Source organism: Mus musculus, chromosome 1, assembly GCF_000001635.26.
Source record: "Mus musculus strain C57BL/6J chromosome 1, GRCm38.p6 C57BL/6J".
Lineage (NCBI taxonomy): Eukaryota > Metazoa > Chordata > Mammalia > Rodentia > Muridae > Mus > Mus musculus.
Window position 1 is genome coordinate 194,586,020 of NC_000067.6, and position 288,358 is coordinate 194,874,377.

Below are 288,358 nucleotides of genomic sequence, written 5' to 3' on the forward strand. Positions count from 1 at the left end.
AGATCACTAACCTCAACCATTGCTTAACTACAGGACCATGCAAGAAGGATGTGTCAGCATTCTAGCTGAGCCCTTGGGTGATCTCACTGCTAAGCTACTGGTTTTCAGGTTTCAACATCCTGTAGGCAGGAACAGGTTCAGAGGCTGAAGACTCTGAGGAAAAAATTGAACACTGTCTTTGTAGGGAGCTGACCATTCATACAGTTTAGACTAGAATAAAGCATCGGCTTTCTATGCTACCTAAGAATTATTTTTTTTCTCATCTGAAAAAGGTACATTGGGTGTCCAAACATGGATTCCATCATACCACACACACATACACATGTACTTACATTTCTATTCTAACCTCTGTGTATCTCTTTGTCTATCTCTGTCTCTCTCAGATACACTTACTTAGATCATGGCCTCTCTTTGTGGTTGTATGCTTTATTTCCATGTCTCTGTGTCTCTCTTTCTCTCTATGTCTCTGTCTTTGGTATACTTCTGTCATAACCTCTCTCTTTCATACATGCATACATACTTCTGTCACAGCCTTTGTCTCTGCCTATCTATATGTTTCTGTTTGTGTCTATCTCTTTTTCTCTCTTACACACTCAAATACACAATTCTTCCACAGCCTCTGTGTATGTGTCTGTCTCTATGTGTCTGTCTCTTGTGTGTTTCCCTTTCTCTGTTCTCTCTGCCTCTCCCCTCTTCCCCTCCTTCTTTCTCTGTCTCTATGCCCCACCCCCCCCACCAACACACACTCTTGAACATGTGACAGGGATATAGAAACTCCATTTGGTGGCAGCTCCTGGGAGGGCTGAAAATGAAGCCAAATTTGCATAGGATGCCAGACAAGCCCTCCGGCCCCTGAAACTTCACACCTGTCTCCTGCCAGTACCCAAAATGCCATCTGTTTCTCTGAGAAAGCCAGACACAAGGCCCTTTTTAAATGGCTTTGGTAGATGATGAGAAATCCTGGCATGGGGAGCCTTAATTGCTCAAAAAGAACTCCATGGTATGTAATACACAGTTTCAGGCAGATCTGAAGAAAAAGCCTTGGCAGGGTCTTTTTACAAACTTCTGGGTAATGATTGAGGCCTGCAAAAGTGAAGCCATTTAAGGACTCAGCCTAGTTCTAAATTATTCCCATTTCCAATAACTCTCAAAATGAGTAGTTCTATGTGGCAACAAGATCCACAAAGGAGGGCGGAGGGGGGAGTGAGACAACAAGGTTCTATTTCTTCATCTACTCCTCTCTGAATTTGAGATGCTCTTCTGAAAAACTTTCTACCACTTCACATAAACAATTTTACTCTTTAAAGCTACTTTAAAAGGCAATTCTAGGTCCAGTTGATAGTGTATAGTGGAATAAATCTCCTCCCCAGAGCTTTCTCAGTAAAGTCTAAGCAGAGGCATGGCTGTAGAGTCCTCCAGGGTGACAATGATGGTGTTTGGGGTTGTATGGTAGCTCCCCTCATAAAGTACCAAACAAAACTGTTTCTACTACTACATGCAGTGGTCACATAGTCTCTGTTGAAAACTACTGAAAACTAAATATAGCTTGAGTCCTCATCAAGCCCATAGGTATGTGGGTGGCATTAAGGATTCTGAGAGTACAGCATTCATGATCAGTCTCTCCACTGCCCAGGAGACTGGGTCTCCAGCAAGAACACAGTCTAAGGCCACAGCTGACTGCCCTGGAGCACTTTGGTCATTTCAGCACACTGCTGGGCCTGGTCCAAGATGGAGAGTGAATAACAAGCTGACAATCCCTGTCTCCCTGCCCAGACTTGGGCTCCCTGTGCTAATGGCAGTGTCTTTGATGGGGGTAAGAGAAGGATCTCCAGAAACTAATAAAATAAATGACTAAATAAATGGAAGCTCTTGTCTAAAGAATGCAAAGATAAGATAAATCATTTTGATTCCTGGGGAAATTATCTCCACTGTCCTGCTCATCCAGAAAACACTTTATCTTGAGAAAATTTTCATCTGCTAGACTAACATTTAGTATTTCTTGCTTTTCTTTTTCTTAGTATTTCCTGCTCCTCCCCCTCCCTCTACCCCTCCCTCTCCCCTCCTCCTCTTCCTCTCTTTACAAAGGTAGGTTGGTTCCCAGCTCGCTGGAATAAAAGCTCCATTAGCTCAGGGCATGTAAGGCTTGAGGAGTTGGCTTGAGTTCAGGGCCAGCAGAAGAATAAAGAAATCTGACACTCATTCTTCATATAATTAAAATTGGTAAAATAAACTGCATGCATTTCATTAGAGAATAGATCTATCAGGCCAGGCACAGGACAGTTTGGGAACCCCCCTCACAGCACCAATCTTTTATATCAAATTAACCCCCAGCTGATAAAAGAAGCTTCCTGTGGAGTCACTAGGGGAGCATTGCTCTATTCCACTCTCAGACCTTCATGTTTGTGAGTCTCTGGGCCCCAGCTGGCTCATGTTATAAACACTTCTCTTCTTACACAGGGCACATGTGCTCCAAGTCCCCCAGGATTCCTGTGTGAGATGCCCCATCCTCCTTAAACATGAATGTAGGCACCCACACTGAGTACACAGGTCACATTTTCCATGCTGGGAGAGGAACTACATGGAGGAATCCACACTTCCAGCCAGTAATGTGACCAAGCAACAACAGATATTAGATGGCTGATTGGAATTCATTAAAATAATCTATGATCAGGAAATAAGTTATCTTTTGAAACAAAATAGATGCCTTCTAAATTTAAATTATGGATTTTAACTATATTAATCCTTCTAACATCTTAGCCAACCACAAGTCTGTAAAACTCCATTCTCTAATCTTTGATCTCTTGATCCTTTATCTCCTGTGTCAATGATAGTAGTGTTTGGTTGTGCATAAGTATCTTTCCTTGGCCATCTGTCCCCATGGGAAGGTTTCCAGAGATCTTCCACATTATTGAACAGTAGACACAGAGATTAGGCAGAGATAGTTTGGAGGCTGACAGGGGTCTGCTCATGCCTGTACTGTCATTTTTCTATGGGCTCAGCAATTAAGCATCTATGATGTACTTTCCTTCAAGCTTGCTGGAGAGTCTCTGGATATCTCCTCTCCTTTCTTGCTATTTGCACACCCTTCTCCCTCCCTCTCCTCACCCTTTCTATACTCTGTGTTCAGTCTCCCTTCTGGCTTCTTCAATTTCAATGCGTTTATTGGCATGACAAATGTTGCCAAAGCCAATAGCACTGAGCCTCTGTGTCTGGGGATAGATTTCACAGTGGAAAGGGGTGGCTGGGGCCTCAGACCACATTCCCACTATGGACTTGTATCTCTGTCTGAAGTGGTGGCAGGCTGCCAGGAACCTTGCTCAGTTGGATTTCCAGCCTCAGCTGACTCACCAGCCCTGTCTCTAGACAGAGAGAGCATTCTAAGGATGGTAGGGGTCAGTACTGAAGCTTGACAGCTAAGAAAGAAGAGAACTTGGGTTTCTGAGTAGCTGCTTATCAACTTCACTGCTACAATTCCAGTTCCTGAAGCTACAAATTCACAAGCCAGGGTATCACCATCCATGGTGACAAAGAGGGTGATTCTCATTCCAGACATTCACTCCAGATTTGGAGGGTCTTTAAGAGGTCTCTTAAACAAGTGAGAGTCATGTCTTTTTTACATAACACAATCATGCAAAGAGATAGCACACGCACACGCACACACACACACACACACACACACACACACGACTTATGTGCACAGAGATACTGTATGCACACACAGGAATGCATGTGTATACACATACACACGCGCACATACAACTGAGACATAGACTCACAGACACACATATGTGCACATGTGTACATGCAGTCACACCCCCATACATACATATGTACATGCACACCCCTTATCAGCATGGCAGACTTCTCCCCTACAGGGTATGTTAGCTGATGGAAATTTCTATTGTCACAGCATGAGACTAGTTTTTTCCCAGCTACCCAAAGATTGATCGGGTCCATGGGGTGCCCCAGATCATTGCATTCGTAATTTCATTCTGCTTATGATCTATTTCTTATACGATCAATATGATAAATGTGCTAGAGTGCAAAGTGGGTTACAGACAACACTGGCGAAGTAAGGCAGAGAGAAAGCTTGGGACTGCTGTGCTGTGTGTCTCATGAAGCAGAAAAGCAATTCGGCCAGACTAGAAGCTGCAAAGTAGTAGATCCTGGGTGACAGATGCAAAGTATGTGCCCTCATTTCCCTCAACAAGGGTTTATGTTCCTTCTCTGTGTCTCTATCCCATCTTTCTCTATGAGTTCACACTTAGCATAAAGGCAAGATCCTTTTTCCTGTTTCAACCTGCCTTTAAATACCACTATTTCTAAAGCAAAAATATAAGAGGGACCAGGTACCAAAACATCAAAGAAACACAGAGGAACAAGACAGGGCACATTGAGTGTGTGCACCCATTACCTTCCCAGGTAGGCAACAATCAGACTTACTATCCCTGCTATTATTTTGTGCCAGGGTCTCCTATTCCCCACATGTGCCTGTGTGTCTCTGTGTCCTTGAGCCAGCCATTGAATTCCCTGCATCAAGGTTTTATCATCTGTAAAAGGGATCAATTATATTGCTATGGCAGTGACTGCTGCTGCTGGGAAGTGTTTTTGTAAAGATGGAATAATGTAAACAACTAAAAGCATTCAGTGTGGTGCAAGTGTGCAGAATTAGCAAAGCCTCCAAATGGATAAAACAAAATCTCTACCCTCAGAAACATTACAGATGGATTGGTGAGATGATCAGAGGCTTTAAGAGGAACCTTAGGGCAAGTCAAGAGAGCTGGATCCACTGCTAGGACGTGCTACAACTTGGGTTCTTCCACCCCCATGCTGCATAAATTAAATAAATTCCTTCCCCATTTTTGGGCCTCAGTTTCTTCATTGATCATAAGGCAATTGAGTGGTTCAGGGATACTGTGAGCTGTTGTATGCATGCAGATGTTGCAGACTGATCTGAACTTAAGAAAGGTACAAATCAAACTGGCTTTCAGGCAGGGAGGACATGTTGTGGCGAAATAGAAAGGCAGGGTGTTGCATATGTGAAAATTGACCCCACCAAGTCCCCCAGATCAGAGAGTGTGAGTTCCAGTCAAGCATGTTCAAACAGGTTCAGTGGCAAGGAGAGGAGACTGGGAAGGAGGAAGATGAAGAAGCTTGGAGGATGCTTTGGCTTGGAGCCCTTGTCCAAGATGAGAGAAGGTGGACAGGTATGGTTGGTGACAGTGGGCTGGGTGGGCTTCTCACATTTAGATTTGAGGGGCCTTGCATGCTTCTCCATCTGCCTCTACTTACATCCTGAGCACTGTAGACTTCTGGAAACTTCTGGGAAGAGAGTTCTGTCACTCCAAGTCTATTGCTACTGGTCTCCACTTAGGAAATTAACTTTGAAGTTCCTCAACCCAAATAATGCCTTATCCATCCCACTACATTCCCCACTTCCACAGAAAGCAAGCTAGAAACTTGGGGAACTGAGAGCTGTCTATCACAGGATGGATTCTAGCAATTTTGTCTGGAGATGCTCTGGCTCCCAGGTGTCCTATTGACTGTGGAAAAGAAGATAGACAGGTCCTTCCATTTTCTCAGCCAGATAGCGTTGGCTGTGAGATCTCTCTAGGAATCATTACCAAGAACAGAGTAGGAGTCACGATCTCAACCATTTGCAGCCCATGAGGAAGCAATCAGTACAAGTCATCAGGAAAATAAGCTCTGGCAAAGACCAAGAAAGTGTGCTTGAGGCATAGTGGATCAGGTTTGTAAAGAGCACATCTTTGATGCTAACCAGATAGTCATTTTCTCGTTTAATTAATGTTTTCACTCACTAGAAAAGGAGTCCCAAGGCATTCAAGCATTGCCACTCTTTCCCTGTAGTTGAGATGACCGAGAATTATTAAGGGTCACATGAGTGGTGATTAGAAGAGCCATGAGTACAGGCCAAGTAGAGATGATTTAAGATTGTCTTGAGCTAAGTGGAGGTAGAAAAGGAGCAAGAAGCAGCTGTCAAGAAAGGTACAGCTGTTAGGGTATTAAAGTAAATAATCATTTAAAGATAAGAACTGCCTAGGTTAGTCAAAGATTTCTCACTTCACCTCTACCCAAATCTTTCAGAATGTGTGAAGTTCAGAAAGAATGCCAAGTAGTAACAGAGAATACCTACATACATTGATCTTCCTTAGATGAGTGGTCCAGGTAGAGGGCACCAGCTGGCATATTAGTGAAGAGGATCACCAATAAAGGAAAAACACCTTCGTGAGTTTGCAGTCCAAGATGGAATATGTTCTCTCTATCTCCCAGGTCCTCCCACCCCTACAGTTCCTCCCCATCAGCTACAGTTTCTCTTTAGCCTCCCTCAAGTTGCATCTCATCCTTTCTATAGTTCTTCCCCATCTTCCTCCTTCCTAGTCATTTTGTACTGACTCCTTACATTTCTCTGAGTTCTCAATCTTGAAGACATTTCTTACTTCTTCTCTGCTAGCAGTTGAGCCGCTCTTCTTTTGTGGGTCATGAATTCAAATCACATAGGAAGCAAGACTCTGTTCTGAGGCATTTATGGACTCCTGAGTAACATCTTGGCAGGCACTACTTGCTTGTGATTTGTGTTTATATGTATGTGTATATATGTGTGTGTGCATATGTATATTTAGTGCTACCATTTGCCTGTGACTCATGTGCATATAGTTTGTGTGTGTGTGTGTGTGTGTGTGTGTGTCTGCTGGTTGCATTTGTCTATGATTTAGGGGTACCCATGTGTGTACACATGCACACACACACACATGTTTGAGCACACTTCTTTTTTGTTCCTCAGGAATTAACCATTTAATTTTTTTTGACACAAGGTTAGGCTGGCTACCCAGCAAACCCCAGGGATTTTCTTATCTCTGCCTTCCTAGTGGTGAAATTACAAGTGCAAGCCACTATGCTTGTGAATTCTAGAGATTGAACTCAAGTCCTCAGGCTTGCATAACAAACACTTTATCAACTAAGATATCCCCCAGCCCTTACTGAAATTCTTATCAATTCTTTCTATGTCTTAGTCATTTTTCTCTTCAGCATATTCTCACTATTTCCAAAATAAGCCAAACACCAAAAATCCATGGGAATTTTCCAGTGGGAAAATTTCCAAAATCACCAAAGACTTAAATTACCAACTTATAATCGGAAAAGTCCACCAAACAGCAGAGAAATGATCTCTCATTTTCCGTGGCTTGCCAACTGAAACACCGTCTGCCTCTAATGCAAAACTGTCACAAGACTATTCCCAGTGAGCTCAACCCCATAATTAGAAGCAGTCCTGCCTTGCCTTTGGTCTTGGGTGTTTTCATCATTGATCTACTAGAGCCAAGACATTCATTTTGCCAAGGAAAACTTTCCTTTGAAACTTCCATCTTATCCAAACAGAGAATTGGAGTTGACTCTTGGCAGTTCCAAAGATGGTTCTGAGTTATGTTAAAACAATACGTATCTATCAGCCAGCCCTGTGCCTATCCCAAGTTTGAATAAAGTAGCTATGCACATGATCCCATTTTCTTACGTATAAGTGGTTGTGAACATTTGAATAGGAATGCCCCACTCCCCCACGGAACTCATATATTTAAATGTGTGGTCATTAAGGAGTGGTGCTACTTGACAGGGATTAGAAGGTGTGGGCTTGTTGGAGGAGGTATGGCTATGTTGGAGGAAGTGTGTCACTGGAGGTTTTGGGATTTCAAAAGCAAAAGTCAGGCCAAGTGCCTCTCTCTTCCTGATGTCTGGGGATCCAGATGTGGAACTCCCAGACACTCTCCAGCATGAGTCTGCCTGCATGCTGCCATGCTCCCAGCCATGATAATAATGGACTAAGTCTCTGAAACTGTAAGTAAGCTCCAGTCACATGCTTTTTAATAATTAATGACTCAGACACTGCTCAAAGGCAATGCACCTGCTACAACTACAAAACCAGATGTGTTATCCCTGAGAGCCACCTGCCCTGCTCCTTAGAATGTGATCCCAAAGTCTCCTCAGAAATGTGAAGACAACAAAGACAGGAAGATGGTAGAATGAAGGGAAAGGCTGCCTGCAAGAATTTTATTTTCATTCTACAAGAAACTCATGTTACAAAATTCATAGAATTTTATAGAATTTCAGTTTAGGGATGACTTAGTGCAGCTTTGAAGATCTATGCTGTTAAAAGGCAAGGTATCTTTGTGTACTGTCTACCTTCTGGTGAGTGGTGTGGGTAATAATGAAGAAAGCCATAATAAGAACTAATCTGACTGGGCAAATGGAGTGTTTGCTATGTGTAGTCAGGGGAGAAGGTAGTAAGAGCGAAAAGGCCCTTGCTGAGAGAGTCCAAGAGCCATAGCTCACTCATCCCTACACACCTTAAGTACTGCTCCTGTGCTGCCCCATCTCTGGTTGCCAGTTTCTCTCCTTGATGCTTTCATTGGGAAGCACTGCTACCTAAGTCTTTCAGAACATCCACTTTGTTGGGAAAAACAACTATGTGAACCACAGACTCTTCATTAGACACAATCTTAAAGCTTGTCTCATGAACAAAAGTCTGTATAATAGCATAGTAGCCTGCCACCACTGACAAAGCAGTTGCTACTCACAGCATGGCTGGGGATGTTGGACTGCACAGGGCCAGATGACCCAAGAGATGACATCAGGCACCAAAGCATACAAGCCAGCCTAGCCAGTTTAGAGAAAAGGAGTTAAAGTAAAGATCTTAGGCTCAGACTGCCTAGTGTTAAACATCCTAGGATTAAGTCCTAGATCATTAATGTCCTTAGATGACCTTGGGAAAATGATTTGACACTTTCTTTGTCTGTGCTTTGGTTTCTCATCTTTAAAACAGCAATAATGAAAACACCTAGCTCATTCAGTTCCAATAAAGCTAAAATGAAATGATAGAATAAAATAGCAGTATGTGTTTGAAATTTTTATTTCACCTCAAATCTTCTTCATTAAAAGAATTGTCTTTCTATAAATTTTATTATTTATGCAAAAGCATAGTTAATTAGTATAATAAGCACATATATATCTAGATGGTGTTACAAATGTCTTAGCTGCCACAAAGATTAGCACATGTTATTCCTTTCTATTTTGTTTAGTTTTCAGGTTTTCTGTTTGCTTGTTTTTATTGTGAGGCAAAGCCTCACTCTGTAGTCCAGGCTGAATTCAGACTTGCTACACTTTTCCTGCCTCCCATACACCAACCTGCACAGCTTGGTCATCCTTACTCTATCTATGGACCCATTTACTCTACCCACATCTCTGTTTAATTTTTAAAATTTATTTTGAGAGAGAGAGAGACAGAGACAGAGAGAGACAGAGAGAGACAGAGAGAGAGGGAGAGAGAGAGGGAGAGAGACAGAGAGAGACAGAGAGAGGGAGAGAGAGAGACAGACAGAGAGACAGAGAGAGACAGGGGGGGAGAGGGGGGGAGAGAGAGACAGAGAGAGACAGACAGAGAGAGACAGAGAGAGAGAGATAGAGAGAGGGAGACAGAGAGAGACAGAGAGAGGGAGAGAGAGAGACAGACAGAGAGACAGAGGGAGAGAGAGAGACAGAGACAGAGAGACAGAGAGAGGGAGACAGAGAGAGACAAGAGAGGGAGAGAGAGAGACAGACAGAGAGACAGAGGGAGAGAGAGAGACAGAGACAGAGACAGAGAGACAGAGAGAGAATTTGGTATGTGCACATATGAATTCAGAAGAAGCATCAATCCCCTGGAACTGGACTTACAGGTGGTTGTAAGCTGTCCGTGTGGCTGCTGGAAACTAAGTTAGAATCCTCTGTAAGAGCAGTGAATGCTCCTAATCTTATACCTAATAACTTTAAGGAAATAGTGTTCAAATTTTTTATCATTTCACTATGCTTTACAAAATAAGAGTCTTTAAAATCACAAGATCATCTATCTTCCCTACAATATGAAAGTATTAATATTAAATTGAAGTCATTGTCTGGTCTTTTTCTCTCTCCTTCCTCAAAACAAAAATGAAAAAGTCTACATGTTGTAATTCTTAAGCCTGTTTGAATGTGTAGGCATCTTCTTCAATTATTTTTGTTTACCATGTGCAAATATTTCTTTATGAAACTGAATCATTGTTTCTGATGGCTTGTATTATGTTTATATAATTTAATGTGTTCTTCTGTACCTTATATTTCTCATAGATTAATAGCTAGATATCAAGTTTAGTAACTTGAAGAGACTGCTTTATGGTCATGTCTGTCTGTCTCGGGACTACAGGGCTTGTTTGTTGTTATCAGTTTCTTATAAACATTCATAGCCATTGCCTAAATATTTTGACTCATTGTTGGGTAGCCAAATAAAACACATTATATCCAGTTACATTTGATACTCAGATCAACAATAAGTGACTGCTTAATATAATAAGAGTTTCCCAAATATTTCATGGGACATACTAATACTACATATTATTCACTATTTATCTGAATTATATTTAACTAGAAATCATCAGGTCTTTATTTATTGAACTTCACTCTGGTAAATATTGAAAAACAACACTTTAATTTGAGTATTTTTTTATTCATTACCTATTGTATGTTAAATAAAGTATAAAACAAGTATAAAAATACATTTCCTTCCTGATTTATTTGCTGTGATAAATATGATATAAAGGACACAGAGTTCAAGCTTGATTTTACTTATCAGTTTTAAAACAGCCGGATAGTTCCTTCAGTAGCTAATAGAAACAGCATTATGAACTCATCACATGGGTATAGTTGTTGTGAATATTCTCCTTCCTCATCTTCCAATTATGCCATCTCTGTTCAGTGGGCATCTAACTCCAAAGTCCTTTCCTTATGGCACTTCATCCTGTTTGATATTTACTTTATTTTCTGGTGTGACAATTCCTAACTTTACCTTGTATAGTTCCTTCTCTGTGTGAAATTTAAAAAACAAACAAACAAAAAACCAACCAAACAACAAACAAACTTCTTCAGGAAATACTATTTTAGGTGCTTCATATCCCTAATACCAAAACATCTGGGAGGGTAGCATAAAAGAGAAATGATTTACTTAGCTCAGTTTCAGATGGCTTAGTCTTTTGTTACTTGGCCCTGTGGTACTTTGAGGGAAGAAGCTGATAACAGGACTACATGAAAGGGAAGCTTCATCGCAGTGGAATGGATAGAGAAAAGTGACATCGGGAAAGGCCAGGATGAGGTCTATGCCAAGGGACACACTGTTAGGGAACTATTTTCTCCAAATAGGACTCACCCCCTACTTCTCACTGCCTCCCAATAATGCCACCATGGTGCAAATCCATTTAATCCACTGATAAGGTCAGAGATCTCACACTCTGTCTGCCTCTGTGCACATCCTCCCTGACATCCCCAGATATGCATCTTACTAATGGCCAGTTAAGCCAGTACTCACAATTAGCCATATATACCTAGTTCCTGCTTTGTGGAGTTATTTGTATGCTTTATAATTCATTACTTTAGCTTTCCTGTGAAATTACCTAAACAAATTCAGATATATTTTATAGTGATTTGTCCAGGTTCAGGGTACTCCCCAAACTGACTCAGAAACATATCTTGCCTGATATTACATGTAGCTACCCTGATTGATTCCAGTGAGCTTCATTCTCGCTGCTTCCTTCTCGTTTGTGGATGTTAATACCCAAGTACCACATGATTATAAATCCCTCTGATACACAGCAGACAATGAGAAAACATGCATAAAGGCTTCCTTCAAATCCTCAGTACAGACCCCACTGAGCTGCTCCCTGCCTTGGGGCAGCCTGCTCTAATTTTTCTTTGGAGTACTTAATTTATTTAGCTTTATTAAATAAATTTCTGCTTAAATTGCCTATATCTTTATCAAATTCTTCCTTTAAGAAGACAAGAACTTGGAGACAGTCAAAATGCTTCAATTTGTGTATGCCATCCTTATTTACAAGAAACGCTAAGATTTTTTTTTTAAAAGTCAAAATCAGATCAACCCTTATACAATTAAAACATTCCCCACAGCCACAATATGCTGCATGTACAGATCTATGTCTCTTAGCCCTGGATGAAAATCAAAATTACCTACATAGTTTTTTTCAGCTTGTATAAAATACAACTTGCTGATTCCTACCCAGGTATCATGGACTTTCCAGGAGTGATCACTAAGATCTGAATGAAATGATAAAGCATGTTTATTTGATACAGTTGTGAGCTACTAGCCAAATATCACAGGCAACCTGCATAAGCACAGCATCCCTGTAAGTCTTCATTTACTGAGCTCATCAGCGCTCTCAGAGGTGTTCCCTAAGAGTTTCCCCTTATCTGTTTAACTACTCTTTTAAGGTTACCGCTATTGCCACCTAAGAGAAAGCCAGCTTGGTCGATCCTTCAGCCTAATGATTCCTAAACCCCCTTGGAGGGTTGCATATCAGATGTTCACATTATGATTCATAACATTAGCAAATTTACAGTTATGAAGTAGCAACAAAAATAATTTTATGGTTGGGGGTCAGCACAAGATGAGGAACTGTATGAAGGGATGATTGCAGCCATAGGAAGGTTGAGAACCACTGCTCTACCATTAGCAAAGCAGCTGCTTTCTAATCCTAGGTTCTCCCTAGAGTAGAGATAGCAATAACCTTCCCATCTGTCCAAGGGCTCTTTCTCACCCTTAGGAAGGATTCTTTGTGATTCAAAGACAATTCACAGCAGTGCTCAGTCTGGAATGGACTAATGCAAAGGTCTACCCTGTGCAAAAACAGAGCAGCCTTAGCTGCTCTTGAACTCTAGGATAGGTCACTGGACATGGCATAAATGAAGCCAAGCTGGAGTCATTAACAGCTAGTCTCAAATAAGTGGCTCAAATAAGAACAATGACTATTCTCTTTTAGACATGTGTCTTGGAAGTTACACCCATCATGAACTTAGCAAGATACGGGTTAAGAAAGGATTTATCTCCTCTTTCTGAGTAACTTTAAATGAGCTCTCTCACTTGATTCTTCTTGTTTATCTAATACTGAAATGAGGCAATGGGTGGGTAGAAAGGCTGAGGGTAGGGCTCCCCTGAGGTAGCAGCTTAGTTGGCTTCCTCTGAGTCTGCCTTTTCACTCTGATCTCCAGGACCAGTAGGCCAGAGATAGGCTATTTGGTTTTTTTTTTTTATTAGATATTTTCTTTATATACATTTCAAATGCTATCCCGAAAGTTCCCTATACCCTCCCCCCACCAGCCTGCTCCCCTATCCACCCACTCTCACTTCTTGACCCTGGCATTCCCCTGTACTGGGGCATATAAAGTTTGCTAGACCAAGGGGCCTCTCTTCCCAATGATGGCTGACTAGGCCATCTTCTGCTACATATGCAGCTAGAGACACAAGCTCTGGGGGTACTGGTTAGTTCATATTGTTGTTCTACCTATAGAGTTGCAAACCCCTTCAGCTCCTGTGTGCTTTCTCTAGCTTCTCCATTGGGGACCCTGTGTTCCATCTTATAGATGACTGTGAGCATTCACTTCTGTATTTGCCAGGCACTGGCATAGCCTCAAATGAGACAGCTATACCAGGGTCCCTTCATCAAAATCTTGCTGGCATATGCAATAGTGTCTGGGTTTGGTGGCTGATTATGGGATGGGTCCCTGGGTAGGGTAGACTCTGGATAGTCCATCCTTTCGTCTTAGCTCCAAACTTTGTCTCTGTAACTCCTTTCAAGGGTATTTTGTTCCCTATTCTAAGGAGGAATGAAGTATCCACCCATTGGTCTTCCCTCTTCTTGATTTTCTTGTGTTTTGCAAATTGTTTCTTGGGTATTCTAAGTTTCTGGGCTAATATACATTTATCAGTGAGTGCATATCTAATAATATCCTCCAGATACAGCCATTTGTCCAAGAATTTCATACATTCATTGTTTTTTTTAATATTTTTTATTACGTATTTTCCTCAATTACATTTCCAATGCTATCCCAAAAATCCCCCATACCCCCCCCACTTCCCTACCCACCCATTCACATGGTTTTTTTGGCCCTGGCGTTCCCCTGTACTGGGGCATATAAAGTTTGTGTGTCCAATGGGCCTCTCTTTCCAGTGATGGCCGACTAGGCCATCTTTTGATACATATACAGCTACAGTCCAGAGCTCAGGGGTACTGGTTAGTTCATAATGTTGTTCCACCTATAGGGTTGCAGATCCCTTTAGCTCCTTGGGTACTTTCTCTAGCTCCTCCATTGGGAGCCCTGTGATCCATCCAATAGCTGACTGTGAGCATGCACTTTTGTGTTTGCTAGGCCCCGGCATAGTCTCACATGAGACAGCTATATCTGGGTCCTTTCAGCAAAATCTTGCTAGTATATGCAATGGTGTCAGCGTTTGGAAGCTGATTATGGGATGGATCCCTGGATATGGCAGTCTCTAGATGGTCCATCCTTTTGTCACAGCTCTAAACTTTGTCTCTGTAATTCCTTCCATGGGTGTTTTGTTCCCAATTCTAAGAAGGGGCACAGTGTCCACACTTTGGTCATCATTCTTCTTGAGTTTCATGCGTTTAGCAAATTTTTATCTTATATCTTGGGTATCCTAAGTTTTGGACTAATATCCACTTATCAGTGAGTACATATTGTGTGAGTTCCTTTGTGATTGTGCTACCTCACTCAGGATGATGCCCTCCAGGTCCATCCATTTGGTTAGGAATTTCATAAATTCATTCTTTTTAATAGCTGAGTAGTACTCCATTGTGTAAATGTACCACATTTTCTGTATCCATTCCTCTGTTTAGGGGCATCTGGGTTCTTTCCAGCTTCTGGCTATTATAAATAAGGCTGCTATGAACATAGTGTGGAGCAAGTGGTCTTATTACCAGTTGGAACATCTTCTGGGTATACGCCCAGGAGAGGTATTGCTGGATCTTCCGGTAGTATTATGTCCAATTTTCTGAGGAACTGCCAGACTGACTTCCAGAGTGGTTGTAAAAGCTTGCAATCCCACCAGCAATGGAGGAGTATTCCTCTTTCTCCACATCCTTGCCAGCATCTGCTGTCACCTGAATTTTTGATCTTAGCCATTCTGACTGGTGTGAGGTGGAATCTCAGGGTTGTTTTGATTTGCATTCCCCTGATGATTAAGGATGTTGAACATTTTTTCTGGTGCTTCTCAGCCATTTGGTATTCCTCAGTTGAGAATTCTTTGTTTAGCTCTGTACCCCATTATTAATGGGGTTATTTGAATTTCTGGAGTCCAGCTTCTTGAGCTCTTTGTATATATTGTATAGTAGTACCCTATCAGATTTAGGATTGGTAAAAATCCTTTCCCAATCTGTTGGTGGCCTTTTTGTCTTATTGACAGTGTCTTTTGCCTTACAGAAGCTTTGCAATTTTATGAGGTCCCATTTGTCAATTCTTGATCTTACAGCACAAGCCATTGCTTTTCTGTTTAGGAATTTTTCCCCTGTGCCCATATCTTCAAGGCTTTCCCTCACTTTTGGCTCTATTAATTTCAAAGTCTCTGGTTTTATGTGGAGGTCTTTGATCCACTTAGACTTGAGCTTTGTACAAGGAGATATGATTAGATCAATTCGAATTTTTCTACATGATAACCTCCAGTTGTGCCAGCACCAATTGTTGAAAATGCTATCTTTTTTCCACTGGATGGTTTTAGCTCCCTTGTCAATTATCAAGTGACCATAGGTGTGTGGATTCATTTCTGGGTCTTCAATTCTATTCCATTGATCTCCCTGTCTGTCACTGTACCAGTACCATGCAGTTTTTATCACAATTGCTCTGTAGAACAGCTTAATGTCAGGCATGGTGCTTCCACCAGAGGTTCTTTTATTTTTGAGAATAGTTTTTGCTATCCTAGGTTTTTTGCTATTCCAGATGAATTTGCAAATTGCCCTTTCTAACTCAGTGAAGAATTGAGTTGGAATTTTGATGAGGATTGCATTGAATCTGTATATTGCTTTCAGCAGGACAGGCTATTTGGTATTCTTGTAGACAGAGATGATGGTGGACTCCATAGAAATGGGGATTGGGTTTGGATTATTGTGCAGGTTCACGGACTTCTAGACATTCCCTGTGCTTTCCAAAAGGATAAATGGTAGACATGAAGATTCTTTTAGGGCTAAGATAGCTATAAAACTAAAATAGTTTTCATACTTATTGGTAATATATTCTAGATTCTTTATAGGTGATAAGCTGGTAAAGACTGGCTTATTGGCTGGGTCTAAGAATAAAGAATGATGACTCACTGAACTCAAAGTGTGAATCATCACAATGGATGCATAGTACAGTTGAATTGTTTGTCTTTTGGGTGTGACCTTATTTGAAAACAGAATCTTTATGAATGTAATCAAGTTAAGATGAGGTTCTAGTAGATTAGGTACCATTATATCTGATGACTGGTACCTGAATAAGGAGGCACATGAGCATGCTATACAAAGGAAAATCAGCTGGATAACTATAAGAATATGCTTACTGCCCCAAAAAAATCCACACTGTGGCCACCATAAGACACTAAAAAAGTCAAGCAAGATTCTTCCTAGAGTTTTCTGAGGAACCAAATTTCTGTATTGTGGCTTCTAAAAGTACTAGAGCAACTTCTGTTGCTTTGAGGCATCAGATGTGTGGTCATCTAGCCCTAAGATGCTGAAACACAAGAGAAAAGACTTCCTGTCCTGTAGGGACTCATACAACCACAGCCAACTGCAGTCCTATATCAGAGGAGGTCTTTGCTGGGAATTTAAGCATAAACATTTTCTGAGTTTCATTTGTACACAGTGTCATAATGAACAAGAATGAAGAAAAGCAGGGAGGATAATAGACATTCTTGGTAGGTCCTGTTGGGAGATCTTACTCTAGATGTAATTTCCTAGAGAAAGTTGAAGTTCTGCCACATATGAGTTCTTAGGCATTGTTCTATTGATGTGAAGAGACACTATGACCAAGAAATTCTTTTAAAAAATTTAATTTGGGGTTTGATTACAGTTTCTGATTCTTAACTCATTTTCACCATGGCACAGAACACAAGAGTAGGCAGGGGTGGTGATGGAGATGTAACTAAGAGAAACATCCTAATCTGAAGGGAAAGAAAAAAAGAAAGAAAGAAAGAAAGAAAGAAAGAAAGAAAGAAAGAAAGAAAGAAAGAAAGAAAGAAAGAAAGAAAGAAAGAAAGGAAGGAAGGAAGGAAGGAAGGAAGAAAGAAAGAAAGAAAGAAAGAAAGAAAGAAAGAAAGAAAGAAAGAAAGAAAGAAAGAAAGAAAGGAAGGAAGGAAGAAAGGAAGGGAGAGGAAGAGAGGGAGAGGATGAAAGATAGAGAGATGGGGGAGAACAGAGCAGCAGAGAGAGAGGTAGAGAGATAGAGATAGAGAGACAAAAAGACAGAGAAAGAGACAATGGGCCTGGCTTGGGACTTTGAAACCTCAAACTCTACCCCCTAGTGACACAATTCTTCCATTAAACCTACACCTACTCCAACAAGGCCACAGTTCCCAATCCTTCTCAAGTAGTGCCACACCCTGATGACTAAGTTTTCAAATATATGGCCCTATGAAGGCCATTCTTATTCACACCACTGCACTTCAGTCCCTGGTCCCCATAGGCTTGATTTCAGTCCCTGGTGTCCATAGGCTGGTACCCAGACCATAATGCAGAGGTCCATTCAGTCCAACTTTAGTCCCCATTGTCCATCACAGTCTCAACACTGCTTACAAGTCCAAAGTCTCTTCTGAGACTCAAGGCAAGGGCTTAACTGTAACCCCCTATAAAACCACATTTTAAAAAGCAGATAATGTTCTTCCAACATACAAGGAGGCAGAAGGAAGCATAGTGAAGAAATACTGAGCCAAAGCAAGTCCAAAACAGAGCAGTGAAACTCTGAACTCTAAATCACCGCATCACATGTCAACGTGCTCTTCAAATCTCCTCTCCTTTCGGTTTTGTTGACTGTAAGACATTTCTCTCTCTGAGCTTGTTCTCTACCCAGTCTGCAGTTTTCACTGGCTGATATCCCACAAAGTCTTAGGGTCTCCAGCAAAATCCAGGCTTTATCTTCACAGCTTCATAAAACAACCTCTCTGAGTCTCCATACAGGGTCACCCCAGACACACATCTAACCTTGGCAGCTTTCTTAAGCCATGGGGGGAGATTCCACAAATAGTTTTTGGTATCCTTGACTCTAAAGCCAGAACTGCATGCCCAAAGCTGCCACATTCTGCTGAGTGATGGCCCCTTTGTTTATCCTTTGACAAAAAAAAAAAAAAAAACTACAAATGTGCTTGCTCCTAGGTCATAGCCAGACTAAAGTGCCAGAGGTATCAAGTAGAATTCATGAGTTGGGAGCTCAGTTCAATTCTACATAATTAAATTAGCCAATCTCATCACAGATGGTAGACACTAACACCATTAGAGACAAGATTTTTCAGGATACTGCAAGGAGAAGACTGAGGAAGCATGATGGGTCCAGTTTCAAGGTTACCACGTTCCTCTAGACCTGGATACATGATTCAGCTTTACTTGGCATAAATACCCAGTAAGCTCCTCTTAAGAAACAAGTGTCCAAAGCAGAGATGCCTTGTGCTCTTATCAGGACAGAAGTGTCCAGAGACTTGTAAGAAGATGGCTGTCTCCATACACAGTGCATTGACTGGAAGCAGCAGACTTTGTTTTCTTCTGGCTCTAGCCTCTGTTAACTGTCAATTTTAGTCAAAGCATTTCATCTGTCAGGCCTCAGTTTCCTCATTTGAAGCCAAGGACAATTACACTGCTATTGAAGAGTCTCGGAACCTGTGGGTAGGAAGAACATGCCATTTAAGCTGGCAATGGAGATCCAAAGTGATTTTCTAAGAGCTGCTGTATCAGCTGAGAACCAGAACTGGAGCCATCAGGATGAAGGACATGTACATTCCGAGTGTAACTGTGGTGGTGACCAAAACCATGGTGACCTTTCTCACTGAACTTCTGTTACGAAAACTAAAATATATCTAGATGCATATCTCTTGTGTCTTTGGAACATGTCGTGTGTCCCCAAGGCCACATTTTAGCCTAGAGACAGATATTGCTTTGGCAGTGACAGTGATTACTTTGCAAGTATCAGTGTTTCTTGCTACATACACTATTGACTGCAAGCTTCTCATTTACTTCTTACTTTGTGATGTCTCCTTTCTGGGTCTATTTTCTGGTTGAAGGAATTAAAGACGTTAGAGTTTCAAGAGCTCCAGAGAACAACAGTGGAATGAGCTTCAAAGTCAATCCCCATGATGAGCCCCATAGATCAACCATCTATGCTGAATAATTTGATGTCAACTTGACACAAACTAAAGTCATTTGGAGGAGGGGATCTCCACTGAGAAAAAAAAATGTCCCCATAAGGCTATGTGTGTGCTTGGAGGGCATTTTCTTAATGGGTGATCGATGGGGGAGCGCCCAGCCCATTGTGGATGGTGCCATCCTTGGAACCTGAGTTCTACAAGAAAGAAGGCTGAGCAAGCCATGAGGGTTAAGCCAGTAAGCAGCACCCTTCCATGGCCTCTTCATTAATTCTTGTCTCCAGGTTCCTGCTCTGTTTAAGTTCCTGTCCTAACTTCCTTCAATGGTAATAGTAATGTGGAATTGTAAGCCCAATAAACCCTTTCCTCTCCAGCTTGCTTTTGTAATAATAATTCTAACTAAGGAAACATCCTAGGACCCTTGCTCCAAATACCACTGTGAAGGCAGCAGTCTTCTCAGTACATGACAACCTGGACAATGGCAGCTTACTATACACAGGACTGTGGTAATTGTTAGCTGTTTAACATAGTTATTGCATTAAAAGAAGTGAGGGTCTATTTGATTCTATAGCTCTCTGAATCACACAGGTGGCTGCATGGGCCCTGGGAGAGGTAAGCATAAAAACTGCAAAGCAATGAGTTACAATTTTGTATCAGAGTCTTTTAGTAGCTCCCCAGTCCACAGAGAGGGAGGCAGAGCTATGTTTAAACAAAGCTGTGGGTATGAGCACATCCTGAAGGAGATCTAGAAACAGAGGAACCTAGGGTATCTATAATGTCCCAAAGGAGAAACCTTGCCTTAGCCTCTGGTTGAGCAAAAGCTTAGAACAGCAGAATCCACCTTAGACAAGAACAGAGATCCTAGCATTTAGCATCTCAGACCCTCGGCACCAGAACTAAACCTGGGGATGCTGGGCTCTGGACTGATAACTTGTTTTGAGGGTTGACTGCCAACTTTCATTGCAGAAGAGAAATATAAGCTCTAATCTCCACCCTTAAGTAACTTGTAGACTAGTAGAGTGCTGAAAAATGAAAGTGCCCATATTTAAGGGCACTGTCCCCTGGAAGGTGAACTCAGGCAAGAGTGTAGCTGGAAGCAGCTTAGCAGAGGAGAATCGTGCTTGATTTGAACTTAAAACATCTTGGTCCTATCTCCTCAACACTATTTACTGGATGTGGTAGACAAACCACTTAACCTTCCCAAGCAACCCTTACTCTTCTTGTCTCAGAAATGGCTTTTTAAAAATAGCAGGTATTGTATGTCTTAGAATTTTATTGCTGTGAAGAAACACCATGGCCACAAGAGTTGTTATAAAGGACAATATTTTGTAGGAGCTGGCTTAGAGTTCAGAGGTTTAGTCCATTATTGTCATTGTGGGAAACATGACAGTGTGCAGGCAGGCATGATGCTCCAGAAGGATTTGAGAGTTTTACATCTTGATCCACAAGCAGTAGAAGGAGACAGTGAGCCATACTGGGTGTAACTTGAGCTGTGAGACCTCAAAGCCTGCCCCCACAGTGGCATACTTCCTCCAACAAGGCTACGTCCTAATAGTGCTAGTCTCTATGGGCCAAGCATTCAAACACATGAGTCTATGAGGGTCATTCCTATTCAAACCACTGCAGGGTAATTCAACAAACATTATTATATAACTTCTCTCTGCACCAGACTTACAATAGAAAGGATCCAGATACGAATTTTTGTTAATTTATTATTGCTATTGCTGTTTTGAGATAGGGGTTTCACTATGTGGCCTTAGCTGGCCTAAAATTTGCTAGGTAAAACTAGGCTGACCTCAAATTTGTGGTCTGTCTTTCTTTCTTTACCTCTTGACTACTGAGATTATAGTCTAGCACCACCACATTCATGGTTATAAATTTGTGAGCATTGGATGAACATAAAACACTGTAGGCCCAGATTCTAAAGGTAAATCCCCAGAGAGGCATGCTTGAGGAAGTACTGAGGTGATTGCAGCACTGGACAGCTGTGGGTTGGGCATGACACCTTCCAGACTCCAAGAGTAACCTGAGCAGAAGTTGAGGAGACAGGGGATCTTAGCTTTTTCCAGAGACAGAGGGTTGAAGGAGGAGGAGCTATGAGAAATGCAACAGGTACCAAGGGTAGACCAAAATTATGAAAAGCATGAAAAGATGGCCTTTATCCCTCTAATGTTATGGCTATGTGGTGTTATTTTTATTCAAGGGAAGAAAAAAAAAAAAAGAAAGAAAGAAAAGAATGCATGCTGCTCACCCAAACATCAGGACATTCTGTCCCTCTGTGATTGTGCTTCATGAAAATGCTTTCCAGCAAAAAATGAGAAAGAATGATTAAGGGGAAAAAAATAACTAGAGCCACATTCATTTCAGCTTCTCTGAAAGCACAGCAGGAGGAAGTGGCTATGTTTGCCAAACTCCAGAAAAAGACACAATTGACAGGAGGCGGGGAGGGGAGGGTGAGGCAGCAGAGGGCATATGGAGGAGGGGTACCCCTTGTTTTATTCTCCCCTGAAGATACAGTAAATAATGAAGAGGTGTGGTGCACGGAGGAGAAATTACTTAACAGGGCCCTTTCAGGGAGGAAAGTGGAACTAAACCCAGTCTCCATCATTTGTTCTGACATCCAACTCCCTGTTTACATGGGCGATCCCTGGAGCTGACACTCCACTCTGCTGTCACAAGTAGTCCTTGACTGGAGCCGATCATCTCAAAATAATGCCCTGAAGTTCTTCCATTGTTGTGATTAACACAATGTAACATTGGCCTCACTGACAACTGTGGATGGAGGAAGATAGCCTGCAGACCTCCCTGATTGTTGGAGCCAGAAAAAGTCCCAATTAGTCCACTGGGTGGCACTCTCACTAGGGTTCTCTGCATCTTTTCTGGCCCATGGTGTCCACCAAAGAATTGATTCAGAAATTGTTGTACATTTACACAACTGAATACTATTCAGCTATTAAAAACAAGGACATCGTGATTTTCCCTGGCAAATAAATGGAATTTGAAAATATCATCCTGAGGTAACTGTCTTAGTCAGGGTTTCTATTCCTGCACAAACATCATGACCAAGAAGCAAGTTGGGGAGGAAGGGGTTTATTCGGCTTACACTTCCATACTGCTGTTCATCACCAAGAAAGTCAGGACTGGAACTCAAGCAGGTCAGGAAGCAGGAGCTGATGCAGAGGCCATGGAGGGATGTTCTTTACTGGCTTGCCTCCCCTGGCTTGCTCAGCCTGCTCTCTTATAGAATCCAAGACTACCAGTCCAGAGATGGCACCACCCACAAGGGGCCTTTCCCCCTTGATCACTAATTGAGAAAATGCCTTACAGTTGGATCTCATGGAGGCATTTCCTCAACTGAAGCTCCTTTCTCTGTGATATCTCCAGCTGTGTCAAGTTGACACAAAACTAGCCAGTACAGTAACCAAGACCCAAAAGACATGCATGGTATGTACTCACTGATAAGTGGATATTAGCCAAAAAGTTCCAAATACACACCCTACAGAAGGAAGGCCCAAGTGAGGATGCTTGAATTTCACACAGAAGGGAGAATGGAATAGACATGGAAGGCAGAGGAAGGGAGAGACCTGGTGGGAGAGGAGAGAGTGAGGGGACTGGGGGGGGGGAGGTACAGGATCAGGTGTGTCTCCACCTAACAGGAGAAACAATGGAAGTATGCAGCTTCCAGGGATGGGGGGGGTGGATTCTCTCGAAAACCCCAGAGACCTGGGATGAGGGAAGCTCCCAGGAATCAATGTAAGTAACTTTAGCCAAAATTCTCAACAGTGGGGAGATAGAACCTGAAGAGACCACCTTCATTAGCCAGACAGGACCCCCAACAGAGGCATGAGGACACTGACCCATCTCCAAAACTTTTGACCCAAAACTGGCCCTGTCTAAAAGAAATGCAGGAACACAGATGGAACAGAGACTGAAGGGATGGCTGACCAGTGAATGGCCCTACTTGAGACCCATGGGAAGGCACCAGTCCCTCACACTATTAATGGTACTATGTTGTTCTTGCAGACAGGAGCCTAGCCTAGCAGCCCTCTGTGAGGCTCCACCCAGCAGCTGACTTAGACAAATGCAGACACCCACAGACAAACATTGGAAAGAGGTCAGGGACCCCTATGGAAGAGTTAGGGGAAGGATTGAAGACCCTGAAGGCAATAGAAATCCCACAGGAAGACCAACAATGTCAACTAACCTGGGAGTTCCCAGAGACTTAAGCTACCAGAGTATCTACAAGCTGGTCCAAGACCCCTGGCACATATGTAGCAGAGGACTGCCATATCCTCAGTGAGAGAGAATGTGTCTAATTCTGTAGAGACCTGATAACACAGAGTGAGTGGATTGAGGGTGTGCTGCCCTCTCAGAGGCAAAGGGGAGGGGGCATGGGGGAGGAACTCTATGAGGGGGGACCAAGTCCCTTCAAACATGGAGCAGCATTGTCAGCAGAATGGATGTAAGAGGCTGCAGCCTCCTATGACTCAGGAAGATTCATAACAGTGGTGCCTGGTACAGGAGCGTTTATCAAAGGGAGAAGGCAAGAGAAATCATATGACTAAAGAGGATTCTGATTCAAGACCCTATTTTTCAGCTCTGCCTCATACATACACTGTTCTCCATATCTTAGGCATCAAGCTTTCTTAGACAGCAAAGTAAGACCTTCTGAGTGTTCCTTCTCTGTTCCCCATGGAAAGATTGAGATCATGATCAAGTAGGACCACAGAGCCACAGTCCTGGATCTTTGGGACAGAGTCAGGAAGAGAAAGACTTGTGCAAAGTCACACATCCAATGGCAAAGTCAAAAATGACATCCTAGCTTCCTAGTTCCCAGTCTAGAGTCATCACATTTTTTGTTTGTTTGTTTGTTTGTTTGTTTCAGTTCAGTCTTTGCCTTCCAATCTGTGTTGATTTCCAAGTCAATAAACAGAGAGGAGAATGGGGAAAGCTGGAAGTGAAGAATGGAACTAGAGTTGCCTCTCTTGATCTTTCTTTCTTTCTACCTCTCTAGCACTCAGAGTATCCCACAAGAGACCATGTCACAGAAGGAATAGCGCTGAGCTTTATATTTAACTGGCAAAGTGGGGAGGCTTCAGACCCAACTTTTCTAAGTATTCACAAAACTGAAAATGTGGCAACAAGCTAACATAGTAATGAACTATTTTATGCTGTCCGCTGATGATGTGTTTGATTCTCTCTTGCCAAGAACTTGTGCCACTTCTCAGCTTTTCTTCAACCCATAGTAATTCACACCCTGCCCTAAATTTACAGCCTGAAGCCAGACTCTGTGCTTTGCACCTGGGTGTCAGAGTATTGATTTATTTAAGCAGGCTATTTATTTATTTTCTCATGGGGTGAGGGACTTTACTCTTTGCCAGCCTCCTCTGGCCGGTTCCCCACCCCACCCCACCCCCCTTCAGGCCCTGCTCAGCCACACCTGTCTGGTTTGAGGCCTCCCAGACTCCTCCCCATCTGTAGCTCTGCACTGCCTCACAGCAGACAGGAAACAGGTTCTGGGAGCAGAGTGGAGCCATTCCAACAAGGTCCTGCTGTCACTCAACTCACACCCAGGAGGAGGGGGGTCTTGCCCCAGGGAGGGCCTAACACTGGGTGAGATACCTCAGATATCAGCCAGGAAGGAGGAGCTGGGAGCTGAGAGAGGGAGAGTTGAATAGTTTGTCTCCGAAGGCTTGCAGTGAGAGGCAGAGAAAATTCTCCCATCATTACTGTCTTTCTTTCTCCCCTAATTAGGAGGAGTGAGAGTTCAGTTCTTCTGGGGCTTGTAGGGCAAGGATGTAATCAAGGTGAAGTCAGGCATGGCTTTTTGCTCACTGGGCTCCCTGTGGATTCCCACAAAGACAGGCAAGCACATTCACTCTAAGGGGTGCAGGTGCCCACATTGCACCCAATTATCCCATTATTTTGAAAGGCCATGAATGTGGTCTTGTGATCTGCATGCGTTTGCAACTTCTCTGCCAGCGACAGAGGCTCTCTCTATTACACACTCACACCTTGTAAGATATGGGTGATTTGGCCTTATGATTGTTTATAATAATCATGAAAACAATTATAGCATGCTCTCCATTGTGAGAAGATAAGATTCTGTACCCTCAGTAGAAAAGCAGCTCTGAAGCTTTGTTGGATGAATCTGTGAGAGGTCTCCTGTGGCAGGACTCTGGATCTCTGCTAGCTGAATGTTAAGAGGGCATGAGGCCCAGGGCCTCCTACTTCCTCAACCTGGAATAACTCCTCATCTGCATCACAACTTCTTACCCAACCATGGGCAAAGTAGGAAAGATGGAGCTATCAGACACCTGGTTCAACATATAGTCATCCTATGCTACCTAGTGACCATAGGACATCTATCTTTCTTTCTTTCTTTCTTTCTTTCTTTCTTTCTTTCTTTCTTTCTTTCTTTCTTTCTTCCTTCCTTCCTTCCTTCCTTCCTTCCTTTCTTTCTTTCTTTCTTTCTTTCTTTCTTTCTTTCTTTCTTTCTTTCTTTCTTTCGACAAAGTCTCACCTTGTCTGGCCAGGTTAGCCTCAAACTCACTATGTAATTAAGAATAACCTTGACTATGTAATTGAGAATAACCTTAACTTCTAGTCTTCCTATTTCCACTCCTGAAGTTGTAGAATTATGGATATATACCACTATGCTGGCTTATGCAGTACTGGGGCTTGGATGCAGGACTTCATGTGTGCTAGGGAGACATTCTTAACAATTAAACTGTGCTGGAGAGATAGCTCAGCAGTTAAGAGCACTGACTGCTCTTCCAGAGGTGCTGAGTTCAAATCCCAGCAACCACATGGTTGCTCACAACCATCTGTAATGAAATTGGATACCCTTTTCTGGTGTGTCTGAAGACAGCTACAATGTACTTACATATAATAAATAAATAAATCTTTAAAAAAAGTTTAGCTGTACCTTTTGGCTGTCTGCTACCTATTCTACATTTGTAATCTCAGCTCTGAGATTAAAGTTCTAAGACTCTAAGCAAATAGAATGGTACTGGGTGGACTATGCACTGTTAACCCATGGCACTGTGTTGTACTATGACAATGACAACTAAAAGGATGGTATCCCTTTAAATGAAGAAGCCAGGACAAAATGAGCACTTCCTGTAGGATCTAAGTTTCGTGTCTCAGAGGACCCTGCTTTGTTGGCTCTGTCCTGCCTATTTTTCCCCCGGCCCCAGAGGTTCCTGCCCATGAGAGCCCTGGAACAAAGTTCCCACTAATACTGAGAACAGTTGCCATCTAACTTTTTCTAAGCATTAAAGTACAGTGGCCACACAATACAAGGGACCTCCCACTTGGTAAAGGAGCTGAACAGGGAAGAACCCCCAAGGATGCAATTCACTAAGTATCAGTCTGGAGGGTCAGGCCTCTGCCTCCTATGTAATCAAAATAGGCTTGCCTGGCCACTAGGGCTATTCCAGCACAGAAAGACTTCTTGATTCCATCAGGAAAGGTGACTAAGGGGAATTTCTTTGCTTGGTTGCATTTCACCAGGAAGAATAAAAGAAGGAAACTAGAGTGCTAGGGTTGGAAGAAGGAAGCCAGTACAGTCAAGCATATGCCAAGGGAACTTTGGTGAGCCAAGCTGTTTTCTATAGAAAACCAAGGAAGATAACGAAGTACATTGTAGCAGATGGGAAGCAGACACCACCATGCATTCATGTAACACTTCCCAGTATGAGAAGTCCATTCACAGTCAGCATCTTAGTTGTTTCTTCTGAATTCTTGCAGGACACAAGGAGGAAATATTTCTACTTTATAAATGACAGAATGAAACAGAAGCACCAAGAGAGCTATCCTGGAAATACCTGATTGAATGAATAGAGTTTCCTTAGAGGGAATCTTTTCAGAAAGGGGAAAAAAAATCAAAGCAGAGCACAGGATCCTTCTCAGATGCTCTACCAGGCATAGAACAGGAGCCTAAGTCTTGGCCCAAAACAACAAGTCAGTCCACCCTTGATTCTGTAACCTCTGACCTGGCAGGCAGTCCCAGGGTCCTGTTGGTGGTTCTGAGTGCCACTGCCCAGGAGTTTAGAAGATACTCTACTTTCAGAAATGCTCTTAGATGAATGGAGGAAATGGGGGAGGTAGGTTAGGAAAGAGGATGAAATATACAGGGACATGAGCTCTGCCCATGGAAGGTTTAGGGAAAAAGGAGAGAGAAAGCCCACTGTGTTTGATTTGGAGCCTTAACAAGTTTGCTACTGTGTAAAGGGCACAGGAAAGTGAAATTTGCAAGGGGAGGAGCACAGGAGGGGGCAGGGTGAAGTCTTTATGAATGGTGCTGAGAATCTAGAGCAGGTGCCCAGCTCCTGTGCTGCCTCTGGCCCTGGGCCCCATTGCCCAGGCAGAGGCCTTCCACTCGAGTGGCCCAGCAGCCTCTCATTTCCATTCATGGGACTTGGCCTCTCAGATGGATGCCTTTGTTGCCAACAGTATGTGTGTGGAGGAGGAGGGGGTGGAGGCTACTATTTCTGCTATGGCTGCCTGACAATGTCTGCAGGGTGAGGTGAAAGTGAGGTAGAGCTTCAGGACACGAAAGGCCTACCCACAGGGGGTACCATTTTACTGCTGGTTTGTAATCTGAACAAGAGAAAAAAAAAATGACACTCATCTCAGGGCAGAGATTGGTCAAGTGAGAAGTGCCATGACAGAGTCAGTTCAGGGAGCCAGAAGCATGCCTGAAAACAACTGGTGTGCTGTCCAAAGATGGCCATCAACACCAGCAAGCAAGAGCCCACTCACCTCCTCCAAGGTTCACTCACGGCTCCCAATCCCAGCCCCCATCTCACTCCAGGCCCCTTGATATATGCATACACACGCTCCGGGCAGCAATTCCATGCTAAACATTGACACTTGCCACCCCCAGCTTGCAGAGGAACAGACTTAATGTAGAAAGCCTGCCAAAGTGTGGCTGGCTTCCAATACCAAAAATACCTCCTCCTATGATCCAAGGGGCTACCGAACTGGCATCTGTGTGTGGGGTTGAGGCTGCTGTTATGACAGAGAGAACTCCCATAGGGATGGGCTAGCTGCCCATTTGGGACCATCCTCCCCCAGCATACAGGCTTGCTTGCTGGTCTCTTCCTAGAAGATAACCTCCTGTTCTCTCTTACTTTTCTCATCATCTTATCTATGTCAGTCATGTGGTGACAGGGAAAGAAAAGGCCTGGGGACAGGAACAGCAATGTAGCTACTCATGACTGTGTCAGGGTAAGGCTTAGAGATCACTGTGTGGCACAGTGGGTATGAATTCCTTGGAACTTGCAACAATTTCCAAAGATTAGAAAAACCTTTATTTGATGGGTATTTATTAAATACTTGTCACTTGCCTAAAAGTGTGTTGGACTATAGATGTCACTCGTGAGCACCTCCCACTCCCCCCCAAGCTTGGCAAGTCCCCCAAGGGCTAAGATTTCACATCAACTGGGCAGGATGAGAAGGAAATACCAGGGGCCAGATAGATAAAGAGAACTTGAATCCCCAGAAAGCCAGCAGAGCATGGGGGTATGGAGTCTGTTGGCTATTTATACAGAAAAATAGAATGCCACTCAGCCACTTAAGAATGGAAGCCTCCCATTTGTGGCAGTCCATGTACTCAGAGCATTTTATGTCAACTGAGTGAAGTCAGGCACAGAAAAACGTGTGCAAAGGCCTCACAGAAGTAGAAAGTCCTAAAGTGGCTGCCAGAACCTAGAGGGTGATGGAGGAGTTGGCTAAGTCACAGTTATAGCTGGATAGGAGAGTCTATAGCATGGTACGGCTACTACAGTTAACAATAATTTATTATGTGTTGCAAAATAAATAATAACTGTTTGAGGTGACAATATGTTAATTACTCTAATCTGATCATGACATGTTACATATAGTGAAATGTCACATTACACCCTATAAATATGTACAATTATTATGTATCAACTAAAATTGTAAGTGTTCTAAAGAGATAATTATGTACTATATACAGTTCTACTGAAGGAAGAAATATAATAAAGTTGCTCTTATTACTTTGTGGTCAAATGAATGATGGTCTAGATAGGTTAGCTCAGCACCTTTAAAGGCTTGAGGCTATGGACATTACTGTCACCTGTAAAACTCAGGAGCCAACAGTGATGATCTTAATTCTTTTTTATTGAATTTTACATATATTATATTCTGATCACAGTTTCCCCTTCTGCAACTCCCACCAAATTCTTTACAACTCCCTACCCACCCAACTTCATATCCTTTCTTTCTCTCTCTTTAGAAAACAAAAAAGGGCAAAAAGAAAAAAATTAAAACAAAACAAAAAAATAAGGCACACAACAAACAAAACCCATTAAGAAACCAGAAGCCATGTTATACAAGCAAAAGGTCAGTAAGACAAACAAAAAACTTTAAAAGACAACAACAACAAAAACAAAAGAACAAAAACAAAGCAAAATGAGACACATTTACAAAAATACTATTGAGGTCCTTTTGTGTTGGCCATCTCCTGCTGGACATGGGAACTACCCTTAAATATGGTTAATATACCCAATGAGGCTTCACTGGAGAAAACAAATTTTTCCTTTGCAGTAGTAATAATATTTTTAATAAATCCCGGTGTGGGATTACTACCCGCCTCAATGGTTTATGTTCCCGAATGAAAAACACAAACACAGTCATTATATTTTAATATGCCTTAAGCAGCACAATAGCTGGCCACCGCCTAGCCTCCATGTTGCTAAATCTACCTCCCACTGATAATTCTGAGTTACTACTTACTAATTTCTATGTTCTATCTTGGCTCTAGACCCAATTGAGCAACCCTCTGGGCTGCATTCTCTTGGTCTCTTTACAAGGCAGCTCTGCTCTCTTCCCTCCTTCTCCTCCTCCTCCTCCTCCTCCTCCTCCTCCTCCTCCTCCTCCTCCTCAAGGTCCCAAGCACAAAACCCCACCTCTTTCTCTTCTCACCAGCTATTGGCTGCTTTCATTTTTATTTACCAATCAGAATTAATTGGGAGCATTTGTTGCAGAAGGTACTGCAGACCCTCTCATGCAAGCAGTTTGGGGGGACACAATTAGCATTAGAATACCAACAGCTCTAATTTGCAAGTGAATGATAATTGGAGATAGCTTCTTTGTTGGGTGTGGAAGTTTCTGTCTACTTCCCCTTCTTAGGACAGGGACCCCATCTGGACTGAACATGTGCAGGCCCTATGCATGCTACCAGTCTCTGTGAGTTAATACGTGCTTTGGTATAACAGAATGTCAGTAGAAATAATTTTGTTACTATGCTCCTTGAGCAGAACAATAGTGTTTGGTTTTCATCTAGGCCCATCATGGCCTATCCTGTCTCATGTTCTTGGCCACCAGAGCAGTGCCATGCATGGGTTCTATTGATTATCTTAACTTTTTTTTTTTTTTGAGATTTATTTTATTTATATGAGTACACTGTAGCTGTTTCCATATACACCAGAAGAGGGCATCAGATCCCTTTACAGATGGTTGTGAGCCACCATGTGGTTGCTGGGAATTAAACTCAGGACATTTGGAAGAATAGTCAGTGCTCTTAACCACTGAACCATCTCTCCAGCTCACAATTATCTTAATTCTTAAAGTGTAACTATGTGCTTATCTAATGTTGTGTAACAGTCTTCTCCCAAACAAAAACATTCCATCCTGTAGGACCCTCCTTATGCAGGAAGGTAAATAACTCAAAATAGCTTCAGGAAGTCCCTGAAACTGACTAGATCCACTAGGTGTCTGTCTGCCAGAGTAAGCAATAAAAGCCGAGAGAGCCTGCTTCAGATGGGAGGAAACTGAGCTGCAAAGAGTCAAACCAGCTGAGTGCTGAAGAGGTTTAGGCCAGAGTGATTGGAAAGGACACTTCCAACCTGCTGGGCTGCTGCAGGCTGTGCACTGTGTTCCAGGCTTTCCCAGCTGGCATCTGTGCTGGAGCAGACCTTGGTGATGCAGCTGCTTTGAGTAATTTCTGCCTGTAGGTCACCTCTCTCTCATACTTCTGTCAGCAACCCCAACAAAACTCATTGGTTCACCAAGTTGGACTTTGGTAGTGTCTGTGCTTTGGATTGTCAAGAGATCCCTAGCTGGAGTGAGTAGATGTGTGTTGCATCTACCTATGAAAAGTTTTGTCACACAACAACTAATAAGATTCATATCAACAGCTTTCCATTTTAAGGATACTATCAATTCTTCAAATACCTCCACATCTGGTTTTAACCTACCAGGTTCCTGGAGATTTCAAGTTAGAATCTCATCTTAGAAATGGGAAAGTTGGGGTCACCTAGGAAAGACAAGGGTGCTGCTTCCAGGTACCTCATAGATTAGGCTTCTGAAGTCACATCCTTAACTGGCTCCATTTTCAGATGATGCTCAGTGGCAATGTGGGAGTAGGGTGGCATCATGTCACCCAGCCTGCAGTGTGATCTGTCTGTAGGTGTTCTTTCTCCCACACTCTCCCTCTCTCTTCCTTTATTCATGACAGGCAGGGCAAGTGTGGGGAGAAAAGAACAGGATGGGTATATGTGGAGGAGTCACTTTCATTTAATGTACCCCCCATTCTTCATTTAAGGGTTTATTTCTAGATCACAGGGGTGGGGATGTGTAACTGAAATTATTTAAATTGTATTGTAATCATCTCAAAAATGAGATTAAATTGAGGCACTGAGAAGAGGCAAGAGATAAGACACAACACACACATAGTCATACAGCACTTGATTTAGAATTAAAGGCCCTATATTCAACAGAGAGCTTTATCACTTACCTTGCTCTACTAAGGATGGTCTCAGGGGAAGCTGGCTAGACTGTTGTTCCTCTCATTAAAAACATGGCAAAAGTGTAACAGAATCTGATAGCACCTTCCCTTTATCTTCCTTAACAAATTGTGCCTTCAATCCAGCGTACTCAGAAATAAAGAATAACGATCATTTGTGTAAAGAGGGAAGACACACTCACATGCAGACATAAACAATAATAGAGGAAGAATAAATGTGAGAATCACTGGGCATTTTATCAAAAATAAATGTTACATAAATTCAAAGGACAAGATAGGTGTGCATCACAGAATTCAGATTCTTTGTGGCTCCAAAGGACAAAATTGGCAACAGCTAGTGAAACTTACCGGAAACAAATTTTAGGCAATTAATGAATTGATTAATTTAAGAGTTTTTAAATGAGGTAACCATGTTTTGTTTTTAAGAATAGCTAATTGGACCAGGTATCCAGTGTGGTGGCATATATTTTTGAGTCTAGCACTTGGGAGGCAGAGGCAAGCACATTTTTGTGAGGTCTTAGCCACTATGGTTTGTAGTAAGGAGTTCCAGGACAGCCAGAGATACATAGTGAAGAAAACCAAACCAACCAAACTACCAAACAGCCAACTCTACATCCCAAAATCCCGTGTCTCTAATATAGTTGATGAAAGTGATCTTCTCTTCTCTTCTCTTCTCTTCTCTTCTCTTCTCTTCTCTTCTCTTCTCTTCTCTTCTCTTCTCTTCTCCTCCTCCTCCTCTTTCTTCTTCTTCTTCTTCTTCTTCCTCTCTCTCTCTCTCTCTCTCTCTCTCTCTCTCTCTCTCTCTCTCTCCTACTGAGAATTCAGTCAACTGTTTTTATATGCTTTCAGAAGCATCCCACATCCCTCTTTCTTTTTATACCGGTGAAGAGTATGGCCACAAGAGGGCAGTAGGGGACATTTGTCAGACACTTTGATGTGTTGAGTAAACTCGGTGTGTTCAATCTCCATCGGGGAATTCGAAGACCCTGAGACCTTGCAGGGGTATAGCTTGCACAGGCCCTCGCGGGAAAGCCGTAGCCGCAGTTGCAGATTCACAGACTACGAACCAAGGAATCAAGACCCGTGAGCGCGGAAGCAACCAGGACTGAAAAATCCTCTTTTCTGGGGATATTAAAGTTGTCTTAATCTTCTAGCCATTACCCTCTGCCTCCAGTACGAGGCGGGCTCGCGGGTCTGGATAATGCAAACGCTCCTGGTACTATGGTTTCCACAGCACCCACCCGAGTCAGCCCCTACCTCCTTTTCCAATGGAACAGGAAACCGGAGATGCAAAGCCAGACTCCTCTTTAAAATGTAGAAATAATTATCAACAACTTCAAACCTCTTTTGACAGCTCGTTGGCTTTCTAGAATTTGTAGGGTAGAGAAATTTGCTGTTCCGAAATCCGACACCCCATCTCAAGCCCATCAGTAATATATGTCCCTCCACACTCACCCCTAGCTCACAGGTGAAGAGAAAGGAGGGGAGGCTTTGCTTGGTGACAGGTGACGCCACGCGAGGGGATGGGGTGCTCTCATCACTCTGATCCCCTCCCGAAGCCTAGCCAGCTGGCTTACCAGGCCCCAAGACATGAGTCCCTAGACCCTGGTACAACCTTTCTGGGCCCTTGACTACTGACAGTGTCTGGTGGTCCAAACTGAGCGAGCAGAACGCCTGCAGAGCCGTAGCTCTGCCGGGTTCTTGGGTGGACCAGCTAGGGTATTCGGTCTGCGCGGGCGGGGCGCGTGGGCGGGGAGGGGGTTAACGCGGCCTCTATGATAATGAGCTGAGCGGTAATATAGGAGGCCGGCTGAGGGCGCCGCCACCGGAGCTGAGCTGAGCCGCGCTGCGCGCAGCACTGTCCGCGCAGAGCCGAGTGGGGGCGGCTGGAGCAGCTGCTGGGATCCTTCAGCTGAAGACGAGCGATCAGATCTGGTGGACCCGTGAGCCGTGGAGCCGCGGGGAGCTTATGGGCCCGGTCGCAGACAGAGCTGGCAGCGGTTCCTGGAGGAAATAGGGCCGAGCAAGCCAGGAGCAGAAGGGAAGGAAGCGCGGGATCGCTGATGTCAGAGCAGCCCGGAAAGTCGTGCTGGAGAAAACTGAAGACACCCGGCTTTGAGCCGCCCCGGAGGGACCCTGCGGGACCCCACGCCCCTTCACAACCGGGTCCCTGCGCACAAGCGACTGGGACGAAGACGCGAGGAACCATTCGGGGGCCACCCCAGGAATACAGGCAAGCGGCCGGCGCGGGCCGAGGATTTTAATGATCCTGGGTTACATGTGGAACTGGCTGCCAGTGTGACTCCCGTCAGGCAGGACTGGGCGCACGCTGCCCTGGGCAACCGCCAGTTGAGCGGACGAAGAGGGGACGCAGGGACAGACAGACACTGCCGAGCTGGGTAAGCAGCGCCCTCCGCCCTTTCCCCGAGCGCGCTCCCGCGGCGGTTCCTCCGGCGCAGCCTCCTCAGGTCCCCTTGGGGTCCCGGCCCCGGCCCCGGCTTGGTTGTGGCGGCGAGTATACGCGCGTGATCCGCCACTTTCGCAGCTGCAGTCTCCTGTCCAGGCTTCCGGGCCATAGACTCCAGCGGCTCTGGTGGTTCCGGCGCTCCGTGGCGCGCTTATAGCGCGCACCTGCCGGCTGTCTGCAGCTCTGGGGAGCGCCTGAGCGACGAGGTCGTCCCAGGGTTGGAGCCCAGAGAGGGCCTCCGTGGCACTAGCAAGATAGCCTGGAGCGACTATGGCCGGAGGCCGGTTGGGGGGCGTTCACCAGGCAGTGTAGTCCCGGGTGGCCGCTGGCTGTTCCAGTGGTTCAGTAGACTGGGAATCACCGGGAAGGAGAAGGCATCCTTTGCGTGCGTTCCGGGAATCTGTGAGAACGGTTTGGAAGCACTGTAGTTAAGTGTTCCTGTCCCCATCCCCCATGGCATAGTGCCCAGCTGGGGCCAGCCCCCTTGGTTTGAGCAACAGTGGTGCTGGTTGAAGTGGGAGTTTGTCCAGAGTCCAAGAGGCTCCTTAAAGCTCATTTCCCTCCATGTACTCTTTTTTGCCCTACCTCACGAAGTGATAGGATCTTAGAAAATTCCAGTTTCTTTTACTCATAGGTAGTCTTCGTAAATGTTCATCTTGAGCTGTATGTCAAAAGCTGAAAATGTCATTCCTAGGGCCCTCAAAAATGCCCACCTGTTTAACATGACCCTTGCCCTAGGAAGGGCTATCTCTTCAAATAGCTCAAGTAGAGATAAGAGGGAGAAAAAGCTGGGGGGAGGGAGGGGGTGCAACTTGGGAGAACAGGTCAGTCCCTACCATCTGGAAAGGAGAGTAGTTGTTGAGGGCAAGAATGTTCAGTGAAGATCCAAGATCACAGACAGATTAACTCTCTAGCCACTCATATGCACAACAGACAGAGGTGGATGGCTTTGGGGAGTGAGGCTACCAGATGTCTCTGAAGGCCATCTGTGGGGGATTAGACATTTTGAGACACAGCCATCCTTGCAGTGGACCAGGTCTGTACAGTTGAGTATCTGGGCTAGAACACAGACAATACTGAGATGGCTGCTTTCAACAGACCTGGAGTCAGGTTCAGCTCTCTGCAATTCCACACAATAGCAGGCCTGTCATACTCAGTCTCTTTCCAGATCTTGAAACTTCATTCTTCGCTCTGGGCTGACTATGAATGTTGGGGCTTTCCAGTAAGAACCCGTGCTCCTAGAGGAGCTTAACCCTGGCTGGAGGAATTCAGCTGTTCCTAATTGAAATGCACAACTTTCTGTGTAATCACCCTGGAAAACTCCTACAGTTGCAAGCAGCCCTCCATCCGCTGACCTCCAGGCAGGAAGATAGAAGAATTCATTAACTTCTCTTCTCCCCACAGAGCATCATTGGAAGTAATTACCTGTGATCTCTGCTGGGTGGCCTAGGGGTGGAAAATTGAGAGAGGGCAGGGAACCAAGGAAACAGAGTGGAATCTTGCCCCGTACCCCAGGAGGTTGCTTTTTTGTTTGTCTTCTACCTGACATCACCTCCTCTTGGTGCTAAGCCCCCACCCATCCCACAACTTGCCTCTACTACCACTCGCTAGTGTTACCTAAAGAACCTGTCTTCTCTTTTTCACAGTTAATCTTGTCCAAAAAATCTGTTGATAAAGGGGGCTCTGACTGATCTCTGTCCCCATACTGTCCTCAGAAAATTTGCACTGGGATGGGGGTAAATAGTCTTGAAAAACAAGAGAATATGGCTTTTGACCCATCTATAGAGGACACTCTGCTGAAGAGCAGCAAGCTCTGAGGTGCCAACGAGTTGGATAGTTTTCCCTCCAAGGGAAAAAAAGGCAAGGGGGTCTCTCAGCTGTTCCATTTTCATTGTTGTCAGGGCATAGGGACAAGGACCCTCACAGACTGGATCCAGGCAGGGGTGAAGAACAGCTGACCTTTTGGCCTAAGACTAAAGGAAGAACAGACAATAATAACATATGACTATCACTCAAGACTATGCCATCCCAAGGCTGCCGGTCCCTATCAGAGCTGCCCCGAACATCTCTCCTGTCTCTAGACTGTCAATGAAGGACTGCCCTCCAACATCCTTGACCAGGAGAAGTTGTATATGTGGTAGATGGTTAAGTTCAGCATCTGTTTTGCAGGAGTTATGTGCTCTAAATAAGGTTGGGAAGCCTCAAAAAACAGCCTCTACTAGGCCCCCTCTCCTGCTTACAAATACTCCTGATTATTCAGCTAATCTTTATTTCATGGGCAAGGAGACACAGGAGCAGGAGGGGAAGCCAGTGACATGCTTAAATACACAGGACAGCAGCTGGCAGGAGCTTTAAGCTTGCCAGCACAAGCAATCCCGAAATATTTCTGGTACTGGAGTCATCACTGTTTGTGGAGCCTTATGGTTTCTATTCCACCTTGCTTTCTATGACTGCCTCTGGAAGATACAGGATTTGGTGTCGGGGAGGCAATTCCTGTTTCCAGTCCCCCCTCCCCAGCTGTCTTCCTGCATTGCCATACAGCTGTCTCTGCACAGAGAGACTAGGGTACAATATACTTCTGTCCATTATGGCAAATGGAGAGGCAACCAGAGCCAACCCCCCTCCTAACCCCATGCAGATCATAAAGAGACAGGAGCATTGTGTTACAGTCTGTTAGCTGGAATAATCCAAGACTGCCTACAGGAAAGCAAGAGAAGCGGGTTTTGAGGTGCTGGGTGAAGTTTTTACAGCTAATATGTACAGCACCCCAACACTACCTTTCTCCCATTGTTACCCCTCCCCCCAGGGCTGTCTGTTATCAATTCATTCTATGTGAGTGTTCTGTTTCTTCCCATCACATATGCTCAGTTCAAACAATGATGAATGGAACCGATTCCCTTATGGGAAACAGTTTTTTCACTTAGTTACAAAGATTTCATGCCTGATTAGAGCAAATGAGGGGTGGGTGTGCCATCCCCTGCTTTTTTTTTTTTTTTTTTTTTTGGTCATTTCTAAAGGTGACCCCCCCCCCCCCCGTGGAGACAAAAAGAAAGGCAGTTCGCTGGGGTCAAACAGCTGGTCCCATTGCGCCTATTGGAAATGGCTGGTCTGAAGAAGCCACCCCTTTCCTCTGCTCAGCCCCCAGACTTCTTTGGGCCCTACTTCCTAGTATATGGGGATATGGAACCTCTGTACAACTCATTGCTCAATATTAGATTGGAGGGCAGGAATAGAAGTGAGAATCATTTTTGTTGGGGATAAGGTCCCTATGGAGTTCTAGTATGAGATGAGAGAAGGAAGGGAGGGTGGCAAGAAAGGCTTACAACTGAGCTCCTCCAGAAAGTTCCCTGCTTCAGCAGCTGGTTAATCATTATCCTGACTTGGTCTGGCTTAGTCTCTCATCTGGGTAGCAGGTTATCTCTGGGAAACCCTGAGAACCAGCAGGTGTTCTCCGGCAGTCTTCTCTTCTCCGAACAGAGTGGTTGGTGTTGGCCTTCTCTGCTGTCTTCCTATAGTCCGTGGCATAGTACCTGACCCATTCACTCTCCCCTCTTCTTCTTTAAGCATCCCTCCTTACCTGTCCATTTGTCCAGGCTTTACCAATTGTTTACATGTCAGGGTGCAGCCAGCGACTGAGGAGAAGACAAGGGCTGGTTGAGTTGAGAGGTCTGGCTTCACATGGAACGCCAAGCAATTTGGGTACAAATAGTGACCAGTTTGTTTGAAAATGAGTTAGCGGGGGATAGAGAAGGGAGTTTGAACAAAGCCTCTTGTTCTTCCTACCGAAAGACTGGTTCACTAAAGACTCTGAACAGCTCTGGCCTGTGGTCCTGTTCTAGATATCTGAGGTTAGATCACTTGATAGGAGGTCCTCCCAAAGTACTTGGCTCATCAGAGCTGCCTTGCTGAACTCTACAGAAACGCAGGTAGAAATGGAGCATGTAGCTCAAGATACAGGCATGAAGGCGCACTTGCCATAATAGAAGTCAGGATGTAGACAAGGTCTCAGATAAACAGAGAGACAGGCAGGAGACACAGGGAAGATAAAGATACTGACAGTGTACTGAGATGGGAGAGCCAGTGACTGAGCCCCAGGCACAGGCTCCTTCAGTGAGCTCAGAGCCTGAGGCTCTGGGATGCAGGAAGCCAAAGTAGCAGGTTTTCTCCACTAGAGGGGACTCTTCAAAACCACAGGTTCTGAAATACTGGCTTTTGTGCTTTTTCTTTTCTTATTTGGGGGGAACCGGGGGAGGGGGGGCTATACTGGAAACCCCCAGCCATTACTGCTCAGAGACCACAACTGGAATGGCAGAGGGCAGAGCTGGAACTTTTCAGCCCTGTTTGGCACAGAGGAATGAGATTAGGGGAGAGAAGGGCCCAAGAAGTAAGGATCAGCTTCATTATAAAATGTTCACCAGGCTTACAGGGGAGGCTAGCATCATAGGGAATGTATAGGTTCCTGTGCATGCATGTGTGTGTGTGTGTGTGTGTGTGTGTGTGTGTGTGTATAGATATAACTCTGAGAGGCCAGCCCCACAGGACTTGTCTGGGTTTAGGGGGCTGAGAGAGGCTTAACCCATACAGTTCATGTCTGGGTGGCTAGGGGAAGGGATGTTATATTCAAGTCAGCAGGCAGTTCAGTCCTGGATGTCTCATCAAGTGACTCTTGCCTTTTTTTTTAAACCAGCAAGTAAAATTTTGGCCCATCCCCAAGTCCCTGTCACAGGCCTGCTCGTCTTCTTACTCCCTAATGTGGATTTCCAGCCAGTCTCAGCAGTGGCAACACTGCTCCGAGGGAGACTTTTTTTAAAAAGACCTTTCAGGAACTAAACGCATGTCAACGTTGTATCACTGACTTAATCTTTGTCTTCATATTCTCCCTGGGAGCCTGTCTCTGAATTCTAATTCCCCCTTTCATTTCAAAGGAGGACAATATTGAGGGAGAACAGGCATAGAGTGCAGAGGCTTCTCTCATCCACAGAGATAATAACTGTCCAATGGTAGATGGAAAAATATTGAAGTTTGGGGATGGGCAGGGAATCAGAGATCAGTGTCCCTCCAGATCTGATACCATCCCCTGATATTTAATCTCAGCTTCCCTCTGGCTTAAACTTACTGAGGGTCAAGAGTGGAGTGGAGGGAGGACATAGGGAAAGAAAGAAGCAAAACAAGATAAATGTGTCCGGTTATGAAAGTTTAATCCTGCTTTTCCTTGCCTGAAATTACTTTCAGGATGAGAGAAAGAACAGTAAGTTCAACTTGTCTTTCAGAAGCAGGGTGGGGAGGGGCCCTGGGGCACAGACTGAATATGTGGTAAGGTAAATGACTCTTTTCCCTCTATGACCCCCAACATGCATGTGTGTGCAGACTTGCACACAACACACATACCACACACACACACACACACACACACCCCTCAGAGGCTTCCAGAGCCTTCTGGAGGCCCCATTTCTGCCCTGCTCCACCTTCTGCGAAGACTCAGACTCACAGACTTTCTTTTTTATGTTTAAACAGCCTACCTTGTAGCTTTGGTTTCTCCTTTGGGTGTTAAGAGAACATTACTTGAGTATTTGAGCTACTGTTTCTGCCCCTTATGGCAAGCCACACAGACACTGAAAGCAGGAATCAGAACACATTCAGATTTAAATAGGTGCAGATTGATCTTGTGCTTGTGTGCTGCCAAAAATGTGGTAACTCAAAGCCCAAGGATAGAAGGGCAAAAGCTTCCGCCTTCAAGGAACCACAACCGCAATGTCTGGTGCTGAGGGAGAGAACTGCACAACCACACCCCCCCAGGCACCAGGCAAAGAAGGCAGGGTGGGGTTAGCCATGACTAGCCTCCTTCCCTTCCTGAAGAAGGTTGTTGCTCAGAGCTTGTACCCTGTGTCACTCAGTACATGGCAGATTTCTGGGAAGAACTGGCTGGTACCTGAGAGATCCAGGGTACTGTTAGTAGGAGCTATTTAATTCTACCTCCCTACCCTCTGCCCTTCCCCCATGGGTGAGGCAGCACTAGAGTTGTTTCCTACAACACCATTTCTCACAGCAAAGTATGGAGAGGTTTTCCTGCTGCATTCTTCCCCAATATCCCAGAAGTGGAAGTGTGGACACTAGTGTGGTTCAACAGGAAATGTCACTGTTTGTCCCTATTTCAGCCTGAGTGTCCTAAATGAATCCTATCTGAGATGAAAGCCAAGGAGGGCTAGCAGAGGGAGGTTAAAAGGAGGTAGATGTCAGCTCTCTTGGGGACTCTGATCCCATCATGGGAAATAGAACTCCCTGAACCTTAGGGTGGAGGGCCTTGTACTAGGGTGTCCCAGACTAGGGATAGGCCTGGGCTTCAAGAGACCTGAGAAGCCCTTACAGTTATGCCCTGGAACATCTATGTGGGTTTTTTGTTTTTTGTTTTTTTGGGTTTTGTTTTTTTTTTTTTTTTTTTTTTTGGAGAGAGGCCTGCTAATCCATCCATTGTAAAGAATCTCTGTAGTTTAGGCCTTGTACTATAGTTGGCAACTTGGCTTCTCAAGTGTCAACCCAGTACAGCTACTCTGCTGTGGACAGAAAACTTGTGTGAGGCTGACTTAGAGTGAGTAAGAACACTCCAGGGACAGCTCAGACGGCTGGGGAAGCCACCATGACAACTTTTCTGTAATCATAATCATGTAAGGCACATGACCTTTCTAAGCAGGAGATAGGCTAGGAGAGGGGTGGGCTTAGGAAGGGTGGGTAGAAAGCTCTGCCTCCCTGTGGAGACTGAGGACCAGAAGGTTGGCAAAGTGGCAAGGGGATGTTGCAGCTTTGAAGTTGTTTCCTGCTTCTAAAAGTGAAAGGTCTCTACTGAGCTGAATAAATATTACACTGACTTCTGACCTCTCACCTTCCCTGTCTGTCCCCCATCCCCACTTCCTCCTCTTCACTTTCTTCAGGAACAAAAATACCTGAAGGAGAAGAGCCTGGTTTCTGAACTCCCTGAAGGACTATTTCTCAGTAGAGCTCAAACTCCTTCCCCATTGTGAGCCAGCAGAGCCCCACTCTGGGTCTCCACTTCAAGTGTAAGTGCTGGTGTTTCTTAGAGTGTCCAGAGACCTAGAGTAGGATGGCTGACCCCAGCTTCAACCTGCTTGGAGCTTCCCAACTTATCCTTTCAGTCAGTGACAGAAACCTGCAGCACCAGGACTTTTGTAAGGTACCCCCAGATCCTGTAAACACCTCCAGGTTTACCCAGAAGAATGAAGTTCTTATCTGAGTACCCAGGCAGCAATCCCTCCAGGTTTTCAACTCAAGCACTTTGGGAGTAATATGAACCACATGTGTAGCTGGAACCAGGAAGCCTCACACAGAGGGTGTGAGACCTACTAAGAGCCAGACAGATGGCCAGGAAGAGTGTGGTGTCACACAGGCTCCTGCTACATAAGAACAAAGGAGGAACAAAGGGTTTCCCTTCACACTTTCTGCACCCTTCCTGGGGGCTTCTCACCTGTTGACTGCTCCATACCTCCATTTGCTCCCTGGTAGCAGGAGGGAGAAGAGAGCATGCCTGACACTCTGGTGAGCTGATTCCTCCCTCCAACCCAGTACCTCTGTCTCTGTCTGTGCATGTGATAGGGTTTGTTTGTTTGTTTGTTTGTTTGTACATTGTGATGTTCAAGAGCTTTTATTTGTCTGTGCTTCTGGAGCTAGGTAGAAGTTTGTTAAGGGAGTTAGGAAAATGATGAGTGCTGCCAACTGGAAAAGTTATTCTAAAATCCAGAGCAGAATAAAACCAGGGGTGTTCTCCCCCATAGTCTCTATATTAATTTAGAATTTTCTAAAACGGCAAGATCTCACTTAAAGAAAATGTGTGTGCTTAGAGTATAAAGAGCCAGATACTGAGTGGAGTCTAGAAAGAGGAAAAACCCATGGTAGCTCTGGCACTGAGGCCATAGGCATTGTTTATGGCTGGCATTTAAATATGGGACTTGAGATTTGAATCCTGACTTTGCTGTGTTTGGGTTTTTTAATATCCTCTACTCTTAGGAGTAGAGAAGGCCCTGGTCTTAGAGCAAGTCAGTTGGCATTGTACTGAGAGTCAACCTCCAGAAAAAGGCCAGTTCCTTGGGCTCAGATGCCTGGCTGCATTTAGGAGGTGCTGTCCCACACAGAAACAGGTATGCAAAGGACAAACACAATAGGAAGAGTGTTGGCAGGTCCAGAGGGCCCAAAGACTTGAGTCCAATCCTTGGCCTTTGCCCGACATTGGTCATGCTATGTAACACAGCTGGGGGAAAGCATTAGCTGTCATCTCTTAGATCCATACACTGTCCCCTGGCCAAACTGGGAGAGGGCCTCATTCCTTGCTGGAGTACAGAACATGGGAATGTGACATTGAAAAGATATCCCTGCATGCTTGGCAGTACTCTCCAAAAGCCTGCCTCAGAAAATGGAGACAAGCATGACATGATGCCTCAATTCTCTTTACTAAACATGAGTTGCAAAATGAACAGGTGTGCTGTGTAGAACACTTGGGAAGCATGCCTGAGTCTCTGAAAATAGCTTTAACCCAAGTTCAAATAATAGCTAAGAAACTCAATCCCAAGCTGAATGGTAGATTGTCCTGCATCACACAGCAAGTCATTATTCACCGTACTTCGTTTGTTCCTGCCCACTATCCCTGCCTACTTTACCACATTTCTCCCCAGCTTCTTGCTGCAATCCTTTACCCAGTTATATCCTCATCTTGCTATTCCTGAGTTTGGCTAGACACACAGCTCATGATGAGGCAGTATCCTCAGGAGAACTCACCATGCCTCTTTTCTGCCCATCTGCTGGCCTTTAGCACACATCCACAGTTCCTACTGGCACTGAGCAGTGTGGGGAGAAAGACTTCCCCTCTTTTCAATAGCTTCAACCAGCTTTCTTCCATCCATCTCCAGTCTTGCTATTTGCACAGTCAATGGCTCTGGCAAGGCCAGGCGGCCTTTCCCTCCTGAGAGCCACTGTGGGCACTGTTTGTGTTTCGGTCTCTATAGACTCAGCATTCACAACTTGAAGAGGCTGAGACAATGACCCCAGCAGCTGCCTGCAGACTGCTGGCTGGGAGGCACAGACCAAGAGCTCTGACTCTCAGGGATCTGCCTGCAGAGGGGCAAGAGGCAGGGAGTGTCAGGCCACCAGGGTTATGCCCTTTGCACCTGTGGGCTTTCCCAAGCAGCTGTGCCTGGCCTTGAAGGATGGGGAGGGGGGAATAATCCAGAGAACTTGCTCAGATCTCTAATTTCTACTATACACCCCCTACATTGTTGTTACAGTACTCTCCTAGCTATGCTGTGAAGTATTGGGGGTAGGGAGTTAAGGGAAGTGAGGGACATGATTGCTGGTTTGCACACTGGAAGGAGCAGAGAGGAATGAAAGCTTAGTCAGGGGTCTGTCCAGATAGGGGAAATGTGCTTTACTTTTAAGGAGTTTGAACATGGAACTGGCTAATTCAGTTTGACTGAATAAATGTTTATAGAATATGTGCCATGGGCTGAACATGATGAAAGGAAGGTAACTCACCTCTCTGGCTCTTGAAGATCTGAGAGGTAGGAGAGAGCATGAGCACACAAACAATCATTACATATATTGTGGAAAAATAGAAGAGAGACATGAACCAGAAATATCCAACTCGGGCAGAGGCCATCTATGGAGGATATGATTTACATCATTTGGAGAAGCAAGCAATAGTTCAAAGATAACCAGGTCTCCAGTAATGTTTTTTTTTATATAGATTTAAAAAATAAACAGGTGTAATATGTAGAATGTTTGGGAAATGTTTCTGTATTTTTGAAAGGTGGGTCAGAAAGGCAAATTAGCTGATTGCTGAGTTCTCTACCCACTTCTGGCCCTTGCTTTGCTTTTCAGCAAATTCACTGAAGGACTGTAGAGGAGAACAGGGTAGTTTCAGGTCTAAACAAATGACCCACAGCTACTAATCATAATTCCCAAGTAGAATTAGTGCTCACAACTTTGTTACCATAGCTGGCCTCAGAACAGGGTCCCAGGAAGGTTGGGCTGGGATTAACCCTGGTTTCCCCTGGAGCCAGAGTGCTACTAATCATGTTAAAATTAGCACTCTCTTTACATGCAGGGGCAGAGCTGCTGAACTAAGGTTTGGTCAATTCTCTGCTAGAACAGCTCTAACTTCTAATCACTGTCATAAACAGGGCTGAAGCAGCTGCTCACTCCAGTCTATTATCAGCTTGGTTGGAGACAGAAATTTAAATGACAGTAAGATGCTTAGCAAAAAAAACCGAAAGTCAGTGTTAAAAATAAAGAAAACAAGACAGCTTGTTTCATTGAAATAGAAGAGTTATTAAACAGCCCTGAATTAATTAGTGATCTGCCAAGTCTGGGGATAGAAGAACAGGAGGTGGGGCTGAGAGCTAGGAGACTTGATCAGGGAAAGAAGCCCCAAGGCAGTAGGCAGGAGCTGTTGCAGTTTACCCTGGCTGCAGAGACATGGTGGTCTTCAGAAGGGAGCTAGCAGCAGGTTTCCTGCCCATAGGGACAGTCAGGCTGAGGAGAGGAATTTGGCACACTAGTCTCAAAATGCATTCATTAGAGCTTCTGGACTCTTTCATCTACTAACCCATGCAGCTCCTAGGGTTATCAAAAGGCTGCAGAGACCTCAGCCCTCCTTCTCACCAGCTAGACCTGGGCAGAAGCCAAGTGGCATTTGATGGCTGGTCAGCAGCTCTCCGAAGTTCCCAAAAATTCAACTCAGTGACAGCTCTAACCCTCATTCCCAAAGGATGGTAGCAAGGTATAACCAACTCTAGATGCATTGATACCTACCCAGAACTGTATGGTGACCCCTAGAGAAGATAATCTCTTCTTGGAAATGGCAATTAGTGGCACTTACTTGGATCTCCAGGTATCAGATAAGCAGGATGGTATATGTAACTCTGAAAGTCCAGAGTATGCTTAGAATCTTAACCAAAATAGTTAACCTGGACTATCCTCCAGTCGTATTATGTGTGAAACAGCAATGCTAAGACTACTGGCCCTCACAACCTACATGAGGGGCATAAGAATGGGGTGATATGTCTTAAGAAACAACAACCAATTTACAACATGGAATCCCTTGGAAACTTGGAACAACACATAAGGAAAGTTTCCTGGAAGAATTTGAATATGGCTGGGAGAGGGCTGGCTTACATGCACACATATGGAGGGAGGGAAGTGGCACCCATGCATAAGCCATGCCTGACAATAATACACTGGATCTTGAGCCTGTCGCTGCAGGGGCATTTTCTTTGCTCTTTGACCTCCACATTCTTTCTCTTCACCCTTGGCTCCCATCACTTCAGCTACCTCCTGGCTGTTTACCCTTTTCCAGACTTCTCTCTCACACCCCATTCATCATCCTGGGTCAGATTTTTCTAGTCCTCACTGGGGAGTTCTTTTTATCCCTCACAACCCCAGGTTCTCCAGTGGCCCTAGACTTTGATGTGTCTGTCTAGAGATGATAAAGCCTCAGAGGTCTGCAAAGTATGTTTCTCTGCTCCCCTCACTGTAGGTAGTGAAGGGACTAGATACCTGTGTATTTGGGCCCAGATGAGGTTCTAAAGCAGACAGAAATCTGCCAGGAATTTCACCTGCCCTTACATTTTTGACTAGTTACTTTTACTTAGCTTTGTGATACCTCCTCTGCTGGGATGTGCATGTGAACTTGTCTGCTACCTAAGACAGGCTTCTTGGCAGTATCTGTTCTCCAAGAGTCTGTCTTAAGGAAAAAGATAATAAGAACTGATGGTGGGAAGGAAGGCGCTGCTTAATCAGCTTCCTTGAGGAAAACAGTTGACTCCTATTCTAAGACTGAGTCTTGGTTTAGAAAAAAAAAAAAAAAAACACTGGGGAAGAGAAGCTAGGAAAACAGGATGAAACAGGAATTTCTTTACTCATGTAATGAGCAAACACTATATGGAAGAGGTTGGGGAATGTGAGATTCTGCCTGCTGGGCTGCCATCTCAGTACCTCCTCTGCCTCTCTCTTGTGATATTGACATCTACCATCTTGTTTCATTTAGAGACTGTGAGGGTGTGAAAGGGAGACCCAAACATGGTGCAACCTGAAGACTTCCAGGAAAGGTATTAGAGATCTGAGGTCATTAGGACAGAGAGAAGAAGACTCAGAGCATTGATTCAGTTCAAGAGGGCTAGGTCCCTAAAGCAAAGTGCTAGGAGGTAACCTCTTACCCAGTCTGGAACACAGCATCTTGATCTTTGAGAAGTCACCCATCGACCTTTGAACAGCCACTTATGCCAGTGGGATGGTGAACAGTGTTTCTTAAAAACACTGTGACTGGTGTTTACTCAGAGCTGTATAGTTTACAAAACAATTCAAATCTTTGTCTTCTTGATTCTCACCACAACCCTATCAGGTGTCTTTTGACAGAGAATTTAAGGTTCTCTTCCTCCAAAGGTTCAATAACATGTGCAAGGTAACCTAGCTAGAGAGAATAAGATTAGAGCACAGCTCTGTCTCCAAACACCATGTATTTTCTCTGCAGCAGTTATTCTCAGCAAGTACCATGGGGAATTGCTTCAACCTCTTGTCATATTCTGCTCTGAACCTTCCTAGGGCACCTTCCCTTCCATATTCTGTTTTTGATAACATTGTGTAGTCAAATTGCCACATTTTTATTACTATATGCTTGCATTATTCTGTGGTCTGTGTCTCTGGAGTTCTTTGCCAAAACTTTCTGTACAAGCTGATGTGATCCCTTCTTTCTTCTTCTGACTCCTTCTTCCACCTTCCTCCACCTTCCCAGAACTCTCCTCCATATGTTCAAGGTGAACAAGAGCTGGGGTCCTTTCAAACTGTTCACATACTTCTCCATGAGCTCCAAATGATCAGTTATGGCAAATCTTTGAACCAAGCATGATAAGATAGATCAAACCATTCCTCCATGAGAACTTATCAAGGATCATGTCAGCTGAAAAAAACTAAACAAGTACTCATTTCCTTCTCTGTACTGCTCAGGATCAGACTGACTGCGTTTCCGAGTGAAAGGCACTTGCTTGCCCACCTTGCCAGCAGTCTAGCAAGTACCAAATATAAGTCCAGCCTTCAGTGTCTGTCTCAGTCAGGAGACAGGATGTTGTCACATACAAAAGAGTTGCTACTGCACTTTGGTGGGTGCAGTAAGTAGGTGCTGAAATCAGGATTTCCCACTGACTTTAGATTTTTTTTTTTTGGAAGAGAGCTACACAGAGGGGGAAACTGAGCCAAGGATTGTGGGGATTCTGTTGGAAGTAAAATCACTATTACAGAGGTAGGTAGTAATGGCGGGAGGAAAAAAAAAACAGCAGGAGGGGCAGGATCTTAGGCATCCAGGGGTTGGAGCCTTTCTGAGCAAAAATAGGGAGCTATGCCAGGTATTTCCACAGTGAGTCCTTCATTTTGCCCATGTGCCTGGCAGCATGAGCCAAGGGCTATGAGAGATAGGACCACTTGCAGCATGTGTGACTCTGAGTCTTAGCTACAGGTAGGTTTCAATAGAGTCTGTCACAAATGAAGGCCTGAGTGGTAATGATTTGACTATTATACAAATGCTATCCCAGGAGATAAGCCACCTTTCTGGATTTGGGACACTGTAGCTTCTGGATATGGATGGACACCCTAAATCAGCAATAATGATAGCCACTGTTCCTAACATAAGGCAGAAGCATCAGGGATGGAACAGGCTTCCTTTTCCTGGAACTCATCAGGCCTGAGGCCACAAAGGGCAGAATGAATGGTCTGTAAGAAGAAGCAGGAAGTCTCTCACCTGATCTGGAAAGGTGGGGTAGAATAGGTAGCAAGATTATGCTCTTAGAAGAAAAAGCGGTGGCAGACTTTGGGGTCATATCCAGTCTTGTAGTCAATGAAGAGTGGAGTGGAGGGTGAAGTGATAGCCTAGTACTCTGGCTTTTTCTTTCCTGACCTTTTGTTTCTCCTTTCTCCTGCTAGTGTGGACTAAAATTATGTCATTCATTCCCAGAAAACATTATGTTTAATGGCAGCACAACATAGTATTATGTAGAATAACTACAATTTGTTTCATCACCGAAATAGGAGATTTTTAACCCTGCTTTGCTGCTCCATTTCATTCCTGCAAGAGATGCAGGGTTTCCCTGTAAGGTAGAGAAGGGCAAGAAGAAAACGCTCTCTTACTCTCCACTAGATCAAATGGAGTTGCTCTGAAAGGTGACTGCCTGTCCTCAAGGCTTTCACTATAGAACACTCCAGACCCTCCCTGTAACTGAAGTTAGCCCTAGTCCAATCCTGCTGCTACCTCACTATAATAAATGACCCCTTAGGATAAGTTTAAAGAGGACCGTATAGCCTCCAATGAAATGCTCACCGGGTTTTACTTAATGTTCTGGTGAATTTTACCAGACTTGTAATAAGAGGGTTTGACTGAAAGTAAATTTTAGAAATGTAGTCCACTTGGAATATTGGAGGAATCATATTGGCCATGTAAAACTCTGTCTCCTAGCTGAGGATACCACCCAAGTTTCTCTCTTGGCTTCTTAACTCAGCTACTTCATTTGCTAATTGTGGACTATCCATGAACCTTAAGATAGTAAGGTTCTCAGTAGTGCAGGAAAATAGCTGGTGACTAATAAAGAATAGCAGCGGTGGACACTCTTTCTTGGTTTTATTTCTATGGTTATCCTACTCATGGTCCTTAGGATCTGATGTCTCCTAACATGAATTTAACCTATCAAGGTATAGTCGTATGCTTATACTTTATTCCCTTTGGAAAGAGCCTGGGAATTGCTTTTCCTGTGCTTTAGCCTAGTAATGCTTACCAGAGCAGCACCCCACTGCTAAGGTGATGCCAAGAGAGCCCTACTTAGGATGAAGGGAGCAATAGGCCACCTTTTGTGGTCACCCTTAGTCCAGAGGATGGGTGTACTCCCAGGAGCAGTTTCTGTAGCTTTAGAACATGCTAATGTACCCTGATTCTTTCCAGCTAGACAAGAGATTCCCATAGCAAAGCAGACTTTTCCCTGTCCTTTCCCCAAAGGGGGTTGAAGAGGGCAGAGCCCCATGAAGGGGGGCAGGTTGGGTGGCAGGAAAGGCAGCTGCTTGAAATTGATTGCTCCTTTAGTTTAGTTAATACCATGTAGCTCTCTCAGCTCTGCCCTGGTGGCGACCTTTAGATAATAAAGGGAATTCTGGGAGATTTCTGACAGGCTCATGACATATGGGGCAGGTCTGCAAGGTCAGGCAGTGTATCTCCCTGCCCCTGGCCCAGGGTAATGAATCTTGTTTTGACTTTGCAAACCTATCCCAGCCAGTACCCCAGAAAGAAACAGAAGCCCTACCTCCCAACCCCTCAAATGAGTGCACATTTTGGGACCCTTCATAAGTCAGAGAGACAACTCCAAACTTTGATAGCCTATGCAAGGAAAAGACAGACAGTGGATGTTTTGCTAAGGCTCCAGGGGAGCTGATGTGGTTTCCAGGGCTCAAGGAGAACCCACAGAGAAACCTGGGAATGAAAGCAACAGAAACCCCTCCCTGCTGTGATGGTCAGTGGTCCTGGGACAGGATCCACAGTTGAGAAATAACTGGGATGGGAATGAACAGCAGTTATATCCTGGGAGTCCCTGTGTGTCCCGTCATGTTCTGGGGGCTGGCAAGTAACAATAGCACTGTCTAGATAGGAGAGGAAGGTGGAAGCGGGAGAGGTCCAGGAAGGAAAGCCTACTCCAGCAAAAGAGCACATATTAGCAAATCCTGGAATTCATCCCAAAGTCTGCTGCAGAGCAGTGGGTCTTTCGTACACTGCTTAGGGCAGGTGGGAGGAAAGACATAGTTTGCTACTTAAAAGATCTCTAGAACATTTGTTCAGCACTGTGTATCATTGCATTTTCTACCCCTAATCTCTCTCTCTCTCTCACACACACACACACACACACACACACACACACACACACACACACACAGACAGACAGGCAGACAGACAGACTGACAGAGAGGGAGAGAAACACAAAAAATTAAGATTCCTAGGCCAAGAAGTTCAAATCCATGACTCTTCCCTGCTAAGAGTTAGCTTTTTCTGCTGTAGCAAAGATTCCCAGGCTGCTGGTGGAATCAATGATAGATATGTTTTAGAGTGTTCTAAAAACTGGAGGTTCTAGCTTTCAGAGGTGTTGCTCTCAGGGACTATGAAGGAAGATGGTATTCCAGGCCCCTCTTGTCAGTGCAAAGACAATATCTTCTTAAATATCTCTGAGTTGTCCTTCCATGTATGCCTATTATCTGTGTCTACATTCCCCTCCCCACTTTCTATGACATTTTTTTTATGTGCATTGTTTTGCCTGCATGTATGCCTGAGTGAAGGTGTCAGATACCCTAGAACTAGAGTTGCAGATGGTTGTAAGCTACCATATGGGCGCTGGGAATTGAAGCCTGGTCCTCTGGAAAATCAGGCAGTGCTCTTAACTGCTGAGCCATCTCTCCAGTCCCTATATTTCCCTTTCAGTGGATATAGTAGTCATATTGATTGGAGCCTATCTTCATAACATTATATTGACCCGACTAGTGAAATGAGGTCCCTTTATTCAAATACATTTAGAAGTCTTTGATACATTCTAAAGTTTTTGAGGTTAGGACCTCAATGTGTAAATATTGGCTGAAAAGACATAATTGGGCCATGATCCATTATCCAATCCTTCTGGATTAAGCTGAGCTCCCATGATAGTGCCTTGTTCAGCCTCTCTCCAGTGTCAGAGAAGCATAGTTTGATGGAATCCAGGGGATTTTGAAAGACCAGAGCAGGACACCATGCTGGGCAAGCAACCCACTGTTGCTTTCTGCCTTGCCTCTAGTTTTTTGGCTATGTGGACTAGATCTAGTTTAACCCCCACTCCATCTTTGAAAATAAAACTGAGGTTCCATCTTCCTATAGAGAAAGATAAATAAAGGCTGAGTGGTTACTGTTACCCCAAGTTGTCTAAAAATACACAGGAGGGGCTACAAAACCACTCAGGCTACTTTCTTAGCATATATGAAGAAAGCAGAGCCTTGATTTCCTCCCCCACCCCCACCTTCTTCTCTCCTCCCTGCTCTGGGCCAGGACTAGCCACTTAGCTTCGAATAACACTGGAGTCTCTGAGGAAAATGACATTCCAGTAACGAAGCACATGCAGCTGGTACAGCAGTGACATCTAAATTGTTCCTTTGGTCCTGTTATTTTCTATAGGAAATTCTCCCTCTCCCCTCCTCCCTCCCCCTCTGCCTTTAAATCTCGTGCATAAAATACGCTAATAACAATCTTGGTGTCTCTGTGTGAGTGACAGCTGAAATAAGAAAAAGACTAATCGTACCTCCTGCAGTCCTGTCACTAGGAGATTCATTGAGCCTTCTCCCCACCCCATCACATTCCCTCTCCCCTCCCCCATTCTCCTTTTCTCTATGTTCCCTTCTCAATGAGAATCATGGTCATTTGAATAATAATATTATAGACTCCATCAGGGTGACAGTAGGGGAAAAAAATCAGTTCAAACCCATGATTATTCCTTCAATCTAATAATTATTTAAATACCAGATAACTTCTTTCACTCTAATTGAGGCCTTTCAGCCATCAGTGTCCCCAGGGCCTTTGCAGTCACCCTCTTGCTCACCTTGTGTTACCTACCAACAAGCCAGGACTAGCTCTGAGGTTGGTGCTGGAATGTGAGCTTGGCCCACCATCCTTCTATCCTTCCATTATACTTCAGGTGAAAAAACAAAACCAAGGAAAGACTGGGTAAGCTGTGCATCAAAATCTGTGGTTTAGATATTTCTTTCTCCTGGATTTTAGTTCATTGAAACCTGAGGCCTTCTGACATCACAGGTCCAAAACCCTGCCTCTAGCTATCCCTTGCCAGCCCTCTAAGATACCCTACTTTAAAAATCCCCACAATCTCTTCTGCAGTCTACCCCAGGGATGGGTTGTCTCTAGATGAGATCTCTCTTGATATCTTATCTCAACCAAGTGTGGTGGCACACTCCTTTGATCCAGAAGCAGGCAGATCCCTTTGAGTCCAGGCCAACTTTGTCTATGTAGTGAGTTCCAGAACACCCAGGAATATGTAGGAAGACCCCATCTCAAACAAAAAACAAGAATATCTTCAGCCTCCTTTACTGCAGCTCTAACTCTGTTGGAAGAGGAAGGGTTTTTTTTGTTTTGTTTTGTTTTGTTTGTTTGTTTGTTTTTTGTTTTTTTTTTCCTGCTGAGAGTAAATATGACCCAGCTGTGAAATTACATACAGCTTAAAGAGGCAGGACATTGAGGACATGAGAGTTCCTAAGACAGAAACTAGATGTCATTCCTGGTTATGACTTTTGCCTGGCCATGACTAGGCTAGAGCAGGTCAGAGGAAGCTGCTGCCCAGGACTAGAAAGGGACCATTCTGATTATATCTTTTGGACTCCTTCCCCTTGGATCCTGAAATTTCGACTTTTGGGGGGATCTGTCCCCAGCATCAGCTCTTGGTCCAAGTCTCCCACCACATTCCCTTTTGCCATGTGCTGAATCCAACAATGGAGATACCTTCTGTCCTCTAGACAGTATAGCCTCCAGGCAGAATATAACCAGCTCCCAGGACTCTCATTGAGGGAAGAAATGTTAACTTTGTGTTACAAGGAAACCTGTCCCTGATTAAGATTTTGCATCACTGTGGACAAGTAAATTTTTTCCTATAGAGTTTTGCTTTTTCATTTGAAGACAGATGTATGGAAGATTAGAGTTACCTTAAAATGTCCTTTAATGCCCATTCTGAAACAAAGCTCTCAAAGTCCAGCTGACTGAAAAAGAGACCTGGAAAGGGGACAGATTATCCTCTGCCATGAAAAGGAGTAGCAGGGAGTCCCTAAGCTACAGATGTATCCTGCCCTCTTTCCCCTCCGCTCCTCAGGGTCCTGCTGTGTGCACCATTTATGATATTCAGTAGAGCATTGGTCAACATAGGCATCACTACTGCCGTGTTGAGAGAGAACACTGCATTGTGCTGGAAAGTGGCAATGACGGCAATGATGGAAAGGGTGGGGATGGTGAACTCTATCAGCACTGTGATGGTGGTGGAGGTGACATTGATGGAGAGAGTGGGAACTATCAGTACCTATCAGTACCATGGTAATGCTGGGGGCCACAATGGTGACAAGGACAACAATGATGGAGAGGGTGAGGATGCTGGTGCTACCCACAGGTACTGTGGCATGATATCTAGCATGCACTTAGACTCCATTGTGAAGTTCTATACAACCATAACTCCTGCTGCTACCACCAGCTCTGGGGTAAGGGAGATTAATGACAACCTGGAGGCATGTGCACCTAGGCCTTCTGGGAAGGCAACAATGGTGGGAGGAGGTAATCCTGCATTGAGCTGAGGTGGAAATGCCTCACCTTCGATTCCTTCCTGGATTGCCACTGACTTTATGCCAGCTGGTCAGGAAGGTATCAGATGCCTTAGGTGGCTGTCACCAGCACCTGCTGCCTGGATCCTAATCAGGGAGATTGTGTCATCAGACCTGCAGATAAAATATTTAGTGGCACTTGCTTTTCCCAGAAGCAAGTGTGAACTCTCCTTGGTATCAGAGTCCATGAGGAAGATGTTGGTGACTCAGAAGTCTAGGATAGAATGTCCCTGCTTGAGAACTGGGGAGGTGGAAGAAGAAAAATGGTAGAAGAGAAAGATCCCAGCATATGACAACTGACTTCATGAACTGAACACACAGAGAAGATATGATGAAAGAGGAAAGTTTTACTAAAAGAAAACTCTTGTTTGGCACTAGTGGAAAATCGGGGCTAAAAGAAAGTACTAACTGTACAGTGTCATAGGCTTCAACCAAACTGAGGACAGAGTATCTGTTTTGAGACCAGTAGTATGGTAGAGGACAGCAAGGAGCTGGAAATATGAGTTTGTAGTAAAGGCCATAACCCCCTGAGTACATGACATGGTCAGAGCTGTGTTGAGAACTTTGTAACAGTGATGTCAACCTTGCATGGTAGGTCCCAGGACTAAGCGCATTTCAGATAGGTGGAAAGACAGCATCCCAGAGTAGCCTTGTGCCCTGACCAGGTACACACAGTTGAAGGTCTACTTCAAGCCAAATATCTGAGTTCTTCATCGCAGTGATTAACCATACCACACTGCTGCTTTTCACTGCACCGTGGTAGCTGCCTTCCTTACCCTGCATTCACCAGGGGAGACTGAACTTTGACCACTGAATTCTGCTTTAGAGCAATGCCATCCATCTTGGCACATAAATCTGTGACACTCAATATATCAAATCTTTCCATCCTTTACCACAGCAGACAGTTTCTTCTCTGGACTCCAAAGTATGGCAGCAGCTGCTGGGGTGGGTAGCCCCTGGGCCTGGGGATGAATTTCCCAACTAGTCACCAGGACCATGTAGTTAGGTAAGAAGAAAACAGTCTGCTATAGAGGTGATCTGAAAAAGCCTGTCTTGATCAGCCACCCAATAGTACAGAAGGAATGTGGTAGCTATTTACCCCAGAGTCCAAGAACTGAAGGACATGGGCCTCAAGGCATCATTTCATCTGGAATGAGGACCTTTACAGGCTGGTTATGACAGCTCAGATAACAGACTCAGGAAAATAGTAGGCCAGTCCATACCTATTATACAATTTGTATGTAACATACAGTGGACCACGACTCCTGAATTCTCTACACTTCTTTCTCCTCTGTGGCTGCAGGCCTTCAAGTCATCAGCCCTGTTTTTCCACTCTGAATCCAGCTTCCAGCAGCCTCCCTGTTGTCTTCAGAGAGGCTGCATTGAGACTATAATATGACATAGAAAACCATCCTAGGTCTGTTATTTTCCTCTGCCACTGACCTTACAACTAAGCTTTGCCACAGGGCCAGGGGAATCAGAGCTCCCCATATAAAGTCCACCCATGGAAAGGAAAAACATAAGCAAGAAGAGAAGTCAGGAATTCCCGTGCCATTTCCCATCAGGGGTCTTTATGATAATGTAACAGGTACCTGTGATGGTGTGACTGCAGTACCACATTGACTTTCATGACAGCCAGAGAGCTAGATACTACCACTATCTTATTATCTCCTTCTAGCAGAAAAAGAAATGGGACTTAACCAGTCTGAAGTCCCAGATTTGCTTCAAAGGCCACATGCTACTAAACTTTATCATGGAAGAGGGAAGTGAGATGGTTAACTGTGTCTTCAGATGCTGGTCTGTACTCTCAGGACTCCTCATGTACATGAGTCAGACATGAATGTGGATGTGTATGGTGGGAAGGCACGAATGTGCAATGCATAAACTCAGTGCCAGTGTGCTTCAGAGAGTACTTTTGTCCTGCAAGCACCCACACCTGGCATGGTGACAGGCAGCCTCTCTTCAAAGCTTCTCTTGGACGGACAATCATGCTGCATCCTTTATCTGAAGCCACCTTTGTGGCAGCAGGGGAGCCTACCTGTGGCCCCATCTTCTAGAAAAGAGCATGCAGTGTGGCCTCCTTCAATTCCCCATTTAGCTGGAGAGTTTGAGGATTCTGTTATTTCCTTTCTGCAGCTCCTCTTGAGGAATTTACGTCCTGCTACCGGCCTCAGGACATAGCTAAAAATAACCACTTTTCAAACTGAAAGCTGGGTGAGTTAGGAGCCTTTGCTCCTAGGGCCGGAAGGGCTGTGACAGAGTAGCTAAGGTCAGCTCCAGCCTGTACTGCCTTCCTCTTTCCAAGGAAGCCTGGGACCACACAAATTACCTCTTGAACACTGGCAGAATACCCCTGAAGGAAGAATCAGGTGGGACCACCCTGGCACAATGGTGGCTGCAGACCTATGCTACAAGTGGGGAGGAGAATCTCTAAATATACAAGGAAGAACCTAGTAAGGGTGATGTCAGACTAGTTATAACCGAGTCCAGCCAGACTGGGGAGTTGAGGGAACAGACAGGCAGGCCAACCTCTGCTAAGCTACCTGGGAGCAAATTCTCCTTCCTAGCTGGAGTGTTTCCACTCTTGGCATCAGTACACCCAGAGTTCTGTCAGTACTTGTCAGCAAGATTGCCCAAGCACTCTATTCAGCTTAAGAAAGGTTCTCTTAGATGATTGCTGCCTCTTTTGGTGCAGCTTCCAGGCCACTGCTGTTCATCCTAAAAGTCAGGGGAAGCAAGACAGTCCAAAGATGGCTGGGCTTCCTGACCCTCATCCCCTTGCCTAGCATCCCCCCTTGCTGGTCTTAGTGTATATCCTCAGGGGTCCTTTCTGCTCCCTGGCAACTTCTTGGAATGCAGACAAGATAAAAGCATTCAAGAGTGGAGACAGAGCTTTGTGATCAAGGCCCAGGGCTAAATTCGCAGATGATGGAACAGCCAGACTTCCCCAGCAGTGACCAGATAAAACTGACCTTCAGACTTCTTTTCCTCTACTGATGACCAAGAATTTCTCACCAGAATTCCTGCCTCAGGTAGTGCTGCTGGGCTCCACCAACCATCCAGGCTTTGAGAAAATGCAGGATCCTGTTGTCCTGCCTGAAGAGAAAAAGGCCAAGGGGTTATTAGATCTCAGCTACTCTTCTCCTATGAGGCAGATGGCTATTTCCGTCACAGAGGAATAGTATCACCTGCCATTTCAGGGGATTTTCAGGCTCTGGGATAGTAGGTTTAAGAATCTAGTCTTTTACAAATATATCTTTCATAATAATTTTATAACAGCTAAAGACCAGGACACATTCTCTCAAGAATAATGAGGGACATCAGTAGAGGTGACCAACATGTTTCCCTCTCTATGTATATCAGAGCATGAGAAAGTATAGAATCTCAGAAGTGTGAGGTGAAGGGAGTCTGAGATAAGGAGAAATGTTATTGGCATATCAGACTGGAATAGAGGGTACCTTAAAGTAAGTGTATGAGGAAGATATTTCAGTCCTGCACTGTCATGGACTGGCTGAGTGAAACCCAGTCTTTTAACCTCTCTGAGAGAAAACCAATGTCTTGAGAGACCTGAAATGAAGATGCTTTCTACAGTGTAAATAAAGCATACAAACAAAAGCGTATTATACAGCATAATGGCTAAAGACCAATGATAATGGGATTCCCTTAGCAACCTTGGGGGTGGGAGGGATGTTAAAAATAGAAAAACTGAAATGTAGCAAAAGAAACTCATAGCACCAGCTGGGTTTGAGAATCCCGGTAAAGCAATACTGTTCATATAGAATTTACTTTTGGTCTTCCATTTTTCAGAACCATGTGAGAGCTGATCTTGAAAAGTGGACAAATACATAGAGGAGCTGTCCCCCAGCCTCACCCCTCTAGGGATGGAGCAGAGGAGGTTCTATCTGCGGGCCATGCAGGCTGACAACCTGTCTGTGGTTCTGCTCTCAGTGGCCTGGCTCCTGCTAGCTCGTGGGACCACAGGTATGCCTCAGTACAGCACTTTCCACTCTGAGAATCGTGACTGGACTTTCAACCATTTGACTGTACACCGAAGAACAGGGGCTGTGTATGTGGGGGCTATCAATCGTGTCTACAAGTTGACTGGCAACCTCACCATCCAGGTGGCTCACAAGACAGGGCCAGAAGAGGACAACAAGGCTTGCTACCCACCCCTCATTGTACAGCCCTGCAGTGAAGTGCTTACACTCACCAACAATGTCAACAAACTACTGATCATTGACTACTCTGAGAATCGCCTGCTGGCCTGCGGAAGCCTCTACCAGGGTGTTTGCAAGCTCCTGCGACTAGATGACCTCTTCATCCTGGTGGAGCCATCCCACAAGAAGGAACACTACTTGTCCAGTGTCAATAAGACAGGCACCATGTATGGTGTGATTGTGCGCTCTGAGGGGGAAGATGGCAAGCTTTTTATCGGCACTGCTGTGGATGGCAAGCAGGATTACTTCCCTACTCTGTCCAGCCGCAAGCTGCCCCGTGACCCTGAGTCTTCAGCAATGCTGGACTATGAGCTCCACAGTGATTTTGTCTCCTCCCTCATCAAGATTCCCTCTGACACCCTAGCCCTGGTCTCTCACTTCGACATCTTCTACATCTATGGCTTTGCCAGTGGGGGGTTTGTCTACTTTCTCACTGTCCAGCCAGAGACCCCTGACGGCATGGCCATCAATTCAGCTGGAGACCTCTTCTATACCTCAAGAATTGTGCGTCTCTGCAAGGATGACCCCAAGTTCCACTCCTATGTGTCCCTGCCTTTTGGCTGCACACGTGCTGGGGTGGAATATCGCCTTCTGCAGGCAGCTTACCTTGCAAAGCCAGGGGAAGCTCTAGCTCAGGCCTTCAACATCAGCAGCGACGAAGATGTCCTGTTTGCCATCTTCTCCAAGGGGCAGAAGCAGTACCACCACCCCCCTGATGACTCTGCCCTCTGTGCCTTCCCCATCCGGGCCATCAACTTGCAAATCAAGGAGCGGTTGCAGTCCTGCTACCATGGAGAGGGCAACTTGGAGCTCAACTGGCTGCTGGGAAAGGATGTGCAGTGCACCAAGGCGGTAAGGAAACACCATGTGCTTTGTTCCCAATGTCTCTGTTCCTCTGCACCTTCAGTTTTTGGACCTGTAAGGGCCTGGGATAGATAAGAAAGGGTTTCAGACAATCAGATGATAACTACTGAGTATACAGCCTATATCAGATTCTTGGGATGAGTTTGGTGGTTCTTTAAATCAATACTAATGCATACCCTGTATGCTTACAGTGCACCAGACACTGCTCTTGCTGCCTGCTGGGCCACACGACTAAGCTGCATGTTCTACATGAGCTTACCTACTAGTGAGGCAAGACACATAAAACAGCTTAGCTGGATGTGGTGGTGCACACTTGGAATCTTGGCACTTGGAAGGAGTAGGAGCAGGAGGTATCCACGGTCATTCCTTTGCTACATCATGAGTTCAAGGCTAACCTGGCTAGATGAGATGCTTCCAGACACATAAAATGATTATGCCTCTCAAATGGCAAATTTTCTTTAAAGGAAAATAAAACAGAGCAGGGATCAGCCATAGAGAATTGAGACAATAGTATGTTGAGCAATGGCTAAATAAGGGAAAGGCGTTTCAGAGAGAGGCGGCAAGTGCAAAGAACTTTGAACATGCCTGAGTATCAGATAAACGTCAAGGAATCCCCACCGCTTGATTGAAGCATATGAGAGAGGGTCCCACAGCATACTTGATAAGAACTTAAGCTTTGACATCTAATCAATGAGATTAAAAATAAGTTCTTCCACCTGTATCCTATGTGTCCTTGAGCAAGTTATGTGCTTTATTTGAGTTTTGAGGTTTTTCTTCATTAAAATAGAAATAATGTTATTTTCTTTTTTATTATGAAAATCATGTTATCAATAATTTATTAAAATAAAATGCTTGGCACACATTAATCATTCAATAAAAGAGCAGTTAGGATTACCACTGCTGATCATAGTAAAGAAGGACTAGTTATTTGCCTAGTTTATCTTACTTTCATAAAACGGGGGAGTCTGGATTTAGGTATCTCTTGTTTGCTTTATAGCACTATAGTTCTATGAACAAGGACCCTCTACAAACAAAAGAAGTAGAGAGGAAATGAAAGGGTTAACCCCTTGCAGCATCCACTCTGGTTCCCATGGCCCAGAGCAGGCCTTGTCAGGAGGAAACTGCTGATTCCTGCTTGCCTTTCTGCCAAAGTTAAAAGGAAGAGGACACTGCTCTGCTCCAGTGGTGGTACAGAGAGACAAGTCCTGGCTAGTAGTCATGGGACATCAGAAATACTGAGTGGTGACTAGAAGGACAAATGCTTTGTAGCAATGGTTCTCAACCTTCCTAATGCTGTAACTCTTTAATATAGCTCTTCATGTTGTAGTGACCACCAACCATAAAATTATTTTGTTTCTACTTCATAGCTTAATTTTGCTACTGTTACAAATTGTAATGTAAATATCTAACATGCAGTGTATCTGATTTGTAACTCCAAAGGGGTTATGACCTACATGTTGAGAACTACTGCCTTATAGGAAACAACTCTTTTTCTTGTCATCACTTGGGGTAATACCATTTCAAGCACCAAAATAATAGGATGTGCAAAATGTTGGTCTCCCTGGTTACCTATAGTAAAAGGACCCCAGAGGTAGAAGCTAAAGATGCTTTAGTGACTTTTGAGAAATTTAAAAATCAATGAGAAGCCATGGCCCCAAACTTTAACATAGTTTGTGGACTAACATGTAATTCTCGGGTATAAGATTTGAATATTGCTTCCACAAAAAGCGTGAGAAAGGGACCCAACACTCCAAGAATATCAGTTACATGTGAAGGGCTGTTTTGAGCAATTTATTACCTCACTATATCCATAGAAAGTAAATCACTAGTTATCATACCTTTTGTAGATAGAAAAACCAAAGCCTCACTGGTTAATAAACTGCTTAAATTCATATGACTGAACTAGAAATCAGAAAAACCCACAGTTGACAGCAAGAGCTTTTCACTCCTGCCATCATGTCTCAGAAACTGGTTTAGGTTACAACTCTGTAGGTCTCCCAGCCTCTGGAAAAGTAGTGGGAAACACTGAAACCATGAAAGCAAACTATAAAGTGTTTTGACAAAGACCTGACTCAACTCTTATTTTATAGATGGAAAAAACTAAGGCCCAGTGATGGCATGTAACAATAAAGATATGCAGCTAATATGGTAAGGACAGGGCTAAAATTAAGATTACCTAACTACTTACAGAACAAGAGTGAGAAAGAGACAGCCAGGGTAGAGAACAGTGACTAGTAGCTGCCTGTTTGGCACTGCCCAGTAGCATCCAGGAATAAGCAGCTGACTTCATACAACAGAGGAAGAGGAGAGCCCTGGTCTACAGCACTTGGCAATTCCCATGGTGTAAACACTGCCATGGAGGATGACAGCAATGACTGTAGATGCACACATAGACGTCTCTCACAAGCTGGCACTAGTATACCATGGCTTCTTCCCTTCCAAGCTACAGTGTGGAATCTCTGCCACCAGAATTCATAGTCATTCTTACTCTAAATCTTGGTGTTCTTTCCTGTGAGTGCTTATGCTTGTGTTTAGAACCAGTATTCTTGCCAGTAGTAGGAGTAGCAGCTGTCCACAAGTACCAAGATCACAGAGACCTGACCTGGTTCCTCTCAGAACTGAGGAGGGAACACAAGACTGAGAAAAAAAAATGTATGCTAGTTTATTAACCAATTTTTCCGAGGAAATGAAGCATCAGATTTCTCCTCCCCGAAGAAGATATTTTAAAAAAAAAAAATCAAGGTTGAAGGAAGCTTCTATTCTGCTCACAGCTATATCTTTTGTTTCCTGGAAGCTTTTTCCAGACCAGGATGCAACAGCTCCCATAGCACTCAGGGTCTTTTCTGGTCCAGAATCTGTGGCCTTAACTGCAAGATTTCATGCTGGACAGTTAGCTGGCATGTCTTGGAGCATCAAAGCACAGTCTCATGCTAGGCTCTATGCAACCCTTATCCTTAAGAGTCATGCAGTTCCCTCCCACCTATTTTCTTCCCGCTCAGAGAGAGGGAATGAGGGAATAAGGGAGAGAGAGAGGCAGAGAGAGACTGGCTGGACCTACTGTGGTCTTTTGAAACTTGAAAGCCCACCCCTGGTGATATACCTCCCCCAGTGCCACACTTCCTAATCCTTCCTGAACAGTTCACCAACTAGGAATCAAACATCCAAGTATATAAGCCTATGGTGTGTGTGGGGGGGGGGAGATTAACATTCAAAGCACAACACTATCCATCCAATTCTTCCTTTGACAGCTTCAAAAGCGGATGTTGTAGACCACAGTGGAATCAGTCAGGACACAGGATGGGAATGAGTCTTTTCATTCTCTGCACAGCAAGTTTTCTCACTTATTCAAGACAGCCTTCTTTCACAGTGACTCAGTTCCTCCTTGCCCACCTCTAATCCCTTCAAAGTTTGATATAAGAGGAAATCTCTTTGAACACCTATAATGTGCAAGAGATAGTGACACATATCAATAAAAGTCTTTTACATACACTGTTTCATTTAATCCTCTATAGTTCTTTCCAAAGTGGTAGGGGATATATCATTCCAAATGAAAAATCTAATATAGATTAGAGTTTCCATCACAGCTTGGTGGTACAGGCCTGTAATCTCAGCTACTGGGGAGGCTAACTCAAGAGGATTACATGTTCAAGCTCTGCCTGGGCAATTTAGTGAGACCTGTCTCAAAAAGTTTTTAAAAAGGACTGAGGAAATAGCTTGGTGACAGAGGACTTGTCTAGCATTCAAAAGACCCCAGATTCACCCCCCAGAACTACAAAGATGGAAGGAAGAAAAGAAGGAAGGAGGGAAGGAAGGAAGGAAGGAAGGAAGGAAGGAAGGAAGGAAGGAAGGAAGAAATCCCAAAGCAAAAGATGATATCCAATATTACCATGATGCTTACCATATGCCCCTCGGATGGTAGGTAGGTAGTAGTTATAGTTCAGTGGCTTAAAATTCCTCATGCCTCAAGGAAAAACACTCTACAGCCCAAGAAACACTAGTTTGCTCAAAGAACAAACAGGTAACCTCTCTGCCTGTAGAATCTTACAATGTTGCCTTTAGGCTGAATATCCTTTGAGGGAATCCTGTCTAAAATAGACAGATCTGCACAGTCTGACTTGGTCTAAGGGGACATGAAAAGAACCAGAAGGTGAGTTCAAGCAGTCGGCTTTATGACTTGAGCCTGACTTTCCTGGCAGAAAGGTAAAAAGTAGACACATGGTTCTTTCTGAGAGAGTAAAGATGGCTAATCATTCACAATCTGGTCCCATGGGAGTCAAGATTGCCTATGTGAGCCATGTTAGATCCTTCCTTCCAGACCTGAACCTCTCTGAGGCCTGGTGTCCTCAGGATGACAGCAGTGGGTGGGAGCCATGTTAGATCCTTCCTTCCAGACCTGAGGTCTGGTGTCCTCAGGATGACAGCAGTGGGTGGGTAGTCTAAAGTGATCCTTCTACTGTTTCAATGTGATTTACTCCAGTTTTTTCCTGTCCTTCCAGCCTGTCCCAATCGATGATAACTTCTGCGGCCTGGACATCAACCAGCCTCTGGGAGGCTCCACTCCTGTGGAGGGACTGACCCTGTATACCACCAGCAGGGACCGCCTGACCTCTGTGGCCTCCTATGTTTACAATGGCTACAGTGTGGTTTTTGTGGGGACTAAGAGTGGCAAGCTGAAGAAGGTAAGAGTTGGGGGCCTGGCGTCTTCAGTTAAGGGACTCATCTTGGAGGTAGTGATCAATGGAGACTTAACTATAGTCAGCTTCTTGTTTTCTTAAGGGAAGGGAATGGAAGAAAAGATAGGGTTCCATTCTGTGGTTTATCTTTTAATTGTTTCCTCCAGTCACCCATCAGTGAATACCTAGGAAACACAAATGTATTTCAGTGTTGCCAGACATTGAGATATTGGGAAGGTATTTTTCCTGAAGAGTTAATTCCCAAATTAAGTAGAACTTTTGTTGTTTGTTTAGATGTTGTTGTTGTTGTCCACACTGTGAATCATATGTACTACAACTCCTACCTGTGACCCAGATATTGTTTATAAACTGAAAGTAGTTGGTTAGAGCAGGTTTTGGGTCCTAAGAGCTTTAATGGTGGATGCTGGCCTCAGGTACACGATTGGTGCCTAGGGACAAGGTCATTTACCTACCTTTCCATTGAGGAGAGTCATGTAGAGTGCCCTCCCCACTTTCTTACCCAATTCTCAGCAGCCAGCAGGAAGGCAACATCTTCCAAGACTCCTTGTGCAACTGTACAAGCTGGAGGGAAGAAGCTGTCTGGGACTGGCAACAATGGGGCCCTCTAGTGAGGGAGGCTGAAGCCAGTAACTTGTACCTGCTTGTTGAGTGCTTAGGGTGTGGAGAAGGAGCAGAGTCTGGTTCATTATGTGGGATTATAGTAGCTACATTCTTAGTCCCTACTAATCCCCTTTTCCCTGCAAGCTTGCTCTCCTGCAACTCCTCACTATTCCTGGCACCTGTGAATCAAGGCACAGGCACGATTTTGCTGCACCTTATCCTTTGATGTTGACATTACCAGGCTTCCTTCTCCTAATCCATTTAGAGCCCTGGGAGGTTGTTGTTGGGGAGTGTGGAAGAAGAGATCTGGGAGAGAATATGAGGGAGAATTTCCATTTTCTTCTTGTTCAGATTTGCTGTAGAGAAAGTGGAAAGAACTAGTCTGAATTATGAGAAGATAGAGGACTTTCCAAACTTCTCTGGTCTTTGGAATTCCAAATCCCTTTGACCCTTTCTTTGCTCTTGGGAAATGTTCCTACTTGTTTCTCTCTTGCACCAATACTCTGCCCCACAGCTATGGACCTGACTTGGCTTTAGCATGTGGAAGAGAGGGTGAGCGAGGTCTTATCGTTTGCTTGCCTAAGCTGGGGCAGGCAGGAGTCATTCCCTGAGATTTGTTCACTGAGAGAGGAGTTACTCCCTGAAGTTGGGAAGTAGTATACTCTGCTAGTCACATCTCTGCTTAGATTGCCAGAGTCTTTCTACCTCCTTGCTTAGCAAGGTTCCCATCATCCAGCTGGGTGCATTTGCCTGACACATGGGACTTGGACAAGGGGGAAAGTTCGAATATCACCTAAGCAATCCTCAGCAGGCCATGTGCCATGTTCTTAGACATCTGCCCTATGAGGCTTCTATTTCTAATGTCTATCAAAGGCAGTGTCTTTCTCTAAAATTGTACAGAGGTGTCTGTGGGGTGGCAGAAGTGGCTGCTAGGCTAGTAAGGAACTTACCCATTGTTCCCTCACTTGTAGTTGCTGGTCTGGACTCTGTCTCCTTTACTCTTTTGGGAGTCCTATTAAAGGATAGACTGTTTATACTAATTCTCTTTAAGTCCATCACCAAAGTTTCACTGTAGGTTAAGCCTAACAAAGTAGAACCAGCCCTGCAAAATAGAGCAATTTTCTGAAAAGCCTTGAGATCATCTAGCCCACTACTTTCATTATTCTACCGATACTCAGAGGAGTAACTGATTACGACAAAGAAATAAGGCTAGTTGTTTCTTACCTTGACCCCCAAACTTGTCATTCTTTTTTACTTCAAGAAACAGCTGTGGAACAGTGGTATTGGGGTTGAGTGATTTTCAGATCCAGAGTTGCTACAGAGTTCATTCAGTCAAAGGCTACTGTCTCTACTTTTTCTGGCCTTGGACATAAACTAGGAAATCAGTATTACTATGTAAAAGAAGAATGGCCTACCCAGACCCCAAGGGAACATCTACTGACCCCGCTAGTATTCATGCATCTCACTCATTACATATCTGAGATTGCTTCACACACACACACACACACACACACACACACACACACACAGAGTGGTCCAAGAAGTTTTCTGGGCCTTGTAGGATCTCTAGCAGACTAGTCACTGAGAAGGTAAAAGGTTCAAGGGCAAGGCTGCAGGCATAGCTGCCTACTTCATGTCACAGCTTGTGAGTTGTCTATGACTTTTTACTGTGAGGTGCTGTGCCTTTGGCTGCTTCTATGACCTCATGATATCCCCAGGTTTTCCTCTGAGCAGATCACCCTTTCCTCCACCCACACTACTTTCAGGTACTTGATACCCATACCTAGCTCCTAGCAGCCTCCCACTTACCCAGCCACTTATCCCCACCCTCTCTAGAGAAAAAGCCCATGAAGAATTTATGGAATGTCCCCAGGAAATTCTAGCATGGTTCTGGCTCCATAGCTCTTTCAACACAGGAAGGAAAATAAAGAAAAAATAGCTAAGAGTCAGGCAAGGGGAGGGAATCTGGGTGCGTCAGAGCTACTCACTTCTTCCCTGCCTGGCCAGGCGTCTCCCAGACGATCCAATCCTCATCTACAGAGGCTGGTAGGAACAGGATGTCCCTGAGTGGGGAAGTGAAGAGGAAGTGAACTCACCAAAAAGGGCATAACCACAATGTGATCTTAGGTGCTTATACACATAGGAAGCCCAAAGACCAGGCCCTCCTCTTCTGGTGTACCAGCAGGTGGAACACCGGAAGAGTAGAACTGAGATCTCAAAGCCAAGATATAGTACATGCAGGACTAAGAACTGTTCTTTACATGATGGGAAACACAAGTAAAGCTTCACCACAGGGTGCAACAGCTCAAGCAGTGGGTGTGGGTCTAGTCTTCAAGGTCTCATAATAGAGGAAGAGTACCAGGTTCTGCTTTAAAAGAGTGAATTAGAGCCTGGTATGGCTCTGAGCCCAAAGAGAAACTCAAGAAAAGGATTTAGGATTAGAGTCCAGCCAATTGTATGTTACAAGCTTCATCAAAATCAATTAGTCATCACCATAGAAGCAGAAGAACAGCTTCCAGATCATGAGCAGCATTGACTCCACGTTATGAGGGAGATAATATCATAACAGAGTGTTAAGAAAGCAAGTATGAGATAAACAAGGGCATCAGGGATGTGGGAATCATGCTATGTTAAATGTATTTCTGCAAGGCTGAAAACACAAGGAAAAGAACAAATAAAAAAATAAAGACAGATCTCCAGATAATGCAATTTATTGAGCACCTTTTATGTTCTAGCAACTATTTTAAAACCTTTACATCTACTAACCCCTTGAATTCTAATGTAGCCACTCTGAGGTGGGTACTGTTATCAACTCCATTTTGCAGATGAGACAAGTTTATGTCTAAGCCCAGATTTGATTGTTGACATGCTTAGCCATCAAGCTATGGAAGACAAATTAGGCTTAGTCAATGTGGCCCCAAAGGTTGATATGTAGGAGTTGCTGCTGCAGAACCACCTTTTCTCATAACATAGGGAAGGAGTTGTTATAACCAAACTATCTTACTTGAGGGAATGAATACCTGGTCAATAGATGTATCCAGTAAGAGGTACAGTAGAAAGACTAACTCTAACCTAACCCTAACTTTAGCCCTGCATCTAACTATAGAGTCTCTCCCATGGTGACACTCTTACCCTGAAGACTGACTCCTTCAATGGAACATGAATGTGGTGATTTGAATGAGAATAGCCCCCATAGGCTTATACATTTGAATGCTTGGTCCCTAGTTTGTGGGCTGTTTAGGAAGGATTAGGAGCTGTCACCTTGTTGAAGAAGGTCTGTCACTGGAGGTAGACTTTGAAGTTTTAAAAGTCATATTAAGCCCAGACAGTCTTTCTTTCTTCCTCCATCTTGAGGATAAGATATAAGCTCTCATCCATTGCTCCAGCACTCTGCTTGCCTATCTGCTGCCATACTTACTGTCATGATCATGGACTAACCCTCTGAAACTATAAGCAAGCTGCCAATTAAATGTTTCCTTTGATGAGATGCCTTGATCATGGTGTCTCATCACAGCAATAGAACAGTATCTAAGACACTGTGACAATGGAAGACAGGCTATAGCAGATTATTGTTGGGAGCCGCGCCCACATTCGCCGTTACAAGATGGCGCTGACAGCTGTGTTCTAAGTGGTAAACAAATAATCTGCGCATGTGCCGAGGGTGGTTCTTCACTCCATGTGCTCTGCCTTCCCCGTGACGTCAACTCGGCCGATGGGCTGCAGCCAATCAGGGAGTGACACGTCCTAGGCGAAGGAGAATTCTCTTTAATAGGGACGGGGTTTCGTTTTCTCTCTCTCTTGCTTCTCTCTCTCTTGCTTCTTGCGCTCTTGCTTCTTGCACTCTGGCTCCTGAAGATGTAAGCAATAAAGTTTTGCCGCAGAAGATTCTGGTCTGTGGTGTTCTTCCTGGCCGGGCGTGAGAACGCGTCTAATAACAATTGGTGCCGAAACTTCTTGCGCGCGCTCAACAGGCCAGGAAGAACGACGCTGCTACAGGATCCTTCTGCACACGTTTATTCAGTCCTGTTTCTTCTTTTTTATATCTCCCTTGTTTATATCTCCCTTGTTTATATATCTCCCTCGAACCCTGGGCCTCTCACTCTTTTATACTCTCAGTTCCCATCCACGCACAGCAGGCCACGCCACCTCACCAGGCACGCAGCTTCAGCTAATCAGTGCAGCAGGGGCAAATCTCCACCAAATTGGATTCACCTGTATCCTGGTACACCTGCGCAGCACTCAAGATGTTTGTGTCTTATATGAGGAAGTCAGGTGCAAGTCATATGACTTAGCTGCAGTCTCTGGCGCCTTTGGGACTGCCGCCACACCCGCTCCCCACAATTCCCCCTTTTTTCTTTTTTGGCAGAGAGAATGTCTGTAGATAGCCCCCCGCAGCCATGCCCCTTACCCGTCCTTGGGTGACAAACAGCATTGGTTTGATCCCTGTCTTAGGTTGGTGACATGCCCAGGGAGTCTTATCACTGACTACCTCTCAATCATGCCAAGCCACTCCTGGGGAGATTGTGTTTTGCTTGTGGCAGGTGCATCAAAAGGCCAGGATGTTGATAATCTATGGCCAGATCTTAATTGCTGCAAGCAAGCCTCATGGGTGAAGGTAGAGGTCTGATCCCCAGTGTGCAAGCATAGGGGCCCTACACAAAACCATCCCTTAGGCTCATCACCCAGAGAGGTCTTGGCCAGCTCCCGTGTCGTTTTTCCTGGGGGAAGGGAACTAGGACACTGAACCTTCATGCAATCAGACGTGCCTTCCACAGGATGCCAACAGCAAGCTATCCTCTGTGCAGTGCTTAGCCTCGCACCCCACGGCATAACGCAGCATAATTTCTTTTAGAGCGGCAAACCGAATCTGAGGAGATTGTCCCGCCTCCACTGCAGCAAAAGCCTATGCTACCATGGCGAAAGTGCGGGCCGCACACTCTGCACCTAACACATGTGCCAAACACACAACACACACACTATAACAAGCATACATCCCAGGGCTCTCATCCCCGCTCATCTTCCCTGAAGCAAGGGATAGATGGCCAGCGGGGCTATCTCTTTAAGGGGAATTCAGGGATCAAAAAGCGTGGAAAAATTTGAACGTCATGTCGAGCTGGTATCGGCTTCTGGAATACCGAAAGGATCTCTCATCTCGGCTCCATCGTTTGTGCTTGTGGGATCATCCACCACATCCACAGGGGCAACTGGATCAGGAGCCTCATTCTTGCAGCGTCTCACCAATCTCTCCAGCACCCAAAGAGGTTCTGTCTGGTCCTGTGGAAACACACAAACAGACCCTCTCGCCCACATCAACACCTGATCTGCTCGATCCTCTCCAAATCTCCAGACAGAAGGTCCACCTACAGGTGGCTGCTGAGGAGGCATAGGGAGGCGGCACAAAAGCTAATTCGCCTTCCTCCTCCACCTCGGCTCTTTTATTTTGTCCTTTCTGTCCACCTGATAACACTGTCTTTCTTTTTCCTTTTTCTTTTTAAGCCCTTCTCCTTTTCCGACATACTTTCTTGTTGCTCTGTAAGGATTTTCTGACCTGTCTTGACTGCCTCTTGATTCAAACAGTAACAGAGTCCATATATCAGAACAAACAAGACCAAAACTATCAGACCTACCCACAAAGGGTCAATGGGAGAAAAAAGCATAACTACACAGCGAGGATCTATTGATCACTACACTGAGGTTATCATAGTTCCTTAACTTGTCCCCAAACCAGGAACCTTAATTTGTCCCAAAGCCTGCTTCCTGGCAACTTTATATTTGCCTCTATTTTATCCGAGGTCCTTCCCAAACTCCTGGGTTACTTTGTGCCTACTTCCTGGCAACTTTATGCTCACCTCTATTTTATCCCAGGTCCTTCCCAAACTCCTGGGGTCGCAAGTTTCACTCACTGCGAACTTACCCTGCCGGCAACCACTGACTGCTGAAAGTTCTGAACTCGGTGGGGGAGTCGGTTCCCCGTACGGGCCACCAATTGTCACGCCCACTCTCGACCAGCAAGAACGACGTGACCACCAGTCCTTCTAACAGCAGTTTATTCCGTCCTCATCTTTCTTCTTTCTCTTCATCAGTACCGTTCCCCAGCTGAAGAGTTCTGAATCCACGCCGGATCCTTCTCAACAGTCTGTTTTACGGGAACACTTTATTAACCGCTCCTTCCCAGTGATGCAGTTCTGAATCCTTCCTGTAGCAGGGGGTCTTCGCTCATGCCTGAAGATGTTTCTTTTCCCGGGTTTCGGCACCACTTGTTGCACGCGCTCAACAGGCCAGGAAGAACGACGCTGCTACAGGATCCTTCTGCACACGTTTATTCAGTCCTGTTTCTTCTTTTTTATATCTCCCTTGTTTATATCTCCCTTGTTTATATATCTCCCTCGAACCCTGGGCCTCTCACTCTTTTATACTCTCAGTTCCCATCCACGCACAGCAGGCCACGCCACCTCACCAGGCACGCAGCTTCAGCTAATCAGTGCAGCAGGGGCAAATCTCCACCAAATTGGATTCACCTGTATCCTGGTACACCTGCGCAGCACTCAAGATGTTTGTGTCTTATATGAGGAAGTCAGGTGCAAGTCATATGACTTAGCTGCAGTCTCTGGCGCCTTTGGGACTGCCGCCACACCCGCTCCCCACAGATTATGGGAGCAAAGACAGATGGTCAGCATGCCCTAGATATGGTCTTTGCAGTTCAAGCTGGGTTGAGCCTGCCTGGAACATGGCTGAAAGTTTTTCACTGTCAGAAAGAGGTATTTGGTATATGCAGGGCAGATCTAAGGTGCTGGGGGGTGCTGGGGCAAGCAAGACACAGGGGATGGGATGTATGGTATCCTAGAGTCTGAACACTGTACTCTATGATGATGTCCCCTGGTTAGTGTAGGCTGGGAGTTAATGTCCATGCAGGTAGAGGAAGAGTTGGGGCAGAAACTAGAAACTCATTTCAGATATCTTTCTGACTCCAAGGAAGAGTGGAGTATACAGTCTAAGGTAATAGAATCAGGAACTGTGCTGAATCAGAAAAGACAGGGGTGTGTGGGGGGAGGGACTAACTCAAGTTTTAGGATGTTGCTCAGGAGCTTCCTAGCATTCCCAGTACCTAGAACTCTGTCCACCTGCTCAACCTACCATTTCACATCCTACCATATTCTCTTGCAGAAGCTAAGGTGGCTTTCTGCTTTAGCCCTCTTGTCCTTTGGAACTGAGGCTGTAACTAGGAGTGAGTGCTGCTGTTTCTCTGCCCCTGGCCTTGCAGAAAACATGTCTATTGCCTAGTGCTTGTGACATATACTTTACCCTGTCACTTCAACCATTGCTGCCACACACTGCAAACGTCTGACCCCACTACCAGATAAAATATCTCACATTAGGGACTTGGTAAGCACACCTCAAATGTACTGGGTCGTACTGTGCCAAATCCTATTGCAATAATTGGAATAGAATCAGATGCCAAGATTGACTCCTATGGCTGAAGCTCTTATAGAGAGCAGCTCTCATGATGGGTGGGCAAATCCATTGGCTGGCAGTGGATGAGAAGTCATGGAAGCAGAACTCCTACTGAATTACAGGAAGAGAATGATTTCTGGATAATATTTGGAAGAAGGAGTAGAGGTGCTCTGAGACATTAGCTAATAAGGCAGGGGAAGAGCACTCCCTGCATTGCCTAGAGACTCTAGAATAGCACACATAGACATCTGCCTCGCCTGGATCAGGTGAAAACTTTGTAGTAGGCAGGTGCAGAAGCTCAGATAACCAGTTTCTCTAGTACTCTAGCAGCCCTTTACTTTTTGACTCCTGGGACATTTTTACAAATTCACTGAGACTGTCCAATTTCTAGAGAGGGCCACGTATAAAGTATATTTATAAGGGAAATTGTTTCTATGTTTTCCAAAGAATACACCAAGGTATGGTATCTAGTGTCCAGCCTACCAGAAACCCTGACATCCCTACCCTATCTTCTTGTAATCTCATAATTGAGTCCTCAAGCAAAGCCAAACAAAATGTGAACTTCTTGCATTAGCAATTTAGACCTTGAAGAGTTTATCAGGATTTCTTCCCAGAGTTAGTACTCAGAGGTTTAATAAAAGTAACATGTTCACATTTATACACCCTTCACCTCACATGGCTATACTGACATTCACACAGACTTCCTCCCTAACACCCAAGTTCCTAACCTGCTACTTCGCTGCCTTTGTTTTGTGGGGTCACTGTGGCAGCTGGGAAGGCCTAGTTGCATGAAAATCTGGGAAACATGACTTTATTCCTTGCCAATCCTACTGAACAAGAACAATAGCCACTGGTTCCTCAGGGTGGAAATGATTCACTTCTCTCCCTGCAGGAATCCTTGATCCTGTAAACAGCCAGGAATAGGAGCTGGGAGGTAGTTCCAGAGTCCCTAGTGGTTATCCTGACACTAGAGACATCTGATTTGGTCCCCTGGCATCCCAGAAATGCTGAGATATGGAGTTGTGGTGGGCCCGCAGATGTTCTCTGACCTCCCCAGAGTGTGTATCACAGAGGTGGGGTACTGACTCCAAAGCTCACTGCCAAATCACTGTAATGAAACTGGCTCCTTGCCCAGACTCCTGCCACCAAACTCACTGTTTGTTTTGTTGTTTTATAGACCCCTTGGGTTTAGAGGACTGGTCTTCCCAAAGCTGGGAAAAGAGGCATTTCTTTGGCACAAGGAATAAGTCATACTTACAGATACCCCATATGTATGTCCTCCTGCTCAGCCATGACAGATGTAGGCAAAGGTTTTCAACTCTATCCAGACTCCCACCAGGCCCCAGGGAAAGGGCTTCCACTCTCCCAGAACCCTTCTGAAAAGGGAAGCTAAGTGCATATTTATTTTTGCATCTTTTGTGCAGTTTGTGCACTTCAATTCTAGTGACCCCTGCTTGAGGCATAAAACATAGTGTTCTGCTGGCTGTTCATAGTCCAAGAGTGAGTCGTGAAATTCTGGACTTTTTATAGGAAGGTGAAACCAGGAAACTATGGCTTGAGTCAGGAGGTTGGAGATGAAAATTCAAGTTCATAGCATGCAGATGATCCAAATATATTCTGTAGAATTCACTACAAACCAAGGTGCCAACTTGTAAAAGCCACGTCCCCAGAAAAGTGCCCACCACATACATACATGTCCTGTAGGCAACTAGGTCTTGAGTGTCTCTGTCAGCAGGGACTTCCAAAGGCCAGCTGCTCCAGCCCCTTCCCTTTAGGGTGAGACTGATGTACATAAAGGAAACTCTGTGGTTTCATGTGACCTAGTTCTGAATATAACCTAGCAGCAATGAGACCTCTGAATTCCAGTGACCTGTCCTGTAAAGCAAAGGTGATTCTTACCCTTGCTCCATGAAATGGTAATTTGTTCTTGGAATAGTATTTATGGAATGTTATGGTGGTTTGAATGAGACTGCCTCTCATAGGCTCATATATTTGAATGTTTCGTTGCTAGTTTGTGAAACCATTTGGGAAGAATTAGTTGGTGTGACCTTTTAGGAAGAGGTGTGTCACAGAGAATGGGACTTAGGTTTCAAAAGCTTATGCTATGTCCTCTCTGTCTCTGTCTGTGTCTCTCTGTGTCTCTCTGTCTCCCTCATCTCTCCTCTCTGCCTTGTTAAGATGTAAGTTCTCAGATACTGCTCCAGCCTTGCCCCCGCCTGCCTGCTGCCATGTTCCCTGCCATAATAGTCATGAACTGTAACCCTCAGGAACTATAAAGTCCAGTAAATTCTTTTGATGTTGCCTTGGTCATGGTGCCCCATCATAACAATAGGTGTGTCAGGAACTAGGTAATATAGTAGTGACTAAAACTGTCAAAGTACTCATCCTAATGGAGATTCCATTTAGTGTGGGAAGACAGACATAAACCAGAGGTGAACATGATCTCTATGTGTGAATGGTAAATGCTAATGGACAAAACAATCAAAGAAATGATTTGTGTAAAGCATAGAGTGCAGAACTTGGCACAGTCACAAAATGTGACCTTTTTCTTTTGTTTTGTGGAAGAAAGTAGCAACAAACACTTTGGATATTTGTCATAAGAAATGAAAAGATAGTATATGAAAACTTTTTAATAGTGATTGTTACAGAAGAGTTTTCTGTAATTGTGAGCATCTTTGAGACTTCTGTCAAAATCCTACTTTTCCTTGGTTTCCTGCAGGTAGTGACACTGTCACATCAGGCTTCCTTTCAGTGACACATTTGCAAGGTCAGATAAAGGAAGACACTCTTGTCCCCTGCCCCCAGTCCTGAGTCATGGGAAAAAAAAATTGGAAGACTGGCCCAGCTGAGCCCATCTAATCTAACCCTGATGGACTTTGGCATCTAGCTACATTAGTCACCAGTGAGAGCAAACAAGCTGTGCTGGCCCTCCCTGGGGTGGAACTGCAGGAAGTGAGGCTCTATGTCTGCTGCTTTGCAGAATTAACCAACCAACACTGTTTTCTCTGGATGTGTGCACCCAAGCCAACCACAATACTGCGGTGCCGCACAGCTCTGCCCCACATGAACTATGTGATGTTGGGAGCAGTTTCCTTAGCTAGATCACAATTGTCCATCTTGCTATATTGCTGTGAGTGTTTGAAGGATGTAGAATATCTGACAGAGCCTTGTGTAGAGCTTAAAGGAACTCCATGAATGGCAGATGTTGCTGTTGGCATCATCGCTGCTAGTGTTGTTTTAGGCACTCCTATACTGTTATGTTTTTCCTTCAGAGGTCTGAGTTCCTTTTGTTTCTCTCAGCTCATTAATCTTACATTTTAAGATGTTCAAGAAGAGTTGGGATTGTTCTGTGTTCTGCTGCATATGGAAATGCTCCATACATTTTCTCTGGTCATATGGCTAATCAAGGGAAGATGGGGACATTGGAGACAGTATCACAAATATTTTAGCTGAGATGAATTACATGCATATTTAAGTCAGTTTCATAACCCATGATATTCAAGTGAAAAGCTCCTAGCTGTTGGAATCTCTAGGGTTTTTTTTTTTGCTTGTTTTTTGTTTGTTTGTTTTTTTTTCCCGTGAGCATACTTTCGATCCAGTGAGATATAAGGCAGAGAGGATGAACCTGGAACTCTGAGCCCTCCTAGTCTATCTTAATCCTATCTCAAATTTTAGAAAGTTCTTTAGGTTTCAAGGTGGAGAAGAGGTTATAAGAATCTGATGCCAAGGTATCCCACTCAGACACTACACTCTTACTCTTCTGTATTCCATGCAAAAACTAGTGCTGCCCACTGAATAATGTCCCTTTCCCTGGAAGGAGACATAACATCAACGGGCTTTATTTAATCAGATTGTTCCCTGCTTAAGTGGTCTGGGGTTTGTGAGCAAGCAGCAAAGACAAGGGTAAAGACTACAGAGTTGGGACTTATGGGAGAGGGGGAGCAGAACTCTTAAGGAGAAGGCTGATACTATCAAGCAATATCAGAAGCCTTCTTATAGCTGTAAATGGACTTTACTCCTATAGGGGACGCTAAAGCCAGGTTTAATCTAGAGATCCTGGACACTGATGTGCATATATATATATACACATATATACTTACACACACACACACACACACACACACACACACACACACACACACACACTGTTACTGGAGAAGGTAGCCAGGCCTTGAAATGTTGGATGATCTACTCAAACTCACACAAGGTTAATAACAAAGACATTCTAAATTCCAGGTTTGGGTGTCTCATCTTTGGGACTCTTCTCTAAGTGAAAGAACTATTTCTTTGCTTTTAACATTAAACTAACTGCTGCTTCTCCATAGAACACAAACATTTTCTGAGCTGAATCCAACTTTGGTCTGGGGATTATTCTCTCAGAGCAGGATCCACCTAGATTTTGCCAGGCTTGATCATGTAGCTTGCTCTAGAGTGAACTGCATTCTTTACCCTTCATTCTATATGTCTAGAAGTCTCACCAAAGCCTGTCTAGCAGGAAGGCTACTCAATCACCAAATGTTTGCCCTGGGGCTGAGAGGTTCTGACAAGTCACTGCAGTGGGACTCTCCAATCATCCATGCTAGGCTTCACTCCTGGCAAGCAACTCTGACTACTGTAAACTAGTCAGCTCCTGTGTACTAAACCCTGATCTGAGTATATTTCAAATTATGTTTCAGCAACTCATATCATGTAAGAATTAGTATGTCCATCTTACATATGAACAAACTGAGTGAGGTTCCAGAGAATTAATAACTGGGTTTCTTTGCTACAAAGCAGAGAACTTAGATTTGTATCCAGGTCTTTATAAATCCTGATGTGGGCTTTTAACCACTGGATTTTACCTTCTCATGACCTTCTTTAAGAACCTATTATTCCAGCTGCAGTCTTGTTGTGTGACAAGACTTTTCCTGGGGAGACACAACATGCACTACTCACCCAAGAAAGGAATCCCAGTGACAGACCAAAACATGGATATCACGAAGTCCACCTTGGTGAACCAATGATATTTCAGAGTTTATTTATAAGAGTAAGGGTTAGGGGTTACTTACAAGAACAGAAATGACTCATGGGTGGTAGTTCACGAAAGCTGGGAAACACCACACAGCCTAAAGGCAGCTTAACAGGTTGGAGAGTGTCATTTCCAAGTAATTCTGGGCTAAACCTCTTCCAGACAGTTTCGATGGTGAACTGGTCAGCTTCAGGTATTTCTTGAAGTTATTTTGAGTTGTTTACCTTCCTAATTAAGGAGCTTCCCTGTAGGATAGAATGTTTCACACACACACGTCTCCCTAGACTTTTCATACAATTGCAAGAAGAGAGAAGAAAGGAAGGATAGATAAACATTTTGCATTCTGTAAAGCAGAGGTGCCCAGGAAACCAGGAACATGGCAGCTGTCAGCTCAGCACATGCTGTCTTGTTTCACTCTCTTCAGGCCTCTTCCTTGGACTCACAGTGGGTGGGGTGGCAGCCTTTTGTGCTGCACACAATCCCCAGCTCACTTCCCTTTCTCTAGGCATCACTATTTGCTCAGAGCTTTCTGAAGGGGACACAAAAGAGGGCCACTGACAAAGCCAAAGGCTTCTGTGTAGAGCAAGGGTCCTGGCCTGAACCCATGCATCTCTCAGAGCCCCCAGGTTCTTCTTCAAAGATATTGTTTAGGGTCCTTTATGTGCCAGTCATACCCATTCAGAGATGGCTGAGCAAAAGTTTCAGTGTGGGTGAGGAGGACACAGAAAAATGGAGTCATTTTGATCTAGCAAATTGGAAGGGACATTAATGCAATAGTTAACAGCAGACCACTGCACAGGGGATGGGCACAAATGTTCAACCTCTGTTTATGGGGCTTACATAGTTCTATCAATATTGATGCCTGATGCCTTTGATTCTGACACTAATCATTGCTATGAGTTAAATTTGCAGCTCTATAATTATGATTCTATTAATAGGGCTTTAAGCTAAGTACCACCATGTCATGTGTCTTTCTCATGGTTGAAAATGGCATCCTTGGAACTCTACTAATAGGGCACACCTGGGATTTGCCAGGAATGATGTGAAAATTATACATTCTATATTTGTACTGGGCCTTTTCTGAAATACCAGTGAGCAATAGTGAACCTGGAGAGGGGGAAATGCTATGCAGAGCTCAGGTAGCAGCCAGGTGTCTGCTCTTGGAGTCTTAGGACACCCCAGCAAAAAACAGACTGCTCACAATCAAACTTCAGCTCTCACGAAGGTCTTTACCTCCGTCTAATCTGACATTACTCAGAGACTAGATATTACTGTGGTAATTTCTTTTTAGACTTGAACATGGCTGTGAGAAGACCAATGTTTCCTCAGAGACTGAAAATCATTAGCCATATCTTACTGATAGTCTCATCTGTGATCACTTTCAACTGGATGGCTGGGACAGACCCCCACCCCCACCCCCACAGCCAATTCCAACCCATCTAGCGAGTTCTGATCTCTGTAGACACAGAGAATTTAGCCATCTCATTTATTTAAAAAAAAAAAAAAGAGCTCATTGTGCACAGGGTGGGTTTGAAGAGGGTGCTTGAGGTCCTGTTCCTGGTAGACTTGCAGTAAGTTGAGTCACTGTGACAACTGAGCTTTCACTGAGAAGGGCATAGTCCTGCCCTAGAGACACTACAGGTCTCATTTACCCTCCACCTAAGTAATCATGGTTGTCATGCACAAGGATTATCTAACCTCTTTCTGATAGCATCTGTGTGATGACCCGGTATCACTTACAATATTAATGTGTCCCTAGTGACACAAGGGCTACATTAGCCCTGCTCTTTTAACCTCCAAACTGAAAATATTTTTTCTTCCCAGCCATCAATTATTGATTTTTTTTCTTTTGTGTTTTGTGTCATCTCAAGAGGACCATGATTTGAGTTCAAGTTCTCCGTTCTATTTGCTGAGGATGTGGCCTTGCCTAAGTTAGTTGACCTCTGGGAAATACAGAGTTTGGGGTTCACCTCTTTAGAGGGACTGTCAGATCTCCTCAGGATATCTGTGAAGTTGAATGAAGATGCTTAGCACAGGTCCTTCCTGCCCCCTCCCTGCCCCATCTTTCCTTTGCTTTCCATTCCTTCAGGAATGATGAGCAGAGGGGGAACTTCCCAGAGGAAAGCTGGCAAAGTACAATCTCCAGCTCCTTCCTCCCAGCACACTAAAATGCTTTATAAGCTTTGTCATTTTTCTTTTCAGTGGGACCAGAATCTCAGATAAACTAAAGCCAACCCCAAGCTCAGAAACATCTTTTTATTGATCAAATCTGGCATCTTTGAAACTTTGCTCATAGAATGAGATTTCTGTTGGGTCATTGAAATTTCTATAGTCATGTTTCTCACTGAATATAGACCGTTAAGTGGTCCCTTTACTATTGAAAGTTGGCCTGGTAGTAGACAAATCTTCAAGGACTTGGGAACATGGGTAAAAGTATGTGCACATCAGCAAAAATTGGACACTGCTTCTAGTATCCTCTAGTCTGTAGGATTTAAGTACTTCTATTATCTGCCACTCACACCTTACATGTCTACCATTCTTGTAAATACATACTGAAAACCAAGTGTATACTACAACAGCAAAGGGTGAGTAACCAGCATTAGCATAGAACTTGTCATTCCTCAATATAAAATCTCAGAACAATGTGCATAGTTGAAACTTTAATACCTGCATTTTTATCATTTATCACACAAGTGTTTTCCCATATACACAGTGTTGAGTAGAGGTAGGATTTCTGTCAGATAATTGTAGGAGTTGCTGTTGGATTTAGTCCTTTTGATACTGGAGGTTATCCTGGTGCAGGGCAAGTCCACAGTTCCTATCATGTGTTCAGTCCTGTATCCCACACGGCAATACTCACTTTATTCTTTTATCTTGACACTTTCAAAGTCTTAGCTAGAACAGCTAGGATCCCCAAATCTGACTTATCCTTAAGGGTTGTATTAGGTACCCTGAAATTCCCTCTTACCTCCAATCTTTCCAGTAATCTAACTGCAGAAGCCATAAGCTGTGGGCAGCTTCAGTCTCAGGCAGATTGGTGGTATCCCCAGAGGAATGGCTACAGACTGAAATGGAGGAAAAGCTTGCCCAACCTCCCACAACCATCAAATCAAAGAAATAAAAAGGCTGTCTCCTTGGTGCCTCCCTGATATTTATGTCTGAGCTCGGCAGACACCCCTGGGTTGCAGCCAGTCTGTTTCGGCATTAGTCCATTACGCTTTTTATGATGCATGTTACCCACCCCCTCCCCTACCCCTGGAACATTTTATGACTGTCCTTTTCATTTCTAGAAAGAGCTTCATGGAATGGCAGATGCCTGCATTTCCCCACTCTTTGGGGAGCTATTCATGGCAGCCTGTCCCAGGCCATAAACAACAGGAGATAAACCACAGCCACTGGCAGCCAAAGCCAAGTATCAAGAGGTTCAGAATGCGGTGAGGAAGGAGTTTGGTGGTGTATGGACCAGACAAACCTGGGGACCTGGGTGTCATGCCCTTGACAAGAGAGCCAGGGCCATTATACCAACATTGAATAGTACTACTCTCCAGATCTCCCAAAGGCTAGAGGGAACTCCTTTCATTCTCCCTCACACTAGGGCCCAGAAGCCTCCCATCCTATCATTGTAATCAGAACCAATGCAATTTACAGTCAGGAGAAGAGATTCCTTTGGAATTATCTATCCATACATGCATGCCTCTCACCTCTTGCCCATGCTTCTACATGCTGAAACAACTTCTTCAAAGTTTCTCTGCTTTTTCCTACCCACTCTCATTGCAGCATCTACACAGTCTCCTTCCTCCTTTCATATTCTTCCAGTACTCTTCTCTCTGACAGACAGGACCAAATCTTACCAATCTATCACACTTCTTCTGGATCATTAAAACTTCACCCTGGACTCTGGTGTCCTGGCAGTGATATTTATTTATCTCAGCTCTTGAGTTGCACACATAAGTAAGTCACTTGTGACACTGTGAGAGATAGCATCCAGGGTTAGGTGTTCTGTAAAAGATACCCCTAGAAGAAAACCAACTTCTGAATGAATAATGAGAGATTTTAGATTCTTTCAAAAAACATAGATAAAATGTGAAAAATGAGTGGAAAGAGAGACTGTGAGGGTAAGCAAGAGCAGAGCAGAGCCCTGGATAATGAGGGTACAGGATAGGTTTCTTCCTATTGAGCAACCTTCGTGACAGGGCTTCAGAGGAAGTGGAGGGGGATAGTGTTCTTTCTTTTCTCCTTATTTGGTTTTGGACTCCACATCAAATGGAATATATGGATGAAACTGATGGGAATTTAAAATGTGTGTACATATCAGACTGCTGAAGACAGTAGCTATTATACTTTGTGTATGTTTTGTAGTAAGCTGCTCAATTATTTATTGGGCACTGAGCTTTAATCTCATAAACCTGCCTTCAGGCCCCCAACATCAACAGCCTGAGCACTGCATAAAACCTCCAGCCTGCTGCAGCCTGGGCCACTCCAACTAGCAATTGTTCTCACAAGGCCTTCCCTCAGATAAGCTATTTGAAGACTATATACCCTAGGAATGCCCTTCTAGTCTGCTATCATTGCATCTTGGAAATTGATTTGCATGTTGTAAAAGACTAGGGTCAGAACCTCCACACACAATATCAAACCATGTCGAAAGATCTCAGTTCTTCCTAAGCTGAGGTAGAGGAGGTCCAGAAGTCAAAGGAAATGACTAAAGCTGTGTTTCCTGAGCTGTGCCTTTATTATTTTGAGATCTGCCTCTTTTAAATTAAAAAAAAAAAAGGAGTTTTTTTTTCTCTCCCTGGCTCCCAAGCCTGAGGGTACTAAACTGGGTATGAGTCTCCTAGTCATGGTCTAAGGGCTTGATGGTGACAGTATTCTTACCCTTACTTAGGGGGTTCAAGTTATACAAAGATCTTTCAAGTCTTTGTCATCTGCTTTGAGCTTATCTTGAAATATTGATAACCCTATGGGGTTATTCCTTGGCCATAGGAAGATGATGCTGGTCCAGAGTAGTCCCATGACATCACCAATATTGGCAAGTACAAGAATGCTGTACACTATAATCATCATTTAGATATTTCAGCTCATGAGCATGGGAACAGTATAGAAACCAGGACACAAATATTCTCGTATATATCGGTACCCTGGACAGTGAAAAACTAAGACCAACACCAGGGCTCTTGAAATAGAAATTTGATATATGAAGGTATACTTCTGGGCCTGAGTTTCCATTCTTTTTAAAAGTAAGGGGCAAGGCCAGTACTGTCTGGGTTTTATCACTAACTGTGCTGAGTAGCTGGAAACTTTTATTCCAGGATTCATATCCCAATGACATAACCAAAAGAGAAAACATGTTTTACAAACATGAGTATGTAAAACATTTAGGGTAAAGAGCTTGTTACTTTAATCAGATTCAAAGCTGTCTCAGACTCCAAAATCTTAAAACATGGTGTCAGTACTTTTTGGTCACTATTCGAAGTGGCCAAGTGTTGCCTGATTACATGTCAACCTGATGCAAGCTGGAATTTTCTGGATAGAGGGCATCTTAATTGAGAAAATGTCCCTGCCAGAGTCACCTGTGTACAAGCTGGTGGCGCATTTTCTTGATTGATGGGGGAAGGCCCAAGTCACTCTGGATCGCACCACCCCTGGCTTGTGAGCCTGTATGCTATAAGAAAGCCAGAAGAACAAACAATGGGAAAGAAGCCAGTAAGCAACACTTGCCCATGGCCTCTGTTTCAGTTCCTGCCTCCAGGTGCCTGCCTTTAGTTCTTCCCCTGAATTCCCTAGATGACAAACTACAAGTTGTAAACTGAAATAAATGCCTCCCTCTCCCAAGTTTCTTTTAGTCATGGTGTTTTATCATAGCAATAGAAAGCTAAGATATGCTTTCACTCCAATTCTGTCCTTGAGTCAAAGTATCTTGCTCTCATATGTTTTGAGATCAAGGACAATAATATAATTTTTAATGTTTTTATTAATTCTTTGAGAATTTCACACAGTGTATTATGATCATGTTCATAGCCCTTCCCTAGCTCTTTCTAGATCCACTTCTATCTCTACCAACTCAACTTGGTGTTCTCTCTCTCTCTCTCTCTCTCTCTCTCTCTCTCTCTCTCTCTCTCATACCCATGGAGTCCAGTTTGTATTGGCTAAGTACTCTTGGACATGTCCTGGAGTATAATGATATATCAGGGTTTAGGGTTTATACCATTAAAGAAAACTAACCCTAATCCTCTTTAACAGCTATCAAATGTCAGTAGCTCCTTAGCTACTTAGGTACTTTGTTCCCACAACAACTTTCTTCATACCGAGATTTTATCTAGCTTGTACAGATCTTGTGTATGCTGTCACAATCACAGTGAATTCATATGTACAACTTCCCTGTGTGTCAAGAAAATATTGTTTCACTACCTCTGGCCCTTATATATTGACCAGTTGTGGGTCTCTGTATTCATTTCTATCTACTGCTAGAAGGTTCTCTGTTGAGAGCTGAGAGATTCACTGCTCTACGGATATAGCAATACATCATCAGGAGTTGTTTCAGTGTTATGTCTGTTTAGCAGAGTGATAGTAGTAGGTTCTCCCTTAGGGCCTATGACCTATATAGCCACAGGTTCTTGGCCTCATTGGAAATACCAGGTATGAGTTTCATTTCATGGAGTGTACCTTAAATCTAACCAGAATGTTGTTAGTCACTCCTGAGACATTTATATATCTATTGTACCTTTGGGCAAATCTTACCAGGCAGATCATTGCTATAGCTTTCAAGGTTCACTGGTGAGATTTTGTTAACCAAGGCTAGGTAAGATTTTTGTTAACTAAAAATAAAAGGTTCAAATGAGATAAAGAGATGTTGGGCCTGCTTGATCATCACACAGTGTGTACCCCCAAATAACAGGAGCACTTTCCTGTATTTACTACTGACAATTTACACACACACATATACATGTGGGCATGTATGTACACACGTGCACATACTCTTGTATGCACACATTCATACTTACACACATATAAAAATACATGCATATGCATTTATACATACATCTATGCACACATACTTCCCTTCTCCAAACTTGTATTAGTTTCAGGAGAAAAAGTATACCTAAAAGAAATCAGATGCAGAGCCCAAGGACCAGACAAGCTGTGGACCAAATTGGGAGCTGAGGACTATAGATAGCCTCCAGAGATAGAGGCTGGCTCATGGTTTTGGTTATAAAGCCAAGTCAGACAGAGCAAGCAGAAAGACAGACTAATAATTTGTCCAAGTCTGGGTCCATGGAACCAGATCAGGACAGAAAGTTACTTATGCCAGCTGGCCTGGTCAGCCATGTGGCAAGTGGAGGGCAACCTTGAATCTTTACTGGTTGCAGGGTGTTAAGATATAGACTGATGTTATGGATCTGAAAAATAGGATGGAATCTCTGAGAAAACTTTATATGTGCCTTTACATGCCCTCTACATCTTAGTATGTTCTTTGACATGTTCATTTATTTACTTCTAGAAAAAGAGATCAAATCATAGGTTTTCATGTCACTTGTTCACATATATCAACCCTGTGGTTTGCCAAGGACTGGTCTTATAGACATTTGCAAGACCTGTAATGTTGTCTATTATGTCCTAGCTCTACAGTGTATACAGGCCAGAGTACTGCTAGTCTTCCTACAATGCACACAGTGCCTACAGTAAAGTATAATCTGGTCCACAGCATCCACAGTACTAAGATTAAGAATCCCTGCTCAAAGGAACAAGCGTTGTCTGTGCCAACCATGATTCCTAGCTCTGCTCATAAATCCTCCTACCCACAATATAGGTACCAAGATGACTTAATTTTCCAAAGAAAACAAAGACTCTGGATAAAATTGTCTTCATTAATGTAAGATATGCTTATTGGACAATTGAGAATGTCCTATGCTTGAAAACATGCTCACTCAGGCATCTGATCTCTCTGCTTATCCAATAAGAGCATCTAGGTGCACAAGATCAGAAAAGAATCAGGTAATAAGTGAGAGGGGCATATGTACATAAGAGGTACACATATCTCATAAATGCTACTGTTTATGAAGAAGATGCTCCATTCCCACCTTCACACACACACACACACACACACACACACACACACACACACACACACAGGTTTTCATACTTTGCTAGGAAGCAGGTAGAGATATTTCTCCTGTTATTAGATGCTTGATAAAAATCTGTTCCCTGTCAGCTTCAGGTTTCTCCCTGTGCTGATGCTGATGCTGATGCTGATGCTGATGCTGATGCTGATGCTGATGCTGGGCCTATTGCAGTAGGCATGGGCTCTTTCTGAAACTCCTGACTGATAAGAGGGAGGACAGAGGCAGTATATGCTAGAAAGGGAGAATTAACGCAAGAATCAGACTCTCTTGCTGTAGTTCTCATCCTTATTACCTGCTAAGTAGACAATATTGAACAAATCAGGCAGTCTCACTGAGTTTGGGCTTTGTCTGTCGGAATGATTATACCTATCGTGCAGAGTCGCTTCACAAAATCTAACAAGGCCAAGTTTATTCTTGTTATACTGGGCAGAAAAGGCTCCAGAAATTAGAGCTGTTTACAAGACTGAAGAAATAGCTTAGTCAGTAAAGTGTTTGCTGTACAAGCTTGAAGATTTTACTTTAAACTCCAGAACCTATGTGAAAATGCCAGGTATGGCATATCCATTAATCCCAGTTATGGGGAGGCAGAAACCAAAAGCTTCCTGGAGTTCATTAGCCAGCCTTGCTAAACCAGCAAGTGCCAAACCAATGAGATACCCTGCCATGCACACGCAAAAAGGTGAACAACATTCTAAGGAACAACATTCAACACTGTCTTATGGTGTCTACATGTATACATACATGCATGCATACATACATACATACATACATACATACAAACACACAAACAAACACATACCTGCCTACATGTGTGAGCCCAAACACACAAGAACATGCACGGGTGCAGGGAGGACTAGAAGGAGACAGACAGACAGACAGACAGACAGACATGTGTGTGTGTGTGTGTGAGAGAGAGAGAGAGAGAGAGAGAGAGAGAGAGAGAGTGAGAGCATGCCACTATGCTCGTCATTTTGCCTCAGGTTGGATCTTTTTCACATCCCTAGAGGAGCAAGCAGGAGCCTGTGCACTTGTCTAGTGGGCCTGGTAAACATAGTAAGTTTCTCTCCCTGCTTTGGGCCTTCTGTAAGGACGACATTGCATACAGTCCAACGTAGACACTTGGGTCAACCACAAGGCCACCCAGTATGCCTTGTGTTGTAGTGAATGACTCAGACCATAGCTACCCTACTTCCCTAAAGATGACCATGTGCCTGTGAGTCACCACAGCCAGATTCTCCATAATAACCATACAGACTTTAGTTACATGAAAGGAGTTCCCACACACCCTACCTCCACTGCCTTATCTTTGGTAACTTCTCAGCCCTCACTCAGGGTCAGATTCCAACTTCACATGTAACAGTGAGCATAGGACTTCATGGCTTTTCTTCCACATAGTCACAACATCACCTGTACTGAGCATCTCTCGACCATGTTAACAGTGAAACAAAATCCAGTGGGTTATTTGGTGAGTTAGCAGTGCAGCCTAGACCAAAGCCTCAAAGTTCAGCTGGCTCACAGTGCCAGTCAGCACTCTTGCTGCCCTTGCTAACATTTCTTTGGTATATTATTCACACAGTACCTTTGCAGTGCCTATTGTGTGTAAACTTGTAAATCCTTAACCATGGGGGGAGAAAGCATCCAGCAGGCATGTTCCTCCAGCACCCACAATCTACTTGAAGGCTTAAGACAAGACTCTCTTACTTCATTCTCATTTTCCTAGAGGCAAGGCATGGGCTTACACTTTGAGGGAACATTGTGGTACTGAGACAGTGGCACCGTGTGCAGCAGGAAGGAGCCTGGGAATCAGATGACTAAGACTCCAGCCAGCCAGTGGTAGATCTTGGAGAAGTCACTCAGTTGTCTTATCTCTGAAATGGAGATGTCAATGACTCTTCATTCTTACTCTGCAGTGTTCCAGGGTGGAGTTAATGAGATTATATTTAGAGGGACTTGGCCTATATACCACTGAATTAAAGTAAGGAGTTAATGTCCTCTCCTTCCTTCTCTCTCTGATTGGCAGCCTGGCAAACATGCCATTGAATGGGACCAAGACTTCAGTATTCTTGTTCTCTCCCCTCCCTGGTTTTCTGAATACCAGCCTTACATACTCAGTAGACATTTTTGTTGCTAACCACTGCTGTGTCTTGTCCTTCTGTCCTGTGGTAAAGTCAGCTTCAGTTATGTACTTTGATTGCTGGTCAACATCCTCTGTTTTTCTTCCCATCGAATAGTTGTGGCATGTATGTGATAGTGGGAAAAGACACCAACCCTGACTCAGAAGAAGGAAAAGAGAGAGTATCGGCAATCAACATACTATGTCCAAAGAGTATATGATCTGATAGTGACATAAATGGAGAACATACATAGAAGCTTTCCTCATATCTTGCATTGTTTGAGCAGGACAGAGAGAACATCTTGCTGCCATTTTCCCATAGCAATGACTGTTGTGATCTCTCTTAGGAAGACTTGGCTGGGAACTCTTCAGGTTTGCCTGGATGAGGTTAGTTCTAGAGAGTGGAAGCAGAGAAGGACAGATATTTTGATGTCATGTGATTATGGCATTTTCTTTGACAGGCATTCAGGCCCTGTGGCTTTTTATCTCTAAAACCAGGAGTCTAGTTTCTTATTATCTCTCTCAGACTAAAGAATGTAATTTAACCTCTCTGAGCTAGGTAACAAAAATTATCTTTCTCTTCTTGTTTGGTAGCATACCCCTTCCAGTCTGAGATCCATTACCATTTCCAGATGTGGAATAACTGCAGTGCTAATCACTCCTGAGTTTTGCTGGGTTACCTTTCCAGGGTCTCTAGGCCCTTTAATTTAATCATCATGGTAGTCACCAGCAATAAAGAAAGCATGGGGTATGCCAAGCTAAGAAGTACAGGGACTTGCCCAAGAATAGCAGATTTTGTGTAATTCTACTTCAATTAAAAATAAAAACAAAAATATATATACTGAAAATTGTCTTGCTGTGTTCCTGCATTTTCACGGGAGCACAGTTCACTGACTATGCTCCATACTAACTTCTCTGCATGTATAGAGTCACCTCTTTCCCATACAATTTCCTTCCTCAGCCTCTGCCTTCAAGATGCCCTCCTAAACACTGATTAAACAGCTGATGTGGCACCTGCTGCCTTCTCCATAACATGGATAACAGCCCAAGTTTACAGCATATATGAAATGAGGAAGGCCACAGAGGTGGAATCAGCTTTGGTTTGGTTTTATTATTTTATGGTTTGTTTTTCTATTACTTTTGCTCTGTATGTGTGTGTATACACACATACATACACACACTATATATATGTACATATATACATATGTACATATATATGTATATATATATATATATATATATATATATATATATATATATATATATGTTGCATTTCCACCCTCTATTTATAAATTGCCTTCTCTTAACTCCAACTTTGAAAACCAATGAAAGAAAACCTGTTTCAAGATTAAATATTATGTCAACATGTGCCTAGGATCTTAATACCTCCAAGAAAAGTCACAGGGGCTATCTCCTCCTATACAAGGCTTTAATAGTGGAGAGAGTAAAGATAAAATGGAAGAGCCATTCCAGCCTTTACCCCCTTCCTTCCTGGGCCTCATTCCAACAAATGCTGATGCAGGGCAATGCAGACAGTGAAAATATTCACTGAAAGAAAACAGATAGTCCCCTGAAAGCCATTCCCAAGGTCTTTCCCATTTCTAGTACCTCTCCTTTTTATTAATGGTGTCCTCATCAGGAGATGTACCAAATCTTTGTTTGTAACCCTAATGGCAGTTAAACCTGATACCTGCTTTCTATATATGTTCTACCATCCACCCACAAGATATGGTACCTACTGTAAAGCCACAAAGGATTCCATTCTCACCTGTACCAGTCCCTCAGCATGAGGCTCCCTTGACCTGCTCATTCCTCTTGGTATCAGCTGGAACTTGGATATAAGACCCGTTATTGTTTTAACGTAATGGGTCAAAAGCAATAGTTTTTTTTTTTTTTTTTTTTTAATCTTCAGAAACAGATCAACAGGAATAAATAAAGCAGCAGCTTTAAAAAGCCAAGTCGTGTTTGCCAAGGGTCGGGAACTGGAGGAATTAGGTTCCTGATGGCAGTTCTGCTAAGGTCTAATTGTGTTTGTAGAGCCCATCAAACCAATGAGTCTGCTGTTTTGTGTGTGTGTTTGTGTGTGTGTGTGTGTGTGTGTGTGTGTGTGTGTGTGTGTGTGTGATTAAAACGTTTCTGGAGAATTCTTGCCAAGTCTTTAGAAGGTATATATGCACGTGTATGCATGCGCTCATACACACTTGCACACACATGTGTATATATATGTAAGTACATGGTACATGTGAGGAGGAAGAGACTCTGGAATAGAAACCTGATCTGGGAAATTTCTGCAGTATCTCTGACCCCTGAGAAAAAGAAATGGGAGTACCAGGAAAAGTGCCCTTGGCCTAAACCCAGGACCCATCCTGGACAAAGCCTCTTAATGAAATCCAGGCTTTGAGCCACAAGTTTATCTTTAACTCTTAAGTTGGGTTCTTGGAACCTAAAGGATAATCTAGAGGAAATCACCTGAAATGTGGGGTCCTGAGTAACTTTATCTTCAAAGCAGAGTGTAAGAGCAAGTATGCTATTTTTGAAAATGTGGGGGTGCCTGAAAGAAGGAAAGGCACAGCTTCAAATTCATTTTTGTTCCTCCCCCACCCATGGGAAATGGGCTCAGTTGTACTTTTGGCCTTAGAGGAACACAGACCCTGATTTAGAGACTCTGGAGCCTGTTTTGCTGGGACCATCTGTTGGCTCCTTGGAGCCTGTAGGAACAGCTGAGGCTTACAGAGAAATTGGATGAAAGATTCTTTCCAGAAATCTCCCTGGAGCACCATGTTGCATGTGTGTACACACATGTGTAAGCACTCTCCTATCTTTTGCTCTAGCAAGGGACCTCCTGGGGTAGGTAAGCAGCCCCTGCCTGTAGGCGGCTTGCTGGGTGTGCCCTGTGCCTGCCTTTGACATCTCTCATTCCATCTTCATCATGTCAACAATTTTCAAACCAAGTGAAGCATTACTGCATCATCACAGCTTGGGTCCCCCAGCATGTTTCTGCCTACACTGCCTAAGTGGTGGCCAGAGGCAAAATGAGTAAGCCAGTTAATGACACCACACCCACCTTATCTAGGGCTGGGCTTGGTATACTTTCTTTGACTTTTTCTAAGCAGGGGTGTGGATTTGAGGCAAAATGTTATTGCAAAACCTGTTCGGCTGTAGCTGCTTGCTGGATTTCTCCTCTGCTATGCATAGCTCAGCTCCTCCCAGGTGGGTTGAAAAGTTTAGTATTGGAGAGAGACTCGTGGGCTAAAGCTTGCAGGCTGACAGAAAGAAGGTTCTTATGCCCTCTCCCCACCCCATCATTTCAACCCACCATACCCATCCTTAGGGTTACAGTTGTCTCATTCCTCGGGAGCACACTGTGAATATCTAGGGAGAATAAAAAATAGAAACTAGACTATAGTAAGAACTTTCTAAACTATTTTTGAAATCTTCATATAAGTATATTCTGTGTGCTGAGCATATTTCCCCATTCCTCTAGTCTTGCTTTCCTTCCGACCCCTCCACAATCTCCTTTTGTCCCATAGAGAATTTAGTCATACATACATACATGATTTTATATGACTATATAAAGTCTAGGAACTTCCAATGAAGAAAACATCTGATGTTTGTCTTTCTGAGACTGGCTTAATTCATTTATTGCGATTATCCATTTTCTTATAAATAATATAACTTTGTTGTTGTTGTTGTCTTTAATGGCTGAAAGTAAGTCCATTGTGTATATGCCACATTTTTCTTACGAACTCCTCTGTTGGTTCCCTAACTTAGCTGTTGCGCATGGTCAGTACTGTAGTAAACACCCTTGTGCAGGTGTCTCTGTGGTATGCTGGCTTAGGGTCCTTTGAGTAAATACTCAGAAGTAGGATGAACTGGCTTATATAGAAGATTTATTTTTAGCTTTGAGAAACCTCCATACTAATTTCCATAATGGCTGGACTAATTTACTCTCTGACCAGCAGTGCATAAGGGTTTTCTTTGGCCATTCTTGCCAGAATGACTTGGTTTTTGTTTTCGTAATGATTGAAATTCTGAGTAGGCTGAGATGAGACCTCAGTGGAGTCTGATTTGCTTTCCTCTGATGTTGAGTAGTCTTGAATATTTTTTCTGTTGTCCTTTTGCAAACTATGCGTTTATTTTACTAGTGTGTTTACTGATTGTGTTGTTTGGTTTCTTTCTCTTTAGTTTTTTTTTTTTAAGTTCTTTGTATATTATAAATATGAGTCTGTGGTCAGGTGGTAAAGGTGTTCTCCTATTCTATAAACTGTCTCTTCTCTTAATTGTCCAGTAAAGAACTTTCTAGTATGGCACTGTCATAAAGGTAAAGTATTCTATATGGTTAGTGGCTAGTTCACTACGTAGTACCATCCCATAGTGTAAGGTAGAAACAATGATAGCGTGCCCTCTACCCCTCAGCTGCCCAGGCAAAAGGAACAGTTTCTTATTTGCCTCTGAGGAAGCCAGTTTCCCAGTCCCAAAGATCACATAAGCCCTTTCTGTGATCTGTTTCCCAGGCAAAAGAATCTAAGGGGCAAAGTGTTCAAGAGTGAGGCCCCTGCTCCCCACAGGATGCCCCACAGCATGGGACCAGGCAGGGGCTTAGTGCAGTGGGGCTACAGCCCCCTACATCTGCTTGCCCCCATCTCTGCTTTTCTTTCTTTTTTTTTTTTTTAACATAAGCTTTCTTTCTTAGCTGCTGATGGTCAGTAGAGTCCAAGAGGCCTGCAGGCCTGTTTCCACCTCCCTCTGCTCCTTTTCTCTCCCTCCTTCCCTGTGGAGGAAGGTCAAAGAAGAAAGAAGAAATAAAGAATGGAAGACAGAGTGAGGGTGAAATGGGATGTTGGTGACATTGAAGAAACTGGCTCCATAAGGCTCTCTGCCCTCTGGTTCAAGTTGAACCTTGTCTGCCTTATAAGCCATTGGTAACTTCCCCCTGTCTGACATGCAAGTCACCAGTCTGTCTCCCTCCCATATACATAAAACCACATGTGCCTTCTTTCAAGCTGAGGTAGATCCATCTGTGACCTTTGTTCTTCTGACCTCATCCTTAGCTTGGTGAGGGAGGAGTCCTGGCAAAGCTCTCTCTCGCTCTGCTAGACTGAATGCCATAGGCCTTCCTCTGTTAGTCTAACTCTCCTGGGGCCTTTTGGGCAAATGGGGAAGAGCGAACAACTATTTCAGGCCAGGAGGTTGGCAGCTGACTGGGCTCCACATGAGGAAAATATCTGATGGGAAAGAAGCTGTTGTTTATTCTGACTTCACCCCCATGGCCACTATTCGTTCCCCAAGCCACTGAGATGACCACCCTTTTGAGTGGACATTCATTGGCCAGGCCTGCCAATTGGCTTGGAAGCCAAGTGTGTTATATGCAAAATCTTAGTCTTCCTTCATGCACAATGACACGATTGCACAGCAAGGCCTTTCCAGAGCTGTTTCCTTGGTATCATTTGCTTAGGCTCTCTGCTGGTGTGGAGAAGACCACATATTTAGGATCTGGAAACCTGCTGTGCAACCTCTGCAGGATTTTGGTGGTTCTGAACTCAAGAAGACATGAGCTAGCCATGTCTCTCCCTGGTGGTTTATATTGCCTTTTCCCAGGTTCTAAGCTCTGGGATTGAGCTGAGCTAAGCTAATCTATACAGTTAATGCAGGGAGAAAGGAGAGGCTAGGGATATAAACAAGCTTTATTTTCTATAGCAGCTATAGCAGAGAGGAAATGAAATAATAGAAGGAACTTCCTAAATTGGAGATCTCCCAGGAACATAGCATTTCCTTTCATTTTTTTTAATGTTTTGAGAATTTTATACATGAGTACTATATTTATATCATTTCCACACATTCCTCCCCCTTCAACTTCTAAATCTTCCCTACTTCCTCTCAAATTAGTGACCTCTTATTGTTGTACACACACATACACACACACACACACACATACACACATCACTGAGTCCATTTAGTGTGTATGTATTTGTGTTTAGGGATGGTTACTTGCAATTGGATAAACTATCAGGGTCTCCTTTAGTTAAAGAACTATAAGCAAACTATAGGCAGTATTTCCTCTCTATTAATACTCACAAACAAGATAAACTTTAAACTGTTATTTAAAAAGTTATTTTTCAGGATATTCATAGTCTTCATCCGCAGACCATATTGCTTGCTGTCAAAGGTCTTAGGCTTACAGGAGCCATATCTGCAGATATGGAAGAGGTAGACTCTAAGAGGAGTACCTCATGCAAACACAGGAGAGAGGTGGAATCCCCCTCCCAGCCTTTTCAGGCTTCTGACCTTTAAAACTCTCTTGCTGGTGATCCTTAAATTACTGAGCTGTCCACTCCTCAGGGAGGTGGGAAGTGAATGGGGCTGACAGGAGCTGGAGCAGAGAAAATATGGGATAGAGGTCAAGGGTTGTTTCACAGTATATTTTGGCAGAGGAGCTGGGAGTGGGGGAAGGGAAAGGGTTGCCCTGGCCTGGACTTTCATCCTCCCAAGCTCCCTTATATTTAAAGGAGGGTTGTCAACTTGAACTGTGATTGGGAGCATATGTCTCAGGGATTAAAGACATAGACCACAAGAATACATACCCAAAGAAGAATGGCTAGACAATGTCACCTTTACTTGTTCACTTCCTATCCCTCTCTCCTCAGTCCCAGGAGAAGGCCTATGTGTAACCTGTCCTCAGAGGGTTTTGTTTGGCCTGGCTGAATGGAGGGAGGAAGCTGGCACATATGGTGGTAGACAGTGTTCCTCAGAGTTCAGTGGCAGGTGCTACTGTCTCTGGTGGCCCTCAACATCTCTATATTTGTTTCCTAAGAGGAAGAGTTTAAAGATTCAGGTCTGGAAGTTGGTATCTCTGGTCACAAGGCTGAGAGTTTGGAGATCTGTCACCCTTCATAGCACACAGCAGGAGACACCATAACACAAGCTGACCTACACAATGGTCACTTGCTTTTCTTATCTGTGACTTCTCATTCCTCTCATAACAGTCTTCCTTATATCTATGCCTTGGTGCCTGAACTAGCTCCTCACACTTACTATGAAGTGAGATCTGGGCCCCAACCCATAGCCTGCCTCAAACTACAGCAGAGTCTCCAAAGTCTCAAGTATAGTGACAGGGGGAGCCTATGTCTCCAGCCTTACCTTACAACCCACAAATTGTGTGTCTTGGGAAGGATATTTAAGCACAGTGACTCAGTTCTCATCTCTGTGAGGTAGGGGTGATCACCACACCTCCTGTGTATGAGGCTGATTGCAAAAGGGACTACAGAGGTTGTAGGGCCCTGACATTCAAAAGGGCTGTAAGCATCATCTCTCTGCTACTCTCTCTTGCCCAGCTCTCTTCTCTGTCAGTGGCTCACTAATACATGAACAGAGATAGTTCATTCATAGTTGGCCAAGGCCACTGCTGAGCAGGTTCCAGATAAGCGGAGTGAGTGTCACTGTGAGGAGCTCTTTGATGCCTGCACCTCTGCCTGGCCCCTCTCTTCTTGTTGATGCAGAGGCGTTTCCTCTGCTGACAGCTTGAAGACAGGTCATTTTTCTTTTCCTCCCATATAATGGCCTTTACTCTCCATTCCAACCCCTTTCCAACCTTAATGACTTTAACATATACACAGTTCTTTAAAAAAAAAAAAAGTACAAGCCCCAGTGAGCTGCTTTTCAAGCTCTGTTGTCCAGAAAAAACAACCTCAGCACATGTTCACAAGTTACTGCCTGTGATGACAGGGGGTCTTGTGCTAATTTCCTCCTGTTTGAAGCCCCACAGTGGGGGCTAGGCTGAGGCAGCCAGCAGGAAGAAAGCAGGAGACCAATTCCCTTTGCTCCTTCTGTAAACTGCAGCATTTGGGGAAGCATTTCATGGAGGACAATCTTGAAAGATAAGAGTTGTTCCTTGGGTCAGGTGGACAGCTGAGAACTATCGTGGACAGTACTGCCAAATCTTCTCTGGAAATCTGGGCTCTCTATTCTGTCCCAGGGTAGAGAAAGGAGAGAGAGCATCAAGAAAAAGTCTAACCCAAGTCATTTAAGGATAGCTGAAGCCACAGACCCTGCTGATGGAGACTAACAGGGCTCCAGGGCCCTCACCTGCCTGCAGTAAAGATTTCTCTCTGCTGCCCAAGGCTGTCTTTTGCTCTCCGGGACAGACTTCTGGTCTTGTGACCCTGGGAATAGTCAGGCAGAGGAGAAGCAAGATGTTGCTGCTTCAGCTGCCTCCCCAGTCCTCACCTGGCCCACAAATGACTGACTACAGGGTAGACATGTCAGGATGGGAGAGGACAGAAAACTGGGAGCCCAGCTGCACACCTGGCAGAGGAGTGAGGCTGGCTAGAATCCAGGATTTCTCTAATTCAGAAACAAGCGCCCCAAAGCTAGAACCTTCCCTGATTGACCCAAGACAGAAAAGTGCCTGTCTGACCCTGTCTGATTGGTGCTATTATCATCATTATTGGTAATATCACAGTCATCAGCTTGTAATTTACTAGTTTCAATGGCAAGGAGGCTTAGGGCTCCCCTGGGCCTACATGTTAAGAGAAAATTAGCTGTGGCAGCCTCCCCACCCCTCATTACTGCCCTCAGTACTGCTGCCCCTCCTGTGTTACCAGAGACTCCCTTGCCCAGACCTGGTCCTCTATCACCATGGTAGATACTTGATGGCAGGAGTCAATGCTAGGGCAAAAGGGAGGAACATTTGTGGTAGGAAGTATGCATTCCTCTCTTTGAAGGCAAGAAGACTTCAGTCCATGTCCTAAGCTAGTGGTTCTCTGGTGTAGGCATTTATCAGTCTCCTGAAGGCTCATGATGGTGCTGCTGGGATTTACCCCAGAATTTCTCCTTCGCCAAGTCTGTAATGGGGTCTGAGTATTTTATCTCCTGATGCTAATCTTACAAGTGTCTGGATAATGCTAACAATGTTGCTATTGGCCAGTTCTGAGCAATGCTTCCCCCTTCACCAGTTCTCAGTGGCTATATTTAAAGAGTTTCACAGGAACTCTTCTAATCCCCCACCCTCATAGATACAGGTGTTTATGTGTGCCTTGTCAATACACTCAAAATTGAGTTCCCAGCAAGAGAGCCAAGGGCCCAGGTGCAGTGTGAGGTGAAGTGGGGAGGTGTTGCTAGCTCTATACATATGGACCCCCATGGAGAAGGTAGAGGCACACATCACCCTAAATTGGCATTCTAGGCCTTCTCTAGGAGGCTGGGGCCAGCTATCCTGACTCACCATATATGCCTTTGTTGGAACACTGGACCCCAGCCAGACTTTCCTCCCACAGCCAGGCCTACTCTCATGCTTCCCCACCTGTTCCTGTCTCCAGCTGAGCTTCAAGCACAGCAGAATGGCAGTATTCCCATGCCCACTGTCCCCATACCCAATGGACACTCATATGCACATTATGTGCACTTTGAAGCCAGGCTTTCCAAGGTTCTTGCAATGACTTTTCTTCTGCTCTGAGAAAGCTTAGGGATTTTTTTTCCTGCAAAAACAGTGTCTAGAATCTGGCTTCTCTCTTGTCTTCCCCTTTGAAGAAAGAAAAAACACAAGCATGAGCATGTAAGTCCACAGTGTAATATAGAAGCAGTCATATGCATTCGTGTTATATCCCGGAAGCAGGGGCACATTCCACCTGGGATATGTTGACACCTCATGAGAAACCCACGGTTATTTTTAACTAACAGATTAGAAATCTCAAGGCATACTCTACATATGGGCAGCATCTAGCCCAGTAGTCCATGAACTTGAGAGTTTGTCAGACTCACCTTACAATTTAACTGCCATCACCATGGGGTTTCTAATGCAATATACTGGACTGGGGAGGGAACTGAGAACTGACATCGCTAGCAAGTTCCCAGATGAGAACATGGCTGCTGGCTAGAGACCCCGCTTTGAGACCCACTCACCCAGTTATCCAGCCCATTGGTTAACTGCTAGCTGGCCCTACAAGGGTCATTTGTCAGAATGACGTTGCCCATCCCTGGACCAGGTAGCATCTTTTCCATGTTCTTTTGAGTTCCTTTAGGGAAAAATGTGACTAGCTTGTAACTTCCATGTTACCTTGATTCAGAAGACTGTGATTACTGCAGTAAACACTCTAGTGAGGCTTATTCATTGCTACATTCCTAGAGCTCAGCATATATTCTTTTCTAATCCTCATAATAACCCTCAGGGTAGTATCCCATTTTCTAATGAGACAATGAAAGCAGGGAGATGTTAAGGTAGTACAGCTGGCAGGGGGTAGGGCAAGTCTGCAACTAGGCAGTCTTGTTCCAGAATCTGCATTTCCATCTGGTTTTCACCCAGTAAACAGTGAGGCCCTGTGTTAGATTCTGCATAGGCTAGCTAGGGAAACTGGAAAGGTGACTCACACACAGCACTACTGTGTATTAACGATGGGATAGCATGTAGGATAGCATCAAGACAGATAGATATCAGTAGTGCTGAGGGCCGGAAGTACAAGAAATGAGTAACAGCCTATGAAAGTCAGACATACATCAAAGAAAGTCAGGCATTTCAGCATGACTTGTAAACCCGAGGAATTTAGAGCTGGAGAATAGACTGAGGTTCACTCTTTGACAGCAACCAGTCTGTGTGAAGGCACTGTGTGTGTGTGTGTGTGTGTGTGTGTGTGTGTGCGTGTGCGTGTGTGTGTGTGTGTGAATTCAAGCTCAGCAGGTCCAGTGAACCATGAATTGTTTGGAACCAGGACAACTCAGATCTGGGGTACAGACGAGCTACTGGCAGCAAAGACTGGTTGAGGGTCTTGCTGCTAGCAATCTTGAAGAGCACGCTAAAAGGTCTGTCTTTTAATAACCAAGGGGAACCACTGAGGTCTTTCAATAAGTAGGGGCATATTCAAATGGACAATTATGAAAAGTCTAGGTTCACTCTAGAACATTCTATTTGCCTAGACTCCCTTCACAGTCTAGCCCACCTGAGGACATTATTCTTAAAGCTTTCCTGCTTCCATCAAAATTCTGATGATCCATCCTTGTTGGAGCCTATGTCCCTGACCCTATCACAGCTATAACCACGCTGTATATGGTCTAAGAGCTCACACTCAGGGTGGCAAAGTTTCTTGCTCCATAAGGTAAGACAGATTTTGTTATGTGCAAGCCTGGAGAAATATAGAGGTCATAGACAGCCTCTATAGATCCAAACCTGACTCTGATCAAGTATGCTATAGCCACTAATGACTCCTCTGACTTCCACCTCCTCACTTGTGAAATGGCAGACTCCTCTTTTCCTCTTGTATTTAGCAGTCACTATGACCTTAGATCAAACTAAAGCTTAAAAGTACCAAGCAGAAGTAGGGAAAGGGTCTGAAAAGTGGCTTCAGACAGGGACAAACTACCATGAATAAGAAATCAATCTGGTTCCACCCTGTAACCCCACCTAAGCCTCTAGGTGTCTTTCAATTGTCAGACTTCAGCCTCTGGTTGTCAGGCTTGGTTACACACTCTGAGGAAGATTATCTTTCTTTTTATTTTTACTTATTTATTTTTTTATTTTTTATTATTTTTTTATTTTTTTTTAAAGATTTATTTATTTATTATATGTAAGTACACTGTAGCTGTCTTCAGACACACCAGAAGAGGGCGTCAGATCTCGTTACGGATGGTTGTGAGCCACCATGTGGTTGCTGGGATTTGAACTCCGGACCTATGGAAGAGCAGTCGGGTACTCTTACCCACTGAGCCATCTCACCAGCCCCGAAGATTATCTTTCTTAACCCTCCATCAAAACTGACCTCTGCACCCCAGGGCCTTATCTCTCATTGAGTCTATGAATTGCAGTAGTACCCAATTAGCCTTCTCAGGCTTCTGGCCCATTTACCAGGAGAATGTGGGTTACTGTTGAAAACATTGTTGCTTCAGGCCTCTACCTCAGGCCTTAAAGCCAAGGGCAAAACCAAAGAAACAAGAGACTTCACCTCTTTGTTGTTAAGGGGCTTTCTTTGCCCTGATAGGATCTTTCCAAGGTCACATTATTGAGTCTTCCTTCAAGTCAATAGCTTCTGTCCCTTCCTAGGTGTTGTAGACCCATAAGACCTACCAGAACTGGAATGATGCAGTAGAGGGGAGGGGGGTAACTCCTCAGAAAGGAGCGTCAACCTTCTATGCTTGAGACCTTATCATTGTGAGATGATCAGCTGGAATTAGTGGGCCAGTATGAACAATAAGAGCATAATGTGTCCTCTCCATCGCCTCATCTCTATCTTCCCCTTAGCCTTCTCCCCAGAAGGTATCACTTTAGATTCTATATCCTCTTCAGGGAGGAGTCTCCAGGTAGCACTTCCCAGCTTCTGCTGAGTCAGCCATCCTTTCTCTGAGGTGAGATGGTGGATAGCCATGGTGATCTGTTTCTAAGGCATTCAGGAACTTCTACAAAGTCGTTAGTGTTCAAAGTACTAACCACAGCTGGCTCCCGGCTCTTCCAGCTTTCCCAAAACAGTAGTAACAGGCCAAACCAGGCCAGAGAATTTCCAGTACTGGGCAGGTTTCAGATTAGCAGGAGCCAAATCCAATTTCCCTTACATCTCAAAGACACTGAGGAAGAACACGGGACACCAGCTTGATTGCCTGAAAAAAAGAGGAAGCTGAAAGGCTATTAAGGTGTATGGTAACCTCCTAGGAATAGGCCTGGGAGAACCTCAAAGCAAGCAAAGGAGTAGGGAGATGGCTCAGTAGTCAATAAAATGTACGCCTTACAAGCATGAGGCCATGCGTTTCATCCCCAACACCCAAGGAGAAGAGGTCAAGTATAGTGGTTCATGATAGTAATACCAGCACTGGAAGACTGGCAGAACTTACTGTCTGCCCAGTCAGCTTAATGCCTATCAACTTCTGGAATCTTGGCGTCTTCCTAACAAGGGCATGGAAATTCCTCTCACTTGCCACTGATGGCTTAGATATGCAGACTTTGTCACCTGTCTCTTCTACCCTTCCTTCCCAGTTTCCATTCTGTGCTCTGCCTTAGACCGTCTCCTCCTTATCTCCACATCTGGCTGATGAACATGCAGGGAGCTGGACCGTGCCTCCCTCCCTCTAATAGCCCCTGCTCCCTCCTATCTTCACCAACTGATGATCCTTATGACTCTACCTTCTGTGTTTCTCCTCCTCCCCCTCCTCCCCCTGGTATCTCTGCAAGAATAGAACAGTACTCCAGTGAGTTGTTCCCCACCATCCCCCAAGCAAATAGTTGCCAGGACTTTCCAAGTCTCCACCTCCTTCTTTCCCACATTTCAAGCTTCTTGCTAAAAGTAGCTGGTACAAGGTGGTAGGTACAGCCCTTGCAGTAATAGGCAAACTATGGACACATTTGAAAAAAAAAAACCCAATTATATTGTAACTGCAAGACTAACAATCTGAGAACTCTTCCCCAAGAGACATTTGGCCCGACACATGTATTCTGCTAACTTCTCTTTTGTTTTCAAAGGGCTGAACCTTTGGGTCTCTACTTCTTTCAATGATGTATGTATTTCAGTGTTATGTATGTACATGTATCTATAACTTCTCACAGTACACATACACATGGTATCTAAATGTATGCACAAAAATGTCTGCATTAACACACATGGCTACACATGAATGCACAGTATCTGTGTATGTTTACATATAGTATCTGCACATGGGCACACTGAGTCACAATGTGCACACACAATGTTTTCACACAGGCAATGTCTATATGTATGCAATATCTACATATATGTATACAGTGTATACATGCATGCACACTGTGTTTTCATATATGTACACGTCTCCAGTGTTTGCACATGCAAAATAGTCCCTGCATAACAGCATCTGCATGGATGCACACAATCTCACAGTGTCTCCATGCATACTCACATGTGTGCTGTGGAATGCTTGTGCTCAGGCAACATTTTCCAGGAATGAGAGTTGAGCAGGCTGCAGTAACAGATGTTGCCTGAGTCCTAACTGGCTGCCCTCTTGCAGGTCAAGCTGGTAATGAGGGGATTAGCGTTAGTTCCCCTCATCTCATTCCCAATATGGCTAGTTAATGCTGGTTCAGCTGGTAACATTTTTATTGGCAAGCCCTCCACTTACCCTTGAGATGGGCTCAGCACACACACTTAACTCCAGCCCTTGATCTGGCTGAATCGTGGGAGGCACTGAGTTGTCCTTACATCTTCTGCAGATGAGACAGCTATGCACCAAAGATCAGTCTGTTCCTTTGTCCCACTGCAGAGAGAGACTAGGCTGAACCACAGGAGAGTTTCACTGTGCCACATATCTGCTATTTGATACTGAGAACTTCACTGGGATTCTCTGAGACTTCCTTGTATTAGCTCTTGATGAATATAACATGGGGCTTACAGAGCTTGTTTCAAGATAATTAAGACAATTAAGATAATACATTCACACATGGTAAGCATTCAGCAAATCCTAGATAAAGTCTAAAATGTAACCATGGTTCACAGTATAAGAAACTAGAATTATGGGATTTTTCAAGAGACTTTCAGAAGCCTTACCAATCCCATATCCCTGGTGTCATGGAAAAATGGCTGAAATGCTAGAGGACACATCTAATACTTCCTGCACCTGCTCATATCCTGAGTACTTTAGATATATCTGCTTAGAAGTTTTTATATGAAATAATTGGATGCACAAGCACCAGTAACCTGAATCCATCTTGGAGAGCTTGGCTCTGAATTTTGCTCTTAGCCATTTCTAGCACTACTTCTTGCATGAACCATAAGGCAGCTATACCCAGAGAGAGCAAGGCTGGCTCAAAGTCCTCTATTGTTACACATCTTCACCAGATGTGATGGTTTGAATGAAGATGGCCCCCATAGGTTCATAGGAAATAGCACTATTGGAAGTGTGGCCTTGTTGGAGGAAATATGTCACAGCCCCACATCTGTGAATGAGAATAAACAGCAAGCTTCCTGTTGGCCAGAGGCATGCTGTAATCAGCTCCTCTGACATCGAGGATTTGTTAAGAAGATTTTAGCAAACTGGGAACAGTCAGCAACCAATGAACTCAGAAGCCAGACTTCACATGATGAGGTAAGTGTCAGGACATGTGCTTAGCTCAGCTGTCTTGTGCTGAGTTCAGGCCTTTGTGAGCCCTAGATGCCAGTCACAGCTGAGCAGTGCTGGGGCCATGTTTGGTAATCAGTGCAGGGGAAAAAGAAGAGGAGATAACAGCAATTATTGGAAGGGCATTGGAGTTCTTTCTTTGAAGGCAGTGTCAAAACAGAGAGGTAAAAATAGAGAAAGGAGCAGAACACACTGTTTCACAAAGCCCATCACAGGTATCCCTGGCTATTCACAATAAGTTTCCACCTACCTTTTTAAGTGCTCACCCCCCAGCCACACAGATTAACTGAGTTAACAAAGACCCAGAGTTCTGCTCGTCATAGGGCTGTGCATGTACAGTGAGTCATTCCCCCAGTCCCAGGTCAAAAGGCTAATGGCAAGTATTTATGAATCACTATCTATATTTTGGGCAACGGGCTGCCCACTTCACACACATTTACTTACTTCATACTCATCTATAGGATTCTAAAAGCTGTTATCATTGTACAGTTAAAGAGAACAGAGTCTAGAATATAATTTAGGAAACTTAGCCAAGTTCCTAACACTCACAGCTTCTCTATTTTCTCAGCTTTAAAATGAGAAGGTAACTCATATTTTAAAGATTACATTTATTTTAAGAATATGATGGGACATGCAGAAAACACATAAAGTCATAGATTTCCAGAGTTTGCATTCAGTGAGAGCTAGGTCTCAGTACAATTGTCTTTCCCTCTGATAGTAAGAGCCCTGCCAAGCATGCTTAGAACTCCCTGGTTTGTAAGTACCAGCAGTGGCAGTGACAGGGCGGTGCATAACAGCTGCTCATCACATCATCATGGTTCTCTAATATGGACCAAGTACTAGAAGAACTTCCTTATTTTCATTTAGTCCATGTGTCCTTGGTCCATCTTACAACCATCTTCAGATGGCAATTCCAATTCCAACTCATCCTGAGCAGATGGTCCACATTGCCATACATTCTAAGATGGTCCATATTCTAGCCCATCTTGAGATAACAGATTATACTGCAGCCTGTCTCCATATGGTATCACCGATGACAGTTCACAGGAGCCATAGTTCCCTAGGCCACTGGTGTCACAGAGCCCCTAACACCCACATCTCTATCAGGCATCGGCTTACTGACATGCCTTGTTACTGACATGCCTTGTTTGCTGTTCTCCCTGTCTCCTCTTGGTTAGATTATGGAACTCTTTGAGAGCAAGGACTATATTTTTATACTAGGATACTTATCACTCAAATAAGGCTTTAGGAAACCACTGATTGGTGAATCAGCCAATAATGGTTTACTGCTCATTAAAAATAGTGAATTACAAAGTAAAAGGTAGTTTTGTCAGCACAAAGGACATCTTAAAAGCCAAAGTGATCTTGTGATGTCAGAGTCACATTGTGCGGTCTATTGCACTTTGGCTATAACATGAGATTTTTGCCTCTTTTTCTTGTGCCCCTTCAAGCCAGCCCCTTCACCCAATGGCCAGTCCAATCAACAATGCCTGGCTACTGTCCACTCTCACTGGGGCCCTTTTCTCCTCCTCTGTAAGTGACTGTGCCTCTCCTCCTGACTGCCATGCATATCCATACATGCCTGCTTTCCTATGGCCTGTCAGTCACCAGTCCCAGGATGTAGTCTCCAAGGTCTATCCCACCCCTACTCCCATCCTGCAGTCACAAATGATTGCTTCAAGGCAGGTTGGGCTTTGTTTAATGTTCATTTGACTTTGAGCAAAGAGGAAGATAAATGACACTCTGTCTCTTTAAGGTAAAAAAGAGGCATTTTTTTTTAAAGGCTTCTTTTTTTTTAAGAGAGAGAGAGAAAAAAAACCATCCCTCCAAGTTATTAGGGGAAAGAAAACCATTTGACTTAAGCAGCCTCTGGCAGTCTGGGAGATGCTGGGAACAATATACCTGTCAGCATCTATCAAATTTGGAAAACAAAGCCATCTGCATTTGAGGAAATGAAGGGCTGTGAATGAGAGGAGTCAGAGAATATCTGATGGGAAGTCATACGTGCCCCACACAGAGCTGAAAAAGTTTGCACAGGTCCTGATTTCTGTGATTAGTGGCTAGTACAGTTCAGATATTGGGGAGGAAGTGATCAGCCTGGAATTCAGCATTTTTTCTAAGAATCATAAAGATTGTTCAATTCATTCAATCTGAATCCTTTGTGCTCTTGCTTGAGTGCTGTGTGCTCTCTCTCTTTCTCTCTCTCTCCTCCATCTTACCTTCCCTCACTCAAGGCCATAAAAGGAAAGTGACTTGTTTTGTGCCAGAGCAGCGTTAATGTGGGCTCCAGGTTCCTTCTTCTCTGCTCAGCTCAGTCCTCTGTCCTCCTGCTGCTCTGTCTCCTTTCTCCCTCTCCTGAATCCCATCCCAACCTCTCAGTGCTGTGAGTCCCAGCCTGAACATCAATCCCAGTCTTCTTTGGCTTCCATGTCCCAGCTTATGTTCTAGGACAGTGACCTTGGCCTATTTCCAAGTACAGCCAGGTGCATCAAAAATGTACTTTTATAGCCAACACCAATCTAGTTTGGGACATATCTTTGCCATATCCAGTCCACTGTGAGGTCCAAGAAACACAGTGTTTAACTTTCTACCAGCAGGAAAGTAGATGGTCCAGACTCCTAATCATATAATACCTATCTGGAGTCTAAATTCTCTCAGTCCTATAGTCACATCATTAATCTATATGTTTAGCAGGGTTTGAGCATGTGCCATGTGTCTGGGTCTGCTTGTCATTCCTATCTGACACCCCCACCCCCAATAAAGTCAGAGTGAGAGTTCACATAAAGAGAGACCATTTATCTCTCAACCCAGCTGTTCTAAGACCAATGCCTCCATCAAAGAACAGGCCTGAGGGAGGACAACCCTGACCCTCTCTAAGGAGTTCACTCTACAGAGTGCAAGCTTGCAAGCTCACCTAGCAAGCCAATGGAGAGATAGACAGCTTTTAAGTGACCATGAGGTGGACTCTGAAGTCCACAGTATTGGGGGAGCCTGGCCTACCTCCCAGAAGTCTCTCCTCTTGTGTCTACTGAAAATTCAAAGTCCTGCTTTCATGGCCATCTGATGAAGCTAGATTTTCTGGGGTTTTCTGATCTATGCACACAGGGCCAGTTAAGGTCTGTTCAAGCTCATTAACCTCTTCATAACAGAACATGGCATTCTTTAAAACCACATTGTTTATCTTCTATCTTTATTTTCCTTTATTTTTTCATAAATAAAGACTCTCCCAGTTCTTGAACTGCTAAAAGCAACAGAAAACACCACACACACACACACACACACACACACACACACACACACACACACACACACACACACACACACACATTTGATTCAGATGTTCAAGTTTTTGTCACAGGATAGTCTTGTTCCCTATTGTGCTGGTTAGTTTTTGCCAATTTTATACAAAGTAGAATCAGCTGGGAAGAAGAAATTTCAATCAAGGACTTGGTTCTTCTCACCTGGCCTGAGAACATTTTCTTATTTACTAATTCAAAGAAAAAGAGATAGCCCACTGTGGGTGGTGCCACCCCTAGATAGGTAGTGCTGGGTTATATAAGGAAGGTAGCTGGGCAAGCCAAGGGGAACTAGACAATAAACATCGTTACTCCATGGTCTCTGCTTCAGTTCCTGCCTTCAGCTCCTGCCCTGACTTCTCTCAATAACGGATTGTAACTTGTAAGCTAAAATAAACCCTTTCCTTACCAAGTTGATTTTGGTCGGCATTTTATCACAGCAACAAAAAACAAAGATGTTTGGCAAGGCATTTCCTTCTCTGAGCTGATATACACTTTTGTAAAACAGGGGCCATGTGCTCAGCACAAGAGCTTATTTATTATAAGGTTAAATAAAAGAAATAGGGTATCCAGCTATTCAGTATTTGCTGAGCATCTATTGTGTGCTGGCCATTCTCCAAACACTTCAGGATAAATCAAAGAACAAAACAGAACACAGTCTGGTGCACTACAATGATGTGTCTTACTTTAGAATGATCTGCTTGCTAACCAAAAGCCAAGAATAAGGACACACATCCATTCTCCTGGGCAGAGTTCCTGATCCCTACTGATGGGGCCATATCTGCAGAGGGAAAGATAAGAGGGACAGATATATAAACACTCACAAATATTAATTCTCCATAGTTAATGTGCTTGGCCCTTATATCTCCTGGACATTGTTGCTTCTACTTTCCTTAGACATTAGAGTGATTTGAATGAGAATGGCATATATATATATATATATATATATATATATATATATATATATATACATACATATGCATATATATATATGAATTAATACTTGGTCCATAGTAGGTAGAACTGCTTGGTAAGAACTAGGAGTGGGGTGGCCTTGTGAGAGGAGGTGTGTTACTTGGAGAAGACTCTGAGATCTCGAAAATTTGCATCATTTCTAGTATGTTCTCTCTGCCTCCTGCTTGGGGTTTTAAGATATGAGCTCTCAGCCATTCCTGCCACCATCATTTTGATCTGCCATAATGGACTTTACCCATTGAAACTGTAAGCCCAATTAAATACTTTATTTTGTAAATTGGTCATGGTATTTTATCACAGCAATAGAAAAGCAACTAAGAAAGATATCAGTGAAAGCTCTGTGTTGAGGGGGCCTATCCAAGTTTTCTCAGCCAGTGAGCAGCAACATTAGAGCTTGTACTGAATCCTTCTGACCCTGAAGACTTGTCTCTGTGTTCTGCATTGACACAGAGCACCTGCATTGTTAACCTGGCCCAGTGGCCATAACCTGGGCTCACAGAAGTCAGAGTACAATCTTGTGAAGAGCTAGGCCAGGTGAGTGGACAGGTTCTTATATTTGCATCTGCCAAGTCCAGGAAGAGAGGCTAAACAACAGGAATTTCAGTAGGGAATTGATATTTAGGCCTGCTAAAATAACCCAAATTTGTTAGGCAACACAGAAACATAATCATCATGCTGCACATATGGCCACTACAGCTCCATCCCTAGAAATAAGGGAGGTGGATCCATGGTGCCCCGACCTGTACTCTGGTAAGAAAATTCTACTAGGGGTTGAGATGCTCTTATGGGAGTGGCAAGTGGGGGAAGTGAGTGTGGTACCATGAGGAAAGGGAGGGCTGGGGTATGGGCCCCTCCTCTTTAGGCCCACATTTGTAGCTTGTCCCTTCTGCTTCCATAGCCCTCCTATCAGCAAGGTCATGCCAGTTCTCAGTATTACAAGTAAACAACCATCCTTATACTGAGCAAGGGACACATGTGTTGCTATTTAATTATATAGTGTGCACTGAGTCTATCTTGCAGCTTCTCTGGGGAATGGCAGCTACAGACAATGAGGTGTGATAAAGTCCATTGAAAACTACTTAGATAATTAATGTAAATATTAGTGCTTACTTTGCTAGGAGTGGGTGTGGAAAAAAGGCACAGTTCCCTCACTTTCCTCTCCCTGCTTGCTCTCCTCTTCCTCTGTGCTCTTTTCATTCAGAAACTCTAACAACTCTCAACATTTGGAACAGTCTACATTAGTAATTCTGGGACAAGATGTAGTGAGAGAAAGAGGTTAAAATCAGCATCAGGAGATGTGAAGCTTGGAAGTTATATGTGGATTTCCTAACTGATGCTCCCCGGTGACCTAGAAACACATGGAGTCAGCACACACATTCCACCATAGCCCCAAGCTCCCTCTCTATTTTGGGAACTCTCTCTCACTCAGTAGCCCCAGGTGCAGACTCTGGTGCCATGCAGAGTTGAAGAGGCACAATAGAGAATCCTATTCTGCTAAGGACTAGGGGTTGTAGGGAGCAGAATGTGTGGGGAGACTATGTAAGGGGAGGACCTGAAATCCGAGGTCACCATCCACAGAGTTAGAAGAGGGAAAGATCCTCTCCTAAGTCCTTGCCAACTGCATCCCTTACCTTCCTCTCACTCCACAATCCTGTACCTTTAGTTAATTCTTAGTTCTCTAAGGCCTTATCTTGTATTCTGTGCAAACTTCCTTGTATTACTATATACATTGGTTGGTTTTCCTTTCCCCAGACTCTTGTACTTTGTCTTTCATTTTTTGACTGCATAGAGGCAGTCAAAAAGGTTTCCAGAAGGTTTTGTGTGCTTTTGTCACTGAGCTTCATGGGCTTCTGTGTCATATCCTCTCATTAGAAGGTGCTGTGGCATCCTAGTCAACTCTCTGCCCCCACTCTACTGTGTATAAGAAGCATTCAGGCACATTTGAAGTGATGAGTGAACTTGGCCTTTCTAGGCCCCCCAGGAGTCCCAGCAGATTCATGCCTTTCCATCTTTTGGGGCCTTGCTCATGTCAGTGAGTCCCCCAGTCAATGTTCCTTTTCCAGACAGCCACCTGAATCATAAGCCCATAGAGAAATGAATGGGAATAGAACTCCAGAGTGTAATTGTTGGCCTCCTACTCAGGGTTGCTTTTCTCTTTCAAAATCTATTTTTGGGTGGTTCCTTTCTATAACCTATGCTCAACATGAAAAACACAAGTTCTTACCATCTTTCTGTGTTCTGGGTATGTATGGAGTGAGGAGGAAGGTTCCTTTTTAGGGTCTTTTCTTGGACCACCGTAGGAGAGGCTGAGTGTCTCAAGAAAGCAGCCTTCAGCTCATAGCCCTCAACTGTGACAAGAAATCAGTCTGAAGGGACCTTTTTCAGCAGTAGTTGGTTCTAGTGAGCTTGTCATTAGGACTTGAGGAGTGCTTGCTGTCTCCATTTGACAAATGAGACCCAGGTGACCTGGCCCACATGTGAGACTATAAAGTCTCATCTGAAAGCTTCAGGTTCCTTTGGCCTCAGTCCTGAACCTGACCTAAGGCAAGGATATGAAAGTTATGAATTTCCCTGTATCTCTCTGTTCCTTATCACCTGGGAATAGAAACAAATGACCCTATATCCAGCTTAGTGCTGGACCAGCCCCAGCCCCAGACAAAAGACTGGCAGCTGGGCCTCTGTGGGATATGAAGACAAATGAAGTTGAAAGAGACTTTACCCTGGGTTAGTAGGGAGAGGCCTATGGGTTCTCCTTGATGTGTTAAGAGAACAAGGTGGAGAGACACAAAGAGTGAACCATAACAGGAAGTTGCAGGACCTTAGAGGTGCCCGCTGCCTCTTCTGCGAGCAGTCACAAACTCTCAAAGCTTTGTTTCCCTATATGCAGACCTGAATAGTAATTTTCACTCCCTGGTCATGCTGCAAGGCTTCACTAAGCCCATATGTGGAGGACCCCCAACACACATACACACTTTAATGCAAATATTGTCTGAAGGGAGTGTATAAATGTCTCTTCCCAGTAGGGCCCCAGTACCTTTCCTGAGTAAGAGGTATGAGATAGAAAATAAATCAGCTTTGGTACCTTCTCCCTTCCCATAGATGCCTGTAGCATACTACCACACTAATGACCAAACAGCAAACTGTGGAGGGGAGGCTGCATGACCCAATTTATGACTGTCTAGTCAGAATTAATCTCTTGCCCACAGTCATTTGCCAGACACTTGGTAAATTCAAATTGTAAATTGTAGGTGAAAGAAGTGAGGGTCAGGTGGCTTTGGTTTCTTTCCCCCTGGGGCCTGTTTCTCTCTCTCTCTCTCTCTCTCTCTCTCTCTCTCTCTCTCCCTCCCTCCCTCCCTCCCTCCCTCCTTCCCTCTCTCATGTGTGTGTGTATGTGTGTGACATCTCCATAACATAGCTCCTACCTAAGCCCCTTTTCTAACCTGCCACCTCCTTCCATTTTGCTGATCTGCAGACAAGGGTCCCTATGAGATAACAGAACCCATTAGAGCAGCTAGAGTCAGGTGGTGACTGCTAAGTGCATCCTTAGGAGAGCCCTCCTCCTGGAGTTCACTGCATGTGACACTCGGAGATCAAGGGCCAGGCAGGTAGGCTGCCTGGACATGTGCAGCCTGTCCACTTCAGTCTGAAAGGCCTTTTATGTTCCCTCTTCGGGTTAAAAAACCCACAATGCTTGCCCTTGTGTTTTAAAGAACTAAATTGTCCCCCCCCCCTTTTTTAAGAGTATTCTCAGATATTCTCATCTTTTCTTGTCCCACATAATCCCCCAGGATTTTGGAAGAATGTTTTGTACATGATGTCAGGAATTGGCTGTCAAAAGAGGATACCTCAGGAAGCCACTGGGGTGAATTCCCCATTAAAGGAGAAAGCACAGCTGTCTCTCTCTTCTCTTTTGGATAAGGGTTGGGACAGGGGATACCTTCCAATCCTGGGAAAAGATCAGGGCAAGGCCAAGACTGTTTTTCCTCTCGCTCTTTGAGGGTGGATGCTGATAGTAATGGAACAGATAAGAGAATGGGAAATAAGGAAAGAATGGGATAGATTTACTGGAAAGGGAAGTCAAAAGAGCTCTCTCCCCCTGGAGCCTTCTGGGCTGACTGTCCTTTCCCCAGTACTCTAATGCACACATAACCAGTCTCCTCCTTATAAGGCCAATTTCCATTCTAAATTGTTCATTATTGCCACCCAGCAGCAAAGTACAGAAAGTGTCAGAACCCATAAGCTTGGAGAGAATGGACAGGTGAACATGCATTTGCTTCCTGTATTCTGTGGGGAGGTGCAAGCCCCCTGGGAGGTAGTGACAAGAAGTCAGAACACCAACAGCCAAGGGTGAGAGAAGGACACAGCAGAGGCTGACTGCAGCATTTATTACACATAGATGTGCTAGACACTATGTGTGACACTGGAGTGAATAGCTCATATGATGGTGGGGCGGGGGAAGGCTGCTGTTCCAATGGAGGCAAGCACTGGAAAGATGCGCAAAGTGAGAGCTGAAACTAAGGAGCTAGTGATATATAGAGAAGGTTTCCTGGGGAGGTGACAGCTCAGCTAGGTTGTGCATGCTGGTGCCACTCTCCATGACTCCAATATGCATGGTTTAAACCCTCCATCTCCGAGGAGCTTCAGAGGTTCAACTAAACTTTTCTCTGTCCAGTTACTTGGAGTATGACTTTGGACATACTTTTAACTTCTCTGTGATTGCCTTTTCCCTCTATATCACAACAGCAGTAGCTACCTACCTCACAGGGATGCTAGGGGCTTTAATGTCTTCATGTCAAGAATGTGGGACAGTGCATACTTGCCAATCATTGTTCCTTGATACTTTTTTCCTTCCCTGCTGGGTCATAGTTTCTTTCAGGCTAGGAAGCCAGAAGAACCCATCTTTGTATTCCTCAGGAGATCCTTCCAGAAAAAAAGATAAGATGAGAACATTTCTAAGACCTCATGATGAGTCAGTGCTTATTTTAATAGAAGATGAACTTGAGGCCAAGAAGAAGCTAAGCAATGTGCCCAACTCACAAAGGTAGAAAACAAGCCATCAGGAATATACTATCATTTCTGCTCACCACAAAGGTTTTACAGAGCATATGATCGGTGTCACGTTTTCCTTAGTGTATCTCTGGGTCATTTTCCAATTGCTCCACCATGTATGCTCTGCATTGCCCTTTGACATTTTCTAAGGAGTCTGGTTTTCCTACCTGCCCATCAGAGTGCTGGGCTTAGCATGCTGTGCTGTATACTTTAAATGGACTGCAGGCAGGACCTGGGCTTGGTCTGAACACAGAGTTCAGAGCAAGAAGGGGAAAAAGCAGGCCTCAGTACACCCCAGTGGGCCCACCACCCAGCCTGCCAGGCACCCAGGCTGCAGTCAGGCGCCTGCTTTCACTGCAGACTTGATGCAATCTGGAAAGCGCATTAAACATTGCACAGAGTAGTTGACATGTAATTAATAAAGTACAGATTTTGGCTGGAAGCCTCAACTTAAAATAGCACCATGAGTGTAGGAAGAGGAAGGGCAAAGGAGGTAAGTCAGAAGATGGCAAGACCAGTGTCTCTGAGAATATTGGACCCAGTTCTTGCTGAAGCACACCAAAATTAAGGTGGGAGAGAAAAAATAATCTTTTCCCTTTTTAAAATTTATGGGGTGAAACTGAGGCCCAGAGAGACCAAATAAATGCATATCCCAACATGCATCACTGGACAGAACTGAGGACCCAGCCCTGGAGAGCGTTTGACGCTTGCCCACACCCGTAGGTAGTCAGAGAGCACTTTCATATATCATTGAGATGCTCTCTCATGAAGCTCTACATTCCAGGACTGTTTTTAATTTGAGAGATGGTTTAATGGCATTTTGAGACTCACTGTTCCCTCCCTGATTCTCCAGAGAGGCTGGAGGTAGCTTTGCATCTTCTTTGAAGAAGAAGGAGGGAAAAAAAAAGAGAGAAAGAGAGAAAGGAAAAAAAAAGTGTTTCTTCTACAAGAGTGTTCAGAGAGCCCTTTGCTGCAACTAGCCAGCATGCTAGTGAAAGGAGAGATGAAGAAGTGGAGGAAAAGAGAGCCAGGCCTCTGTGGTTAGTTCAAATGACTGGCCTCAGGGGCTTTTGCCACTGAAGCAGGAGTCCTACTGCTCTTTGCCACAGATCCCAAATTGAAATTCCAAAGTAAAATGCAAATATGAACCCAACTAATCAACCCTGGAAGGACACCTCAAGCTACTAGGGCATTCCCTAGAGCCTAGGAACATTAGTTCTAGGTAAAGGAAACTGTGATGGAAGGATCTAGAAGCTTCAAATTCTAACAACTCTAAAGCAGGCCTTTGACAATATATGGAAAACTGGGAAATATTAATACCTACCATGAAATTTTACAGTGACCCCTCATGTAACTTGGAATATTAATCCATTTCTCTACAAGGCAAAAATAAATGTGAGTGAAGAAGGATATGTCAAAACCTATGCAGTCATCAAGGTGAACAGGCCCACAGAACCATCTGATGTGGAACCATCCATGTTCCCTTTGCTTCTGTCCCGCCAGAGCATACACTATCCCCAGCACACAGCTGTGTCTTCACTGTGTCTGTGGCAAGGCACAACAGATCAATTCCAAGCTGCTTTAGCCATCCCAAGCCTCGGTGTAGCTATCCACATGATAAATGAAAAGGGCATCATGGGACACTGAGTTGTTGAGTGCTAGCAGTCACCTGTTCCTTTTCCTACTACTTTATGTAACTTCCTTTCTTCTGTCCCGTACCTAGCTTACTACCACCTAGATGGATCAGAGAGTCAGAGGAACGTGAGTTTCTGCCCCTACCCCTAGGTTTTATAGGCAGGCACCTTGTTCTCATGTCCAGAACCCACAACCTTATACTCCTATCTCTCCTGGAGAGATATAAGTCAGAACTCCAGAGCAAGAGACCCAGATCATCCAAATACTTAGCCCCAACCCTTTCTACTTCTGGGAGATTTGTGTTGCTGAAGAAGAGACAGAAAAATTTCATGTGCTGTGCCAGGTATCAGAAGGGTGGAAATAAGAGACTAAGGGGTGGTGGGTTGGGTTTCGCTGGCATTCCACTGCAGGCCTTTGCTGGGCAGCTGAATCAGACCTAAGAGAGATACTGAATCTAGAGGAATCTTAGAGTCGACTGTGGGCAAACTTGATAGCCCATCTGGAATCCATCCATGACAATGTTCCCTCCCCCATACCCTGATCTCATTGGTGGAATTGCAGTGGAGGAGCAGGGCCAGGAACCTTGGCCATCAGGCTGGATAAATCCTCCAGGTGCCAGCTCCCAGCCTCTACTCCCACTCCTTGCTCTGAGCGCACAGGCCCCCTCCATGCACTGCCTCTACCTCAGTTTCTGCCCCTTTCTTTGTGACCTGATCTGAAGACTTTGAATAGGACAGGAGGAAGAGGAATGGTAACAGGGTTCCAGCCATGCCTGGCTATTTAGAGCCCTTGAAAGCCAGCTCCTTGGCAGCAAGAAATCTGAATAGCCAGCCACTATATTAGTGGGCTTTCCGAGCCCACAGCAGTGCCCTTATCTGTTGGCATTCTTAATGTGCTCCATTGCCTATGACCCTAACACCTAAAAACCCAGATTCTTCAGACAGAAGGAGCTAAGAACTAAAGGATATGATATTGCACAAAGATCAAGGAAGTTCGTATGTTTCCAACCTGGCGGTGTCTTTGCCATGGCTTGTTTTCTGACTTCCCAAGACTATTTTCCTTTGTAAGAGGTCACCTTCCTTCCAGGATGAACATGAGGATCATGTCCATGATGATAATAGAAAGAAGAATTAGATGACAGAAACAAAGAAAACCTGTTACAGGGGTCCAGAGCTGCTTTGCCTGGGAGAATCATGTTAGCTCCAGGAATTTGTCCCTAAGGCATCTAAGACACGGATTTCTGCACCTTCTTTCCCCATGTCTTAGGCTGTAAGGAATCATTGGCCATTTGTTGTCGATTGTCATATTTTGTTAACTTTTGAACACTTGTCTAGCATGTGGGCATGTCTGGGGGCTACTGGTTCCTCTTCCAGCAAGGAACAGGAAAGAGTCGCTGCTAGGACTGGCTTAGACTACTGGAAACTCAGCTCTAGCTCTATCATTTGGGAAGGATTCTAAAAGCCCAGCCAAGGTACCCTCTTGTTGGGAAGCCCCATGAATTGTAAGGCACTGCAGACCACCTAGAGGGAGCCAGGCCCTTTGGCCCACCCCAAATATCTTCAACAACAAACTCTTTGGGAACAGTGTGTTTTCACAGTACAGCTTCCTGAATAGTGTTTGCCTAATCTGTCTGCCCAAAATCCCTCTCCAAACACTAAGTTTCCTGCCCAGCACAGGCAATCAGAAAGCTAATTATCTGAGATTAGGAATGGGGGGGTTATCCCTTTTAATTACTGGGAATAATTAGCCCACCTGATGTCAGCAAATCCAACAGGATTAGAAGTAAAATTTAGGTTGGACACAGGTCAGTGTGGGTGGTGGGAATGCCCTGCGCTCTGACACTAGTACCTCCTGGCCATGGCTGATGTGGTATTCCAGGCAAATGTGGGTAGAGTGCTCAAAAGAGCATCTTTCTAAGTCATTTGGAAGAATGTATGTAAAGGGTTGGGGAAGGGGGCAGGGCAGAAAAGGCAGAGAGATAGACAGAGACAGAGGTACACAGAAAACAAAACAAAACAAAACAGGTGGGGGAGGGGGAGCAGAACCTGCAGGACTGAGAAGGGAAAGAGCAGGAACAGGAAAGGAAAATAAAGTAAATAGAAAATGAAAAAGGTGTCCAGTAAAACAAGAGACTGGTTTGTAGTGGACACTATCACACACATATATTTCAAACTAACATTCCTGTTACCTTCCTGTCTGGAGGGAAGTCAGCAAGGGCAGCAGAAGCCTTACACTGCACACTGCTTGCCTCCTCCCTCCATTTTGCCTTCCTCTATCCCTACATACCCTCCTCTGGTGCCTAGCACACTGACCTAGTTTTGCAACACAAGGTGCAGGTGCTGAATGCTTGAGACCTGGCTGTGGCAAAAACAGAGTGATAACCCAGCCTTCAATGATCTAGGTTGAGTGTCTTCTGTGGCCCAAAGAAAGGATTTTCTGCCCTGCAGCCCTGATCTTCTCTCTATAAGAAGACTCTCTTGGCTCATAAATTCATTCATTTATTAACTCATTCATTCTTTTATTTTACAAATGCATCCAGAACTTTATTACTTTTAAAAACTTTATTACTCAATAAAGGCTGAGCCATGGTCAGTGTGTGGAGTCCAGGTCAGTTGGCTCCAGTTTTTGAGAATTCTCTCCTACTTCTTGCAACCACCTGCTGATACTGAAACCATTCCAGGCTCCCATTCAGAACACCTATTGGTGAATGTTGCTTCCAAGGGGTATATACACACATGCCCAATACAGAGACTATGTCTGGACCAAAGCAACACAGTAAGTACACATGACCACAAAGGGAAGATGTGGGCATTATTTTTGCTTATATTTAACCTCACTTTTTTCAAAGGAATTCAGGCGATGTATAAGTAAAGACTAGACAACATAACAATAACTAACTTAGAACTAGAGCATCCATGCCCCTTCCTCCACAAAGACATGGAAGGAAATAAACTACTAAGCTTAATGGAGGCTCAAGACTAAGATTAGATTTTATCTGAGGTTCCTAAGCAGCCAAACCTCTTCTCTCTGGTGGAAGGACTCACAACATTTTTTAGAAAAGGCTATTCTCAGACTTTACATTCTATGTATAATTTATGATCATGTAAGGTCTTATACAGATTCCAGGACAAGACTTTAGCATCAAAATCAGAGTCTTCTTTTAAATGTCAATTATAATATTAACCCCTCATCAAGTGCCAAGGCTATGAAATCCATGCAATAACCAATATTCAGGGAGGCACTCCCATGAAGTAACAAACAATAAAAGCATCTGAGACCATAAAGGAAAGAGAGCTTACTGGTTAAGATCTTGTAGTCCAAGTTTGTGGCTTTCCAGAGTTCTAAGTTGACCAAGGATGGAATGAAATTTAAAAGTACCCCGTTGAGCATGGCATGCTGCTAAAACAAAAGTTGAATAAAATGAAGACTTTGGATCCAGCTTCTACCTTTGGGAATTTATAATTTATGTTGGCACTTAGATCAAGACTCAGATGAAAACAGATGAGTGTTAAAATGAAGGACAATGAAATGTTAACATCACACAAAATGCAAAGCTGGGCATCTTTCAGGGAGACCAATACACTGCTTCAAGTTCAGGCCTTGCTTGGACTGGCTGCTTGTGTGATTTGTGCCTATTTGCCTCACCTGCCTGAGTCCCAGGTTTTAATCTGTGACATGGGTTTGATGGTAAAGTGAGGATTAGTGTAAGGTGCTTGGTGCTCATAGCTGCTTTAGCATTAACAGAGAAGCCATAAGAAAACCAGGGAAGAACAAAGCTCTCTGGGAAACTGCAGACCGACCCACTGCCTTTTTTGAGTTACCTCCTTCCTTGTGGTTAAAACTTGTCTAGGACATTTCTGGAAGTGCTTTATCAGAGATGGTTTTTCAGGAGCCAAAATTTACCTCCTCCCTGACATCGAGTCAGGTTTATGTTACAACTTGATAGGTATCTGTGAGTTCCTTTTTGTTCCATCTATTTCCCTTTCTCTTAGAAAAGGCCCAGGCCCTAGGTGGTGCTGAATAGTGACTGGGTTTCTTCTGCCTGGATAACTTCACAGGCTACCCAGCCCTCAGCTTCAGCCCTTTCCCTACTTAGCCCTAGGAAGGTTCAAGGATCAGACAAAACGAACAATGCTCATTCCCACCTCTCTTGGAGGAATCTCTGTCTGAAGTGGTTGTAGTTCAGGGCCCTAAAGCTTCCAAATGGTAGCTGAAGGAGCTGAGATGAAAATCCACATGGCCCCCACTTTTCCCAGATACTCTCACCCAGCATGCCATGAGCCAGTGTAACCAGGTATAGGGTTATAGCAGAGCCAAGAATCAGCATACATAGGCTGATCTATTGAACACACCTCTGCCTCCCTCCCATGCTTCCTTGCAGCTTCTCTAGTACTCCCCAGATCACTGCCAAACTGTCAAAAGCACCAAGAAGCAAAGTGCTGTTCAGTTAATGATCACAGCCCCAGGAGAGGTACAGAGCTCTTTTAAGAGAAGCAAGTGTAGGGGGAGTGGGGGCGTGGGAGGGGCAGAGGGGGATGCTTTAGTGCTTGGCACAAAAGCCTGCTCTTTCTAAGTCACAGATTAAAAGTGGGTAGGTCCGCTCCAGCTGCTTTCCTTGTGGGTTAAGGACTAAAGCCACCCCCTCACTTTACTCCTTTTTAGGAAGTTAAAAAAAAAAAATGGTCAGAGGCAGAATGTTGCTGTCCTCTAGTGGATCCAGTAGCTTCAATGTTCTGGTCCCCAGCATAGACCCTGTGGAGACCCTAGCAAACTATTCCTTCTCATCCAGAGAGAAGCCACCTCCCCAGATAGGCTGGTAGCTCCAAGAGCAAATGCCCTAGCTGGTTGCACTTAGCCCTCCCTTTTCTCCTGGCTCCCAGCCTGCTCCCGTGGAAAGGAGAGAGTAGAATGACCCACTGCCACCTGAAAATTACCTCCCTGCTTGGTCTTCCTCAACTTGGTCCCATCCACACCTATAGGTGGCGGGAACAGCCCTATTCTCCATCCCTTCCCAACTTCTCTGGCTTCTCTATGTTCTTTATCTTATTCTTCATCTGGTCTGAAGCACTGCCATGCAGGTGGCATGGCCCTTGCCAACTTTGTCCCTGAGAAAATTAGGAATTACCACCCCTAGCTGAGGCTGAATACTCTGGTGTGATCCCTACCCTGGATAGTTAAGTCATCATCTATGAAGGGACAGTAGCATATGGGAAAGGAGGTGACATATGGGAATTGGGGGATCTTGAAAGAAACCCATAGCCCTGAGAAGTGACTGCTGGGGGAAGTCTTGTGTACTGTAGATTCTTGCCTTTGTGAACTTGACACAGCTTTGGGAAAATCTTAGGGTCCCTTTGCTCCATGTCGTTCTTGGGTCACTTTCTGTTGAACTTACACAACCTTTAGCAACAGCCAGCTCCTGGGAATGGTGCCATTCTGGCTAAGGTCAGGTAGTATGCAGCATCTGGGACAATTGAAGCCTTTTCTTCAGCATCAAGAGGACTGGGGCAGTGTGAGGGGAAGAGCCTTCTTTCTGCTTTACTAACCAGTATCTCATGGGACATCTGCTAATGTTCAGGTAAAAGCAGTGAAGAATTTCTTCCTCATGAGCCCAAGGCCAACCTCAGTTCTCTCCCATCTCCTGTAAGAACCTGGCACCTGCTGTATTACATTCTGCCACCAGCAGAGCCTGCCTTGCTGGCACTATGCCCAACAGCTGTGGAGCATCAGTATGTGTTGAGAAGAAGGTGTCCAGCAGTGAGGTGACTAGAAGAGAACTCAACAGTGAAGCCAGGGAGCAAGTTAGCATCTGTCCATCACAGAGACAGGTGCAGTGGATGAGACAGTTCTTGCTCACCACCCTTTCCCAAACCACACCTTGATCAGTGGGAAAAGCCTGGAGTTGAATTAATTAGGGGTCTGTTGTCATAGGTGGCTCTTGTTAAAAGCCATGGGGAGTAAATCCTCTTACTAAGCTGAACTCTCTATCTTCTGTGCCCTCAGGCTCTACCAGGATGTCAGATAGATCAGGATACATGGGTACCCCTGAGATGGAAGCTGGGGATATAGGAAGATAAGTGCTTTCTTCCTCCTTCTATCATCCTTGTTCAACCCCAGCTCTGACCTATCTTCCTGACTTCAACACTTACTTTCTACCAGCCTTGAGACCCTGCAGCTCTTTCTATAGCAATATTTGGACTATAATAATACTTCCTCCTGAGATCTTCTGCCAGTCCACTGGGACCAGTGGTCATCTCTATGAATGTTTCTATTTCCAGGGTCCAAAGATTCATGGCAGGAAGAACGAGGTGGGACAAGAAGTCTTCTTCCCTTCTCTGTTTTGTTTTTAGAGATGGGCAGAGACCTAGAATAATGAAAGCACAACACTTCAGACCCCAACTTTCTGCCCAAGGCTCTGTGACTTTGGGGGACATCACCTCACCCCTTCATGCCTTGCCTTTCTCATTTATAATGTGAGGATAATGGAGGAGCTGACCACAGAAGGCTATAAGTAGAAGGCTGTAAGCACTGAAAAGATGGGCATAAGACGTTTCACCTGATAAGAACAATGGGCACTGAATGCAAACTGTGCTAACTTGGATCCACCTGGCTAGTCTAAGCAGATGGACCCAGACCTTTAGCTATCAAGTAGTACCAGAGCTGGCAGGGTATACAGCAGTACCAAGCCTAGAAAGGCATATACAGTCTAGTCTCTTCTCTGGGTCCTTAATTTAAGGAGACAACTACCTATATTCACACATGTAACTTTACTAGGAGACAGTCCAGCAACTGTGAGGCTAAACGGTCAGTAGAAGAGGTGGTGGCTTTTGGGTTAGATCAGCAAGGAGGATTAGGATCCTGACAATACAACAAATTGTAAAATAAAGGTACAAAGACAGAAAAAGTTGGGGATATAATTGGTAAGGGGTTGAAGGCCATGTTAGCTGGACTCCAGTGACAAACTAGGGAGACTTTTCTATCAGCTGGGACAACTAAGGATGGGGTTGTGTGTGTGTGTGTGTGTGTGTGTGTGTGTAGGGAGGTAGAGTGAGTTATGTGTATGTGTGGTATGTGATATGTGTGTTGTGGTGGGGGAGATGTGAGTGTGTGTGGGGTATATAGTGTGTGTGCAAGGAGGTGTGAGCACGTGTGGAGATGTGTGTGTGTGTTGAGTGTGTTGTGTGTGGTGGAGGACTGAGCGTATGTGTGTGAGTGGTGTGTGGTGTGTGTGAATAGGTATAAGCATGTATGTGGTGAGTCTGTTGTATGTCTTGTGTGTGTTGGGGGATATGTGACTGTGTATGGTGTATTTGTATATGTGTTGTGGGAGGATGTGTGAGTGTGTATGGTTTATTTGTGTGTGTATTGTGGGGGGAGGTGTGAGTGTGTGTGGTATATGTGTGTGTGTGGTGGAGGTGTGAGTATTGTGGAGTGTGAAGTGGTGTGTGTGTGAGGAAGTGTGAGTGTGTTTGGGATACGGTTTGGTGTGTGTGGGGGAGGTGTAAACATGTGTGGGGGGAATGGTGTATACGTATATGTTGTGGGGGGGTGAGTGTGTGTAGGGTGTGTGGGGGTGTTAGTGATTTCTTTCAATATCCCTGAAATGATGTACACTCATCATTTTTTTAAAATTATGAGACTGAGATAAGCAAGAGAAAGAAAATTACAAGCATCTGAAATTTAAGGATTTTTGCATACAGAAAAGGCAGGATCAAATACGTGTTTTAAGAAGATTAATCTGGAAGTGTTGGGTAGAATAGATTAGAGTGAATATGCTGGAGGCAAGGAGAGTTCTCAGGTTATTGCAGCTGCAGAGATAAGAGGCAGTAAAAGCCAGACCCAGTAGCTAGCCAAGAGAAGAGACATACAGCATGTGAATGTAGTCTCCATTTCTCTTGGTCGCTGCACTTTTCTGTACCATGGTATATGTACTCCATGTGTATTGTTTTAAGACTTCTCCTTTTACAATATCAGGTAGTCATTTCTATATCCAGACAGAGGTGCTAGGTGAGGTCACGGTGCTCAGAGCCCTAGACTTTCATGCTGAAGCTCAAAAGCTACCCTCAGCAGTAAAGAGAGCTTATTACTATTCCAGATTATGCAAGGCAGGGCAATTACAGACTACTGAAAAGAATGTGCTAATTTGAGAGATTAACAATCCTTTTTTAAGTTCTATGTCCTTTGCTCTTTTTCGAAACTGCAGATAGCCTCCTTGCCACCACGAAGGAGACAGCAATGTGACCCTTCCCTGAGACAGCCCTCCAGAGGTCCTCAGCTGTGTAATTTCTTTCTAGTCCAAGCAAAGGCAGCTCTTTTTGTTTGTCTTGAAGGAAACCAAGGCCCCAAAGAGAAGCAGAATTTCAGAACCAGCCCCAACTAGCTTCAGATTCCACACTACCACTTTGCAGCTGCCATCAGTTCTACACATTTAACATTTCCTTGTAAAATGGGAGGAGGCTACCTCATGGAGTTTGGGAGATTATTCCAAGTAATCCACACCCCCAATCTTTTACACTTGGGTGAGATAGAATAGATACAAATAAATGGGTTTAAACTAATAAGCGGAGAAAGCTATTCCAAAGTGTGTGTGTGTGTGTGTGTGTGTGTGTGTGTGTGTGTGTGTGTGTGTAAGTTGTCCTACCTCCTTTGGGGAGAGGAAGCCAGTCTCTCTCAATATGCCTACTCATAACCCATCTGAACACCTGTTGAGGATGTTGCCCTTGCCCTCCACATGGTCCCAGAGTCACTCCTTGGCCACTACCTCAGCATTCCCAGGAAAAGAATCTTTGTATGTATGACACTGTAAACAGAGATTCTTGCATGAGCTTTGGGTAAACAAAGACTCCTTGGTCTTGACAGAATTCCTCATTACTCCTTATTAATTCCTTCTCCCACCCTCCTCATCCCTCCCAACTCTGTGCACTGTGTGAATTATAGCTTTGCCTCTGCATAATGTGATTTCATCTGCGGCTGCTTAATGCTTCGGCTAACTCTTGCTGTGTTTATCTTAATGTTTCCCAGAACATTATAGTGCTTCCTATGCCTGACAGCTTCTCTTCTTTCTGGATCCTTAGCCCTGACTAATACTACAGATATAGCCTTGTGTATAAGGTACAGGGCTGAGCCCTTAGAGTAGCCCCTCACTGGACGTTGCCTTGGCCCTTTCTGATCTTTGTAGTTCAAACTCATCCTAACAGGGTAAAGCCAAAGATACAGATTCTTTTTACTTCCAGGTCTTAATGTCCACAAGCAATCAAGGGGAAGGCTTCAGCATGGGAACCTCAATGCTTCTAGGATCTAATCTTAACCACAGGGTGGTGAGAGCAGAGCCCACATTTCATTCTGGAAGTAGCATGTATCAATGACTGCTAGGCTATCCTCCCTTCACCCAGTTTAAACCAAAATCCTGGCCTTTGATGCTCTGCTCAAACCTCAGCCACTTTCTCAATCTTACCTGCATTCTATCCTTACACACACTAGAGTGTTGATTAAATGTTTATCCTCTACCTTATATGCCAAGTTGTTAATTCTTAGACTGTTCCAAGATGCCAGAATCTGAAGAACTCTTCTCTGCATCCTAGGAAGAAGCCCATCATAGCCTGATCCCCACCCCCGAAATCCAGATGTCTCTAAACCCTTCTGCTATGCCCTCTGTTCTCTATTGAATATCTAGGGAAGTTTATAACATAAACAGAAATAAAAATAATTATGTCAGAAAATGCCTGTCTCCACTGTAAAAGCCTTTCTGATTGACCAACAGCTGTAGGGACCAGGGCTGTGAGTGTATGTGTAGGCATCATTTCAGCTCATTACATCTTCGTTGCCTCCTTCTTCATAGACAAGAAGGATCCTTCATCCCATATCCCCTCTTTCTCTTTTTTCCTTGGCTCAAGGTAACCTACAGGTTTCTGACCCCCTTACCAATTATCAAAATATTGGGTGCCAGACTCCTAGCTGTCCTTCAGAGAGCCTCAGCCCACTGAGCTGTGACTTTGCCCACTCTGTTACCTGAGGACAGAGCTGAGACCTTCAAGGTGCTTTGGGAGCTGCTACCATCTCCCCCTCCCCACCCCCACCTGTGTGTGTGTGTGTGTGTGTGTGTATGTGTGTGTGTGTGTGTGTGTGTGTGTGTGTGTGTGTAGGAGGGAGGGAAGAAGATCTCAGAAACAAAATTTACCAAAGATTTCAAGCTATAAATAATTCCGGTCATGAAGTCCTACAAAAATAAACTTCAGCTTGAATCCTCTCTCGCAGCAGTAAATGCACAGCTGCAGATGTGCACTCATTAACTCACCAGAGTTCAGTGAGAGCAGCATCAGACACTCCACCTGCCTCTATAAAGATCAGAATGTGCATATATGCATACAGGCACACAAGCACTACCTGTTAGATATATACAACACACATGATATACTTAACACATACATTACACACAGACATAGCACATGGATGCATAACACTATACACAGGCACACAGAGAGGCATACACATCATATACAAAACATGCATATGACATATCACACAATTTATATACACAGACACACCACACACCAAACACATACATGACATACATTCATACATATATCACACAGAGACATGCTACACAGAGATAGAAAGATACATACATCATATATACATATATTATACTAGTTATACCACACATATACAAATACATGATATATATCACACACTGAGCTATATATTTGTACCATGCTACATATCAAACATCAAATATGCCATATATGCACATACTCACAAATAGTTACAGATAACACACATGCACACATATGCCACCACCACCACCATACCCACATACATGCAAACCCAGAGTTCTGAGCTAGAGCCATCCAATAATAACCCTAGGACAAAAGATCTTGTGAGTCTGCTCAAGTTACAAGCCTCAGTCACCTCAATATGAACTCTCATTTTTTCTTAAGTGCTGAAGTCCAAAAAACAGATTTTTAAGAGATCTGGGTTCAACCTCAATGAGATGCCTTCAGGTTTGTAACACACTTCACATTTTCCACAGATGCAGTTCCCACCCTAGATCTTTGCTTAGGCCTTATCTCCTTCAGGAAGCCTCTCCATCGGGCCTCCCTCAAGTCGATGGGCCATCCCCATTCTGAATACTGCTGACCTTGTGGAAATCACCTCTTTTGAGACTAACTCTTGAGTTTGTGAAGATGACTTGTGCTATTCCTGATTCCATCCTGAGCTCTCTGAAGGTGTGCAGCATCATTTATCAGTGTCCTCTGTTTCCTAGTGCAGCCTGGCTCATGGTAGGCATGTAATAAATAAATAGGTGACAGTACTGAAAATCTTAGCTAATAACTCTTTTCATTTCCACAATAGCCTTTTTGTGCTGAGAGAGAATAGCCACCCTCATCTGGCAGCTACAAAAACTATCACATGCACAAATAAAATGAATTGTTGGAAGCCATACTCCAGTTGATGTGAAAGTTGGGATTAGACTTTGTCATCACCAGAATCTCAGACCCCAGCAATGCCTGTAAAACCCAAATTTCTCCATAGATGCCTCCAAGATCCCTAACCCTCCTTTGGACCAGTAATTTTTGAAAACCATCATGACCATTGCTTCTGCTCCAAACAGACTGCCAAGCCCACAGACAGACTTTATAATAGAGTTAACTAGAAAAGAAACTGATACATAGGCATTTACAGGGCCACAGGTACGCCAGCCAGCTGTGTGTACTGAGCTAATTGGGACATTCAGAGAGTTACATGGAAAATAGAAAACACATATTCACCTTCACAGTGTTAATGACTCTACACATATTGGAAGCAATTAGACAACAATTCACATAGTAAGTCAATACATGTTAGCTAATACATATACAATGAGCAAATCAATCGATTATAATACTAGGATATATGTCCAATAGAGAAAAAGGCACCAGTGTATGTAATTAATTATGAGGCATCAGGAGCTTCCCAGAGCAGGCAAGACTTGAGTCACAAGGTAGGATGTGATAGATAAGCTGGAGTAGGAGATCGGGTAAAGGGTAAATGCTGATCTGGGATGGAACTGTGCATGGAGCACATTCATACCAAGGACTCCTTGCCAACATCTCCTTACATGAAATTCTTTCCTTGAGGACATATTAGTCCTTCTCTACCCCCTGTTCCAACAGCCCCAGCATCACTGGGAATCTCCCACCAAAACAGAGGCTATGGTCTGGCTCAGTCACAAATTTCCCATCTCCTCAAAGCAGTTCTGAGGGTGGCAGGATTAAGGGTATTATGTTATCTTGCTGCTTCTCAAATTTTGCTGTGCCTTTGGTTAAAGAGCTTTTAACTCAGGTGACAATGCCTAGGCCACACCCTTAAAGATTCTGATTCATGGATCCAGCTCTGACTTTCACATTCCTTTTTCTTTTGAACTCTCAAGATAAGCATAAAAATGTACCTTGGGCAGAGGAGCCTTAGGAAAATGATGTTCAGGTCAATTTTGTTTACTGACCTGGGATGGGACAAAAGAAATACATACTTTATCTCCCTGGGTAACTTGAAAATAGAGCCAACTGGCATCTAGGGGCAGAAAGATTTCTGAGGCCTGAAATCTTCAGTCTTCCAATGATGACAAGACTTTTGATGATCTGTGTAATTGTTCATTCATTTCAGCCTAACACAGGGTACTGTATATAGAAAAATTGACTCTCCAATCTAGAGTAAGTATGCATATATATACTCATTGCATAGATACATCACAATTCTATAAATGTATGTAAATGCACACAAAAACATCTGCATAGGGACAGTCAGAATCATTCATGTGCATTCAACCACAAATAAAACACTATTAGGAATCCCAGACCGAAGCTGGGCATCATGATGCATGGTGCACGCCTGTAGTCCCAAACTGAAAATGCTGAAGGTAGAGGATCATAGGTTAGAGGACATACTTGCTTACATAGTGAAGCCCTGGTTGCAAATAAGTGAGAAACAAAAAAGAAAAGGAGATGAGGAAGGGGATGAGAGAGAAGGAGAGGGGGAAACAGGGTAGAAGAGAGAGAGAACAGATCTCAGACCCTGCATACAGAGAATGGATGTGAATGGATTGGGGAACTTAATATACATAGCACTTCTTTCCAGAGCAATGACCTAAAGGATTAGCGGCAGTCTTTTATAAGCCACCCTTCCAAATAGAAGCAGGTAGTCCATAAGAAGGCTGAGTGTCAGTACTAAGGGAAATTTGGTTTCTTTGCAGATTCGAGCTGATGGTCCCCCCCATGGTGGGGTCCAGTATGAGATGGTCTCTGTGTTCAAAGATGGGAGCCCAATCCTCCGGGACATGGCCTTCTCCATCAATCAGCTATACCTATATGTCATGTCTGAGAGACAGGTAAGTGCTGGTACATATCTCTCCTTTCTAAACTCTAGGAAACCTCTGATAACCTGTCACCTTTGGTTAGAAGTTGATCTACCCTAAAAGAGAGAGAGAGAGAGAGTTTGCTGTGCTGGGGTTCTGAGAAAAGCAGAGCCCTGTGGCATTTGAAGAGGGAAGCTGCAGGGCCAGCCTCTTCCCGGAGACTTCTCTCTAGGCCACAGCCCCTGTCTGGGTGAGTGATGAAAAGCCCTGCAAGAAAGAGCTAGACTGAGCCCCGCAGTATGGTGTGATTAGGAGGTAGATTTACTGCTCTTGGACCCACAGAGTTGGCTGCTCATGAGAGCCAAAGAGGTGTAAATAATCTAGGCTTCCAGGCTGGACTGGCTCCTGGGAGACAGTACTGAGATGGGGGGCCTGGAAGGAGATCAGATCTTGTCCTGAGTCTGAGATTGGATGCAGGATCAACTGGGCAGTTCTGGAAAGCTGAAACTACTTGCAAAGGTTGGAAATGCCACAGGAAAAGCCCCAGTCTTCTGGTTAAGCAGCAACTGAGCAAGCCCTCTCTTTCTAGACTTAGGGAAGAGTTATTCTTCAGCTCACATTTTATCTACCTGTGTGTGAACATAGGGAACTATGGGGAGAAAAGTAAACAGGGATGATGGAGTTTACCAGACTCTGAGAGGAAGGAAAGCAAGCAAAGTTCTTAGCCATGGCTAGCCATTCTATCCTTTTGATCAGGAGGTAACCATGGATCTGTAGCAGCCATGGTATTGTCCTTTTCGTGAGGAGGACAAAAAAGAAAGACAAAGATTCTGAGGTTATCTCAGTGATGCCGATGCTGACTGAGACTGGGAAGACAGCTGAGCTGGAGGACCCCTTCATTAGGTATCACCCAGGACCTGTGTCTTTCCTCTTTCCATGAATGTTCCTCAGAGACTCTGTGTCCTTGGTCAGCTTCACCCTTCCCAGAGTTCTGTGTGCTCTCTTTTCAAAGATAAAGAATCTGAATCAATAGATGACAGATAACAGATGAGCAGGAATGAGGAAGGGGGGATGGGTGCATGGTGGCATTAAAGAAAGCAGTGATGCAGCTCTAACTTGAAAATTACTTCTTGAGAATAGATGACACAAATCATATGCTAATTGCATGCAAATTACATCGAGATCCTCTTGAGCCCACCTGTCTTTTCTGTCTTTATTCATGTGGCCCCTGCAGTTGAGGCATAAACAGATCCAGTGGAGAACTTAGTGGAACTGAGGGAAGCTTTGCCAACCCAGAGTGGGTAAGGCAATTCTAGAAATAAGCATTGGCCTACTAGCCCAATAAGATGGCCAGTGGGTCTTGGTAAAGTATTACTAGACACATAATTATTGGAAACAAAGTGCAGGGAAAATATCAGAACAAAGGAGGCTTGGTTGCTACCCTTAAATTGATTACTATCTAATGAGGGAAACATCCACAGAAATCTGTACCATTGGAAAGATTCTATAGGTGCTCTGCATTTTCCTCCTATTCTTTTTGTTTGTTTGTTTTCAAGGCAGAAACTTATTTGTGTTTATGGAGGATGCATTTGTATATGAGTGTATTATGTGTGTGGAGGCAAGAGACCAACCTCAGGTGTCAGTCCTAAGGAGCCATCCACTTTGTTTCTGTCTCTCACTAGCCTAGAACTTAACAAATACACTAGACTGGCTGGAAAGTAAGCCCTAGGGTTTAGCTTGTCCTTGATCCCTACTACTAGGAGTACATATATGTGTCTGTCTTTTGTTCATTTGGGTTCTGGAGATCCAGTTCAGGTCCTCATATTTATACCTCTTTGGCTCCCATGAGCAGCCAACTCTGTGGGTCCAGGAGCAGTAAATCTACCTCCTAATCACACCATATTGTGGGGCTCAGACTCACATTTACATGGAAAGCATTTACTGAGGGAGCCATTCCTCCAGCCCCCAAAGAGTTATTTTTAAGTAAAGAAGGTAGATGCCTTCTTTACCCCACATCCTTTTCTCAGACAAGATGCCTTTTGAAAATGCATTCCAAATGTGGGCAGAAGAGGCTGTAGCTCAGTGGCAGCGAGCTTGCCTGGCATGCTCAAGTCCTAGGTCCCATTTCTAGCACTGCATGGGGAGCTGAGAAGAGAGGCTAGGTCAGAAATGAGGCTGTTGAGTAGGCTTCAGGGTGCATAAGGAGCTCCTGGTCCATATCTGAAAGCATCAGCCCTAGCCACATAAAGTACCCAAGTATCTTGCTTATAAATATTCCTTCCTTCCCCCTGTCTTTTGCGTCAGATGCCCTGCTCTTGTTATAGTCAGAACCAGACATATTGAGCAGCAGCCAGCCATGGAGAGCTGAAATTGGAATCCTTTGGGTTTAATGTCATGGGGCTGTCTCTGGTCACGTGAGATATTAGTAGGAGTTCCCCATACCAAATGGAGTGAAGCAATCAGGAGCTTGACTCTAAGGGAGATTTGTGGTGGAGCTCGGAAACCTGTCACCTGAGAAGCTGTAAATCATGTAGAAGAGGTAGCCAGGTGACTTCAGCTGGGGTAATCCAGGGCTGAGGGCCAAGAGCAGCTCATGAGGCCCATCTGTCTGGGTCCATGGAGCAAAGTATTGACACTTAGCATGGTCTCATAAAGGACACATTTTACTGTGTGCCAGGAGTACAGTCAATAAGAACAAAATCAGGCAGCCTGTTTTCTCTCCCAATGTTTGCCATTATTGTTCTCATGTTCCCTCAACCTTAGCTTACTCCTTTATTAATTAAAGGATATGAATCAGATAATGAGATATTTCTAATACTCTATGTCCTGAGTCCCATCTCATAATTTTTTAGCTGAGTTGGCTTAGACAAGCCACTTAATCTCAGTGTATTTCACTCAAAGAGAGTGTGAGATCAGTTGAGATAACAGACGAAGAATTTCTTCTTATTCAACATCAACAGCCACACACTTACCATGAGACTCTATACAGCCTCATCCAGTCCTCACTCACTATATTCCAATTACTGGGTATGTAGAGGTATATGATTATTAGTATTAAGATAGTTGTGTGTGTCCCAGATTGCTGGCCTGGCCTGAGCCAGGAGGCCCAGGTTCTAGAGCCTGTAGTCTTGACTGTAGCAATAGCTTCTGAGAAGCCTGGTTTTTGAACTCCTCAGGGACTTGGAAAGGCAAACTTCTAAGACAGAGATGGTAGTCTAATTCCAGCATCTCCCAGATCTTAGAAAGAGTTAGAAAAGTCCTGGGCTGAGACTTTTAAAAATAATATTGACAATAAATGTATTTTTATTATTGCTACACTAATACTATAAAATTGTCTGTTCCTAAATTTTTCAGTTTTATTCTTTGCCTATATATCTTGACATTTTTTGTATTGCCAAGTCATTAAGAATAGTCCTGGGGTTCTGGTAATTTTTCTTTGCTGTTTTCTATTAGGTTTTTAAAGTGTCTATATCATGAATGAAAATGATATCTTTTTGTCAATTATTTGATGAATTTTGGTTGGTTGTTTCTCTTTTCATCTGACTCTGTATGATTTCTAAGGTCATTTATCCTAATATAGTGATTTCCAATGTATGGGTTGTGGCCCTTTTTGGGGTCAAATAACCCTTTCATGAAAATCATCTAAGACTATCAAAAACACAGATATTTACATTATGATTCCAAACAGTAGTAAAATTATAGTTATAAAGTAGAAAGAAAAATGATTTTGTGGTTGGGGGTCACCACAACATGAAAAACTATATTAAAGGGTGGCAGTGTTAGGAAAGTTGAGAACCACTATTCTAATGGGTGTAATGACCATAATTAGGTTATTTGTCATAAAGTGTTTCTTTTGCTACTGAAGGTATTTATTGAAATATACATTAACAGTTTTCTAAATTATTTTTCTGTATAACTTTATTATAATTTGAATTTTACTTTCTAAGTTTTTGGAACACATTTGACACATAAATCAGTTTTCATGTTTTCCTACAAATACTGTACTCAATAGCAGCATAGGTAGGCCTTACATTAACTGTAAGATCTTTCTAAAGGGAAGGTAGTTGCAGCCAAGTGCTCCAATAATTAGTTTCCCTGAACCTTGATCATTATTCAGAGAGAAGGAATTTGTCAGTCATTAAGTATGTTCATAAGTCAGGCAGTATATCTGTTTTCTATTACTGTAACAAACTATCTGAGGCTCTTTGAACTTTTAATTCAAAGAGGTTTTCGGGACAATGTCAAAACAGTATGGTCTAATTCCTAGTAGGGCTTACCTGTTTCACAACATCATAGGTATCATCAATGACATGAACATGTGTCAGAAGTGGAGATAATGTGATAAGACCAGAAGCCACAGAGGTGTGGGTTGGAGCTAGGTTTACTCTTTCTTAACAACCCTTTTGTAAGAACTAACTAGTATCCTCCCAAGAATAACACCTTCAGTAATCTAATTACATACCAGTATCTCCCCCAACCCCAAAGGCTCTACAGTACTTTGTAGCTTATGAGGCTTGTAAGGCACACTCAAGTCATGTCAAAACTTCATATGATATGACAAGAAGAATCCTTTCTGTAATTTCACTTTATAACACACTATAGCCAGTGTTATTTTATGTCTTCCCTCTACACTTGTGTTCTCCCACCTTTTCCCAAAGATATGGTACCTCTTCTATCTTTGGGACCATGTGAGAATAGAATCAGGTTTTCAATTCTGCCTAGGCAGGTTTCCATCGCTGTACAAAGCTAGAACCATCCAATCTAGCACTCAGATCCTCTCTCTCTCTCTCTCTCTCTCTCTCTCTCTCTCTCTCTCTCTCTCTCTCTATGTGTGTGTGTGTGTGTGTGTGTGTATGTGTGTGTGTGTGTGTGTCTCACTTTTCTCTCTGCCTCTCTCTGTCTCTCTATCTCTCTGTCTCTCTCTGTCAATTAACTAAATGTAATTAAGGAATAGTACTAGTAAGAAGTGTTGGGTCATTAGTGCCACCGACTAACAAGTCAATGTTAATGTACTCTTAATAGATCTGTGGCTTGGCCAGTCCCAGGGGGAAAAACTTGGAAAGAGAATTCTGGGCCTGCTGTTAATTGTCCAGGTTCTCCATCAAGAGAAGGCTGGCTCTTCCCTAGAAAGCTACCCCAACTTCAGCAGTATGTCAGTAGATGTTATAAGCAGGAATACAACTTGCTCCCAGATTTCAGTGTCTAATGGAAGTCAGTCAGTGAGTGCTGGGAAAGTTAGGCTAGGAGCCAAGTAAAACAGCAAGTAAGAAGATGAAAAGAAGAGACATAGCCTTGATTCCAGCCCAGCTTGTCAGGCTGGCCACTCCCAGAAAGGGAATACCACTCTGTCCTCAGGGTAGATGGGAAGAGAGTGTAGGAATGGAAGCAATTATTCTATTTTATACTTTAATTAGATTGAATTAGCAGAGGGAATACAGGCATAAAATGATCCAGCGAAGGGTGAAATGGAAAAGGGGAGTCACTGTGCAGAATGGCTCCATGCAGGCTGGAGAGAGCCTTGGGAAGAACAGAGGGCTGGTGATGGCTGACATTTCTAGAGAGGGTGGGGGCCTGGAATTCTACTTTCCATTTAAAGGTCTAGAGAGGATGAATCACATAGAGCTTAAGATCTGGTATGTATGACTGATACCACCATTGCATAGATGCTTATTATGTAACCAGAAAATTATGTAATTTTTTTCTAAGCCTCAGTTGCTTCACCTGTATAATGGATCTAATAAAGCTGTGCTCTGAAGATAAGAGAACGGATTTAAAGTGCCTAGTGTATGTCTAGCACACAGTCTGCACTTCATCATCAATGGTGCCGTTAGTAAAACTTACTGGTATATCAGAGAAGACCAGAAGTGTCTATTACAACCTATGCCCAGGGAATTTCCTGCTCCCAAGAACGGCTTGCAACCTGTTTTTGATACTGTAACCTGCCATCCCAAATGACCAGTCAGAAGACTCTGGCCTAGCCAAACTGGACTGTGTGCTCATAATCTGGTATTTATTTTTAAAAAAATCCAGCAATGTGCCCAGTAGACTAAACAGACCCACTCTCTCAGAACACAGAAAGACAGTTCCTAGCCCTTACGTGAGACCAATATTTCAGAATACAGGCATATGTGGAGAGGAGGAGGTTGTTCTAGGTCAGGTTATCCCCAGGCCTTAGGGCACATGTATGGACATTTGGTTTGGAAGGGACCCTTCAGGGGTCTCTTCAGGTAGTAACCAAACCACAAACTCAGTAACAAAGGCAGGAAAAACCTCTTCTGCCTGTGAACACTCAGACTCATCCAAGTACCTTTATGTACACCAGTGGTTATTAGCACACTGTGGTTGCTATAGTACAAACTGCCTCAAACTTTGGGGGCATAACACAGCTATTTTTTCACAGCCTCAGGGAAATGACATAAGCAGATAGGGTTACTAGAATGATGGTGGGAGGTCTGGAGAGATACCTTAGCAAAAAGCATGTAGTGTTCTTGCAGAGGATGAGTTCCATTCCCAACACTCCTGCCAGTCAGCTCACAACCACTTATAACTTCCTGGGGATCTAACACCATCTCTGGCCTCCATGGGCACTGTACTCATATGCACATACCTCTACCATGACCACACACATACATGAAGCTTAAAAATAAACAAGGGGCTAAGACTGTCTGAAGTTATGAGCAGACTGGCATCAATCTATGTGTTTTGGACACCCTTACAACCTAGCAATCCCAGCACAGTCTCTGACATAGTCTTTAACACATCAAACATATCAACTATGGACTCTGAGAATGAGAACCCCCCACAAATAAGACAGAAATTAGATTAACTTTGGAACTCTCATCACTTTTACTTGTCTATTCACTCTAGTCAGCATTACACCTATGAACTTACCTGTGTATCCATAGACAGAACTTAAGAAACAGGTCTAGGAAGCAATCAACTGCATAGATCCCTGTCTCCCAGGGTCATAGACCACAGAACACCAGAGCTGACTAGAGCTTGAAAGATGATCCATTGTAATCCCAGATTAAAAACACTCAATGGGCACTTCTAACATTGCAGGCATGGAGCACTTAGATCCAGAGTCAATACAAGTGCATGAGGACACACTAGTGGTTTTCCATCAGGTTGCTTACTACATAACGTTGTCTAAGTCTCCCCAAAAGGGCCACACCAATGTTCTTAGCCCTGAAAGAAACACAGAGAAATGGACTCTGTCAGCAGAAGTCACAATGCAGGGACATTCCCTGACAAAGCATGGGCCTTCCTGTGACAACATTGTCCCAGCTCTTAGACATAGCTCTCCCTAATGACACACAGAGATAGATATTCCTCACTCTGCATAATTGCAGGATGCTAACACATTCACCACTTTGTCTTAAGTTTACAAGTGGTAGAACAATATGAACTTCAGCCTGGAGTTATCAGACACTTAGATTATGAAGCCCCCTCCTCCCAGCCCCTCTCCTCCCAATGGGCACAGAACTAACTCACCTCTCTGTGACTCTATCTCTCTGTCTGTCTCTGTCTGCCTCTTTGTCTTTGTCTCTATGTCTCTGTATCTCTTTCTTTATCTCTCTCTCTCTCTCTCTCTCTCTCTCTCTCTCACACACACACACACACACACACACACACACACACTTTTCCCTGTGTGTATTTAGGAAGAACCTGGAGGTCAAGCCAGTCTCCTGCCTGATGAGATAGCAATACCTAGCCAGCTTCACAAGAGAACAAATTTTATTTTCACTAGTTTGGAGGAGTCCCTTTGAGTAGTTACTAAACAGGATCTAGGACCAAAAATAGAACCATTTTCAAAAGGACTGTGTTCATGCCTGGGATAATAAGTCTACTACCTGTAGCCAAAGCCACTGAATTTTCAAAACCCCTATGCTACCCAAGGACCTTGTAGGGAAAACAAACAAAATGTGTGAATTGCAACTTCCAGATTCCTTGGCCTTTGCATTCTGACACCTCAAACTGTTAATTTTGATTGTGGGTATTTGTTTAGTCCAGGAGAGAAGCCATCCCCAGTGTGGACAGAACATGCCTAAGTATGTTTTTACAAGGCAAATGGTGTCTGTCACGGGCATCCCCCCTTTTCTGGGATAGGGGCCTTGACCCAGGGGAAACATGAAGGTGGGGTTGGGGTTGGGGAGAGAGTTGAGCCTGAGGGACTTGATGAATTATGGAGTTTGAGGATTAAAAAAGTGAGGATAAGAGAGTTGCTGCTGCACCCAGGGTTAGAATGTGTCACTTTCAATCCAAGCCTCTGGTGCACATGTGTTTCTGGTTAAGGACATGGAACCCCCGTGTGGATCCGGAGCTGAGTCTCACTCAGATCAGTGTCTTTCTCAAAGAAAGGGCAGAATCCTGCCTCCAGGAGCACAGTGCAAGGAGCCAGCCATGGCCTGCCCCTTCCCCCCACACCCGCATCTCAGGTTTTAAGTTCCCTCATCATCGCCAGCATCAAGGAGCCCAGAGACTGACCCAGATCATTGCTGGCCATTAATATTCTCTTGGAGCATTTTTAAAAATAAATGTTTTCACCTGAGGGAAAAGAACTGCTAACCTTCGCTATTAATCAGACACTTGGATTGCTTTTTTTAAAGACAGAATTAGAGAGAATTCCAGCATCTTATTTTAAAGTCCTTTGGTTTGGAAAGAAGTGATTAAACACAATGCTCAGGCTGGATAGACTGGTGCCAAAAACTCTCATTGCTCCAAATGGGCAGGGGTCTGGGGAGTCCACTCTGAGCTTTGGCAGGGGCTTTGATTTCTCTTTCTAGTAACTGCTGGTGGCTGACACCCTAACTGCCCATAGTGATGCTCCAAGAATAGGATGATAGGAAATTACTGGAACTTAATTCCAGATGCCCAAACAGAGACTCACTTGCCCTGACTATAATCTCTGTCATCAGGAGACACAGGGCTAATGCTGGTTAACGTGGCTCAGCCCAGCATTCTTTTCCCAACTTGACTGCGGCTTCCCTCAGCACAGCCAAAAGGAAGCAGTGGTTGTGTGTACAAAGTTTTAATTTAAAAAATTTAAAACAACCTAGGCCCCAGAGAGTCACTGAAGATGTTCCCAAGAGTCAAATTAAACTCGGAGAGATTTGCATATCATTTGCATATATAGCCTCTTTCATTCAGCAGACCATTAAGTGTCTACCATGTATAATGCATAGCTTTGTCCACTGGTAAGTCATTTGCATATGCAGATTTGGACAAGGCTGTCTTTCTAAGGAATGGTCCAGCAAATATCTTATAAATAGGTCTGCCCTGGAGATAGTCTCCTTATGATTTCTTCCTGCTCTTTTCACTACAACAGCACTATTAAGTGTGGGTTTTGGGTAGAGATAAAAAAAATAGGAGTCCTGCTCTAGGGAGGGCTGTCAAATTTTGCTGGTAAGAAGTAGAATTAGGTTATTCCTCTGTCCATATTCAGAGTGCTCAGTGAGTGGGGCAACTTGAACCCTCCAGGAAGTGTTCTCACACGGATCCCTTCAGGTTTAAAGTCTCCAGAAAAGGTTTCCTCTTTGCCTTGATACAGGGATCCAGAGCTAGTCAGCCTTAGAGATTATCTAAGAAGGGCAGCCTTTTGTTTCACAGAAAAGGGGGCCTAGATCTCCAAAGGGACTTTGAAAACAAAGAGTAAACCTTTAAAGAGGCTGGCAGTCACCTACTATGAGCAGTTACCATCAAGTCCAGCTCCAGGACTAACTGAAGTGAGGCTTTGGGCAAGCTGCTTCACCTTTCTGCTTCAGTAACACCGTGTGTAAATGTGTTTACTTGTGGTCTCTGCTTCAGTGTTTAGTGAATTAATTCAATGAATTAATGCCTTAAAAGCACTCAGAGAAGTATCTGGCATTGCATGCCTGCTTAATACATGTTAGCATTGTAATTATGGTTTTATGGTCATGTCCCATGCCTATCACCAGGCCAAGTCTTACAGAGCAAGATTCAATTTATAACCACACCTATAGTATAATCTCTACTGGTTGCCTGGCCTCTCAGCTTTGCCTTATTTAAGATGTGTTGAAATCTAATATTTATGCCAGTGTTTTTCTTCTTTTAGTTAACAAACGTGACCTCAGCTAATGAGTACTATTTTCCCAGCCTTTTCTATAGATAAGAAAACTGAAATTAAGTCTGGCTTGCTAATTTGCCCATAGCAGTAAAGCTGGTAAACAGCAGGATTGGGCCTCTGCACCAGGCCTCCTCAGTCAAAGCTCTATTTCTAGCTCTGAAAACAGTGCCCCCTGCTGTGCCTGCTCCCATCCTGCAATTTCTCTATCAAGGGCTCCAGGCTCCAGAAAACACAAGCTCTCCTAACCTGGCTCTTCCAAGGAAGTGGTAGTCTGTTTAAAAACCCAATTAAAGGATGCCAACACTGTTTCAGTGTCGAAAGAAAGTGAAGAAAGAAAGAAAGAAAGAAAGAAAGAAAGAAAGAAAGAAAGAAAGAAAGAAAGAAAGAAAGGAAGGAAGGAAGGAAGAAAGAAAGAAAGAAAGAAAGAAAGAAAGAAAGAAAGAAAGAAAGAAAGAAAGGGAGAGAGAAAAAAACAAAGAGGTTTGTGTCACTGGCTTGTGTACTATATACAGGGTCCTGCCAAGAATGCTCTCTCCTCCTTAATGGAAACTGAAAGACAATTAACTACCCATTTTAGACCTATAAGGGATGTAAGGCTCCCTCGAGGTTTAATGACCTAAACTGGGTGTTTGTAGAGCTCTTGGGGGTAGAAATATGAGTGAGGTGCAAGTCTGGGCAATGGCAAAGCCTTTGCCTTCCTATCCTTTCCACTACCACCAATGCCATTCAGAGACCCCACAGTAATCTCACGACCCCCTGTGCATGCATTCTTCCACCCTGTCCTCAACAAAGGAAACCCTTGCAAGGAGAGCAGGTACAGAAAACAAAAAGTGTTGATGCTAAGCCTCAGTCAGCCTCTCCAGTACCATCCAAGAGTGAATGCCAGGATTCCCTCAACTGCTGGTCCCAGCTAGAGAGCTCTAAGGCTCAGAAAGGACTTACCAAGACGATGGCAAGGCAGAGATGGAATGACACTCCAGAATTCAGCCTTCTCCTACTCAGCCCTTTCTGACACTGACACTAGTGCTCTCAGTATTCAGTTTTGATAACTGAATGTATTTGATTTAGACCATAATATTTAGTGCCACTTTGGATTTCCAATTAGGCTTCAGTCAGGCACTGACAGTCTGATTTGTTTTGTTTTGATCAACACAAAAGAGAGCAACATCAGAGGAATTGTGAAAAAAAAAAAACACAACCCTTATTTCTATCTACCAATCACTGGGACAGTGATGCAATGATGAGAAGATACAGTTCAAAGGTGTTGAGAGAAGCACACTCATCATGAGCCAAGGAAAGAGGGAGAAGAGAAAGAGAACTCTTGGGAAGAGGTAGTGTCTGAAGTCCTGGGCCTCCTCCAGAGTAGGTGTGCAAGCTGTACATAAGAGGATTGTATAGAGACTAGAGATGGGAACAGAACAGTCTTCTACAAGCTTCTCATTCACAATGACATAGGCTCATAAATACCCCCTAGAACTTTGATCCAGGCTCTATGAATGATGCCCTTCGGAGGTGAGAGGCTGACCTCTTGTGAATTCTTCAAGTAAAGCCTCACCCCTCATCCAGAAGTGGCCAGCTATGCAGGTTCACATAAAGATGTAAGGTTGTCTTCATTGCCTGTGAGTCTAGCACACTGCTTTCACACTCATGCCCAGCAATGATTCTCTCTAGGGCTGTCTACATGAGAATGTTTAGGGTCAAATTCAGGTCTATAAAGGGATTCAGGGGAAGGTAGGTAGATTACAGAAAATGATGCATCTGTCTTATGAGTCATCTGGGAGGCTGAGTCAAGGCTAATTGCAACCTTAGTTTCCCCTTTGTGAAATGAATTCTTTCAAAGGGCACTGGGAACACTGTGCTTGGAAGCTGACCTGGGTGTGAGTATGTCTGTACTGGTGGGTACTTGTGTGAAGGAAGTAACTATCCCTACATGGCCAAGGAGCAGTGTCAGTCCTGAAGAGGTGTTCTATTTCTATGCCATTGCAGGAGAGTAGTGGGGGTTGACACTTCTCTTTCAAGGCTTGGCTTTCACTGTTTGCGACCCAAACTTTACTGCAGTTTTCTAGCAGGCTCTATGCTCTTTCTCTGGGCCCAGTTTAGGAACCTGGTATCTCTACTTGACATTTCATGGTTCAATTCCCTGAGCACTTGCCACTATGAATAAGTTAGCCTTCCTTTCCCATACCTGTTATTCCCACTCCCCATTCCTCTCTGCAAACAGGTTGGGATTTGAAATTGCCACCAGATGGAAGAGCACCAGCTGCCATCAGCTGTTGGCAGCTTAGGAAACAGATCATGTTCAGCTTCCATCCTGCAGGCAATGTTTAAAGATAAGAAGCCTAGGGTGGGTAGACTCAGTGGAAGGAAGACTGAAAGGGAGTCATGGGCAAAGATGAGGTCAGTGTCTCAGCCACTCAGTTACCAAGAGGCTCATCCAGTAGCCACCTAGGGCTCAAATGCTTGCAGCACTAGGCTTGTCTTCATACAGTCACATACACACAAGAGGAACATGTAAGCATAGCTGACAGTCAAGTGTGTACAGGGCTGGAAACACATCAAGATCCTCCCAGCTTTGAATCAGAGGAGGCTTCCTGGATGGGGGGGGGTGTTCTACTTGACCTATAAAAGGGGAGAGTTTACCATTCCCAAGAGACCCAATTGGAAAGAAAGATCTTCAGGCTTCCCAGCTGCAGCAGTTTAGAACATGGGAGAAAACAACCATGTACCTAGAACAAAGATTATCACTAGGGTTACCCCCTGGCACAAGCCCTCCATTCTCTCCACCTTCAAATTCCTAGAAAGGTCTTGGGTCTTAGTTACATCATCAAGAGAAAGATATCAGTACTGATCTATTACCTCCTAACACAGCCTTGTTCCTTACGGTATGAAAAGGGTGGCATCTAGCCATGCCAGTTAATAAGATAAAGATAAAGATGTTTTCCCCTTGGCTTTTAGTCCCTTCTTTCAGTGATGCTAATAGTTAGTGGGACTTTGTCAGGCTGGGCTGCTTCTCTTTCCCTAGGAGATGACAATGTCCAGTAATTATTGGGTGCTTAATAAATACTTGGTATAGGCTGTGAGACAAAGAGACAAAGAAAGAAAGCTGTTATGTAAGAAGGCTTCCTAGGATGGCAGGAAGGTCCTTGTAGGCAAGTCATCCTTTATTCAGATCTGGGCTCTGCAATTCTGCTTTTCCCTAAGGCCTGGCTTAGCCTCTCTAAGCATCAGTTTTTCTCTTTTGTAAAGTGGGGTCAATGATAATGGTCACTATTTTGATTGATGGAGAAATAAAATAAATGGCTGATCCATATAGGATTTTTGAGACAGCAGGAACTCAGCCTATAGAATGTATGCAGCTTGGCCCTGCCTGTTTTCCTGGTTTACTCCTTAGCTTCCTCTCCTCTGCCACTGAGCTCAGTTTTTATCTTGAAGTCATCTGCCAGTTGGATCTTTTTCCAGGCTATGTCTTAGGAGACAAGACTAAAGAAGGGAAACAGATAACCACAGAAGCTCATTTGCCAGTTGTCAGAGCCTGCCATCAGCAAAGCATTCCTGCTCCATTCCCTGGGGTGCCAAGAAAAATCAGCCTGACCTTTGATTTACTGCTCAATATGGGTTTCTTGCCTCTGGGTCTCTACCAGTGCCCAGCCCACCTTCATCTTTCCATCCCTCAGTATTCTGGTGTTCTCTCCCTGAATCCTGCTCCTTACCAGGCTGCAAGGTGGGTGAGCTGTTGTGTCCTCTGAGCATCATGACCAGACTCCTAAATTCTGTGAGTGTAGAACAAGTTCAGGAAAGCCACTGTTCCTGTCCAACAGCCTATTTCACCCAGCGTGCAAAGTGAAGCAAAGGCTAGCAAGACAGGTGCTCCAGCATTACTCAAGAACTCAGCACCATGTTATAGTTCCTTCCAACCTGCACCCTGAAATCTCTCTATTATTATTTACAGGACACCCCTTCCTTTCATTTGTGTTCCTTCTGCATCTATTGTCACATCAGTTCTACACCTAGTTGACCTGACATGGCCGGCTACTGTTTCTGCTTTTCTGTCTCTTTCCTTTCTGAGCCAGCCTTACTTCCTCCAAGCCATTCAGACTTAGGTGTTTAGCCAGGGAGCAGACAGTAGAGGGTGGTGATGGTCAGTAGTGTTAAGGACTTGAAATAACAAATGTAATGGGAAGGAAACATGACATACAGGTTCTCAAGAAACCAGGAATGAGCTAGTTAGACGTGTGTGTGTGTAGTGTGCATGCATATGTGTATACAGTATGTGTTTGTGTACAGTGTGTATGCATATGTGTGTATTACGGCATTTCAAAATCAGCTTCAAGAATGTTTTCCTAGAAACTGTTCTCTTCAAGCTTTGTTCTTCTCTCAGCCTCTATCACCTGTGTTGGCACGGTTTCCATCTTCCCATCTGGGAAAGAGAGTTTAAAACCCTTTGTGCTAGTCAGCTTTAGGATTTTCAAGCTTCCTTTTTGGACATGGCTGTCAGCATCAGTTTTCTGCAGGGAGTGATTTAACCTTCATTTATTCATTAATCCCCCTGCAACTTCATTAGGGAAGATTTATAAAAGTGCTGAATTGGAAAGGTCAGCTGTCCCTGGGCCCAGGACTTGGTATGCCTGTAGCTCTTCTCATGATCTTCATTCTTAAGATTCATTCTTGAGACTGGAAGATGGGGAAGACAGCAGCAGAAGATGTCAGCCTTGTGTTAGGTCTATGTGACTCCTGTCTCTGCCATCCTCAGGTCCAAGGGTCTCTCAAGGAAATTTCTGGTAGAAGCAATTGAGAAATGGACTGAGGACTAACCTAACAGACAGCAAAAGGGAGAAAAGGTAGCTCTTATGAAATGTGTCCCACTGTCATGGACAATCCCTGGCAGAATACCCTAGTCAACAGGTCACTATCTTCAATGACTATATGCAGAAGTCTGTCTGACATTACCAAAGGACATAAACCCCACATATCCTACTATGTCTGATGCCACATGTATAACCACAGGGGACACCTAAGTTCATGAAGGACTATAAAAGAAAAATCAGTCTTCACCTGGGTGAGGTGAAAGTTGCTTCTGAGACCTGGAAGATTCTGCCAAACATCAGGCTGAACTACCTCCTACTCTGTGGTAGCCAGGTCACCACTCATCTTACCCAGAAGTCACTCATGCTCATGTGCCTTGCCTCAAGTCTCTGTGTCTTTTGCTGTCACAGTGGCCAACCATCTTAGCTCATGGAGTTCAATCAATCTACCCAGAAGAGGAACAATAGAAAGTAGACTAAGAAATATACAGATGCTTTAATCTTGTGGAAAGGCAACATACTTGTTTGCTGCCTCCTCCCTGCCTTCTGTCTCCTGGGAATAAGGCAGAACTCAAAACCATTCCAGTCCACTCCTTGGGATAACCACAGGCTTCTGGCCTTCTCTCTAACACATTGATCACACTTCTGTTTTTCCCCATTTAAGCTCTAAGTGATGAGGGGACCAGACAGGCCAAGAGCCCCAACCTCTTACATTGCCAGCTATATAGCTAGACTCAAGCAGGGTTTGAGAAAATAATTTCAATAAGAAGGCAGGTGGGCAAACCTATTCCATGTGCCAAGCTGAGAATATTGGGTTTTAATATGATCACAGAGGATTACAGAAATTAATTTTATTTTATCTAATATTGTACAACTTGGGGCTTTTGGGATTCAACATGCAAATTTATGCTCCCAGTGCAAATTGGAGCATGTCTAGATTAATGGAGAAACTGTAGGCACCCCCACTTTCTCCAGAATCCTATTTTCCTTATGGGATTACCTACTTGTTTGCCAAAGATGCACCCAGGACTAAATTTCTTAAGAAAGAGGAACTTCAAAGCAACAGAAGTCTGAATGGTACCTCTTCTAGATAGGGTATATAATGGAGCCCCTAAGCATTGATGGCAGTCTTCTGAGCAGCCTAGAGACTAGACAGGGGCTTCCATTAGTCAGTGGAAGGAGGCCTATGCTTCTGCAGTCTAGCAGTGAAGGAGGTGGGTAAGGGTATTTCTCTGAGATGCCAGCATAGTGACACTCTAGATGTAATGAGATGCCTAGGGCATTGTTAATCATGCCTGACCTTTTTAGATCAGTGATATTGTATTGTTTTATTTCATGAAATAAGACCCTACCACAAAGGGCATTTGATATAGTTAGTTATTTTATGTTTTGAAAGGAATTGGCTTCTAAAAATGAATTTGGTTGTGAGACTATCCATGGACTCCATTAAGATCATTGAAGGTATTAGACATTGTCCGCCCCACATAAGAAGTGACCAACATTCTTCAAACTATGTGCTCACAGACCATGTCATGAGTTCTCTACTGTCATCCTGACACAGCCTCCAAGCCATTGTGACTAGTCCCACTATCTTGGCCTAGCTAACAGTCACTCCTCTCCCTATAATCTAAGCTAAATCAATATTGAACGTTAAAGGAGAGAAAAATGGCCTCCCACATACAGGAAGCATATTCTCAGCTCTCTTTAGCTTGGTTTGCCTAAGGCATATATGTTAGTTAGTGGAATCTCTGGTTCTAATTTTTTATGTTTTTCTGTTTCTCTTTACTTGTGGCCCTAGACTAACATCTAGTGGCCACAGGGTAGTGCTGGTAGACCTCATCATGGAGAAATAAGAATGCACACAGTCTGTATATTTTCCCCATCTTACATCTCTGTCAACTAGATAAAATAGATATCCTATCATTCTTGTAATTCTCAGGAGAGCTTCTAAAGGGTGGAAGTTCATGCTACCTCTGTTATAGAACAAGTGTGATCCTGGTCCTTTCCTACCAGTTGCTAAGGCCTCCTCCTAACCCTGGTCTAAGGCTGTTGCTTTCTGCCCCTTGCATTCTGAAACCACAGCTTTAGCACATAAAATTACTTTAAACATAAGCAATGACAGATAACCATTAGAGGAGAATCAGCCTTTACACTGTAAAAATTGAGCTGGGAGTTGTCGGTTTTAAGAGCTAAGAGAGAGACATATGGACAGAATAACAAGAGAATTTTATTTGTCTCTCAACATTAAACCTAAATCATAAGCCACACCAGGCAGTCTCACATTACAGCTTACTGTGTTCTTTCTTTTTGTAAAGGGTGCATAGTCCATAAACAGCCCACACTCAAAACACAATCATTTCACAGTGGTTTGGTTTCCCCTGTGGTAAAAATGAGAGACACCAGCTCTGGGATCCCTAAGTTGGCCATTTAATGACTAGCCTTGATTCAATGAGGTTTCTAGGGCGATTAAGTCAGGTATCTTGCATAATAAAACTTACTCATATGTGTGTCCTGGGCTCCTTTCCTATACCTTCTTGGCTTGGAGGTAAGAAGTCACTATTATTTACTAGAATGGGGATGAAATTCTAGTTTCATCCAAAATACTGTGCAAAGTGAAAGAAGCCAGTCACATATTGGATGGTTCAACAAATAGGAAGTGCATAGAATAAACAGACACAAAACCAACCAGTGGGTTTCCAGAAGTGGAGGAGTTAGAGGCAAAGGAACTTGAAGTGATTATTCATGGACATCAGCTATCCTTTAGGGAAGTATTCTAAAATTAATTGTGGCTTTGTCTATTTTATTTACAATTCCATGAATGTATTCAATACTTTTGGATCATATTCTCCTGAATAAATTTGGGAATATGAGAATTTTATATCAATAAAAATTCTTATAAGTCTTTAGGAGGCTGTACTATAACTATCTGGCTACTCAATAGCCTCTCCTTCTCCTAGTACCCTTTGCCTAGAGGATACATACACACTGTAGTTGGGCTACTGTGTGAGGTCTCTCTGGTATCTGCTCTCCTGATTTTCTTTCTCTCTCCTTGCTCTCCTATTCCTTTTCTCTCCAATCTCCTTCCTTCCTTGTTTCCTGCCAATCACATCCCGTGTTTACAAGTCAGGGGCTTCCCATGGCCCCAAAAATCTGAGGGGAGAGAGAAGATGGTGATAAAACTAGAAGTACCCATACTAGTGTTACTAGTATTGTTAGGTTATTATCTAGGACTTAATGCAATCCTCACCCTCTTACTGGACTAATCCACTAAATGAATAAATGAATATTCAGAATTTAGAATATACAGAGACTTAAAAAAGCAAACTCACATGACTGGCTTTCCCAGAGCAAGAATGGGTCAAGCTTGCTTGCTGGACCTCAGTGTACATCCTCTGAAGTTCTGTTGACCCAAAACATGGGGCTGAGTTGCATTATTTATTGAACCACTTTAATCAAGCAATTTGATGGGCTTCAAAACTATAGCACCTGAGATGTAATCTGTTAGTCTGATATTTATGGCCGTTTATGGAATATATTCTTGTGGTTCTTCTGTTCATTGTGGTTTTCATTAAGACTCTAAGCCTGCTTAAAGCCTACTTATCATTTTAAACTCTTCTGTTTAATCTTGGTCAGTCCAACTGGTCAATTCTTCAGGACAACCTAAGGGAGACAGCTCTTGATGACTCTTTTCTTCTCACAGTTGTATGTCTTCATGACAAGGTGGAACAATTAAGTCACCACACCAGTAGGCTCTGAGTGTTTGTGCCATGAATATGGGTGGGATAAGTCAGTATTGGTATGTGCTATGAGAGTATGTGGGTGTTTATCATGAGTATGTAGGGATATGTGTTTTATATCAGCTTGAATACATGGGGTACATCTGTGGATATGTCAGAAGCTCTCACTATGTATTGATACCCTGTTGACTCATAGAGGGTTGTAGGGGGAGGGAAATGGGAAGCTAGGTGCCAAGGGGCCCACTGGATTTCAGCTCCACTCATAGAGGACCCAGAGCTCCTGGTCACCTCTGCAGAGTTGGATACTTCCATCCCAACATGCAGGCTTTCTGAAAACTCCCTTTCTTGACTCCTTTTCTTTGAACAATCCTGGGATTATTCATTTTTTTTATTATTAGAACTATCCACTCCTAATGAACCAACGCAAAAAGAACTCTAAATGAGCACATCCTTTTTGCATATTCCTTTTCCCATAGCATACCTAATATCCCATGTTCACTGTGGCCTCTAGTATTTTCATGCTCAGAATACTCTGCATACATCTCTTACTAAACCCAGCTTATTCCTTAGGTGTTATCCACAGTTGACTCCTAACTCTGCACATCCAGCTTTCTTCTGGAAATTATAAAAGATAATACAGTATTTATCACTAAAAGTGTTCCCTCTGGATCAGTAAGATAGAATATCTGGTATACCCATCAACTACACTTCTGTCTTCTACTTCTTCAGAGGATTTAGGATTAGAGTTGCAAGATATGATGGTTCAGGTGGTACACTACACATAAGTTTTAGCTAAGTGAGAAATCGGGGCTAAAAGCAGGCCCTTACTTATTGTAGCATTTAATGTTCTTAGAGGGGTCACCTTTATCTAACCATGCAAAAGTGTCCTGTTAGTTTGGTGGTGCTCAGTAATCTAAATCACACTAGTCTCAGACATCTAGTAGCAGCCAGAGGAATACTTAACTAAATATATAAAGAATACTATACTGCTACTCCAAGTCTCTACAGATGAAGCCTGGATTCCCTACGCTGCCCCAGAAAGTGCCATTTTCCTCTCTGATTAATACTATCCCATGCCACCACATCTCTGATTAGTACCCCCAACTGATCATTGTCACTCCACACTAATCACCACCACTCTTTTCTGGTTACTACCACTCTAATGAATACCACACGTCTCCCATTAGCCACACCACTGCCACACCCTCTCCCATTAGCATCACCACACTCTGACCACTGCCACCCCTCTCTGATCTCCAGTACATTCACCCTGTTTAACTCTGGTTTAATTTTCACCTTGTCACATCTTCCTTCTAAGTACTCCAATCTTTTTATGTCCTTCCAATTAGTTAACATGCTCCAGAAGAGAGAGTACACTTCTGCCTCCTTGCTTACAGCCACCCCTCTAACATCTTCAGAGGACCTGTCCCATGGGGACCCCATCAGTTCCAGTAATACTCTAAGTGGCATGTCCGCTGAAAAGCACAGATGGCCAGGCTCTGTGTTTAGAGTCATATAACTAAACTAACCAGAGATCTCTCTCCCAAAATGCCAACCCCACCAAGTATTTAGTAACACACGGGTACATTTACAGAGCCAGCTCTCTACTTCATTGTGGGGAAAATGTTTCTAAAATTTAAGGACATTCTAGAGAAACTAAGCCAGATGACACAATAGAAATAAGAAATAGCCAGTCTTTTTGACAGATTAACCTCAGTGTAGCTTAGTGAACAATAGATTTACTGCAGTCTTCTCTGGAGCTGTGTTGAACTAGGAGAGGTAGTATATGAGAAGACAGTGCCAGAAATATAGTCTCTCATTTAGTCCTGATACTAGCTCTTGCTCCTCTTAGAGAACTGTGTTCAATTTGTCCCAGCAAGGGATGGGGTCTATCTCTGACATTATAGATGTCAATCATCACCAGGACCTTTTAGCCTTCCCAGCTCCTTCTCCTGCTCCAAAATTGAGCACCCAGCAGTCACTACATGGCAGTACTGATGCTCTAGCCTCTCATAATGCATCACCCGTGGTGCGTGGCCAGACCAAACCCGATTACACTCCAGTGGTTAAAAGTCCAGGTCTAATTAGAGTTCCAGGGAATCAAGCCATTGTATTATTAATGATTCTCTGGCAATGTTCTGATTAAAACAGCAATTTTAATAAGCACAGCTCAATGCTAAGTGTTCACTGAGCTCCTAATTACATCAGTTATGACTCCAAAATTATTTAAAATTCTATTTTTTTTCCAACTAGACATGGCATGCACCAGTAAAGTACTCAGGTGATTTGGTGATTATTTTCTGTAATTAATTTCCTAAGTACTTAGTTTAAAAAAAAAAAAAAAACGGTCTCTTTTGTCTCCATTCCATCTCTCCTAAGCTTCTTTACTCCTTGTCAACCCAAGAGGCTTCAAAACATAGATTACAGTTAAGCAGCCATTGACAAAGTCAGGAAAGCAGTGAGGAATAAGAAGATTTTTTTTTTTTTTGTAATAGTCCCCACAACCAAGAGATACTTGCAAAACTTCAACCTGTGATCACACACCTTGCCTGACTGAGTGAATACCAGCAGCATCCAGAAGGCTTCTGACCTCCATCAGTTTACCTCAGCCTTGCTTTCATTTTGACAAGAACATGTGTCCTATTGATGGTCAGCACTCAGTCTATAGCCACACCACCCTGAACACGCCTGATCTCGTCTGAAGGCCAGAACTCACAGTTACCAGAAGACAGAGGCAAAAGAACGGAGACCACTCAGGATTAGTTCTGAAAAAAATCTCAAGTCACTTTAGAGGATGAAGACTGTAGGCCATTAACTCCTCAGAAGACCCTGGGGTCTGAGACCTTGGGGTCTCCTGGTTTCAAAACCAAATGAGAGTTGACATCTAGAACTTTCCTCGTCATAAAATCATCTTATTATGAAGTTATTAAGCAGCACTCAGAAGTAATATCTATGTCCACCTGACCCATGATACAAATCTGGTACTTGCCATATGCCCTGTTGCATCTCACTTCCAGTGGATCTCATGGCCATATGAGATAGCAGCAGCAGTCATTTGGATTATTATCTTGCCACCAAGAATTCTGGGAGATGCATCTGAATCTAACTTGGTTTTATTCCCACTGTTCCTTCAGAGGGCATATCTTGGAAAAGTCGTACAGATCTTCAATAGGGCTAAACAGCCAGAAGCTCAGCCTTGGGTAATAAGATGCTGTTAACCCTAGGTGTGATCTCAAACAGTGTCTTCAGAGTTAAGATGAAAGACCCTGACCAGGACTAAACTCCATTGATGGCAGCTTAAATGTGTCCCTATTCACAGCACTTTGAGCCTGTGCCTCATGAATGTTCCCTGCCTTCCTGTTCACAGCTCTTTCCCATACCTCACTCTTACTTCTGAGCTGCTGGTCCTGACCCTTCCAGAGAAAAGGTCAGGGAGAGATCAGGCAGGTACACAGTTGAGACTGTCACAGATAGCTGTGATCTTCAGCTGGCCAGTGTTTTATTTTCATGGCTGGAAACGTGGTGACCTTGGGGATACCCACAGCATTTATAACTGGTTTCCACCAGGTGGAGATGGTTTTCCTGCTGACAACACTTGTGCTCTGATTTTCAAGAAGTTCCCTTAGTATCACCTTCAGGGACCCTTCTCAGCCAAGTTATAAAGTGCCAGACTAGCCTTTCCTAGTTTGGTGGCCTGTGTGGAGCTTTCCTTGATTTTGAGGAGAATCATGCATGACTTTACAAACTCCTGTTGTTACTTGACCCCTGCTACCAGACTCCTATCCCCTCTGTCCCAGCAATCCAGGGCATGCCACTCAGACCTTACAAGTAGTCCTACTGAAGTATTCCCAGCCTTGGGATTCCTAGGGCTTCCTCTAAAAACTCATATAATGTCCTCCTTTCATTTCTTCTACCCTTTTACATTAGTAGTCCATGACAGGGGACCCTGGGTAATGGGTGGAATCATAAAACTGGATCCTGAGCAACGGCAAATATTCTGCCACCATTGCTACTTACCATGGTTGATATTTTAATTTTAATATTCAATAATATTTACAGATGTGGAAACAGAAACTCAGAAAGGTTCAGTGACTCACTCACCACAGCTGAGCATGTGATGAGGCTGAGCAAGACTCTTTTGTGACAGTTCTGCCCCTTCCATGACAGCATAGGCTTCTACTATTGAAACAGTGTCACCTCATGGATCCTAGGAAAATTAGAGATTTCAGCCAGACATGGGTGTCCTTAGCAGAGAGAATATTCTTGAGGAGCTTAAAATAAAACCTGGATTGTTGGACACGTGACTCACTTCTCAGCATGTGTTCATATACAGAATTCCAGCATATGGAGAGTTAAAGAGGAATACCTCAGAGGAAGGCAAGGGAAGCAGAGCCCTAAACACACCATTAATCCTGGGCTTGTGATGGGTTCATAGATGCATCAAATCAAAAAGGATTACAAGGATGCATGCAATCCTTGGCATGATGGTTTTATTTGTAATTCCAGCACTGAGGCAGAAAGATTATCCACAATTTCGAGACCAGTCTTGGCTATATAGAGAAATCCTGTTCTCTCATCAAAAGTGAAAGGAAGGAAGGAAGGAAGGAAGGAAGGAAGGAAGGAAGGAAGGAAGGAAGGAAGGGAGTGAGTTAGGGAGGGAGGGAGGGAGGGAGGGAGGGAGGGAGGGAGAGAAGGAGGGAGGGAGGGAGGGAGGGAAGGAAGGAGGAAGGGAGGGAGGGAAGGAGGAAGGGAGGGAGGGAAGGAGGAAGGGAGGAGAAAAAGAGGAGATAGGAGAACAAGTAAAGGAAGAAGAGACGATCCTATATAATTCTACCTTAAATGTTATCAGGACACCCACATAAGCTTGCACTTGGGCAAAATTCATCTCACATGGAGCTGTCTTAAAATGAGGTGTTGAATAGCTTATGGACATACAGATGGGTGTTTTGGGGCTTGAATGAGATTTTTTTGGCATGAGAAGGGTTTGAGACAGAGTTTCTGTGTGTCTCTGACTGTCCTAGAACTCGCTCTGTAAACCAGACTGGTCTTGAACTCAGAATGACATGTTTGGTCACTACCTCCTGAGCTCTGAGATTAAAGGTGTGTGCCTTTATATTTACATTTAATGTGTGTGTGTGTGTGTGTGTGTATTACATTTCTTTAAAACCACTAGTAACATAATCCATTGTGAAATACCAGTTGTCCATACTCATTCACATGTAACTGAGAACTTCATCTTGCTTCCCTATGAAACACTATGAGAAGCTTTCTGTACATCAGTGTAGCTATGATCAAAATTGAAAAGTTGAGTATGGTGTCTGTTGAGAATTTCTGCTTCTGTATCATTGTGAAATCAGACCAGAACTTTTGACTATTGTCAAAAGTAGCTAATTTCAGGAGCATTGATAAAATTTCCCCCCTTTAAAAAAGATTCCCAGTCTCAGTTTACATCTTAGACACCAAAGTCTGCCATTTAGTTAAGTCCCTTCAAAGGCATTCTTATCCTGTGTCCCTGACTAGTCTCCTCTTGGACTTCTTCCCTTGGCATGTCTGACCCCTAACCTCACCTTCCTATACCAAAGGCCATGGGCATTTTCTCCTATAAAGGGGATTTGGGGTCAAACTTAGCTTTGTGGCCTATTTTTCATACTTTCTCAGTCACTAGAAGTCAAGAACCATGAGTACAGGGCAAAGCCAGAGCCCAGGGTCTATTAGGCAGGAGCACAACACAGATAAATCTGAGCTCAATGTGATAAGGCTGGACTTGGACCCCATGGCTAGGAGCCTTACTGGAGGCAGTTCTTGACAAGGATCCAGTATGGATTGCAAGGATGGGACTGACCAGGTTCCTCTCCTTGGTTATGAGTAGATGCTGGCTCCATAGGGAACTAGGATATTGCTAATCTCAGGCATCCAGCTTCAAGATAGGAGATCTGTTTAAATTATTTCTTAGCTCCTTTTTTCTCAATCCTTCTCAACTCCTGTTTCCTATCCCACCTGTTTTCCCTAACTGAATAAATCCACTGTTGTCATGGAGACAACACAGCATCAGCATTACTGATGATTCTCTGTAGGTCCCTCCAGAATTCTAAACTAGAAAGGGCCTCACTTCTACCTCCCTAGTGTTTCCAGCTGAGGAGTCCTGCTGGAAAAACAGTGTGCTATTGAAAGATACTGGGGTGTCTGCTTTGTCCCTTGCCTTTCTATCCAATCTGTTTTACCTTCATTCATAGGAGACTAAGCTTAATTTGGCATTTTCAGCCCAGAACCCTAGACCCCGTACAATGATGGGATTCTGTCAGGAATCAGTAGTTGGAGGGGCTGTACTGTTCTCCAGGTATTGTCCTCTTCCTTTAGGGTAGATGAACAGGCTCAGCCCAGAGAGGCCAGGTGGAAATGCTCAAGGACACTGGCAACACTAAAAGCTGGGCCCTCCTGATACCTTCCCATGTGCATGCTGTCCCCTCTAAGAGGATTGCTATTGGAGAATGAGTTGAGTGATTGAGCACCAACTGTACACAAGTCCATTATTTATGAAGACATGTCACATATTTCTCAAAGAAGAACTGATAGTATGGTTGCTTCCATTGTGTGGAAGGAAACAAAAGTTCAAAAAGGTCTAAGCTTACTGCACTATAGGTAACATGAGCAGGAACTGAACTTGAAATGAGGACTGTCTTCTAACCACTTCTTAACCAGCATATACAGTGTCTGTTGCTCTAGAGAGAGTTCCTAAAGAGTCCAAGGCCTACCTGACTGCAATACCAGAGCAGGGCTCAGGGGGCCTTTGCTCACTAGAAGGTTGAATCACACTGTTTGTGGCTAGAGGCCTAGTTCCTATTCTTTCCATCTTGACTTCTGTAGGACCTCTGCAGAAACATAGGAAAGAGAGGAAATGTGTCTGAAAATCTCAACCAACTTTGTACTTCTCTCAGAGTGATAAATAGCTTTAATTACTCTGAATTACTCAGCCACTACCCTCTCACCCAAGTCATTAAAAATAGATTTTCTCTTTGAACTTGCTCTACCCTCAGATCTACAGATAGTCAGGAGTCTTAGGACATGACCTCAGATCAGCTCAGGGTCAGGAAGCTGTGTATTTCTGAAGCTGTAGCCACAGGCTTAAGAAGTACTTCTGGGTTTCTGGAGTTTGTACCTCATTTTTCTTAGTGGCAATGCTCATAGACTTTCATAACTTAGAGGACAGGCAGGTCCTTGATGGCATTTGATTTATTAAGTTTTAAGGATATCTGGATGTGATTATTGTTTTGTAGAGGTAGAGATCTAGTCATGAAGATAAATAATAATGACTACATTACTGGGTGTTGATTGGTAGAAAAGATGGCTGCTGAAAGTATGGACTCAGAGGAGTGCTGCCTGCCGGGTAATTCCCAAGATCATCTGGTCTGGTAGTATTACCCCACTTTGATATGGTCATCACAAAAAAGCCTAGAGCCACACTGGGAACCACAGGCCAGACAGGAATAAAATCATTCCTCTTCTTCAGGAGACTCACATGGCTGGGATCTGCTCATGGCTCTTCCATTATGGTCATCATCAGCTTATAAAACACCTCAGCAGCCAACTGTCTCTCTCTGTGATTTGTCTCTCTCTCTTTACTTTATTATCTCATTTTGTGCTCTCTGGCTTCTGATTCACCAATTAAAACACTGTTGAGATGCAGCAAAGTAGCAGAGAGGTATGTGGGAAGGATGTGCTGGCTGTCAGACCTGGAACAGTCTGGAAGGAGAAGCTTTCCTTTAATTCTTGCTCTTGCCCACTGCCTTTATGTGGGAAACAGACAGACCTGGACTCTGTTTCTTCCACTGACAAATCATGTGACCCTGACAGTTTACTTTATCTGAGACTCTGTGTTCTAATGGGAAAACAAGACTACAAGCATGTCTATATAAGGTTAAGCATAGGGAATAAATAAGATTGTACATGTCAAGTGTCTGGTATGTAGGAGCTACTAGGTCAGTGGCAGCTATTAGAAAATTGTTCTTGCTGCTTTATTTTATTCCATATCCTGTGTTGACTCCTAAGCTCAGAGCAAGGTGATGCCATCCAGCACTCTGTCAGCCACCTGATCTTACTGGAGCCTCCACACCTTTACACTGTCCCTGGGTGGCTTTGGATACCCAGTACTCAATCAGCTTTGTCCCTGTGCAGAAAAAAAGATACATGTATGTAATTTTGGATAGAGACATGACAGGCCAAGGGGGCTATAGTACAAGATAGGTCTAGAGGTGTGACTTAGAGTGGCTATCTCAAGCATACATGAGAGAATCAGAGCTATAGGTGGGCTTTCCTAGCCACTAGCAGCCTTTTACTCTCTGTGAGGACCTTGACTACCATTGGTGTAGAAACAGGATAGACCCTTTGTTGCTAGGCAGAATCCTCACTGGGCTCTCCACAGTGTTTGCAACAAGTTATAACAGTGACATGACTTGGTGGAGGCCTTCCCACCAAGACAACAAGACCCATCCCATATCCCATCAGCTAGCACCATTAGGTGCTTTCTGCTGCAGGTACAGGAGGCCTCCAACCTCCTAGACCTACTCTGCTTCAGATCTGGCCCATTGCCTCTCTCCTGAAATTTATCTTTCCTATCCCACAGCAGGAGCCTTTACAGCTTGTCTCAGGGATAAAGCCACTCCCACTCAGTGTAACAGACAGTGAAGACAACTCTTTGGTGCCTTAATTTTCTGTTGGATCCAGCCTGGATCATAGCATATAATAAAATGCAATGATCTGCTCTCTTGGAGTTGGGCAGATCAAACTGAGATCATTCTATGAATTTAACCCCCTTTGCAGTAGGCCTTTGTCTATACAGGACTCAGGGAATGATTCTCTAGTGCTGGCAGAGAAGAAAATGGGCTCAGCTGAAATCCTACAAACTTGGGTCAAAAACAATCTGTAGGGAAGGACTGCTACAAAAGGCACAAAGGGAGGAAAGAGGCCAGGGAGTCATTTCCATCAGTTTCAGCTGCTGTGTGCTTTGCCCCTGGCCCTGGGGATCAGACTGTTGTTGACTAGGGCAACTGCATGCTCCAGCCAGGCTGTCTATGACACCTCCCACCCTGTCACCTGGCTCTCAGCCATGGAGAAAGCCTGTGTTCCTTTCTTTGTGTCAGGAGCAGGGCACACATGTAGGGACAGGTGTCCCATCTGGCAGGGGGCAAGCAAATTCCAGAGAAGCAGAGGATTAGATGTTCAGTGTCTGGGGAACAGCTTTCCCTTATCCTTTCCCTCCTACTCTGTCTCTCATTTACATGGTCCCAAAGGAATCCTGTGAGACTCTGAATACTGTACTCCAGCTGCTACCCCTGCAGCAAGTGGTTAGCTACTGCCCTGGCCTCTGAGCCACTACTATACCTTGATTTTACCTCCATTATAGCTTTTACTCCACTGGAATGAGTCTTGATTCCCACTGAACTATGGGTTCTAACAGGGTAAAGAATGCACCCCTTTGTCTCACAAATTAGATGACCAAAAGGTTCATTGAACACCTGGGACTCAGGCATGATCTATATCACAGAAGTCTTCTACTTTCAAGTCAGGTGTTCATCTGGAAGGTACAGGTATCAAAACCACTTTTCTCCTTCCAGGTTTTCATACAGGGTAGCAGATGAACACTAGTGTTCTGTCCTTTTGGACAGTCAGCTTTGAGGTCTTGCTCTATTACTTCTGGGAATTCTTGCATCTAGAAATTTATGCATTTCTCTGTAGACAGAAACTGTGCAAGGCATCTGCCCAGTGTGAGTATGGAAGTTTTATCAGGGTCCCAGAATCATCCTGTCTCAGGAATGGTCTTCAAGAACTTCAGGAACAAGGAAGATTCAAGTAGCTTCCCCCAGAGACTTATCCCCACAGCCAATCATAATCCTAGGATATCCCTAATGAGCCCAGTGTACTGAGTGGAGAGAGTTGGGGGAAGAGACCCCACATGTATACCCCACTGAGCCCTACTAATTAAGGTTCCAGAAGGCACCAACAATGCAGGGCCCCCTGGGCCACAGGAGCTAAGAACATAGCATGAGTCATCTTTAATTAGGACTATTTCTTAAGTAAATGACTTAATAGGACAGTTATATTCATTAGAAGTGTAATTATAAGACATAAGCTCAAACAGGAAAGAATGTGGAGTGTGAGGGTGGAACCCAGTCAGAGGTAGTAGCTCATGGGTGCCAGGGAGGCAGCAGGCATGCAGGGGCAGGAGATGATGCCCTTCTGTCCGAGTCTTCCCATATAATTCATCTCAGAACTCCTAAGCCAATCCAGGAATCTGAGATCCCAGTACTCACTGGAGGAGCTTTAGCCTAGTTAAGATGAAGTAATAAGCAAACACTGACTAAAGAATCAAGGAGTGCTCCATTAAACTCTGAATTGGCCCTGGAAAAGCCCTGCTCACAATATATCATACCCACTTTAGGAAAAAAAACAAAAAAAACAAAAACGCCCATTCTCCTGAGGCCTGAGGCCTGGCTCTATCTGGTTCTAGCAAGTGCAAGACTACCTCCTGGGCTCCACACAGGTCTGCCCCAAACTTCTCAGGTCTGAACTTGGATACTTGAAGATTCCAAGGACTAAGACTTAAAAGGACCTAATTTCTCAAGCAAGGTATGGTAGCACACAAAGGCAGGAGGAAGGAGATTTCCTGCCTAAGCTACCTAGAAAGACCTTGTCTCCAAAACTAAACTAAAATAAAGCTAAACATCTGATGGAGGAAGCTCGTTTCTCCTTGGGTTTGAAGAAGTCCCCAGAATTCTTTTGTTTGCATCCAGGCTCTTAAAACATTACTTCTTCCCATAGCCTAAGGGCAGTCTGGTTCTTATTTATCCTGACCCCAAGACCTGCCATTTAAAAATGTCCTAAAGAAGCTTAAGTCAGCTGTGCCAGAGGCTTCTAAATGTCAGCACACCTACAAACCAACTGGAAAGATGGAGGTCTGACTGAGCAGGCCTGGACTTTGTTGTCTAACCTTATGGTGCTAAAAGTGGTTGTAATTCAAGGACTGTGCATTGAGAGCACAGCTCCTTGGTAGACCCTATTATAAAAGATATTCTTTTGACCTGTGAAAAACAGACTAAGGAGTTCAGAGACTTTCTGCAGTCTAGCTCCTTTGGTCTACCATAGCCTTACCAAGGAAACTCAAGCCCACATTTCTAATTCATACCTTGCCACCTTGTCCTCATACTGGCTCCTAAGAAACTCTGCTTTTCTGGGATGCAGGTCTATCCTCCTGAAATATATTAAAGATATTCATCCTGAAGGACCCAGGCCATGCCAAGACTTACACAAAATCCCCCTGGTGGCACAGGCAGACAGACCAAATGTTGGTCACAGACAGAAACTTCAGGCTTGGTTGCCACTTTCCTAGTAGCTACATTTCAAACAGTAAAAGATCTCATTTAACCTAATATATGCAAAACATTAACTTTTGGAGATGTCAATATCAAATTCCTAGTGTGATGTTTGCTTTTTTTCTTTACCAAATCTTCAGGATCAGTATACATTAGATATTCATAGCACACCTCAGTTTGGACTAGCGCTCTCAAATATTCAAAAGGCACACAGGGTTAGTGATGGTCATATTAGATAATGAAGACACCAGTGTCTTTCTTATCCCAGAATTCCCTCTGTCTTTTTTCATGTTACCCCTAGAATATAGCACTTTGGTCTTGTGATAGCTCATGGATTGTTTGAAGTAATAGCTTTGTTTTAATGCTGGTTGTTTGTTTGCTTGTTTGTTTGTTTGTTTGTTTGTTTTTATTCTCCTGAAGTGTGTACTACTAGCCCATATGGAGAACCAGACCAAAAGCACTAGCTGATGGGTGAAATTAAAGTTATGTGACAGTATACACAGGGCAGGTCCATGGGAGCTTCCTACTGTAAGGATCTCCTCCCAGTCTCTCTGGCAGCTGTCGCTCTGATTTGTGCCTAGCTTGTAGATCATAAAGAATAATGCAAGTTCTCAAGCCCTCCCTCCTTCTAAGTTTCCTGTTTCACTCTACTCTGCCTTAAAAAAAAAAAAAGTCACACCAGGAGGGCCCAGGAAACAGGAAAAATAGTTGTGCTGTTGGTTTCATGTTTGGAGAAGAACAGGGTTTCACTATCTCCATGGCACTTGGCATGAAAGTGGGCTTTGTTGCCAGAGACACTGCTTTCATTCAAGGCCCCCGTTCCCAGCTGCTGAGAGCTGGGCTGTGTTTTGACAGACGGGCTGAATGTAATGCAGACAGTTGTTTTAATTTCCAGCCAGATGCAGACATCACTCACAAGGAGCCCAAAACCCAAAAAAGGGAATGGGCACTGGACTGATGCTCTTAGGCCTTGCAGAGTAGACCAGAGCAGGCCAACAGAAACCTATTGAGCACTGGATTCCCAGATATCCTGAGAGATTTAGAATCATGAGGCCTGCCTGGGCTTGGCACCCACTTCTCCAGGAGACATCTGTCAGAAAGGTGCTTCTTGTAGGTGTTGCCAACTGTGAGGAGGTTTCAAGGGTTTTTCTTTGGTAGTGATAACTGGATGTTTTCTTTCAGTTGTCAGATGTGGAAGTCTTGAGCTGGAAAGCTCCATAGGAAAAGCATTTACTGCACAAGCTCAGATCCCTAGAATTCACATAAAGCTGGGCTTGGTAACATGGTTTAGAATCCCAGTGCTACTTCAGCAGGATTCTAGGGGAAGGGAGGGAGTTCTAGGAGAAACCCTGGAAACCCACAGGCCAGCTACCTTGTTGTATATCTTAGTGAACAACATGAGCAGTTGCAAACAAAGTAGGAAGCAAAAACTTGCTCCTGAAATTGTCTTCTGACCACATGTTCACTATGGCAAATACATGCCTGCATTTACAGACACACACACACACACACACACACACATGTATATATATATATGTGTGTATGTGTGTGTGTGTATATATATATATATATATATATATGTATATATATATGTGTGTGTGTGTATGTGTGTGTATAACATATGCACATATATACTATACACACACACATATATATGCATATAAATATATAGCATATGCACATATATACCATATATACATACACAAAAACACAAAGATAAAACTATTTTAAATATTTTAAAGAAATAGTCTCAAGGAGATATGAGTAAATACAGATAAAATTTTTGGATAACAGTCTTCTTTCAGGGCTAAATTCCCTTTCACAGCCTCCAAAGGAATATCACCCTGCTTGCCACTCATTACCATGATGAGTAGTATATTTTAGACAAAGTGACTATTGCAGATCAGACAGTCCTAAATTTGTTATGTCAAGCTTTCTCGTCTGATACTGTAAATCTGTTTCAGTGGTCCATGATATCATTAGCCTCTTTCCCTATTACATCACCCTAACAGGTCATATCAGACTGATCTACAATCAGCTTAAACCCTCAGATATATTATGCTTGAGGTTTTTAAACCAAGATTTCACAACCTACACTTGAGGTGTCTACTTTTTAAACAGAATTTCCAGATTTTATGCTTACTTTCCCTACATCTTATTTCCTTATCAAGGAAGTTTGACTTTTAAGGCTCAACATATTAAGTGTTATAGTGTACTAAGAGTGGGTAGGCCTAGAATGACATACTGCCTCTCCAAGTCTACAAGTTCAAGTTAGAATGAACTTATCTGTAACTTTTGCCCATGATAACCCTTCAGTTTGAAAAGTCTTTTGGGTCTTTCCATCTGCTGGCTCTTCTTTTCATATCCTCTTCTCCCTTCTCCTCTTCCTTATTCTCCCCTTCCTCTTTCTCCTTCTATTTCTATTATTTTTATAAGACTGAGTTTTTCTTTGTAACCCAGACTAGCCTGGAATTCACTATGTAGCACAGGCTAGGTAACTTATATATAATACTCCTATCTCAGCTCCCACTCAAAACTCAAGTGCTAGAATTCCAGACATGTGCCAGCATGCTCAGCTGGATATATTCTCATCTTTGAAGACTTGCCCTTAACCTCTGTCTCCATATTTTTGACAGATTAGCCTGAATGCCCTTCATCTGAGCTCCCACAGCACTTAGTGCTCACACCAATACTGAGCAACACACAGAGCAAATCTCAGTTAGGGAACTGTGGACTCCTGTGAACTGTTGGGCTTTGTACTGGCTGATTCTGTGCCATTTGTTGTGGATTCTCTATAGCTGAACATCAAGGCTGCCACAGAACTGGCATTCAATCAGTTTCCCCTGAGTTTACCATGTTAGATCCATGCTAATCCTCTGGAAAGGATTTTGTGAACATGCTCCCCTTAGATCTGTATTTTCCTGCCAGTAGCAGAATGTTGTCACTGGGCTGGCTGCAGGTCACATTTTCACCTGGGCTCACACTTCTAGTAGGTGACAGTCCTTTATGGCCTAGCAAATGAATTTGTATTTCCAACCCAGCATGCATGTTTGCAACTCAGAAGCCTCTTACCCAGCCAGCAACAGACACCTAAGATATGTCAAATGGAAAACTCCAACCCTCTAGCCCTTTTGCTTGGCCTTTGTTGTCACATGTGCTGGGCAGGTGCAGGAGAGTGGTGTCCACACGCACCCTACTCAGGAGCTTGCCCAGGCTCCTCCAGAAAACCAGGAGGGCTTTCAAAAGCTAGGCTTTTTAAAGGGGGTTTGCAAGGGGGGGGGTGTGCTTGATCTGCAATTTCCCACTAACCAGGCAAAGCAGAATCAAACAGGCAGCTCTTCTCTGTGGAGATTCCCATTTTGCCAGACTTTCCAAAGAATGGGAGATTTACTAGAGAAACTGAATGCAGACATCAGAGAATGGGATAATTGGATCCAGGTGGTACACTTGGTTGGCTATGAATATTATTTCATGGGAAAAGTTTCTTCCCCCACCCCATGTGTGCAGTGCAGGAAGGATGTCTCAGCCCAAGCCCAGCTGAAAGCTCTTCAGAGATGAGTTTGTGCCACTCAATAGCCTTTTAGCAGAATTAACCATTTTCAACACTTGTCAGGCTCTCGAAAAGACACTGATAGAAAGAAGCAATAGGCTGGAGGATTTTCTTTCTACCCTTGGTAAAAATCAAAGAGTCTGGAGCGACCATTGAGATACTTCCTGTTTAGGGTTAGCCTCTTCAGATTTGCCCACAATGAGATGGAAATACCTTAGGGGGAATAAAGGAGAGAATTTTGAAATGTATCTTCAATTTGTCACAACATGACCTTCCCATGTTCCTTTTCCTCTCTCTGCCAGGTCACCAGGGTCCCTGTTGAATCATGTGAACAGTATACAACTTGTGGAGAGTGTCTAAGCTCAGGGGATCCTCACTGTGGCTGGTGTGCCCTGCACAACATGTAAGTTTGTGGTGTTCAGAGGTGGTCCTAGCATGCAGAAGACTGGGGGTTTCCTGGTGTGGTTGACTGGACAGTAAAGGAATTTCCCTCTTTTGAACAGTAGAGATTATAAATGAGACACAATGTGGAAGATAGTGAGAGGCCACAGGATTTGCTTCCTGCATGCAGTTCTTTGCTCATCCTCTCAGCAACTTTAAAACCACATGACTGTGTTCTCATGTGATTGTGAAAAGTCACAGGGCAACTGTAGAATCCTAAAACTTCCCAAAGCCTCTTGCATTGTCTGGACAAGAAGCTGGGCTAAGGCTTACAGACCAGATGGTAGGACGCCAGAACTTGGAATTTGCACTCCAGCTTGCTGCTGTGTGACCCTAGGTGGGTCCCCTGACAACTCTGGGTCTCCATTTCTCCTTTGCCTATTTCACAGGTGAACTGTGAAACCTAAATGAAATAATAAGTGCTTTGGAAATAATGAAGAGGCAATACAAATCAAAATAATTATTAAGGTCTCTGTACCCTTGGGAGGACCCTTCTGGCCTCTTTATTTCATGATTCCAAGAAGTCTGCACTGCATCCAACTGGCCACATATTCCTATTCAAATACATCCCCACCATTGAACAACAGCTCAATAGAAATGCAAAATCACACTTAAACTTCCTAATTCGAGGAGCCCCAGAGGAAGAGAAAAAGGGTGAAAGCCCTAAAACGGGAGCCTGGCTAGGGATTCTGTTGCCCAATAGTGATGGAAACTCCATGGCGCCATGCCAGCTAGCAAAGCGTTTCTATGAAATGTGCTGGGTTTGGGGTGGAGGCGGAGGCAGAGGGCCAGAGTTCAGGGTCCTGCACAATAGCTCTTGGCTTTCAGCCTCTGCAGCAGGTGTTGGGAGGGCTCTGGAGAGAGGGAGGAAGGGAGGCTTCACAGATGCAAAATCTGGACTGGATTTAAGTCCACTAACAAAGGATTGAGTCTCTGCTTGGGTTTTGGAGGTAAGGGACTTCTGAAAAAGTGTTACAAAAGTGACATCAACAAAACCTGGACAGTAAGTTATCATGTAAATCAGTCAGGGGGTCAAGATGCCAGAGCCAGCAACTCTGCTACAGGAATGGAAAAGCTGGTAAATTTGTCAAGTTTCAGTGTGCCTGACCCAAGAATCTGCAGGCTCTTTCTCTGAGAATACAGAGAATGAGCTACATAGAAATGCCCAGGCTTTAGACCCTCACTCATAGATACATAGAAATGCCCAGGCTTTAGACCCTCACACTCTGCAATAGTTATTCACCTGTCCCATGTACATACATCCTGCTCCATCTTCCCTCCCTGCCTTTCTCTCCAGGCTTCAGTGCCTGTTACACTCTGCATATATAGAAAGAATGCAGTAGAATTACAGATTGGAGTTACTGTTTATTTTCTCCAGCTTATATCAGCATCTATTATTAGATCAGTAATGACCCCATCTCTCAACTACCCTAGAACACCTCATCCTTCTCCTGATCCAGGTCAGCTGTGTCTTCTAGAAGGATGGAACTCTTATCAAGATAGCCCAGATTTCCTCTGCTCACTCAACTCCTCACTTATCTTCAGGGAATCTTCCCCACCTCCCTGGGTACACACCTTCCAGCCATTCTACCTAGCAAGCTTGCCTGGGGGTAGGAGCTGCACCTGTTGTATGCAGGTTTCTCATTACCTGGCATTCATATCTTCAGGAGACCCTCTTGCACTCTTCTCCCACCTACCCCAAGACTGCCCATCTAGCAGGACCACGAGGACCCAGCAACTTCAGCCTCAGGCCTGAAAGCCAGCCTCTTCTAAAGCAGTAGAGGATTGAGGCAGAGGGCTGATAACAGAACCTCTGGGTCCCAGGAGATTCAAACCCTCCTGTCGCTTCTGTATTGTTTGCCCCTACAAGTGTTATTGTCTCCCAGACTATTTATCTCTGTTAGAGTTGTTGCCATAAATAGTATGATTCTTTCAAATAGAGTCATTTCAGTTAGTCAATGAGATAAAGGCTCTAGTCAAGAGCTCACTTTAAAGCCATCATAAGGATTCACTTAAACCCCCATAATTCTTCCTTTGACAGCACTCACATTTGAATCCATTATGTACTTGGAAGGAAAGAGGGGAGGAGCTTGGGTACTCAGAGTAGGAAATACTGTTTGACTATGTAGTACTGTACTATGTGACTATTTGGTTTGGAGCTACACTGGCCCTGAGCCTGTCCCATAAGACACAGCAGGTAGTAGCCCTAAGCTTCTGAGTTCAGGCAACACCTCACTTACCTGCCACCATGGAATGAGGACCTTGTGAAGCCAGAGATGATTTCAGAAGAAATGGCCATGTAGGCTTTCTGACACAAGCAACCCTGGATACCTGCTTTATTTGTCTCTGACTTAAGGCATTATTTCATGACACAAACATTCATTTAAAATATAGCATGTGACAGGTAGAATATCTCATTGAATAAAACGTGGATTCTTCTCTTAAAGAACTATTAATCCAGCAAACCATCATATGCATCCTGTCTCACAACAAAGACCCTTGCCTGTTAACACCCTAGGGGGTAAATGATAATGTTATTCATCATTATTATTAATTTCAGTATTTCAAGGGCTAGCATGAGGATACATCCACTAAATGCCAGGCTGCATTCTGAGTACTTCTGCACTTTACTCTTAGAGTAGCCTTACAAAGTAGGGTATTATCATCCTTGCTAATTTAAGGATGAGAAAACAGAGAAGAGAAAGATTAAGTAACTAGACCAGCGAGACCCAGCTAGCAGGTAACAGGCCTGGTATTAGAGACTTACACTCTAGTTGTAGGGTTCATGTTCAGAGCTGTCCTTCTTAAGTACCCCAAATTTCTTACCTAAGCATTCCACATGGTGTTCTTTATACCTAACCAGCATCTTGGCTTGGAATTAATACCCCTTTCTGTGAAATAACATTAGCTACATGTGACAGTGGATACCTGAGAATACAGTGAAAGTCATCACAAGGCAACAAGGTATAGTGCTGGGGCAGCAATATACTCTTACCACAGGGACAGTGGAGCCATGACCTCTTATGAATTTGTGTTCATGTAGGTGCTCCCGAAGAGACAAATGCCAACGGGCCTGGGAAGCAAATCGATTTGCTGCCAGTATCAGCCAGTGCATGAGCCTTGAGGTACACCCCAACAGCATCTCTGTGTCAGATCACAGCCGGCTGGTGAGTACACAGCAGGGAGGACCGACCGGAGCACAGAGCAAACTTCTTTTATACCTGCATTTCAGTGCTAATATCACACACACACACACTCACACACACACACACACACACACACACACACACACTCACACACACACTCACACACACACACACACACACACACACACACTCACACACACACACACACACACTCACACACTCACACACACACACACACACTCACACACACACACACACACACTCACACACACACACACTCACACACACACACACACACTCACACACACACACACACACACACACTCACACACACACACACTCACACACACACACACACACACTCACACACACACACACACTCACACACACACACACACACACACTCACACACACACACACACACTCACACACACACACACGCGCACACACACACACACACACTCACACACACACACACACACTCACACACACTCACACACACACACACACACACTCACACACGCACACACACTCACACACACACACTCACACACACACACACACACTCACACACACACACACTCACACACACACACACACACTCACACACACACACACACACTCACACACACACACACACACGCACACACACACACACACACACTCACACACACACACACACACACACACTCACACACTCACACACACACACACACACACACACACACACACACCTCTTAGGTAACTCTTGTTGTTAAGGGTATAGTCACCACATTCTGCAAATTTATTATCCACAAATCTGTTTTGTAAATCTGAAATTTGGATTTAGCTACAAAAAAATCTATGATATCATACAGCATATTCTTAGGACATGGTATGATTTCTGTCTTCTGTTAATTATTCAAGAAAGCCTTAGCTTGCCACTGTGCTTGGCAGAGGCAGAAAAGAGATTAAAAGAAGACTGAGACTCATTCAAAGTGTATGCTTAAAAAGGATATTAAACATAATAAAATAACCACCTGTCAAGGTATAACTCAAAATATTCCATGTCCTTAGGCCATAACTGCATTTTCATTGTGAAGGTTTTATGAGCTTCATGAATGTTAATTAGCTAATGAAACTTCTATAGTTTTGGTTCATTCATACCCCCACTAAGAGGTTTTAGCTGCAGTGATGCTAATGAAACAATCAGGGGAGGCTGAGCCTATTGTGAGAGCTGAGGACAAACTAATTGAAAAGTGGCTTGAGTTCAAAACAACATTTTCCAAATTCAGAAAGTCTATTTTTTACCATTACAGTGAAACTCTGCAAACTTAGAGATGCTGGAAACTGCTGTTCTAGACTGGATAGTAGATATTATTTATCCATCAGTGAACCTTCTCTGATTCCCTGGACATCTTGTGAGCCTCCTGCCCCACACCAGTGCACTGCTGAAAAGTAGAAGGGCCAGAGAAAAGAGAGGACCAGAAACTCTGGGGCACACAGTTTGCAAATAAATGGTTGAGTGGTAACCAGGGCAAGGATCTACTTTCTCCTACCAGCCTAGCTCCATACCTGGCCAGCCTCCACCCTGGTAAAACTCACACTCCCAGGAGCTCAGGCTAAGGCCTGTGGTAAAGGCCTAAGTTTATGACTCATTTGCAGGTCCCTCTGTGCATTGCAGCTAATTTCCAAGTCACATAGAGCAGAGTCTGAGAATGTTGGTACAAATCTCCTAACTTCCTTGAACACCAAGTGCTTTCCAATGCTGGACAAGATTTAGTCTTTCTAATAATAATCTTTATGAAGACTAGTGACCCCACACAACACGCAACCACTTGTTATTCTAATTGTTTAGTGTCAGAGATGGAAGATCATTAGACCAGTGCCCTTCTTTGTATCAGGGAGGTTCCTGAGCAATAGGTTCCGACAGGGAACCTTGCCTGGTTCCTTGTTCTCCTGAGTCCTTGCTTCTCCCACAGCTCAGCCTGGTTGTGAATGATGCTCCCAACCTCTCTGAAGGTATTGCTTGTGCCTTTGGGAATCTGACTGAGGTGGAGGGACAGGTATCTGGGAGTCAAGTCATCTGCATCTCACCTGGACCCAAGGATGTCCCTGTCATCCCTCTGGATCAAGGTAAGGATTATGTCAAAAGAGCCATGGGTGCCATGGTGAGCTTAGGAGTCACAAATATAGACATGAAGCTACCTGACCAATATTTACATACCAGATGCTAATAATGGTTTATGCATCTTGTTTGAGTTTGAAAACACATAGCTATGCCCAAGGTGAGATTAAAGGAGGAAAATGTTCATTCTTCCTAGGCTGAAAATGTATAATGTGAACTGTGCCCATTTCCTGTCCTTTCTAGAAACAGGTGGGATTTGGGCAATAGATTGCTTTGAGCTTTCTCCACAGAACTTGGTTTGAATGATTCTTGAGATAATATTCTGAAATTCTCTCAGTAATTGATCATGCCTAACTAAGCCAAGGAACTCAGGGAATCTATTATTGAGGGACAGACTGAGATTCTCTGGGAGAAAAATAGGTTCGGGCAGGCTTTCTCTACCATCTGTGCTCCTAGGTGGCTCTATGACATGGCCTTCCCCTCAGGGTGTTCAGTGGGCCCCAGGTTCTCTCACTCTGTCTTTTCTTGCAGACTGGTTTGGCCTAGAGCTGCAGCTGAGATCCAAAGAGACAGGAAAGATCTTTGTCAGCACCGAATTCAAGTTCTATAACTGCAGTGCCCACCAACTGTAAGCATGCTTCAAAAGGAGACTTGTCTGGGTCTGGATGTGGGTATGGGGTTCTACTTCTTCCTTCTAGGGCAAGACTTGTTCAGTAGTAACATTGAAGTCTCTCTATCAGGGCTGGCACATGTTAATTTAAATGGCAGTCATTCATCTCAGCCCCTAATTTCATTTCTTTGGCCCCACCCTAGTATACCATCTGAAGCAAGGATGGTAAGAAGAGGGTCCTGACCTAGAAGCTGTAAAAAGAGGCCTTCACTTCAGTCACTTGGCAGTGGCTTTGAAGGCAGGGATTGCAGTGGGTGTGAAAGAGTCTGCTATGCACACAAAGGAGAACAGGTTTAAGAAGCAGCCTTTCTCAGTATCCAATGAGAAGGCCTGTGCTGGAAGAGGCCAAAGAGGTTTTAACTTCAGTGTGCAACATATCCCTCCTTAATATATGTTATGAGCAGGACAGAACAAAAGGAACAAAAGGTGGAAAATGGCTAGAGGCAACTAAGGCAGGGCAAGGAGACTGAAACAGAACTAGATAAAAATGACCACTAACCCACTAAATTTTAGCCCCCAGATAACCCAGCTTGGGTATTACAGACTTTTTTGAGTGAGGACCTGTCAGCCTTCATAATCTAAGACAGTGGTAACAGAATCTATTGTTTGTGAGATAGCAATCCAGTGTGAAGTCACCACATTCAGTGATGTATTTCTATATCAAGGAAGATGCTGTCTGTCACAGGCAGCAAGTTTTAGCAGAGTTTCCTTGACAGCCAGGATTCTATTTTATTTCTCAACATATCTTACCCTTCTCTACTCCTGGCATTCTATTAAATGTCACAGTATCAAGTTCAGTTCCCCTCCTTTTTAGTATGGTAAGCTGAGACCCTTAAACAGTAAGTGTTCCAGTGAAAGTGATAAAATCAGACAGTAGAAGACTCAGGTTAGAAACCAACAAATACCATTTCTTTTAACCTAGACTATATTCGTGTTCTTCTTGTTGAATCATATATATTCTCAAAAATCTATTAGTGATGGAGTACATGAAATAGCATTGACTCAAACTCAAGAAACAAAGTGATTTTAGAACATGACTGACCTTGGGTGTGCATGGCTAGAAAAAAGTCCTTTCTAGGGTGTGTATGGGCACAGTCACCTCTTCCTTGGTCTTACTAGCCTGAGACCCCTGAATGGACTATAGTCCCTACCACCCAGACTTAATAAGAACCCCACCAGGTGGCGCCAGATTGCAGACTTATTTCTGTTCATAACAGCTTAGTATAATTCTGAATACAGAAACTGAGGAAGAGGAAGACCAGAACTCTCAGTACATTTCTATCACAGTGGTCTGCACACACACAGAGCCTCCAGATGATCTCAAAAAGAAAGGAGTGCTCTCTTTGGGAAGAGCATATACGCCATAGGTATTGGTTATTTCTCCATGCTAGGGCCATTAGTGATAAGGGGCAAAGTTACCATTCAAGAATGTAACACAATATAGAAACCATGAGTGTTGGGAACCAAATTGCTAATAGTCAAATGTTATTCAAGTTGTTGAAATAATAGGTGATTTAACTTCTTGGAAATAATGATCACATTTAACATTCTTTTGAAAAAACAAACAAACATTTCCCATATATTATCTCACAACACCAAACAACCCTGAGGACCACACAGGAATGTTTTGGAACAGACTGATGAAGAAACGTCAATGCACAGAGTGAGTGACTTACTCAGGTTGCCATCAGAGCTGGCAGCAGAATCCATAATACCAGATCTGCCTGAACTCTGCCTCTCTGCTTTTTCAGCTAGCTGCTCTGACTGATAACTCATAGTATACTGGCATTAACTACCAGCAATAAGAGTTTTAGAAATTTAATTTATAGTATTTACCAATTTCCATGGTTTCAATGCTTCGACCATAGTCAATTTCAGTCCATTAGAGTAAAATTCTAGCTTGCAAAATTCCTGAAAATATAAACCAGCACACTACTGTTTTGTAGGTTAAAGTATTCCCACTGTTGTTCCAGTTTATTGCTAAGTTTCTGGCCCCATGAACATCTCAGATGCAGAATCCACATTTTCAGCACTAGATGGTCCCCTAGTTTACCTTCCCAAGAGTGAGATGAAAATGTAAAGATAACAGCCTTCCTTTATGACAGGCCCTCTTATTCTCTCCTTGCAGGTGCCTGTCCTGTGTTAACAGCGCCTTCCGCTGCCATTGGTGCAAGTACCGTAACCTCTGCACACATGACCCCACTACCTGTTCCTTCCAGGAAGGCAGGATCAATGTTTCAGAGGTAAGAACATTCTCTGTGGCATGACAACATTCCCCCAAAAGCAGTCTCCTTGCATCCTAAATGGTCTGTCCAGTGGCTTAACCATCTCTTGTCCTGTCCTATTTTGGTCACCTTATCAGAGATTCTGCATGTTATAAATAAATGATACTATAAGGTCCAATAAAGTAGCAACAGAAGGCCCCCAAAAGAGGCTAAAACTGCTAGACTACTAAGACTGTATTCAAGAGTGTAAAGGTGATTGCTACTTGAAACTAAAAGCTCGGAGGAAGCATACCCAACAAATAGACTCCATGCTCTGAGAGACTGTAATGAATGCTATCTATTCTTTGAGCCTAGCTCTTTGCTTGGCTGTAGACTTACTGTGCTTCAATAGAACATTCACTCTCAACCATTTTTTCATGCCAACTTTTCATCCAACTCTAAAATTCAATGATTCTTTGACTCTGATGTATTACTGGGTGGGTGGCCTTGGAGACAGAAAGAAATCCAGCTAGCAAAAAGCACCGAGCATTGCCAAAAGTCCTATTATATTATCTAGTTGAAGCTCCTTCCCTAAAGTCTGACCTGCCTTTGTCATTGATACAGTAAAATATCATGTTCATCTTTGCTGTGAATATTCCACTTAATACCAATTATTCACAAAGCTTGTGTCTCTCACATTCCTGAATATGCCTCAGCTCCATGAAGCCTGCTTCTCAATTTCCCATTCTTTTGTCTATTTTTTCGTGCCCAGGGGCAGCCAATTAGAACTAGACAATTAGTACCTTGTACACACAACTCACACCACCACCACCACCACCCACACACACACTTTTTTCAGTATTTTAGAAAAACTTGCAGATATTAAGGAGTGACTGTGAAATTCTCATATACTACTGTAGCCTTTCTAGGTATATTTCCCTCCTGCACTGAACTAGAAGCTGCTTAAAGCAAAGGCCACGTCTTATTTTTAAGTCCTAATCCTTTATCAGTGAATGTTTGTAGAATGCACACATGGGGAAAATGGTGAACAGTGAATGACCTCTGTACCTAAGTGTAAGTAATGGGGACTGCTACTCGTCAATGGTATTCTAAAATGAATTTCTTGGTTCTCCCAATTTTTACAGTTGTGCTGGTTGTTTGTATGGCTAACCATAAAGTAGACCTTGAAGTGTTTGGAAACAGATATACCTGACACTCAACAGCTCACCCTTTCTGAAATGATCTGTATTATACAAGGTTTTTAAAGTACAAGTAGTCTGTCTGAATTGAAAGGAACAGATAGATGACACCACAACTAGTATTTAAGACAGGCCCACCCACACCTGCCTCAAAATAATAGAGCCAGATATCCAGTCCCTGGGACAATCTAGATTCTTTTCTTAGTCATTGGGCATGCCAAAATGCTACATTGATCTTAATGGATCCTGGGAATTCATTCCAGGTCTGAGATTCTGCAGGAGTTTGAAGCCAGCCTTCTTGGGATAGGGGCTTAAGTGCAGAAGGTTTGGAGCAGGAGCTAACACAGCCTAGGAGCCAATGAAAGAATGGCCATGGGGAGCAAGCCACTACAGAAGAGCTTAAGGGCTAGGCAGTGGAAGGTTAGTAATCACTGTCTTCAGAAAGCAACCTTCACTGTGGCTACTGAAGTTATGAAGTTCCTTCATACACTGGAAGAGGAAAGCTGGAACCCAGGAAGAAACTGGTGCAAATCAGGACAAAGAGCAACTCTGTCTCTGGAGGCTGCCCTTTCAGGCAGATAGAAATCCAGAGCCAAGACTGAGGATGACCTGCAGCTGGAGCAAGGGCAAGCAGATTGTCATAGGGAGCAAGACAAATAAACTATGGTGGGGAGGCCTGAGGACTGAGCCCCAGAAGAATAATTTGAAGCAGGCCCAGCCCCCTTCACCCCTTCACTGAAGCATAGTTCCTCTTGAGTAGCAAGTGGGAGATTTGAAAGTCCAGAGAACTGCTTCCCTGCTACTCATGATTAAATGATCAGCAAAAGACCTTGGGGGCAAAAGCAGACTTACGTCTCCTGCTCAATCTAACTTTCATTTTTTAGTATCCATGTCTTGGGTGCCTTGACCTCTTCTCTCCATCTTCTCCCCATGTCCCCATCAGAGGGCAGATGCTCTCTTGCCCTCATTGCATGCTGGCTGTTGGCACAACACTAGAACTAAATGGAATCTGTGAGCGAAGCCCAGAATCCATCCAGCTGCTGGCTTGACTCAGCAAAGGAAGTGGAGTGTAGTTTCCTAGCACAGTGGCTAGGGCCTCTTTCTCAAAGTCCTAAAATACAACTGAATCTTTTAGCCACAGCTGACAACACATTTCTTCTTAGTCAGTGGCTTACAGGCTCATATTTTTTTTTCTATTCAAAGCTCTGCTTTAGGGAACCTCATTCCCCAAAGTTCAAAGAATAACAAAATTGCTTGTGCACAGTTTGGGTAAAGTTGTTTTAGAGACTGTAAATCCCTTAGATATCTTTCTAGGGTTACTAGGATATCTTTTTACCAGTTCCTTCAAGCCCCTCCTCCAACTTTGAATCAAAATTTCATGCCTGTATACTTGGTAGAGGCAATGTATCACTGATTAGCACCGCCAATTAGCACCACCGATTAGCAACACTGCAACAGTCACGCCTCATGTGTTCATAGTTCTGCACCTGTGGCACAGTTCTCAGTGTGCCTTCCCAGGACTGTGCCATCAGCATCACCTGCAAACTTGCTAGAAATTCAAGTTCATGGGTGTTATCCCAGATGAAGCTAAAGAATGAGAACCACTGACAGATGGCATTTCAGTTGACTCTCTAAACTGAATGCAGTTTCACTTAACTCTTATTTGACATCTATAGTAACCAAGAGGCCAACAGCTTGGAGATATTTCCCAGAGCTAAGGGAAATTAAGCATCCAGGAAAATCTGATTTATTTGCTCTCTCAGATAATTGGGACCTGTGAGCATATTGGTCTCTGTGGCCATGGTTATGCTTGTAGGCATGGCTTTGGTCTGAAGTCTTGCTATTGGTCATGAAAGCTCAGTTGTGGCCAGACCACCACAAATCTATCTCCAAAGATACTTCCCATAAAAGAGTCAGAAGGACTATACTTCAAAGGTTCATCTACCCACATCCTTCCAGAAGCTGCTAAGCCAAATCCATGCTTAAGCCTGACAAGGAAAAACTGACAAGCTGGGCCAAAGCACATGCAATTCTGCAATAGGAGTACACTAGCTTACATCTACTGCATATTTTCATGTGTATGTTACCTTGTTTGTGAATAAATTTCTTTTAGTCTTCACTATTATTAAGCTGATTTTGTGACAGACAGAATTGAGGATGAATATTCCTGATTGTTGGTCAAAGAAATAAGGATGTGAGAACTCAGCCAAAGTGGTTTTGAATAAGCTTAAATTTCCTGACTCTGCTACATTTGTACCTACCCAAGAAATACACAACAATCATATTAACCTTTGTTAAAACAGCTTGTTACCACACAATCATTGCATATCCCTCCTTTGTTAATCTAGTTGTCAGATATGGCTGACTCCATTTTGTACATGAAAAAGCAGAACTTCATCCAGACCATCTCTCAATCTCTTTGAAGGTGCTGAGCTTCATCTTCTCTACGCCCTCCCTCAGAGCCCCTTAGCTTTTTGACAGGCTATTTCCCAGCAATATGGTGTTAGCAGGTAGTATACAGGAATATGTACTGCTGCTAGCCTTGAAGGCTCATCTCCCCCCGCAGCTGACACAGGCCTAGCGAGATGTAGATACATAAATATCTTTTTTACACCCATCCCAAGGGGAAGAGAGAACCAAATAAATCCGATTAGCTTACCAGGAAGCTAGCTGCTCTCACTCTTTGAAGTCCAGTGGGTGAAGATAATGCCATTTCCACATGGAAGAAGTCCTTTAGAGGACCAACAAGTCCTCCGCACTGAATTAGGGGAATCCCAACTAAAGTGAATGGGCATCAAGGCAGTCTCCCTGGCTCTTACAGGGCCCTGGGGTGTTCTCACACATCTGATCACCTACATTTAAACTGAAACACCTGCTGAAGATGGTTGACTGCAATGTGGAGTATTAAGAGGAGATAAAACGACCTAAGGTTTTTGTTGGGAAATCTGCAGTATTTGATCAACTTTGATCAACTTCCCTCTCTCCTTGCTTTCCTCCTCCCTCTCCATTTTCCTCTCCCTTCCTCTTTCACTGTCTCATTTCATCCCATGATTTTGCGTGTGTGTGTGTGTGTGTGTGTGTGTGTGTGTGTAAAACCAAGTGGCATAGGAATGGCTTTAGATGGGATCTATTACCTTTCCAAGCCCCAGCTGTATTGACTTTCCAGCAACCCTGAGAGTTCTTGGCTGTCAGTTCTTCTGACTCTGCCCTTTGTCTCACCAAGGCTATTTCTATCCAAACTCCTGTCCTTCACTCGTGACCTCATGGATCCATCTCACAGACCAGGTGTGAATCTGATCTGCTTCCAAAGATGCAGATTGTGAACTTGGAACACCAACCACTTCTTTCCTTTACACTGGGAATAGAAGAAAAGTCCTTTATTATGTGGACCCAGAGCCACTGCCAAATAAACAATGTCCAATGCGTCTTCTTGCTACTAGGTCAGTCTTGAGCAGGTTTAGGCATTAGGGAAGAGCCTATTCATCATCTATAAAACTAGTTTGTAAAAACCTAAAAGAGCACAGTTTTCTAAAATTCTAGACTGTTCTTCGAAAATATATGACTCATGAACAACTCCTGCCCATGACTTGCCATTCTCTAAGATGGATGCTCATTGGCACATATGAGCATATTCAGTTATCATTCCACAGCCATAGAGGACAGGGACTGGTTCCAGAACCTTTACAGATTCCACGTTCCTTCTCTTTAAACAGTGTGATATTTTCATAAAAGCATACACAGCTTGTCTTCTACCTTAAATGGTCTCTAGGTGACTTAGAACCTATCACTCTATGTCAGTGCAGTATGAGTAGCTGTTTTCTTTATTTGAGAAGATATCACAGTGGGGACCCTGTGTGTAACTACTATATGTATAACTTTTGTTTTCCAAATATCTTTTGTCCTTGGCAGGTGGAATCCATGGCTACTGAGGGCCAAATAGGGGGAGAATTTTTGTCCTCAAAGCTATAAAGGATGCTATAGTCTTCTTTGCTGACTGGAGACATCATACTTCCAAACGCATATCTTTAAGATTCTAGACCTAGGGCTAGAAAGATGGCTTAGTAGTTAAGAGCACTGACTGCTCTTCCAGAGGTCCTGAGTTCAATTCCCAGAAACCACATGGTGGCTCACAACCATCTGTAATGGGATCTGATGCCCTCTTCTGGTGTGTCTGAAGAAAGTGACAGTGAATTCACATATATAAAATAAATAATAAGATTCTAGGCCTCCTGAAATTTAAATTTGTTCTCTGAACTCACTAGAGAAACAAGAACTTTTTACAGCAATTGATTCAAAATTTGAATCAATCAATCAATCAATAGCTACCTATATGTGTGTCTGCCTTTAAGTTTGTACACACATGCATGCATATACACATGCACACACATAAATACATACACACATACATACATATAAACACATACACACACACACACACACACATACCATTACACATCAGACTTATTTCTATCATAAAGTCTAGCCTGTTAGATTCTAGCCAGATTTTCAGCTGCTGGCTGGATGTGCTTCTTTTCAGAGGTATACCTGGGTTTCCTAGGTTTCCTGGATATAAATCTGTGAAAGACTCTGTCAAAAGTGCCTGCAGGGGATGAAAGCAAAAGAGCAGTAAGGAGCAGGTTTATGAGTCGGCAGCTTGAGCAACTGGCTCCTAAACTGGGACCCATCTGTTTTGGGATTCCTTATGATCCTGCCCTCTCAGAAAACCTGCTTGCGAGAGTCTTCCTATGCAGTGACTGGTAGCCAGGAGTGGCCAAGCTTACCCTGGAAGTCTTCCTAGTCCTTCCAGACAGGTCTCAATAGGAAATTCTGGCTCTAGCTCTGTATAAATGGCCATGCTCCCCCATAGATATGTCTGTGCCTGTAAGGTAATTATGGAGCTCCAGAAACCATGGCTACAGACTACCAATTGTAGTCCCAGCTTGAGAATCAAATTGCTTCTCAAGTTTCCCTTATTTCTTACCAACCTCCAAAGTTGGAACTAAAAAGAAACTTCAAAATTCTTATGTCTATTGCTTTATCTTCTCCTTTACAATCACTCTCCTGCAAACAATGGCTAAGTATCCACCTCACAATATGAAAACTTATGATGTGGGCTGGAAAGGTTCAAATTCAGTCCTTGAGAAGATCACAGCCCAGCAAGAAAAACAAATCTACAGAAATTGTGGCTCCAAAGATTCAGTGCAAACATGGACCCAGAGTTCTACCTGAAGACAGTACAGGAAAGGGTCAGGCCAGACTTCCTGAGCCAAGCTGGAAGGCTGGGTAACAGATGATCAGCTATCTAATTATGTTGAAGTAGAGCAGGGGCCAGAAAGAAGATGGCAGTGGTCAAGAAAAATTAGTCTTTGATAGGGAGAAAAGTGTGTGCATAGGCCCAGATACATCATCAGTATGAGATGCATGCTCCCTCTTCCTCTCCCTCTCTCTCTCCCTCTCTCTCTCTCTCTCTCTCATGCATGAGTACAGCATTCTAGAACTATGTGTTCAGTATGTCCAGATCATGATATACAAAAACAAACAGATTTACAAGCAAGTAGGGACCAGAGTATGATCAGGCTGCAACTGGGATACGAAAAAAAAAAAAAAAAAAAGAAAAAGAAAAGAAAAGGGACTATTGTGTCCACACAAAGAAGCTGGCCAGTTCTGTAGATCTACAGTAGAGATTGTGATTATTCAACAACCTATGATGGCTTCTGGCATCCAGTCTCTTCTTGGAGACTGTCCACACCTTGTAGAAAGTCCAGCAGTTTTGGTACTAAGGCAGCAAATACCAGCAGCACCTTCTATAGACCTTGTAGTTACATGAGCCCCTATACATTCCCCAAATCCTTTCAGGAACTAATGTCCAAAGGACAGAATGTGGAGTCCCTGCAAGAACTTCCGGGAGATTAAAAATGTTTCCATGTCCATAAGGAGATCTGACTCCCTCTTCTGGAGTGTCTGAAGACAGCTACAGTGTACTTACATATAATAAATAAATCTTAAAAAAAAAAGTTTCCATGTGAAGACTTTCCACATCTGTCCTGTAGGGGGCAGGGCAGGCAACAAGACTCAGATCTTTGCTGCAGGAGGACAAAGTTGACAGTGTGGTGTTGGACCTCTGCCTCCAGACATAGACTGAGCAAAACTGACCTCTCCCATCTCTCTTACATCTTTCTCTTGGCCCCTCCCTACTGCAATTCCCTATTTGACTTTTGTTTTCCAAAACAGTATAGCATTCCCACAAGGTAATGAAATGAGATAAAACAAACAAACAAACAAACAAAAAACAGAGCAAGTATTTAGAGAATAGCTGGCGGAGTGGGGAGGCAGGTACTTGATCCCCCTCCTGGAAAGCTGGAAAGCCTGGCTCAGCTGGAACTCAGAAGCTGAAGCTGTAGATAACAACTGCCTCAGGCACCAGACAATGTAAAAGGCCAAGGGGCTGGGGAACCAGATAAAACCAGAGGTGGGGTGCCTGAGCTGGGGACATGAACCCATGGAGGCTCTTTCATTTAGTCTCCAGAGATAAAACCCCACAGTTTGCCATACTGGTGTTTGAAAGTTAATACCTAAATTGTAACACACACCTGAAGATTAGGATGGCTTGTGGAATGGTTGACAGTATCAAAGCCCAGCAGGAGGAAAAGATTTCATCCTCCCCAGTGACTCAATGTGTCTCTTAAATAAGGTGCAGCTCTTCTCATGGGCAACCTACCTGGAAACAAGAAGGTCTTGTCCTGGCTCAGGTGAGGAGAGAGCTCTGAGTTGAGGACTAATGAAGCTCTCTGCTTGCTCACCTAGGACTGTCCCCAGCTCGTGCCCACGGAGGAGATTCTGATCCCAGTTGGGGAAGTAAAACCAATCACCCTTAAGGCCCGAAACCTGCCCCAGCCCCAGTCTGGCCAGCGAGGCTACGAGTGTGTGCTCAGCATTCAAGGGGCTGTCCACCGGGTCCCTGCCCTGCGTTTCAACAGTTCCAGTGTGCAGTGCCAAAACAGCTCGGTAAGCAGCTCACCCATATGACAAGGCCTTAGATCATGTTGCATCACAAGCAGCATCCATATTACAAGAGACAGAAAAACCTGTAAGTACCCTGAGCCATTGAGCCATGGTCTCAGAGGAGAGAGCTCCAAAAGAGCCTTGAGGGTAGACGTTGAGATCTGGGGGACCCTTCTGAAGTTAAAGTACACAGTTTTGCCATTGGGAAAACTTCTTCCAAAAAAGAACCAACCCCACCCAGCACCCTATCGGCATTCAATTTGTAAAGATACTGGAGGGCATCTCTAAGATGAGGATGGACAGGAAGGGGTGGGAGGAGAGGAAGGAAATATAACATTTTAGGAGCCACAATGAGTTAAACCTACCCAGAATGGTGGACAGAAAGCACGAGGTGTTTAATTATAATTTCAGCCCAGAGAAGATCTTTTTATCTGCCAACTCCCTGTCTCTGACTGTGGGGGGTCAGCTCAGAGATGAAGGGCTTGACAAAGGTGTTGAGGAAAGCTAATTCGCCTGGGAGAGATAAAGAGAATCTGGGCCTCTTATCAGGGAGCTGTCAGATTCTGGGGTCACAAGCATTTGATAGAATTTGTAATCGGTGCCAAGTGCACAGGAAGCCAGACTGAGAAAGAGAGCACAACAAAGGAAGAAGGCAAGGGAAGGTTGGGCGGGAGGGCCATGGTAACGTGCTCTCCAGAGCTAAGCCCATGGCTAGAAATGGGCAGACATGAAGAGGGACTGCCCAGGAGACTTAGTGAGGCACAGGGGAGCTGGGCCACCCAAGAGGTTGGGAAGGGCTTGAAAGGCCTCAGTGAGGTCAGAAGAGACCTGATGGGGGCCGTTCTTTTTCCTGCTGAGTTAGGAGAAAGACATGAGCACTTTCTTTCTTAGACACTAATCCAGGTAAAACCTATCTGCAGAAGGAGGAGGCTGGGGAGATAGCACAGTCAGTGGAGTGCCTGCCACCCAATCATAAGGTCCTGAATTTGGATCCCCATACCTACATAAAAGTGCTGGTCACAAAGACTCACAACTGTGAGCCAAATGCTAGGTATGGAATGATAGGAGACCATTGGATCCTATTGGGCAGTGAGTGTATCAAGATCTATGAACTTCAACTCAATCTCAGAAAATAAAAAGAATGATTAAAGAAGATACCCAGCATCAACCTCTGGCCTCCACATGCATATGTGCACACGTATATATGCACATATGCACAAAAATACAACAAAACCTTACCACTTACACCTGCTAGACCAACCAGCCACTCCATAACTGTTTACCACATGTCCTATTATAGGTACTAGGCCTGAGAGAGCAGTGAGGACATTAACGCTGTGTCCCCAAACACATGGACTCTAGAGAGAATAAGTGCATACATGAAAGAATACATTGTAATTCCTAGAAGTGCCATACAAAAGACAGAAAATGGCAGTATAAAAAGTCCAAGGCTAGGAGGAAGCAGGGGATATGTGTGTGTGTGTGTGTGTGTGGAGGGGTGTGTGTTACTAGCCAGGATATCAGAAAGACACAGGGAAAGAAGAAAGAGAACAAGACTAAGTGAACAGGGTAAGCTCAAAAGTTGGCTGTTGTAGGGAGAAGCAACATTCCTTTGAGTTGCATACTCAACCAATATACAGAGAGGGGCTTCAGCAAGTGTGTTTAGAACTGATGGATTTAGCAGGAAAAGGGAGTGGAGATCTGAGCCTATTCAGGTTTCAGAAAGAACTGAAGGCTAAGTCAGAAGCTTAGGCTGGCTCCTGGAGCCTTATTGACTAGAAATCAGGTGTCATAGAAATAGGTGTCATTAAGCAGTATGAGGAGTTGCTCTGCACTTGGCTTCCTGTGACAGAGAGCCTTAAGAGCTTTTATCCTGTCCCCACAGTACCAGTATGATGGGATGGACATCAGCAACCTAGCAGTGGACTTTGCTGTAGTATGGAATGGCAACTTCATTATTGACAACCCTCAGGACCTGAAAGGTAAGCAACTGCTTCCAGGTACAAGTTTGATATTTTCATGACCTTGGGAAAGGCTGGGGTTGGAGAGATCAGAGCAGGCTGCTGCTGTGCCTTGAATAGCACACTCCCTCTGCCAGCAGAGTCCTTTGGAGACTACTAAAGCAACATTTGAAGCCATCAAAGGAGTCCTGTTGGGAGCCCTGTTTTATTACAGTCAGAGAATCTACAAGGCCTGTTCCTGTGTACTGTTCTCTGGTTCCAGTGACTTTGGAGTATCTATAGAACCTAACCTAGGAGAACAGCAGAGTGTCCTGACAGCTTTCCTAGAAATGGAGACAATGCTATCACTCAGGCTCTCCTTATTATATTCTCAGCCCTGGTCACAGTCACAGAACAAAAAAAGCTTGTAAGTGTTATGCTCTAGTCCTAAGACCAATAGGGGATTGGCATGCTAACTCAGGTTCACATATGGAACAGAGAAGCTCAAAAAGTGGGACTGGGTTAGAGCAAGAGGGAAATTCTAAGGCTCCTGTCCTGTAATCTTACATTACACTCACTCAGAAAACAGGCCTTGGCAGGTCCACCCTCAGGGAAGCCATTCAGAATGACCCAACTCCTAATACTTGCCATATAAGGCACTCATTATGCAATTTATTTGAAATTGTTTTTACTACTTATCTTAGTAACTCTAAATGTGTGATGGTATTATTCTCATCCTATAGATGGTGAAGCTGAGTCATATAATAAGTGCTGAGATAGAATGATTTTAGAGCTGGCATGCAAGTTAGTACACACACACCAGAAGGCAGTTAAGGGGAGAGCAGGTTCTGTAGGTGCTTCAGCGTCAATGGAATACAGGTTCTTGTCCAGGTATACCATTAAAGTCAATGTAGCCTAGACTGCAAGATGGACATCAGTCTAGGTAGTTTGTGTTTACTTGTTCTTAGACTAGATTTTTTTTTTCATCACTAGAAGACAGATATTTTCCTTGCCAAGTTAGATCAGTTAACTCCCAGAGATTGCACCCAAAGATTGCACCCAGAACCTGGAGGAAAATGGCCATCAGTTCCAGACTGGTGCATCAGACTTTTCTGACAAGGCTCTATAATTGCACAAGCAGCTTTGGCTTACCTTCCTACTTGTGTCTACCAGATCCACAGCATCAAAGAAAGCTGTACATAAATTAGGTTCAGTGGGACACTGAGTTTAAATACCCAAGTTCTCAAACTCAGCCATCCAAGATACTGGTACTTCTACCTGAACCATGGAATTTCAGACTAATGGTGGCGCCTCTCTACATCCTACTGCCTTCACACAGTCTCTAGAAGGGAGAGACTCAGGGTCTTGCTGAGGATCTAAGAAACTCATGGTTAAAGACTATGTAATTAAGATTTGTAAACTCTTCACAAATACTTGTTCAATTTCAGATTTCCTTTGCCTATCCTGTGCCTTGGAGACCACAGATATGAGTATTTAGGGCTTCAAGTGCTGAATAGTCTGTGCGGCTAGGATAGGGAAACTAGACAAAACAGAGGTGTTGTGGAGTGCTATGGAAAAATGAAAAGTGCCTCTCCCCTTGGGCATACACCTGACCTCCAGCAGAGGCACACAGCCAGGTCACAAAAGCTTAAGACAACTTGGCTGGAAAAGGTGAAAAGTGATTTTTTGAGTCATTGCTCATTAGCCACCATAGGATTATTTCCAGGAACCTCCAGGATCCCCATATCCAATGGCGTAATATTTACACAGAACCACAGATATCTAAATCATCTCTAGAAGACTTACAACATATAGTTGAATGTAAATGTGGAAAAGACAGTTGTTACATGCTAGTTATCAAGTAATGATAACAAAATATCAGTACATACATATATAGCTACTTCTAGAAGCTGAATCCATCAGCTGATTATATTCACCTGGAGAATTCACTTGGATCTCTGAATTCTCAGTACTAATAAGAAAAGAATAAGCCCTGAGCTCAGAACACATAAAGCTACACTTTATGGCTTGTTCCTCTAGGGCCTCCAAATTAGTTAGAAAAAAAATCAAAACTAAATGCTTGCAGAATGATCATGTAATCTATCAGGAACTAGTTTGTCCTCTCTGGGAAAATACATTCTTCATCTACGTTGGTATGAATAGGTTGGACTCACTCTCTTCTTGCTACCATGCCTCCTACTTCAGCCACTTAGACTTTCTTTAAGCACAAGCTGACTCTGTTACCAGACCCACACAATTTCTAGGGTGCCAACTGAGATTCCTGTCTTCTCAGGACCCAACATCAGCAGCACACGAAGCTTGAGACCAGTACCCATAGTAAGCTGGGAAAGTCACTACATCTTTTTGAGCTTCATTCAGTTTTAAACTTACAATGAAGAAATGAGCCCATATCTCTCATTTGTGAGGGACAGCTCAAGAGCACTGTTAGAGTTCAAAGAAAAGTTAGTAGGTGTGTACATAACTGTGGAGCACCTCTTTCAAACCTCCCCACAACCAACTATTATCTCCATAATAAATATAGGTAAACAAGATTTGGAGAGGCTAAATACTTTGTAACACTGCTAACAAGTAGAGAAGTCACAATTAAAGCACAGATCTGATTCAGTCCAGGAGCAAAAACCTTTAACTCATTATTTTCTGCTGTGCCTCTGGATGACTGCCTAAGGCACCCTATTCACTCTCCATGTTTTGCTCTTGCAGGGGTGGTGACCCCAATGTTGTCTGTGGTTGGGGGCAGATCTGTTGCACCTACAAACAGAAGCTATGTGATGAGCTTCTGCAGTCCTATCTATGATGGTCCCCTCTCTTTGCAGTACATCTCTACAAGTGTGCAGCCCAGCGGGAAAGCTGTGGTCTCTGCCTCAAGGCTGACCACAAGTTCGAGTGTGGCTGGTGCAGTGGTGAGCGCAGATGTACCCTCCACCAGCACTGCCCCAGCACTTCTAGCCCCTGGCTTGACTGGTCCAGCCACAATGTCAAGTGTTCCAACCCCCAAATCACAGAGGTAAGTCTCCAGCTTCCAAAAGAAAAGGGAACAGCCAGGGACATAGCAAAGAAATATATTTATGAATGAATCCCTGGACACGGAATATTTGATGGAGAGATAGAAGATCTTGTGCATATGGACTAGAAACAGGCATACATGACAGGAGTATGCTCTGTGCCCTGCCTTAGCTCAGCTGCATGACTAGGTTGACTGAGTCAGGTAGGGACAAGACATTGACTCCATGGTAAAGAAACATTTCAGAAAGCAGCTTTAGCTTTTCTCAGCTATCTGGGGAACTATAAGTAATTCAGAAGTGCAAAACTGGAGACTGAATAAGTAGGGAGACCATATGTCAGCTTCATGATATTTGTCAGTGTTTTTGCCTTGGTTCCAATTTGTTTTGTGTGTTTTCATGGGAGTAAATAAAGTAATTAATTATACTAGGAAAAATGATGTTTACAAAATAGAAAATTGCAAAGGAAGATAAGTTGGTGATACGGAGAGAAAGAGCAACTACTTGGGTCTGAGTAGTCTGGAGAGGCACAGTTGTGTCTTAATCGGGTTGCTGTCAACTGCTCCCCAGTCAGTAATTGTCAGTGTTCTTTGAACCTAAATTGTGCATTCCCTTTTAAAAACAAGGGCCTAGGCAGGTGCCATGACAGTTTGCAAAACATGATTTCAGAGAGAAACGATTTCTGTCTTCATCTTTCTAAGCTGGTGCACTGTCCCTGTCTCTGCATCATTTCCTCCAAAGCCATTCCTGTGTTATGGAATATTGAGAAAGTTATTGAATCCCTTTCTAACCCAATCAGAGCCTCAGTTCAGTTTAAGGAAAACAAAAACCTTAAGACCAAGGGCTGTTGTAACCTTCAGATAAACTGAACAGGGAGCAGATATCTTATTTATCATGCTTGGCTTTGATATATTTAATTCTTATAGCAAATGTGAGAAGTTAAGTTTTCTCAGATCCATTTCATAGAGGAAGAAAATGAGGCCCAAATCCACATAGCAGATTAGAAGCCACACTAGCATTTAAGCTCAGATTTCATTTTAAAATTACATAAGAATTCTCTATGATTTTGCATATTGTATATTGTATACTATAATATATTAAGGTGAAACACCACTTACTGTATACTACAATATACAATAAGTATATAACATATATAAATATACAATATACAATAAATATATTGTAGTATACAGTAAGTGGTATTTCACCTTAATTAATATCCATCCCATTGCTAGTATAGACCAGATAGATGTGACTCCTCCATGTGAGGGGGTTCTATGTCAAGTGCTCCAACTTCCAAATAACCAAAAGGAGAGCCTGAAGCTTCAGAGAAGGAATTGAACACAAGACCATTAGAAGGAAGTACATGTGTGTCTGTGGAAAAGAGTGCAGGTGATATGGAGGGGAGGGAGCTGCTGCATCATGGTACTGTTTTGTAACCGGATAAACTTACACAAATGTAGACCTTGCCCCCAAACAGGGAGTTTGGCTTTAGTACTAGCTTACATTCAGATGTGGCAAGTGACCATGCCTGCTGGCTTTCTCAATGGAAGAGAATGTTGTAAAGAGTGCTGATATACTGTCATGCTTCAACCTTTGCCCTTAGAGAGCTAACATCTTAAAATCTTTGAAGCTCTGTGTCTTAGATGTTCTAGTGATTTTTGGCAACTTCTGGCCTGAAAACTTATATTGTTTCTTGTTTTGCAATATGTCTTTCTGCTATGGTTGTCAGTCTCTGTGCCTGTCAATACCCGTGGTGTCTGAAGCTTAAATCAGGAGAAATTCTGTCATCAGCACTTCCTACCTCTACAGGCTCTGGGACTGCAAAGCCTGGTGTCTGTCTGCTCTCAGCCTGGCTAGAGCTTCTATAAGCCCCAAGGCAAGATGCTCACAGGGAAGCCTCTGCCTCCACCACCCACCCTGTTCACAGACTGAGGACTGACAGGCTGCTGGCTTCACAGAGGACACCCAAATTACAGGAGGCTAATTAACCTCCTGAGGTAATTAGGCTATAATTGATTTTTCCAATGAATGTATCAGCAACAGAAGGTGTTCCAAGGCTCCTAAGGGTAATTTTCATATTGAGGATGTTGTGATATTAAAGGACTTCTTGGGAAGAGACACACCTGTACTGTGCTCCAAACTCATTCAGGCATGTCACTCTGGTAAGGACATATGGCAGGAAGTACCTAGGTCTGGAATGACTAGTCACTATTATCTGTCCTATTTTTCTTTGATGTTGTATCTCTTACCTTCAACCAGACCCTCCTTCATCTGTGAGTTGTTTTCTGTTTCTTCTAGCTAGTCACTTATGAAATAATTTTAAATTTATAAAATAGATACAAAAATTTTACAAAGAACATTCATATCATCTTTACCCAGGTCTTTCAACGTTACCATCTTAAAAAAGAATAATGTAATTATCAGTTAATGTTGATCTAATGAGTTAATATCATCATCCAGCATATATACTTTATTAGCATTTTCCTAGTTGTCAAATGGTATCTTTTTCTGATGCAAAATCCAATGTAAGGAATCTGGGAGCCAGTGTGATGCTTCATGATGGCATTGTCTTGTCCCTGTGGTCTTTTAATCCACAGCCCTAATAACGACCTTCATGGTACTAAAGAGTTATTTTTGTTGTTGTGTTGTCTATTGTGTTGTCAGTGTCCCTCAATGTGGGTATACCAGATGTTTCCTTGTGGTTTAATTCAGGCTGAATACTTTGGGTAAGAAACATTAAAAGAAAGAACATAGTAACCAACTTGAGGGAGATCTGAAAGGAATAAGAATCTACCAGTTCTTGCTGATATGCTCAGACAAACATTTAATAGGAAGGGAGATGCATCTTCATACTAGTATCCCAACTAATAAATATAGAAAGAGAAAAAGAAAGTCACAGTTTTTATGTGCACAGCTATAACTGTTTCCATCAAGGATAGCCTTTAGATACAAAGATGGGGTGAAAGCTGATGAGAAATATAATATTCATACATTCTTGAGCTATCTTCCCATAAGATAATTAATTACAGTAGGAACAATAGTAGCTTCTTGGTGAAGAAAACTGACCAATTCTCGCCCCACCTCAACTAAACAGTCTTCACATCACCAAAACAACCTTGAAGACCTTCTAATACCCCCGAAAGAGTACAACCTCTTTTCTGTAGCATTTTTACAATAATAATATTTTCAAACTAATCTTCAAGAGGAATCCACTCTTTTTTTTCAACTTTCTTGCATAATCCCTTTGTGCTGACATAGCTCTTTTTTTGAATCTCATAATTATGATACCTCTTTGTATTGATAATCTTTACACTTATTCTCCCTTATCTTCAGGATATATGTTGTCCTTAGTACCACTCAGAGCAGCCAACATAAGCCACTAATTATATGATCCTTCTAAATGGTGCTTGGGAAGGTCAATAATTTGCCCAAAGTCACATATCTGGTTAGCAGTAATACAGAGATTGAAAACTAGGGCTCTTTGACACTGGGAGCAGAGAGTATCCTGTGCTCATACACTTTCCCACTTTACTCCATCTCAAAGTACCTCTGTGTGTCCAGCATCAGAAAGATCCTCTTAGAAGATATCAGCAGGCGTCTGACTTACTGAGTACTGCAACACCCTTTGAAATAAATCTTAAAGTCACCTGTGCTTAATTTTTGCCCTACACAATCCAGTTCAGCCACATTTCTATGAATAGAGGAAACAGTTCAAGAATTTGGGGATACATGTGGGCTTAAGGCAAATATATTTTCCCATAATGCCTACCCCACATGTTATGTGACATGCCTTTGTCCACCTGTGCAATAGTGATAGAAGTGAATCTTCTGTCCTCTGGGTTGAGATCTGACCTCTGAGGCATCTCCATCTGGCAGGAGAATCCAGATTGTGTGCATCTGTAGGCTGGGACAGAGGTCAGGCTAAACAAGGCACAGAAGTTTTGAGAAACAGAGGCAGAATCACAGAGGTAGTGCCCCAAACAGTGACTAAAAACCTACTACACTTGAAATCTGAAAGAATGTTCCCATGTGTTCCTAAACCCATAGGCTTCATGCTGCATTTCCCACCAAGGATGTTGGATGCCAGGCAATTTATCCATTGTCAACTATATAAATTTCACTTATTTTCAACCTCAGTACTTCTCCAGCCTCATTAGTCCATGCTTATGGATTAGAGATTCTGTTTAACTTATCTTGGGTACATGTAACTGAGATAGAAAAAACAAGTATAAAACAGTATATATTTTCCTCCAAAATTAAGGATAAATAATTTTTGATATTGTATTAGTTTGAGGATAGATCCCTTCTGTCCCCCTGCTTTCCATATGCCAAATAATTATAAGGAGATTGTTTTGCTCAGACTTTCTCAGATGCTAATGCTTTTACAGAACTACATGAGAAGCTAGGACAGTTGCAAGTATTTAGCCAAACAGCTGCACCACATATTTTTAAGAAAGATGAAAATCCACCTGCCCAGGGCTGGAGTAACTCACTGGAAAGTTACCAATAAAGAAGTCAGCCAACTTCCCTGAGAAACCAGCCAGCACTCTGATCTCCTGTTCATTTATTTGCAGGCCTCATTAATATAACATCACTGCAACAAACAGCTAACGGGGGGTGGTGTCAGGATGAATAATGGAGTCACTCTGCTGAGATAACAATTAGGTTTTGAATGTGCTATCAGCTAAGACAGCGTTAGCAAGGAGTCACCTGAGGCAGAAGAGCTGGCACCATTGAAGTCATAGATTCCTGCAGAGCTCCTCATCAGCTCTAGTGATCATGGAGAATGTGTACATGCACGATACACACACACACACACACACACACACACACAGGCATGCATGCATAAGTTCATTCACATACACATGAACACATGCACTCAAGCACTAGCAAGTTGGAAAAGCACATGATCACTTGCTGTCAGGGACTCGGTGTTTAGGTGTGCCTGGGAATCAGGGTAGAATAGAAACTTGCATGTGTACAGTTGGAATTATCAGGGGCATTCTATACTACAGGAAGGGAACAAGAATTATGACAGAGGAGAGCTGGCTATATACCAATACATCTGTATATACCAGTGCAGTCCATCTGTCTGCTCCTAGAGCACAATCTCTGACACAGAGCATCTAATACATACTTCGTCCTCCCACATAGAAGTTCTGGTGTCAGTCTCTCCTTTCTCTTGCAACCTCAGAAGTGGATATTTACACCATGGAGATCAAGGCAAGGGCTGCACAGGTCACAGAGAGGCAGCATCCAATGCCACAAGGCAGGATGTGCACTTGAATCAAGTCCTTGCCAAGAGTATTGCCCATCTGCATAGAAAGCTCATAAAGAGCAAAGCCATTTTTTCTTTCAGCCCTAAGCTAACCTGGCCTCTGTATGAATTTCTTAGTTCTTAGATGGTGATACGAAAAATAAAAACTACATTCACTGAATGCAATACTGATTGATCACTCTTATGAAACTCATTTTAAAGATGAGGGTTATGAGCAGTGATAACTTTCTTGATGTTACAGCAGTAATTTTGTTTAACCCTCAGCTGCTTGGCCCTACCGCACCACATTGACTGGGGTATAATCCTTCCTGTCTCCTTTAAACTCTCTTAGGCAAACATTATTCTCTGTCTAGAAACAGAAGGGAAAAGAGAGCTGAAACTAAGTTCTTCTAGCCTCTACTGAGATAGGAAGAAAGCCAGAAGTTCTGCCCTCAGTATCATCTAGGGAGGCTAGGCATATGTGGTAGGTAGAGAGGATAGGGCAAGCCAAATTAAGTGTATGGACAGGGAGAAGGGAGATGGATGGTGGGAAACACAGAATGGAGGAGAGAGCAGAAGGAAACAGTGAACACCAAAGCCAACAATGGGGCTCCCAGTAAACAGGGAGTCATAGCCTCAGCCAAAGAAAGAGGCTGGCTGGTGCTGAACAAAGGGACCAGAGGAGAGACTAAGGCAGGTACTCCTAGCTGGTGACTTGATCTCTGCAGGGTTAGGGACAGTTAGCTCAGACTGTGTTGTGTGAAAACTAAATGTACACGTTAGATAGGTCCACTGCATTCTGTCATTCTGCATGCAACAGAATGCTGTTTCACACCTGTGAAATGGGAATAATAACACGCTGCTCTAGTAACTTGTTTTGAACCCAAAATTGGATACAATATATAAAACCCTAGATGCAATTTGTCTCATTCTGAACACTTCATAAGTAAAGAAACAGCAAGTATCATTATCAGAGAAATCCCCCATCCCTTGGAGGTGATGGACTGTTGTTTCTATCTTACTTCTCCTTGTCCCTGTAAACCAGGAGACAGTCCTAAAGAATACTTTGTTTCTAATTTGCAAGCCAAGCTTTGGGAACCTCTCATCAAGATCGTCTGACTCTGAGGGAGGCCTGAACTTTGCTCCTCCAAGGCTCTACCCAGGTCCTGCCTGAGTCTATCATCGCATGAAGCCTAATCACTTTCCCCCAGGCTGCCAAGCCCCTAAGACCTCCAGCAACTCCCACTCTGCTTCTTCATGCAGCCCTTTAGATCCCCAGCTGTAATTAATCAGCTGCATCTGCTCTTGCCCTTGAGCAGCTTTGTGGCACAGTTCCCTCGAAATGTTCAATTAGTGGTTGCAAGAATGAGGGCAGTTGTAGCATCACTCTGCTGCTTTCCAGGTCATGGCACCCACAAAGGAAAACAAACATGACAGAGTTCAAAAAGGATACAAAGTGAGCTGAAGTGCCTCTAGGGTGCTCCATTTGACTGACAGCTATTGAGGTGGGGTCTGAGCATATAGAGGAGTGGATCTCCAAACCAAAGGCTCCCAAAGCTTTGGAGGCTCCAGAAGGAAAAAAAAAAATAGAATTCTCCCATAAGTCGTCTTCTGTCAGCCCATGATCTGTTCCCAATAATGCAATGTTCTTTTACACACTGCTGTCTCCATTAGTCTGGCTTAGCGTGTACTAAGCAACAGGTGCATGGCAGGGGCTTAGATAAGCCACTTCATGTTTGAGAGAGTCTAGCTAGCACTTATTGCTCTTAGACTGAGCCCTAAAAATGTTCCCCTTAGATCCTGCAAAGCATAGGCTATCTTTCCTCTCCAGAACTAGATACCAATCATCTTAGGACAAGGTGATAGAATAATTTAAAGCCCCATGTCTTAGGTTTTTACTGCTGTCAACAGACACCAGGACCAAGGTAACTCTTATGAAATACAACATTTAACTGGGGCTGGCTTACAGGTTCTGAAGTTCAGTCTATTATCAGGGCAGGAAGCATGGCAGTGTCCAGGCAGGCATGATGCAGGAGGAACTGAGAGTCCTACATCTTGTTAATAAGACTGGCTTCTAGGCAGCTAGGAAGAGGCTCTCAAGGCCCACCTCCACTGTGACACACTTCTTCCAAAAAGGCCACACCTACTCCAACAAAGCCACACCTCCTAATAGTGCCACTCCCTAGACCAAGCATAGTCAAACCACCACACCCCATTAAAATGCAAATTTAGAGTAAATATGGTAATACCTGCTTGTCCGAGGCAGGAGGATCTCCAACAAATTCAAGGCCAGTCTGTGTTACATCAAGAGAGCCTGACCAAAAGAACACACACAACACAACACACACACACACACACACACACACACACACACACCTACCTCAAACCAGTCATACTGTTTATGTGACCCTCATTTAAAATTATTTTTCTGAAAGGATTCATTTAGTTCATTGTATGATGCTGCATCTGCCTCAAATAACTAATAACCACGGAAAGAAGTACTGGCAAGAAAGGAAAGAAAAAAAATGAAGACCATTTTGGACAGTACTTTCCCATTTGTTGTCTGTTAAAGAATGATGTCCAGCTCAGAGTGTGTTTCCATACAAGATTCAGAAGGCCCTGGCCTCAGTACTACCTGCTTCCTGGCCAAGCTTGACCTGCAGGAAACTTCTCAGGTATCCTCCAGCCAGCAATACATGTTATTTCCACCTGGTTACTAAACATCTGTCTTTGATCCACATGTTTTCTTTCCAGATCAGCAGGACAATTCATATCATCTCTTAGTTCCCCACAATCCTTAAATACTGCATTCTTCTCATCTGTAAGTCCTGTGTGTAGGGAAGCACAGAGCAGGAAATTACCAATTGTTATGACCTGCACTCTGAACTAACATGCTGGATTTCCAAACATTAGCTAATTTAATCCTGGCATCCTTCCTTTGAGGCCAGCATGATTATCAGTTTTCATATGAGCTTGTTCAAGGCCACATAGCTTTCTGAAACTCTGACTTGACTTTTCCTGCTCTCTTTTTTGCTGCAGACACTGCCTGGGTACTAGGTTTCACTTCCTTACCCCAGAGCACTCAGAAGCACACAGGCCATCTGAAACTGGAAGCTAAGATAGGCAAATATACCCAATATTCCAGCTATGTCTGAGTATATTCTGTGTCAGTCTGGGTTCAGTGTTACTCTTCTACCCTCTTACCATCTTCCTACCTTCCTCTGAGGTTCCACTGCTCCTTTTAGAGCAGGAAGACCTTTCCTGGGCTTTTTGCAGGCAATAAGTGGACACTTAGAAAGTTTGCCACTATAGACCCACACATAAATGCCAAACCTAGCCTCTAGGTTTTAAGAAGTGACATCATGGGCATCCTGCAATTTCTTGCTACTTCTAAGAAAAAAAAAAAAAAACTCTGAAGACAGACTCACTGGGGAGGAGCCTGGGGAGGAGCCTGGTTTGACAATATTGTCCTGGCAAGTATTATTCTTTCCTTCTCTGAAGACCAAATTTTTTTCACTAACCCTCCTCCTTGCAGCCTGTGCAGTTAGTTCTGAGGAGGAATGAGGATGTGCATGCCAGGTTCTTGTGACTTAGGAGCCTTGGGCTCTTCAGACATCTGGGAGGATTCTGGTAGACGGGCTTGTATAGGATGTTTTCTTGTGTCATTTTGTTCTAAGCACAGATTGGCAACCTGACTCTCTCTGATTTTTGAACTTAGGGAAAGCAAATGCATTCAAAAGCAGAGGCGGGGAGGGGGGAGTGTGGGATTGGGGGGGGGGGAGGAAATCGACAGAGGCCATAAGAGGATGTCAGGTCCTCTGAGCTAGAGTTGAGTACAAGAGGTTGTATACAACCCAGTGTGAGTAATAAGATTCAGTCTTCAGGCCTCTGTAAGAGCAATAAATGCTCTGATTAGCTGAGCCATCTCTCCAGCCTTGACACAGAAATGTTTAAAGTCCATGCTAGTATGGGAACCACTAATCTCTGGCAGGACACAGAGGCCATATTATAGAATAGAAGATACAGCTGAAGAAATGAAGGAGACCATAATCTAGGGGAACTTTGCCTCAATAATGATCACAACCACTGAACCAAGTGACTAGAACCCTTGGCAGCTGTGGGATTTACGTGGAGGACCATGGAGATTCTTTTGGTTAGAATGAGTGAAATGATGAAGTCTGCTTAGCATCTGTTCATACATAGGAGTGAGAACCGAAAGGACTTTGACCTTATTAATTATGCATGACAGGAGAAGGGAAAGTAACTATTGAAGATGCTTGCAAATTTTCTGGCCAAGAGCATAGTGACCCCATTTACCTTGAAAGAAAATCTGAAAGGATAATTGGACTTGAGTAGAAGGAAGAAAAATTAAGAGTTTATTTTTAGATATGGTGAAACTTACGCCACCTGATAGACATGCAGGTGGAAGTGGAAATGTCCTGTAGCAATTGGATATATAGCTACGGAGCTCAGGAGAGAGGTGTGAGCATATGACAAAGATTTGGAAGTCATCAGTAATGGAGGCCTTGGAAACTCTCCTGCAAATCGGATGATCACCAGCTCATTTATAGCTTGAAAATCCATAGTTTTATAGATACATTTTGTTTTAATCAAAACTGTAAGCTATGCATTTCTTTAAGCCTATGGCTGTGTGCTGCTTAGTTGCTATTTACTCTGAATTTTTGGGCCACCTATTCCAAGTAATGACAATATAAGCTGTAGCCTAAAAAATAGGCTCTCTTGAAAATTAAGCTTCCCCAGCACTTCCCAAGACTAGGGATGTGGTCTGAAAATCTAGAGAGGGCCTAATTTGCACACCAGCTGCTATTGGACTCACACGTATCCTTGACATCTACATTCATTCCAAGATTATAACACATGCTCATAATTTACCCAAGAATCTTCTTTGTACTGACTTATACTTCTGAGAGCTCAGTGCCTGTAGCTTGTGTCTAACTATCCCTCCATGTTGGAAGAAACAGCTGTTGTGACTGAACAGCAGGGGAGCTGTACTGTGAAACCTTCCAGAGGCACCGAGTACTCATGTGCTACCTGCAAGACAAGAGTATTTTTAGGCTTTCAGAAAGATTTCATTTCACAGTTTTTTTCTGAAAGGTTATAATTAACTGCAGTGAACAAAAGATTTTTTTAAAAAATAAAAGTGGGAAGAAAGGAACCAAGGAAAGAAACTAACCAACACAGCTCTGTCTAACCCATCGGGGAGCCATGCATGTGCTGGGGTTGGGGTGGAGGTGGGTGGCGCACTGGTAAGCCAAGTCCAAAAAAGTCCAAGCAAACCCAGAACTAAAAGCATGTTCTCTCCCATTGATGCTACTTAAAAGATAGAAGTAGCTCCTTCCCTTGCCTCTCATGACAAGAGTTTATCTTCCAAGGCAGGATCTCTGGCCTCTGAAAAACTAACATGCTAAGAAGTACATCCAGAACACACCTTTTTGGGGGACATTTTAGAGTTTCCAGGGACAGAAGACCCACAGAGGCTTCTTATTCTTGCTACCTTTTTCTCTTCTGTCTTTCACCCACCCCCCAAACACATTGATATGTCTGTGAGTCTCTTAGGCAACATCTCTCTTGATCCATTCCATATGTTTAGTTTTATTTATAAGCTGAGGTATTTTATTCCAAGAAAAAGGAATCAAGCGTCACAGACAAGGTGATGTAGGTAAAATGAGTCCTCAGAATAGCGTTTTGGGGGGCCTTTCAGGCAAGAATTCAGCAGCACCATTGAAGGTTTGCAGAAATGGATGGGAAGTCAGCAGGCTAAATTAATTCTGGCTTGACAAAGTCTGCTTGGTATGCCACCAGTAATAAGGAAGAGCTACCCCCACCCACACTCCATCTCTTTCTTGCTAGCTAGAACATGGGGGTCCATGTCTGGAAGGGTAGCAAGACTAAGTATCTCTGAGGAGGAGTGGCCCCTTTCATCTGGACTCACCCATATTGACTGTTCCATCCCTAACAGGGTTCAATTGTGTTGGATGGTCTTATGTCAACTTGATATAAGCTAAAGTCATCCAAAAAAAGGAAATCTCAATTGAGAAAATACTCACTTAAGACTGGATCATAGGCAGGCCAGTAGGGCATTTTTTTTAAATTAGTGATTAATGACGAAGGGCCCAGCCCACCATATGTGGTGCCATCCCTGGGCAAGTGATCCTGGGTTCTATAAGAAATTAGGCTAAGCAAGCCATGAAGAGAAAACAGCAGTAAGAGTAAGCAACACTCTTCCACGTCCTCTGCATCAGTTCCTGCCTCCAGGTTCCTGCCCTGTTTGAGATTCTGCCCTCACTTCTTTAAATAATGAACTGTTTCCGTGGACCTGTGAGTAAAATCAACCCTTTGCAACAACAACCCTAACTCAGACAACTAGCATGTATAGGCTTAAGGGGGAGCTTGTTCAATGTCCAAGAAGACAAAGACACTGTCCCTGTCCCAGAGGCACCATCCTGGGATCTTAGCAGACTGCTGGCCTCAATCAAATCAAGCCTTTCTTAGGATGTAGTGATAAACTGCCTTTTTATTGCTGTGCACAGGTTACCTAAGATTTTGGATCCATCCCTAACACCTCTAGCTCTCCTTCTTCTCACTATAAAATGAGACTCCTAGAATAAGATGCTCTGACACACACTCACCTCCACCCCTAAGTTGACAATTATGAATTTCTTTGTTCACTCAGGATCAAGATTAGCTAGTTACTTCAAACTTCAGGCAACTGTAAACTTCAAAGCATGAACATATTCATAGGATTTACTGGATTCCTGAGGAATTGATAGTCTGGCATTCTGATTCTTCTACTCCTTTCCTTTTGGGTAAAAGCAAAATGAGATAATCAGCATTTGGTAGCTGAATTAAAGAATGAACAAATAAATAATGATCCTTACCAGCAGGAAGCCAGAGAAAGATTGTAAAATATGAAGTCACTTCTTTGCTCTAACATATGTCATGAGTTTTTCTCTTTCTTTCAGAACAATGGTAAGCAGTATGGGTCTGTGATATTCCCTTTCAGCCAAATCTAATCCCCACTTGTTACAAGTCCCTGCTGTTTTCCCTGTATCTGTCTGATCACTGCAGACCCTAAACTGGAAACTTTGTTATCACTTCCTTCCTGATTTATAAGTTCTTTGAGGATGAGTCTGTCGAGTATTCACCATTGTATCCTACAGGATCGAGCACAGAAATAGCAATAACACTACTGTCATAGTTTCAAAGCCTTCTTGTGAACACAGAGCTTCAAGAACTAACTGGTGCTTCCATGCTCACTCTAGCTTGGTAGACATGATAATACTCTCCTCACAGAAGAAGAACTGAAGTTCACAGAGATTATGTAATTTGATCACACTCAGGCAACTAGTGAATTGGAGATGCACATAAATCAGTGATGTTCTTATGAGAGTTCAGAATTCTTCCTGTTAAGTTTTGCTTTTTAAAATAGATGGGTGAGTGGGTGCATTGGTGGGTGGATGGATGGATGGATGGATGGATGGATGGGTGAATGATCTAAGGAAATAGTGTAAGATAGAAGGTGATAGCAATATTCTGCACAAGATGAGAAAAAGAGAAGGCACTCACATTCTAGGAGTCTCACCAAAGTTCCTAAGTACTCTGTTTGGGGAGGGAAAAGAAACATCTGTTCTTGTGAATAACTCAGCTAGTGGCTAACAGCACCTCCCTCCTACAGATTTTGACAGTATCAGGACCACCTGAAGGAGGGACTCGTGTGACCATCCATGGCGTGAACCTGGGCTTGGACTTCTCTGAGATTGCTCACCATGTGCAGGTGGCTGGAGTGCCCTGCACACCTATCCCAGGGGAATACATCATCGCTGAGCAGTGAGTCCACCCTGGCCTGCTGGCCTTTATCTGTGTGAGCTTCAGAGTGGAGAGTCTCTGTATTTCCTTCTCTGGGACTTTCCCAAGTATCTTTCACTTTACCTCCTCCTGTGGAAAATGTCCCAAGAAGTCTTTTGGGGTCTTTCTACCCCCCAGGAGGCCTTGTTCTAGTTGCTTCCCTATTCTACTCTCCTCAGGCATCGGGGCTCCAGGTGTTCTTATTGCCTCTCATTTAGTCTTTGTCAGCCTGCTGCCATGAATGGTGAAGGCCCCGTGGGAACTCTTGGCCCCTCCTATCCCCCCCACCCCCCATTGAAATGCACCCTTCCAGGTAGGCTGTGGACAACAATTTGTTTAGTGCCTGGGGCTCTGACAGTAGCTTAATCTGAACAGGGCCTCCACTGGAGCGAATTCATTTATTTCACTAAGGGAAATGTCAGCTGGAAATTAGAAAATAGGCATGTAGTGGCGGGCAGGCGGGCAAGCTCAGGAGTGACATATGTTTCAATGTGGGGTGTTCCCTTGGCAGTAGAAACTACAGTCAGTGAGCAGGAAGTGGTCCAGAAGTGGGGGTGGGCTGGGGTGGATGAAAGAGAAGGAAGAACAAGGGAAGGGAGCCACCAGAGCATCCTTCATGTTCTGTCATGTGACATCAGGTCAAGGGCTCCTCCATCTATTGAAGATGCAACTTTGTGTGTGTGAGGAGCCAATAAGATCTTGTCTTTAACTCAGGATTTTCTCTCTTACCCTGTTATACTGCAGCCTCGGGCTCCTCTGAGAGCTAGTCCTCAATGGCAGTCATAAAAATGGCATCACTTTATTTTCCATCAGCGTTTTTTAGTGTACAGAAGAACACTTTTCTAGCCACTATTTTTTTTTAATTTTTCTGACTCTGGCAAATAAATTACTGGCAAGAGTAAAAGTTGGGAAGATTATTTTCTCCAGCCACTTGGGAAGTAAATACCAGGGCAGACTCAGAACTAAAATCTTCTAACTCCTTGTCAGACCTATTTCCCTGATGCAGCAACCACTGGCGACAACTTCTGGGCAAAGAAGACTTGGATATTCCATGACTCATCCATCACCCATGGCTCTGAACCTCAAAGGCCCTTTATTCTAGCATAGCTCAGAGAAGGGTCAGTGGCAGAAAGGGTAAATTCCCAGACTCTTGGGTGAACTGTAAGAGTCACTGGCCACAGGCAAGGAGATAAAGCTGGCCTGATCCTTCTTTTCCTTCAGGTCCTGTTCTTTATTGATAACCTTATCCCTATAAGGAATGAGCTTTGAGTGAGTGATGGCTAGGCCTACAAAAGAGAAATCAGGAATGCATAAATATTTCTAGGGAACCACATTAGGAGATAAACACTGGAAACCAGGACAACCTGCCGGAAACCTCATGGTCACATGATCTAGAGTCCCATGCCATGCAAAGCTTCACCAGGCACTTGGACACACAGACCCCAAATTCATCTGGACCTTAAGAACTTTCCATGGTCCAACTTAGGGGCTTGGAGGACTCAGACGTTAGGGTGAGAAGTATGAAGTGCCAGGCAGCTGGACTCAAAACTTGCCCAAGTTTTGAATTAAACTGTTTTGACCCTGGCTCCCCTGCTAACCAGCCCTGATACTTTAGCAAGCCATTTAGTCTATGACCTTCATCTCATGGGTGGCAAGAAGCTTTAGTTCTGTTTATGAAGTCAGGTATACTTCTTTACCCAGGAATATGGGGAGGAAAGAACCTAAATGATCTGTAAGTGCAGTCATGACAGGACCCTGGGGAGGCAGTCATTCCAGGCCAGTTGAGGTCGATGGTGACCCTTGAAAGTGATCCCTTTCCTTGCGGCAGGCACAGGACAGGCAGGCTGGAAGTAGTGAAGGACACCCTATGCCTCACTGGTTGCAACCTGGTTTCCAGCTGTGCCAGGCTCATTATCACTCCTAAGGTTTCAGAGTTTGTTAACATCGTTAAGCCTCCATCCTGGGCAGTGAGCAGCAGGTGTAATCATTACAGATGTCTGCAAGAGATGGATTTGGCTAACTGGGCTCAGTACAGAATCCTGGCCACAAACAGGATTAGCGAATGCGGTAATGATTCACCATATGCTTGTGTCTGCCATCTATTATTCCACAATTAGGTTAATATCGGTTTAAAGGTTCTGATTAGTCCTGAAATCAAAACCCCACATGTCTGTGGAGGGCAAGATGATTCAGCCATAGGACATTTTCTGGACAGTGAAATGGAGGTCCAGACTTCAACTCAGTATCTCCAGAGACAAGAGTTTCCTTTCATCTGACCTTCCTCTCCTCTGCTCTATGTGTGAATTCAAACTCATCTGGATGGGTGCTGAACCTCTGTGCTTCCCACCCAGGAAGTGAGCCACCACTTGTGCATGTCTGTCAGAAATAGTGTGGTATGGGGGTAATGAGAAAACTGAGCTGGTGCCAGGAGCCTGGGGGCAAGCTATAGTTCAGCTACTGATGAACTGAATAGCATTGGACAAGTCACTTTGCTTCTTGATTCTCAAATAGCCCATCTGGAAATTAGGACCAGCTGATGTGTACAATCCCCTAAGTGGTCCTCAGAAAGCTAGAACAATATGACCCATAGAATCTGCAAAACACACACACACACACGCACACACACACCAACCAGAAACCAGTTTGTCAATTACAAGTCAAATCTTCATATGGACACTGGACAGTTGTTTGGCTTAATTCATTTTATAAGGGGAAAATTTCACTATCTCTAGTCATTGCCTTCTATTGATATGTAGGGAGCCTCAGAGAAACCAGGAACACAGAGGACATGGAAATTGGGAAGCCTCTGAGAAATTAAACCAGAGAATACAAATGAGGCTTAGGGGACGAAGTAAAATATATACCCTTATGCCTGTGGTGGTCCATAGCCAAGGGGAGACATCAAGTGACTAAGTCTCAGGATCCTAGGAAATGAGTGGGGTTGTTCCCTATATTTGCCAAAACCTTTCACTAGCATGATGCCTGTGCTGTCTCTCCCTTAAAGCATCTAGAGCTTTTTATTAAATCCAGCATCTGAGACACATGCCTATGAATCCACCTACTCAGGAGGCTGAAGCAGAAACGCTGCTTAAACCCAGAGGTTGGAGACCAGCCTAGAAAATGTAGTGAGACTTTGTCCAAATATATACATACATACATACATACCTACATACACACACACATATACACACACACATACACACACACACACACACATATATATATATATATATATATATATACACACACACACAAACATACAGATATGTACATACATACACACTATATATATATATATATACACACATACATACACACACACACACACACATATATATATACATACATTTATACATAAGATAAGGATCCAGTGCCCACAAACTGGAGTGATAAAAGGCACAAACTTGAAACTGAGGCTCACCTTTCTTTCAGTCAGGACTCCTTCCCTTGCTGAAATGTGGCCCTAAATAAGTCATGAAGCATCCCTGAATAGTCAGAGATAATAAGACCCTTCCCGGAGCAGAGGACTAATGTGATGTTTGGTCCCATCTTGTGGGCCACCTCTGCCATCAGCAACTATAGCTCTAGTTATTTAGTTACAGGTTCTGCTGTGGCACAGTCCCTATTTTTCTACATAGCCCTTTCCACTTCTGCGGCATGTTTCTTCTGTAATTCATCTCCCTCAGCAAGGACAGGTGTCCTATGAAAATTCAAGTCCTTTCCAAATTGCCTTCCAGGGCTCTTGAGTGAAAGGGGAAAAGAAGGAGACACTTGCACTTCACCCACAGTGCTGCTTAGTTTTCTGAGAACTCCTGTCTGACTTCTTAGACATGCTCATACAAACCCTTGTTCGTACCCTACTCCTGATCCCAGTCCTCTTCGTACTTACAGTAAGGTGATACAGCTCAGTTGCTAAATGAGGACATTATGCCTTGGGCCCACTCAAGCATGGATTTCATTCAGAGCCAGCTACAGATACTTAGTCCAGTTACTTGGATTGGCTCCATCTCCTTCTATCACTCCTCTTTCAGGGGCTCTATACATGAAGTTTAGCTTTTGGAACATGAACCCCAAGCAAGAAAATGTTTAGAACCTAAGAATGCAATGTGTTCAGACAATTCCTAAGCTCTTCATGGGCAGTTCAACAGGCCAGACTAGACCTTCTCCTCTCTGAAACAGGCCGATGCCCAAAACCAAGAGTTCATTCTTGCTTGTAACCTTCATGTGTCCTCCAATTTCCTTTTTCCACAATTTCATGCCTACAATAATTGCTTCCTCCCTCTCCTGTGGAGTATCTCTCCCACAGAGTATATACGGGCCTTGAATGAAGAAAGAGCCAGTCTTGATTAGAAGAAATGAAAAAGCTTATATGCTTCCCAGTCCCCACACTCACTGCCCACAAGAATTAGCTGACTCTCCAGAGTTCTTTTAGGGGCCAAAGAGTGAGCTGTAGAAAATCAGGGACCCCAAAACAAAAGCAGGGTCCAGCACCAGAAAACAGTATTTGAGTTGTTACTCCAAGCAAGTATCAGCATGAAAATAACCAAATACTATCTCAGATGCTTCACTAATGAGGTTTAAGGAGAGGACTATATACCAACACTAATTGATTGTTGCTATCATGCTATGTGGGTTCATAGTGAATTTATTTATTCATAGATAGTTATTGTATGTTAGGTAAATATTTACCAGCAGTCAATGTATTTATTTGAGATTAACTGTTATGAAAAAAGACAGAAACCAGTGGTGTGTGTGTGTGTGTGTGTGAGAGAGAGAGAGAGAGAGAGAGAGAGAGAGAGAGATTTGTTTAATGTTAGTTTTATTACATTGAAAGGAAATCTTTGTTTAGTTACCTTCTTTCCTAGAGAACCAATTCAGATAAAATTTGATCTGTTAAACACAGGTCTTCATACTGTGCCAGGATAATATAGGAAATTAGTGAGGAGGCGGGTTATTTTTCTGATCCCCCACTAAGCAAGCCTAGCATGGACACATAGACACTGCTTTTGCAATCTGAAATGGTGTCAGAAGGCAAGAAGAATTTTCCTTCCTCATTTCTTGGCCCCCTACTTGCTGAGACTGGTAGAACCCTTTCCTACCCATCCCCTACAGCCCACCCATTCTGAAAGGCACTGTGACTTAAAGGGACTAGTGTTCTTCTTTGACTTATCCCAGGAGCCAGGGAAATCACCAGGGAATATTGATCTGACCTGCTGAGAAAGTGCAGACCATCTTCCTCCAGTGTTCCTTACAATGGGAGACGTGACTTCTAACCAAAGCCATGTCACCCACTGAGTATGCTCAGCCTTGATTAAATGTCAATCGTTACCTAATGAACTCAGTTACCACCCATGTCCATGAACTTCTCTCATTGTGCTGGGAGATGCTATTTGGATGCTCACATTATCTCATCAGATTATCTACCTGCTTTTGAGAGCTCACTGCAGAAAACAAACTACAACTGAATCAGTGTGACAGTCATTCACCTGTGCCCCTAGGGAGAGCTGCTGCGTTTGCTTGCTGCATAGCACAAAGCATCAAATAAGTAACGCCCCTCAATCTCTGTTGGACAGTCCACTCATTCCACCAATCCTAGGTATGACCCATGGTGAGGCACTGTACTAAGTGCTCACAGGAATTGGGGCAGAATGTTATACCAGAGGCACCCACAGCTTTTTATATATAATCAAATCCAACCTCTCACTGTAGCAAGAAGAAAAAGCCCAGGAGTTCAATACTAAACTCATGGTCACATTGGTACTAAACTAAGTCATGGCCTAGCACTCTGACAAGACAGTGATGGGTCACCCACTGACTGCTGAGCAAATGAGCAGGGACTGCAGCCTTGTCAAGCCTTTCACTGGGAGGTCTGTTGTCTTCTCAGGATCGTCTGTGAGATGGGCCATGCCGTTATAGGTACCACATCTGGGCCTGTGCGCCTGTGCATTGGGGAATGCAAGCCAGAGTTCATGACCAAGTCCCACCAGCAGTATACTTTTGTGGTAAGTAATGGGACCAAGGTTAGCCACATAGCCAGCAAGGACACATATCTGTTCCAGACTTCTCCCAGGGAATTCTCATTTGGTCCTCCTAGCCAGGTATACCATGGTAACCAGTAAAGGGAATTTCTGGCCTCCCTGCTTGGAAGGCTGTCTTTCTGGGGTTGTATAGTCACATGACATCAAAACAAAACAAAACAGAAAACCCAAAAACTTTGGAGTCTCAGAGGACCACAGGTCAGAGTTCTAAGTAAGGCAAAAACTTAAGCCTTTCTTAGAAAATGGATTCTAGATGAAAGACTAGGCTGCCTTTTATCCCTCCATGTGACATTGTGATCTCATTCTAGCTTAATGAAGACACACTAATTAAGTGGTTTATATTTATCCATATGCTTTGATTTTTGATGAGGATATTTTAAGCTAAGGATTAGAAGATCTCTAATCTGGAAGAGATGTACCTCTATACATAACACCAGAGAGGAAACATATGAGCTGACAGTTCTGTGTGTCTATATGGTTACATGTGCATGTATGCATACATCTAAAAACATTTCATCAAGCAGTTTTGGTACCAAAAATTTCTGTGAAGCTGGCACTAAATTAATCCCAAATCAATAAATTGCTTCTGAGGTCCTGAAGTCTCCCTTGGCTCAATTAATCCTGAATCAATACTTTGTATTGGGAGCCCTTAAGTTCCTTTTCTAAATCTTACCTACATCCTCACACTGGGTACTTCATTAAAAAATGTTAACAACAGTGGATGGGGTCAAACCAGCCTTACTAAGAGTTTTTAAAAATCATTAGGTCACAAAATTCTCTTCTTTCTAAAGCATTTTATTACATAGTTTATGAAGTTTCCAGGCCTAGATTCTCATTTTAGCATTGCTGCCCTTTTCCTGGTACTTTTTCTCTCTCAGATTTGCCAAACTGTCTGCAGCCACTGTGCCTCATTTCCTTATCAGGGGACATGGGAAACAAAAGGAAAAGATGGGGAGAGAATTATAAATATCAGACTTGCAAAGGGCCCTAGGCCCATCAAACTCTCCTCAACTGACAAAGGAGCAAGCTGAAATCCAGAATAATCATATGACCCACCTCAGGGCCATAGATAGTGAGGAGCTGGTACAGACTAGAATCCACTCACTGAGTTAAATGCACTTCACAAGCTATGTATGGTGTCACATGCTTTTCATCCTAGCACTCAGAAGGTGAAGACAGGAGGGTCTCCAGCTCAAGAGCAGCCTTTGTTATCTTGTAGTGAGACTCTAACAAGATAACAAAAGTAAAAACAAGCCGGGCAGTGGTGGCACACGCTTTTAATCCCAGCACTTGGGAGGCAGCAGAGGCAGGTAGATTTCTGAGTTCGAGGCCAGCCTGGTCTACAAAGTGAGTTCCAGAACAGCCAGGGCTATACAGAGAACCCTATCTTGAAAAACCAAAAAAAAAAAAGTAAAAACAAAAACAAGAAAAACATACTTTCCATATCACTGCTCACTAGACAGAGGCAATTCTTTCTGATTAAGGTCAACTGCTTCATGCATGATAGGCTAGAGTTTCATATAATTAATTTCTTTGACATTAGGCTTAGTGAGCATGCTTGCAAGTGATATTCTCATCTACTAGTGAGGGTCAGAGAAGCCATGTTTAACATTTATTAATAGCACCAAGAATGAGGTCTCAGTGCTTAGGGAAGGACAAGAGAACATATACATAGACCATTCATAGAGGTTTCAGTCTATCAGCTGCCCAACTTAGGCAAGAACATTTTACTCAGCCCTATTGATATTGTGCCAAAAAACCTTAGAACAGGCTCTATATAAAGTAGCATTGTCAAATTGGTCTCAATATGCAAACTGCTTTATAGATAAGCCAGTGTCATATCAGCTTTCTCTTCAGTACTGTGAGTACAAGACTCCCCAGGAAGTAAGTTAATTCCAAGGTATGGCAGCCCTTCACCTTCCCTAGAGAAAGCAATGATGTTTGGGAACTACTGAGGGCAGGAAAACTACCTTAGCTCCCAGCATGATTGTTATCCCTCTTACCATTAGGTCTATCCTTGGACCTAAGCTAGGAATGTTTCTCTGTTTCTTTTCAAAGAATCCTTCTGTGCTGTCACTCAGCCCGATCCGGGGACCAGAGTCAGGAGGTACCATGGTGACCATCACAGGCCATTACCTTGGTGCTGGGAGCAGTGTGGCAGTGTACCTGGGCAATCAGACCTGTGAATTCTATGGGTAAGGATGGTGTGTTGTTGTTGCCTTATCATGCCCGTTACCTCCTCATCACTGGTCCTCTCCTTGGCTCAAACATGCTAGTCATTGTTAGAAATGTATGCCACTTATCAGTTTATTTCCCATAGATTGGAGGGGCTGGTAACATCTAAAGGGAACTGGAGGCAAGGGTTATTAGAACAGATAAGGAATAACTCCAGGAGCTCCCCAGGCTAAGTTTCACTGTAGGAACTTGAGACTCATGGAGGTGACATGGTCTTAGCAATTTTAGCATAGATTTGTTCTCAAGATTATCTTCTGTGCATCAAAAAAAAAAAATAACAACAACAACATACCTAATATTGTCAGCTACAACCATGAGCCCCGAGGATGCAGACTTAAAGTGAATTCTGAAGGAATCCATGGATTAAGCCCCAGTCTGCCCAGTGTTACCTACCTGAAAGCTTTGCACTATAAACTCTACCAGAATAAGCCTTCTGTTTTTATCACAACAGAGGACAGGAATATGTATTGACAACCTGACTGGACCCTAAGCATTGATTAGTCATATTCTAGAAAAAAAGGATTTCTCAAAACTCTCATAGAGCCTTGTCTCTGCCCATATTCTTTAAACTTTCTACTGTGCTCCCTTCCTCATCCAGCGAAGGTAAAGTGAAGGTGCTGATGGACACTGGTAGAAGATATTTCTGTAGCACAAAAAAGAAGACAGCAGAATGTATCATGGGCCATACATAGTGGAAGGGTCATGCCTTTCAAGCTAGTTCATGCCCATATCTTTTGTCTTAACCCTTCTCTGTTTCTCCATCAGGAGGTCAATGAATGAGATTGTATGTGTTTCACCCCCATCATCCAATGGACTAGGACCAGTCCCTGTCTCCGTGAGTGTCGACAGAGCCCGGGTGGATAGCAGTCTGCAGTTCGAGTATATAGATGACCCACGGGTCCAACGTATTGAGCCAGAGTGGAGTATCACTAGGTGAGTGAGATTGGTTACGTACACCTAAAGGGATTTAAGGTTAGCCAGGCACATCATCTGGAAGACAGTGTGATTGGTGGACTGTATCTGGAGGAAGGTGAGGTTAACAGAGGGAAATGGTGTTACAGAACCCTACAGTTCAAGGGTGGCTCATATTGGGGACACTTGTGGTTGAAGATCAGTTTACCAATTTTACCTAACCTAGCTTCTGCTTATTTCCAGTGGGCACACACCCCTAACCATCACAGGCTTCAACTTGGATGTCATTCAGGAGCCCAGGGTCCGAGTCAAATTTAATGGCAAAGAATCTGTCAATGTGAGTAACCTTTGGTCTTCCCTTCTTGGCTTCAGTAACAATGGCTCTCTGGCCAGCCTTGCAAGGCCAGGAGCTAGAGGTTAGGTATATGAATGCCTGATTAATAGACAGGGGAAATGATTGAAGATGGTTCCAAACACCTGAACCATCCAGAAACTAATGTGATGACATAATTTCAGGTGATATAGCAAAGGTCTAAAAGTGCTGGCAGCTGAGTTCCATATTGCACAAAAGGGTTATGTTCACTTCAGTGAAAATGTTCCCTTAAAGGATAAATGAGAAACAGTGTGGGGGGTAGAAAGAAGTTCTTCCTCCACATTTAGCAACTTCTGTATTGGAAATTAAAATCTGACATTTATGGGCTGTATGGCTCCAATCAAGTCCTTTAACTTCTCTGATCCTGTGCTCCTTATAAGTAAATGGCTGAAAGACTTGCTTTGAAGTGTCTGAACAGGCCATCCATGGAATTAATGTTTATATTTAATGTCAGCAGACAGAGAATTCTGACCCACTGGCAAGATGACCACAGCTTCTTCAGTCTTTTGCATAGCTGCATAATTTTATTCCATTTAGCTATGAGTGTTTGTGAATTTCAAAAAGTTCTCTTATTCTGATGAAAACAGAATGTCTGATAAGCTACTGAAAAGTTTTCAACTTGTTCCTGCAGCACCATCTCACTCCTTTTATCATGCATTTTCAACAGATTATTATATTCATAATTATAATAGAGAAGATGCTGTATTGGCTGTTATTACTACTGTGAATTACAATTATTACTCTGTGACCTTTGGGATATTGGTAAATCTGAGATGGACAGGCAAAAGGTGGAATGGTGTCTCTCCTTTTATCCCTGACATATGTCCAGCCTGCTGAAAGCTTCCTTGGAAAACAGAGGTGCTCTAAATAACACAATGCTAGGCTAGACCAAAAGAAAAATGTGTTAAGGATTATCAAATCCCACACCTTCATTGCATAGAGGAGAAACTAAGGCCAGATGGATCGATAACTTGACCCTAAGTACAAGGTATTCATGGCTATAACTTCCCACCATGCTAGAAATGCTCAACACTTTTAGCTTGGTAAACACATTCTCCCTTCATCCAAGTTCAGAATTGGAATCATAGGAAGTACCTGGACTCTATCTGCCTCCTGCCAGCTAAGTCTTTCCTAAGCCCCCAGTCATTGTTGCTCTGTTAAGTTTCTAGGGCCTGATGGGAGCTTTGAACTCATACTCAGGGAAGATAAACCATTCCTTCTCCAAAAACTAAGTACAGGTTTTAAAATACAGATTTTATTATCATTCCAAAATAGCCGACCAGAATACAACTTACAGATAAATTCTTACGAGAAGGATCCCTTATGCCAAGGCAGCAACCTTTAAGGCAGAAGAAAAAGCTGGCTCTAGCTTCTCTTAGTCTTCATAGAAAGGACGGTGCTACAGTGCCAGAGGATTGATTTGTGTATAGCAGTTGGCTCTAAGGCATGAGGGTCTCTTCCTGAGTCCTTGGTACAGAGTCATGGGATAATTAGGGCATGTGCATAGTATGACATGAGGTGGTTTGGGCTAGGGATGGCTCTGCCATTTGTTTTTACATGCAAAGTATGCCACCAAGTTGCAAGGCTTTTACTGTCTCAAGGTATTGACCAACCTGGGGAGGACCTTCTCTCCGGTTAACAGGATCAATATAAGGCACCAATAAATACAAAATGAGATGTGAGTATAGTATAGAGAGAATGCTACAATGTTAGCATGAGGGCAACAAGGGTGACTCCCAAAAGCTACAGCTTTCATCCTCAATGAAAAAACAAAAAATATGGCTTCAGCTTCCCTATTATATGACATCCTGAAAAGAACTAAATATAGTTCTACCTTCTGGGAAGAATTGGAGGGCTCTAGGACTACATAGTGACCTGCTTGGGGGTAGCCGGGCTTGCAGGCCTGAATGGAAGCATGGAGGAAGGCAGTGTCCCTAGAACATGGCCTCAAAGCACTGCCCAGTGCCTCTGTTTACAGTAGGAGGAAAGAAGTACTTTGCCCTTTTGCTCCATTTGGTCCCCACCTTAGCCTCAGCCTGGAGCTACCCTTTTACTTGTGTTCCAAGTTCCCAAATAGACAGTGAGGGGGACTGGCACAAAGCCTCAAAATGCATAGGGAAGTTGACAAACCGTACTCACTTCATTGCACTGATTGTTTCTCCTATGCCTATCAGTATCCCCAGATGCACCATGATATGGGCATTAAGTTGGAAAGGGACAGGAATGGAAACTGATCCCTAGAACAGCAGAAAAACCAGGGAAGCAGTTTTGTTTGGAAGGATTAAGACTGATTTGAAGTTCTGACATCACTTCTACATACCAGCTCTTTTCTGTGCTGTCAACTGTTTCACACAGGCATCTGTTTCTGGTCATGAAGCCTGTCTGTGTATATGTTCACACACACACACACACACACACACACACACACATGCGCGCGCGCGAGCACCACATGCTAGGTAGAATATACTAGAGTGTTCTGGGCTATTCCCTGTGACAGCCCGGTTCCCACAATGATACTGAGCTAACTGTGGTGCAGAGTAAAAGTTAGGAGAGCAAGCTGGAATCTGCTTTTTTTCCCCCTATGCCCTGCAATGGGTCTGTTAGTAGTTTCTTTGGTTGGATGTTTTCTTAGCTTCAGAACCAACCACTGCGGGGAGAATAGCAGATGGTGCTAACCAGGCACCAGTCAGTAGAATTTTGATGGCAGACCAAGAGACAAGGGAGAACATGAACTCAATGTCACTTCTGAGTGCAGATGAAGGAGAATGTGGCCAGAGAAAAGAAAGAAAGGCCCTGAGTGGCAGAATTCTGTCTACTGACCACTTTGTGCTGAGGCATTAGCTGAACACTGTGCAAGGCACAAAAAGCTCATCTCACCACTTTCTGTTCCACACCAAATACTCCCACCCCTAACCCCCACACATACTCCCTTACTGCAATTGTCCTCTTCAAACATTCTTACATCTTCAGTCTTTGCATTTGCTGTCTCCTCCAGCTGAAACTTATTCCTGCGCTACTCTTTGGCCTAGGTAAGCCTCTTGTTCTCTAGATAAAAGCATTCACTACTTCTGAGGGAAATCTTTCATGAATCCCGCTTTAGGCCATGCACACTCACAGACTTTCCGGAGCATCTGGTTCCTCCCACCAGAGTGTTCCTCATCCATTCATGCATTTCACAGCATCGTGCCCTGTGCTGCCCCAGGCTCTCTGTGGAGTAGCTTATAAAGCTTGTTTAATTAATCCAGAGCTGTCCCTTGGGACTACTTCATTCTGTGCACCAGACTCTCAGCCCAGTGTCTGCCAGAAAACAGGTGCTCAAAACAGTGTTAATAAATAAATGAGTGGGGTTAAATGCATTATCACCACATTTTTCTTAAGGGCCTCCTATGTAGTGAAGGAAGTCAAGCAAACAGAGGGTAAGAGGAGATGACAGACCCTCCTTCACCCACCAGGTGTTCAGGTTTGAATGCTGCTCTCTGCTTCCTTAGGTATGCACAGTGGTAAACACAACCACCCTCACCTGTCTGGCACCCTCTCTGACCAGTGACTACCGCCCAGGTCTGGACACTGTGGAACGGCCAGATGAGTTTGGATTTCTCTTTAACAATGTTCAATCCTTACTCATCTATAACGACACCAAGTTCATCTACTACCCCAACCCAACGTTTGAACTGCTCAGCCCCACTGGAATCTTGGATCAGAAGCCAGGCTCACCCATCATCCTGAAGGTAGGAAACATAAATGGGGAAGAAAAACCTGGATAGTGGTGGGAGAGAGCATTGCAGGCCCTTCCCTCTTGAGAAGGCCAGATCTCTAGATGCTAATACACAGGAGTCTTGTTGTACCCCACCTACCCTTAAATACGATGTGTCCTCCCCTCCACCTATATCTGTCCATTTTTTCTGTGTTTCCTTTTCTTTCCTCTTCTTCCTCTTTCCTAAACACCTCCTTTTTGGGGGGGGGGGTCCTCCTTTCATCTATGACTGGTTCAAGTCTCTTTAAAAACCTATCATAGAGGCTTACTGGTTTTTACATTTCTTCCCCATCCTGTCTCCTTTATCTCTTTTAAGTAGGTAATTATTTTCTGCTTGCAAATTCCAGTTCTCCTCATTAAGACACCTGTTCTCTACAGGGCAAAAATCTCTGTCCTCCTGCCTCTGGAGGGGCCAAACTCAACTACACAGTAATGATTGGAGAGACACCTTGTACAGTCACTGTGTCTGAGACACAGCTGCTTTGTGAACCTCCCAACCTCACAGGGCAGCACAAGGTCATGGTGAGTGAACCCTCTTCTGTCTCTTTCCTCTGCCCAACCTCACCATGTATACATGAAGAAAGCTTCCCTTCAACCTCAGTTCTGACTCATGCCCTCCATATTTTATCATCTCCATGTCCTATATCAAAATGGATAGCAGTTGGGTACACCTGAGTAGAAAGGCAAATTTCAAGGCAAGAATTACTTAATATCCAAATATGCGCCATACTGTCATAGTCTACCCTGCCATTGCTCACACTATAACACTGTAGGATATGATAGCACTCCAGGGCTCTATACCTGTGTGTCTGTGTGTACAATGCACAGGTTCACGTGGGCGGGATGGTGTTCTCACCTGGCTCCGTGAGCGTCATCTCCGACAGCCTGTTGACCCTGCCAGCCATCATCAGCATCGCAGCTGGTGGAAGCCTCCTTCTTATCATCGTCATCATTGTCCTCATCGCTTACAAGCGCAAGTCTAGGGAAAATGACCTCACACTCAAGCGGCTCCAAATGCAAATGGACAACCTGGAGTCCAGGGTGGCACTGGAGTGCAAGGAAGGTGAGTGCAGGTGCATTCTCTACTTCCTGGACTTCTCCTTCTTCACTAATCTCATCACCCTCCTTACATACAAACCTTGTCTTTATCTCTATCCTCTTTCCTCAAGCCTTCATACTCTATTCTTTCCCAGGAACTTTCCTGTCCCTGGGGTTGGAGAAGACCCAGGTATGCCCAGGTGTGAGGAGATAGGTCCATTGGCAGTGTTCACTGTTCCTGATCTACCCCAATTCAGTCCATAATTTAGCCAGCTGTCTCTTCCTTTCAGGACTAGTATGTCTTCACAGTAAGCATCTGCCAGGCCTCATTGTCTTAGACCAGATCCTTTAATTGCCAGTGTTCACCCCTTTCTGAATACTCACATGGAAGTCACAGCCAAGAACGTAGGAGAGCCCTGCCTCCTCCCCGGCCTATCATCTCCTAGGATTTGTTTTCTATCTCTGCTGTAGACTGAATGTTCCAAAGGCCATACTTGCTGACAGACAGCCTTGAGTGTGAAAGTGTGTAGGAGTGGAGATTGTATTTTCTCTCATCTCCCACACAGAAACATCCACGGGGTGACTGACAAGCATACCTGGCATTCTTTCAGGCTGAGGACCTAGCAGGCTCCTTGGGTAAACATATCAATTAAGAATCAAAACATTTTTCCTTTTGTGGCAAGTGGCTTTTCACAATCAAGCAACTGTTGAACAATGGAAAAGAACTGTACTGGGAGAGATGGGTCAAAACTCTCCCATCTCCCTTATATCCTAGCACGAAGATTTACCCCTTGACCTAGGAAGCCAGGGAGATACTTAGGAGCTCTTCACTGCCTGGACCTACCTTCAGGGTCAGCATTTGACAGCCAAGGTTTTCACATCCTGGTTCTTTTTCTTCCTAGGGGAAGGTTTGTTTATTCTGACCTTTGTTGAGCTCCAGAAGTTCTCCAATTGCTTCTACAAATACCTATAAAGGGCCTAAGTCATATTGTTCTCTTCTCTATATTTTAGCCACCTTTGCAACTGTAGAAGTAAAAAAATATAGATAGATGATAGACAGAAGACATAAAAGGTCTCCATCTTCTCATAACAGTTTGTTACTCAGATTCCATTCACTATAACAAGTCCCTGACGTAGTCACCCAGTAAAGACAGAGGAGCTGGGAGATAGCTCAGTCACATGCATGAGGGTCTGAGGTTGATCCCTACAATCCAGATAAAAACAAACAAAAACAAAAAAACAACTAGGCATTGTGGCATGGGCTCAAAATTCCAGCACAGGGAAAGCAGAGACAAGAGGATCTCAGCTCAGTGGCCAGCCAGCTTAACCTAATTTGTGAACTCCAGGCTAATGAGAACCCGTCCCTGAGGAGGTGTTTCTAAAGATGTCTGTCACCTAAGGCCATCCTCTGGATTCCAAAAGTACACCTGTCACAGACACTTTTGCATGTATCTATTCACATGCATACATACACTTTTTTTTTTAAGTTACTTTGGCTGAGTTTGGAAATTTTCTGTCTCTGATAAGTTAATCCTGTTTCGGGAAGACCTGTGGTAAGGCTGCACATAGTGGTTAAAGTGTGTAGCCAAGCAAAAAGTCAAAGAGGGAGACCCACTCTCTAAGATCTCCCCCAAGTTTCATCTCTCAAGTTCCCACCACTTCTAATAGCTTCAAGTTGGAGACAATGCCTTAAGCAATCCTTAAAGTCCTATAGTAAACAACCTATGGCAGAAACCTAGGACACCTTCCTCATTACACTCCTCTAACCTACTGCCTCTCTACCCCAGCTTCCTCCTCCAGACAAACTTTTCCCTCTCTCCTCTCTCCTGACTTGAACTCCTTCTAAGCTTTCCTGTCTTCACTCACTCTCACAGCTTTTGCGGAGCTTCAGACAGACATCAATGAGCTAACCAGTGACTTGGATCGATCAGGAATCCCTTACCTGGACTACCGTACCTATGCCATGAGAGTCCTGTTCCCAGGCATTGAGGACCACCCTGTTCTGCGGGAACTGGAGGTACTGCATGTCTTTTAATGATGTAGGCCAGGGATTCCCAGGAAGTCCAGAGAGCAGTATAGGGTTATGAAGGAAAAGAGCCAATAGTTTATAACTGCTTTAAAAATGGTAGGGAACAGTGGTTTGTGATAGACTTAAAAATAATGACTAGGGGCTCGTTTGTACATTTGTTGGTTTGTTTATTCAAGAGAATGAGTCAGGGCAGAGGAAATTACAGGAAAATTAAGCTGATAGATCATCTCATGTTGGGCCCTTGGGAAATGAGGTACATCTGTTGCCAATGCTGTTCAGAACCTCACCACCAAGACAAGTAGAGGGGACCCAGAAGACTTTAACCCTCACAGAACAACCCCCAACAACACAGTTGGGGGATAAAATGGCTGCAGCCCTCATAAAGAGGGTCCTAGAGCAGACATTATCACTATCATGTCCTAAGGGTCTGGATGGACATCCAGAGCCTGTCCTCTGAAGGTCATCCTGCATACCTCAGGTACAGGGAAATGGACAGCAGCACGTGGAGAAAGCCCTGAAACTCTTCGCCCAGCTTATCAACAACAAGGTGTTCTTGCTGACCTTCATCCGTACACTGGAACTACAGCGCAGCTTCTCCATGCGAGACCGTGGGAACGTGGCCTCTCTCATCATGACAGGCCTTCAGGGTCGCCTAGAATATGCCACTGATGTCCTCAAGCAGCTGCTCTCTGACCTCATTGACAAGAACCTGGAGAACAAGAACCACCCCAAGCTGCTTCTCCGCAGGTCTGATCCACAGCAGGGGAAGGGCAGTGTTGAGTTATAGACCTTGTCACATAGGCTCCTGTTATCCTCAACCCCTGGAAATGGCTTGCATGAAGGGTTGCTTGTGATTTTATACCAGCCCAGGATGGAGTGTGATCTTTTGCTGGTCCTGGGAAACCAGGTGACTCCCAACCTAAGTACATGGCTTATCTTGGGACGCAGCCTCACACCATGGGTGCTGCCTTTTTGTGGTTTGGTTTCCTCATAAACAAGATAAGAGGAATACTTGTCTCTGCTTCCAGACCTGTGTGCCTGAGCATGGTGTCACTGTTGACTAAATAAATCATACACTTTACTTTCTCCATCTCACTGATCACAATCCCAGTGTCCAGACACTGTTCTTGAGGCTACCATATTGGATAGTACAGGCAAGCAATTTCTCATCATCATGCTCAGATCTGATAGACATGCTTGGGGCCCAGCTTCCTAGCCTAGAATTGCTAGCATATACCCCCAACTCAGTTGCCACTTTTCTGGTAGGGCATAGATTTTAGAGACCCTGTATCTCTTCCTGCACCCACCCTCAGTTGAGATCATAATAAGCCCAGAATAAATCTAGGGGTCTGAGCAGCAGGAATTGAGTCTGTCACCTCCACTCAGGCTCTTCCTGCACCTTTGCTCGCTGGTCTTGGGTTTCCAGGCCACACTTGGGGTGGCTTTGTTTTATAAGCATTGAGGCCCCATCCTGCCAGTAGGAGCACTGAAAGCTCTCATTAAGAGCTGTTGTATTTAAATTAGAGATAATCTCAAACACAATGCTGGAAGAGGGTGCTGGGAGGGCCAAGAGAGAAAGCTGCAATCTCTTCTACCTTTGTCACTCTCTCCCAGCCCTTATTGCTAAGCAGCCCTGGCTTTTACTTCAGCCAAAGGGTATAATTTGCATCACATGTAGGGATTTAAAATACCCCTTCACATCCCCATCAACAAGGTCTGTCACAGTGCTTTGCTTTGTTTCTTCCCAAGTTCCCATAGCTGCAGCCTGGGTTGGAGGAGGGGAAAGAGGTTGTGCTTACAGAAACAGACCCCACTGTTGGCTAAACTCTTAAACACTGCTCTCCACCTAAAAGCTTAGAGAGCATATGAATCACGGGCCTAAACATTCTTATTTCCCTAGTGTTTTACTGTGGGGTAGGTGCTATCTTTCACATTTTAAATATATCAACCGATTCACCTCTAACAATTGAAAGTGTGAATTAATTATGACTGTGACTTACCCAAAGTTATATAGCCAATAAATAATATAGACTGGATTTGAACATGTGGCAATCGATGTTTGGAGAGGTGGGTACCTGGCATATACTACAGAGTACTTGAGTTGCAGAAACCACAGAGGAACAGGCAGATTCTCTTCATCATCAGAAGACCTGAGGGAGTAAGGAACTCATCCTTTACAGCCTGTGGGACAAGCATTTGTCTGCAAACCACATCAGGTGTCACCAACAGTTTGTGGAACCACACACAGAGCAGCAAAATCTTGGGGAATGACCTCCCAAGCAATTTCCCATTAAGTATAGGAAAGAGCTCATTCCTGGCCAGTCACTTCTAATTATTGCTGGAGTTCGGTTGGGTTGCTAGGGTCCAGTCTTAGCCCTATGCTTTCTTACACACACATGACAAGCCTAAGTGTACCACCTGTGTAACTGGTCCCTCTGCCTTCTCCAGGACTGAGTCTGTGGCCGAGAAGATGCTGACTAACTGGTTTGCTTTTCTTCTACACAAGTTCCTGAAGGTAAGACAGAGTGACCAGGGCTAGAGTGAACCACATACCCTGGCTTTGGAAACAGCATGGGGACCTGTTCTTCAAAAACTGGGATTTGTTGGCATGGCTGCTCCCAAGCAAAACAGTCCTGGGCTCTCTCCCCTGGCTTTAGAGGCAGTCAAGAAGAGCCAGGCAAGATCCATATTCTCTGACCTGATATGCCCACAGGAGTGTGCTGGGGAACCACTCTTCATGCTATACTGTGCAATCAAGCAGCAGATGGAAAAAGGCCCCATTGACGCTATTACTGGTGAGGCCCGATACTCCCTGAGTGAAGACAAGCTCATCCGGCAGCAGATCGAGTATAAGACTCTGGTGAGGAGACCAAGAGCCCTGTACCACCTGTGACTGTCCCTTCTCTACCTTCTAGCCAATGAAGCCATTTATCAAAAAGAGGCTTAGGGACCAATCTGGGCATATCAAGTATATAAAGAGGGATTTCCCACCCCCCCCCCTTCCCCATGAGCCAAAAGAGCTGCTTGTGCCTCAAGATGACATTGAGAGAGAATAAGTTCACTCATCATTAGGGACTGCAAAATCAGCAAGGAAAGAAAGTTAAGTGTGTTGGTCTCCAGTGTAGAAGCTTTGAGGGCAAGTAAGGCCAGCACTTGACACCCATGGATCTATCTTGAGCCTTTCAAGTACCTCACACTAAGCTTACCTTCCCCTGGCCCATCTAAGAAGTAGATTACCTTTTTTTGAGAAAGGATTAACAACTTGGCTTCAGCTCCTACAATAGATGACAGGAAGAAGAGGAAGAAACCATGTCTCAGAATAGAGAACCACATTCTTCTCTTTAGGAGAGCAAACTGTAGAAAATGGTTCTGAGACCTCAGCTTCTTCCCACGCTACTTCCCCAGTATGTCCATCTCACCCTTGATCCCCTACTTACAGATCCTGAACTGTGTCAACCCTGACAATGAGAACAGCCCAGAGATCCCAGTGAAAGTACTAAACTGTGACACCATCACTCAAGTCAAGGAGAAGATCCTCGATGCCGTATATAAGAATGTCCCCTACTCCCAGCGGCCAAGGGCTGTGGACATGGATCTGGGTAGGAAGACTGGCACTGGACTAGGAGGGCAAGAGGGGAGCATGGCTTCCAAGACAGCTATCAGGCCATGAGATAGCTAGGGAAAAGGGATGTGAAGTTCTGCCTGGTACACAGTCCCCATAAAAGCATGACTAGATCCTGGTCAGATGAAGGCAATGGGAAACATTCTCCCCACCTCCCCCCATAGGCTTTGTCCCCTCAGATATGAGGCTCTTCCACATTTGTCTTTCTCCCTCCCCCAACCCTTGCCCTTTGGATGTCTAAAAGCTCTGCCACTGACATCAGCCAATGAAGACCAAGTTCCTAAGTCTCTAGAGGACGCACAGACTGGGTGGACCTATCTGCTCTTACCCCCTCACAGCTACCCATCCTTTCCACCCAGAGTGGCGCCAAGGCCGGATTGCCAGAGTGGTGTTGCAGGACGAAGACATTACCACCAAAATAGAGGGTGACTGGAAGCGGCTTAACACACTGATGCATTACCAGGTAAGAGAGCATCCACCCCATCCTGCTTTCATCCTGTGGGAACCACTCACAGTTTAGGGGTCTCTGTAAGATTAAGCACAGGTAGACAAATTCAGAACAAGCACTAAAATAGGAACTGGAAATGAGAAACACTGAGGAAAATTAAGCCAGCCAGAAGAAGTGCCTCCTCAGTCTGTAAGACCCATGGAACTGTGTGAAGAACTGTGGCCTTCATCCTTAAGAATGTCCTCTTTTCTCTGTTAGAAAGCCTCAAAAGCCAACATACTTTCCTCTCTCTCCACTTTCTTCTTCCGTAGGTCTGAAAGAGTGATGTTTAGCTTTGACTGCCCAATAGATTAATTGGGGGAAACATAAAACATGGACTCTAAGACTGCCTTAGCAATCCTCTCCTGTGTATCTCTACAGCTACACAAGGAACAACATATTGCAAAATCTTATACCTGGACAGCTCCAGAAAGGTGCCTTGTGCTCATTTTTCTGGCTTCTTACTAATGCCACTTGCTCTCTGACTTGTAACAGAATAGGTACAGCCTTGTCTTCAGCCCTTAAAATCCACAGTAACTAGAAAAAGTTAAGAGCCCTTACTTTTTACTTGCATGGAGTGGCTCAGCAGGTATGTAGATCAAATTCGTCATAGAAGGTGACAAGGAATATGCATGTAATACTAGCAGACACCATGGAATGAACAGGCATACAAATCTCAGCAAAAGAATATAAGCATCCACCCCACCCTACTTTCATCCCGTGGGAATCACTCACAGTTTAGGGGTCTCTGTAAGGTTAAGCACAGGTAGACAGATTGGGATTCAGGAGAAGCACTAAAATAGGACCTGGAAATGAGAGACACTGAGGAAAATTAAGCCAACCAGAGGAAGTGCCTCAGGCTGTAAGACCCATGGGACTGTGATTAATGATATCCTCCTATGTGGCTGATTTATAAAGAGAGACATGCAGAGAGGCTGACAGACTAGACTGAGTTACCAATAACCAGCCACTGGGAGACCCTGAAGCTGGCCAAGTGCCTTGAAACACAGAAGAAACTGGGAGTACTAGGGGTACCCCCAAAGCACTCCTCCCTGTGCATCCCCATGTTACACCTGGATCTTAGTCTCAGATGTATAGACACATGCTTTCTCTTCCAACACCCACTCTGCTGGTGGGATTCTATAATTTCTTCCAACCTTAACGTATTTATCTGTGTGCTGGGGGTAACACCTATAACGGGGAAGGCATTAAGTAGCTGAAGGATTTAGAAACATGTGTACAAACTCAAGATTTGTACCTACAGACAAGCAGAAGAAATCAAATCATTATGTGTTAATTTCATGTAAACACACACACACACACACACACCTTCACATGGTGAGTACATCCAGGCAATGAAATGAACCAATTAGAGGTGAATGAGAAAGCCCGAAAGATACCAAATCTGTGCCACCAAATCTTGTTCCTGAAGGGCAGGAACTTTACTTCTATCCATCTTTGATACCTTAAGGCTTATTTCTGTTACCCAACCTGTGTATTCCAATAAGAATAGACTACCGCTTTCTTATTGTGGCTCTCTTACAAAACACTTCCAATTCCCTCGTGTCATTAATCATTTATATATTCATTCATTTGTCAAATATTTACTGAGCTTTACTGAGTGCAAGGCACTTCCCACTCCCTAGTTCTGAGTGACAGAGGCAGCAGGAAGTCTTCCTTCCTTTGAGAGATGATGACGATGGTATTATTATTCAAAATGGCAACATGAGTACTAACACATGCTGAGTGCTCACAGGGTACTAGGTACTTTACTCAGACTTTATGTGTCTTAATTTCTTTAATAATCACAACAATAATTACCAGACACAATTATTATCCCCAGTGACAAATGAGACAACCAAGGCCCAGAGAGGCTGGTACGTGGTGATAGAGTTAAGGTCAGATCCAGGCAGCTATTTTAAGCATGGGTTTATACCACCTATAAAAAAAAAGAGGGAGAAAAAAACCAGGGTTGGGGTACGATGGGGAGAGAGAGAGAGAGAAAGAGAGAGAGAGAGAGAGAGAGAGAGAGAGAGAGAATAAGAGACAGAGACAAACACACTAAGAGAGGTAGCTTTGTAACTGCTAAGAATTTGTCACATTAGTTATCTTGTGAATTTCCTTAAAGATGACAACCATACATAATGTCATTGTTGTTGTTGGGAGGATAAACTCCACCCTCACAAGGTTTTCAGAGTAGCATTTCTAGGTTGTGGATGGCAAGAATTCTTGAGAGATAGGGCTAATGCCCCCCCCTCAATCATAGACTAAGGGCTGTTGGTACACATAGCTTGGCAAATCCAGAGATTCTCCAGCAGAACACTGGTACTTCCTTGAAACAATGATGTCTGCATGGGGCTCAGAACTCAAGAGTTTTACCTACTCTGCCCTCTTGCTATCTTCCCTGGAGTCAAAGGCTGTTGGAGCCCCTGCAGAAGAAAATCATCTTAATTAACAAAGAAATGGGTAAAAAAATTGCCTGGGCTCCTATAGATTTATAGGGAGGGTAAAATTAAACACCATCACTAAAGCTGGCTATCAGGGAATCTCGTTAGCACTAATGTTCATTTATAGTTTGACTTCTCAACATTTAATTCTTTTTTGGTGGGAGAGAAGAACTGACAATTTAAGACCCAGAAAGATGGTTTTATGGCTGGAGAAGCTATAAATCAAACTTACAAAGTTCATAAAAATTGTTAAAATAAAAAATGGTTTAATAGGAATGTTTTATGGCCCATAACATTATTATAGCTGTTTTATTCCCTCTGCGTTAGGGGTTTAATTGGATCACCACAATTCTGGGGATTCTCCGTTTTTATTAGATGGAGGGCAATCTTAAATCAAGATGGCCCCAAATGTCTTCTCTATGGCTCCTTATTCATTGGCCCTCCCTTAACTGTCGGGTGCTAGGCCTGGCATCTTCTCAGAGGACAGGGCACTGTGCCATCTTTCTCCTAACTCCCCAAGGGCAGATGCACTTTTGGTGAAACGATTCAAGGTGGCCAACTCATAATACAACAAAGGCCAGGAGAGAATTGGAGCCAAAGGAAAAGATGAGGCTCACACCAATGTGATTTGTAATAAAATCCCAAATAAAGAAATAGAATGAAGAGAATGTGTGCTCTGGAGATGACCGGTCTGAAGAAAAATATCAACTCTTTAGTACAATAATGATGAGGCCCTGAAGCAGTAACTTAACCTACTCCTGCTTCTATTCTTTCATCTGTAAGATGGAAATAGTCATCCATAACACAAGATTGATGGGAGGCTGAGTTTAACACTTCTGCCCAATAGAAATAAAGTGTGTCATTCTAAATTTTTCACTAGTCCCATTAAAAATACAGAAACAGGCTCTTGAAATAATGTTAACAATATACTTTATTTAGCTCATCTTAAAAGAATTAGTTTAAGTGCAAAATCAATGTCAGATTTATTAATGACATCATTTATATTCTTCCATTCATACTAACTTTCTGAAATCCTCTCTCTCTCTCTCTCTCTCTCTCTCTCTCTCTCAGTGTGTGTGTGTGTGTGTGTGTGTGTGTGTGTGTGTGTGGTGTGTGTGTAAACTTGTATGCTTATTTGAGATTGGCTGCATGTCAGGTGATCCAGAGATATGAAAGGCAATAATGGTTAGTTGTAATATTTCTGAACTTCCCCATACTCCCTAGAAGTACTTAACTTCTCAAGACACCTCAGTTCTCCCATGTCGTCTTTTTGTGCCCTCCTTAGGTGTCAGACAGATCCGTGGTGGCTCTGGTTCCTAAGCAGACCTCCTCCTACAACATCCCTGCCTCTGCCAGCATCTCTCGGACATCCATTAGCAGATATGGTAAGAAGCCAAAATGCAATTAAGAAGCTCAAGGTCTAGGCTTCTGTGATCCTCAGGGACTACCTCAGGGACCATCCTTAGGGAAGACCCTGCTGCTGCCATACAAAGGTAATGGCTTATCTGTCCCCTTCCTGAGGAGTCTTAAGAGCCATTTGTCTCCTTTGAAAAGAGGCATTAGGTAAAAGAGTGAGTGTAGCAGGTGTGTACCCTGATTTGAGGTTCTCCTATCCCACTTTATAGCTGTGCTCCTGCTTGAATTGGTAATTATAGACTTTTTTGTTAAGAGTGTCTTAGTTTGGGACACAAAATTGATCAGTCCTTCACTTCCATTCCCAGCCTCCTCTGAGTAGCAAGCTTCAGTCTCACTTTGTCAGTTTTGGTTCCATGTTCACTCAAAGGCACACACTAAACTATCCACCTTGTGATGGTTTGTATATCCTTGGGCCAGGGAGTGGCACCATCTGAAGGCGTGGCCTTGTTGGAATAGGTGTGACCTGGTTGGAATGGGTGTGTCACTGTGGGTGTGGGTATAAGATCCTCACCCTAGTTGCCTGGAAGTCAGTCTTCCACTAGCAACCTTTGGATTAAGACATAGAACTCTCAGCTCCTCCTGTGCCATGCCTGCCTGGATACTGCCATGCTCCCACCTTGATGATAATGGACTGAACCTCTGAACCTGTAAGCCAGCCCCAATTAAATGTTGTTTTTTATAAGACTTGCCTTGGTCATGGTGTCTGTTCACAGCAGTAAAACCCTAAGACACACCTGAAAGAACCTATAGGACTTAAGGCAGTAGTTCCAAAAGGAGCTCAGAAAATATATTCTAGGACCTCAAATTAAGTGCCAACTAACTCTAAAGAGAATCATTACAACTTGAACCATTACTGTTTAGACATTTTTTTCCCCTAAGACATGAGTTATATGTGTAGCTGTGGCTGTCCTAGAACAAGCTCTGTAGACCAGGCTGGCCTCTAACTCACAGAAATCTGCCTGCACTGTCTCCTAGGTGCTAGGATTAAAGGCAAGAGCCACCACTGCCTGACACTATCTAGACTTTAGGGATTTTAAAATTTCTAAATCTTTTTTCTAGAAATTTTAATTTCCTCTTTCCAACCAAGGATCCATAAACTATTCACCAAATATGTAGTCCCAAGAGTCCTTTCAAGGTAAAGCAGGTTTATTCTGAATTGATACAGCAGGCAGGTGGCATTGCTGAAGGAAGGATGCTTCAAGCAGGAGGTTGGCCCATCTCACTCTGGTTTTCCCTACCCTCTTCCAGACTCTTCCTTCAGGTACACAGGCAGCCCAGACAGCCTCCGGTCCCGGGTCCCCATGATCACCCCAGACTTGGAGAGCGGTGTCAAGGTTTGGCATCTGGTGAAGAATCATGACCATGGTGACCAGAAGGAGGGTGACCGGGGCAGCAAAATGGTGTCTGAGATCTACTTGACCCGGCTTCTAGCCACCAAGGTAATTCTTGCACAGCCCAGGCCAAGCTGTTCCCTAAATTTTGGCACAAACACCCATGCTACAGGTGCTTCTGATTGCCTCTACTATCTCTGCCTTGTATACTTGCTTTCTAGTTAAGTGGGAGAAGAAGAAAAAAAAGACCCAGGTGTACCAGCAATTTAAGAAAAGACCCTCCTGACCCACTGTGCCTTAGGCAGTGAGACGATAAAGGCAGCATCATTTAGCTTTCCCAGGAGAGAACAAAATAAGCCTTCAGGGATGTTATAACTTAGAGAGGAGGCTGGATCCCAAAGTCTTTCCCCACTGATCCCACTGCAATGCTAAGGAACTCTAATGTAGTGGCTTAAAGCCCTCAGACTTTCTCCCAGAATGGTCCATAAGTAGTCTATCAGACTCATATCTTCATCTTTGCTTTGTTAAATATGTCTAGCATATCAATAAGAGACCACCAAAAAACATCTGAGAAAGTCAGGAGTTCTAGTCCCCAAAGTCTGTCTTGAGCCTGTTAACTGGGACCCAGGTCTAGGCTTGTCGCTGTAGCTAGAACCCATGAAGTCTGTGGATCATGGCTGTACATGGGTTCTCCTGAAGATAAACTTGAAGCCTATGCTGCTAACACCATAAAGCTGTTGATGCTTCATTTCAGACCCCACCCTACCCCCCAAGCTCCACCAGGGGTCAGACTCCCTGAGCACCCTCTATAGACTCTGCTGCCAGTTTGAGTCCTCTCATTTATTTTAGGACATTCATTTCCTATCTTCCCATCAAATGTCCTGAGCTCATACCTTCAGGGCACACTGCCACAGATTAGAAGAGAGATCTTTCTATGGATTTCCAGACATGTCAGTCTCTCCCAACTCCACATCCCACCCAGTATCTACCTCACTCCTGCCTCTCTACCTATACACTCTTGCATTTCAGACAAATTTCCAAGGTAAGATGGGTCCAAGGCCCCATCTGGCATGCCTTCTGCTGCCCTCTGGCACCCACTAACTATTTCATTGTCCCCCTCCCCACTTTCTCCCACAGGGCACCCTGCAGAAATTTGTGGACGACTTGTTTGAGACCTTGTTCAGCACTGTGCACCGGGGTAGTGCTCTCCCCCTAGCCATCAAGTACATGTTTGATTTCCTGGATGAGCAGGCAGACAGACACAGTATCCACGACACAGATGTGCGGCACACCTGGAAAAGCAACTGGTAACCCTGGGGGAGCTCAATGGGAATGCCACCTGAGGAGGTCCAGCATTTTGGGGGTTGGAGACCAGCAGAAGCTAGAGATGAGAAGTAGAGATGGGGGCTAGGTTATCTGGCTCCTGGAACACATCACGCACACATACACACTACACACACACACACAGACACTGCAGAGTCAACATCATCCCCAAGGCTGCCTGCTACAAGTGGGCCTTGCCTAGCCTGAGCTATGCATATCATTTTGAGTTCTGCCTCACCATTGTGACCCTTCCTTTGGTAAAACTGTTCCCTATGATGTAGAATCTTCTAGTTATCAAGAGGAAGAAACTAAGGAACATAAACAAAGCTGTATATAAAACCTACATGCAATAGATGACTGTGAGCATCCACTTAGCTTTGCAGTCTATCACTGTTAAACCTTCTGAGAGATGTGCTTCTGAGCTGGGACCCTTGGTAAAGATGGCCAGCTCTGGGGATGAAGCTGGTACTTGCTAGACTTGACAAACCCACAAGTATGAGATTGCATTGCAGACTTGCTCTCTTAAAGCCAAGTTTTAACCCCAGCATCATAGCTTTCAGGAAGCAACAGAAAGAATGATTTTTGTTCAGGTCTCTTCTACATCCAGAATAGTGGTGGGAGAAGCAGCTTCTGATAGTGCCTAGGATGAAGCTTTTCCCTCCCAGGTTTTAAGACTGGACTACAGACCATGCTAAGGACCAGCTTATAGACCAGACAAGACAGCCAAGAGCCAGAGTCAAAAGGCTTTCTCTAGGACTGAGCACAAAGGAGAGAAACATTTGGATTGGGCAGGAAGCCCACACAGCTGTCTGGAGTCAGCAATCCCCAGAAAACAGAGCTGACACAGATGGGTTCAGGCTGTCATTTGGAAATCAAAAGTCCTAGCAACCAGCAAAATACTTTGAGAGAGCCAATGGGGCCTTGGAATAGACTTTCATTCTTTTGATGTTGTGGGCCTCCTCATCTGCAATTTTTGGTCACAGTGGAGTGATATGGTTCAGTGGCAGTAGATGAAGAATACTCAGTAAGCCCCTACCAAAACAGATCCATGGTGTCTCCTCAGCTTTGCAGGATGTTGAGCCCAGTACTGGGACTAGCTGTTTGGTTAAAATCAGGAGAAAGTTAAAGGTTGTTTGCTTCTCTGTGCCTTCTGGCTAGACTCAAGCAACAGCAATGCACCCCCTCCCCACTGTGATAGTGTGATAAAGTCATGTGGCTTACACTTCACATAACAAATGTCCAAGGAAAAGAGCTTAGACATGTCCAGCCAGCTCTGTCAGAGAAGGACAAGACAGAAGAGCTGTGCCAAAGCTGGCTGAGGCAGCTCCTCCTAGGTTTCAAGGAAGGGTTGCAAGTTGGAGGGCAAGCAAAATTTACAACAGGAGACTTGGGAGGGGATAAACACTGACATTTACAATACCTATCATTAAAAACACACTTGGAAAATTCCAAGTTGGTGAAGTCAGCAGAATTCAAAGAAAGAATAGCAAGAGCTAAGGGCACTATCTTGGGCTAGGAGGGCAAGCCCGTGACAGGGTTCATGCCACACAGGTATTAGAAGAGTCAAGGCTGGAGGGCAGCCAGAGAAGGCAGACTTCAGAAAGAGGCAAAACAGTAGCTACAGAAACTGTTTTGAAGGCAAGCAATGGGCTTAATCCCTCCTGGAATTGGGAACATTGAAGGCTATTCCTCTGCCTTTAGATTCCAGAGTCTCAGAAGCAGTCTATCTTTAGGGAAAAACTCAGAGCCACAGTGGGCTATTCTCTCTTGGAATACCAGCAACAGGTCCCTCACTTCCCTCTGCCATGCTGAGACACAAAAAGCCCTGGAGGAGACCCCTGAAAGAAATTACTCCATGAGGAACCTGTCCTCTGACTCAGTACTGAGAACTGTCTCAATGGCAGACTGGCTCCAGAGGGTAGTGTCCCCACTGAGGCAGTACTTAGGACTGACTGACCATTTCATCCTTTTATACAATGGCTGTGACCTCTGTGAGAGACTCTAAGAGCCTGATGGGTTTGTCTGAAACCTTGAGGACATTGTGCTGTTTTCTGTAGTTGACCTTCCCCTTGGGCACTGAGGCCTCTGGAAAAGCCTATCAAGAAGGGGCAAAGCCCAGACACACCCAACCCTCAGCTGTTAGGGAGCAGAGCAAATAAATGCCTTGGTATAAGAAGATCAAAACCACTCTGCTTTCTCCTGCATCTGGGAACATCATAAGATGAGCAACTAGCTCCTGTTGGACCAGTTTCTGAATTCATTCTCTTCTCTTTTAGAATGGAATATCTGCTCTACCATTCAGCAGTAAGGGGAAAGTATTGGGAAGGGGCAATGTCAAAGTGCATTCTTCAGGGTACTCTGCCTTTTCCTACAGCCTTCCACTTCGTTTCTGGGTGAATGTCATCAAGAACCCTCAATTTGTATTTGACATCCACAAGGGCAGCATCACAGATGCCTGCCTCTCTGTGGTAGCCCAGACCTTTATGGACTCCTGTTCCACATCAGAGCACCGACTAGGCAAGGACTCACCTTCCAACAAGCTGCTCTATGCCAAGGATATCCCCAGTTATAAGAACTGGGTAGAAAGGTCAGTAATTCCCTCAAGACACCCACTGTGAGCATCAGTGGCCACTGAAGAGCAGGACCTCATACCTCCTATGTTGTGGGAAGGAAGGGGATTTGGTGAGGTCTGATAATTATCATCCTAATTAACATTTATTGGACATGTAAGCATTATTGTGATAAGGATTTTATATGTATTATTTCACTGAAATATTCAAATGGACAGTTGTAAAATAGCTGCTATGATTATCCCTATTTTACTAGTGAATGAATGGAGGCACAGAAAAGCTAGGTAACTTGCCAAAGCTCACAAGCTATGAGGTAAAAGAGCTGAAATATGAACACAAGGAGTGTTGCCTGAGTCTGGGGTTTTGACTACTCAGGACCCAGCATAGGACTCAGTCTTAGCTGACTGGAGTGTCCTTCAGAAATTTGGACTGCACCTTAGACTCACACCTCAGCTTGAAGCAGAGGCCACATCAGAGAAGAGATGGAAGGCAGGAATAGTTTGGACCCATGGCTTTATTCTCCCAAGGTACCTGGACCAGGGTGGGTATTGGTGAATGTTTGCTGAACTCCCATCATAGGCTTGTCCTGTCCATGGCAGATACTATGCAGATATTGCCAAGCTCCCAGCCATTAGTGACCAAGATATGAATGCCTACCTCGCGGAGCAGTCCCGCCTGCATGCTACAGAGTTCAATATGCTGAGCGCCCTCAACGAGATCTACTCATATGTCAGCAAGTACAGTGAGGAGGTAAGACAGGGTCTCAAGGGCTGAGACCAACCTGCAACTTGATCTAGGCCCGAAAAAACAGAAGTAGCGATCACTTTTAAAAAATCGCAATCTATAGTCAAAGTCATGAGCCCCAAATTATCTTTTCTTTATAAAACAGCCCAACCTCTCCTGATTCATTGAACTCCTCCCTGTCTTCTCTTACTCAAGTATTGTATGATTAATTTTATTCTTTCTTAAGCAATGAATAGAATTATCAGTTTACACTTGGGCAGATCCAGTCAGATTGAGATAGACTGATGGACTTTGATGTGAACAAAAGTTAACCAGGAAGGTGACAGGCCATGCATTAGCACTGAGCCTAAAGAAAGAAACAGCAACAACAACAAAAAATAGTATTCCACACTTAAGTAACTCTAACATATGCTTTAAGCATATGAGAGCTCTATGCACATGCATATATTCCTGCGCGTGTTTTTAGATGTGTGCTCTACATCATGATTTTGTGGCATGCCACCCTTATGGCAGTGGTCCCACCAGAGTAAATGCAGCTGAAAAATTCCTGTGTGACCCCAGAGTCATCTGTACCTCATAGTACTCATGATTATATGGCCATGCTGGGTAAATAAGCCCACCAAGCTGCTAGTTATATGGCTTACAAGACTAAGTACAGTCTGTGCTATTAATAGTAAATAACTATGTAACTAGTGCATAAACTATGTTTACTATGCTATGTTATGCTTTCGTTAGTATTTTAGAGCATGCTCCTACTTATAAAAACAGAGCCATACGTTTCATATGTGTTCTCTTGTACTTGATTCAGTCTCTTGCATGTGGGTACTCTCAGGTGTTTTCCTGATGACAAAACCATGTAAGGACTCTTTCCTCTGAAAGCATCCTTACTGTTAAGTAAAGCATAACTATGCATAAATCTATTCACTGAATCATGCCAGTTATTTGACATTACATTCCTAAAGGCAGATTGAAAAGGTAGAGGGACAGATGCTGGTTTGATGACTCCAGAAAGTTGAGCCTTTGAAGCTGAATCTTGAGTTACCTGCCTTTGTTTTGCCCTTCAGCTCATCGGGGCACTAGAGCAGGATGAACAGGCCCGACGGCAACGACTGGCCTACAAGGTGGAGCATCTCATCAACGCCATGTCCATAGAGAGCTGAAAGGAAGACATCTTGTTCTTGGAAGAGAGACTCATATAAGCTATCACACTGGCTTCTCAAAAGGAAAGATGGGATGAGTGAAGGGTATCAGACCCCAGAGCTGGCTATCCTCTGAAACCTCACTGACGGAAGAAGGAAAGGCTCCTCTGTCAATGGCAGCCATGTTTCATCACAGCCGGTTCCTTCCAGAAGGACAGTGAACACCACCCATCACAGTGTGAGCTCAGGACACAACGGGCAAGGAGAAGGTGGCCCTTTAAGCTGAGAGGCTTGAGCCAGATGGTTCTGCCTCTGTGACTGCTGCTTTGCATGAAAATTCATTTGATGTATATTGGGAAATAATGAGAACTTTATTTAATTTTTTAAGAAAAAGGGAAAAAAACAGAAATAAAACAGAAACATAAATCCTCCCTGTCCATCCCGTCCAACTTTTGTTTAATTTGATTTCTATTCCCTTCTTAGTAATATTTCTCCTTCCTTCTGTAACATCTCTTTCTCAATGTCAGAAAAATACCTGAGAGATGCTGAGTAGAACCAGTATGGAAATGCTCTCCTCTCCCTTGAACTGAGAGGAAGGAGGAGAGGCAGGAAGGAGCAGAAGTTCGTACTAACCATTTGGCAAATAAGCCAGGAAGACCTGAATCCCACCACAGCCAGATGCAACTGAGAACTTCAGGCCTTTGTGGAAATTGCAGAAGCTGATCAGATCCACCTGCTAATAGGAAACTGCCTTCTGTGCTGTGCCCTTGTGTATCCTCATCTCCTAAGAGGAGGAAGTACCCAACAAGGACCTGTGAGAACACCTTTTCTTTGTTTCACTTAATCCCAAGCCTCAACAAATGAGAAGTTGGTCCTTGGTACTTTTCCTTTTGGTTTCCCTAGAATTGATATCAGAAACTGAAGAGATGAGGCTTTCATAGAACAGCCACCTCCTCCTTAAGGACTCTGAAAAGAGACCCACAAGCCAGGCACCTGGGGACTGCACAGACCAGGCCTCCTAGGTCTGAGCTGAATGGGGAACATGGGTGTTTGACTTTGGATTCTACTCAACCATCCACTAGTTTACGGCAATTAAAAAGAAAACAAACACTGTTTACAGTAAGCAATACTTGAAGAGTGTAGGTTTAAAAAGCAGCAGTATTTATTATTATATTTTCTTTTCTCTTGTGCCTGGAGAGGGGAGGCCAACCTTCACTCATAACCAGAAGCCCCTGACCAACTGGGCATCTGCGTTTGCCTCAGTAGAAATGACCATCATCTCTGTCTGTCATGAAACCATGGATGTGAAAGTGTATTACTTCTGAGAAGGCACCTGTTCGTCCCTCTGTCTCCTGATACCTAATGCCATAGATGGCCAGCCTTCCTGAGTATAGCTTCCAAGCAGAGGCCAAGGCTCCATCCTTGGGCCCAGAGGCAAGCTCTGTTGTAGCAGGACAAGAAATTCAACTGGTAAGCCCTCAGGGAATTTAGTCCTCCTGCCTTGGGATGACCCCTAGCAGCCAACTCCAACAGCTTTGCAATTAGCATCTGTTTCTAGGGAGGAGGACAAGAGGATGACAAAGGGTGGGCATGAGGGAATGGTGAACATATGTCCCCTAAGAAGGCATAAATCTGTTTTTTAAGGGGTCAGGAATGCCAGACTGGAAAATGGGGCTGGGAAATGGAGCTAACTATCCCAACAGAGACTGGCCCTGGGTTACTTCCTTCACAATTAACTCAGGCCTCAGCTGATTTTTCCAGTTGATTCCAGTATCTGAGATTCTGCTCACCAGATCTGACTGCCTGCACAGGGCAAAGAAGAAAAGCCAAGAAGGCGGCTTCCATGGAATGTATATATCTTCAGATAGCTGTCTCACATATAGCTGAAGCTGTCTGGGCTGTTCAGCTTGTTTCTTGCCTGAATGCAACTGACAAGTGGAGAGAGAAAAGCATTCAGCAAAATACTCAGGAAACTTGCTGATTTTATGATGATTCACAACCAGCCATGCCAAGGCCACTTTTCTTCTGATAATCTACTCATGTTAAAGTTTTCGGGGCCATATTAATATCCTGGAAAAAAAAAAAAACTAATGACTGGCCTTTCACACCAAGCCAAAGTGTTTGCTCCTCATATCACCCAAAGCTTATCATCTTAGAACTTAGAATTTTGAAAATGAAAGAAATGATATAGTCAAAACAAGAATAGGAACAGAAGACAGGATAACTCTGGCTCGCCTTTTTTTCCATCTCAGCACCGTTAAAGACTTTCTGAGCAGCTGCTACTGCTCAGGCTGATGTCGAGAGTGCTGTTCATCAAGAAGTAAAAAAAAAAGAAAATGTTTTACATCCCTTTCAACAGTATCTTACCCACACCCTTTTCAGTGTGCCTACCTGGTATATCCCAGCAGCCACTTATGGTACCCGTTCACTGCCTCTGGCATGCTTCACTGAAGATGTTTGGAGAGTATGGAGAGAATGATGGGAAGAGAGCAAATCAAAGAATGTAGATGAAGGGAGAAGGGCCAACCTGAAAGATAGTCTAGACACTTTGCTAAGGATTCCATGAGTTGGACAACTTGGGCTGAAAAAGAAGAGTGGCCAAGGGGCACAATTATAGAAAAACTAAGGAGGAAAATTCAGCTAGAGAGAGGCCATGCCATGCCAGGAGGGTGAGTTATTGTAGAGTCTTGCTCTCATTTTAGCTTTCTACCTATCATTCCACCAGTTCTTTGCTTTAGTTTACTAGTCACTGATAGTCTACTCCCTGGTGGAGAGGAGAGAAAGTTGATTGGTCACTGTTCTTGCTGTTATCCAACTTGAAGATATTTTGGCCTTTTGTTTAAAAAGAAAAAAAAAGTTAAAGCTACCACCCTTCCCCTCAAAAAGCCATTTATCTTTGGGGAGGCATGAATTCTCTCTTAAACCTACCTAGCTTTACTTTATTTCATTGATCTACACAAAAGGCAATTCTCTAGGAAAGGAATAGGACTGCAGAGGGTTTGGCAAGACAGAGTTCTAGAGGACTGTATTAAGATTTATCCCTCAACTGAACAACACCTCTTGCCTTCTGTGTGGATCAGGCACTTCTGTGTCTGATGTTCTACCTCTTTCTGTGGTTTGAATCTCAAAATTACTTCTGATCCCTCTTTCTTTATAGAGTGCAGTCATTGAACTCATGGGCACACTGTGATCATACCGAAAGAGGGAACTGTGTCCTTCACTCATTCATTTGGAGAACAATCCTAAGTACTAATCGTCTGCCAAGTTCTTAAAGGTCCTACAGACCAGGGTGAATAAGACCTCAAAGGTCCTTCTTTCAGCAAATGCAGATTCTCCAAGCTGCTAGACCTACCACCAATATAGCAGCAGGATGGTTTTCCCACCCTCCCCAGCAGAAAACACTAGGTGCATAGAAAATGGGGTGTCATTAAGGAAGAAGGCTGACCCCCCCCCCCACACACACACTGCTACCACCTCTTTAGTCAGCACAACCTTGCTGCTTATGCTCCTGACCTTCCTTCAGTTCTACCAGGATGAAAATAGAAATTAGCAGTTAAGGCCCCTGGGCCTGCTGCACATGAGATAAAAGCAGAGGAGGCTGCTAGCAGTCCTGATACAACAAGCAGAGACTGCTGGAAGCCTCTAGCTATCCAGTTCTCAGACACTGCACAACTGCCAAATCTGTAATCTCACCTGCTGCCTGGCAATACTAAGCTGGCAGTTACTCAAAAAGGACCCTTTCCAACCACATTGTGTCACAGCTAAGAGCCCTGAATCCTCGACAAAGACAGTGAAGAATTGAGATACAGAGGGCCAGGAGGGTGAGGAAATGCAAAGTGGCTTCAGGGACCTAGGGCATGGGGCAGATCTTATGGTGGGAAGAAGGCTGGAAGAGGTGGTCAGGTCCTCCTGATGCCTTGTCTTAGGAATGTGCTCATAGAATAGTGGCATCTGTTTCATACTCCATATCTCTTTTCCTTCTATCTTTTCTACTCATTCCCTAGAGTGAAGATTTAGTATCTAAGGCCCAGTGACACTTATAATAAAAAGTAAAATTCTCTTGGTACTTTCTAGCTAGTCTAGGGAATGTTACAAGAGACAAGCAAGGCCAATGCCTGTCAGACAGGCCTCAACACAATAAACAAAATAGAGAGTCTCCTGCCTTGCACAGGCTCACAACTCACTCTCCTCTCCCATACCATCTCCCCAGACTGAGCTGCCTCCTCCCTGCCTCTGTCCCTAGGAACACAGAGAAGGCAGTAAGAAGCTTCTTTGAGACTCAGTCAAGGTCATCATTTTGACACGCTTGGTCTCCATTTTGACATCCACGCATAAAGAAGTGTGGTCCCCACCAAACAGGACCAAAGTTCCTGAATGTATGGGAGAGAAAGGGACAAGCTCTTTATGCAGGCACATGAAGGCCTTGAGCCAAGCTGCCTCTCCTCATCCTCTCCTACTCAGACCTTTCCCCATGACACACTGGAATCTGTATTATATCTATTTTTAAGAAAGTACAATGCTGGTTGTCTGGTTTTGTTGTTTTTACAGGTGTTATGAAATAATAAGAAAATGAAGTATTTAAAATGTTCCAATAAAGCGGGGTTTTGTTATCTAATATATTATCATGTACCTATTGTAAATATGAAACTCCTATTTTGCAAGCCAAGGACACAATTTGTACTGTTGTTATATATAAATAAAGATTACTGGATTAAAAAAAAATCTTAAATCTTCATATAAGCACAGTTATTTGGCCACATGGGTATAGAATAATTTTGGGGTCTATACAAGAAGCAGATAGTCAGAAAGAGCAACTGAGTTGCTGTGAATGAATCTGAGAAAACTGTGGAGCCAGAGCTTATTCATGTCTAGCCATCTTCATCACACACGTGCATACACTGCCTGCTCCAGGCATGTCAGTGGATGAACACTGCCCTCTAGCCCCAGGACTTCAGAATACAGCTTGCCTCTGGGGAGGCTATAGGCTCCTTTCCAGAGTGAGTTCTTAGACTAGTGTCACCTCTCTCCCCAGGACCAGCCCTTCCAAAAACAACACTCACTCATGGATTAAGTGCTAGGATGAAATGTGAATGAGAGAAGCCTGGCCCTTGCTCCTACTGCTTAGGATGATTCTGAGGGAGACTTTCCGTTAAGCATTGAGATAGATAGTGGTGTTCATATTTGCTTCAGAAATTAAAAGTGAATAAAGTGAAAGATGCCAGATGGTGAGTACTTTTAGATCCAGCCCAGGGGAGGAATATGAAGACAGCCCCTGATTGGGGAGTTGTGAACAGAAAAAAAAAATGGATCTTAGAAGCAGGAGAACTTCCACTGTTCTGTAATGAGCCTGAAGAGAAGAAATCTTCAAACTCCCTCTAAACTGAGGGTGATATGACCCTCCCTTTACCCTTATTTTCCTGTTTTTATCCTGCAGTTCGGTGATGTGTGACATTTTCACTCTCTTACTGGTGAGATACATTAGATGAGAATGACTCAAGAACCTGTCCCAGCCAAGTGTACTCAGGAGTTTCTCATCCTTTTCTATTAGAAAACAGGACCAGAAGGACTTTCTGAGAAGCAGGGTATCCCTGACTTTGAACATCCAACACACATAAAGAACCCTAGTACTCATTAAACAGAATTTTGGAAACGAGAGCATTTTAGTATATAGATATTCATATATATATATATATATATATATATATATATATATACATACACACACACACACACACACACACACACATATATATATATATATATATATATATATATATATATATATATATATACACACGCATACATACATACAGCCAGGGAGTACTGGGATTTTAGGTATATACCACCTCAACAGGCTCAAAGAAATAATTCTTGAGATTTTCTACCCAGTACTCAGCAACTGGTAGTGCTTTTTATGTATTTGTATTCCTGTGCATTCATCTCTCACTCCCCCTCTCCTCCCCTGAAATGAAAGGACAGTACAGTGCCGAGGCCTGAGTGGAAACAGTGTGCACTGTGTTCAATACCATAGCTTGTCTGAAGGGCATATCCCCATTTTGTCATCCTCTGCTGTCCACCATGTCTATGAAGGTGTGACACACAATACAGTAGCCCTGGTGAGCTAACACCGGCTTCTGTTACTGCCTGCTCATGGACTGACCTTGCACCTAAACCCAGGTCTCAATGGCTAGAACTCATTTTCAGCTGTAGTTATAGTTTTTTTCAGAGTGATTTTAATGTGTCCAAAGCTAGTGGAGTTCCGTGAAGTCAGTTTGTCCAGTTGCCCTTAAAGGGCCTATTTCAGGACAGTTTCTCGTTCAAGGATGTCAGGCATAAAGGCAGGTTCTGTAAAAAGACTTCCTACTCATAAATTTAAATCATTCATAGTCAGCATTAAAATGGTGTTTACAATGAAGATAATTGAAGGCTCAGCAAGAAATAACAATCCTAAAACATTTAATATTACTTAGTATTTAACACTTCACAGCTGCAAAACTCTAGCCTCAGTACCCCAAGATGACACAGTTCCTTCTCATCTGTGTCAAAAGCATCCTGAAAAAAAGACAAAGTAAACCAAAACAAAAACTAAAGTCAGGTCAGAGCTGGTGTGCCTCAATCCCTAGCATGGGCTCTGTCTTCTTCAAAGAAAGATTCTAAGAACAGCCATTTGTACTATTCTATTTCCCATATCACCTAAACCCAGGTCTCTTAAAGCAAATTGTCTTACAATATTTACAGCTTTGTGAGTATTTCAGAAGACAGATAAAACCACAAACAACTGCAGGATCAAACTCTCCAGGAGGAAAGGGCAATTTCTAGGCTGAATTCTTTTCCTGGAGCTAGTTCCTTCAAGTGTCCAGTTTAATGACTACATAAATTATATCTGTCATTTTCTGAGTACTTCACTTACTTTTCAAGTTTGTAAATCTGTGCACCAACAATTCTAGATCTCTAGAAGATCTAAGAGAGAATAGCTATCTCAAAGCTATTAAAATGCATCATGGATTTTAAATGTAATGAAAAGCTTGCCTAAAATTGCCTCCATTCTTTTAATAGATTTGGTAATTTTTTAAGACTGTAATATTATTTTTTAAAACACTGGAACCTGTAAGATAATTCATCAAGTTAAAAAACAAAACAAAACAACCAAAAAAAAAAAAAAACCAAAAACCAAACCAAACCACTTGCCACACAAGCCTCTTTTTTCTGATCTTCGTGTGTGACTTGGCACACATGTGTTTATATACACATGTCATATACATACATACCAACAAAACAAAAATAAATAATAATAATTTTTTTAGAGTAAGACATAGCTTTTTATTGGTCTAACCTGGTCTAATCCACATGCCTAGTGACAGACTTGGCCAGTTTTCTCCATCTGTCTCCAGTCTTCCCTTTGTTGAGAGCTCCTGGTTTGACCCAGGAAAGAAGATTATCATGGGCAAGGATGGCAGACATTCAGTTGGGACCTGAAGGGGTTCAGTGTGATAGAGATATGTGGCTGCTGGGCAGAGGGAGGATAGTGCCCTGCACAGCTCCTGCTTGGACAGAATGGGAGGGGTCAGAAGGGAAGAACTTTCCCAGCAGCTCCCACTGTACCCTTCTTGCCATCAGCATCTCTCCCTCAGCTTCCTTAACGTTTCACTCCAGTTAGACCTTTTTCTGCTCCATATCTTTAATTTTTTTCTGCTATTTTCTGTTTGTCTAACAGTTGGTTGTTAATTACTTCCTTGGACTGTAGAATAAACATTCTTCCTACACCTTCATACGTTAGTCTCATCTACCAGTGTCATAATCTCCATGTCCATAAATTGTGCATGCTTTTTCTTTCTGTTTAGCTGTTCAATCTGTATGTCTGCAAGTTTCACCTTCTGTTGAGTATCAATAGCTTTGGCTTGAACCTCTGTGAAGGTCTTCTTCAACTCCAGATTCACAGAGGGTGCCATATTGGAGCACTCTATATGCCTGTACTAGAGGCTAACCAGAAAAGGTAATAATAATAATAATAATAATAATAATAATAATAATAATAAATTTTAAAGAAAATACTCCCCTCCCCATGAGAAAATTCTTCACTTTTGGTCTGCTCGTGCCCACTCAATACAGCTCCTAATATTTCTTTCAACTAAACTATGGATTGTCACCCTTATTGAATGCCATGTATAGTCCATTAAAATCTGAATGGGGAGGATTATGTTAATAAAGTTATATGAATATACAACAACTTCAAGTGGAGAAAAGGAACTGTAACCAGTTCGCAGTGATTACACAAGAAGAAAATTATGTGCACAATTTGTTTACCAAAATGACAGATTAGATTATAATCAGTAGTATTCAATAAATGTGGAATATTTTTTAAATTCTGGCTTTTTTGTGATCTCAGTCACAGTCTTGAACAGTAAGTAACCTACTCCATAGAATTCTTTATTATACAGTATGCTTTCCCCTCCCTTCTCCTGACCAGGCCTTTACTTCTGTTTTCTATCCTTACTGTATATGCAAGCATTCTTCAGCACACACTCAGCCATGGAACTCAGCAGGATGGACACTGTAAAGTAGCCAGGGAAAAGGAAGAGATGAAAGTGTGGTGTTTTGAATATGCTTGGCTCAGAGAGTGGCACTATTAGGAGGTGTGGTGTTGTTGGAGTAGGTGTGGCCTTATTGGCAGAAGTGTGTCATTGTAGGTGCAGGCTTTAAGACCCTCATCCTAGCTGCCTAAAAACCAGTCTTCTCTTGTTTGTTTTGGAACCAGATGTAGAACTTTCTGCTCCTCCATCCCCATGCCTGCCTGGACTCTGCCATGCTCCTGCCTTGATAACAATGGTCTGAATCTCTGAACCTATAAACCAGCCCAATTAAATATTGTCCTTTGTAAGAATTGCCTTGGTCATGGTATTTGTTCACAGAAGTAAAACCCTAACTGTTGCGGGAAATATTAAAAAGAACTAGGCACATTCCCATGTTTGTGCTGACAACTATCTGCCCCACGGCCTGGCTGGCAATGCACTAGCAGGCAATGGCCAACCATGTTTTTATCTCATGGAGACTCTGATTCAGTGCTCTGAAATCTCTCCACCCACTTGCTAAGTTCCCACTTGTGGGTCACTACCACACCAACCCCATGCTTCAAATTCCCCACAGCCTTTGTGGTGCACCTCAGGCAAACCTGCTTTGCCACCGTACCTTTCTCTCTTGAACACGAATGAAGTGCCATGTGAAGGAAAACACAATGCAAACTTAGTTCAGAAACTACTGTAATTCAATCGTTGGGCACAGCAACTAAAATCATAATCTTGTAAGCGTTATTAAATCTAAATCCTACGGTGGCAAATCCTGACGTATTCAACATTGAAACTGGGAGACTATATCTTGTCCTCACAATATCCCAGTCCAAAATGATCTAACTCTCTCCTGCTTCCTCTCTTCCTTGGTCCAACCCGGAAGTTCTGCCTCCTTGTCCAGTGATTGGCTCCTTTATTCTTTAGGGGTTTTGTTCACAAGAAGTCCTTGTTATCAGCCCCTCCCAGGAAAGAGGAATTAGCATCAAAATCCAAACAGCACCAGGCCTATCCACAACACTAAGACAGAAAGCAGAGTTTCCACCCCAGCCAGGACTGTTGACCCCACTTGTCTGGGTATTAAAATAATCTTGGCTATGGTTCAGATGAACAGCCTCAAACATCTAAACCTGACTTCACCAGACTCTACACCAAGGAGAGCTGGGGTTAGAATTCTTGAAGCTCAAGAAACCTGAGCTTTCACTAGAAGTGATAAGTCCACATTCAGATGAATGCTTGGAGGAGGGACATTCCCAGAGCTCTGACTAAATGTGCCAAAGAGTTTTGGAAACAAATAGTTGGGTTGAGAAATGTACTCTGCCACGTAGGAGCTAGGTAGTAGTTTGTACATTTCTTACTCCCTCTGAGGTGATCTTCTGCTATTAAATGCACTCAGTATTAACTGAAATAGCAACAGTGAAAATTAGAGGTAATGTACATAATATCGTGTGGCAGGCCTGGCATCAACAAGCACTTAAGAAAAACAGACCTTTAGTTTCTAATTATTACCCTACATCACCACTGAAATACTTGGCCTTACATTCTTCCCTGGGAAAATATGAGTCTAGTGTTCTTTCAGAGAAGCTTATCTGACTGAGCAGAGCCTGCCTAAGAATGTTCTGAACACAAATCTAGGAATCTGGCATTAAAATGTTCCTTAGTTCCCTGAGTGACTAAAAAGCATCTGACTATAAGTAAGGAGAATAACATATGATTATAATCCCAGCAGTCTGAAGATGAAGGCAAGAGGATTAAGAGTTAGAAGGCAACATGGGATACATATTTACACACGCATACACACATACAAAGACACACACATACATAATACACACATACACATGCATGTGCACACACATTTGCATGTGGGCACACACGTACACACACAAGCAAACACAGGCATGCACATGCATACACACCAGTTCCTAGGACTTGAAGACACAGAGATCACAGAGATACTTGAACATTATTGCATTAATATTTATTATAGTATTAGAACCAAGCAATAGTCCAAACTTAGCAGAGTAAAAAGTTTTTTAAATAAAACTAAAGAAAATGTGATCTGTATCTAATAGATATTTTCAGCTATAATTAACAAAATTATATCATTTGCCAGAAAATGGATGCAAATGGAGACAATCATATTAAATGTCTCAGAAAGGCAAATAGTGCATATTTTCTCATTGATGGTTCCAAGACCTTATATAGATACATAGAATTATTCATACATACTTCACATGAAAGTTGAAAAGTGTGTGTGTGTGTGTGTGTGTGTGTGTGTGTGTGTGTGTAGAGAGAGAATGAAAGCAGCAAACAGGAAGGAAGAATGGAAAGAAAGGAAATGTAAATATGTATGAAAAATACGCTTGAAGTACAATAGATATTCATGTAAAGTTAAATACAATTAAGCAATTTTTAAAAACTAATAAAGCTTTAGGTCACAGTGCTGACTACAATCAGGAAATGAGTCCTGTTTTGGGAGGAAGTAGAAAGTAGCTCCAGGGGCCATCTACATGGGATAGTCCTCCCATACTCATGATAAAAGGACCATGGCAATGTCAAGTAGTATGGATTAGACAAGATTATAATAGATTAGAAACAGATTCTGACACATACATAGGAGAAGTACTGGCTGTGTATTCTTAATACCCTAGACCAAGATCAATATTACTTCTAGAGTCTTTATTCTGATCCACTGGTCTATGCTTCTGTTTTCATGCAAATACAATATCACTTTCATGAAAGAGAGAAGTTTTGAGGGAAGCAAGTGGTGACTAGAAACCATTTAACAAGGTCTGAGTCATAAAAACTAAAACAAGGGCTTGGGGAGAAGAGGCAGTTTAAAAGAGAATCTCCTTCGACTTTCATGGTGTACACTAAAATTTCATTTTAAATCAGTCAACCTACAAAAACAACAGCACTCAAAGAAAACAACCCAAATCATAATCTGTTATCTCAGAATTGCAAGACCAAATCATATTAAAACAGCAGCTTCAGGATATAAGACACATACTGAACCCAGTCCTTTGCCAGACCCCAGATGGAAGGTTTTTTTCCACCTGGATCTAGGTAAGATAATTCTAAAATTCATTTGAAAATCATATCATCATGAGTAGCCTTTATCCCCTTAAAAACAAAGTAATTTTAAGAGGTGTTTCCTCTAAGACATAAAAATGCTACATTTCATATATAAACATATCTTTCATATTTTAAAATACATGGAAAGATAAAAGTGCAACAATAAGAGGATGTTTGTAGCTGAAGAACCAACTGAACGCAGGAAATAGCTCAGAATTACCTACTTCATGTTTAATAAATATTATCACGTGGTAAAGGTGGCATCCAAGACAGCATTGTTTAATAAGCAATGATAGAATGAATGAGTAGCTATTCCAGGGGAAAACCAGATTAAATCATCAGTTAGCAATGTAAAACAAAATAGACTTCAGATGAATTTAAGAATTAAAAGTATAAAAAGGAGCTGTAAAATACTTAGAGTACAACATAAACTTGTGTATTTATTTTATCATGGAGATGGTATTTCTAATCTGCAAAACAATTGAAGAAAACACAAAGAAAAACTGTTATGTTTGGCTGCATAAAAATTGGAACCATCTCCATAAAGGAACATCCTAGAAAGTAAAAATAAACAATAGAATCAACTTGAGAAGATGTCTGTAACAAAAACATCAAAATGTTAATAGTCTTAAAATAAGAAATAGCATTTATAAATATAAATAAAATACTAATCCCTTTAAATATGCAAAGAACAAGAATAGGCTATTGGAATAAATACAAATAATGGTTTATAATAAAGCAATGTAGAGATGTTTTACTGTAATCAATGTATGTGAAAAAACACAATAATGAATAGTAAACATTGAAATGTCAACACAGAGCACTGATTGGGAAGGTACCTGCCTCTTACACACCTCTACCTTCATAGCCATTTACACTAAGTTTCTTCAGTATAAGAGGGCAATAAGTCCCCAAAATCTCTAAAATAATAATTTTCTTTATTACAATACTACTTTGGCTCTGAGAAAGTGAAAATAAGGATAAGCAGGGATGTCCACCATTTGTTTGTTTGTTTATAAGTAATAAGCAAAACAAATCAAATATCTGCCAATAAGAAAATTTAAGTAAATTATAGCATATCCTCAAATGGGATATTATAGTCTCTGAAATGAAAACTTACATTTCTTTGGAGAGTCATTTATGTTGTATGATATTTTGCTGTGGCAAACACATGAAGAAGTGTTTTCCTGGAGCAGACACAGGTGCAAGTATGTTTTACCAAAGCAGACATGTGAGGAAGCATTTTGCTGAAGCAGGGACATGTGATGAAGGACTCTTCACTGAAATAGGCATGCTCTGGTTCACCTTACATCGAGTAGATGAGCTGCATTTGCCGTGACTCTCTAGAGAGAAAAGCACCAAAAATCTTCTGGTGGTGTTCTAGTGGCTTCTTGCCACTTCTGCAGACATCAGCTGATAGAGACTCATGTAGAGTTTTGCTCAGACAGACTCACATGCTGAGGCAAGACCCACAGAGGACACGTGATGTTTGGAGGGAGTATAGATAGGACTCAATGGACAATGACAGGGTTGGGCTTGCAAAGTTAGCTTTGTATCTCTTCTTCGTCTCCAGTCTTCACTGATTTTCACTTCGTTGAGAGAGGCACCACAGAGAACTTCTCCTGGCATGGTTCTGGTCATTGGTCCTAAGCAATCCTGCTGACTTGTGCCAATTTGGCTGAGGCCTGGCTGTTTCTACTAGGCCATACCACCGCTGCTGTTTTGTGTTTGATTCTTGTTTGCTATCCTGACACTACTGAACTGGACTGCTAGTTTACTCATACAGTATTTGTGAGAGGATCAAGCGGCCACTGTTGAATCCTATGAACTGAATTGCTAGTTTCCTGACAATGAAGATTAGATTTGCTCCAAAGAAATATTTGGGGTCTGCAAACTTATAGAAGGAACTAACCAGTACCCCACAGAGTTGAGTCTCCAGTTGCATATGTCGCAGAGGATGGCCAAGTCAGCCATCAATGGGAGGAGAGGCCCTTGGTCTTGCGAAGATCATATGCCCCAGTACAAGGGAATGCCAGGTCCAGGAAGTGGGAGTGGGTGGGTTGGGGAGCAGGGTGGGGGGGGTATAGGAGGCTTTGGGGATAGCATTTGAACTGTAAATGAAGAAAATATCTAATAAAAGGGTATAAAAATATTTCTAAACAGGTTCACTTGCCCCCAAATCCTTATAACCTTTCTTTCTACTATCTCTGGTGGGTGGTGGGCTAGAAGGGAGGTTAAAACATTTAAGAACCCATATTAAAAGTAGGTTTTGAAAAAAATCTAGCTTACAATTCTCTTTTAAAATTATGTCCACAAGGGGTTAATGGTAATTTCTAGAGCTGATTACAGTATATTAATGAAATATGAATAAGCCAGTTGGGTTGTGGGTATATTTTGCTTCTTACTTATTTCTAACCCCCAGTTTTGCCTTTAATGACCATTTCTATCTCCCCCCTTTCTTTCTTCTTGTGATGCAGGGTAGGAAACAAACCTAGGACCTCATACATGCTAGACTATCTTTACATCAACATCTCCCACCAGCATGTCATTTTCTAAAGGCAAACTTTACCCCTGAGCTCTGCTTCTTACCACCACTCATCTAAGGCAGCAGAGTTTCAATGCCCACACCCAAATTTCAGCAGATCCTTGAATTCCGAGTTGTAAACTCACTCATTTATTTTGGTAATCTCACTTCCTCCTCTAACCCTACATAATTGGAAGAGTACACAGCCTCTCGTAGCAGGAGCTTTGAAGGAAGCCATAACTCCAAAGCTCTAGTACCCCAAAGAAAACTACTAGTCCTAAACTTTGGCATGGTCAGATCTACTGAAATCCAATCTGAGTTCTGTACAAGCACAAGACCTGGCTGATGGCTATGGGTAAGTCTTCCCACTGAGCTGGCAAGTAAGTTCAGGAGAAATAAGTTCTGTTTTGCTTATCCCCGTGTCTGGTTTACAGAGAATTCAAACACTGAACAATGAACAAATGCACAGACTGGCTGTAAAAGGTGACCACTCTAATGTGGGGATGAGTGTGAACAATATGGTCAGTTGTCAGTCTGGGTTTCCACAGCATCCTTATTGACCAGAGAATGCCTGACACTGCCACTCCCCAAAGATTGGGCCACTGTGCTGTAGGCACAAACACTTTATCCTTGATTCCTTGAGTTTTCTCTGGTGGTCTGAAACACATGCATCTCTTTATCCCTCTGGCTTCCTCTGAATCAATTCCAGCACTGGTGAAAGGCAGTAATTTAATAACTAGAGCTCCCCCCCCCCGACCAAAAAAGGCCCAGCTACTAATTGCTTTGATATCTCCCTGTTGCTGTATCACTTTGGGATTTTTCTGGGTGAAATATAAATAAGCCAACTCTATTAATAAAGTATTTGGCCAAAGGAAGAACATCTACTTCCCAGATCCCAGAGGACATGGAAATGGTTTAGTGGCCCATGGAGCAAGAGACTTGATTACAGGAATGAAGTATCTGCCTCTTTGCTTTCCTCCTAGAGAGTCTGCACTCCCAGCAGATTCCTCTTGGGCCCAGGGGAAGAGGGCCGCAAATCTTTGTTGTCTAAAAATTACAATTTAGAAGAATTTGTGCATTCATTGGCTCAAGGGTATCTCTGGAAAATAATAGTTAGTGGGGTAGAACCTGCTGTATTTCAGGGACTTTATTGTTCCCTTATAATTAAGTCCTGCACAGAAATCCATTTACAAATGTTCTCAATTACCCTCTAGCTAAGTGCTAAGAGAAGGGGGAAGGGCTTCTAGACTTAAATAACTCTGGATAAAAATTAATACTATAGCTATGTTGGCTAATTAAACATGCTGCCTCCATTAGTGGGCTTTTATATTAATAAATGACATTATTATCATATTCAACAACCAAGGCTGCTATCAAGTCTGCTCTGTCAGCCCTACTCTTGAAAGTACAAGTTCATTGGCCACAGTACAGGTTTTGTGGGAAAAGAGGAGGCAACAGAGTCCTTGCTCATGGTTCACTGAGGTAGGCACTTTAACAAGTATCTCCTCGGGCACTCCTCACATCAGCTCTACTTGGAATGTTACAAAGTCTGATGTGCAGAAGAGCAAACTGAGACTTATAAAGTCAAGATTCTCTCCTATGAAGAAGCAGAGCTAGCCTCAAACCTAAGTAAGTATTCAGATCCTCAAATTCAAGCAAGCATTTGCTCCATTGCAAAGTTGGTTTTCCTTAATGGATGAGTTAGGCAGGTAGGGATTTTAGTGGGTGTGATATACCTAGCAGGTAGAAGGTAGAAACTTCCCTTGGGCAGACTTTCAGCATTCTGTCCTGGGCAATCACTTCTTTACTGATCTATCCTGGGGCTTAGATACTTTACTACTTCAAGTCCAGTAATGTTATGGTTGTCCCCTGTTCTCAGGGAGGCAAACAAGTATTTATGATGGTAGAGCTGCAGAAACCTGAGGGAAGACCTGGCCAGATCTGGGTGTAGGGAAACTTTTTCAGAGAAGCTGGCATCTACGGTATTTGGAAGCACAGAGAAGTGACCCCAGCCAAGTGGTAAGATGAAGGAAAGATCCAAGGGAAGGAATTATGTATGAGAGTAGCTGAAATATCCTGTAATGCTGGAGAGGGAAGTAGGGCCAGATCAATCCAGACAGCTCTGCTGGCCTTGCTCTCAGCTTGAGCAGTTCACAGGCAATGAAGGTTTCTGATAGTAACTGCTATGAAAAGGCTTTTCACAGTAGTTCCTCTGGCAGGGATGGAGGACATGCTGGCCAACCACATGTCACCATGATAGCCAGAGTGACAGTGGGAATTACAGAAGAACCCTTACCAGAAATGACAAGATACAGAACTCAATGAGTGCAGTGACTTCACCACAAGTCTAATGTAGGGAAATGGAGAAACAGTGTCTGTCCTTATATTATGCTTGAGCCAAGAGAAGAGATTCCAGAAAATGGGCAAGAGAGGATGGTAAACAGGATAGCTCTAGGAAGAAAACATTAAGCTCAATTTTAAATATGAAAGCCCTTGGTCCCTAAGGGATATGCTCACTGAACTGCTAGCTGCATGGTCCAGATAGCCTATAGAGAGGAAAGCATCTGGAGGAATCTTTGCAATGTGTCAACCATCAATGATAAATGAAGGATGGGTATCCATGAAATCACCCAGAGGCATGAGTGGGTAGAATGGCCACATAGGTCTCTATTGAGCTTGAAAATCTTAGTTTATCCTTGTAGCTCACCTTGATCACACATTTCCTGTATACAGAGTGTCCATCTCTGGTTAGCGGTCATCTCACCCATTAGTCCATCATGAGTTTGATATTTTCCCAGTGCCAGAATGTAAAGAATGCCATGCTCAATTTCCTACCTAGATTAGACAGTCTCCAACTCACACAGAAAAACTAAATTTAATTTGAGTCATAAGTAGTTGATTAATTAAATTCTGGTTCAACTGCCTAACCTTAGGTTGGCCTCTGATTTACTTCAAGGACTGAGCTATTATAAGACCAAGATGACAGAGAAAATGAAGCCAAATGTTCTCTCAGTTCCAGGGCTATTTATCCTAAGTCACCAGAGCCTAGTAATGGAACTCAGATTCCACAATTAATGATACTAATGAATGACACATTGACTGGACTTAAAATAATGAAGTCTTTTAAGTGAGGCAGGGGTAGGAAAAAGACAAGGAAAGAAAAATATCTGAAAACAACAGCTTGTTTTTACAAAGTAATGGACCAACTATTTATCATCCATCAGCGAACAAATGCAGGAAAGTCCTGATGGATAGGGCAACTGTGAGAATAGGGTGAAGGCGACTGTGCCATGAATTTTCTCATGATAAGGTTATTTCAGCTTTCATTGAAAGTCTCGCCAGGGTGTCTGGTTCAGCTTTCCTGTAAAGTAGCTCAGCTCATGTTCTACTGCAGCTCATAAGTCAGATAAAGGCTGGGTGGAAGGTGAAAGGTAAGGTTCAGGAGATAGTTTCCTACACAATATGGAGTTTGAAGTGAAAGGGCAGTTCCCCAGTATTATGTCTGGAGAAATACCAGGGGCAATGGCAGTGATAAGAGTTTAAAGGCTGTCGCATATGCTAGCTGAGGAATGTGGGGACTGGAGTCCCATATGGTAGCTCAGGAATGTGGGGACTGGAACCGCTGCTGCTTCAAACAGCTGTGGCATCCACACATACCTACAATGGGTTCTGAGCCTAAACTCTGTGGGTGGCTTTGTGTATAGGGTTCCTTAGGAGCCACTGGAGAAGAAAAAGTCTCCAAGTATCATTTATTCCTCACCTTAGACCAGAAGATTCTATAGGCCCAGGTCTGCTGTATGTAGGCTTTCTAGCTCCCCCCAGCATGTTACCTGCCCAAAGTCCTTATGAGGCTGGAGTCCAACTGAAGACCATCTTTATAAAGATTAAATGGGGCATGAATGGGAAGAAGGGTCTAATTCTGAATTCTCTCACTATATAGCTGAAAGTGCAGGTCTTTGACCTCCCCATGGGGTGCTTAGGGATCCTCAAGCAGGACTGATGCTGTCTGAAGAAAAAGACAAAAAAAAAACCCAAGAAGTCAAAGATCCAAAGCACATACTACACTCTCCTTAAAACTTAATCTGAGCTGGGTGTAGGGCTCACACTTTTAATTCCAACATTCAAGATGCAGAGACAGGAAAATCTCTGATTTCAAGGCCAGCCTAGTCAACAAAGTGAGTTCTAGGATAGCCACAGCTATACAGAGAAACCCTATCTCAAAAAAAAATTTAATTTGGATTATGTAGTAGTTAGAATGTTTGACTTTAAAAATCACTGAATTTTAATTTTAAAAAATTAAAAGTTAAATGGGGAGCTAGAGAGATGACTTAGCATTGAGCAGTGTTTTCTGCTCTTACATGGGACCCAAATTTGGTCTCCAAACCTACATGGTAGCTCACAAACCTTCTATAACTCAAGTTCTGGGAGATAAGTTGCCTCTTCAGCTTAATTACACATGTGGAGCACATATGTACATGCAAACAAACACATACATATAAAAAATCTTTTAAAATATTGTAAAATAAAGGTCTAAAATAGTGGGTAAAAGCACTTACCACCACCAAGTCTGAAAACCTGAGATGGATCCCAGAAACACACGTGGTAGAGGGATAGAACCTACTTTCAGAAGCTATTCCCTAGCCTCCATTGCTATACTGCAGGATATGTACAGTCTAACAAATAAATGTAAAAATTGTAATTAAAATTGTGTGATGGCTGTTCTTATTTGTCAATGTGACTACATCTGAAATTAACTAAAATCCACAATTGGAGGGCACATCTGTGAGGAATTTTTGCTTTATTTGAAGTAGGAAGGTTCACTTCTAGTCCAGATCCACCTTCAAGATGGATCTTGAAATGGGAAGACTTGCCTTGAATCTGGACCACGCCTGTGCTGGAAGCCTATATAAGGACATAGAAGAAAGACCTTTTGCTCTTTGTCTACTTGCCCTTGCCTTGCTAACAAGCCCATTCTTTCAATGGCATTGGAGCTTACTTCTTCAGAATTCCTGCATATCCTCAAGTCCAGTTGAGACATCCACTCTTGTGGACTCAGCAACTTCTAGATTCTTGAACTTTCCCTTTGCAGCCAGCCAGTGTTGGATTAGCTGGACCACAGCCTGTAAATCCTTCTAATAAATCCCCTTTCTCTGTTTGTCTAGACTGATCCTAAACTGACTTTTCTAAAGCAAGCCAGTTTCAGTTGTTTTTCCTATCCTCACTTAAATCTTATGTCCACATATAGCAGCTGGCTTTTCCTTCTCACAGTACTGTAGCAGAAGATGTTCTGAGTTTTCATTTTCAAAAATAGCTGGTGTGTGTGTGTGTGTGTGTGTGTGTGTGTGTGTGTGTGTGTATGTGTCTGTGTGTGTCTGTGTGTCTCTGTGTCTCTGTGTCTCTGTGTGTGTGTATGGTCACTATGGTCTTGCCCATTACTTTGCCTTTTGGGAAAGTTGTATTCAACAAAGATTTTTATTTATGTTTGCATTTATGTAGCATTTGTAAGGCTATGAAGACAAACAGACTGAAATGTTTAGGAGAAGGGAATGATTAAGAATGGGGTGTGCAGCTGGGCATTTGTGGCACATGCCTTTAATTCCTGCACTTGGGAGGCAGAGACAGGAGAAGTTCTGAGTTCAAATTCAAGCTTGTCTACAGAATGAGTTCCAGGATAGTTAGGGTTACACAGAAAAACTCTGTCTCCAAAGTAGGGGGGGAGGTATGAGTGTGTAAGTGAATGTATGTGAGTGAGTGTGTGTGTGTGTGTGTGTGCGTGTGCATGAACTATAGCCCAATTCTCAAATCATGTCTAAAAGTTGAGTTTCTAATCAAATTACTGATGAATCCTAATTTCTTCCACATCTCACTGTTTTGTTATTTCTGTTGAGGTCTGGGAATTACACAAAAACCACTCAGATACCAATCTCAGTCAACTAGGGATGGTTTATTGAAGGCCACACCCAAGCCTGATTGATCAGGGATATGATTCAGGCTTGAGAACTGATTTGTGACCCTGCTTTAAGGTCCTACACAGCCTTTTAAGCCTGAGATCTACAAACAGCTTTGCCAAACTATTTCACCAATCAGGATTTAGGGATAGCAGATTTTCCTTAGAAACATGTCTTTGTTATACATTTATCCTGCTCCCATTAGTTGGGGTGTTTAACTGTGTCAGGTGACTTGGCTTGTCTAATACTCATGTCTTAGCTTGCCTTACAGTATGGCACTTGTCTTATCTAACATTCATGTCTTAACTTGCCAACCAGGACATCGGTTACCCATGTACACATCTCTTTCTGCCAAGTAGGATGTCAGTTCTCAGGGAGGTCTTGGGAACTTAAACTTTACTCAACCACTACTCAAAATGGAAGTCTTATTCCAAATAACTTCTTATATTGGTGCAGGTGTCTCTCTTATGTTGGGGTCCATCCCAGGGGCAGCTTACAAAGTAAATACCATAAAAGTTTATACACAAGTGCAGTAAGTGCTGCTGGGTGGTTGGTTCAAGTCCAAGCTTATTGTGGGTAACTATACAAAGCAATTCTACTGACTTCTATTGTGATTGTTTTCCAAGGGCACTGAACATAGCAGAATATGTAATCAACTTAGCATTAGAAATTTTCCTACTAACAACAGAAACATATGCAAAAGTTTCTTTATAAACAGGCAAACCAGGTAATAGTTACTGTCATGGTTTGAATACCCTTGGCCTAGGGAGTGGCATTATTTGGAGGTGAGGCCTTGTTGGAGTTAGTGTGTCACTGTGGGCATAGATTTAAGACTCTTGTCCTAGTTTCCTGGAAGTGAGTATCTGCTAGCATCCTTCAGATGAAGATATAGAACACTCAGCTCCTCCTGTACCATGTCTGCCTGGATGCTGCCATGTTCCCACTTTGATGATAATAGACAGAACCTCTGAACCTGTAAGCCAGCCCCAATTAAATGTTGTCCTTATTAGAACTAGCTTGGTCATGGTGTATGTTCACAACAATAAAACTTAACATTCCATCTAGGCTTCAATATTTTACCTATGCCTTAACATTCCATTTAGGCCTTAATTTTTTACCTAGACCGTAACAATTTCCTCAATGATTGTTTTTGTTGCACAAAATAGACTTTATACAGAGGTTGTAACATTGTTGTCTATTCTTTCTCATAATATTGCCTTGAATGATATATCACATAGGTAAAATAAAATTTAGCCCTCATGATTCCTTGAAGAGGCTTCCACTTTCATAAAAGAATTCTAAAACCCAGGGAGTCTAGTGAGAACATGGAGTATGACATGCAGTCTCAGTGGCCACATATCAAGTCAGAGTTTATACTGAGCTGCTCTACTGCGTGGAGAGAAACTTGACTCAACTTTCTTAGGATGAACTGGAGATAAGGAGCAGAGAAAACTCTTGGGAAGGTCTATAGAAAGAATGTGCATTATCAGGAGATAATATGTTTTTGTTTCTTTGTTTTTTTCTCCTGAGAATTGTGCCCTGAGAAGATGCCTACTGAGGACATGTTGGGAATTCAGCTGCCTATATGGCAAGAACAAGGGTCCAGAGCCAATCTTTGAGCTTGTGGCAAGGCAGAATTTTTGTGGTGAAAGAAAAAAAACAGAGTAAAACTACTTACTGCATGTTCAACAAACAAAAGACATAAAATACAGAACTAGGGCCCCACAATATCATCAGAGGGCACACCTTCAAATGCATAAATATCTTCCCCAGGCCTCACAGCTCAAAGGAACTTCTACCTCCCCGTAGTATCTCCTTGGGAGCAAGACTTTTAACAAATGGGACTTTAAGGGGCATTCATCTACAGTAGAGTAATATAGTTGCTGTTCTCAGAGTTCATTATAGATGGGGAAACAGAGCTGGAACTAGTGCAGTAAAGATCATAAAGAAGATGGCAGGGCATGAAGATGTCATTGAATGGAGCAAAGATATTGAGGCCACCCCACTAACATAACAGTCTATGTTCTTTGCCTTCAGGGAATGTGGCCTTGTTGGAGGAAGTACATCACTGAGAATTGACTTTGAGATTTCAAAATATAGTCCCCCCGGAAGGACACACACACACTCCCAGAGTACCTTTCTCTTCCTACCTCTTGATTGTGGATTGAGATGTGTGTAGTTGTTTCTTTGCTCTGACATCATGGATATCATGGAATCTAACCCTCTGAAACTGTAAGTCAAATTAAACATTCTCTTTTATAAGTTGCTTTTCTCATTTTATTACAGCAATAAAAAGGTAATTAAGAAAAGCTTGTCTAATTCCACTATTGTTATGAGTAACAGTTGCTTGTGATCTCCCATTCCCCTACCATCATTTGCTTCTTTAATGAAAATCAAAGAACTAGAGCAAGGCACAGATTCTGAATATAGTGACATAAACGTTAACTTCTTGAAGGAACTAGGTGTTCCCACTGTTGAATACAGGTGCCCAGAAGGGAGCCCTGAAGGAGGCTCCCCCAGAAGCTCAGGATTCCCCATGAACACTGTGCAATACATCCCAGTGTGTACATATCTCGTGTATATCTGATTCCAGAGACAAGCTTTAGACATGCACCTCCAGGTGAAACTTATGCGCTGTACTGTGGGGAGAGCACTCCCCCAGCCCCACCCCTGTCAGTTCTGTGGTTGCCACAGAGCCTCTGGACACAGCTCCAGAGCTTTCCCTTTTCTGACATCTGCCAACATGCTCCTTACCCAGAGCTCCAGCATGCATAGTGAGCCATATTTTTAATTTTTGGGTTGTTTTGGTAAATTTCAGAGCCATGAGACTACACATAGCCTCTTTTTTGCATGTGGTTGAAATGCTCTTTTTTCTTCCATGGTCCATGCTCAGTGAGTGCCACACCCCAATCCCAATCTCTCCTTCAGATGAACCCCCACACCACTCAGTGGCCACGCTATCTCTAAATACTTCTGCTGCCTTCCTAGATCTGAGGATTCCTTCCAAAATTCCCATTCTTAGGCTCAATAACAGTAGTTCCTTGGGCCACAAAGGACAAAATAGGGAATGTAGTGGGAACAGCTGGTCAAAGCTGAAGGCCTCTTTGCATCTGCTCCCACAAGCAGAGACCTAAACTGACAAAAGCCCTCATCAGAGCCAGTGGCTCTAATACTAGTCCAACCCCTTGGAGCAGTGTCAGCCATGTGATATGTTTGCCCAATTCTGCAGCTGGGCTAATTACTATGGTTCCTAAGCTTGGGGTCCACCCCCAAATGAAACAAACCAAACAAACCAAACAAAAAAACACAGGGTTGTTCATTCTGTTCATCCCAGCCAGCAATTTCTGAAGGATCCTATAATTGATAACAACATAATAAAAACTCACCACCTGTCCCTTATCCTAAGGACTTGGAAGCCTGGCCAACAATTCAACCCATCCTTCAATGATAAAATATGGAACATAGTGACTCTGCATCTCTAAAAGCCAGCACTAACCCAGAAATAACCCAGGCCTGTCACACAGTCCAGCCTGGAAGAAAGACAGTAGCTGGATGGGCAGGCTCAATGGTGAGATTTCATAAAGGCAAAAATGCCTATCAGAATGGGTCAGCCAGTGAAAGCTGGGCTGATACTGAGAACTGTCCAGCCAGCAGATGAAAGGTAGGTATGGAGAGTGGCAGAAGTTGGTGCAATAATAGGAGGGAGGTCCAAATGGACATAAATCCAAGGACTGGTCTCCTAGCTGATCATATTCAGAAACTGGGGAAGCATGACGTAGTTATTGGCAAAGCCTGACACTTGGAGGGTGCTATAGCATCCTGCCTATAGCACCTAGGTTCCATAGTAAATATTAAAATTAGAATCCAAAGTAAACTAATATGTGTGTATGAAAATATCATAAAGAAATTTATTAAATTGTATGTTTACTAAAATAAATTAATAAACTAAAACAGATGGTGTGTGTGTGTGTGTGTGTGTGTGTGTGTGTGTAAAGTCAGGTGCTGAAGAAGACTTGGCACCTAGGAGACAGAAAGTATAGTTATAACAACACATCACAACACCAAGGGAGCAGAACTAAACCCTGCCCTGGCTGAGCTCCAGCACCTGATGAGGTCAGACTTAGTGCAGAATAGAGAAAACAAACGAAACCTGGTCATGGACAAAAAGCCTGGGTGATAGGATCATGGTTCCCTAGTGAGGTTCTCTAGTGAGCCTGATTAAAGGGACAGCCAGTGATTTAGGCGGCTCTTACTACAGAGCAGCAGGACACCCTCTGCCATGGCTATTGTAGGGTGCAGAGAGATAGCCCAAGGCAATGAAGCTGAGGGTCGGGCAAGGAATAGTCAAGTCAAGTCAAGGAAAAAGTACACATCAGACAGAAGATACATAGAAAACAACTTTTCAGGAAAGAAGCAAAAGAGTCCATTTCATCAGTGCTTCCAGACCCAGCCAGAGTCTTCATCACTTAAGGGACTCACTGGAAACTTAGATTATCAGGCCGTGCTTTAGACTTCACATCAAAACCTCTGGGGGTGGCAGCATTTTTATTAGCCTTCAGGGTGATGCCAGGTGATGTCTATTGAGAAATAGACAATTCTCAAAGAGATTGCTTGCAACTCACGACATTCTCCCAGAACTCTGCTTGCATCAGAATCACGGTACAGCTTGTTCTGCCTCAGAGCAATGGGACCTAGCTCCGGCATACTGATTCAGGAGACATGAAGCAGGGCACTGTGTTTGTGACTGGTTTCTGAGTGGCACTAATGCCATTGGTCTAAGCTCTGCACCTTTAAAAAAAATGCAAGCAAGCAAACAAAAAACTGATTTCAGTAAAAAGATCTATGATCAGACTAAAAGGAAGCTATTTTCAATGAGCAGCTCTGGACCCAGGGTCATGAAGAACTAATTGTAAAAAGGAATGATTCCAATTAGGCAGATGTCTTAAGTGACTCAGATTGGTAGAATGATGCAACAGGCTGGGTGGCATCAACAACATACATTTGTTTTTCATGGTTCTGAAGACTGGAAGACTAAACTCAAGGTGTGGCAGCAGACTTAGAGTCTGTGAGGTTTAACTTCCTGTTCAACGTAATCTCACACAGACGGTGAGTGGGGGAGCTTTTTCTGTCCTTTTTTTTTTAGAACAGAAATCTCATTCATCTGGAGTCCATTATAAAGGCCTAATACCAGTGACAGATCCCCATCTCCCAATTCCACCACGTATTGGAAGTGGGGACATGTGAAGAGATAGTAAAAGCTAAATGCAGTTAGAACTACAGTGCCTTACTTACCCCAACATGGCCAATACCCTTGCAAGAAGAGAAAAAAGAAGCTGAGCCTGGTCTAAAATCCCAGCCTCTCAGAAGCCAGAGTTGGAGGATCAAAATAAAGGGAAACCTGCTTGTGTTGAAGATTGAGTTCAAGGCCAACCTTGGAAACTTAGTGAGATTCTGTCTCAAAATAAATTAAAAGAGGGCTGGAAAGGTAGCTCAGTAGTAGAGTGCTTGTGTGGCATGAGTGAGATTCTGTGTTCAGTCTCCAATATTGAAAAAAAAAACAACAAACACGTACTGACTGAGAAGTTTTATCAGGCAAGAGACAAAAGCTCACCAGGATACCAACCTTATAGTTTCAGCTTCTTAGACTGAAAGGATAAATTCCTGTTCAGCCATTCAGTATGTAGCATTTTATTGCAACAGGCCAAGACGATGAGTCAGGCAGACCAAGGTTCAGACAAACTGATTCCATAGAAGGTGATAACAGTGACAATACTATGTGTATGGGGTGGGGGGAGCATCTGCATTTTCCCAAGCTGGCAGCTCAGATGAGACTCTTCCTGCCCTCTGCTCCTCTACACCCATTATAACCTGAGATCATTCCTCGCTTTGTTACCCAGATGGCCTAATAGAAGCTGCCTTGTGAGCTCCTCTTTCCCTTCTCCACTCACTGCTGCCCAGCCACACTGCAGGCCATAAACTTATGTCAAAAATTTCAGAAGCTCTTACCTTTGACTCCTCTAACCTCTGCCATCCATACTGGTCTGGATCTATCATCCCAAGTCACAGTTGGAAGAAGGCAGAGTCATTGGGCAGATGAAGACTAGCTCAGCTGAGTCCCTATGGAATCAGCAGCCGTGGGCCACAGAGACTAGAAGACTTACTGGCCACTAAACTGTGGCACATGAGGTTCATAAGAAGGCAGAGTGTAAACAGAGGGTGTGCAGAGTAAGCTGTATGCTGCCCCAGCTGTGGAAAATAATTGTTCTGCTAGAATTCCATTACACAATAATTTTTAATGCTGGTGCCACTTGCAGTGAAATAGAAACTCACTTTATTCCTCATAATAAGTTGCAATTTCAAGGAAACAGTGCACCATGTGTGTTTGTGTGCCAGGTACCTTTTACATATCAGGTTAGTGCACTGCCAGTACCTGTGCCCTCAGTTCTTGCTTGTGCATTTAACACCAATTTGTTTAACAACTACAATGTCTGAGGCATTCTCCCACAGGATACAGACAGTGTGCAAAGCAGACAAAACTATATTGTCAGACACTTCCACTCTAGTGGAAGGAGGCAAACGATCAATAATTGAATTATACAATGTATGAAAAGGTGCTGTGCTTATAGGGAGGGGGACTGGGAATGAAAGACAAAAGCTGAAATTCATGGAAAGTAACAAAATTTGACTGTAACATCCTTTTCTGCCTCTGTCTTAAATTGAGCAATCTGTTCAGCTCGTGCCCTTTGAGGTTGTTTGTGTTTTTAATTTTTTTTTTAATATTTAAGCTTCTAGTATTGGCTTCTGTAGTGTCTAGTCTTAGTTGCCAACTTGGTTACATCTGCAATTAAGTAAAACCCCAAAATGTAGGGGCACACCTGTGAAAGACATTTATTTAATTTTAAGTGGGAAGATCTACTTCTAATCTGGACCTTTAAGGTAGGAAGACATACCTTTAATCCATACCTTTTGAGCTAAGAAAACCCACTTTGAATCTGGGCCACATCTTCTGTTGTAAGATGCCTGGGACTCATTTTCATCATTTTGCTTCTTATTAGGATTAATACATGTCACAGTCTTAAGACTTAGCACAGGGTGTAAGTACTAAACTCTGCTTTACTACTGGTATTGGATGAGTGCATCCACTGAGGACATCTCAGTGTGTGGTGTTGAAATTATAAAAGTGATCAGCAGAGGGCACCATCCAGATGACAGTGTCTGCCAACTGGCATTATACAAATAACAGACTGCAATTTCTGTATTTTCTCTCTCATTCTCTCTTTGTCAAATTTGATGTTTCCTTCTTGATTCTCTCCTTTATTTCTCTGAATCTTCTTTGTTGAGGTATCCCTTGCTCAAAGTAGTTCAAACCTTAATATTCAAGGGAAATAATGTGTCTCTTCAGCCCCTGCAGTGATGCTACACTGTGGGCATCTGGAAGTGGGGGGTGGGGGAAGCAAAGGGATGTGTGGTGTTAGCTAAGTATAGATAAGATTTCCCCAGTTTGTTCTGGTCCCAGGAATCCTTCGTCTTATCTCCTCTCCCACTGCTTCATCACATTGCCAAAATTACCTTGATAATATATCTTTTAATTTAAGAATTCATTTTCACTTCAAGAAAGAAGAATAGTGCAGCCAGATAAGAAACTCCATCTGTCTTGAAGAAAAAGGGTTGGGGATTTGGGTGCTATGAATCCTGTAACGTCTTAAATTAAGGTGCCACCTCTGAATGTTTTCTTCATATTTATGAAATGATTATTCTATAGAGGTGCATTTCATGTTGTTAAAATAATGATTGTGCGTGCTTAATACATCAGTTTAAGTTATTATCTTCCTTGCTATAAAATCCTAGATAATTTCATAAATAATTATTAGCATTTACAAATGGTGCTATAATATGAAGCATTGCCTTAATCCTTTATCTTTCACAAACACAGAAATAACAATTAAATTTATGGAATGAAATAAGGAGGTTATATTCTAGAATATGTCACCTCCTTACAGAATGCAAATAAGGATGAAAGAAATAAAAAGTGAGAAAAGGTCCTGTGTAGAAAAAATTCTCCCACCCCACCCTACTCTGTCAATGACAGTCCAGAGATACTAGACTTTAGGGTCTTTCTAAACAGAGCTGAAGGTTGAAGAAAGATTATTCTGTTCCTGATCATTTATTTTGGTAAATGGAGGCCTGAGCACATGGTCAGGGGCAGAAGCATATCTTTCTATGCATCTTTAATCCCAAGAACATGTGCTTGGAGGTGGAAAGATGGACAAGAAAACAATAGATTCCCAGAAATTAGACTCAATCCTTAATCCTTCCCATGTCATACAGAGCTACTGGGAATCATGTAACTAGACAAAAATCTCATCATATATTTCCAACCTCTATCTAGTCTTCCTATCAGTAGTACAGACCTTGGAATGAGGGCAGCTCCTCAGTGAACTTGTGATTTGGATGGGGAGACTGAATGCTCCTGTTTAAACAACTCAGTCAGTGTACAGTGCATCACAGAGCCATATGGTTTTTTTTTTTCAGCTAAATTCAAATTAGGTTGCTATAAAGTTAACTCAGGAAGGCTTTTTGTAAAAAGTAAGCTGAAGACAGGTCAGATCAATTTTATCTAATACATCAGAGTTTGAAAATACTGAAGAAGACAATAAGTATACATTCCATGGTATAGATGAGTGTACACACCCCCCCCCACACACACACACACATTTCATCTTTACTTGCCACAGTCTAGTCATGGTACCAGTTCTCTAAGAAAGGCAGTGATGGGTATGGAATCAGTAATCATGGCCAAAGCTTTTTTCTGTTTGGCAATCCTTCTATTTATTACTATTTGATATGCTAAGGCCAAAAGATGTTGGCTTTGGTAATTAATTCCTGAAGACTACAACAGGGAATTAAAAAGAAAAAAAATGCTTAATTGCTAGAGATCTTTTCTCTCTGGCTCAAGGATCTTTCACTGGCCAGGTGAGAGACTTACTTGTTAACTTTACATGAACCAGAGAGAAAAGGAAAGAAAATCATTTACACAGACAATATGCACAGACATACACATACTCATACACACACACTCCCTGATTGTGCCAGACAACCTGTCTCATCAACTCAACAAGTGTTCATGCATACTTACATACATATACCTACATATGTGTGTATATAAATAAGATAAACAAACAGACATATATATACACACACATTTGCATGGATGGGGCAGAGCACCCCAAGCTACCACTTATTTTTTCTCTCTGGCCTTTTTATATCTTCTAAGACAAAAGTTCGTTAGACAATTATCAATAGGTAAAATGTTACACAAAAGGGGAGTTACAGAAGGATGTCAGTAGTAAGTACAAAGCAGTGTTTCATTCTATAAGCTCATTTAAGTTCAAAGCAACGATTTCACATCATCTTGCTTTATCACAGTGTACACCTGTGGCTTCTTCCTTGGTCCTGACCTAGAATGAATGTTTTTCCTTGATTACAAATTTGTCCTAAGTCTAATTCTCTTTTTAGAGCAATTTATGAAAGCTCATTGTATTTCTTATTATGCAACCTTTACTTACTGTTCTATGAAAAGAATGTACATTCTATTTTGATTCTAACTTTTTTACATCTTTTTGGCAAAACAACTAAAACTATCTCCTAAAACTTACTTCCTAAAATTATTTGAATCAAATCAGGAATTCCATAAAGTCATTGATTAATCTAAACAGTATTAATTCATCAAAGTTCATCTTCACGTTGATCTGCTGGGGGATTTGCCCAATAGGGTGGGCTGATGCCCAGGAATCATTAGGCTATGTAATAGTGACAGGAAAGGAATATTACAGCAAGATGCAATGCTGGGACGAAGTCTGTAAGTATCCTGCATCCTAAGAGCTCACCCATTGCAGGCCATGCAAAATGGTGGGCCATCTCCAGGAAACTCACTTGCATGTTGTGGTGGTTTGAATATGCTTGGCACAGGGAGTAGCATTATTAGGAGGGGTGGCTTCATTGGAGTAGGATTGGAAGGAATATATCACTGTGGCAGTGGACAATGAGACCCTCCTCCTAGACATGAGGAGGGCAGTCTTCTCCTAGAAGCCTTCAGATGGATTTTAAACTCTCAGCTCTTCCTCCACTATGCCTGCCTGGGCACTGCCATACTCCTGCCTTGATAATAATGGGCTGAACCTCTGAACCTGTAAGCCAGCCCTAATTAAATGTTGTTTTTTATAAGAGTTGTCTTGGTCATAGTGTCTGTTCACAGCAGTAAAACCCTAATTAAGAAACATGCCTTTAATCTTTCCTAGATGGCTTCTGACAGTTACTAACTAGTCCAAGAAGCACCTGTGTGGTGCACATCTGCCTATCCAGATTCGGGGCACTCCTAGTTCAGATAACTGTGCTTGAAAGTTGGGCTATAAAGAGAGAGAAAGTAGGAGATGTAATCTTCAATGGTTCCAAAGCTAAGATGTTAGCTTCCTATCTCAGTCTATAGCTGCTACTGACATACACAGAACTAAAGCAAACCCAGCTGATAATGGACTCATGAATCTGGGGAGGATGTGAGAGAGGACAAGACTGAGAATAAACCACCATCACTATACCAGGAAATTGGGCTGTTCTGGTGTTCATCCCTGTAGCCAAAGTTGCAGTAGCCTCTGTGTAGCCTTGGAAATGAAGCCCCATTTGCAACTCAAAAGAAGAGCTCACTATGAAGAGAAATGACCTCTCTACTCTGTTATTACTGCCTTGCAGTTAGATAAACTGAGTCTCATAGCTATCTGACTTCCTGATCCTGTCCCTTAAGGAAAAGGAAAACAAACAAACAAACAAACAAACAAAACAAATTCATCGCTAATTCATTCTTCTCCTGTATCTATGTTTTACCTCTTCTGCTACTGTCACAGCTTTCTCTTCCATATGCTTATCAGACTTTCTACACTCAGTTCAAGACCAACTCTGGCAACAGAAGTGGGTGATTCACTGTAGAAAAAAGATTAACCTCTCTGGATCTCTCAAGCCTCTCGTTCTAGATATTCACAATGCTCTATGTTTCCCTCATACCTTCTATCTCTGTTGTTACAGTGAAATAAAACTACCCAATACCCAAAATGGCTTTTCAGGATGGTCTCAATCATCTTTCTGAGAATTATTAATTATGTCAAGGCTCTACCACAGCCTCACAAGTTCTTTACTACTGTTTCTTCTAGGTGAGACATCAGTTCTCCATTTACTTGAGTGGGGCCTGGACTTAATGAATTGCTTCTAATAATATAAAGCTGGAAAGCTTCTGTAAGGATAAGGACATCATCACCAGAACAAAACTGTAGCCTACAGAATGGGAAAAGATCTGCATCAACCCTACATCCAACAGAAGACTAATATCCAAAATATATAAAGAACTCAAGAAACTAGACATCAACAAACCAAATAATCCAGTTTAAAGAAATGTGGTACAGACCTAAGCAGAGAATTCTCAACAGAAGAATCGCTAATGGCTGAGAAGCACTTAAAGAAATGTTCAACATCCATAGCCATCACGGAAATGCAAATCAAAATTGCTCTGAGATTCCATCTTGCGCCTATCAGAATCACTAAGATCAAGGGAACAAGTGACAGCTCATGCTGGTGAAGATGTGGAGCAAGGGGAACAATCCTTCATTGCTGGTGGGAGTGCAAAGTGGCATAGAGCCACTTTGGAAATAAATATGACGACTTCTCAGAAAACTGGGAGTCAATCTACCTCAAGACCCAGCTATACCACTTCTGGGCATATACCCAAAATATGCTCCATCATACCACAAGGACATTTATTCAACTATGTTTGTAGCAACTTTGTTTGTAATATCCAGAAACTGGAAATAACCTAGATGCCCCTCAACTGAAGAATGGATTAAAAAAATGTAGTACATTTACACATGGAATATTTTATTGCTCAGCTATTAAAAACAATGATATTGTGATATTTGCTAGCAAATGGTCAGAACTAGAAAATATCATCCTGAGTGAGATAACCCAGACCCAGAAAGACAAACATAGCATGTACTCACTTATAAGTGGATATTAGCCACAAAACAAAGGATAACCATGCTACAGGACATACAAACCTCACTGAGAAGGGGAAGCAGAATAGACATTGCAGATGGCTGGGGAGAGGGGACTAGATTGGGGTAGGAGTGGAGATGGGGTTGGAAACAGAAACTATCAGCTGTGGGGAAGATGGAGGGAAAGGGTACTGGGAGAGACAACTGGAATTGGAAGAGGCATCTCTGCAATAAACAAGAATCCTAGGGCAATGAAAACTACCAGGAAGTGATAAGGGGGCTAGAACTCCTAACAACTGGGGATATGGAGCCTGACTTCCAGCAAAGGATTGGGACACCAACACAGACACAAAGCCTTCAGCCTGTAGTTGATCTTGCCGACAAGATGTGTTCAAGTAAAGATAGGACATAAAATGTATCAGAGGCCAACTAATGATTAGTCCAGGAGTGAAATGCATACCATGAGAGGAAGTTCACCCTTGACACTGCCCAGAGGACCAGGAGTCAGAGACTAGATAAGCCCAGCCCAGATATCCACGGTAGAACCATACGTGAATGGCAAAAAAAAAAAAAAAAAAAAAAAAAAAAAAAGGCAATGAAATGATTCTTAGTGATAGTCTCTTATACTCATAGATTGGTACCTAGCAAAATTGATAGAAACAGATGCAGAGATCTACAGTCAAGCATTAGGCAGAGCTTGGAGACTCCTGTGGAAGAAAAGAAGGAAGGATTACAGGAGCCAGAGGGGTCAAGGAAAAGAAAACCTACAGAATAAATCAATCTGAGCCCACAGTGGCACACAGAGACCAAATTACCAACCAGAGAGCCCGCATAGGACGGACCTAGGCCCTCAGCACCTATGTTACAGTTGTGTAGCTTGATCTTGTGGGATTCCTAACAGTGGGAGTAAGACCTGTCCCTGACTCTGTTGCCTGCTTTTGTGACCCTTTTCATCTACTGAGTTGCCTCGTCTAGCCTTAATAGAAGAGGGGGTGCCTTGTCTTATTGCATGTGATATGCCATGGCTGGTTGATATCCATTTACTCTGGCCCTTTTCTGAAAAGAAAAGGAGAAGGAATGGATAGGGAGGGGGAAAGGAGCAGGGTAACTGGGAGGATAGGAGGAGAGGAAACTATAGTCAAGATGTAAAATAAAATAAAATAAAATAAAATATGAGGAATGTAAATTATCACTACGCATGCTGTTCCAAATTCCATTTTACTTCTCTTCCATGAGTTAATAAGATATATATTTTTTGCATTTTGGCAAAACAGCAAAATAAAACAAAATGAGAATACTAAAGAAAATAGTATTTGGTAGTGTTATCTGTAGTTTTTCTAGAGAACAAAGTCTTGTAGAGCTGGAGAGATGGCTCAGTGGGTAAGATCAGAGTTCAAATTCTCAGCATCCCTGTAAAGACTAGGTATATCTGTGAATGCATGTGTCCTTATTATTGGAAGATAGAGACAGGTAGATTTTGAGAATTTACTAGTCAGCCAGCCACAGTTCAGGTTTTGTGAAAGACTTGTCTTAAGAAATAAAGAGTCATAAAGGAAGACATTTGTCATCTTCCTCTGAATGTTACATGTGTGCCGACAGGCTGCTACATGTGTGCACACCTCATCCACATGCAGTCTTTTGCAATGTGTATAGATAAATGATATGCATAGGCAGAGATTCTAGACTCTTCTGGAATTGGATTGTTCTACTCTCAGGAGCTGGAATGGCTCACTGCTGGAAGTCATATTCACATAGAAGTTTTCCTGCTGTGACAGGGTAAGGAGGCCACTTCCTGAAAAATCTATCACCTCACTCAGGTCATGAAAGGATTCCTGATGAACCTACACTGGGTCATGAAGACTGGGCCTTTAAACACAAGCCTTGGGGGAATCATTTGTGTTCCAAATTGTGGCATTCTGTAAGGTAAGCTGACATTTTGTTTTCTAAATAAAAAATGCACTATCCTGCTTCTCCTCAATAAAATCAATCAATCAAAACCCAGAAAACTCAAAATAACAAAACCTCCCCATCCTAGCATCTATATCTAAAACACCCTGGTGAGTCAATTCCATGGAGTTATTTCTTTTGTCTCAAACAGAACAGCTCTCCTCTATCTTCATGGACTTGGCTCAGACCTACCTTTTAGTGAGGAGTCACTCTGTCTTCCTGGGACTCAACGAGAAGCCAGGCCTACCTTAAAAACTTCCTGCCATTCACTCTTCTGTTGCATCATGGTTGTGCTGATCACATTACTCATTTAGATCCTTACAACTTGAGAAGTCCTTGCAGGATCAGACTCCAATTAGAAAAGTTCACTGGATGCTCCCACCTGTTAAGGCTGCCCCCCCCCCCCCATTCCTCAGCTATACAGAGCAGCAGCAGCACTAGGTGCTAACCTGAAGAACTGGTGATCCATCATCTTTTCCAAGTCACTTCACAACTGTTAGTGTTGAAATCCACTCCCATCCTTTGTGGCCCAAACAAGTTCACTCTCAGCCATCTCAAACAGACATGCTATATGGTTCTTTCTTTTTCTCTAACTTTTGCCCAAATACCATCACTCCTTTACGTATTTCTATTAAATATTTGAATAAAGCAGTAACCTTCATTGGGATAACTAAGAATTGGCTTCAAATAGCCGTGTGGGACCCAGAGCTATGAGAACAGTCCATGCCACTGACTTCCAGAACCCTTGAAAATGCTTAGGAGGCCTGTTCAGATTTTTCTACTGGTCTCTTTTGTTCCGCATTTTCTAACCATTTTCTCAAACTCTAACACTCAAAATATTTTTTTACCTATTTTTATTGAATACTATCATATTTCTTACTTAATTACTAGCCTTACAAGAGTGTTGTTTTCTCTATTTTTCATGGCAACTTCATAGTACTTAATCTATACTGTGGTTAAATAGGTTTCTGGCAGCTCGCCCAGGAGCCTTGCCAGCACTGATATCCTTGCTATTATGAGAAAAAGATCCAGACAACTAACACAGATGAATTTTTGGAATACAAGTTCTTTATAAGTCAGGAAGTGTCTGTGTTGACTCAGGGATATACATCTTTCTTGTTTCCCAAATGGATTCGTTCAATATGCACCGAATATGTATTAAGGACTCATGGGCCAACCCTGTTAGGGTTCTGCACAGCATAGGCTGCAGGTCACAGGACCCAGGTCAGCTTTTATCCTTATTTTCTTTTTCTTTCTTTTTTGTATGATGAGAAAAGATATATAATTTCAATTTATTTGAATTTGTTAACATTTAAAAACATATTTTGAGTAAATAGACTTACATCATGTTCTTCTTTCCCTTTTGTACCCCAACTCCTCCCAGAGAGCCCCCCTTCAAAACCTGCAATACCTTTCATTTTTTATCATATTCTTTAAAATTTACAAAATATTGTAACAATAAAAATGAGTATTATAAAAGTTGTTTGATATAAAACAACAATCAATTGAACAATCTTATGAAAATGTTTGTCTACAGCAATACTGAAAATACACACGTTTTTCTCAATATAAATTTTAAATAACTCCAAATATATTAAATGCATGATATTTAAAAATAATATGTCACTATTAGTTTTTTTAATGAACACAAATAGATAAAGTCTTTGTGGTTGTTTGTTTTGTTTTTAATAGAGCTTAAAATCTTGGCTTTTACTGTGGTACAAACACAAAATAAGAACCGGTTTTGGACATTGGAATTCATTGTAATAAGGCTGTTCTTGAATGTCCCTCACAACACCAAAGGATTTTACCTCCATAGTAGATAAGCTAAGAGTTGACAGTTCTGCTGCATCAAGGAATGAATTGTAGGTATGATTTTTGGATACAGATTTCCTGCTATGGTCAAAGCTATTTGACTTGAGTGATTGTCGTCATTCTCAGCCCACAGGGAACAGGTTAGATTCATTTAAGAAATGGTGTGTGCATTAAGATGGTCTATCCATGAAGTCATTCATCAACTGTTTCAATGAACAATGGTTCTGCTTGGAGGGTGGCACAGATGTTAGGTGAGGGTAAGATTATGATTTATTGGCTTTGATGATTTTGAAAAGCATTCATCTCAGAATAAGAGTAACTTATAAAGTCCTTTTCTTCAAAATGATACAATAATTATAAATATCAAGCAAAGCCTCTGTCTCACTCTTTGCTGTTCTCTTATAACCTACCTTCCAAATTAATTGTCTACATTTCTTTTGGCTGTATAAATAATTTTGAAATATGTAAGCTGTTCTGAAAACCATAGTGTAGTGTAAAAACATTAAATAAACAATCCTACTAATAGTGAGGCTGAGATAGGAGAAGCATGATTTCAAGACCATAACGTGGCACACAGCAAGACCCTGTCATGTACAAACAAGCAGAAAGCATATATGGATTGTACAATATTGGACCTATTTCTCCCATTGCCAAATTAGAGAGACCACAGGTTGACAGCTGACAAATTTCTAATTCCTCATATTTTGAATTTCAACTGATTAGGCTATGTTACTAATATTAATTTTCATATTAAGAGATATTAAGAAAAAGTGATTGTTACTTCCTATTAATTTTCTTGTTAGAGGTGGAATTATGTTTGTGTGGGTTTGTTGAAAGATTACTTTCTTGCTTCTTCTAGGGTGTAGTTTCAATCCTTGTGCTAGTGTTTTCCATCTATTACCCTTTGTAGGGCAGGATTTGTAGAAAGATACTGTGTAGATTTGGTTTTGTCATGGAATATCTTGTTTTCTCCATCTATGGTGATTGAGAGTTTTGCTGGGTATAGTAGCCTGGGCTGGCATTTGTATTCTCTTAAGGTCTGTATGACATCTGCCCAGGATCTTCTAGCTTTCATAGTCTCTGGTCAGAAGTCTAGTGTAATTCTGCCTTTATATCTTATTTGACTTTCTGCCTTACTACTTTTAAAATTCTTTCTTTGTTTAGTGCATTTGGTATTCTGATTACTATGTGAAAAGAGGAATTTCTTTTCTGGTCAAGTCTATTTGAAGTTCTGTAGGCTTCTTGTATGTTCATGGGCATCTCTTTCTGTAGGTTAGAGAAATTTTCTTCTGTAATATTTTGAACATATTTACTGGCCCATTAAGTTGCAAATCTTCATTCTCTTCTATACCTATTATCCTTAGGTTTGGTCTTATTGTGTCCTGGATTTCCTGGATGTTTTGGGTTAGGATCTTTTTGCTTTTTGTGCTTTCTTTCACTTTTGTGTCAATGTTTTCTATGGTATCTTCTGCACCTGAGATTCTCTCTTCTATACCTGTTATTCTGTTGGTGATGCTTACATCTATGACTCCTGATCTCTTTCCTAGGTTTTCTAACTCCAGGGCTGTCTCCCTTTGTGATTTCTTTATTGTTTCTAGTTCCATTTTTAAATCCTTGGTGGTTTTGTTCCTTTCCTTCACCTGTTTGATTGTGTTTTCCTGTAACTCTTTAAGGGATTCTTGTGTTTCCTCTTTAAGGGCTTCTAGCTGTTTACCTGTGTTCTCCTGTATTTCTTTAGGGGAGTTATTTATGTCTTTCTTAAAGTCCTCTATCATCATCATGAGAAGTGATTTTAGATCTGAATCTGGCTTTTCCCATGTGTTGGGGTATCCAGGACTTGTTATGGTGGGAGAATTGGGTTCTGATGATGTCAAGTAGCCTTGGTTTCTGTTGCTTACTTTCTTATGCTTGCCACCCACCATCTGGTTATCTTAGTACTACCTGCCCTGGCTATGTCTGACTGTAGCCTGTCCTTCCTGTGATCCTGATTGTGTCAGAACTCCTCTGAGTCAAGCTGTCAATGTGATCCTATGATTCTGGAATCCTGCAATCCTGAGATCCTGGGTGTGCCCGATCTCCTGGGAGTCAAACTGCCTTGGAGACCTTGAGATTCTGATGTGACCAAACTCCTGGGATCCTGGGATCCTCTGATCCTGGATATGTTAGAGCGCCTGGGAGTGGAGCTACCTCTGGGTGTTGTGGGGCTGGCAATGGAGTTTGCACCCAAGATCTGCTCAGGGCACCAGCCAATACAGACCAGAAGGAACCTGTGCCACTGGTCTAGTGGAGTTCCTGCATACCTGGGTCCTGCCTGTCCCAGTAACTTCCAGTTTTGGGGGACAGATGTTGTGTCTTCCTCACCTCTGATCCTCTGATCCTGGACACATTAGAGTGCCTGGGCATGGAGCTGCCTCTGGGTGTTGTATCCTTATTTTCTAATACAGAAGACAGGAAACCAAGAGACAAGATCACACCAGGGACTGAAAGCTACACCAGAGTCTGCATTAGTCAGAGTTCATCAGAGAAACAGAACCAATAGGAGATAGATACAGAAAGATGACAGAGAGACATTAATTTTAAGAAGTCAGTTCATGCATTTGTGGGAAAGAGTGAATTTGTTGGCCAGGCCAGCAGGTAGGATAATGAGGCAGGGTTTCTGTAACTGTAAGTTTTCAAGCAGAATTCCTTCCTCAGGAACCCATGATCTGTGTTCTTAATGCCTTCAACTGATTGGGTTGGACCCACCCATGGGGGACATCTGTTTTACTCAAAGTCTACTGGTGATCAAGACTAACAAATCCGGAAAATATCCTACCAATAACATTTAGACTGGTATTTGACTGAACAGTCATACCAGTAAACTGGTCCAACTAACACATAAAAGTAGTTACACAGCAGAAATCCAGTAAAATTCTGAGCCCAAAGATTGGGACTTTTAATTCAGTGATAGTGGGGTGTAATATACAACGTGGGATATGAAATAAACTTTAGTTCCCACTGATAGGGGGATAATGATCCATCCCATTACATCCCTTGAGTAGTGGGTTCCTTGCCAGCCTCAAAGAATGTTACACTATACATACTTGGTTCAGTGAACATGGCCCTACTTCCTCAGAGAAGTAGAAGGGCTCACAGCTTCCTGTTTGCTGGACTGCTAATATCAAGATCAATTTCCTTGGCATGAGTGTTGCCTGAAAGCCAGCCCCTAACCTGGACATCAAGGTAGAAAGGGCAGTGTACACAGCAGGCTGAGTACAATTCCTGTTGCTGTTGAGTACCTGGGTTCCTCGTTGGTAACCCTGTCACATACACAGTCAAGAGTAAGAGTTTCCAGTTGACCTCATGAACCTGTCCCAGACAGTCCAGAGCTACCAGTGGGCCTGGAGAGCCCTCCCATCACTCATCCCTGCCCCTCTTCAGTGATAGCATCTGGTGCTTTTGCCTGAGCAGCACATCAGGTTTCATACCACTGTCAGTGTAAGACTAGAGGAATAAAAACAAAAGAAGTGACAAATTTGTCCTTTTCTCTTTCATAATTAACCAAAATATCACAGCACGCAGCAAAGCACAGCTCCTAATTAACAGACAGGCGAGAGGCGATTAAGAAAAAAATGCCACAGCCCCCTCTCAATAGTCCTCTCATGCCTGGCACCCCCTCCCACACAGCAGCACCCCCATGTTCCTCCCACCCCAGTAATTATATTTGAAAAGGAGAATGATATTCTGGTCAGACAAGACAGACAGAAAAAGCCCAGTCCCCAGTGAGGCAATTAATATTTCACACCTGCCAAAGCAAAATGGCAATAGGGTGGGAGGGGAGATTCTGGAAAGAGGACTACATTGTCATCAGGCCAGGATTTTCTAATGTCAAGTGGGGACAGTCTTTCTGTTGGGCTTCAAGGATGGGCAGACTAGGATAGCACAGTAAACAGGCTGTCAGGGTGTGTGTGTGGAATGAGGGCCAGGGGAAGTCACTGGACAAAAGACAGAATCTGTTTCTTCTTTTATGCTATAGCTAATGATTCATGACAGGGTAGCACACAGAATCGGCAGAGGTGAAGAAGAGTCAAGTGCAGAGTGAGCAGACACTACTAGCTCCAGCCCCTACTCCCACAGAAGCATAGGTGCTCCACTGGTTTTGCCTGCCACCCACACAGAGCCCCATGCTTCCTCCTGATCCTCAGGAGCACAGGAGTGTATGCGCACACATGCATACACACAAACACACACACACAAACACACAGAAACACACACACACACACACACACACACACTCTCCTTTGTGTCCAGACAGACACTCCTGTGCACTAACAGCCATTTTCAAGCCAAGTAATCACCTAAGAGTTTCTGTCCTATTAATAACTCACAGTGGGGACTGATCTTCAACAAGAGTTGGAGAACAGACAAGCTGTGTTCAAATCAGAGCAAGCAGTGATGACTAGAGGTGGGGAAGGAAGGGGAGATGAGTGAGATGGAAGGAGGTGGAATAACAGCACCAAAATAGAAGCTCTAATGCTCTATAGCACAGTAGGATGACTGTAATTTACAATAATTTATTACATATTTTATAAAGAACTATAAGAAGAGATGGAAAGCTCTCAACAGTAAAAAAGAATGACACATGCTTAAGAAAATGAGAATGCTAATTACCCTCATTTGATTATAACATTGTATGCATGTATCAGATTACTACACTGTACCCATAAATATAACAATTATTATGTCAATTTAAAAATATAAAAAAAATGCACTCGGTTAAAAATGGATAGCATATATGTCTCCCAGTGTGAAAGGCAGTCACAGTAGACTGAGCACAGTCTCACATAGGTCGCTGACTCACATAGTTACAGCTCTGTGTTTGGCTGTTTTCACAGGGATATTCTGAAGTCATGGACTCATTACTTTATAAACCACAATAACTTTATCTGCACAAAGGCAAACACTTCTTCACTTACTCTATCCAGTCATTCATTGAAAAGTAAGTAGTGAGTAGATCCCCTGGAGCACACATTGTGCCAGTCCCCATAGAGAGTGTTGGTCATTCCATGTAAAGTGTGACCATACAACTTATACTTAGGCAGTTGAGTGCTGAAGGGATCCCAGAAAGAAGGCCTGCTGTAGGCCTCCTATGCAGGAGGCATAGGAGGGCTTGGATCAGGGTGGTGGACATGATGACAGAGATAGAGAAAGGACAAGTTATGTATTGGTCAGCAATATCAATGGGCTTGATAGCAATCTAGGTATTAAAGGAGAGGTTGGGGGGCTTCTACTGCAAGATGTAGAAACTGAACAGCAAACTGAGGGTCCTCAGTATAACATCCAGCATACTCCAGGATCCAAACTTGGATCAGCACCAAAAGAAGTAGGCACAACTCTGAGCTAAGTTTCTGGAACTAGGATCAAGGCAATAATGATAGCTTTCTGGAGGCTCTGAATTAGCCACTTCCAAAGAGGGAAGTAGGGTGACGTGGGGGTGGAAGAGGAAGGTGTCAAGAGTTTCTGAATGAGGCACTAAAAGAGTGGACCAAACAAGTTTGGAGGTGAGAACCCTGCATCAATAGATTTAAAAATCCATTCAAGTTGTATGTATGAGGATTCTGCTTTTAAAAACAGGTAATGGGTGTATGAAAAATTAAATTTAAATAGAGTCAAACCCAGATCCTCAGAAATCAATTACTACTTCTGCTTCAAGTTTGTGAATTTCCTACCCATTTGAAGTCACTCAGCAGGAATCAGTTTGAACTTTAAGCCCACCCTGGAGCATGCAGACAGTACTAGAGGCTAGAGCTGCCTGACATACCTACAGACAGTCACCTGGAGGGTTTTCAGGAAATGACAGTCCATTCAATGGTCCTGAAAATTTGTCTTTTAACTCTTCTACACTAAGCAATCTGCTTCATTTTGAGGCCCTACTGTCCACTAGGGTTGAGTCCCCAAATTTAAATAAGCTCCAGATGGCAATGACTCCATCCTGGTACTCCCATACCCTCACCTATGACAATTGAATCTCCAAGGTTTAGAAAAGGTTCAGACACTGGGAAGGGTAAGAGGCTAGAGACAGCCCTGAGTGTCCTGCCTGCACAGCCCTCTATCTCATCAACTCTACACTCTCTAACTCAAGGATTCTCTGTGGCTCCTATGTATTTGAGCTTCCCTGGATCAGTTTTAGAGATCCACAAGGTAAAAGTTTTTAACCATCATATGTCAATTTTTGTCCGTTTTGCTGCATGGTTTTCAAGTGATGGCTAAAGTTTTCAGCACCCCACAAATTACATATTAAGTCTTCCTCCTCCTTTTCTTCCTCCTTTTTCTCCTCCTCTTCTTTCTCCTCCTCCTTCTCCTCTTACTATTACTACTGCTACTACTCCTTCCCCGTTTTGATCCTTCTCCTCCTCCTTCATTTTGCCACACATACATAGTTTTTAAAGCTATTTTTATTTATAAATAAATGTCTTTTATGCACCAGTGGAAATAATTAATTTTATTAAATTTCAGCCCTTGAGTATACGTCTTTTTAATATGCTATGTGACTAGCTAGGAAGTACATATGACATTTCTCCTGCAAACAGAAAGCCAATCCTCATCTCAGGGATCCACTAGCCTTGAACCACAGGAGCCACTTCTTTATTGGAGCTTCATTCCTTTTTGAAGGTCCAATTGATGAGCTTTAGACCTTTATATTTTTAGTTTTGGTAGAACTTACCTCAAAAATAAGCAAACTTAGTCTGTCACTTTAGTGACAACCATTGACAAACTCGCCCAAGCTACTATTTTTGGTTTTATATATTAAACAAATCAGATTTTGAAAAATCCATGTTCCCCACCATAAATCTAAGAGTTTCTCAATATGGAAATTGTCTCTGATGAGGTCAGTGGTGACTGTAACCAATCTGCTTTGTATTTGTTTGTTTGTTGGTTGGTTGGTTGGTTGGCTTTTTTTTTTTAAATGAAATGTTGTGATGAAGTGATTTGACATTTGGAAAATAACAGCTGAGTCATCCTTTTCAAATATTGATGCACGACCCACAAGATGTGCTCAAAGAACCATGGCAGTGGAAAAACTACAGGTGGATTTTTGTGGAAAACATTCAGTGGCATGTAAGGAACTTTCAAAAGTATCTTTCATTGGAATGAAATATACTATCAAAAGAAAACTGCTGAGCAATTCATTCCGATAATCCCAGTACTTGGGGAAGCAGGGGTAGGATTACCGAAGATAGCCTGAACAACATAAACTCATCACTCCAGCTTACCTTTCCCCACCACTGTCTCTTCTATTGTGCCTGGATCCTAGTGTTTCCCCTGTATCTAAGCCCCAGGACCAAGTTTCCACCTCAGAGTGCCAACCAGGAGCTTCTTGGATCTATTCCAGAGAGTTCTCTCATAATGGCAGAGAAAGCTCTATCTTGCTGTGTGTCCAATTCTCACTCGCCGATGAGCTTACACTCTATCTCTATGTCTTAGTCAGGGTTTCTATTCCTGCACAAACATCATGACCAAGAAGCAAGTTGGGGAGGAAGGGGTTTATTCAGCTTACACTTTCCACATTGCTGTTGATCACCAAAGGATGCAGGACTGGAACTCAAGCAGGTTAGGAAGCAGGAGCTGATGCAGAGGCCATTAAGGGATGTTACTTACTGGCTTGATTGCCCTGGCTTGCTCAGCATGCTCTCTTATAGAACCCAAGACTACCAATCCAGAGATGGTCCTACCCAAAAGGGGCCTTTCCCCTTGATCACTAATTGAGAAAATGCCCCACAGTTGGATCTCATGGAGGCACTTCCCCAACTGAAGCTCCTTTCTCTGTGATAACTCCAGTCTGTGTCAAATTGACACACAAACCCAGCCAGTATGCTCTATCTCTGTCAGTATTTTTTAAATTATTTTATTTTATGTTTATATTCTTTGCTTGAATATGTGGCTGAGCATTATTACATGATTGCAGTACTCTCATAAGCCAGAAGAGGGTTTTCTGAGACTGGAATTATAGACAGTTGTGCATTGCCTTCTGTGTGCTGTGAATTAAACCCTGGCCCTCAGGAAGAAACCAGTGTCCTTAACTGCTGAACCACACACACACACACACCACCACCATCACCAGCAGCATTAGCATCACCATCACCACTACCACCACTACCACCACAACCACCACAACCACCACCACCACCACCACCAACAACAACAACAATAACAATAACAATAACAATAACAATAACAATAACAATTATTTGTATAAAGACCCAAGTCTTACTTTAGTATTATTTGGTCCTTAGCAAAGTAGCTTTTTTGGTCTTATTCATAAACAGTTTGGAACCAAGTACTGTCATGTACTCTTTCATCTACCACCATCATGGGGAGCACAGAGAAGGCCTTCACCTACAGAGCCTTGCCACCTAAGTCTCCACTGAAGGCCTCTGCACTTACAGACAACTGCTGGTACCTTCACTGATGAGCTAAGTCATCACTAGACGTCCAGGGCTCAGCTTCCCACATCTCAGACTGTGTTTTCCCTCACCCCAGAGTGGTATCTTGGTGCTTCTCTGAAGCCCAGCACCTGCCCGGTGGTAGCGTTGGGATAAGTGCAGTCAAGCTCCCTGCATTTTGACTCCCCAGTAACTGTGCCCAGCAGCAGGGTGGAATGCAGTCCCACACTTATCTAATGCTTATTTTATGCTGAGCCCAAGGCTAGACACTAAGCATGTAAGGAAAATATATGATTCAGTTGTCACATAAAGGGAGCTTACACTCCAGCTATATATAGAGAAATATAAATATATTTATGACACAGGAAAATGGTAGCATTAATGGGAGTTTATACAGAACTCTACAGATTTGGATGAAAAGAAACAACAGAAACATCTAGGTAGATGTGGGTAAGTAAAAATGTTGGGGACTGGAATGATGGCTCATTGGATAAAGGCACATGTCACCAAGTCTAACTTCAGTTTTATCTCTCAGACCCACATTATAGAAGAGGGAACAATTCCTGCAAGTTGTCTTCCAACTTCTACTAGCATACTGTGGCACATACCTCCCTACTCCACAAATAACTAAACAAATTTAATTTAAAAAGAAAAAGAAATATCTCTTTAATGAAGCCTAATAAAAGAAAAAATGAACAATGTTGGAAAGATGGCATTGTACTCAAAGTGTAGGTTGGGGAGAGGTGGCACCCAGTCTAAGAGAAATGTACACAGGCAGGCACATCCCACAACATGACATCCACCACAGAACAGCCACTGTATCAGCAAGAGATTGTGTCCCTGATACATGTACCACCTGATCATAACCTGCAGAAATGACAATGCCCTTGGACATACCAAGTCTGGGCCCCAGATTCTAATGGTGAGGACCAGTACAATGTCCCAGACTGCCAGACAGGACCATAATGAATCACAAGACTGGCTACCATCCCAGATAAGTCCCATGTGAAAGGATATGGATTCAAGGCATCCTTCTCCTGGTAGCCCCACAAGGTCTTGAACCCCTTCTGTGCAACTCAGATGACCAGGGATATGAGGACCAGGGACAGAGAGAAACATCACAAAGGCTGAGCATCTACCCAAAATGAATGAATCACCATAGCTGGTAAGATAGTAAATAGTCACTTCAGCTGCCTATTCTCCTAAAAAATTTTCCTGGGAAACAATGGCAAACAAACAAATAGACAGGCATCATGAATCTGAGGATGTAAAGATAAAACTACGAGAAATTTCAGGGAAATTAAAGCCATCAGAAACACAGTACATTAGTGAAGAACTTACACAGAAAACAGAGGTGAATGATAGAAAGAAAAGATGCCATATGTTATAAATAAGAACTTGTACTAATTTCCAAAGAATAAGAGTCTAATTAGATAAAGTGAAAAAAATGAAAAGCAGGAAATATTTGAAGAACAAAAGATCTCAAGTCAAAGACTTTAACACGTGGCAAGAATTTTTTAAAAAGTAAGACGAAAAATCATGAGATGTATAGAAAACATTTCTAAAAATTTTCAGGAGGAAAAAACATTGTCTAAAGGGGTAAACTCATAACTTACCAAACTTCTGAGCATTAGATATAGGAACTCATGGAAAAATAGCCTCAAAACACTGAAGAATGTTGAACTCAGAATTTTGTATCCAGTCAAACTGCTATTTACAGCCATGAATGTCATGAAAAATTGCTGTTAAATGCCACAAAGATGTTTTGAGGCATTTGAGGTCACAAAATCTCATTTAGAAAATCTTAGAAAACTTGTCATATGAAGCAATAAATCCAGGGAAGTGCCTCAAGAGAAATTTGATGAAAGATGATTGTATTAGCAAAGTTTATTATTGTCTAAAAAAGAGAGGATCAAACACATTAAAGCATATTTATATATATTTATAACCCCAAAGTGGACACTTTAGACATAACCAAGGTATGAAAACACAAGTGTAAGTCTTAAATTAGATATGATAACCCAATAATAAAAACAGAAAATAAAAGTTTTAATATAGGAAAATTTAAACTTTTCAATGAAAACCCAAACAGGAAAAAGTAATATAGAATTAAACAAAAACATAGAACAATTTAACAGAAATAGTTACTCACTAAATATAATTCCAATACACATAAAGCAATTTATCTGGATATGAGGGTAATCTGGCTGTGATATCTGTCACCCTATTTTCTCCAATGTTGATCTGTCTGATCTGAGTGACAAGGTGGGTGTGACTCCTTCCTCACCATTCCACATGTGTCCCTCCTAAAGAATGCACTCTGTACAAGAGGACAACCTGACCAAATAAAGTAGGACCTGTCTTCAGTCAAAGGAATAGCAATAGCTGCATTCCCCTGGCAGAGCCTCCAAACAAGCTCTCAAGGATTTGTCTGACCAAAGACCAAAACTTTCACCAAAACTAAGTATTGGAGTGCTGCGTTAGTAAACAAATAAATTGAATAAAGAAGAAAAAGAGAAAAAGTCTTGAACAAATACAAAGTTTATTACATTAAAAAGGTAACCTCTCAAACCACTGGAGAAAATTTAGATTTTTTTTTCAATAAGGATATGGAGAATCAGCAGGAAAAGTATAAACTTGAAATTACACCTTGCATTCCACAGCTGAGCAAACTGGAAATAGATGAAAGATTTTGATACATAAAGGAAATTAGAGCAGTATTAGAGAATTTCTTCACATCTGTGACTAGAAAAGTCGTTTAATTACGATTCACAATTGCAAATTAACAATAGATCTTGACATAACAACATCTAAAATTGTACTGTTCATGGCTAAATTGACCATAACCAAAAGAAAAACAAACACTATATGCTGGAAAATATTTACAATGCATACCACAATATGAATAGCTAATACCCCTACTGAGTAAACAATTCATAAAAATCAGGGGACTACAACAACAAAAGGATAGCAGAGAGGGACAGAGACAGAGACAGAGACAGAGACAGAGACAGAGACAGAGACAGAGAGAGACAGATAGAGAAATAGAATAAGGGAAATACACAACACATGTTACAAGATTAACACATTTTACTAGATTGGCAAACCACCAACGGCTATGAATTTCCTATGACAATGAAAAATAGTTATAAAGTTATCTATTATAGTATCACTTATTACAAAATATTCGCGTTATCATTATGTATTTTTAATTGGTCATTTTCTTACAACAAGGTAACATGTCATGACCTTTTCTCAAAAATATATTCTGAAAATCTGACCATTTATAGGAATATTCTCACCTATGTGAATAAAGAGTAATTTATTCTGCCAATCTGCTACTCTTACATACATTATTGATCGTTCCTAATATTTTATCATAAGTAACACTATAGTCAGTAACTTTTATTAATTTTATTTTATGTACATTGGTGCTGAACATATGCTTGTATGAGGGTGTCAGATCCTAAAACAGGAGTTACAGAAAGTTGTGAGCTGCAGTGTGGGTGAGAATTGAACTCAGGTCCTCTGGAAAAACAGCCAATGCCCTTAACTGCTAAGCCATGTCTCCAGCCACATAAAGATCTCTCTTTTAAATATTTTGGGGTGTTTTGGTTTTTTTTGTTTTGTTTTGTTTTGTTTTGTTTTGTTTTGTTTTGTTTTTGAGACAGGGTCTCTGTCCATAGTCCTGGTTGTCCTCGAGCTCCTTATGTAGACCAGGCTGGCTTCAAAAATCATAGAGATCTGCCTACCTCTAGTAGGTAACTTTATAAATATTTTGCTTCATGTTTTAGACAATGGATCTTCAAAGCATATTAATTATTGAGTGAAATGTTAAATAGAAGTGTAATTGTGTTACTTATAGTTCTCATTCTAGTTTCATCTCTGCTGCTGGGAGAAAAGTGTCTTTGCAAAAGCAATTTATGAAAGGAGAGGTTAATTTTCAGCTAACAGGTTACAGTTCATCATCAAGGGAGATCAGGGCAGAAACTCAAATCAGGAAACATAGGCAAATGCTTCTTGCTAGCTCTCTCATTTTCTCCTGCTTAGCTAGCTTTTGTATACACCCAAGGACCACTAGCTGAGAAATAGAACAGTCACAGTGGGCAGGGACTTCTTATATCAAGTAGCAATCAATACATTTTCCATTGCTCACAGTCCACTCTGATCTAGCAACTCCTCAGGAAAGATTCTCCTTTCAGATGACTTTAGGTTATGTCAAGTTGGCAACTGAAGCTAACCAGGTTTGGCATTTTACTTTTTGTAAAGTATTTATAGGGGTCAAAAAAAACCCCAAAACTAAATAAAAACGTATTTAGAGAAGTTTCTTTCCTTCTCATACTATTTCATGCTTATTTTAACTCATCCCGTGCAGGAAAACAATTTCACTGTCTTCTGATTTATTCCCTTGTTTTCATTTTGTCTAGATCTCATTATCTTGTTCTTGCTTTATTTTATCTTTTTGAGACAGAGTTTTTCACTGGCTTGAGACTTTCCAAGTAGGCTAAGTTGGCTGGCCAACAAACCCAAAGACTGACCTGTCTCTGCATCTCCAGCTCTGGCATTACAAATATGCAAGGCCATGCCTAGATTTCTTATATGGGTTCTGGTGATTAAGATCAGGCCCTCACACTTGCAAGACAAGCACTTTTGTCAACTGAGCTCGAACCCCAAACTAAGGGATTGCTTTCCCCACTGCCCCAATCCCTGCATCAATACAAGTTTAGGATGACAATGTTTAATGGTTAGTTCTTGGCTGCATGTGGCTCTACCTTTTAACTTTCTATTTTCTATTTTCCTCCTCCATTTCAGTTCCTCTATGGACCCTTTCCAGCCTTCTTTTGGATGATTTAAATACTTTTTGTATTCTGTTTAAATTTATCACTAGTGTTTTAGCCAAATCTCTCTGCATATTTTGTGGTTGCTCCAGAGATTAAAATATGTATATACTTTAACATTCAACTTAAGTATGGAAGCTTTCTTTATTGTCTCCTTGACTGACCTGCATGTTATAAGTGCATTTATATTGTAACCTCACATACTGAATACTCTGTAAGATGATAGCATCAATTTTACTTTGAATGATCAAATGTATCTCAGGTGTTCAAACATGTGAGTCTTCAGAAGGCATTTAACAACTAAACCACAACAACAGGAATGTAAGGGACAGAGTATAGAAGTAGTCTAGGAGCAGGGTTGTGTATGGGGCTCATAGGAGGTAACTCACATACAGCCAGGTTCTTCATTCCCTAGTGTTCTTTCATTTTGTATCACACAATTTTTTCATTCATTAATTAATGTATTCACTTTACATCCCAATTGCAGCCTCCTCCCTCCTCATCTCCTAGTCCCACTCTTCCAAATTCCTCCCCCCATTATTCACTCCCCTTCTCTACAGAAAAGGGGAAGCCCCTTTGGGGACCACCATGACCTGGATATCTAGTCCCAGCAGGTTTAAGCATATTCTCTCCTATTGAGCCCCAACTAGGCAGTCCAGTTTGGGAAAGGAGATCCAATGGAAGGCAACAGAGTCAGAGACAGCCTAGGCTCCAGTTGTTAGAGGACCCACATGAAGATCAAACTTCAAATATACTATAACTGTGTGTTGGGTGGGGGGGGGTATAGGTTCAGTTTCTGCATGCTCTTTGGTTGGTGGTTCAGTCTCTGTGAGCTCCTATGGGCCCAGATTAGTTGACTGTGTAGTTCTTGTTATATCCTTGACCCCTCTGGCTCTCTCAGTCCTACCCCCACCCATCCACCCACTCTTCCATAAGACTCCCCAAACTCTATTTAATATTTGGCTGTGTGTCTCTGCATCTGTTTCCATCAGCTGCCGAATGCAGCCTCGTAGAAGACAGTTATGCTAGGCTCCTGTGTGCAAGCATAGCAGAGTATCATTAATAGTGTCAGGAGTTGGCTCTCTCCAATGTGATGGGTCTCAAGTTGGAATAGTCATTGGTTGGCTGTTCCCTCAGCCTCTCTGTTCCACTTTTATCCCTGAACACCTTGTAGACAGGACAAATTTTAGATTGAACGTTTTGTGAGTGAGTTGGTGTTTCTCTCACTCCCCTGGAAGTCCTGCCTGGCTATAGGAGGTCGCCACTTCAGTCTCCATATCTCCTGGATGATAGGAGTCTCCCATTGACTCTCAGGAGCCTCTCCTGTTCCAGGACTCCAGATAGTTCAGAGATGCCCGCCCCGCCAACTTCCATTTTCACTTCCTGCCCTCTCTAGTCCCCCCTCCACATCTGATTAGTATTCCCTTCCTCCTCCCTCTTTCACCCAGTTCCCTCTCTCTATCTACCTCCAGTGATTATTTTGTTTCCCTTCTGTGTGAGATTCAAACATTCTCCCTTTGACCCTCCTTATTACTTAGTTTATTTGGGTCTGTGAATTGTAGCATGGTTATCCTGTACTTTAGGGCTAATGTCCACTTATAAGTGAGTACATACCATACATGTCTTTCTGGGTCTGAGTTACCTCACACAAGATGATATTTTCTAGTTCCTTCCCTTTGCCTGCAAATTTCATGATGTTCCTGTTTTTAATAGCTGAGTATTCTAATGTGTAGATGGAATACTCATCCACATTTTCTTTATCCATTCTTTGGTTGAGGGACATCTAGGTTGTTTCCAGTTTCTGACTATTATGAATAAAGCTGTTGTGAACATAATCAAGCAAGTGTCCTTGTGGTATAATGGGGCATCTTTTGGGTATATGCCCGGGAGTGGTATAATTGGGTTATTGGGTAGAACTATGAAGTGGAAACTTAAGGATTCTTTGGAAAGTCAGTTATGCTGGATGGTATTTTGCTGGGGCAAACATGTGAAGGACCATTCACTGAAATAGACACAGGTGAAAAGATGTTTTGCTAAAGCAAGCACGTCAAAGAACACATGATGAAGGATTCTTTACTAAAGACACATGTGTGTTGGTCCACCTTACATGCATTGTTGAGCTACATTTGTCAGGACTCCATAGAACTGCACCAAAAAACTTCTGATGGTGTGATGTGGCTTCTTGCCACATCAGCAGACTGGGGCTGATTGGCAGAATGATGTCAACTGATACAGACTCACTTGCTGAGGCATGACACAAAGGAGGAGGCAAGACCCGTGGAGGACATGTGATGTTTGGAGTAAGTATACATAGGACTTAACAGACTGTGAGAAAAGCTTGGGGCTTTCTGGTAGAGCTAGCTGTGCAATACTTGTTAGTCTCATGTCTTCAGTGTTCTTCGCTTCCCTGAGAGAGGCACAGGCAAGAACTTCTCCTGGCATTCCTGTTTGCTCTGGTCCCTTCTGCTGACTTACGCTGATTAGATTGAGGCACAGTTGTTCCTTCTAGGTTGTCACCCCTGCTGTTATCCCAACTCTATAGAACTGGACTACTGGTATATCCATGAAGTGTTTGCCAGTGAATCTATCAGACCTGTGGAATGAACTGCTGACTTCCTGACAATGCAGATGGGATTTGCTCCAAAGAACCATTTCTAAACAGGTCCACTCCCCCTGTATCTTTGCTTTTCCACTACTTCTGGAGGGTGGCAGGCTACAAAGAGGTTAAGACATTTAAGAACCATCATTAAAAGTAGGCTTTGAAAAAATTAAAATTATAGTTATTACCGTTTTCTGAGAAACCACCAAACTGATTTCCAAAGTAGTTGTATAAGTTTTCACTCCTACCAGCAATGGAGAAATGTTTCTCTTGCTCCACATCTAGCCAGCATGTGCTATAACTTGAATCTATAGATTGATTGTGGTAAGATGGCAATTTTTACTGTTAATCCTACAGATCCATGAGCATGAGAGATCTTTCCATCTTCTGATTTCTCAATTTCTTTCTTCAGAGACTTGAAGTTTTTGTCATACAGGTCTTTTACTTGTTTGGTTAGAGTTACACCAAGATATTTGTAAAGGGTGTTATTGCCCTGATTTCCTTCTCAGCCCATTTATCCTTTGTATGAAGGAGGGCTATTGATTTTTTTAAAGCAAATTTTATATTCGGCCATTTTGCTGAAGGTGTTTATCACCTGGAGGAGTTCTGTGGTAGAATTCTGGGGTCACTTAATCTTCGAATAGTGATACTTTGACTTCTTCCTTTCTAATTTGTATCCCCTTGGATTTTTGTCAAAGGCTTTTTCAGCATCTAATGAGATGATCATGTAATTATTTTTTCTTTCAGTTTGTTTATATGGTGGATTATATTATGGATTTTCTTGTATTAAACCATCCCTGAATCCCTGGGATGAAGTCTACTTGATCATGGTAAATGATGTTTTTTATGTGGTTTTGGATTTAGTTTCTGTTGGCCTGCATGTCTGCCTTGCCACTGGAGTGTTCTAGTGCTACTGGAAAGCCAATCAGGAAAGGCAAAATACAGTTGAATATAGGGGTTCCAGTTCATATTTCCCTAGTTGAGAAACAGTGAGGTCTGGGATAGACCTAGATTGGCATCTGTGGTTTCTTAGAGACTGCAAGACATCTTTCCAGACCCTTCTGAGAAGTTGGGCATAATTCTGATGGGTTGGCCTTTTCCCCTTGCAGCTTTTAAGATTCCTTCTTTTTTTTTTTTCAGTAGATTTTGTGTTTTGATTTTATGTAGCAGGAAAATTTTCTTTTATGGTCTAATCTAATTGGTGTTCTGTAAGTGTCTTGTATGTTTATAGGTATCTCTTTCTTTAGGTTGGGCAACTTTTCTTCTATGATTTTGTTGAAAATATTTTCTGGTCCTTGGAACTGGAACTCTTCACCTTCTTCTATTCCTATTATTCTTATATTAGGGCTTTTCATAGTACTCCAGATTTCCTGGATGTTTTGTGTCAGATTTTTTTTTAATTTAACATTTTCTTCAGCTGATATATCAATTTATTCTATTGTGTCTTCTACACCTGAGATTCTCTCTTCCATCTCTTGTAGTCTGCTGATGATGCTTAAGTCCGCTGTTCCTATTCTCTTTACTAGGTTTTCAATTTCCAGGATTCCCTCAGTTTGTGTTTTCTTTATTTCTTCTATTTCAATTTTCAAGTCGTTAACAGTTTTACTCATTTCCTTCACATGTTTAATTGTATTTTCCTGTATTTCTTTAAGGTATTTATTAATTTCCTCTTTAAAGGCCCCAATCATTTTTATAAGATTTGAGGTCACTTTATTTTTTTGCGTGTGTTTTGATTGTGTTAGGATATCCAAGGCTTGCTGTACTCTAAAGGTGCCTTATTGTTCTGGATTTTGTTGATTGTGTTCTTACACTGACCTTTAGCCATCTGGTTGTCCCTGGATGTTCCTGGTGCAGCAGGTATCCGGAGGGTAGCCTTGACCTAGACAATGGAACTCAGGGGACAGGGTACATCTCAGAGCAGCTGGGTATGCCCAAGGGAACAGAGCAGACAGAGCACTGGGGACAGAGTCTGAATTGGGTGTTGCTGGTGCTACATGCTTGGTGAACATGGGTAGAATGGTGTCTGGACAATGCAGTTGGCAGAGGTGTTGGGGGGTGGGTAGCATGCATCTCATGGCAACTGGGCATACTCTGGGGGACTCCATGGATAGAGCAATGGGCAGGGAGAAGAGATCTTAAACTGGATGTTCCTGGTACTGCAGGCCTGATGAGGACAGGCAGAAAAGTGGCTGAATAATCCATACTTTAAAAAAAATGTACTGCTGGGCATGGTGGCACATGCCTTTAATTCCAGCACTTGGGAGGCAGAGGCAGGCAGATTTCTGAGTTCGAGGCCAGCCTGGTCTACAAAGTGAGTTCCAGGACAGCCAGGGCTATACAGAGAAACCCTGTCTCAAAAAAAAATGTTTTTTATTTTGACTACTTGGCTTTGTTTTGTCTCAGTTTTAATGACATCTTCAGGAGGGGTATATTGTCTCGCTCTACCTTGTCTGTTTAATATCATAAATTGCACTTTTCACTTTCCCTGCATTTCTCTCCTAAGAAAGACAAATAGAACACTGCAAATTAATGCAATAATAATGATAATAAAATAGAAAGGCTTCAAACAGCTCCTGGTCATTGAACAACACATGGAAAGCTGATTATATTTTACAGCTTTGGGAAGATGAAGAAACAAGCTAAACACTCAGTTTTCTCTACTAAAAGAGTGTAAAATCTTGATTTAGACAGAAGCAAGTTAGTTGGTTAAAGTAGTTTGAGACTCAGATTGGAATGCATTAAAATTCTTTATTTTAACCCTCAAACTTATACCTATTAAGACTCACCCTCAAAACCATAGATGTATATCCAGAATTAATTGCCACATTTAAGGGCTGAAATTAAGTGCTTTGTTGGTTTTTTTTAGATAATTTACATATCATTACTTTATAATTCATGTTTTAATAATTTGTATTAGAACAAGTGAATGAAATAGAATGATATTACATTTAAGATTGAAGGACCCTGGGGTCAGAGTAGCTAATTCTTTTTCTCCTTTAAAATTATAATTATCAATTTAAATACATATGTAGAAATTAATCCCTTATTTTACAAAGGAAAGCACAAAACCAAAATGAACATTTATAGCATCATTGTGATTGTATTAAGCCCACAGTTAACAGTTAGTTTAGAATATAGAGGATGAGATGAAAAAAACAAACAAACAAAAAAACCCAAAGAAGTGAAGAAAATCAGCTGGAGAAAAAGAGGGGAAAATATACCAACATGAAGACAGGAGAAAGTATTGTTTGCTGTAACTCAGCATCCTCTACAATTCTTTAGTTACAGAAGCCAAAGGGCAGTCTAGGTATCTCAGAATTCCTATGGATATGGTGGGGAAGTCCCATTACAACTGTGCTCAAACTCCAGGAAGGAATAGCAATTGTACAAAAGCCTAATGCCCAGATATAGATTGGGACCTCTGTGACACATGCAAGGAATCCCAGTAGTGAGAATATCTTAAGGAGGTCAGTTCATCCCACAACACCCATCTTTAGCTACATCTTGAGATTCCCAGAGAAGCTCCTGGACAGCCCAGGGTGGATGCGCTGCACATTGTAAAGTGTAGTCTACCAGACAGTACATTCTGCTGTTCATTCAGCGCATAAGCACCCTGCTACATAGTCACATCAGGAAAGTGCCCTACTTGCCTGGAGGCCAGCACTCTAACTCTTCAGAAGCTAACAGGACCACAAATGCTAAAAGGACAGATTCCAAAGCCAGAGGCAGAAATGACAAGCTCTTGCCATAGGTTTTTTTTTTTTCCCTTTCTCTTTTATCCTATTTCTCATCTCAACCAGGAGTGGCATCTGCCAGGACTTGTCCTGATCCTCTCTTCCACTCCAGGTAGATTTGCCCACCTCCCATATTCCTTCTATTGCTACCTCAAATCTTCTCAAGCCTGATGAACAGAGCTTGCCCTCCACATCTGAGGTGGGGTAGGGTGTGGCAGTATTTATGTGTCCCAATCAGCTTCTTCTCTATTTTCGAGACCTTTAGTTCTGAATTAGAATTTTCTCAGAAACCCCTACTCCACCCCATACCTCTGGGGGGAAAAAAGACTTGGCCAGTAAAGCATTTCTTGACAGCTCTGACAGGCCTCTGGGAGACATAATACTTCACAGCTGCTTCTAGCAAGGAAGGGAGAGGAAGTATGTAAAATTTTTAAATGTTGAAAAGCAATAGTAGAAAACAGTGAGGGAATTAAATCAGAAGTTTATTGAGAAAATTCCTTCTGGAACCCCCAGAAAAGTTAGTGATGAAACAGCAGGGCCAACTTACAGAATTTCTTCAGAGATGTGTTTACAGACTTCCCAAATATCAGAGTTACTGCAAAGTAAAAGAAAGCAGAGAGTGGCATTCTCCATTCCAGGCCTGTACTGCTGAGTGTGGAGCTCGATCCCTCTCAGCACTGCTGAGTGAGTGTGGGGCTTGATCCCTCTCAGCACTACTGAAGGTGGGGCTTGATCCCTCTCAGCTCATGAGCACAATGAGCTGCTGTCTGGAAGTGCAGGTACCCAGCTTCAGTCACTGGGATGGGATATCTGACCAACAGATTGGCAAACACACAGACAGATGGATAGGTTCCCCCAATGCAGGTCTGGACAAACAAATGGGCCCTTCCTCCAGGCTCTGTAGATTAATGTATCCTTCTTATCAATTATGAAAATAAGGAAATATGATTTTCTTCCATATTTATACTGCTCAGGATTAACCTGCCTATAAATGGATCGGTCAGCTTTCTGAAATACTGAAGTGTTATAGGGTGGGGTAGGAGGTGCAGAGGGGTTTTACCAGTGGGTAATGCCATATGCTTTATTAGGTTGTTTTATAAACCTAACATTCAATTTGTTCTGGAGGACTTGGTGATGGATTATTCTGTAAAGTCTCACATAATTATAATAACAAGAGAAAAGAAAAATGAGAAGAGGGAATTGGGTACATTGGTGAGTAATTATCCCCTAGACATCATAGTCCTCAGTACCTCACAGTATGTCCAGAAGGCCAGGTTTAGAGGCAGGAATCGACAGAATGGTCCAAACGGCCATTTACTTTTTGAGTCTGCCAATTGTTCCTTACTCTCAGACCTCAGACTTCCTGTTTTGCCAACAAGATGGAGAGTTCAAGGAAACAGTGCTGTCAGCTCTTTGCTGGCAGGTCCAGGTGAGAGGAGAGAACCCGGTCCAGTCGGGTCTGTCCAGGATGGCCCAAAAGAAATACACCAGGCTTGGAGTCCTGTCAAAGCAGGAACTCAGTTTATTAAACTAGGCACTTGTTTAAATATAGAAAGCAAGGAGGTAGGGATAGGAGTGTGGGGTGAGATGATGTATGGGGTACATCAAGGGGTGTGGGGTGATCTCATGGGGCCTATAAGAAATTGATACATCAGTGGTAGCTAGGCAGAGGCAGTCTCAATAAGGTCAGTAGGCCGTGCTGAGTCGTTCTCAAGTAAATGACAGGTCTCGAAAATCAAGCCAGGCTCGGGTTTGTCCTCAAGTTCCAAACGAAGGCCAAGTAGGGCCAACACAGGGTATGCTATGATTTCAGATTTAAAATGTGTATATCATATTCTTTCTTTGGCACCTGGATCCAAATCTTACTGCTGTCCTTATTAGTTATGTGAGTTATAGTAAAGCACTTTAAACAATGACTGGCACATAGCAAGTGCTCCCTGTATTAATGATCATTTCTATGATAATTTTATAGTCCCGAGTCTATGCATACTTGGTAGAGTTCTATGACTGGGTCTGAAACTCATAAAGTGGCATTAGAATCCTAAGCAGCAGTCCCCTTAGCAAAACTATGGGGGAGACAGGCCTGCCTCTCATCTTATTGGTGAACACCACACAGGTGCAAATTCCATCATTCAGCTCCCACCCTTACCCCAGACTCCTCAGGTCAAGTCACAAAGCTAATACCTGCCCTTCCCTGCAAAACCCTCACACATGAGACCTCAAGGCTTGGTTTTAATTAATTGATATGTATATGTATGTGAGACCCCAACTTAAAGTGTTTCTCCCAGGAAGGTAAAGCCCCTGGACGTTCCCCAAGCTTGTTTTCCCTGATCTCTAAAAATACAGCCAGAAAGAAGCTCTTTGTTCTCTATAGCCAGCAAAAAGCCTTTTTGTTTCTATACTTTACAACCAGAGATGCCTGCTATATATATGCCTTACTATATATATATATATATAGTAAGACCCCCGAAGCTGGGCCTCCACTCAAGTGCCGGGATAAGCTGGCCAGTACCCCAGTGACCCGAGAGAAAACCACACCTGATGCAAACTGCAAGAGGTTTTATTATCAGCTAGCTGAGGACAAAGTCCCTCCACTGTGCAAGGCAGGGCAGTTCGACCCTATCGGTGACAGTAGGGGGCTTTTAACAGCTAGCTGAGGAATTGGGAGGAGTTGGGAGGAGTTGGGAGGAGTTGGGAGGAGAGTTCTTCTCTTCTGGGTGTCCTTGGTGAAATTTACAAGGCAGGAGTGGAGAGTGCGTTCTTTCTGAATTTTTATCTCCGTGTCCTCGGCACAGGAAGGCAGGCATCTCTGGTTGTAAAGTATAGAAACAAAAAGCCTTTTTGCTGGCTATAGAGAACAAAGAGCTTCTTTCTGGCTGTATTTTTAGAGATCAGGGAAAACAAGCTTGGGGAACGTCCAGGGGCTTTACCTTCCTGGGAGAAACACTTTAAGTTGGGGTCTCACAATATCAGTAACTTCTACATATATATGAGGGAGAAAGAAAGAAAGAAAGAAAGAAAGAGAGAGAGAGAGAGAGAGAGAGAGAGAGAGAGAGAGAAGAGATAGAGACAGACAGAGAAAGAAAGAAGAGAGCGACAGAAAGAAAGAAAGAGAGAGAGAGAGAGAGAGAGAGAGAGAGAGAGAGAGAGAGAGAGAGAGAAAGTTAGTTCAGGATGAATTTATGATCTTTCTGCCTCCACCTCCTGAGTACATGTATTACAGGTATGCACCACTATTCCCAGTATAATACTAGGATAGGAATCAAACCCAGGGCTTCCTGCTTGCTAGGTAAGGGTCCTACTCAGGGACCATTTCACATTTCTGGAGTCTATGTACAATAGAATTGTTTCTGTAGTCTTTGCATGTATCATGAGTTGTTGGGGGCTAACAACCAGTAATGCATGTCCTTTGGCCACCCACTTGACTCTACTCCTATGTCCTCTAGAGTCACTGCTCGAGATCCAAGAGTATGGCACAGCACTCCAGGAGGGACAACTGTCAGGACTGAGATTCCTATCTAAATGCTCTTTCTGGTGATTTTTTGCAACTTGATGTTGACAACCTTTAACCTTTGATGGTTACTAAAATGATAAATGAGGCTCAGGGAATACTTGGCTACTTCCCAGAGAGAGATAGTACCCAAGTGATTGCTGAAAAGAATAACCTCACCATCTCTAAGTGAACCTCAGACTATCCCCAAACTATCAATTGTGTAAATGTTACAAAAGCCAAAAATGTCACACAGTCAAAATTGCTTAAGAGTTTATAGCAAGCAGCAGGCTGCTGTATTATGGAGACCCTATTGTCCCTCTTCTTTGTGGGAGATCTTTTCCCTGTGGGATGCTTGAGATAGCCACTAACCTTTCATGGATGTTCCCAGGACTCTAGCAGGCCTATCAGAGTGTGTCATGCCCTGTGACATAAAATTATGGATTAGGGATGGTTACATGATGCAACACCCTCAAACAGATTTTTTGTTGTTGTTGCACATTTTCTGTCAAAGTTAATGGAGAAGCAATATTATTATTCCACTGTGGCTAACATTGTGGGCCCAAAGCCTGAGACAATTGGAGGATCCTATGTTCAGAACACAGAAAGATAAAGTCCTCATTGTGTGGTTGAGGTCCTGAACCCAGCCATGCCTTAAGATAGACCTACTCTTTAGTCTTTCAGAAAGACCAAATACTCCCTTTGGGCCTCATAGCATGAGAAGCATTTTTGTTCGACAAATCTTGTTAGTATAAGCTGTGATTGACATTCCATCCCCACACCTTATCTCATAAGTTTTTGGTGTTTACCAGAGAAGGAAGATGACAGTGGTAGTCTCTCACATCTCAATACATACTCTTACACAGTAACAATCCAGCTTTCAGCTACTCTTCTTTTATTTAAGCTCAATCCTTTCCATTTTCTGTTTTACAGTCTAGGTAAGATATGAATAAAGAATACTTATTTTGGCTCTGGGTTCTAGTTGAAATAAAGGACTGTATCCGCTCCTTGGCAATATTCTGTATATGGCATTATTACATGACAAGGCACAGAGAAGGCTCTAGAGACCTACTCTTAGGATACATATTGTCTTAGTTAGGGTTACTATTGCTACGATGAAACACTATGATAAATAAGCATGTTGAGGAGGAAAGGGTTGAGCCTGCCCCCATCATCACTAATTAAAAAAAAAAATCCCCACAGGCATTTTCTTAATTGAGGCTCCCTCCTCTCAAATGACTTTCGCTTGTGTCAAGTTGACATAAAACTATCCAGCACACCCATTAACCCACTAATTTATTAGTCAGGTGGGTGGGTTAATATACTCATGAGGGCAGAGTGCTAATCTTTAATTTCTTAAAGTTCCATCTGGCCCTAGCTCTTAACATTTTACAAGAGGATTAAGTTTCAGTACAAGATTCAAAGAGGACAAATCATATTCACACAATATCACCACATGATCTATGATAAGTTTTTTGAGTCAGCATCTATGTTAAATGATAATATCCAACCATAGGCTTCAAATTAAGCAATTACTACAGCCTGGGTAAGTTATAAGTTGTTGAGAATGTAGGTGTGCACCATCATCCCTGGTTCCCTTCTTTAAGTTTGTCCTCATGTGTGCTGGCATGTGTGTTTGTAAAACTTCTCTAACCTTCCTTTTGATTTTTATCTCAACAAATTTTACAACTTACTAAAGACAGAGTAAGCACCCATTTATAGATCTTTTCCCCAACAATATTTGGTTCAATCTTTTCAAGTCCCTGACACTTGAGGGTGTAGGAGTGCTTCTGTCAACATGGGTACTTGAGAAGAGAAACAAATGAAGAAAGATGACTGCCAAAAAGCATAAATTCTGCAAGATGGGAGAGTGGTGAACTGGACTCAGCATTGCTCCTAGAAACTGCACCCTAGAAACAGATTAGGTTCTGTTTAGCCAGCTTTAGGTTAGACTGTATTCAGACCCCACCTTCTACTAAGAGAAGACTGAAGGGACCCAAAGCTATGGTTTTTGAGATGCAGAGTATGAAGAGTTAAGTGTTTATTATCTGTTCTGCCTTCCCCTGAGGAATTTGGTCAAGGTGACTGTCTTAAGTTATTTTTTTATTGCTTGATGAGATACCATGACCAAGGCAAAAGAAAGCACTTAACTGGGAGCTTATTGACAGTTTCAGAGGGTGAAAGCATGGCCATCATGGTAGGGAGCATGAAGCAGTGTCTGAAAGCTTACAAGTTGAGACAACAACTATGAGATATAGAGAAAGTCAGAAAGTAAGATACCTAAATGCCAATGGTATGGGCTTTTGAAACCTCCAAACCCGCCAGCACACATGAGGACAAACTTAAAGAAGGGAACCAGGGATGATGGTGCACACCTACATTCTCAACAATTTATAACTTACCCAGGCTGTAGTAATTGCTTAATTTGAAGCCTATGAAGTTATTATCATTTAACATAGACACTGACTCAAAAAACTTATCATAGATCATGTGGTGATATTGTGTGAATATGATTTGTCCTCTTTGAATCTTGTACTGAAACTTAATCCTCTTGTAAAATGTTAAGAGGTAGGGCCAGATGGAACTTTAAGAAATTAGAGATTAGCACTCTGCCCTCATGAGTATATTAACCCACCACCAGTGGCACACCTCACTCAACAAGGCTACATCTCCTAATCCTTCCATGACAGTTCCACCAACTGTGAACTAAGTATCCAAATATATGAGCCTATGAGAGACATTCTCATTAAAGCCACCAGTGATACTCATTTGTACCCACATATCATGTCTGGCCTACATTTTCCTACACACTGTCTTAGACAAAGGAGAAAGGCAGAGTACTAGCCTCTCAACATTAGAAACCAGATTAGGATACCTCAACTTTTAAATTTTTTACTTTACTTTCTTTGTAGTGCTGACAATGGAACACAGGATCTTGAGCATGCTGGGAAAAGACTCTAACACTAAGCAGTATAACAGACTTATTTTAAATTTTAACATACTACTGGGGTTCTAGCTTCTATAGTAAGGCAAGAAAAAGAAATTAAAAGCATATGTATTGTAAAACAAGAATTATAATCACATCAAAATATATATAATAGAAATAAATTTAACAAGAAAGATTTCAAAATGAACATTAGAAAATGACACTGATACATATGCAGCTAGAGTCAAGAGCTCCAAGGTGCTGGTTAGTTCATAATGTTGTTCCACCTATAGGGTTGCAGATCCCTTTAGCTTCTTGGGTA

General features: G+C 43.1%; 1 protein-coding gene, 1 long non-coding RNA gene and 1 other non-coding gene across 7 annotated transcripts; 2 read left to right on the top strand and 1 right to left on the bottom strand.

The window, feature by feature from the left end:
* The first annotated feature begins 33,771 nt into the window (after positions 1 to 33,771).
* On the top strand, positions 33,772 to 230,850 carry Plxna2 (plexin A2). Of its 3 annotated transcripts, none has more exons than XR_373891.4 (32): positions 33,772 to 34,378; positions 57,667 to 58,928; positions 63,437 to 63,619; positions 126,165 to 126,299; positions 160,111 to 160,211; positions 163,293 to 163,416; positions 165,357 to 165,510; positions 166,034 to 166,130; positions 168,301 to 168,415; positions 176,380 to 176,580; positions 178,463 to 178,559; positions 181,352 to 181,542; positions 194,494 to 194,645; positions 200,548 to 200,665; positions 202,760 to 202,896; positions 203,702 to 203,869; positions 204,092 to 204,185; positions 207,710 to 207,949; positions 208,354 to 208,497; positions 208,804 to 209,038; positions 210,888 to 211,030; positions 211,521 to 211,789; positions 213,491 to 213,557; positions 213,756 to 213,902; positions 214,482 to 214,641; positions 215,003 to 215,127; positions 218,884 to 218,983; positions 220,263 to 220,453; positions 221,483 to 221,652; positions 224,043 to 224,255; positions 224,818 to 224,988; positions 226,047 to 230,843. XR_373891.4 is itself a non-coding variant. In XM_006497240.4 (32 exons), exons 2-32 carry the CDS (start codon positions 57,741 to 57,743, stop codon positions 226,140 to 226,142), a joined length of 5,706 nt encoding a protein of 1,901 aa, XP_006497303.1. In that variant the 5' UTR covers positions 33,773 to 34,378; positions 57,667 to 57,740; the 3' UTR covers positions 226,143 to 230,843. The 3 variants fall into 3 exon arrangements, 2 of the variants coding, with proteins under 2 accessions (XP_006497303.1, NP_032908.2); XM_006497240.4 differs by having other exon boundaries at positions 33,773 to 34,378; positions 224,838 to 224,988; NM_008882.2 differs by having other exon boundaries at positions 33,810 to 34,378; positions 215,024 to 215,127; positions 224,838 to 224,988; positions 226,047 to 230,850.
* On the bottom strand, positions 98,980 to 133,721 carry Gm46202. Of its 3 annotated transcripts, none has more exons than XR_001779695.2 (4): positions 133,158 to 133,721; positions 100,989 to 101,123; positions 100,770 to 100,883; positions 98,980 to 99,503 (listed from the first exon to the last, which is right to left on the bottom strand). It is a non-coding gene; the product is annotated as a predicted gene, 46202 (long non-coding RNA). The 3 variants fall into 3 exon arrangements; XR_001779694.2 differs by lacking the exon at positions 133,158 to 133,721 and adding an exon at positions 116,239 to 116,308; XR_001779693.2 differs by lacking the exon at positions 133,158 to 133,721 and adding an exon at positions 105,967 to 106,096.
* A 5,131-nt stretch (positions 230,851 to 235,981) lies between the features above and the next one.
* Positions 235,982 to 236,045, top strand: Mir3962 (microRNA 3962). The gene has a single exon (NR_039539.1). It is a non-coding gene; the product is annotated as a microRNA 3962 (primary transcript).
* Positions 236,046 to 288,358: the final 52,313 nt, after the last annotated feature.

Bases quoted from the DNA above. Each gene is read 5' to 3' on its own strand.
- Plxna2 (XM_006497240.4), top strand. From the start codon at position 57,741: ATGGAGCAGAGGAGGTTCTATCTGCGGGCCATGCAGGCTGACAACCTG. The intron at 165,511-166,033 runs GTAAGGATTATG...CTTTTCTTGCAG, and splicing joins TGTCATCCCTCTGGATCAAG to ACTGGTTTGGCCTAGAGCTG. The intron at 224,256-224,837 runs GTCAGTAATTCC...TGTCCATGGCAG, and splicing joins TATAAGAACTGGGTAGAAAG to ATACTATGCAGATATTGCCA.